We start from the raw sequence: 288358 nt of genomic DNA on the forward strand, positions 1-288358 counted from the left end.
AGACTCTTGTACCTCAGTACAAATTATTTATGGAAATTGATCAAGTTATCAATCCTCTATTACAAGATTCGTCTCTAAATATCTTGTAATTATCCCTATTGAACAATAGACGATATGTATATAAGTTATGCCAACTTTCCTATAATCTATATAAGGGAGATAACTCCTGTAGGCCTATCTACTAATGTGTCATGATGAGAACCAAAATGGCGCAAGAATACTTATCCGATGCCGGGAGGAGACGTTAAAAATCACAATAATCGCTCCGCCTTATATACCCCTCGGGCGTCCACATTTCCTTATGTGGAAAAAGTGGAGGCAATGTGGAGGCAAAGTGGAGGCCCTCCAGACTGTTTACAACAATAACAGTCGTACATTGCCGACGTCACAATATAGTGCCAAAAATGAAAGCACAAAGAAAATGTTATACATAGCGTAAACCAACTGTTTATCGACTGAAAAATGTTCTGTAAATACAAAAAATATAGTTACAAGTATCTGATTCCGTTTCCGAGCCGTATTTAAAAATGTACACAAAAACCAGCCGGAACGTCAGCGTCAACAGTTTCACCGTGAAAGCAGTAGGCCTACAACTGCTTGGACACATTTTGATGAATAGTATTGTTATTGTCTTAACGATCACTGAATTAAATCATAAGATTGATCATGGAGCTTACATAGACAAAATACCTAATTCAAATTCTGACCGCCTGCTTAGTCACGATCCAATATGGCGGCTATCGTAGCCAGTGACACACTACTTGCCAACAGACTATTTCACATACAATCTATTATCACATACATTTACCATCTGGTAGCATGGTCAGTTAGATAAAAACATTGCCATTTGCCATGTACTGCTAATAATATACAATTCAACCGTTATTACACGTTTACTCCATGTAAACACACCAGGGGCACAGTTCAGTTGCATAAACACACAACAGCTGATCGTCAGTCAGCTGATCTCAAATGAACATTCGTTACATTATTAAACAATGATACACTGCTTATTGGAAACGTGTACAGAATTAATTATTTTTAATATTTTTATCTTAAAGTACGATTAAAAGCTCAAACTTTTCAATGGTGGTAATAATGTAAGTGGGTAACTTTTATAATTGAAGAAAAATACTAATTCGTCTGCTCCTGTTTTTATTGATACAAATGCTATTTGTGAGCATCTTTAAATTTAATTTAATGTATTTATTTAAAAGGAAAAGCACAATTTATACTTGTCACACTAAAATGTATATATGAAATATGACTACAGTCATTATTATCAGTATAGGCATCATCATTAGTTAAGAGATCTTGTGTCCAACATACAGTGATTATATCAAGCAATAATTAATGAAATTTTTCATCCTCTTCGGTGTTACACAGAAAAATCTCTTCCCAGGTGGTAAAATTTGTGAGGCTGTACACCGAGTGTTTGGCAGGACTGAGATTTCTTGTCGTACAGCACAGGGCGTGAAAGATTTTTTTCTCTTGCCCTGTGCGCCACGTCGTTATCACTGATAATATCGTGTCAACAACCATGCAACATCTCGCCATTATCACAATAGCGTTTCCATGCATCAAAAGTTATGACGTCTTCTACAACGCACGTCACGGTTACGTCGCAAGTATTGTTGACGTCACGTAATTGTCTAGTGCGAGTTATTATACACACCCCTATGTAAGATAGAGTTATCTTTCCTTTAGCAACCATGGCATATCATTGAATTATTTTATTTCATATGTTACACTCATTTCTATTGCTTAGCTCTTTGAGGTTATTTTTCCATAGACTGTCAAGTATTATGACGTCATGTATACAAAACGGTTTCGCGGGGAATTTTACAGTTACTAAATTATTGGATGAGATATCACCGCGCCACAGCTCTATTAAGTTACTGTAACAGTACGTCAAATTATGCATAGTTGAGATATCCTTCATTGTTGAGATATGCACAGATATTGCTGTCCGGCGACAACTTACAAAAAGTTGCAGTATGACTGATTTTGCGTTTGTTGATTTAGTGTCGTGCCCGTGTAAATGTGCGTGTATGTTTTTATAGCACACATATACAATGAATGTATCAAACTTTATATCATGCGATTAACTTTTGAGACGACCCCTGTCAGAGTTCACATTCACAGCTCATTTTCACATTCGCTCAGTTGGTGGAAATGTCTAATTGCGATTCCAACAATAATAATAAATTATTAGTGCTATTATCAGAAACAGAACAAACAAAGATTCAGTCATATACTCCTCACTGGTGATTTTAACTTTAAAGAAACAGACTAGAGCAATTTATCAACTACACCATCCGACTTCATATTTTGTAGAGAAAACGTACTTTCCCCAACAAGATACAGAGTAAAAGACAGACAAACTGCTAATTGCTTGGATTTAGTTTTTACCAATGAGGAAGGTATGGTAGACAATATTACACATATGCCCGGCCTACGCCGAAGTGACCACTTGTTATTGGTTTTTAATCTGAACTTGTACAGTGATTGTAATCCGCATATTATTGGGAAAAAAAGACTTCTTCAAAGGAAACTACAATAACATACACAATACTAGCGTTACTATACGGAAAAGGTACCGAGGAATCATGGGAGATTTTCGCTGAAATAATATATTATAATATTAACATTAGTAGAAAATAACATACCAGTGAGCAAAATCACCATGGATCGTCCAAAGAACCGCATTCCTCTAAACGAACAAGCACGCAAAAACATCAAGAAAAAACAAAGGAAATTGTATAAATATCAACATTGCCATACAACAGAAAATTGGGGACATTATAAAAGAACAAGAAATCATGCAACAACCTCGATTAGGGCATCTAAATACAAAATCGAACAAAAATATCGCCAGTCAAATAAAGGAGAACCCGAAGCAGGTCTGGAAATATGTAAGGTCTAATACCAAAACAAAACAGACTGTAGGGGATTTGGAGATCTTAAATGGCTTAATATATAGTGACAGCAGAGAAAAGGCTGAACTGTTCAACGAATACTTCTGTAGTGTATTTACTGTTGAATCTGATACAGATCTACCCCATTTTAATGATAGAAACGTAGACACTCCACTGCTAAACATTAACATCACAAAAGGAAAAAATGAAATCGGCGATTTCTAAGTTAAAACCAAATTCTTCTACAGGCCCTGAAGTATTCCATCTAAAACTGATAATTGAAACATCCTATAAAATGCTCGAACCTCTTGAAAACATTTTTAACAAATCCATCATTGAAGAGAAATTACCATACGGCTGGAAAAATGCCTTGGTAACACCAATTCATAAAAACGGTTCAAAAACAAGAAAAGAAAACTATCGTCCGATAAGTCTGAATTATGTTCCTTGCAAGATATTACAACGAATTATTAAAGACGAAGTAAGAAACGCATATGGAACAGAATGGCCTTTTTTCAACCTGCCAACATGGATTCACAAAAGGGAAGTCATGTGTAACTCAACTTATTGAAGTTGTTGACTATGTCACGTCAGAAATGGAAAAAAGGAACAACGTTGACGTCATTTACCTCGACTTAAGCAAAGCCTTTGACCGAGTACCACATGGTCGATTACTACTTAAGATGGAAAAATATGGTATAAAACGAAAATTTCTAGGATTGACAAAAGATTTTTTGAAGGGTATGAAGCAACGGGTTTGTATGAACGGCGCACTGTCTGTTCTACGTGACGTCACAAGCGGCGTCCCACAGGGAGCGTCCTTGGGCCAATTTAATCAAATGTAGTTCGGAAAAAGATCTTGGCGTTAGAACCTCATCTCTTTAGTCATGTGAATAATTCAGTCTCTAAAGCCAACCGAATTACAGGATTGATATTCAAAACGTTAGCTACACTGTAAACTTTTGAGTGTTAAGTTACACCAAAAAAGGTGGCACCATAGCTGCCTCCTTTTAATTTAGGTGTAACGTTACACCAAATTTTTAGGTTACACAACTGGTGTAAAACCACTTCAAGTTAGGAGTTGGTGTAAAGTAACATCACTATGGTGTAAGGTTACACTTTCAAGCTATGATTTGGTGTAAAGTAACAGACTCCATCTACTTTAGACCTCATTTTTACCAACGAAGAAGAAATGATACGAGACATATCCTATGAATCAGGACTGGGGAAAAGTGACCATCTAAGTCTCCAGTTTAGACTTTATTGTTACAAGGAAACACCTCTAGAGTACCAAACTTCAACTCATCGAAATTTCTTCAAGGGTCAGTACACAGAGATAAAAAGTAACCTAGCCAAGATAGACTGTCATCGCTTAGACTCAATCCAAGATGTTGATGTAGCTTGGAATTTTCTTACTGTTCATTTTAACAACATTATAGAGAAATTTATACCAGTGAGTAAGGGGAGAAACACCAACAAACCTCAAAACCGTGAATTGAGTCACGAGGCCAAGTCAGCCATCCGAGCTAAAAACCGTCGCTGGATTAAATACTTACATTGTAAGACAGAAGATAACTTCATACTTTACAAATCTGCCAGAAACATTGCTACAAAACAAATTCGATCCTCTAAATACAACTACGAAAAGGACCTTGCCGGGAAGATCAAAACAAACCCAAAACTATTCTGGTCTCATGTCAAATCCAAATCCAGAGTTAAATCAACCATAGGAGAAATAAAAAAACCAAATGGCGAACTATCAACCAACAACAAGGAAACAGCTGATACATTAAACAACTACTTTGCAAGTGTATTTGTCAAAGACCAAGATGTCGAATTACCTCCCTTTCCCCGAAGACATCAACAAGACGACATAGTCAACATAGATATTACAGAAGAAAAGGTACTAAAAGCCATTAAGAATATTAACCCTAACAAGTCTCCTGGCCCTGACAACATTCACCCAAAGTTTATAACCGAAGCAGCAGAAGAACTAAAAGGACCTTTGAAAATTATTTTTAAGAAGTCCCTACAAAACTGTAAATTACCATCAGCATGGAAAGAAGCCATAGTCACTCCATTATTCAAAAAGGGAGCAAAAAACGATCCTAGCAATTACAGACCAATTAGCCTAACATCAGTCCCATCAAAAATCATGCAACGGATAGTGAGGGATGAAATTGTAGCTTATATGGATATCAACAACCTATTTACTCCTCATCAACATGGCTTCAGATCTGGAAAATCGTGTGTCACTCAGTTACTAGAATCCATGGAAAACTGGACCAGAAGCATAGATTCAGGAAAAAGTGTTGATGTCATTTATCTGGACTTTAGCAAGGCTTTCGACAAAGTCTCGCACAAATTCCTCCTCCATAAATTAAAACAGTACGGAATCAACGGTAAACTGTTGGGATGGATCAAAGCCTTTCTCGACAACATGACACAACGAGTAACGGTAAATGGAGCAACATCAGAACCCCATCCAGTTACAAGTGGAGTACCGCAGGGGAGTGTACTAGGACCAATCCTCTTCTTGATCTATGTCAATGACATGCCAGACATGCTAAACTGTACAATTAAACTTTTTGCTGACGACACAAAGTTATACTCCAAGATCAACAATATGGATGATAGACAAAACCTGCAGCACAACATAGACCAAATGTGTAGATGGACACAGATCTGGCTAATGAAACTTAATACATCCAAATGTAAATACCTGGAGATAGGCAGATCTCAAGGAAACCATGTTTATACTATTAGTCAAGATGGCATCGCAACACCAGTACAAAAAGTAGAGTCGGAAAAGGACTTAGGAGTGAACATTCACCAAAACCTGCAGTTCTCAATTCATGCCAACTCGTCAAGCTCAAAGGCCAACAAAATCATCGGTTTAATGTTTAGATCATTCTCATATATGAGCCCTCAAATGTTCCTGGCACTGTATAAATCACTTATTCGTCCAATTGTGGAATACGCAACACCAGTATCCTCACCACACCTGTTCAGAGACATGACCGTCATTGAAAATGTACAAAGACGAGCAACAAAAAGGATACCGTGTTTAAAACATCTATCCTACCAAGATCGCTTAAAGAGTCTAAGTCTACCAACACTTCAATATCGTAGAGAGCGTGCAGATATCATCCAAACCTACAAAATTCTAAATCATTTGGACATACTGAACGTTGAGTCACAATTCGATGAAATTGGACGAACTTCAACAAAGGGGCACTCCAGAAAACTATATAAAAGGCAATTCAGACTGGGAAAATCAGGCCACTTCTTCAGCAACAGAGTTATCAACATCTGGAATTCTCTACCAGAGGAAGTGGTGTGTTCACCATCTCTAAACACCTTCAAGTCAAGACTCAATAAGTACTGGAAAAACCACCCAGCAAAATTTCAACCATCTTTCTGACAAAATTGTATAAATCGGGGTGAAAAAATTACTCACAGGAATGGACAGCAAACCCTGTGATATTCTAAACCCATGGAAACTTTTTAATCAGTGTCTGGCACTTACATATATGTGTCGGTATCTCATTACTATGATATTAAGTAACATTGTGTATATATATATCTCCTGTTCCCCTAACAACGGAAAAGGATTTCAACATTAATGAAATGACTGTATATACATTATTTTAAGCAACCGGAAGTGCATAGTACGCGTTAGGAGTACACAATGTCATTGTTTGAAGAAACTTTAATACAACTCCACAAGCTAGTCTTAGCTTACCAATGATGTCAACTGAGCGAATACTGAGCGAACACTACTGTGGTGTAAGGTTACCCTTTCAAACGAAGACACCATTCCCAGCGTAAAGTTAATCCAAACACTGCTCCTTTGGTGTAACTTCAATCCAAAGTTGGTGTAAGTGTGCAATGTTACACCAAAATGGTGTAACTTTACACAAAATTCTCACTTGAAAGTGTAACGTTACACCCCGGTGGTGTTACTTTACTCCAACTTTTCACTTGAAAGGGTAACCCTACACAACAGCGGCGGTACTTTACACCGGATCTCCGTTTGAAGTGTTACCTTACCAAGAGACGAGCTACAAAAAGAGTGAAAGGTATAAATAACCTGACGTATGGACAACATCTCAGATCACTAGGAATACACAGTCTTCAGTACAGACGGAAACGAGCAGATATTGTCTACAAAATAATCAATGATATCGATATTATGGATAAGGGCAAGCTCTTTACAATGTCTCCCGTTACTGTCACCAGATGGCACTCAAAAAACATTCTGAAGCGCAGTGCTAGATTGAATGTCACTAAAAACAAATTCAACAGTAGAATTGTGGATACATGGAACAGTCTACCTGAAAATGTGGTATCAGTCACGCCTAAACAAGCACTGGCACAATGAGCCATCTATATTTACTCCCACATGTTTTTAATGTTACTTGATTGGTCATCGACTGTATACAAGGATACGCCTCCAGACACCATAAGAGCTTAAAACGGTGTTAATTTACATAATTACATAATTACATTGTGGTATTCTGCTGACCATTTGTAATGCCGATCAAAGTTCTTAAACAGTTCAGATCGTAGTCCGGATTGTACGACTTACGAACATGCCCTTAAAATCGATATATTGCTGTCGTACCCAGTACCGTAGTTAATTGTTGTTTAGATCTATTTATAAGCACATGTGTATAGTACAAACGGAGCTACTCGACTGTAACGGCTGTGGTTATGTAAATCTGTTAGTAATGGTGATTGTACTGGACAGTGTTGTAAACATGGACGTCACCACTGGACTTGTCTTTACCTTGGTGTTCCTGGTGGTCTATAAACTCTCCAGACGAGGACCCAAACGTAACCTGCCCCCATGTCCTCCATTCTGTCTGCCAGTAGTCGGTCATTTACCATTACTGGCCCAGCGAGACTTGCTGGAAACGTTTACCTTACAAAGACGGAAGCTGGGAGATATATACCGCCTAGAGATCGGAAGTACAACTGTTGTGGTTATCAGTAGCTACCGTCTCCTTCACACAGCCTTCGTCAAAAATGCAGACATCTTCTCTGATCGTCCTCATTCGATCTTCATGGAGTTATGTAAAGACAACGGTAGGTGACATGGAATTATGTAAAGACAACGGTAGATGACATGGAGTTATGTAAAGACAACGGTAGGTGACATGGAGCTATGTAAAGACAACGGTAGGTGACATGGAGTTATGTAAACACAACGGTAGGTGACATGGAGTTATGTAAAGACAACGGTAGGTGGTATGGAGTTATGGAAAGACAACGGTAGGTGACATGGAGTTATGTAAAGACAACGGTAGGTGGTATGGAATTATGTAAAGACAACGGTAGGTGACATGGATCTATGTAAAGACAACGGTAGGTGACATGGAGTTATGTAAACACAACGGTAGGTGACATGGAGCTATGTAAAGACAACGGTAGGTGACATGGAGTTATGTAAACACAACGGTAGGTGACATGGAGTTATGTAAACACAACGGTAGGTGGTATGGAGCTATGTAAAGACAACGGTAGGTGACATGGAGTTATGTAAAGACAACGGTAGGTGACATGGAGCTATGTAAAGACAACGGTAGGTGGTATGGAGTTATGTAAACACAACGGTAGGTGACATGGAGTTATGTAAAAACAACGGTAGATGACATGGAGCTATGTAAAGACAACGGTAGGTGACATGGAGCTATGTAAAGACAACGGTAGGTGGTATGGAGTTATGTAAACACAACGGTAGGTGACATGGAGTTATGTAAAAACAACGGTAGATGACATGGAGCTATGTAAAGACAACGGTAGGTGACGTGGAGTTATGTCAAGACAACGGTAGGTGGTATGGAGCTATGTAAAGACAACGGTAGGTGACATGGAGTTATGTAAAGACAACGGTAGGTGACATGGAGCTATGTAAAGACAACGGTAGGTGGTATGGAGTTATGTAAACACAACGGTAGGTGACATGGAGTTATGTAAAAACAACGGTAGATGACATGGAGCTATGTAAAGACAACGGTAGGTGACATGGAGCTATGTAAAGACAACGGTAGGTGACATGGAGTTATGTAAAGACAACGGTAGGTGACATGGAGCTATGTAAAGACAACGGTAGGTGGTATGGAATTATGTAAAGACAACGGTAGGTGACATGGAGTTATGTAAAGACAACGGTAGGTGACATGGAGTTATGTAAAGACAACGGTAGGTGGTATGGAGTTATGTAAACACAACGGTAGGTGACATGGAGCTATGTATATGTAAAGACAACGTAAGGTGACATGGAGTTATGTAAAGACAACGGTAGGTGGTATGGAGTTATGTAAAGACAACGGTAGGTGACATGGAGTTATGTAAAGACAACGGTAGGTGACATGAAGTTTATTTTATTTTTAGATACGTACAAATGACATTTTCATTTCGAAGTTTACCTAGTGGTTAACTTTTACACTACCCAAACGTACCATTCATACATAACATGCCTTGTTCCGTTGCGATTGTGGTCAGTACCATACATATATGATGTAAGTATTGATCTATGCTGTTGACAAGAGAACGGACCATGTACAGGGTGTTTACGACCAAATATCGATTCTAGTGAACATGGTTATTCAACTACTGACCTCCGGTCTCATCGTTTGTCGCTTGATTAAGACATCTCTAAATTGTTTAGGCCAGTCTAGTTGACACTTAGACGGATGTGGTAATGAGTCCATGTCCTCTGCATGACACTGTCACTAATCTAAACCATTGAGATCAACAGTTACAGTAACGGGAGTTTTACATCTAAATTTCATATTCGACAACCTTAAGGAGCGTATACTGTTTGAATTAAGAAAATACCTCATTTTTCTTCCTTGATATTACTTACGATGATAGTAGGGGCCCTGACTTAGAACCTCTAACATTGTTGAAGTGTTAGTACCTTGATATATGTATATTTCCGAAGGTTATTTTTTCTTTAGGAAATCATGGAATTGGAAAAATACAGCAAATGCCCTCTTGGGGAAGGGGACCAAACAGTCCCAGATGTACATTACAAAGTCACTGCCTTCAGTGATCCTCGTACAGTTCAATTGTATTGTCCCAAACGAGAACTTATATACACTAATTTATTGCTGTTTTTGTAAATGAAACCAATAAACAATGTACGACGACAGCATTAATGTAAAACGGTTTGTTCATGTTGATTTAGTTCTGTGTGTACGCTACAATTATATGGCAAAACAAAGCGCAGAACTCTAGGAGAAAAGGTAGAAACTGTCGATGTCAAAACAATGGTATCATCATAATCGCCACTGGGGCTAATTTCTTTATTTTTAATTTATTGCTTTCAGTCATAGCTTCTTGGTCATTATTTTCAGGTATAATTCTACTAAATGGTCCCAAATGGAAAGCACAACGACAGACAATTTTGAAAAACTTCAGATACTTTTGTTCAAGAACAACAATATTGGAGGCGATTATTCATAAACAGATACATCGTTTACGTGACGGCATTGATGCAGTAGATGGCCAGGCGATAGACCCTACACAACTTCTGAACGAAGCTATTTCCAGCGTGGTGGGAGAGGTCACCATTGGCCAGGTAGCAGATACGAATTCAGACGAATTCAAAACTTTTGTCAATGACAACAATAATATAGTTCATGCTACAGCAAAAGCAGTCATTATGGACTTTCTACCATTCCTTCGACACTTGCCCATAGATCTGTTCCGTCATGCCAAATGTGAACAGTTATACTTCAAAACTACGTCATTTGTAAGGAGAATGATTGGCATGAGGCGGCAATTGGGTTTAGAGAAAGGAGAACCACGTGACCTAATGCAGGCGTATCTTAAAGGCCACGACGAGCCGGACGGTAGGTATTTAGGCATAAGGTAAAATAAAAATGTTATTCATAGACGTATGTGTAGTGATGCAATTTCAGAAAATAGAAACATTACTTGGACAACAGACCGGCAGAGTAATTGTTCGACAGGGAATTCTAAATTTCGATTTTAATCTAGACGTACCAACTAAAACGCCCAAGAGTGGTTCAACTGTAACTTATATTTGCTACTTGTTTATCTATATAATTGATAGACTGGTTCGTTCTTGAAGGACATTTGAATGACATCATTAAAAAGCCCTACAATTAATAATGAACCAGATCTGTATAGTAAAGTTAAATTCAATATGTCTCGCTTTACTTCGGCATTAGAATTTTCGTATTTACAGAAGAACAAGTGATCCAGACCGTTGCCGACATGTTTGCTGCGGGTCTGGAGACCACAGTTAGTACACTACGATGGGGTCTGGCATACCTTACACAGTACCCGGAAGTCCAAACCCGCCTCCAACAGGAAGTGGACCACGCCCTCCCACCAGGCACGCTGCCCTCCATGGCTGACAAACAGGCGATGCCGTACGTGGAGGCGTTCGTGATGGAGCTCCTCCGGCATGCTGATGTAGCACCGGTTGGTCTGCTCCACACAGCAACCTGTGATACAACTCTCGACGGGTACTTTATACCTAAGGGATCGACTATCATACCAAATATTGACTCTGTACTCAAAGACCCAAACAATTACAAAAATCCGTACGAATTTAATCCTGATCGCTTCATTGACGGAGAAGGAAAGGTTTTCAAACCAGAAACCTTTATTCCATTTTTCTTTGGTAAGTGTGCATCCACAGAAACGTCATTCCTATAAATCGTTAGCATATTATTTTGGTATATAATTTTTCGAGTTTATGTTAATTACATACCTAAACTAAATGATATAGTTTAATCTCTTTCAAGTTTTGGTATTTGCCTTCTTAATTTTACAATAGAAGAACTGCATGGCGCCGCTGAATCCAAAAATACCTACAGGGACAAATTCAGTCTAAGAGTACATTAAAATTTGCACATATTTCGGAAACAACCCATTTCTAGTAGAAATTAGATTAGTTGGTTTTACTGTGATATGCCAAAAAAGCCCACCATAGTGAAATGTATGTGAAATGTTTAAACTCGCTTATTGTCCATTATACATACAGTAGTCGTCAGATGTTTTGTATGCCGAACCCTGGCCCTTGTCAGTGTAGTAAAGAATTTTTTGCTTTGAACTTCTCAAATCGCTGTTACAGCAGTGTTTTTTCGTCATTAGATGCATGTTCTTGTCTTAAAATAATTTCATCAACTCCTCAGTGGTTATGTATACTGTATTGCATTTGTTTAACGTGCGTGACTTTGACTCGGGGTATGGGTAGAGCGTACATGTTGTACCTGCTTAATCATATTGAATTTCAATGCTATCAATCAAAACACATATGTACTAATGTCGTGAAATTTGTCAGTATTATTTGTTATATGTTTCATAAGGAATGTAGAACAATACATTTTCCTTCGTGGTGATATGTAACAGAATTAGCTTAACTGAATTGTCCCTTTAATATCCTGAGTTCATTGTAAAAATCTTACCATCACAAAAATAACTGTTACCTTATTGAATTCTACAGGAAAACGTTTATGTATTGGTGAACAGATAGCTCGGACGAACCTGACGCTGTTCTTGACGTCACTGGTTCAACGTTACACGATAACACGAGACAGCTCAGACCCGATCCAAGGAACATTAAACATCACCTATTGTCCTGCTGACTTCAAAGTCCACTTCCACAAGCGCGAGACAACTCGCTAGGGGAGGAAATGTCACGTGATTAAGACTTCTTGGTACGACACATATTTCAATGTCACCTCTAAGTGGCCTTACAAAAGACAGAATTCTGTTAATCCAGTAATGCTAGACGTCGGTATTGAGAAACTTTTGATGGGCATTACCGACACGACGATCACGACTAATGATCAAATGTGTCGTGCTATACCTCTAATATTGTTGGAGTAGGACAATGTGTTATTTATTTATATTTCAATCTATCTAGTGACATTAATCATTCAACGTTTGCCAAAATACTTCGTGCATATACATGTATTTTGTATCTCTACAAATCGTCTTGTATCACTGTCAGGATGCAGTATTGGAGCAAATAAGAGGAAGTCGATCCTTATCTCTATCTTATCATTTTATTGCCTGTATATTTTGTAATCCATTTTGTTTTGTTAAACTATTAAAGTGTAATAGTCTTTTGTATACAGTATCTCAGAAAACAGAAAGTTATATCAAAGCACAATCGACAAAGTGCTGAAATCAAGTAGATAACTATTAACGGACTCCTTCAGGCGGGGGTAGGGCAAACCCCCTCGCCACCTTCTCCAAGCAAATGCTTGGGTCACAATGATCGGCCGATATCCGGCATAGGAGGTAATCTGGAGTACACACAGGGACCTGACAAGATTTTTTTAACTAACAGTAAACACACATATATTTTAGTATAATAATGCTATAATATATATGTATACTGCTAGTTAAATAAAAATTCGTGCTAGGTCTCTGTGGGAGTACTAGTACACCGCTGGTTTTGGCCATTTTCCCGACATCGGACAATATCGGTGAACAAATTAAATGTTTCGCACATCATTTACATAAGAAAGTGGCAGTGCGGTAATCGGCGTCTGTTTCAAACGAGAATTATTTGGGGGACAACGAAGCAGAGTATGTACACCAAGCATCCAATACTAATCGGCCGATTATCATAAGATGTCTTGGCGATAACCGGCCCATTCTCCGGACACCGTACGAATGTCTTACGGATAATGAACGATAGATGTACCAGGCCCGCCGAATGTCGGGCGGCGTGATTGCCACTCGATTCCCGACTGTATCTTGAACGATACTTATTAAATAAACGACGCGTGAAGGACACGTGGCCGGTTATGAAATCTACGGGACACAGGAATGATTTTAACTTTGAGTTAAAGGGACAATTCACTCAAACAAATAAGCTACATAACCACTGAGAAGGTGATAAAATGATTTTTAGGCAAGACAATTCACCTAATAAGGTAAACACACTACTATCAGAGCGATTTGAGCAGTTCTAGACAAAAGTTGCATTACTCTAAGAGCAAGGGATAGGGTTCGGCATACAAGAAGTTCGACCACAATGTGTAATGGCGGAATCGAGCTAGTTTGAACATCTACACACATGTCACAACCATGGGCTTTTCAGGCATATCACAGTAAAACCGACTGATCTAATTTCCATTAGAACTTGTTTTTTCCGATATATGTACAAATTTTAATGTTCTCTTAGACTGAATTGCCCCTTTAAATCTCTTATGGTAAATCCCCGTTGCTGCTTGAGAGCCCCGGCCACCTGCCGGCCATGTCTGATGTCCTGCCGGGAACCGCGCTAAAATAAGGCTAATCGGAAGGGGTTGCGTCATCGGTTATGACCGAAGTATAACTGACATCCTAATCCTCGATATATTTCTGAACCGCTCCCCTGTGTATGACTACTAAAACTTATTCGTATATAATTGGAAAAGTGATATTTTAACTCATCAAAAGGGACAGATACAGAATTTATGAACACAACCTAATATTAGAAAAACATCTACTGTGTACATCTCCCTGCACGACTAGCTAACCTGTTCTGTAATGAACATGTACTAGCAAATTAGCAGTGGAATAAATTGAACATGTAACTTCTGTAATCAAAACGACATTGGAGACGAATTTCATTATTTATTTAATTGTAATGACCGTCAAATGCTAAGTAGCAGAAAGAAATTGCTATCTTTAAATTCAATACTCTTTTTAATTTTGTTGTAGATGACGAATTAGTTTCACTTGTAAGATTAATAAAAAAGAGAGATAATGAAGTATTTCCATTGTTTATCAAATGTCTATGTATATATATGTGTGTCCTGTCTGCATGTAATTTTCTACACTTATGAGAATGTAATTTAATTTCATGTGTAACACTCATTTCTATTGGTTAGATCTTTGAGGTTATTTTTCCATAGACCGAAAGAATTGTTCGTCACGTATTATGACGTCATAAATACAAAACATTTTCGCGGGGAATTTTAAAAGCGGCAGAGACCTTGGCCAACCTGAATTATTGAATAAGATATCAAAGAGCCATAACTCAATTTAATTGTAAGTAAGTAAAATTACGGAAATTTATGCCTAATTAGTACCTGATTGAGTTATCTGATTATATTATAAACATTATTCTCAATATCTTTTGGGGTAATGAAGTTATAGACAAAAGACGGATGGACAGGTGAAGAATGGCCTTCCGTTTTTTGTCTATGACTTCATAACCCCAAAAGGTATTGAGAATATTGCTTAAAATTTAGTTGTCATAGTTACTGTCATGGGTCCTTGCCAACGCACATTCCATTGTCTCTCACTACTGTCCTTGCCAACGCACATTCAATTGTATCACTACTTTTCTTGCCAACACACATTCAATTTTCTCACTGCTGTCCTTGCCAACGCACCTTTATTGTCTCACAGCTGTCCTTGACAACGCACATTCCATTGTCTTTCACTACTGTCCTTGTCAACACACATTCCGTTGTCTCCTACTACTATCCTTGCCAACGCACATTCCATTGTCTCTCACTACTGTCCTTGTCAACACACATTCCGTTGTCTCCTACTACTATCCTTGCCAACGCACATTCCATTGTCTCTCACTACTGTCCTTGCCAGCGCACATTCAATTGTATCACTACTTTCCTTGCCAACACACATTCAATTTTCTCACTGCTGTCCTTGCCAACGCACCTTTATTGTCTCACAGCTGTCCTTGACAACGCACATTCCATTGTCTTTCACTACTGTCCTTGTCAACACACATTCCATTGTCTCACTGCTGTCCTTGCAAACGCATATTCCATTGTCTCACTGCTGACCTTGACAACGCACATTGCATTGTCTCTCACTACTGTCCTTGCCAACACACATTGCATTGTCTCTCACTACTGTCCTTGCCAACACACATTCCATTGTCTCACTGCTGTCCTTGCCAACGCACATTCCATTTTCTCACTGCTGTCCTTACCAACGCACATTCCAGTCTCACTGCTGTTCTTGCCAACGCACATTCCCTTGTCTCTTACTACTGCCCTTACCAACGCACATTCCATTGTCTCTCACTATTGTCCTTGCCAACGCACATTCCATTGTCTCTCACTACTGTCCTTGCCAACGCACATTCCACTGTCTCTCACTGCTAACCTTGCCGACTCACATTCCATTGTCTCTCACTGCTGTCCTTGCCAACGCACATTCCATTGTCTCTCACTGCTGCCCTTGCCAACGCACATTCCATTATCTCACTTCTGTCCTTGCAAACGCACATTCCATTGTCTCACTGATGTCCTTGCCAACGCACATTCCATCGTCTCTCACTGCTGTCCTTGCCAACGCACATACCATTGTCTCACTGCTGACCTTGACAACGCACATTGCATTGCATTCACTGCTGTCCTTGTCAACGCACATTCCATTCTCTCACAGCTGTCATTGCCAACGCACATTGCATTGTCTCTCACTACTGTCCTTGCCAACGCACATTCCATTTTCTCACTGCTATCCTTGCCAACGCACATTCCATTGTCTCATTGCTGTCCTTGCCAACGCACATTCCATTGTCTCACTGCTGTTCTTGCCAACGCACATTCCACTGTCTCTCACTGCTGTCCTTGCCGACGCACATTCCATTTTCTCTCACTACTGTCCTTGCCAACGCACATTCAATTGTCTCACTACTTTCCTTGCCAACACACATTCAATTTTCTCAATGCTGTCCTTGCCAACGCACCTTTATTGTCTCACTGCTGTCCTTGCCAACGCACATTCCATTTTCTCACTGCTATCCTTGCCAACGCACATTCCATTGTCTCACTGCTGTCCTTGCCAACGCACATTCCATTGTCTCACTGCTGTTCTTGCCAACGCACATTCCCTTGTCTCTTACTACTGCCATTGCCAACGCACATTCCATTGTCTCTCACTACTGTCCTTGCCAGCGCACATTCAATTGTATCACTACTTTCCTTGCCAACACACATTCAATTTTCTCACTGCTGTCCTTGCCAACGCACCTTTATTGTCTCACAGCTGTCCTTGACAACGCACATTCCATTGTCTTTCACTACTGTCCTTGTCAACACACATTCCATTGTCTCACTGCTGTCCTTGCAAACGCATATTCCATTGTCTCACTGCTGACCTTGACAACGCACATTGCATTGTCTCTCACTACTGTCCTTGCCAACACACATTGCATTGTCTCTCACTACTGTCCTTGCCAACACACATTCCATTGTCTCACTGCTGTCCTTGCCAACGCACATTCCATTTTCTCACTGCTGTCCTTACCAACGCACATTCCAGTCTCACTGCTGTTCTTGCCAACGCACATTCCCTTGTCTCTTACTACTGCCCTTACCAACGCACATTCCATTGTCTCTCACTACTGTCCTTGCCAACACACATTCCACTGTCTCTCACTGCTAACATTGCCGACTCACATTCCATTGTCTCTCACTGCTGTCCTTGCCAACGCACATTCCATTGTCTCACACTGCTGCCCTTGCCAACGCACATTCCATTATCTCACTTCTGTCCTTGCCAACGCACATTCCATTGTCTCACTGATGTCCTTGCCAACGCACATTCCATCGTCTCTTACTGCTGTCCTTGCCAACGCACATACCATTGTCTCACTGCTGACCTTGACAACGCACATTGCATTGCATTCACTGCTGTCCTTGTCAACGCACATTCCATTCTCTCACAGCTGTCATTGCCAACGCATGTTGCATTGTCTCTCACTACTGTCCTTGCCAACGCACATTCCATTTTCTCACTGCTATCCTTGCCAACGCACATTCCATTGTCTCATTGCTGTCCTTGCCAACGCACATTCCATTGTCTCACTGCTGTTCTGCCAACGCACATTCCATTGTCTCTCACTACTGTCCTTGCCAACGCACATTCCATTATCTCTCACTACTGTCCTTGCCAACGCACATTCCATTGTCTCACTACTTTCCTTGCCAACACACATTCAATTTTCTCAATGCTGTCCTTGCCAACGCACCTTTATTGTCTCACTGCTGTCCTTGCCAACGCACATTCCATTTTCTCACTGCTATCCTTGCCAACGCACATTCCATTGTCTCACTGCTGTCCTTGCCAACGCACATTCCATTGTCTCACTGCTGTTCTTGCCAACGCACATTCCCTTGTCTCTTACTACTGCCATTGCCAACGCACATTCCATTGTCTCTCACTACTGTCCTTGCCAACGCACATTCCATTGTCTCACACTACTGTCCTTGCCAACGCACATTCCACTGTCTCTCACTGCTGTCCTTGCCGACGCACATTCCATTTTCTCACTGCTGTCCTTGCCAACGCACATTCCATTGTCTCACTGCTGTTCTTGCCAACGCACATTCCATTGTCTCTCACTACTGCCCTTGCCAACGCACATTCTATTGTCTCACTACTGTCCTTGCAAACGCACATTCCATTGTCTCTCACTACTGTCCTTGCTAACGCACATTCCACTGTCTCTCACTGCAGTCCTTGCCAACGCACATTCCACTGTCTCTCACTGCTGTCCTTGCCAACGCACATTCCTTTGTCTCTCACTACTGTCCTTCCCAACGCACATTCACTTGTCTCTCACTACTGCCCTTGCCAACGCACATTCCATTGTCTCTCACTACTGTCCTTGCCAACGCACATTCCATTGTCTCTCACTGCTGTCCTTGCCAACGCACATTCCATTGTCTCTCACTGCTGTCCTTGCCAACGCACATTCCATTGTCTCTCACTGCTGTCCTTGCCAACGCATATACCATTTTCTCACTGCTGACCTTGACAACGCACATTGCATTGCATTCACTGCTGTCCTTGTCAACGCACATTACATTGTCTCACAGCTGTCATTGCCAACGCACGTTGCATTGTCTCTCACTACTGTCCTTGCCAACGCACATTGCATTGTCTCTCACTACTGTCCTTGCCAACACACATTCCATTGTTTCACTGCTGTCCTTGCCAACGCACATTCCATTGTCTCACTGCTGTCCTTACCAATGCATATTGCCCTATCTCTGACTGCTGCTTTTATCAATGTATATTCTCCCGTGTCTGACTGCTATCCTTGCCAATACAACTACTCCCCGTCACAGCAATGAACGTCTCCACTCGACTGTCACCATCCATGTTTTTTTCGACCGATCCAATTTCCTCCAGTGTTTTTTCTTAGCGGTGTACATATCCTACTGATACCAATTAATATTGTATAACCAATCCACTTGATATGTGATTTTGCTGACCTGTGATGCCCCAGTTCTCATATGAACCTCTTGTTATATCCTCTGTTGATATAATAATATTTCCTGAAAAGCGTTTCGATCTTACCTGTGTCCATTAATTCCGGGGTTTACCTTGTCTTCTAGTCTGGGGTATTATTATAGTATTCACTTTGGATCTCCTATTGTTCTGTACATAATTGGATCTTTACTGTAAGAACGGGAAATCCAATCACCGTGGAATCTAGCCCGAGAGACCCTGGTCCTGACACCAGACTTAGACATTATAACAGATAGGCCAGACATCTATCTGTCATAATGTCCAAGTCTGGTGTCAGGGCCAGAATCTCTCGGGCTACGTGGGATCCTGTTTCACTACTGTGTTTCCCAATGCTAGTCAGATTATTTACTATTTTTAAGCAGTGTTCGTTCAAGACGTTATGTACACCATTTTCAATCTGATTAAAATAATGATCTTCACTAAATGTATTTCAATCAGAATGCGACATTCTGTTAATATATTAGGGTTGTTTTGGCACTGTTGGATAAAAGACTTGAAATTGAAGGCCTTCTCAAAGTCGGCAAAGACCTCAAATTTAGCGTTCGGCTCGGTGCACTTTTCACTCTGATGTTTCGTAGTGTAGCTGTTGTTTTACTGTACTTCTACAGGGGCGTAGGGCAACAGCCCCCCCTCCCCGTTCCCCAGGACGGGGGGGGGGGGGGCAAACATGTCTTTTTGCCCTCCTCCCCCCCATTTTCGCTAACTGAAATTTTCTAAAAATGCTTATTTGAAAGAAAAAAGGGTCCTCCTGCACATTTTCACGGTACTTCATTATAGAAATTTTTCCGCTGCGCGGCGCATTTCCTAAAACGTTCAAGCACATAATGTCAATCCTTAAATAGTAAAAATTCAATACACACGAACTAGACTTAAAATGTCCATCAAGGGATTCTATGTACTATTTAAAAAATTTCTCTTAAAAGATCAATTTGTTTATATGTCTTAGCGAGACAATTAATTCAGTTTTTTTTATGTTACACAACAATGTGCCGATGGTGTGAAGCCGGCATATTCAGATCGAGTAGGGTTGCATAATGTTCTTATACTTATCATTTCTAAATGCAGGTAGCTTTAAATCGAAAAATTACCATGTTAAGAACGCTTTATAATCATTAAAATACATCGTAAAACTCATCTCAGCAATTCTAAATCGTATTTTTTTCCCGGGGGGAGACCCTGTAGGTGCGGGGCGGGGGGTTGTTACAAATTACGTTTCATCTTCCTATGCCACTGTCCTACCTTCTGAAACTAAAATGTTCCTTGGGTAGTGGTTTTCCATGGTTTTCTTGATGTTGGATTTTCTGTACCACCCTCTGGAAAATTTTTCAATGATGTCAGTGTTCTTCGGCTCTCCCACTGTTTCCAGTTTCCTTAGAGCCATGATGAATTCTTTCATCTGTATTTGTCCAGCATCTATCGCATCCTTTAGTCTCGTTGGTGTACATTTTTCATTTCTCATTATTGACCAGTAAACCATTTTTTTACGACCTCTAACTTTTGCTGCCGTAATAAGCTATTGTTCGCTTTCTCCTGTTTTGTTCTTTGATATTTCTTGCTCCTAGGGAGGCTTCAGCAGTATATTTTCTCTTTGTTTCCAGTTTTCCCATATAATATCGATGTCTTCATTTACAAATGGTTCTTCAGTTCCTTTGTGAATCCTCTTTTTGAAGTTTTCTTACTTTGTATTCTTGCTTCTCTGATCTATCAGGGCGGGAGTACCTGATTACCATATACTAGATTCGACACCTCGTATCACTCTTGTGTCAAAGACAACAATCGAGAAAATGATAACAATACGCAGTCCAATGTCTAATAAGGAAGAAGAAAATTAATGGTGATGCCAAATATCTACAAGACAGGAAAATTAATAAAACAAGAGGCCCAGACGGCCTGTATCGCTCACCTGGTTTTTTGTTAGTAATTATCACAATACTCTGACAAAATAAGCAAAATTGACTCCCAAAGTTTAATTTTGAATCACAACCATACAATGATGCTATTGATACCATACAAATATGCTATCCAATACATAGGTTCAGAGACAAAGTAATTTATATGAAAATAGTAGCCTAATTGACCTTTTTGACCTCGCATCTATTGCCGTTTAAGGCCCCGGGGGTCAGCCCTATCATTTGTACAATTTCAAATCCCAACCCTATTAGGATGCTACCATTGCATTATAAGTGCTCTTCCATTCTTAGTTGCAGAGAAGAAGTCGTTTATATAAAAATAGCCAAATTGACCCCTTTTGACCCCACCCTTCAGGCCCCCGGGGGGTCAGCCCCATCATTTGCAAAATTTTGAATCCAAACCCTATAAGGATGTAACCATTGCATTATGAGCGCAATCCCATGTTATGTTGCAGAGAAAAAGTCATTTATATGGAAATTGACCACTTTTGACCCCGCCCCTCAGGGCCCCCGGGGGGTCAGCCCCATCATTTGTACAATTTGGAATCCCCACCCTATAAGGATGCTACCATTGCATAATGGGTGCTATACCATGCTTAGTTGCAGAGAAGAAGTCATTTATATGAAAATAGCCAAATTAACCCCTTTTGACCCCGCCCCTCAGGCCCCCGGGGGGTCAGCCCTATCATTTGCACAATTTTGAATCCCCAGCCTACAAGGATGCTACCATTGCATTATGGGTGCTATACCATGCTTAGTTTCAGAGAAGAAGTTGTTTATATGGAAATAGCCAAATTGACCCCTTTTGACCCCGCCCCTCAGGCCCCCCGGGGGGTCAGCCCCATCATTTGCACAATTTGGAATCCCCACCCTATAAGGATGCTACCATTGCATAATGGGTGCTATACCATGCTTAGTTGCAGAGAAGAAGTCATTTATATGAAAATAGCCAAATTAACCCCTTTTGACCCCGCCCCTCAGGCCCCTGGGGGGTCAGCCCTATCATTTGCATAATTTTGAATCCCCATCCTATAAGCATGCTACCATTGCATTATGGGTGCTATACCATGCTTAGTTTCAGAGAAGTCGTTTATACGGAAATAGCCAAATTGGCCCCTTTTGACCCCGCCCCCCAGGCCCCCGGGGGGTCAGCCCCATTATTTGTACAATTTTGAATCCCCACCCTATATGGATGCTACCATTGCATTATGGGTGCTATCCCATGCTTGGTTTCAGAGAAGAAGTCATTTATACGGAAATAGCCAAATTGACCCCGCCCCTCAGGCCCCCCGGGGGTCAGCCCCATCATTTGTACAATTTTGAATCCCCACCCTATAACGATACTACAATTGCATTATGAATGCTATCTCATGCTTAGTTTCAGAGAAGAAGTCGTTTATATGGAAATAGCCAAATTGACCCCATTTAACCCCGCCCCTCAGGCCCCCGGGGGGTCAGCCCCATCATTTGTACAATTTTGAATCCCCACCCTATAAGGATGCTACCATTGCATTATGGGTGCTATCCCATGCTTGGTTTCAGAGAAGAAGTCGTTTATATGGAAATAGCCAAATTGACCTCTTTTGGACCCGCCCCTCAGGCCCCCTGGGGGTCAGCCCCATCATTTGTACAATTTTCAGTTAGTAGCCCATAAGGATGCTACCAGTCAAATTTTGTTGAAATCCGACCAGCGGTTATGGAGAAGAAGTCGATTGTTGACGGACGCCGGACGCCGGACGACAGACGACGGACGCCAGATGCTGCGGTATCCCATAAGCTCACCTCGGTCCTTTGGACCAGGTGAGCTAAAAAACCCATGGTACTTTCAATATTGAACGTATTTGTTGTAATTACTCCAGGGGAACCACATGTACTGTGTATACATATGAAGGACCATGTCTTGTTTTGTGCTTCATAAAACGGGTCCCAGGTCAGTTTAGCCTATGTTAGGCTAACATTGATCTGATGAAATGTAGACTTGACCTACTTCAAATTAAGAATAATTTTATTCTTTTATTTTAAGATCATCTTAGTTTTTTCCCAAATTCAGTAACTTTGAGCAAAATGATTATGAATTCAAGGGTCAAGGTCATTTATCTGGACAAACTTTATATTGAAGCCAGCCTTTAACACACAGCATCTCTGAACTTCTCTGTCCATTGCAAGATTTTATCCTATTTAATTAATTGAATGGAGGTCTCTGGGTCAGAATTAGTAGCTCTTCATTCCAGCATGTTTTTTGCCAAGTCACGAGTATTGGGCCTTTTTGTTACCACCAAAAAGCCGCAAATATGCTCCATCTGCACCACAGATGCTCAAGGATTAGCTTATAACTAACTAAACTATAACAACAACTTTGCTTTCATTGATTAATTAAGTTTATTGCACATATTTAAAACTCATAAAAGGAGCATTGGTGAGGCTACGTGTGGACTACAAGAGTTCTGAGATTTAACATATTTGGTTTATTCAAAATAATCTTGACAAATTCACTAAACCTGATTAATCCTATCACAGATCGCTTTCCACACAATCATTATAGTCAGTATCACATTCTCATAGATAAATCTCATGTGAACATTTATTAACAGACAGCTTCCATATACAAGTATGTAGCAAATTTGTGAAAAATTCAAGACATTATATAGGATACATCCAACATGTTATACGATACATAAAATGGTATTCCGTCCGCATTTTGTTGTAGAGTTACCTCCCTTGCAGTTAGGTATGCATTGTGTCTTTAGCGAGTGAAAATTGCATCATTTTCTCTGAAATGTTTGACATTACACTCGCAAACACATGACATCACAATCAATACCTATCCATAAAGGCAGATAACTCTTTAATGTGAAAATACAGAACTGAAGGTACTTGCAATACTATAATCAGTTATTTTTGTGAAGATGATATTTTTGCAATTTCATGGAACATTGGTATGATAACAAAAAATTGATTCCTGAAATATTGAGATGTCACAAATTATTGGTTTAGATGAATGTACATTTCTAGATTCAGATAGCAGCAGAAAAAATGTATTATCAGATTAACATACATGATGAAAATATGAAAGCAAAAACAAAAATTGTATACCATTTTATATACCAATGTATGCTGGAATTATGAACACAACTAGATATTATATCTATAAAAAGCAATGTTCACAAGCTCAAGATTACATATTAAGAAATTAATCAAGTATACCAGTAAACAAAAATACTGGTTCAGAGACCTCCTAAAAAGAGAACACTGAATGGCAAGAAATGAGGACACTAAATGGCAAATAAATAAAAAACATGTATTGGTAAAGAAAAGAGAACAATGAATTGCAAAGACAGTGAATGTAAAATACATAATAATGATGCTTTACTGATTTATCCACATTCTTTATGCATCAAGTTATGGGTAGGTAAATTTTGATTGCATGAAAAACACCAGAAGTACAAGTCTTGCAATTCTTTCTAACACTGATAAGATATCATTACAAATGTAACATATTAATTTACATTAGTAATATAAAAGGTGACTTTTACATATAGAGTATGCAAACAAAACCCACACAGAGAGTCAAAATCTAATAGGAGGTTATAAATATCTAGAAAGAATATACAGTTTTCTATTGTCATACTTTTGTATATGATGAATCACAGCAGTATATATATACATAACTCAAAATATGTTTAAAGAAATAGCCCTACCAATATACAGTTAGTTAGTGTTAATTTCAAATGAGATATGAAACAAGTCTTAGATGTTCCTATCATAATACAGGGAGTGTGTTATTGGACAGTTAAATAGTACTTCTTGACTAGTGAAGTAAGGACGTAAAATCTAACTTCAGAGTTTAAAAACTACAAAAAACACAAATAAAAGTACCTTTTTCAACAACCATCAAATAAAAGTGTTTTGTTGTGCCGTCATAGATTCCTACAGTCATGCTATTGTTCATTCTGTACATGAGTAATATACATACCGTCGTCCAATGTATTAGACTGTTAGGAGACTAGTTTTTTTGCTTATAATAATAATAGGGTTAGGGTATTTATTCATATTTCAATGTAAAGCTGAAATTTTTCTACAAAGATGTCACAATCAGTTTCTTCAGCTCCAGCCCATGAAAACTGTTTGAAGTTGGCTGTGAGGCATATACAAGCTTAACACATCCGAGCAAATTCACTGAATAAAAGTCAAAGATCTGTGACAACAAAAGGAATGCAAAAATATGTAAAATATTTCTCATCTCCTCCACTGATATGCTTTTTAATGGAGCTATATCAAGTTAGTGTCAGTACATCTGACTTTACCATCAACTAATAAAATTACAGATTTCTAGTTCACTGTAACATCAAACATTCAATCTCTTGACCAGCAATGAAAGAAAGAGCGTTGCAGTAAAATATCTGGTTGCCATCTGTTCACCCAAGCTTGTTACAAAGAATTGTCATTCTCACTCACAGATCCATAAGTTCTTGCTGTAGTCCTTGGTTTATGTAAGGCACTATACGAATGTTTGGGCTCAAATAGTTGACTCATTGAGCGCTTGATCCCAGATACTATTGGATGTGGCTGATCCCTGTTCAAAGCTGGGTGGAAATCAAAGTCTGCTGTCTCCACATGAGGTTTTCTCTTGATTCGCACGACATATACCCCGGCCACAATCACAATCAATATACCAAGACATGTGAAGAATATTGGGATACCGTATCCATGGGAACTGTAGGAATCTGAAAAATTCAAATAACATTTTTTACAGTTCTTCAATAATTCTGATATATCTACCTTACCTAATTAATTTTGATGCGTAAATTATACCAGTAAAGTATTTTTTTCAGCATTTTCAGCCCCAAAGTACCTACCAAAATTACACTAGTGCAAACTTTATATGAGTTTTTACGGTAATCATCTGTAATTTTTGTTGAAAGAAAACCTATATGACTTAACTTAACAGTACATTTACCTCATAAATCATTATTTGCTTGACATATAATTCATATATCCATTGACTTAATTCGAGATATCCCCTGCTGTAATTGGTGTGTCCTATACCTGGTTATAACTAGAATAATGATCCAAAAACCATTCCGTTATAATTGGATTCATACGATTATAAACCCAATTTGTTCTTTAGTTCTGACCAAATAATTGCTGGAGGCAGGATTGAACCTGTACAGCTGTATTGATTATGAGGTCACATATTACCATTGATGTAACAAAAGTTTTATAACAAAGTGGCAGGCGACTAGTTCTCCCCAAGTACCAATTCTTGACAAACCATTTGTAGCTGTACGATTACTGTTCAAATTACGTCAATAAAGTCATCTACTGATAGAAGACACTAACATGTTGATTTCCAAAATAAATGACTGAAAATTTGTGTGTGATCATACAAGCACACATGCGATGGCCAGAATTGGTACTCAGCGAGAACTGATCGCCTGCCACTATCCCATTCCCATGTATCTATGAAATAGCCAGATACATGTATATGACATGACAGTTAACAGGCTACTTAAAGATGCTCCACCGCTGACAAACGGTATTTTTTCACTATCAAAAACATTAGCAGACGATTTAGTATTTTTCTTCAGTTAAAAAAATTACTAACTTTACACCATTACCACCATTGGAAAGTTTGAGCTTCTAATTTTACTTTAAGTTAAAAATATGAAAAATAATTAATTGCATCCCGAAAAAATTCCATGACACTATATCCTATATAGAATGAAATACTGATTGCGCATGCACCAAAGGCAAAATAAATTATTTTACTAAAAATTTTTGTGCTAATTAGACATATGTATACACGATTTAACACCAATTACTGTTAAAATGATGAATATCATTTATGCTCTGTAATGTACCTGAATCATACACGTGTACAATTTCTGTCCTGTAGTATTCTAGGCTAACATCATTCTCCATCTGGAAGCAAATGCGGTAGAGACCGACACTGGGGAAGCTCACCCGAACATCAAACTGCTTCCTGTTTCCTGTCATTGGATGCTCACATGTTTTGTTGCCGCAGTTACTTAAATTGGAGTGAGCCTTACATACTTCCCAGCAAATCACTGTAGGGTTACTGTGAATACAAAACAAAGTCAGCAAATCACTGGAGGGTTACTATGGATAAAAAATTAAGTCAGGAAATCACTGGAGAGTTACTGTAGATACAAAATAAAGTCAGCAAATCACTGGAGGGTTACTGTGGATACAAAATTAAGTCAGCAAATCACTGGAGGGTTACTTTATATACAAAATAAAGTTAGCAGAACACTGTAGGGTTACTATGGATAAAAAATAAAGTCAGCAAATTACTGGAGGGTTACTGTGGATACAAAATAAAGTCAGGAAAACACTGGAGGGTTACTTTATATACAAAATAAAGTTAGCAAATCACTGTAGGGTTACTATGGATACAAAAAAATAAAGTCAGCATATCACTAGAGGGTTACTTTGTATACAAAATAAAGTCAGGAAATCACTGGAGGATTACTGTGGATAAAAAATAAAATAAGCATATCACTGGAGGGTTACTATGGATACAAAATAAAGTCAGGAAATCACTGGAGGGCTAATATGGATACAAAAATAAAATCAGCAAATTACTGGAGGGTTACTATGGATACAAAATAAAATCAGCAATTCACTGTTGGGTTACCATGTGTGCAAAATAAAATCAGCAAATTACTGAAGGGTTACTACGGATACAAAATAAAGTCAGCAAATCACTGTATGGTTACTGTGGATACAAAATAAAGTCACCAAATCACTGGAGGGTTACTATGGATACAAAGTAAAGTCATGAAATCACTGGAGGGTTACTTTGGATACAAAATAAAGACAGCAAATTACTGGAGGGTTACTGTGGATACAAAATAAAATCAGCAAATCACTGGAGGGTTACTATATGAATACAAAATAAAATCACCAAATCACTGGAGGGTTACTATGGATAAACAAGAGATCCCAGAGGGATCTTGGCGCCCACCAAAGAATGATCAATGTCTGACAATGGAAAGAGGGATCTTTTCTCTGCTTTTCAAACTTTTGCAAACATACTACATATAAAATTTGAGACAGATCGCTTCAGTACTCTCTGAGAAACAGCAGTAACAAACTTTAACTATCAAAATCCAAGATGGCTCCTTGGCAGCCATCTTGTCAATCGATCGGTCCCAAATCGAATTATGCACAACTAGGGCCCTAGGGGAACCTACATATGAAATTTGAGACAGATTCATTCAATACTTTCTGAGAAATAGCGATAACAATCTTTAACTATTAAAATCCAAGATGGCAGCCTGGCGGCATTTTGTTGACCGATCGATCCAAAAACGCATTATGCACAACTAGAGCCCTAGGGGAACCTACATATGAAATTTGAGAAAGATCCCTTTAGTACTTTGTGAGATATAGCGATAACAATCTTTAACTATCAAAATCCAAGATGGCTGCCTGGCGGCCATCTTGTTGACCGATCGGTCCCAAAACGCAATATGCACAACTAGGGCCCTAGGGGAACCTACATATGAAATTTGAGACAGATCCCTTAAGTACTTTCTGAGAAATAGCGATAACAAACTTTAAGTATCAAAACCCAAGATGGCTACCTGGCAACCATCTTGTTGACCGATTGGTCCCAAAATGCAATATGCACAACTAGGGCCCTAGGGGAACCTACATATGAAATGTGAGACAGATCCCTTCAGTACTTTCTGAGAAATAGCGATAACAAGAATTGTAAACAGACGGACGGAGGGACGGACGAAAGGACGGACGACGGACCACAGACAAAAAGCGATTTGAATAGCCCACCATCTGATGATGGTGGCATGGGCTAAAAATAAAGTCAGGAAATCACTGTAGGGTTACTGTGGATACAAAATAAAATCAGTAAATCACTGTAGGGTTACTATGAATACAAATAAAGTCAGCAAATCACTTGATGCAATTTTGTAATATGTATTCAAAGATGGAATAAGACGTACAATAAAAACATTCCACTGACCTTGCCTGGTAATGAACAGTGAAGTTCAAGAGTTTGTTGACATCCACAGAAGCATTTCCAGACATGTTCCATTTCACCCATCGTATTGCATCTGCAATGTATCACATTCAGAAACCTATGTATTTAATATTCATGTACTTTTTTAAGCTTTTTATAAACTCAAAATGCATGCAGGGCATATATGACAAATGAAGAAGCTGTTTTGAACAAGGGAACACATATTTAAAATAGTATTGTACCATTTGAGTATGCCACAAAATCAAACAATTTTGTATAGAAATGAAATAAAACAAAAGTATATGCTATGCAAACTACAAATGTATTCATATTTTCAGTCTCGGTATTTAATAAAAATTGTATTCAAGGTAAATGAACTTTGAGACTTCAAAATGGGGAGGGGGACTTATTGGGTTGAATATATAAAATTAGGTTCCATCAACCTTTGAAGGATAACGCATGCTTTTATTTGTATTTAAAATGTATATTTTTGAGTGTAACTGGATGGACAAGTATTACTACCTGTAATTGAATTATCAATACTGAACACAAGTTTTTGAAAATGACATTACATTTGCATAACAATAGTTTTACAAAAATATATTTGAAAATAAACTTAACCTTGATGTTGGTACACAACATGAACCATGAACTTACTACTAAGGTAACTTGGGGAAAATGGGTCAGTGGTAATACATATATAGAAAATGTACACTGATCCACTATACAGACAATAGCATAAAGTAAATATTACTGCAGGTTTATATACATGTGTATTCTCTCAATATAGAGTCATATCAAGGATATGATAACTATGTACAGGATGGGCACAATACGGTTGTCCAGCACACATGTATATGATTGAATGTCTGACCCAGTGAATGATATAAAATCTCGGTCAGGGATACATGTAAAGGTATTGACAGAGTTTTATCTGTGTGTTATCATTTATAACATTGTATTGACAGAGTTTTATCTGTGTGTTATCATTTATAACATTGTATTGACAGAGTTTTATCTGTGTGTTATCATTTATAACATTGTATTGACAGAGTTTTATCTGTGTGTTATCATTTATAACATTGTATTGACAGAGTTTTATCTGTGTGTGTTATCATTTATAACATTGTATTGACAGAGTTTTATCTGTGTGTTATCATTTATAACATTGTATTGACAGAGTTTTATCTGTGTGTTATCATTTATAACATTGTATTGACAGAGTTTTATCTGTGTGTTATCATTTATAACATTGTATTGACAGAGTTTTATCTGTGTGTTATCATTTATAACATTGTATTGACAGAGTTTTATCTGTGTGTTATCATTTATAACATTGTTGGGAGATATTAGAGTGTTCAGTAATTTATCACGTTCACAAACAGCTGTGATATGGAGATATTAGAGTGTTCAGTAATATATCATGTACATGCTGCTCTCCAACCTTTTGTCATGTTGTGAAAATACACACTGTTGTCCTTTAAGTCAAGTCATGATTGGACATAAATGTATTGATGATTCAACCAAAAAAGATTGCTTATACACAAAAGTGTGAAATACGTCTGTATGATGTTATGTAATTTAAAATAAACAATGATTGTGCAGAAAATGTGATCTTTACTCAGTCATGAGAGGGGTTATAAAACTCCAAAACAATACATCACCCATTGAGTGAATTACTGACAGTAAGAGGTACACAAAGTCCATCTCACATAATAAAAACTTGGAAATTACAAAAACACGTTTTACATGAATAAGATTTAAAATCGCTTTCCAAATTTAAATTCTGGTCTCTTAAAATAACATACAATTATCCATTGAGCTCTCATTAATTTTGAAGACTGCATAAACTTTCAAGCTAATAATACAAAACAGGCTGGAGATTCTGCATGAATTGTGAGCATTTGTCTGTATGTTCTCAGTGGTTAAGATGTACCGACATAATACCACATGCCCTCCACCTCTGGGTCGCGAGTTCGAATCCCATGTGGGGCAGTTACCAGGTACTGACCGCTGATCGGTGGTTTTTCTCCGGGTACTCCGGCTTTCCTCCACCAACAAACCTGGCACGTCCTTAAATGACCCTGGCTGATAATAGGACGTTAAACTAATCAAACCAAAACTGTATGTTCTATTAATGGACCTTGTTACCAAAAATTTTACAGAGTTCTGTGAATCACCTTTGAACTGCACCATTACCATCCTAGTAGTGTATCCTTCAATATTAACTTACCTTTCACTTGTAAATCTTCCGACCAATCTCCTTTCTTCACCAGGAAATCATCATCCAAGGATGTGATGACTGAGACAGACAATTTTTCCACTGTTTCTGGTTTCTTTAAAGTGAACATAAATTTCGGTTTTTTAGTTTCTCCCAACAACTTTTCCCCACTAAACCACTGGAAAGAGGATGTTGGTCTACTCTCAGACTGGAACTTGTCCATTAGATTCACAGAGAAAATTATTGGAGTGTTAGTTGCCAAAATTTTTGGATTCTTCTGATGAGTTAAGTTCTGCTTCACAGCTATGTTTCCGTTTAATGTGGCTGCAAAAACAAGATAAACATACATCTATATACAGTCAAACTTACTATAAAAGACACCTCTATAGAAAGGACACCTGTCTGTAAAGGAAGACTCATTGATACCATCTTGTGTAATTTACTAAATTATCCTCTGTATAAAGGACACCTGTCTATAAAGGACATTGCTTCTATGTGTCTTTGGTGTCCTTTATAGATAGGTTTGACATAAATGATATAAATGTAGTATCAGATGATTGTAACAATCTGCTTTCAATAATTTGTTTTGATACAGCTTGTTTGATTTGCAGTCAATGTCATTCTAGGAAATACCCAACATCTTATGGTATGGATGAAAAATCTCCAGATTAAAATCCATGACCCATATAAACTTCATAAACTAGAACTGTCATCCAGGAGACCAACTAACATTGATACTCTTCACTCAGTTTGGGAGCAAAGAAGATCATAACTTTGAAAATGTCAGAGGTATCTTGTTCCGATACAGATTAAGTACATTTATACTGTATTACTGTATAAGGATTTTATTGCCACCGAATTTTGGGGTATAATTATGAACTTTATTTATTTTCCGTCTATCATCAAATAAGTTTTGAAACTTATATAAATCACTTTTGTTTGCCAGGATGCAGGAACCAGAGGTCAAATACTAACCACTACATCACCTGGTCATCTTATGACCATGATCAGTATACCTGGCAAACTGCCTCTCATGGGCTTCAAACTTGCAACCTGATTACTATGAATGATAAGATACTGAGTTAATCATTGAACATGTTGAAAACTATGGTATGATAAACGCTTACTCATAATCTATACTTACATGTTATTGTGAAGTATGTTTCTCCCTTGGCAACCAGCTGATACTTGGTATGTGATAATTTCTCTTCCTTTGAATACACACACACCTGCATTGTGTATTGGCTAGGCAAAACGTAAATGTAAGTTTCAGTCATGTTGGCTTCAAAATTGTCCTCTTTTCTCAACTCACGGAAATCAGCATTATTGTTCCAAATGTACAGAAAGGAAGTGGAATCTGCAAGATGACCGGTCTTGTTGAACAACTTTGCCATGAAATTTATTTTTGAATCCAGTACAGCTGGACCTGTATTGTTGACTTCTAACCGATATCCATCTGTAAATCAAAATAATGCCATAATGTATTAAAGATTATATCTAAAGATACTTCAGTCAATAATACATCAATTGCAATACCATTTCTATATTGTTAAATTTCCAATACTAAAACAATACATGTGCTTGAAACAGATATTGATTCAGTTAACGTTGCAAACATGGAATTGGAGCTCTAGTCTATGGCAAGCCAAGTTTCTTTTTATTCAGAATTTCCAATATCATATGGGAAAATTCTAATTTCCGAAATTAAAAATCTATTTCTATTCTTACTTAATTTCCAATATCTTCAATAGTTGTTAATTTCTGATATCAGAAATTGTAATTCATTATATTGAAAATTTTAATTCAGGTAGCAGAATTAGAATTTCTCTACATTAATGGAAATTGAAAACCAAATTCTGATATATCTGAAATTCTATTTGCGATATCAGGAATTCTATATAAATACATGTTATTAATTATTTACATGAACATGGACAGAAACATATAGATCTACATATATAATGAAACTGTACTAATGCATATGCAGTAATTTGATAAACTAAATATTCCACGAGATACATGTACATGTAAGTTTAAAAAGTTTGATGGAAATGAAACAATCACAAAATGAAATTGTATTAATGTCAATTTGCTTCTGATCATTTATATAACCAGTACATCATGATCAGGTTGATTGTTAAATTTTTATTTATTAGTAAGCTTACTTGGTGGAATTTCGTCTGTCTCTGGACCCTTCTGTAACACAATGTTGTTTTTTATCCTCCTTTCCCGTGTATATGTCTGGACATAGTTCTTACTACATCTGGGAACTCTAGATCTGGCGTCGTCGCCCCCGGATAAAGAGATTCCAACCAGGAAATACACGACGAGGGCGCCCAATTTCCGAACCCTGATCATTTCACCACCTTGTTACGTCGTGTTTACATGTTTTCAGAAGTATCACAAATCTCTACTTCAACGCTCAACTGTCTGTGGTGACGCGGAATATGTCTACTTCACATTTTCAGGTCTATTCCCCACTTATACCAAAACATATACCACTTTCATTCCAAGCTGAGATCTCCCGCTATATCGCACATCAACAATGGATGACAGCCCGAGTCACATGCTGACACATGTGTGTAAGCTTGTGTGCGCAAAGGTCAAAGGTTAGTAAACAAAGCCACGTGACGATGACATTACAAACATGCGGACGTGTTCTTAACGTATGCGGAATTTGGCTTTAGGTTTTATAATAAAATTGTATGCCTAATTTAAATCAAATTGTCACAAATACACATTGTGTACCAGCAAAGGGGGTCTGATACAAGGTAGAGTGCGAAGGTCAAAGGTCAATCACAACACAACGTGAAAGCTACTTTTATATAATCGTGTAATTCAGTTTGACTTCCCTCTGGTAAGAACAATAGAATTAGACCACCCTCTGGCATAGAAGCATTCGTTCAAATTACTTGCTTCGTACAATAATTTATGTACAAGAATGTAGCTAATTATAAACGGAAAATCTTCAAACAAAATATCTTCTAATTAAAATTAAGTCATGAGAGGTTATAACAAAATTAAATATGATGTCAGGTAACAGAAATAATCAGACCTAAATTTAAAGAGTCCTCTTAAATAAAGATTGTCATACATAAATATGTAATATTGAAAAAACATTTGTACAACTTTTTTTTCTTGTAAAATAAAATAAAGAAATGAAATTCTAACATGCAAAGAAGTGCATGAATGTTTTTTAACAAAAAGTTTTATTGTAGGAAACTTGAACCATGATTTCACTAGAATAATATTCAAACTGCAATATAGTGCACTGCAATGTTTAATTATGATAAATGTCTCTATCATAGCCTACAGAATATAGGATTTTCCAATAAGAGTTTTTGTCTTTAAATTCAATGGCCAAGGGTTTTGTTTGTATTTGGATAGTCATAAATAATAGCTGTATTGGAAACATATATAAGTTTCATTAAAACCAGTAAATATTTACTGAAGTAAAATACAAGTATTGAGTTACCCATGGTCCAATGATCCGATCATTCAAAAGGGCAATTACTCCATAATATTGTGTTCACCAACAAGGATATTTTTGAAATGGACAATTACTCCATATGTCAAAAAGTCATCCAAGAACTTACTGATGTTAGACTGCAAACAAAGTTTTATTGAGCTCAGTCAGTATTTACTCAAGTTATTGTATTCACGAGACTAAATAGCAATATCATTGTTAAGGACAATAACTCTGTAAGTTAATATAAAAAAGTCTGATTTTGGGTTTGGTTTTTTTTAGTTTAATGTCCTAGTTTAATGTCCTATTAACAGTCAGGGTCATGTAAGGCGTGCTAGGTTTGTTGGAGAAAAGCTGCAGTACTGAGTGAAAAACCACCGACCAGCGGTCAGTACCTGGCAACTGCCCCACATGGGATATGACCTCGCGACCCAGAGGCTTGTGGTAGTATGTGGAGACATACCATTTGGCAACTGTGGCCATTTTGGCACTTGTCTGAGATTTTAGTGTTGTTTAACTGCATACAAAATTCACAAGGTCAAATAGCAGAGTGGATATTTCATCAAGCTATTGCGCTCACATGGAAATGTTAACACACACCAAATAACAAGACAAAAGACTTTCCCCATATAAAGGTCACCATGACCTAAAAAATCTGAATTATGGACTGAACTTATTCTAAATTACAACAAAAGTGACAGATATTATGCATCAATTTATTTTTAACTCACAACCAGTGTTAAAAAGCATTCTTACACTTTAAGAGAAAAAATCTGCTCCCAATTCGCTTATCAGAAGCATGTACATGTACTGTTAGTCATAAGCCAAGGGCTGCGGGCTGCAGCGGTTAAAAGTCAGAGTATTGTATAATCTGGTTTAGTAAAGATGATACGTTTTGCACATGTGATAATGAATGATACATTATCTTCTGTCCAAAATAAGCAAAAGCTTCAAACAACACTACAAAAATATGAATGTTTTATTGACCAAGTTTGTAGCTGATGTATGTAGCATTACTGGGAAACAGATTGTCAGAGTCTGTATGTCAGAAACACTGGTTGATTACAATGTGTAAAACAAATCATCAGAACTATGTAGCATACTTAACAAAATTATAATAATAATATATCAAATACATAACAAAAACTTAAGGTAACACAATAGATTAACAATATCAATAATCATGAAACAGTCGAGAACACAATATAAGCACAATAATCATTTACTTTAATTGCTACAAACAAATGAACATTGATGTTTAAAGGAAGACGATTACAAGAGATCCTAAAGGGATCTTGACACTCCGTGTCATTTGATCCACAACATTTAAATTAAAGTCATTTTTTCTCTGCTTTTCCCTTCTATCAATCTTCCTTCAAAGTATTTTATAACATGATGGAAACCTACATGTGAATGTAATTATATATATTGCTGTACCGGATAATTTCAATCAATATCAAAATTCAAACAGGAGCGATATGGGAAGCTCACTTTCTATGAAAGTCGACCTCCCCCTGCCCTCCCCATCCCTCCTGTTACACTGTCGAAAGAAGCACAACTATACCTTCATATGAAATTAGATTTTTTTTCTTAAATAAATAAAGAATGGTAATACAATGTACTAGTTCATTTTCTGAATTGGTTCAATGGAATTGCACAACAGAGGAGGAAAGAAGGAGAACTACTAGTATTTTCAAAAAATAATTTGAATAAAGCAGTACATTCAGTTAGAAATCTGTCATTGCATGTTACAGAGTTATCTACCCTTGTGAGTAGATTATTTGTTCCATCAAGCTTTTTGGAGCTTAACATCACATTTTTCAGGAAAATTTTAACTCATAAAATAATCTAGTCGCAAGGGGAGATAACTATCATGTCATGCCACAAGGACAGATAACTATAATGTAAAGCCACAAGGACAGATAATTATCATGTAATGTCACAAGGACAGATAACTATAATGTAAAGCCACGAGGGCAGATAATTATCATGTAAAGCCACAAGGGCTGATAACTATCATATAAAGCCACAAGGGCAGATAATTATCATGTAAAGCCACAATGGCAGATAACTATCATGTTAAGCCACAAGGGCAGATAATTATCATGTAAAGCCACAAGGGCTGATAACTATCATATAAAGCCACAAGGGCAGATAATTATCATGTAAAGCCACAATGGCAGATAACTATCATGTTAAGCCACAAGGGCAGATAATTATCATGTAAAGCCATAAGGGCAGATAACTATCATGTTAAGCCACAAGGGCAGATAATTATCATGTAAAGCCACAAGGGCTGATAACTATCATATAAAGCCACAAGGGCAGATAATTATCATGTAAAGCCACAATGGCAGATAACTATCATGTAAAGCCACAAGGGCAGATAATTATCATATAATGCCGCAAGCACAGATAACTATAATGTAAAGCCACAAAGGCAGATAATTATCATGTAAAGCCACAAGGACAGATAACTATCATGTAAAGCCACAAGGGCAGATAATTATCATGTAAAGCCATAAGGGCAGATAACTATCATGTTAAGCCACAAGGGCAGATGATTATCACGTAAAGCCACAAGGGAAGATAACTATCATGTAAAGCCACAAGGGCAGATAATTATCATATAATGCCGCAAGGACAGATAACTATAATGTAAAGCCACATGGGCAGATAATTATCATGTAAAGCCACAAGGGCAGATAACTATAATGTAAAGCCACAAGGGCAGATAATTATTATGTAAAGCCACAAGGGCAGATAACTATCATGTAAAGCCACAAGGGCAGATAATCATCATGTAAAGCCACAAGGGCAGATATTGATCATGTGAAGCCACAAGGGCAGATAATTATCATGTAAAGCCACAAGGGCAGATAATTATCATGTAAAGCCACAAGGGCAGATAACTATCATGTAAAAAGCCACAAAGGCAGATAACTATCATGTAATATATAAAGATGGAACTGGTGTCTAATACAGCAGAAGAAAGGTGATTTGAATAGCCAAACACAAGCTGATGAGGGTGGGCTTATTAATCAACAAAAATAGCTAAAAAATAAATAAAACTCCCATCAACAAGGAGCGAACCCCAATATTCTGTATATAAGCTAATTTTGGCCAAAAAAAGTGTAAGTAAAGTAAAAAATATGAAAGCCAATTTGCACTTAATCTATACATTAGGTTTGAAACTGTATACAGAAACTGTCAATGACACTATTAAATCTTAGCCAAACTCTGTGGGTACAAAAGCCACTAAATAGAGAATTCTAAAAATATGTACATTGAACACTTAATATATTAACATACTCTCATTGAGTTTGCAATTATTATGTGAACATTTATGCTATCAATGACTGAAAAGTTGTTAAGAAATTGCTTAAAGGTATGCTTTTGTAAAGTTGAACCCGGTTGAACAAGCGCTCCTTGTACCTGCTATAGCTATATAAACACTAGTAAACATAATGGCATGGTTATTTGGTGACAGAAACATGTACCGAACCCTGTGGACTTGTTTTATTGAAATATACAATTTTCCTGCATATTTTGCCAAAATAGACAAGAAACGCAACAATCTGCGAGTTAACAGTAACACCTTAGGTTAGGCCTAATGCATACACACTTTTTATTAAATTAGTTTATATATGTTCAAGTACACCTCAGACATACAACATATTACTAGTTTATACTGGGGCTAATACTTTAATTTTTAAGCTATAATATTGCTAAACATTATTTTTATGACGTGACTTTATCATTTTGTTATTATGTTTATTGTCAATTGACATAATTGTAAATAAAAAAACATGCTCCAAATGCATATAACCTTGTCAGATCCATGTATACACCAATGTTGTTTTAATACACCAATAGCAGGATATCTTGTCAAACTAGAATACTGGCGAGTCAGGAAGGCCCCGCAAAGTGACTGACCCACCTGGGTGTCAGACTCTACTGCAAGAAAATCCCATCATCTATGGGATCCGAATATAGGTACAGAATTTTGATTTTTTTTTTGTCTTTGCTTAAATCAAAGAGGGCTGCTCATCCTGACAACGGACTATGTATGGTTTGGGCCCTTTTTGACTTCCAAATCCATAAATTTTTCAAACCTTAATAAGTGATTATATTGTTGAATTTCAAATATTGAGTGCATCCCTGATGTACATGTATAGCCATTCTCAGGTTCATGTTTTGAGAGTACTTCAGAAATAATTGTTATTTTTTGTTGTTTACTGGTGTATGAACATCATTTTTTGCCAGATAATTCAAATAAGAACACATATATGAATTGTAAATAAATGCACATGTGTAGTAATTCTAAGGTAAATGTCTGAATGGCATACCTGACTTTGAGTTATTTGGGTTATGTTTGAAGGGATATTCCCTACCTATCTTCATTTTGAGTGACTCATACAATGTTGTGTGTTTTATCAGATTTACATGTAAACATATATTTGGTTACAGTTGATTTCTTATTGTGTCTTAAGCAGCTTTAAATGCCACAGGATTGTTAATTAGCTGGAACATACCATCTAAGGCTGAATTCCATGGAGAAATTCACACTGTTTCTTGACTAAAAGATTATTTTCATTGCACTTATGCTCAATTCACTTATGCTCTTTAAACATGATATAAATGGTGATATCAGATACATAGAAAGCACTTATACTTAAGAATTTTCAAAACACTATTCAAAGTTCCATTTTCAAACAAATGTGTATACTGTATAGCACAAAGATCATCACATGTCATCCCACAGTCTGCTCAGGATTTTAGCTAATACATCACATCAGATTTTTAGCCAGCATTAACACAGCTACACATGAGCTACACAAGACCAAAGCCCTCTGTTTGTTCTATTGCTAGCTGAAGTTTTTGTAACATCACAGTTTTTGTACGATAGGTTGGAAGGTCAAGCACATTGAAGCACGTGTGTGCCACAGGAAGGTGATCCTCCACACCTAACATGGGCTGGATCACCATTTTGATGGACTTCATTCCCAGAATAGGAATCCTGTCACTGCCGGTCAGATACACTGTAAAGTAAACATCGTAATACTGTAACAAAGGTAGCAGAGGTCTGGAAATTATTTATTTAGATCTATTCTCTTTTTACCTTCAATTAACACACAAAACAAAAGTAGTAAAGGTGTTGAAATTCATAATTTAGGTCAATCATCTTAGATCTAGTCTACCCCCAATAGTAGGCCTAACAAACCAACAAAACAACAGAATCAGAGTCCATTCATTTCACCATTTTGGTCAGTTATCTTAACAGTCTCTACTGACTCTTTAATAGTGTATGATGTGTATACACCGGACATATACTAGTGGGGAAAAATGTTAAAATACCTACACAAAAACTTCTTCTTCAGTTCCAATGAAAGGTCGTGAAATACCTCCCAGAACAGTTTGATTGTTGGGTGATACCGATGGTAGTCACCTTTGTAGTCTGTATTCTGTTACAGAAAGAAAAAAAATCAAAATAATTTTAAAAGATTCATGTGCATTTCTTGTCATATAGCAATTTCCCTATAAAAAAGATGGGACTTCACAGGAGGCAATTTTTTATGGACAAATCTGTATAACATTTGACAATATTAATGGATCATGGTTGGATACATTGTAGAGGGTTTTTTTCAAATAATATACATTAAATTTAGCATTTATTAATAGATATTTAAGTCAGACGATACTGATTAAAATTTCCATTATATTTATTTTTCAACGACTCCATATTGCTTGAATAACACTACCACCTTTAACCTTCCGCGTATACAACAATGAAACATAGCATGTCCTAACCTTCTCTAGTTCGTGGAAGTCATAGTCTTCATTGCCTACTACCATAGCCTGCAGTTCTTGGGGATGAAACAATTCCTGTTGGTAAAGACAAATGATTAGACATTAGTAAACAGAGAAATTATAGCGTGTTGAAGAAACGATTACTATAAAGTTTAAGAATGTGGAAGATACATTATACTTACCAGAACTTTACCCCCGCACACCTTATGGAAGCCAGTAGAAAAAGCCTGAAACTGCTGCTCTACAGATTTGTTGAAAATAAAATCTATATAGGCGTCCACATACTCCTTCCTGCAAATTAAAGTAAATTCTGGACATCACAAAATTAAATGAATTGATTTTGATAAACATTAACTAGAAGAATCTACAATCATCCAAACATTGGTACCTACAACCAGTTGAAATAGATATGATATAATAGATACAATTATCATAGATAACCTTTGTATCAATTGGTATGGGGCTGCGGTGGCCAAGTGGTTTAAATGTCTCAACATATGACCACAAGCCCTCCACCTGTTGGTCGCGAGTTTGAATCCCAGGTGGGGGCAGTTGCCAGGTACTGACCGCGGGTCGGTGGTTTCTCTTGGTACTCCGGCTTTCCTCCACAACAAACCTGGCACGTCCATACATGATCCTGGCTATTAATAGGATGTTAAACTAAGTAACTCCTAGTGGTTCATCCTGCTACCTCAGGATACTTTTACTTCAGGATACTTTATGGTATTTACATATAATGGTACTTAAAATACCATTTTGTTACCCATGGGTACCCCATAATTTTTTATATGTCAGGGTAATATCTATATCCTGTTGTCCCTAGCTACCATTCTTTTCTTTCCAATCTCAGCATAGTATTTACCAGGGACTGAAGCCTTACCTGTTCTCCTTATTGACAACTTTGTGTGAACCTCCAGGTACCAGATTCATGCTCTGTATTTCTCCAAAGTTTTCCATTGATACCTGATATATAGAGGAGGGGGGGTAAATTGTAGACTGTGATTGAAATAAATAATTAACAATGTAGAGTCACAAGCATTTGCACTGTATATAATGTTTGCCATCAGAATTTAGAGAAAATAATTGTGCTTTATTCCTTAGTTAGTGGTAGTTTATGTTATTATAAGGCAGGTGAAAAGAAAACAGCTTTAAATCTTCATCATCCACTGTATCATTTATTCAGAAAAACATCATACTTACCTCAAATGTCAAACAGAATGTGTTCTCTATATCATCATCTTCTGAATCCAGCAAGTCCTCCATGCCCCTGTGTTACCAAAAACATGTGTCTAAATTAGGACTGAGGATAGACACTTTTATATACAATCACGTACCTGTAGATGTTTTGTATAAATCTTCTTCACTACTATCTATAAGTACACTACTTTGTTATTTTGTTTGATGTATCACTGGTTATTCCAACAGTACTGATGATGACTTTCACACAGTAATATGGCCCATCCAGCCATTTATATGGCTATGTCATCAATTGTAAGACACATGTATAATAACACTGTTAAGACGTCACATGCAGTTTTAACATCATAATCTATATTTGATATTGCATTATTGTCATAATAATCTGAGCCTGATTTCTACTATTTTACATAGAGATGACATTTAAAGTTTTATTTCTATTTCTATTAATAATAAGTTATATGATAAATGGAATCTTACACTTGTAACTGTGTAATATGAAATTTATCAAATTTTAATATTAAAAGGCTTGTGGCATATAAAATTCATGAACACATCACATAGTCACGAGTGTAAGATCCTCTATACAATATATAATAAAAGAGTCAAGCATCTTTTGACTCATAAACTCAAATACAGTGTACTCGGTTTACTTTACCGTATATGTTTGTAGTTTTTAGTCAAACATCAAATCAAACAATCCTAAGTGGCCATTTGTTTTACTTAATACAGAAGATTTTTACAATTTAGTTGATTTTAGTTAACAAGGTTTGCCGGTATGCAATACTTGTATAATGTAACAAACTAATACAATACCTGCTAACGGTGGGCATCAGGTCTCGTAGGTCTTCAATGTTCACAGGCCTGTAAAGTAAAGTTAAGAAGTATTATGATTCAAACTACAGTAAAGCATGGCTATAACAAACCTCTGGGGACCAACAAAACCAGTTTGTTATAAGCATAGTTTGTTATACATACAAATATTGCAAACATCATATAGTAATCTTGACGGGGAATGAAAAGTACTGCAGTATAACCATGATTTTGTTGTAAGCATGGTAATTACATTTCACTGTAACTGTATGTAACTTTGTTAAGAATTTATAGTAACTAGAACCTATATAATATGGAACCTGATTATACGGGTCACATATGTTAGTTCCAGTGATATCTGGTATAGTTCTGGGGATTCTAACTCGCAACCCCTCCACCTCTGGGTCACTAGTTTAAATCCTAAGTGAGGCAGTTGCCAGGTACTGATCACTGGTCAGTGGTTTTTCTCCAGGTACTCCTGCTTTTCTGGTATGCCTATAAATGACCACGGCTGTTAATAGGACGTTAAATTAATAAAACCCCAACACCTGTACCTTTTGAGGAGTTTTTTGTAGAGAGCTAGTGGGAAGTCCAACTGTATGATGGTAGAGTTGTAGATGGCGAGGCCGCACAGACATCCAATCATGTGGAACATATCAATGCCTTCAAAAGTCTTTCAACAACAAGAAAAAGCATTAATAGTCACGTAAGTTATGAAATACATAAAGATAATTGATTGATTCACGTCAGTCGAAATTTGAGTTTACTTGAAATTGATTTGTATATGAAAACATATACAATCAGTTCATGTTAGCATGTGCTAACCCAAACCTTCTTTCAATTTTTTATTTATCTACCAGGTATATTATTTTTAATTATTTGACTCTTGTAAATTTTAGATTAATTCATATAGTCATTCAGCAAAGATTGATGCAGAAGTTTTCAAAAGTTTTTGACACGTTTTCATATACAATGTAATACATTTGACCTCTGTGATCCTAGTATGGTATTCATTTTAACAATTTTTGTAACCTTACATCCTACTTTATATTAGCTGACCCTATAATAAATGAGAAAATGTTGAAAATACAAATTGTTTTACGCAGCAAAAAGACACAGAGACATATGCAATTCCTTTTAACTTTGTACATACAACTCACCATAGGATTGAACCAGTACACACGAGATTCCTCGTAATATTTAAACATGCCATACTTTGGGTCTAGTACTTCTCGGAGCAATAACATAAAGAATTCCTGCAACAAAGATATTTGTTATACATACAGAATAAAATCAAATGCATTTTCTCAATGAAATTTGTAATCTGACATATCCCTAAAATGAATGCTTTAAATAAACTGCACGTTTGGAAATAAATTGAAATTTCGATAAATTCAAAATCATAAATGGTGTGTACTTTTATAAGTGTATATTATCTGTTTCTGTCATTCCTTATGAAAGATTGTGCGAAACAATGTGCAATATTTGGAAAGCTTTTGGTACATGGTATGAAGCAGTTTAAACGTGCCCCTTACATTTATGTCAGTAATTTCCATGCACACCATTTTGAAAATGAAGAACCAAAATATTCTAATTACAGTTGTGACATATCTGACAAAGATTCATTAAAAAGGCAGTGTAAATATGTTATGTAATTTTATTTGGTGGTGAATGCAGAAATCTCAAAATGAGGATAAGCCAGCCTAATAGAAAAGCACATTTTGAATTACATGATAAAACTCATCAAATATATATCATGTCAACAACTTAATTCATAATGTATTGATTCTTTGATTTTTGAAAAAAAAATATTGATGAACTCCAAAACTGATTTTCATAGATAACAATTAACAACCCTTGAAATGAATACATGATAGCAATATGTTGTGCACTTAGTCTTCTTTTTAGGTAATACTTGTTTAAACTGAATTCATTACAAGCAGAAGTTATTGTAGATGCATTTCTACATAGAGAGTGCAGGTAAAACCAAACATCAATAACTCCATAAAATGTATATGGTCCTTACTTGATAAAGTTATGGTCTTGAGGAGGAATGACAGTAAGACAATAGAAAACAGACTGGCCAAACTTAATTACCATAAAATAAAAACTTTCAGTAAAGCTAGTCTATAAGCAATCAAACTGTAGTGTGATAGACATGATGGTGAACTATACAAAATTAGTTCCATAGAAAATGGGCAACAAGGATGGTGGTTATAGGATCAACTGTGTAATGGCTAAATAGAAAATAATGGAATAGTCATATTCAAATATATGTAACTTGTCAAGAAATTAATCCCAATTGTTACTTAATACAATTAATTATTATTATTTTTTTCAATATTTGTGCAGTTTCATTCATCTTCATTTGTTTAAGCATTGCTGTCACTATTTTTTAATTTCACAGTGGTATGAAAAAATGTGTTTGCTGCTTGTGTGAATGTGCATAGCTGATTCTCACAGAGATCAATGTATTGTGGCATCACAATATTAAATGTCAGGTTTCATCACCATTCTCGGATTTGGGGTACGAGGGAAAATTCAGCCAATCAAACAGTCAGATTTAGCATGAAAATAAATTATTATAAAATAAAGTTAGTAAAAGGATTTGTTGATAAGTTTGGAAGATCAGTTGTGTTAATTCATATGATATGTAAAACTTCTTGTAAATCAGAATGTAATAGTGTAAAAGTTAAACTAACAAGATCAGGATTAGATTATAAGAGAATTATAAAATATGTAAAACAACCAACTTGACAGGATATAAACTTGTAAAAGTTTAATTAATAATTGAACTATTTTACTAAATTGGAGAAGTACAGATAAAATACATGAACTAACAGATCTGAGATGGCTACAGAACAATAGAGGCCCTAACACAGTTGTAGATATCATTGCTTTTCAACAAAGAATCTATAGAGTGATCCTGATATCTACAGCTGTTGTTAGGACATCTGTAACACAGTAAACGCCCACCTTCTTGACACCACCCTCATCTATCGCCTCCTCCCCTACAAATATCACCTGTAAACAGAGCAAGCAAACGGTGTGTTAATCACACAGTACAGGGTTACCTTTCTGAGACCACCAGCATCAATGGCTTCTTCGCCCGCAAACATCACCTGTCGGCATACAACATCTGATACACTGATATACATATACTAAGTAATTGACAGTCAATTTTTTTTATAAATTTGTATGGCAAAGAATAAACATTTTCTTATTACATTAGAAATACATGTACAATGAACAGTCCCACTTGGCAATGTGTAACATGTGAAGGATCGCCATCTATCACAGTTTTTTAAAGAACCTGGGCTCCCGCTACCCATTTGCATTTTCGTTAATAACGAATCAATCTGGCTAATTGATAAATTAATTAATCTCATTTTTCTTCAAACACCTGATATATAATCACGTGGACACAAGTTTCAAACATAGTTTTTTCATAGCAAGTCTAAAACAGTTGATAAATTAATCAGTAACTATACCATATATATGTTTAATGTTAAAGGGATGTAAAGTAACAATACGCATGACAGAGTATGGTTTAATGAATGATCAGGATCTTTTGTATGTGTGTACTTTTCACTTGATGCATAAAAACATTATTTGATGCTCCTTAGTAATTTAATGTTTTCAATTATGGATAATATTTGCTAAACAAGAGGCCCAGAGGGCCTGTATCGCTCACCTGGTTTTTTGTTAGTAATTATCACAAGAATCTGACAATTAGAAAAATAAGCAAAATTGACTCCCAAAGTTTAATTTTGAATCACAACCATACAATGATGCTATTGATACCATACAAATATGCTATCCAATACATAGGTTCAGAGACAAATAATTTATATGAAAATAGTAGCCTAATTGACCTTTTTGACCTCGCATCTATTGCCGTTTAAGGCCCCGGGGGTCAGCCCTATCATTTGTACAATTTCAAATCCCAACCCTATAAGGATGCTACCATTGCATTATAAGTGCTCTTCCATTCTTAGTTGCAGAGAAGAAGTCGTTTATATGGAAATAGCTAAATTGACCCCTTTTGACCCCACCCTTCAGGCTCCCAGGGGGGTCAGCCCAATCATTTGCAAAATTTTGAATCCAAACCCTATAAGGATATAACCATTGCATTATGAGCGCAATCCCATGTTAAGTTGCAGAGAAAAAGTCATTTATATGGAAATTGACCACTTTTGACCCCGCCCCTCAGGCCCCCGGGGGTCAGCCCTATCATTTGCTCAATTTGGAATCCCCACCCTACAAGGATGCTACCATTGCAAAATGGGTGCTATACCATGCTTAGTTGCAGAGAAGAAGTCATTTTTATGGAAATAGCCAAATTGACCCCTTTTGACCCCGCCCCTCAGGCCCCCGGGGGGTCAGCCCTATCATTTGCACAATTTTGAATCCCCACCCTATAAGGATGCTACCATTGCATTATGGGTGCTATACCATACTTAGTTTCAGAGAAAAAGTCGTTTATATGGAAATAGCCAAATTGGCCCCTTTTGACCCCGCCCCTCAGGCCCCCGGGGGGTCAGCCCCATTATTTGTACAATTTTGAATCCCCACCCTATAAGGATGATATCATTGCATTATTGGTGCTATCCCATGCTTGGTTTCAGAGAAGAAGTTGTTTATATGGAAATAGCCAAATTGACCCCTTTTGACCCTGCCCCTCAGCCCCCCCCCCGGGAGTCAGCCCCATCATTTGTACAATTTTGAATCCCCACCCTATAACGATACTACAATTGCATTATGAGTGCTATCTCATGCTTAATTTCAAAGAAGAAGTTGTTTATATGGAAATAGCCAAATTGACCCCATTTGACCCCGCCCTCAGGCCCCCGGGGGGTCAGCCCCTTCATTTGTATAATTTTGAATCCCCACCCTATAAGGATGCTACCATTGCATTATGGGTGCTATCCCATGCTTGGTTTCAGAGAAGTCGTTTATATGGAAATAGCCAAATTGACCCCTTTTGACCCCGCCCCTCAGGTCCCCGGGGAGGTCAGCCCTATCATTTGCACAATTTAGAATCCCCACCCTATAAGGATGCTACCATTGCATTATGGGTGCTATACCATACTCAGTTTCAGAGAAGAAGTCGTTTATATGGAAATAGCCAAATTGGCCCCTTTTGATCCTGCCCCTCAGGCCCCCGGGGGGTCAGCCCCATTATTTGTACAATTTTGAATCCCCACCCTATAAGGATGATATCATTGCATTATGGGTGCTATCTCATGCTTGGTTTCAGAGAAGAAGTCGTTTATATGGAAATAGCCAAATTGACCCCTTTTGACCCCGCCCCTCAGGCCCCCCCCCCCCCCCCCCCCCCCCCCGGGAGTCAGCCCCATCATTTGTACAATTTTGAATCCTCACCCTATAACGATACTATACTTGCATTATGAAAGCTATCTCATGCTTAGTTTCAGAGAAGAAGTCGTTTATATGGAAATAGCCAAATTGACCCCGCCCCTCAGGCCCCCGGGGGGTCAGCCCCATCATTTGTACAATTTTGAATCCCCACCCTAAAAGGATGCTACCATTGCATTATGGGTGCTATCCCATGCTTGGTTTCAGAGAAGAAGTCGTTTATATGGAAATAGCCAAATTGACCCCTTTTGGCCCCGCCCCTCAGGCCCCCGGGGGGTCAGCCCCATCATTTGTACAATTTTCAGTTAGTAGCCCATCAGGATGCTACCAGTCAAATTTTATTGAAAATACGACCAGCGGTTATGGAGAAGAAGTCGATTGTTGACGGACGCCGGACGTCGGACGTTGGACCAGGTGAGCTAATAAAATTCTTATTTGCTAAAGAGAAAAAAATTACTTTCGCCACTTTTGCCAAGCAATCTGGAAAATTAGTGTGAGCCCAGAGAACTTTCACATAGTAATGCAAAACGAGTTTTCCAAAAAGAATGATATACATGTGAACTACTAAAAGATAATGCAAAGGTCCTGAAACTTGAAAATCATATGGAATATAAATCTGTATCATTTTGATGTGAATCCTTGTAAAGACTTCATGACACATATAATTTACTGTTAATCGTTTTCATGATAAAGTCAAACAAATACCAGTAATTGTTGCCTTTTTAGATTCCTATTTTCCTAGATATTGTAACTTCTTACCTTCAGAGGTTTCTTGAAGTCAGCAGCACCTTGCATCATGATTTGTGCGATGGTATCACCAACAATGTTTGTACGTGAGACATGGAGCACTAAGCAGGGACTAACAGGATCTATCGCCATGGGCAACAGGAAACTCTGGATGTTACGGCGGTGGACTTCTTCAAAGGCATTCTGAAATAGACATATTATCTCATTTCAGTCTGCCTATATTTATACACCAAAGTCATTTATTTTCTGAAATTAATTTTATTTCAGCAATGTAAATCTTTTAGTTGGCATTAATTCATATTGGCTATGAATGCCAACTGAAAGACGTTCAATGCTTATTTTTACATTTTGTTACAATTTTATGAAGAAATCCCAAGGAATTTTGCATCTATAATGATTTAACCATTCGTTATTGTCAAGGATGAAACAGCTACTTGAACAGCAGTTTCCCGTGATCATGGTGGAAAGTTTCAAGCACAAAGGGATAATGTACCTAAAATTATCCAATCAGGTTTGATGGAATATAACAAGAGGCCCAGAGGGCCTGTATCGCTCACCTGGTTTGTAATGCCAAGTAATGTTCTGAATACAGGTTCACTGTTTCTTTTCTGAAGGAATTTGAATATTCACCTCTAATTCCCCTATTGGGCCCCGCCCCTCCTGCCCCAGCGGGTCAGAGGCAAAATTTATACAAGTTCTGTTCCCCTTCTCCCCAGGATATATGTGACCAAATTTGGTTACAATCCATGCAAAACTCAAGGACAAGTAGCGATTTATAGGATTTACCTCTATTTTCCCTATTGGGCCCCGCCCCTCTTGTCCCCGGGGGGTCAGAGCCAAAATTTATACCGATTCTGTTCCCCTTCCCCCAATATGTTTTTGACCAAATTTGGTTACAATCCATGCAGAACTCTAGGACAAGTAGCGATTTATAGAATTACCTCTATTTCCCCAATTGGGCCCGCCCCTCCTGCCCCCGGGGGGTCAGAGCCAAAATTTATACAAGTTCTGTTCCCCTTCTCCCCAGGATATTTGTGACCAAATTTGGTTACAATCCATGCAAAACTCAAGGACAAGTAGCGATTTATAGGATTTACCTCTATTTTCCCTATTGGGCCCCGCCCCTCTTGTCCCCAGGGGGGTCAGAGCCAAAATTTATACCGATTCTGTTCCCCTTCCCCCAATGTGTTTTTGACCAAATTTGGTTACAATCCATGCAGAACTCTAGGACAAGTAGCGATTTATAGAATTACCTCTATTTCCCCAATTGGGCCCGCCCCTCCTGCCCCCGGGGGGTCAGAGCTAAAATTTATACAAGTTCTGTTCCCCTTCCCCCAAGGATGTTATTGGCCAAATTTGGTTACAATCCATGCAGAACTCTACGACAAGTAGCAATTTATAGGATTTACCTCTATTTCCCCTATTGGGCCCCACCCCTCCTGCCCCCCGGGTGTCAGAGCCAAAATTTATACAAGTTCTGTTCCCCCTTCCCCAAAGATGTTTGTGGCCGAATTTGGTAACAATCCATTCAGAACTCTATGACTAGTAGCGATTTAAAGGAAATCTTGACGGACGAACGGACGATGGACGCCGCGCCATGACATAAGCTCACCGTCCCTTCGGGCCAGGTGGGCTAAAAAGCAAGTTAATCACTTACATGACAGTCTGACAGATAGAAGTTGATGTTGTCAATACGAGGGTTTCGAGATCCCAAAACAACGTGAGTCAAGTAAGATTTACCGTTGATTAGTCCCACCTACAGTGATTATGATGTCATCATTTGATTTTCTTGATGTTATAATCACCGGATAGTGGAAATAATCGACAGTAAATTGTACTAGGCTCACTTCATTATGGGATCTCCAAGGTTAACTTATGTCCAATAAATAATAAACTAGAAATATCATGCCAAATGCAAAAACCTCTATATGAAATATGGATGGTAGGGAATGAGACAACAATCAATACTGGTACAACATACAGTGTTTATCACTGAATCAGACATTATCAAACCAGGCCAAACTCTCTATTTACATTTAAATGCTTGTTACTTACCCTCATTTGCATATTGGCATCGGTTTGCAGCAATAAACTTTTAGCAGCACCATCAAACACAAAGGGATAATTACAGAAGGACAGCATTGGCTGTAACAAAGGTAAGAAAGACTTAAAAAGACATTTAACTATTTTTTCGTATTTAGAACAGAAGTGAGTATTCACAATCACTGGATGCTTGCATCCAATGTGGTGACCTTACATTTCTTTAATCATTCAAATCCATTGACCTAAAAAGATGAGAATGAGGAGGACTAATGATGTGGGTGGTTTTTTTTATAGTTTTGTATTTAATCAGCCATTTTGGTGGATGGACTAAGTAATGGATAAATTGTAATTGAACAATACTGTTTGGGAAAGCGCTCACAATTGTTAAATGTGTTTTAACTTCAAAAGTTCAGCTAATTCAATCAATGATGTTAGCCATTAGCATATGTTCTTATAGTCTACTAACCCTACCAACTGTACAGAAGTCTACCACTTTTATACAGAATGCAGCGAAAATATTTTATGCAATACCACTGCTTTTGTGGTATGACTACTGGGTTTTGATCGTTTTTTTTTTATCATTGGAGATTATCTATATATGTTAACCTCAACGAGTCTGTCATAATTCTATTGTAAAATAAGATGAGCTGTACCAACCGTGGGGAAGAGTCTTGGTTGATATAACCAGCTCAGGTAGTCCCTCTCAATGTTCACTCGGTCGCGTAGCTCAGACACATAAAACTGATGGTAGGGAATGATCTGGCCGTGCTGTTCATTTACAGCATTCAGCTTCTTTAGGACATCCAGGGACACCTTCAAGGCCTCAAGGCTCATCTGCTAGGTAGACAAACAGGTATCATATCAATATAGATTCCATGTTTCTACAGAGTAAATGTATTGAAATACATGTATATATACAATCAAATTATTGCTCTCATCACCTGACTTGATAACTTCAAAACTATCAAAACTTCTCAATAATAGCGTGATTGCATTTTCAGATATTATTTTGTATAAAAACCACATGTTTTGCAATTGGGGTACCATTTTTTCCGGACAATAAGCCGCACCTGTGTATAAGCCGCAGAGGCCTTTTTTACGATTTTTTCAAGTTTTGTACACGTATAAGACGCACCGTTATATAAGCCACACCCAAAAGTTAGGCCCATGCACCTATGCAACCATCTGTGTATACGATCAATCTCTTATGAAGTACGGTAATGCTTATCGATCGATTAGAATCACGAAAATTGTCTGTAAACTTGTACTGTAAATATATAACAAATAAAACTCACTATGATGTAAACATCTTTAGAACAATGAATTTGGTCATGTCTCTGTTCATTGTTTACTCACGTTAGCCTACTTATGTGTAAACAAACATGGTGACCCTACGAATTCATGCTTACTCTCTCTCATAATTCAGCATGCCTGTTAAAATACTTTCTTCAGTATGGATATGGGTTTATTTTATCTCTATTTTGATAGGATTCCGAGAAATACACATGTTGACCATGTGTAACATGTGTGCAAGTTAGCAGTAATTTAGAATATCCTTTACTTGCTGCCTGCGGACATTTCTAGCACACACATAACATTTGACTTTCTAGTTATTATTTTCTTGTAACATCCTGCAGCAAATCGATTTTTTGATGTGACTGTAAACAACCACGCTTCAGTCGGCCAATTTACCATGAATTAAACAATTTTACGATTGAACATGTATCTGGTACGTTATTATTTTCACCTTTATTATATTTTCATCACATATTATATCGTTTCAACACTTCTACAGTGATTTATACGGAAAATACGGTAAGTTGTTTTTTACTATCAGGTAGGTTCTTTTTGGCTACTAACAGAACTCTTCTAAATGGTAACAATTGAAGTTTATTTTGCAAAGATACTCTTCCAAATAAAGATATCATTTTGATAGAGAACACAGAAGTTAAATTGCTCAACATAAAATTAAAATATGTTCAGCCAAGTCGAGTAGTCATATACCATATGCTTACCTCATTTTCTGAAGTGGTGGTTTGTAGTTGTAGAATGTAAATAACAACTTGCTTGTAAATCTACAATGTAATGGAGGAACAAAGACAAGCATTAGTCTTACAACCATTGACAAGTGCAATTGAGTTAAATATGAGAGATGAATAAAATTATCAACAACATGGATTTTGATATGCCATTACATCACCATTGGCCATTGTTATTAGGCATTTTAAAAGCAAATAATCTGTCTTAAGTCCAAGTACAGAATACATACATGTGTACTCGGCATACTTACGTTCACACATGTACTATGTACTTTTTAGAAAAAGTGCCACTGAGGCAGAGTGGTTAGAAAATGTTCAGACATATTACCACAAACTTTCCACCTCAGGTTCGAATCCTGTATGGGGCACTTGTCAGGTACTGGCCATAAGATGGTGTTTTTTCTGCAAGTACTCTGTTTTTCCTCCACACCCTAAAGCTGACACACTCTTAAATGACCCTTGTTTCTAATTGAATGTTTACCAAACCAAACACAAATATTTATGATAAGAGGCCAAAGAGTGCTATGATTATAGCCTTGGTCCTGTAGTATATTAGGAACTAAATTGGGAAAAGAAGATGATACTCACATACACAACTTTACTGAAAAAGGAATTCTTTAATCTTGACCACCATATATCTGTAAAATGAACATGTCTGGTGTAAAATAGCTTTATACCATGATGTCATTTAGCATCATGTACAATATCAACTCATCATGTACTTACAAAAAATACTTTATACATGTACTTAAATTGAATTTATAACCCTTGAATAATTAATCTTCATCCCATTATAAATGATGCATTTATTCTTTTAAAACAGTAACACAACCCAGATTGATATATACCTGCATAATTTAAAATAACTTACCTCAATCTGAACTTGAAAACACAATAAATTAATTTGTTCTCCTACTATGAAAAATGATATCAACAAGATGAAGAAGATATGGAAATCAACTTAATCATCTCAAGCCTCAAATGGCCTTTCTATGAAAAACAATATTCCATCTATCTTTGCCTTAATAACATTTACATTTCACTTACCTAAAACCTTTGATGCTGCCTTATCTAGACTAATTATACACTTTCCAAAAGGTACAATAAGTGTCAAATAGTGTTTTGGCTGATCAAACAGGTGGAATTCTGCCAGAATTAGGTAGAGCCGTAGAGCTTCCACATCTGGTGGGGACGGAGGTAATGATGTCAGCAATCTGGTTATAGCTAGGGTTATCTAAAATGTAAGGGGAGATAATCTGGTTAAAGCTAGGATTATCTACAACATAAGGGGACATAACCTGGTTATAGCTAAGGTTATCTACAACAAAACGGTGACAATCTAGTTACAGCTAGGGTTATCCAAAGGGTGACAATCTGGTTAAAGCTAGGATTATCTACAATGTAAAGGGAGATAATTTGGTTAAAGCTCGGGTTATCTATAAAGTAAGAGGAGATAATCTGGTTAAAGCTAGGGTGTCCTAGAATGTAAGGGGAGATAATCTGGTTATAGCTAGGGTGACCTACAATGTAAGGGGAGAATATTTGGTTATAGCTAGGGTTATCTACAACGTAAAGGGAGACAATCTAGTTATAGCTAGGGTTATCGACAATGTAAAGGGAGACAATCTAGTTATAGCTAGGGTTATCTACAACATCATGAGAAGTAGATAGACATGAGATCACAGAGGGATCTTTGCGCCCACCAAAGCATGATCTATGTTTGACAATAAAGAGGGATCTTTTCTCTGCTTTTCAAACTTTTACTACATAGGAAATTTGAGAAAGATCCTTTCAGTACTTTCTGAGGTATATAACAGTAACAAACTTCAATTATCAAAATCCAAGATGGCTATCCAAAATGGCTATCTGTCAGCCATCTTGTTCACCAATTGGTCCAAAAATAAAATATTCACATCTACGGCCCTAAAGGAACCCACATTTGAAATTTGAGGAGGATCCCTTTATTACTTTCTGAGAAATAGCGGTAACAAACTTCAATTGTGATAATCCAAGATGGCCTCCTGTCTGCCATCTTATTCAACGACTGGTACCAAAATGCAATATGAACAACTAGGGACCGAGAGGGACCTGCACATGAAATTTGAGACAGATCCCTTCATTTCTTTCTGAGAAATAGCTGTAACAAACTTCAATTGACAAAATCCAAGATGGCGGCCTCTCAGCCATCTTGCTGACTGATCTGTCCCAAAATGCGATATGCACAACTAGGGACCGAGGGGGGACCTGCACATGAAATTTGAGACAGATCCATTCATTTCTTTCTCAAAAATAGCGGTAACAAACTTCAATTGACAAAATCCAAGATGGCAGTCTCTCAGCCATCTTGTTGACTGATCGGTCTCAAAATGTGATATGCACGACTAGGGACCTAGGGGTACATACATGTTAAATTTGAGAAGGATCCCTTCTGCACTTTCTGAGAAAAAGTGGTAACAAACTTCTCAATTGTCAAAATCCAAGATGGCTACCTGTCGGCCATCTTGTTGACCGATCTGTCCAAAAATGCAATATGCACAACTAGGGCCCCAGGAAAACCTACATATGAAATTTAAGAAAGATCCGTTCTGCCCTTTCTGGGAAATAGAGATAACAAGAAATGTTAATGGACGGACGGATGACGAACGAAAGGCAATTTGAATATCTGCTGATGGTGGGCTAAAAATACTGTAATATGTACATGGAGAAAAGAAATATGTACCAATTCCTGTAGCGACACTGTACCGTACATTTATACAGAGCACATCAATATGAAGTTAAGAAAACTCTCTGATCTTATAAATTTGTAACAGATAACCATAACAATTTTGTTATGTATTTTGTTACCTCTATTGTAACAGATAACCATAGTAATTTTGTTATGTATTTTGTCACCTCTATTGTAACAGATAACCATAGTAATTTTGTTATGTATTTTTGTTACCTCTATTGTAACAGATAACCATAGTAATTTTGTTATGTATTTTGTCACCTCTATTGTAACAGATAACCATAGTAATTTTGTTTTGTATTTTGTTACCTCTATTGTAACAGATAACCATAGTAATTTTGTTTTGTATTTTTGTTACCTCTATTGTAACAGATAACCATAGTAATTTTGTTATGTATTTTGTTACCTCTATTGTAACAGATAACCATAGTAATTTTGTTATGTATTTTGTCACCTCTATTGTAACAGATAACCATAGTAATTTTGTTATGTATTTTTGTTACCTCTATTGTAACAGATAACCATAGCAATTTTGTTATGTATTTTGTCACCTCTATTGTAACAGATAACCATAGTAATTTTGTTATGTATTTTGTTACCTCTATTGTAACAGATAACCATAGTAATTTTGTTATGTATTTTTGTTACTCTATTGTAACAGATAACCATAGTAATTTTGTTTTGTATTTTGTCACCTCTATTGTAACAGATAACCATAGTAATTTTGTTATGTATTTTGTTACCTCTATTGTAACAGATAACCATAGTAATTTTGTTATGTATTTTTGTTACCTCTATTGTAACAGATAACCATAGTAATTTTGTTATGTATTTTGTCACCTCTATTGTAACAGATAACCATAGTAATTTTGTTATGTATTTTGTCACCTCTATTGTAACAGATAACCATAGTAATTTTGTTATGTTTTTTGTCACCTCTATTGTAACAGATAACCATAGTAATTTTGTTATGTATTTTTGTTACCTCTATTGTAACAGATAACCATAGTAATTTTGTTATGTATTTTGTCACCTCTATTGTAACAGATAACCATAGTAATTTTGTTATGTATTTTGTACCTCTATTGTAACAGATTATTGTTATGTATTATTGTATTTTGTCACCTCTATTGTAACAGATAACCATAGTAATTTTGTTTGTATTTTGCACTCTATTGTAACAGATAACCATACAATTTTGTTATGTATTTTTGTTACCTCTATTGTTAACAGATAACCATAGTAATTTTGTTTTGTATTTTTGTTTCCTCTATTGTAACAGATAACCATAGTAATTTTGTTATGTATTTTTGTTACCTCTATTGTAACAGATAACCATAGTAATTTTGTTTTGTATTTTTGTTTCCTCTATTGTAACAGATAACCATAGCAATTTTGTTATGTATTTTTGTTACCTCTATTGTAACAGATAACCATAGTAATTTTGTTTTGTATTTTTGTTACCTCTATTGTAACAGATAACCATAGTAATTTTGTTTTGTATTTTTGTTTCCTCTATTGTAACAGATAACCATAGTAATTTTGTTATGTATTTTGTCACCTCTATTGTAACAGATAACCATAGTAATTTTGTTATGTATTTTGTTACCTCTATTGTAACAGATAACCATAGTAATTTTGTTATGTATTTTGTCACCTCTATTGTAACAGATAACCATAGTAATTTTGTTATGTATTTTGTCACCTCTATTGTAACAGATAACCATAGTAATTTTGTTATGTATTTTGTCACCTCTATTGTAACAGATAACCATAGTAATTTTGTTTTGTATTTTTGTTTCCTCTATTGTAACAGATAACCATAGCAATTTTGTTATGTATTTTTGTTACCTCTATTGTAACAGATAACCATAGTAATTTTGTTTTGTATTTTTGTTTCCTCTATTGTAACAGATAACCATAGTAATTTTGTTTTGTATTTTTGTTTCCTCTATTGTAACAGATAACCATAGCAATTTTGTTATGTATTTTTGTTACCTCTATTGTAACAGATAACCATAGCAATTTTGTTATGTATTTTTGTTACCTCTATTGTAACAGATAACCATAGTAATTTTGTTATGTATTTTGTCACCTCTATTGTAACAGATAACCATAGTAATTTTGTTATGTATTTTGTCACCTCTATTGTAACAGATAACCATAGCAATTTTGTTATGTATTTTTGTTACCTCTATTGTAACAGATAACCATAGCAATTTTGTTATGTATTTTTGTTACCTCTATTGTAACAGATAACCATAGTAATTTTGTTATGTATTTTGTCACCTCTATTGTAACAGATAACCATAGTAATTTTGTTATGTATTTTGTTACCTCTATTGTAACAGATAACCATAGTAATTTTGTTATGTATTTTGTCACCTCTATTGTAACAGATAACCATAGTAATTTTGTTATGTATTTTGTCACCTCTATTGTAACAGATAACCATAGTAATTTTGTTATGTATTTTGTCACCTCTATTGTAACAGATAACCATAGTAATTTTGTTTTGTATTTTTGTTTCCTCTATTGTAACAGATAACCATAGCAATTTTGTTATGTATTTTTGTTACCTCTATTGTAACAGATAACCATAGTAATTTTGTTTTGTATTTTTGTTTCCTCTATTGTAACAGATAACCATAGTAATTTTGTTTTGTATTTTTGTTTCCTCTATTGTAACAGATAACCATAGCAATTTTGTTATGTATTTTTGTTACCTCTATTGTAACAGATAACCATAGCAATTTTGTTATGTATTTTTGTTACCTCTATTGTAACAGATAACCATAGTAATTTTGTTATGTATTTTGTCACCTCTATTGTAACAGATAACCATAGTAATTTTGTTATGTATTTTGTCACCTCTATTGTAACAGATAACCATAGCAATTTTGTTATGTATTTTTGTTACCTCTATTGTAACAGATAACCATAGCAATTTTGTTATGAATTTTTGTTACCTCTATTGTAACAGATAACCATAGCAATTTTGTTATATATGGTTTGTTATCTATGGGAAAAGTTAAAAGAGGATTCTTTACCTTGTAAAAGGTATCCATCTTGTTCTAATAGTAAATTGTAACCACAGGGGGTTATCTTTACAACAGGAAACCACAAACAAATCACATCTTTGTATAAGGTTACCACATGATCATATGATTTATATTCATGTTAACAGGCAACCATAGCCAGAACAATACTATAGTTACAGTAGAATGAATATACGTACCCGGCCTACTTATACTTATCAGCCGGGTACGAATTGGTCCCTAGTGTCGTAGTGGAGCACTGCCTCCGAAATCACTCGAGCACAGTTTTCTATACTTTTTTGTAGGTTTCCAATTATTTTATGCGTATACATGCATTTACATATTATTTTCGTCCAAAACAAACATAACTACCATTCTTAATACCTACAGTACCGCTCACACGGCTTTGTGGACTTGCCGTATAAATTCCTTTCTTAAAGACCTTCATATGTATTATGTAAAAAAAATAATGCCTCGATGAGAATCTGATATTTCATGTGGTTCAGTTTTATTGTCTAGTAGGTAAGCAATATCAAACAAGTACGATGAAATGCAAAGAAACGTTTAATAATGGTTTGCATAGTCATTACTTTGCTCCATTAGCAGTAATAGGCACCAATTGTAGCTCTAAAGACAACACCATTTTCTGTTTAAAAGTCTTTTGAGCTACAATATTGCAGCTATAGTTACAGATGTTACCTTCTGTATCACAGTTGTATTTTTGGACATTCCAAGTTTATGCATACACTCCCTGACCAGTGTCATGTCCAGTCCAGGATTCTTACTGCTACAGCCGTAGTGGTGAGGTCTGAAAAACATCACAATGTAAAACAGACACATACTGATACAGCAGTGACAAACACTGAACACACAGCCATAATATTGGGCTCTAAAGAATATAGACCAATGCAAAGATACCGGGTAGGTCTACAGACATTTCTCAAGTATAAACAGTTATTAGTATGTCTCAAGATGTTCTGATTCATAGCCAAACGTCATATTGAGGTGGCTGAACAAAGAGTTGTTACATCTTGTATCTGAGTGTATCGTAAAGCATGTGGAGTGGAATTACAAGTGTAATTTTAATTGAATTGAGACATTTCAGTACAAGATACTCATATAAAGTTAATAGGCATGTAAAAGAGTATAGCTACATCTACATTTCCTTTCTGTTGAAGTAATTTTCAACATATACCCAAACTTAACTGAACTGGTATTTGCACCCACACTTAACTGAACTAGTATTTGCACCCAAACTTAACTGAACTAGTATTTGCACCCAAACTTAACTGAACTAGTATTTGCACCCAAACTTAACCAAACTAGTATTTGCGATGATGAAAATAAAGAAAGTCATACTCACTCTAATAGGAATGATGCATTTAAACAAGATGCTGTAGAAAACACTTTCTCCACTTCACTGAATTTAAGATAATGGGAAATAGAATTACAAATCATTCTACTTTAATGATCTTCACAATTATGGTCTGAGAGCGATTATTATATAATAATGAAGATTATGCAGTATAATGTGTCTAACCGGCTCTTGTCTAATCTGGATACCTGCGTATTGCATCATAATTATTTGGCATTTTCCTTCTCAATCTATAGTAGTCTTAATTAAAATTTGTATAATCCTGCAACATATGCTGGTCCCTGTAATATTTGGTCAAGACAAGTTACATTGTATAACAAAATTAATTCAAGATGGGTTAAATGTTTAAGATTTTGCCTGATATTCAACCAATCTTCAAAACTACATCTATACATTCTGGAGCATAACACACATTACCTACATGTATTTTCACTGAAGGTTTATATCATTGTTAAAACTCCAATCTTCCAGAAAGGAACATAAATCTGAAGTGTAATGTATAGTGTTGGGAATCGGTTGAAATTTCATGGTCAATCATCAGTTTTATTTAATCAATAAATGATTAATTAAAATTGATTATTTTTCCTTGATGTATACCGGTAAACAAGTCTCATATAAAAATTTCCTTCAAAGGCTTACGATCGCGAGGCCTCTCTGTACTGTCATGTTTTCATGTCGCTTATTTTCTTCACAAATCATGCTCATCTGAACGTTTACATTACTACGCAGTGCTTAAGCGTCAATTCGTCTAGACGCTAAAAATTTGACGTGATGTGAGTGACAACCACACACAAGGAAACATTTTTAACAAGTTGGCTATGATTTTTTTGCATGTTTTAGTGATCAGCTAACTTTATACTTTCTTTTATCATGGTGTTGGAAAATTCTGACAAACTCGATTACAGATTTCTTAGTCGATTAATTGATCAAACACCTCAAACTAACGATACTCAACACACTTGATTAATCAGAACACCACAAGTAATGTATAGTGACAGTTCAAGACAAACTTGGCACATGTTTTTGCAAGTTTAGGGTAAAAATAGTTTCTAATAGTTTCCTTTAATATTTTTGAATTTTTTGTCAAATTTAATTAACTAAGGAATGCATACCTACTCTTAATTAATGTTTAAACTATTAACATAATGTATGAATCATAAATGAGTGTGTCCAACACGACCGTTTTTATCAAAAAGCTGATAATTTGATAGGATAGTTGGATTCTCATGGATTCTTAGTGAGGCCTCTGTATTCGCCCTGAACCACAACTGTTCTATCGAGAATGTCTACAATTTCCACGTCCTAGTGCCTCCACTCCCACGAGTTATTTTAACATAATGCTAATGAAGCTTACTCAAAGAACTCCAAGGAATTGTCATCCTCTGGTAGCTCAGCTATCTTCTTAATGATCTCTGGTGTAAGACAAGCTATCTGTGTGTGTGGGTCATGTTGTCTGTAGTCAGAGGGTTCAACACCGGTCTGAAATTTATACCATCATAGTATAGGAAGTACAAAAAGATTAAAGGTAAAATATTGACACCAAGCAAACAGAAGGAAATCATAGAAAATTGATTGACCCTTTATGCCTCTATTAGTTTTCAGATTTAGTCTAGTGAATAAGACATTGTATTATACAAGTCAGGTATGTAGCATGCAGTGGCATAGGAAGGGGGGTGGGGGGGTGGGGCAAAGGTCCTCATTATTTTGTAACATCCCCCTTCCCCGCTTCCTGTGCCCCTGGCATGGTGAAAAAGAAGACTTGGACAAATTGATACAGATATGTACTTACTAATGGAAAGACAGCGATGATAAAACAGTGGTCACCACCAGCATATATTTCTTTGACTAGTAACGGCTGGTCATGATCCATCACATCTGATGTGCATTTTCCCTCTCCAGAAACAAAGTCACCTTGTATTGGAAAGGGAATGGTTTTATTGCCAGGAATTCCAATCCCCAGTTGTCCGCTGCCTCCTAGACCAAATGCATATACTCTACCACTGTTAGGTACATAGGACAGCGTGTGTCGTCTGAAACAGATATTGTAAGCTTCTCCATCTCAAAACTTTCTTCAATATACGGATGTAGTTTGCCAACACATTAATTACTATCATAATAAATTAGTTTCGTTCATAGAGTTCTTATTTACTACTAACATGACTGTACCTGTAGTTGAATTTCAAGCTGAATTGCATCTGACTAACCCATTCCAAATTTCCTTAAAGTCTGAGGGATTTGTTTTACCTATTTATTTTTAATAGTTTAAGAGGGGAGCACAAATGTAGCAAATTATTTTTCTTAACATTGACCATTTGTATTCTCTTTAAGTTTCAAAACTAAATATGAAGGTCTCATAGCCAGATTATATTGCCAGTATATATCTCCAAATGGAGGAAAATACTTCTAATAACGGAACATACATATTTTCTACTGGTGAAACGTTGATGAGACGATAGGAATGACAAAGATTTGTTTACCTGCCACAGGCTATCTGTGTTACTTTGCTCCCCATCAGTTCCACTACTTTCTTAGGAAGGATTTCATTGTCTGTGGAGTTGTGACCCAGCTGTCCATACCCGCCAGCACCAAAGGTAAAAACGCCACCCTCCTACAAACACAAGTTTTACTTTTTCATAGTATGACAAATCTGTTTTGCTTGCAAGAATTATCCCCAAACCCAACACAAGTATTCCCATAATCAAATTCAATTTACGTAATACAAGTAGGTTTAAAAAAATCTGCTTTTTAGCTAAAAATATCTGTACCGATATAGACAACCAAAGCTACCTTGAAAACTTTGCTTTTCTTTGGGTAAAGACTGATTATTAAGTATCAAATTATATAGTGTATCATTTAATTTTCTTTTTGATTTAAGTGTAAAGATAAAAAAATATACATTTAAAATGTTGCTAGCTCTGAATTTATCATTAATGCATCAATGAAAAAATTACTAACAGCACAAGAAAAATAATTCCAACAGATGATTATTTGACTGATGTCCTACTAAGATATAAATAAGATACCCCCGGTAAGTACCTGTGTTAGAACAGCAGTGTGATCGTCTCCACAAGATATGTACTTCACTTTCTGTCCTCGCAATGATTTACAAAGCATTGGATGGGAGTGGTCTACAAGTTAACAATACCAATCAGTTTAGTAACAAATCATATTTACTATGTTTTATCTCCTCTAAGAACAAAAACAAATTCTCATTTTCTCTTTAGCTCTATTAAACCTAATGTAAACCAGGTACATGTATTATAAGTTTGCTAATGATATAGAATTGTAATGATTACACTTCAAAATATGAACGTAATCTACACAGAAAAACAAAGACCTTATTTACAAACATTTGTAATAAGATTAACGTACCTGCTTCATCATTCAGCCCTAACTGTCCAAAACTGAAAGAAAATTAATTTTCTGTCCATCATTTCACTTATTAACAAATAGATATAAATCTCGCCTCATAACTCATGAAAATTGCTTCTGTAGCATCAAGTCACAAACCAGAGAAAAGATAATGATTCCTGACACTGGTGAGTTTTACAGCTCACATAGTTGTTACTGTGCAAGGTCTCTGAGAAACTAAAACTTGATGTAACAATTTTGTGCATACATGTATTTCATTGAAAAGGATAATTTAGGAAAATACACAGAGCAGCAAGAATGTTTGGTTTTTTTAATTTCTCATGGAGATTTTTGAGAAAATTGTATAAATACATATAGTTTTGATTATCAATAATACTTGGCCTTGAATACTACACAATGTATATAAATATTGTATACACAAATATAAGTGGTTTACAGCACCTCATTAGGTTTTTATTCCTACCAGTTTTTGCCCCATCCAAACACGGCTGTGGACATCGTCAGTACAAAGCTGTGGAAGCCTCCCGTCACAACCTGGGCTATAGGGATGCCCCTCAGACAGATGATAGGCTTTGGTGTGTCTATATGGCTGTGCTTTGTACCCTGCCCTAACTGTCCATGGCTGTTCCCGCCCCAGGAGAAAACCTGCCCATCTGAAAAACATCAGGATATCATAATGGTTATATAAAGTTACTTGGTAATCTTTTATCTAAAATGATCAACATCATACAATAAATCAAATCAATTTTCAATAAATTGTACCTTGCTACATGTACTTCATCATATCATCTGTTTAATATTTCACCAAATTTCAAATTGTATGGTAATAGCAGTAAAATGCTTGGAAAATATTTCTTGTATTATGATTAATATTAAAATATAGGTCACAGGAACATACTTTTGGTGCATATACTTTGTTTACTCTTCCCTAGGAAACCCTTGTCACAAATATGAAGTTCTCATTTAAAGTATATTAGATGAAAATTAGTGTAGGAGACTCGAGCCTAGACAAGAAAATATTCAAAATGACAAATGGAAGGAGAGTAGAACAAAAATAAAACTCATTTTTAATGTTGAATTAATAAATGAATAACACACTTCAATCCATTTAAAGTAAACTCAAATATATTACCATCTGTTAACACTAAACAGTGACAACTTCCACAAGCAATCTGTATAACTGTGTGCAGTACAAGAGCTTTGATCAACCTGAAACAAGATTAGCAGAAGTATAATTTATGTCTTTAATTTACACAATAAAAGTTCAGAACAACAATCATTTACGTAAGTTCACTGTATCAAACACATGATCATTTTTTTCAGCATATTCGGTCACTTTTCAATATTGTGCTGTTGAAACATTATTATTCAATATCTATGAAAATTTGCTACCTTCATTTTTAATGGTGGAGATTTTTGTTTAAATTTTCAAGGGTGGTGAGCTTCGTTAAAATTTTTCTAAAGACTACTATGAGCTCCTGCAAATGAGAACACCACACACAGCAGTGTTTTTCCTGCCTATATATTTGGGGCTGAAATAGGGCCCCATTCCCAATTGTATTTCTTGTTATTTTTTCCCAAATCTATGTCTAAATTTCCCAAATCAGTAAGTTGACGCATGTTTTGTGCGACGAAACTAAAAAATTCAGGAAATCCCAAGTCTGAACGTAGCATTTTAGTAACCATTCTTACACTTGATTCTTAGAGAAGCATAATTATCTATTCTACCTTTTCAAAAATGTCTATAAACACCTTTCAAATTTTTCATTTCCTACTTATATCGCACAAAATTTCCCAATTTTCATCAGGTGGCAATTTCCCAAAATACCCAGGAAAAACACTGCACAGCAGCCATTCTTAATTTTAATGAACCATGTTTTACCCTGTCAATACCTGTCATGTACTGTATAGCAGGTAAATTTTACTTCTCTGCAGTTTCATTTTTGTTATATTCAGTTCATCTGCGAATTCAAAACACTAGCGATATATTGATAATTTCATTACTGTTATGTTGCCAGCAAAAGGTACACCAATTGATTATTGGGGACCCTATCCAAAATGATGGATCCACTCTCGTGCAATTATAAATTAATTGCAAAGAAACAATTACTGATACTGACACGTTTAAACTTATTGATTTGTGATTATTGCATCTAGATGAATCAGTGCACTGCGAAATAAAGTTCTGTTTAGAAGGAAACCACAAAATATGGACCCAGAGAATTTAAAGCACTATACAATTCTTGTATCCATATATCTTTATATTTTATACGGGTTAGACTACATTGTCTGCCACAATTAAACGTACTTTGGTTTTCTCTGTATGGCTTCATCGATCTGGCCACGTCCAAGCTGCCCAAAGCTGTTATCTCCCCAGCTGAATACCTCACCAGCAGCAGTTAGAGCCAGACTATGACGACTGCCTGCAGCAACTTGGGTCACTATCATTTTGCTTAGTTGTTCAATTTTTTCTGTGAATACCAGGTTATTAAAACTGTAATTTTAAGCTTATTATTCGCAAAATAGTTTTTATTTCAAATATCAATTTTCATATAAAGAAATAAAATATTACTTCAAATTACACTTGTTTCTTATAAGAACCATAACTTCCAATCAATGAGTAATAAGACCGAAGAAAATTGAATAACTACTTGGGGAATTTGATGATTCTAAAGCAAATTTTCTAACCTGGTTTGGACCTGCCGTTTTCTCTTCCTAGCTGACCATGATCATTATTTCCACAGGAAAAGATGTCACCATCAGATGTCACAAAGAGTGAATGCATTTCCCCACAGCTGACCTTTGTCAGGCAGTATTGTCCACTACTGAGTAAGGGGATATATTTTGGGGTAGATATCACATACTCATCTGTAGCCCCAACAGCAAGCTGTCCATGTTGGGAACTTCCCCAACCAAGAATCTTCTGCTGCATCATGACCTACCGCAACATCCACTAAACATCCGCTATTTCAATCCTGACAATCACAATCATACACATCTATTCCAATTGTTATAAGGAAAATACTGTTCTCTGTATTCTTTTTGTTTTGTATAAAGGTGCACATCTTCACCTCTATAAACGTTTAAGTTTTAATTAATCGCTGACAAAATAAGTTATCATAACTGCAGTTTTTTAAACAACATGTCATTGATATGATAATAAAGTTATAAGCAATATCATCTATAATAAGATCCTGATGAAAAACTCGACTGTTTCGTTAATACTAATGTGCTTCAGTACAGAAAAGTAGTTATTTGACGTCCTCAGCGAGATGCATACATGAGGACCATATCCACTGCAGTTTTTATATGTTATGAAAAATCAATGTGGTGCTGTGATTGTAATGATATCAAGTCTGGTCCGGAACTATATTAGCTTGTGATAGACTGATTGATAGAACGTTCTTGAAAATCACGCATCACAACATGACGAAACTGAAAGTTGGAGAGATATGAGCGTTACACTTACCATCAAAGGTTATCGAAGCATAACAATGACAGCTTTAACATAATCATGATATTCATTCATAACTGACTTCTTCCTACAAGCCTGTCCATGTATGTAATTGCGACATTCTCAGTCCGTCTGTTTTGACTGTGGTTTCTTGTATTATTTTGATTGATCACTGTTAACGAAACGCTTTAAATGTTAGAGGTTTGTAACTCTGCGATTAAGGTTCCGAATGATGTCGATTCGCAAAGCTCATGGCCTGAAATTCCCGCCCAAAATTTCCAATAGGCCTACTGTGATACAAATGATTTGATTTTACTAAGTTACGATGGATTAGTTTATTTTCTGCTTACTTTTTGATATTGTTACCTGTAATCACACGTGTTTATAAACTCGACAGTTGTACTATCTTTATGTTCTATATGTTACATGTCATCTCTCACTATAGGCCTGAGCTTACATATGTGTAGTAGACTAATACTGTATCATAAATTACAGTAGAACTAAACCTACACATAAAAAAACATAAAAGAGGAATCCATCATACTCGATACTCCTAGGGGGGGGGGGGGACCCGGCGTAAAAAAATAAGGAATTGGATAAAGAGTGAGAATTAGACAGATAGCTCCATTTTCTACCTTTACCGTTTGATGTTTTTATTTTAAAATCTAAAAGTATTCGACTTCGTGGTACATACATGCATGAACATACCGTACTTAAAAATGCTTCACCGCTGACAAATGGTATTTTTTCACTATCAAAAACAGGATAAGACGATTTGGTATTTTGGTACTTACTTTATAACATTACCACCATTGGAAAGTTTTAGCTTCTGATTTTACTTCAATATTAAAACATTAGAAATAATTAATTGCATCCCGAAAAAAATCCGTGGCACTATGTTCTATATAGAATAAAGTTCTGACTGTTCATGCACCAAAAGCAAAATATATTATTTTATGTTATTTTTTGTGTTAATTAGACATATATATACACGATAAGGCACCAATCGTTGTTCAAATGATAATGATGAGTATCATTTATGATCTGTCGGCGGCGGAGCTTCTTTAAAGGGTGCAATGTATATCCCTTTTGTATTTACTTATTCCTAAAAATAAAAAAACACAAAAAAAATGTAAACTCCCAATTATATATATATATATATATTAGATAATATATTGCCATTAATATCCAATATTGGCAGGTTATATCTCGATATCCTTAGCAATAAAAGAACGAAGTTATTAAATTATTAAAAAAATTAAAATATAGTAAATATCCCGATTTTTAAATAATTTTTCAAATCTCATATTTTTTGAAAAAAAAATCACATGACTGTCATATATACTCATCAGTCCATCCACCAAATACAAAAAAAATGTATGACAACATCCATTTTCATTGAGTTGGCCCCCTGTGTACGTGATCTGAGAATTAGTTTCAGATTATATAATCACTCTACATGGTACTATATACGTATAATAGCACCACGTAGAGAATGATCTTTATCGTTTTTTAATCTAGACCTCTTAGACGTCTAAAAATGGTCTTAGAGCACTCAATCTGATTAAAATCATATCTTCGATTACGCTCTGATACTCTACGCTCCAGTACTGGAGCGTAGAGTATCAGAGCGTAATCGAAGATATGATTTTAATCAGATTGTAGAGCACTCTGGTGGGTCCATGATTATATCATTGAATCTGTTTAACTAATTCTCAGATCCCTGTGGTTAATGACAGTGAATCCATGGAGTAATGAGGATGAGTTCATGTGATGTAGTTTATAAATTTTTAATGATTTTATTTATCTAGACCCATAAAACGTCTAATATGATCTATGGGCGCCATTAATGGTGGATCCGAATTTATATAAACTGCAACTAATTCCGGACCCCTGTGGGTCCGGGTACATGTATTTTGCATGTTTTGTAAAAGATCTGGATAACTTCGATTCTTTTCTTTCTAACAGCTATTTATATGTTTTATAAGTGATCTATAACAAGGATTTATAAGTGAGAAAAGTCCTTGCATGCCTACAAGAATTACCGTTCACAAAAACGAATTTTAAAAGCTAACAAGGCATAGATACCCTCCCTCATGTCTTAATCACTAAAATGCTTGACTCGATCGCGTTGATTTCAAGCATGTGTTGGACTATGCTATCTAGGGAAGTCCCCATTTACGTGTTATTACATAAATAAAAAGGAAAGTAACTTATATTATACTATAAATGGAAATTTATGATTTCTAGGAATATCAAAGTTTTAATGAGGAATCACAATTCCAAATATTTTAACTCTGTAGTTTGATGTAAAACATTTCGCTTTGGTAAAGACGACTTTGTTTACCATCTTGTGCACTGAGATAATCAGGATACATTCTATAAATAGAACAGAGAAGTAGACTAACAGGAAAACAGACATAGGAGCAACAAGAGGTAGGATTGGAATGTATGGCAAAATTGTCTTGGTTAAATGATCTCCGTCTTAAAGAATGTTCATATTGTCTTATTTTGCTTAACAGCAATGTAAATAACTACTGATTTATATTGTTAATTCTCAAATATTACTGAACTAATGCGAACTTGTCAGAAGTTTCATTTTTGTTTTAACATGCTTTATATACACCGTGCATGCTTTCTGTCAGCAATTTGTTTGGTTTAACATGTACCATATTCACGGATGTTGATTTCTTAAAGCACTGCTCATGTGATGATATTTTGAAACCTTTTTTTATCAATAATATCATGTATCATGGTAATCATATTAAGGGATATCAATTTATCTGCATGTATTTCAATATTTGTGAAACTATTCTAGACCAATCATTAGTGATCAGGTAGCTCATTATCAACCGCTAAGAGCATCCAGCTTATCATGTTTTTTTGGAGGCACTGTGGACTAGGTTTGATTATGGAACCCAAGAGACCATCCTCAATACTCAATGGATTACTATCACTTACGTTGTATCCACCCCTTGACTATCTCATAGTAAAACTGGAGGCAGGTCAGAAAAAAACCAACTGACTAATATCACAGGCCTGCAGAGTCTTCCTAGTTTGAAGATGACAGAGCACAACACAGTGACATCAAAGCAACACAATCAACCAAAGTGTACCATTATAAAATTCCTTTGATGTACATCAAAGGATCAAATTGCCTTTGTTTCCTGGTGCCTTCCATTTAACTATGAGATAGTCCATGGGTGGTTATAATGTCCAGAATAGTAACCCCTTGAGTATTGAGTATGCCAAGAGACAGGCTGTGCATTTTACACTCGATTTTTAGTAGTTATGCAGAGTAACCAAATTAATATCATTGTGATTGACAAAGACTGAATAAGGGAGGGAATTAATACTCAGTCAGTAAAAGATCTGGATGAATGACCAGGTAGCTTAATAAATCTGTTAAAGCATCAGGCCTAAAGTGCTCAGAGGTCTTGGTTCAAACCCAGTGGTCTTGGCAGTACATTCATTTTCTCATTTCTCATGTCAGTGTTACAAAATTGGCATTTAACCACTGTTTCAAGCAATTGGAAGTGTATGCTAAATGTTTTTGGGGAGGTCCTGATCAATTCTCTATTAAGTTATGGATTTTTTTCCGTCAGAATTCACCACGCCATTCATTATTGACTGGAATATTAAATGTTATAAAAAGAGCTTTTTAAGACACGACAACATAAGAAAATCACATTAAAACCATTAATTTTCAAAATATTCCGCTGAATTAATAACGAATATTTCTGTTTTCATATTTTTAAACAGATTTCTAACATCAGAATGACTTCGAAATGGAGAAAGGTTTCCAATCATCATTAGACAAGTTTGTGCTTCTATCCCAGGCTGAGGCTGAATCTCTGCAAAGCAGAGCCAAGGGAGCACACAATCTAAATCTCCACCTTCAAGAAAATGACATTGAACTGCGAAAGGAGAGAAAGCGATCAAAAGAGTTAGAGAGGCTCCTTCTAGATGCTCATAAACGCATAGGAGAATTGACTTTAAAACAGAAAGATGGAACGAGTGAAGGGAGGACAGCCAAAGCGGAGATCAGTGGACCAGTATCATCTCTTTCACAGTTCATGTCCCAGACTTCAGAGTCAAGCCTCCAGACTGATGGAGCACCTTTATCTTTAAACAGAAGTTTGTCCAAGGGTAAATCTGTCGCACGACATCAAGTGATCCCCCAGGGAAAGTCACACCAAGTCACCTACCCAGAACCTCGTGTATTCAAGTTCGGAAACGAAATTAACGCACCATCAAGTTTAAAAGAAAATTCAGAATCCATGATGAAAGGGAATGTGATGGATGATACAAAACGTGACCTTGATACTAAAGATTCTGTTAAAGAACCTGTGGCAGGAGTCTCTGTTCAGTACTTCAACAATCTGAAAATGGAACTCATAAAAACAAAGAAACAGCTACAGCGAGTACTCCAGCAGACCCACACAGATCTAAACCAAGTGGAGGTTTGTAGCACACATTTTACAGTATCTTATATAAAAATTTTCTCATTGTGCTTGTCATAGACTTTATTAGATATTGCTGTCTCTTGTAATGGATCTAAATTTACTGATAATAAACTTATCTCCCCTTGCTAAAGAGACAGGACACATGCCATAGATTAAAACCTGTAAATACTGTCCCGATGATTTGTCAATGGAGCAAGAAGTTGATTACATGTATCAGAATTCCAAATAAAGACGAAATATTTTTCACTCTCTAGTTGTGTTCCCTGTCTAACATAACACTTTTCGAAAATGACCTTTTCTGAAATAGCTCTGATAGACACCATTTTATTCCTTATTCATTGTCTTCTGCTCATTAGAGATTAATAAATCTTTCATAATATTTGTGGTGAGACAGGCGAATATCAACCTGAGGGGTACGATTCTTAAAAGTTGTCAAACATCAGGGTTTGCCAGGCATTTTGACAGCTAAGAATCTTAAACTGAGGTTTGAGATCTCCTGCCTCACCCAAAAGAGGGTGTCCAGAATGATTCTTTTTCTCTTACCCTATGTGAGTATGTGCACAGATCTTGTGTAGCTTGTCTTTACCCAAGGGTGAGATAGAAAAATCTCACACCTTGAAAGTCATGGATATCCCCGCCCAGGGTAAGAGAAAAGTAGCTCTATTTATAGTAACTTTAGTTCATGTTGTCTGTTAAAGCTCAGGTAATATATGTATTTGTCACCTTTCTTATATCATTTGTAGATACAAAGACAAACCAGTCAAAAAGTGGGAGTTTTGGAAGAACAATTAAAAGATGTGAAAAAAGAAAAAGAAAAGTTGATGGATGAAAATCAAAGTCTAAGAAAGAATTTAATGCTTTACAAGACCAAACTTCAGCAAAACATAGAAGGAACTACTGTGAACAGTGAAGCTAGTGACTCTCTATCTTCTGGCTGTCTGTATGACTCAAATTCTACAAAGGATATGGTGTCTAATGTGTCAGACAGTTCTTGTCAGACGAGTCCCTTCCTACGACCCCTAGTGTCCCCTACCAGGAATAGTGATAATAACTTTAACACTGAAGACAACGCAACTGAAAAACATGTTAGTTTCACTTGATATTCTTTATCTTCTGTTCAGAGTTACTTTTAAAAACTTTAAATTTTCCTGTATGATTTTGTAATGAATTGAAATTTTAAAAGTAACACTTGGAAATACATATTCAGACTTTAACAGAATAAGATATAATTTGCAATTACAAAAAAGTATGCATGGTCAACATTCCTGAACTTTAGGTATTCCTTAACTTGGTAAAATTCTCCGTAGGAAAGCATTTCAGAAATTAAGGAAAAGATTTTGATTAAAAAAATTTCTTACCTTTTAATATTAGAAAACAATTTATTTTGCTTTTGGTGCATACACAATCAGTATTTCATTCCATATAGGACATAGTGCCACAGAATTTTTTTGGGACGTAATTAATTATTTTTTGATATTTTCATATTGAAGTTAAATTAGAAGCTGAAACTTTTTAATGTTAGTTAAAGTCAGTAACTTTTGTAACTGAAGAAAAATACTAAATCGTCTGCTCCTGTTTTTTGATACAGAAAAATAACATTTGTCAGCAGTGGAGCATCTTTAAGGTAAAGAAGGTTGATGAAACTGGGCTCTATGCCCTTTTCCTTAATTTATTAATTGGTTAGTCACAATCTTACATTTTTTGTTTACCTATTTTCCATATTTAGATGACCGACAAGAGAATGTCTCCAGATCCACAACAGGTGATGAAGGATATGCACAATCAGATACAGAGACTGACCAGACAGCTAGAGGACCAACACCGTCTCCATGAACTGACCATCAAGGAAAATAAGGTAAACACTCAAAGATCAACATAAAAGGTGCTCATACAGCAGATCTAATTAAAAGTCATGTAGGTCAGTGTCATTCATGTCAGGATCCATCCTCGATACTCCAGGGGTTTCGATCACTTTCAATCTCAACACCTGGACTATCTCTTAATAAAACTGAAGGCAACAGAACAGAACAAGTAGTTCAGTCGTTGACCTACATCAAAAGAGCAGTATAACAGTACACTGTGGTTGGCTGTGTGGATTTGAAGTTGGGCGTCTGGTGTCTTCAAAGGAAACCTTTGCAGACCTGTGATGTTTTCTGCTGAGCTGTCTTCAGTTTTACTATGAGATAGTCCAGGAGTGTATAGATCGTAAGTGATCGGAACCCCTGGAGTATTGAGGATGATCAAGATCAGAAATAGAGATTATCTTTTATTACATAAATAAATTATCAACAGCCATAATCATTTTCACTCATTTACCGTTAAAAAAGGATATTGTCAAAAGACTGGATAAAAAATAACGATCAATTTCACAATACCAATGCTAAAAATAACGATCATTTTCACAATACCAATGCTAAAAATAACGATCATTTTCACAATACCAATGCTAAAAATAACGATCAATTTCACAATACCAATGCTAAAGGTCATCATTATAAGACCATTATTATAGGACCTTTTCTCCATGTCAACAATATAAATAAGTTTTACACTGTCATCGCTAAAGGTCATTACAACAAATTCAACAAATAAGTTTTCACAAGGTCAAAGATAATCACAAGAGTACCGGTAAGATAAATCTTAAAGACCATTAGAATAAGGTCAAGTATAGAGCTCAACAAGGTCACCGAATTCGGTCATAAGTAATTAGGGAAATTTCTTATTTTACATCTGTCTTTTGAATTCAGGATATAAAGAAGTCCTATCAACAACTCCTCAAGAGTGTACATGATATGGATCGGCACCAGGAACAGACCAATCTAAAAGCAAAGAAAATGCAATTGGAAGAAGAAAACTTCAAACTGAAGAAAGTGGTCACTGATTATGAGGAAGATAACAACCATTTATTATCTACGGTATGCTTCTTATCAATATTTGTATTCCTTTTGACTATTAACATTTCTATTAATGCAGGCATTTTAAGATCCCAAAATGATGTGGATAAAGTATGATTTACCGTCTATTAGTCCCATTATATATTTTATGATATCACAAAAAATCATATCAAAAGATGATGTCACAATCACAGGACGTTGGGACTAATCAATGATAAATTGTACTTTACCCACATCGTTTTGGGATCTTGAAACCCTTCTTTTGTAGATTTCTTTCACATCTTTAATTTTATATATTTTGATGCTGTATTTGTTGACACTCCTTCAAATGATTGTGTTGATATATTAGTCATTGTTTTGTTTCCTGCAGATTGAAGTTATCCAAAATAAGTTGTGTAAAGAGAGTGACAGGGCGATGCAGCTGGAGGCCACACTGAGAGAGGAACAGAGATGTCATGGTCTCAGCAAACATAATCTTTATGGGATGTATGGGAACCTCAAAACCAAGGTAGGACATCAAAAATATCAACCTTAGCAATTAAGCAGAATATGAAATGAAATTTCTTTTGAAATGGAATGTAAGAACAACTGTTAGGGTATGGTATGAAATAAGCCTTTCATATACAGTAATACCTCTATCATCTTGGAATCTTGACCAACAAAATATAATGAATTAAACAGTTGTGTAAGTGGAGAGGAAAAAATATAGAGGCTAGACAGGGTTTCCGACCCAGAACCTCCGAACACTAATCTGATGCTCTACAGATTGTACTACCTGACTGTTGATGATCAGCTCAGTCCAATCCCACTACACTTTTTAATATCAATTTTAATAAACTACATATATGATCAAGTTTATATACTGTTCACTATGCAAACCTCAGGAGTAGCCTTAACATATTTTAATTTACGTTTCTGTCAGAAAATACTATATTTGCTCATTTAATGTCTTTGTTTATAGTACGATCGACTTGCCCACCAGAAAAACTTACTTGAGCAACGACTGGTGGCTGGAGGTTCAAGGCCCTTGGGGATGGAAGCGGCAGGAACACCGGATCGACATATCACACCACAGTCCTCCACAGAGTTGGAACCTACCCCTCCTGCTGAGGAAATTCACATTTATGAAAACGTTGCTAGGAATATTGAACCTTTACGAAACCAATCAGTTGACTCTAAGTTACCACATTTTCATGTTCCATCTGGTGATCCTGATCGAGTGATGTCGGTCCGGGAACCCGTGGAATCCACACATCCATACGATGACGATCTGCCACAGAATAGATCCTCTACTGCTCAAAGTAATGTGCCCGTCGATACTCCACCGCAGTATCTTTGTAAACGGTGTCTTAATGAATTCGATGTAGAAATGGATTTTCTCTGTCATATTGAAAAATGTCTGATTGATTGACACTTGCAATGGTGTATATGATCGCGAGAATTTATGCATGCTTTTGATATGTGAAGACTTGAGTTCAGCGGATTAATATTATTCTAACTTTCGCTTTTATATTCTGTGCCTGTATGTGGATTGATTTTTTTAAAGGATTGTTTTGTGTTCAGTTCTAAACTGTGCAAAATAGGTCAGTGTATAAAGACTACGGAATGTTCTGGAAGGGTATAAATGTTTTGTGAGGAGTGTTTGTTTTGGAATATTTTGGGTGGCGTTTTGATCAATATTAATAATTTATTTGAAAGACTTCATATTAATGAATAACTCTAGGTTAATAAATGTTGTCTCCATTAACTCTTGCAAAATGTCATTAAGTTACTGTGAAGCAGTAATTCTGGTTCAACCTTGTAATGTAGATCATACCAATACATACTCCTTCAAATATCACGACAATTGGTCACTTGACTGTTAGTATATTTACCTATGACCTTGAAGGCAGTAAAAAGGTATATGAAATTTCAGACAATATGCTAGGAAAGTGATATCTTGAGATAAATTTGGACACTAGTTAATTGAAAGGCTAGTTCATTGAAGTGCTAAGTAAAGCCTGCTTCTGTGAGTGTATTTTCTGTCCTGTTTTACACTGTGTAGTTTCAAGATGTTTGTTATGAGATAAGCTTTTACCTTTTGATCAATTAACTCATTAATGACCTACAACTAATTGTTAAACATATAATTTTAGAATCACAAGGTTTTTGTGGAATGATTAAACCCTAGCAAATCACTGTCTTCACTTGCTATGATCAAGCTAATGATGATTAAACTAGTATATATTTTAATCAATAAACGTTTTAACTTTCAAATTTTTCATGTAGTGTTGCTGTTATCACTTCTATGTACACGATACAGTAAAGCCTTAGCAACCACTATGTATCAAGACCACCTGCTTAATAAGACCACTTTTCCAAGGTCTCAAATGACAAATTTCAACAAAATTCAGCATGTGTATAACGACCATTTGTCTATAAAGGTAATATTCCTTGTCCCTTTATAGACAGATTTGACTGTATTCCAAAGCAAATATGACTTAGCCTTTTGTTTTATGGCATTATCCTCATTCGGCAAAGATTCTTTAAGTATGAGGTCATTATAAGAAAAAGGCTAGGTAAAAGAAAATAATTTTAATGAGTAAAAATATGTACATAAAAATTAACACAGATAACAAGTAAAGATGCTGAACAATTGCATTTCAATAAGTTAATCATACAGAGTGTACATTAGGAGACAGAGTAAACACCGGTATCTTGGTGGTATTATTAGTTCAGTAAAACACATCTATAATGAACATGTTTACAACAAAAAGTACTATCATTAGCCCCCTGAGGTTCGTTATAACCATGTTTTACTGTAATATTTTATCCGATTTCTGTAAGATGATAATTGTCCTTTAAGTATCTTTCTTTGTATAAATCATACAACTAAAAGGGAAATAAGTATCCATGAAGACTTATACATTGTATGTATATATAAGAAATAATACCAATTTACTATCTGTAACTCATTAATCTAATATAACTAGACTTTCTGTCTTCCATTTCCTGTTAAATAAGTTTCAAATTTGATAATAAACTTTTGTGTTCTGTTTTTGCATATAACAGAGTTATGTGCCAGCTTGTGGGTATTGATTAAAACTGAACAACATGGGGCAATACACATAATACAATCTGAACGACATCGGGCATGACACATAATACATTGTGATTTATCTCCCCTCAGTCGCTCCGGTTGGGTATTGATTGTGACATTGTGGCCGTTTTCGATTATACGGTTTGACTGGTTGGACCTAGTTGTTTGTTTATTAATTAAAGACGGACCTGGTGATTTTATATTGTTTTCAGACGAGCCTTGACAAGGCTATCACAGGCATGTATAATAAACTGCAGGTCCGTCAGGATTTATACTTGAAATAATGACTTTAACCAACAGTCGAACCGGTTGTTCCGAATAAACAAAAAACGGCCTGTGTTTGTGAGCATAATGATATCTACTCTTCAAGGGAGATAACTCAGTAATATATAAAGACGGCCTAATGAGTAAAGGGATTTGTATTCCTATTGAGTTTGATAATCCTCTGCCCTCATTAAGTGAATACCACTAGAAACCAATACAGGAAGAAATGAAATTAAGATTGAAAAAAAAAATCAGATAGCATTGATTGGTAGTACAGAACGACAAGCTACAGATTATATAGACAGAGAACACAGTCATTAGAGTATGAAAGATGGTTAATCAGAATCTGTTGAAAGTTGGATGAATATGTTAAACCATCGTTGGAGACCCACGGCTGATTGTACTACACTACACTACGCTAAGTAGTGTTAAGTGCGATCACCTGTGAGTCTCTGACGATGATGAGTAAGCCAGCTAGTACCATGTTGACACAGTAACCCGTCGCTACAGGACTCTGTATTACATACATGTATCAACTGGCCCTCCAGTACAAATGCCCCAGAACACCTTGTTAAGAGCTGTGTTTATCAAAACAGTATTACACAGTTTTTTGGGTTTTTTTTTTATTGAAAACTGAACACATTTACACTTGTTAAATTGTTATTAGTAAAAATGTATACATATATATGCGAACATTTGAGTATGTTTGAAAATTCTGTTAACACTATCTAATGGTAAACAATTAACAAATCATTGCTTTAATATCTCAACTGATATGGCAGGTTTCATATCATTGTTTCAAGATTTAAGCTCAGGGGTGTTGCCATTATGAAATGGTGCTATTGATCAAATAGATCTTCTCTTCCATTCTGATGTTGGAGGAGTGTGTGGGGATTTCAGGGGGTGGGGCGGGGCAAAACCATGAAAACATGAAGCTGAGATCATTGTTAATCTGGGCCCAGATCAATATTCTTTAATCAAAATTCTTCATAGTAAAGTATTACCATTGGGAATAATTCACATACCACATGATAGCCGATGATGTTTGTGCAGTACTTGTATCTCCAGTGGTGATGGAACGTAACTATTTGAAATTTTCCCGCTGAAATGAGGTTAGCGTGGAATATCATCATTTGATGTCATTCTATCACCAATAGACACAATAGTCCCGCACAAACGTTACGGGTATCACATGGTACTTGAATTATTCCCATTAGGTAAATGGAGAAATTTAGCTTAAGGAACTTTGATGAAAGTAGAGCCAGATACAGTACAAAGGTATCTTTATCCCATACATTAATAAAGATACCAGGTATATATCTTTAATCTCATATATTAAAGTTACCAGGTATATACACTGTATCTTTAATCTCATAAATTAAAGATGCTCCACCGCTGACAAATGGTATTTTTTCACTTTTAAAAACAGGAGCAGACGATTTAGTTTTCTTCAGTTACAAAAGTTACTTACTTGAGACCATTACCACCATTGAAAAGTTTGAGCTTCTAATTTTACTTCACGTTAAAAACATAAAAAATAATTAATTGCATCCCGAAAAAATTCCGTGCCACTATATCCTATATGGAATGAAGTACTGATTGCGCATGCACCAAAGACGAAGTAAATTATTTTATATTATTTTTTGTGTTAATTATATATATATACGCGATTAAACACCAATTATTGTTCAAATGATGAATATCATTTATGCTCTGTAGGCGGTGGAGCATCTTTAATAAAGATACCAGGTATATATCTTTAATCTCATATATTAAAGTTACCAGGTATATACACTGTATCTTTAATCTCATAAATTAATAAAGTTACAAGGTATGAATCTTTAATCTCATATATTAAAGTTACCAGGTATATACACTGTATCTTTAATCTCATTAATTAATAAAGATACCAGGTATATATCTTTAATCCTGTGCATCATTAACCTTATCAGGTATATACCAGGTATATACCAGGTATATATTTTTATCTTAAATCTCATGCATCGTTAAAGTTACCAGATAATTATATATATGTTTAATCTCATGGTACATCATTATAGATAAGTGTCTTCAGTCTCCTGAGCTACTTGAATGTGTTGGTTGGTATTTCTTGTGGTGAGAATCTTCAGTAAATCCCGTCTCCCTAGTATTTCTAGCATATTTATGAGTTCGTCATGACAACATACAGGCACTGCTCTGCGTGATTGTTTTGACAGCAGCATCCAATAAGAAAGCAGTATGAACATTGGCCACTCCCGGTAGGTGTAACAAAAGTGCTGGAGTATTTCTATATCTCGAAAGTTGAGTTCTAAACAAAAGATATATTACACGATTTTAAAAAGAAAAATATACCAGTTACATGTATTTTTTTCAATTTCATAGGAGAATGAATTTGCGTACAAATGGATATAATAAAAAAGAAACCAATCATAAAGTCAGATTTAGTGTGAAAATAAGTTTAAATTAATTATCAAAGCAATAAAGTATTGAATGGAAATTTATTAGCCACCAACGACCAGAAAGATTAGAATCTAATTACTGAGTAATGCAGCGAAGTCCTTCCAGTCCTTGGCTCGGATATGGAGAGTGTTCACATCCAGGTGAATGAACAGAGCAAGAAGTTGTTCCCAAGTCACATCTAATGTTGCCATCAAGTCGGACTTCCTCAACTTGGACTCAAAGGCTGCATGGATGCACACACACATCTGAAAACATTGAGGTATCAATAGTGTTATAGTACTGTAAGGAAAGGAAGTAAAGAGAACTAAAAGTCAAACTAGAAATCCATAGGACCATGATACTATATAGTGGGGTAAATATTTTCTGCAGTTTTCTATTCAGGGCGTATTTGCGGAGGTAAATATTTTCTGTTGTTTCCTATACAGGGCGTATTCGCAGAGATACATATTTTCTGCAGTTAATTCCTATATAGGGTGTAATCGCAGAGGTAAATATTTTCTGCAGTTTCCTATACAGGGTGTATTCGTGGAGGTAAACTTTTTTTTGCAGTTTCCTATATAGGGCGTATTCACGTAGGTAAATATTTTCTGCAGTTTCCTATACAGGGTGTATTGGCATAGGTAAGGGCGTATTAACGGAAGTAAATATTTTCTGCAGTTTCCTATACAGAGCGTATTCGCGGAGGTTAATATTTTCTGTAGTTTCCTATACAGGGCGTATTCGTGGAGGTAAATGTTTTCTGCTCTTTCCTATACAGGGCGTATTAGTGGAGGTAAATATTTTCTGCAGTTTCCTATACAGGGCGTTTTGGTGGAGGTAAATGTTTTCTGCTCTTTCCTATACAGGGCGTATTAGTGGAGGTAAATATTTTCTGCAGTTTTCTATTCAGGGCGTATTTGCGGAGGTAAATATTTTCTGTTGTTTCCTATACAGGGCGTATTCGCAGAGATACATATTTTCTGCAGTTAATTCCTATATAGGGTGTAATCGCAGAGGTAAATATTTTCTGCAGTTTCCTATACAGGGTGTATTCGTGGAGGTAAACTTTTTTTTGCAGTTTCCTATATAGGGCGTATTCACGTAGGTAAATATTTTCTGCAGTTTCCTATACAGGGTGTATTGGCATAGGTAAGGGCGTATTAACGGAAGTAAATATTTTCTGCAGTTTCCTATACAGAGCGTATTCGCGGAGGTTAATATTTTCTGTAGTTTCCTATACAGGGCGTATTCGTGGAGGTAAATGTTTTCTGCTCTTTCCTATACAGGGCGTATTAGTGGAGGTAAATATTTTCTGCAGTTTCCTATACAGGGCGTTTTGGTGGAGGTAAATATTTTCTGCAGTTTCCTATACAGAGTGTATTTGCATGGGTAAATATTTTCTGCAGTTTCCTATATAGGGCGTATTCGTGGAGGTAAATATTTTCTGCAGTTTCCTATACAGGGTGTATTCGCGGAGGTTAATATTTTCTGCAGTTTCATATACAGGGCTTATTCGTGGAGGTAAATATTTTCAGCAGTTTCCTATACAGGGTGTATTCGTGGAGGTAAACATTTTTTTTTGCAGTTTCCTATATAAGGCGTATTCACGTAGGTAAATATTTTCTGCAGTTGCCTATATAGGGCGTATTCGCGTAGGTTAATATTTTCTGCAGTTTCCTATATAGGGCAAATTAGCGTAGGTAAATATTTTCTGCAGTTTCCTATACAGAGTGTATTCACGTAGGTAAATATTTTCTGCAGTTTCCTATACAGAGCATATTCGCATAGGTAAATATTTTCTGCAGTTTCCTATACAGAGCGTATTCGTGGAGGTAAATATTTTCTGAAGTTTCCTATACAGGGTGTATTTGTGGAGGTAAATATTTCCTGCAGTTTCCTATACAGAGCATATCCGCGTAGGTAAATATTTTCTGCAGTTTCCTATATAGGGCGTATTCGTGGAGGTAAATATTTTCTGCAGTCTCCTATACAGAGTATATTCTCGTAGGTAAATATTTTCTGCAGTTTCCTATTTAGGGCGTATTCGCGTAGGTAAATATTTTCTGCAGTTTCCTATATAGGGCGTATTCGTGGAGGTAAATGTTTTCTGCAGTTTCCTATACAGAGCGTATTCGTGGAGGTAAATATTTTCTGAAGTTTCCTATACAGGGCGTATTCCTGGAGGTTAAATTTCACAACACACCGATTCCTATTATTCTTTAAAGTATTGATCTTAGGTCCATCAATGAGTATGGAAATATGGGGGTTAAATGTATTTCAAATTTTTAAATTACACCCATACTATTTCAAAGGAGAGCAAATCCAAATTTCATCAGATTGACTATATAGCTTGTCTATAAATAGTAAATACTGATAAAGGACTCCACTATAGCTTACCTTTGTGTTCCAGTAAATATCATCTCCGGATTCGCACGACGACTCATCATCAACTGGGATATTTAACTGTCCACATTGATCATCAGGACTCCAAACTTCCTTTGGTTGTGTGGAATTTTCACCTAGTCTTTATAAATAAGAATGATTTTATATAATATATATATACAGTATATACAATGATCAAAATAACCAGCTTATGACATTCACACCATAATTATAACCAGCTATTTATTATACATGTCATTTTTTTGTTTTGTTGTACCTTTATATAAGCAGGTTATTTTTGCAGGTCAAAATTTGTGATTTTGACAAATAATTTGGCTATAAGGGTACAAGTAAGTATATTTCATGAATTTCTAAATACTTCACAGATGTCCTGCAAAATTAAAGATCTTTCCTGCAAAGGAATATACAATTATAGCATTATGATGAGGTTGATGCATGTTTTTATTGACCAAAGAAAATTATCGACCGAGGATGTAGTCTGAGGTTGAAAATAATTTGTCTTTGTTCAATAAAAACATGCATCGACCGAATTCCAAATGCTACAATTTTTTTATTATTTTACTTGGTTTTTCTTAACAAGCAATAAATAAAAAGACATAAAACAATCTAGTGTATACATTATACATCTGCATTTGTATTTCAGGATATATTACCAGAAATTTAATGAGGAAATATCAAAATGATCATATCAATAATAAGAGGATTTAGATAAGTTTTCCTATTAATCCCGATTTCCAGATACATGTACAGTAGCATATGGCGAATGCATCATCATACTTCAGTTTTCATATAGTTTTCAACATCCATTAAACGACGTCTATAGTTTATATTACTGTCTTAATAAAAGTACTGCTCTTACGTGTGTCATAATTACATCTTTGTATTTGTAGCTCCGACGTTGCTTAGAATGTTTCATTTCTCATTAAGACTACTGACAGAGAGGTAAACCCGTCTGTCTATCATTCGCTGTGTTTGATGGTTATGTTTTACCAACAAAACTGGCAACAATACAGCTAGATTAATAACAAATTTAAGGACAAACCTGGTATAAATCTTGTCCATACTCCGTCTTTTGAAACCTTTATCGAACCACTGCTCATGGTTTTTCATTGCTGTGACATCTACGTCCCCGAACTCTGAGCTAAGACGACTCCGTCGGCTGTTCCTGAAAAGACTAGAAGGGTAGTGACCCGGTACCCAGCCAATGTTACAGTAGTATATACTGTTGTAACTTCCATCCTCGTGGGCACTTTTGGAGTGCGCCTTACGATACTCCTCGTTCACATACACATAATTTTTGTAACTAGTTGTGGGAGTTAGGTACATGTCATTCATGCTCTCAGATCGTACTAAACGTTTGACTCGGGGAGGAACAGGTGCAGGGTATTCATTACGGTCATCATTCTCCTCCGCTTCCCTGAACATAAGTAGGTGAGGGAGATGGGGTGAGGGTGGTTCCTCTGAATCCTCTTCATCTTCTTCACTCGGTACATCTATATTGTCTATAATCCAGCTGAGGACACGACTAGGGGCTGGCAGCCTCCCCATCAGGACCCCCTCCACCTTCATCTTGATCTCCTCTCCCAGTCCTGTCTTCACCCTCATACAATTCACTGTGTGGAAGTCTACAAAGGTGAGCAAAGGGGAATACCGATAATATATTTACTGAAATGGACATTGAGGTAGTATCTGTATCAGTTATATTATATATGAATAAGTACTCAGTCTTTGCATATTACAGAGCTATGACCTTTCCAGGAATGTGTCGATTATGTTGTCAATATTTTGTGATCAAAACTTAAGTTGCTCTATCTGCAAAATATGACGTTACACTTTGAAAAATTCAATACCTTCCTGTAATGGAATATGCTGTATCTGTAATATGCAAAAATGGAATAGTCTGAATTAAGTGATCTATGATCTATAACCTTAGCCCGAGATGCTAGGTTGGGGAGTCATACACTGATACAGGAAGCTTGATTATGTAATTATGTAAATTAACACCGTCATAAGCTCTAATGGCTTCTGGAGTCTTAAACATGAACAAGTTTTATGTCCAATTAAGTAACATTAATAACATGTAGGAGTGAATTTCAGAGGGCTCATTGTGCCAGTGTTAGTTTAAGCGTGACTTGAACGAGTTCAGTGTCATTGTGAATACCACATTTTCAGGCAGACTGGTTCATGTATTCACTATACTGTTGAATTTTTTTTTGTGACATTTAATCTAGCCATGTTCTTCAGAATCTTTTTGGAGTGCCCTCTGGTGGCAGTAACAGCTAGGAGACATTGTTAAGAGTTTGTCCTTATTCACAATATTGATCGTTGAATGAGTTAAAATTCAGTCCAGATATTTTGAAGAAGTCAATCATTGATGGTCAAATGACACACATGATAACACAAAATTAGAGCATAAAGAAAATTAAGAAATCCCCCTATACATGTAGTTCTTTGGACTATAGGCATGTTTGTCTGATGTCAAGTCAACTAATAATAATGGGGAGCTGACAGTACTTACCAATAGACCACACACACGGCTGCCTTGAAGCAATTTCCAGCACGCTGTTGTCATCATTGTATGCAACAGTGATGTCAGGGTTGTTTCTACTGAGTTGAAGGAAGTACAGAATCTCAAGTTTATGATTTACTAAACACAGATTTTGTGACGTGAGCAAAAGTCTTAACTTGTCTGAAGGTGAGAATCTTTCGTCTACAACTTTGTCCACAAACCAAGAAAAGCATGGCCCTAAAACAAAGATAAATATGGTTATAGAATTAAGAAATTAGGATATGCCATTTTATTACAAGTACACACAGGCAATATTTTTACACATGAAATTCATGTGAAAATTTCTTGTGAACAAAGGAAAAAACATGAATTTCACATGAAAAAATTTCACATTTCTCTGGTAATTTGAAGTTAAATTCACATAGATTTTATGTGAAGTTTTTCACATGAATTTCATTAATTTCACGTAATATTGTAATATTTCTTCACCTAAAATTCACACATGAATTTCATGTGAATCAGGGCAAAAAAGTAAATTTCACATGAACATTTTCACATTGATTTCATGTTAAATTCACATGAAATTTTTAATGTGAAAATTTTCATGTGAAGGAAATATTCACATAAAATTCATGTGAATTTAACTTGAAAATTTGAAATATGTCTGTTAGACATTAAGTGCTCGCTTACTTCTTCCTAACATTAATTTCCAGTGTGAAATCATCCTCGGCAACAGGTGTCCTCGTGTACGTAGCACTTGCGCTCATTATCCTTGGGACTATTGCAAGGAGATGGTTTATGCCCTTGGTGTATTGTAATAAATACTTTCCTTTACTTCATCAGAACTATAAATGTGAAATAAATTTGAACTTTGTTGAGTGTGTTCTTTGTTACATAGAAGTGTGTTTATTATATTGATACAATAGACATGTTTTGCTGTTCAAAATATTCGCTAGAACACTGTTCAGTCTCTGTGCATGTGGTGACTTACCTGTGCCTCGCTTGAACGCCGTTCTGGGGTACATTAGATCTAGAGCTCAGACAGCCAGACTGATATTTTATATTGTCTTTTTTTGTTTCTCTTCCGCAAGGATGTGTGATTTTAGAAATATTTCTAAGAACTGAAGCAAATGCGGACTGCGGTAACAAGATTTAGTAAGCGATAGTGGAACGTACACCTAGGACCTAGGAAATAAATTAATATGTGGCCTGTACTAAAAGTTATCCGTTTCGTTACATTCTTTTATTGACTATTTAAACCTGATTTACATTGTATTGTTCCGGAAGTTTCCGAAGTTGATCAGATGCTTAGAATATCGTGAGCGATGCAAGAGTTTGTTTGACACAATTTAGCACTTATAATGTCATTGTTCTTTATTTATAGTAGATTATCGCTGACAAGTATGTCTTAGTATATGTTTTTGAAAGGTTGACTTCACTAAAATCACGGCAAAATCTATTAAATGGTATGAGACACAGACTTCTGGTATCGCGTGTGCAGTTGGAATCTGCACATATAGGCTAGCGGATGTACACAGACTCTACACCCGACAAGGATAATAATAGAGCGAGTGCACTCGCACTAAAAAATTCACATGAAGAAAAATATTGCCTGTGTGTTAATACAATGCTACCCTTTAATTCAGACCAATTGGCTTCCAAATGTTCCTCCATAAATCTTAATTTCCATGATAACTGTTATCAATTGAAGCGTTTCATGTGTTAAATTATAACAGTTTGAACAAAATTGATCAAATAGCTAATATTAAATTATTGGCCATTTTACAAAACCTGTGTATAGAGACCAGAATATGATGGCAACCAAAAGTTTTGGCAAAGAAGAAAACCTGCAAAAATGCACATCTTCTGCACATTTGCCCTAACATTGCTGCCAAGTTTCATCGACCCAGTAGTTTAGAAGGAGTTGTTCTGACAGACAAGCTGATTCTAGCATAACCCTCTAACTTCAATATGTTTGGAGGAGAAACAAACTTGTAGTTTAAACACCAAGTTATATAATCATACCTAGTAGAGATTCAAGCTTTCTCTTCAGTACGGCTATTTTCGTAACATAAGCGTCACTTTTGTAAGATTCTTCATAAAACTTTTGAACAGTGGATGTGTTGTGCTGAGTATCACAGGTTAAAACACACAGAGAATGGAACAGCTTTCGTTGCCATTGTTTGTGTGGGTTTCCACAAAAATGCTGGACAGGACTCGGAACTTTGATTTCCAATTCGTCACTTTCCAAAAAACAAAGTTCCTCTTGTTGAAATTGAACATCAGCAAGCTTGACTGAAGAATAATAAGAAAGAAGCAAATCAAATATGTACAATATTTAAACAGCTATGCAATATATGATATCATTTACAATGTACATGTGTGTGCCATCTTCCTTGTCCATGACACACTGTATAACATAAGATATTGTGTGCACTTTCTCTTATGGCTTGGGGTCTCCTAAACATTACATGGGTAGAACAATTTCTATAGTTAGCCATTGATACAATGATTACAATAACATATCCTGTCTTAGCGACCACCTCTGTATTAGGACCAACTGCTTAATAAGATCACTTTTCTAAGATCCAAAATGACCATTTTCAACACAATTCAACCTGTGTATAAAGACCACTTAGCTATACAGACCATTTTCTCCTTTGGGTGATTTATAGATAGGTTTGACTGTAAAAAAACCCAATATTTGTAGTTTTTCATATTCCTGGTGTCATATATATAGCAATCATAAAGACAACAAATATGTCCATACAATGAAAAAATGGCGATATACAATATCACACATCATACAAAATCAAAATTGAATATTCTGATTATAAAGGAGGTAATTAAGGGGTTAAGGTGTCCTACCACTAACCCCCTCATTCTGGGTAGCAAATTAAAAACCAATCTGGGCCAGTTCTCAGGTACTGACTACATCTGAAGCATAATGGTGCCATTGTTATTCTTATACTTACAAAAGGAAAATGAATCTGCGACTCTCTTCTCCTTCAGTGTAACTCTTCTCTGAAAAGATAACAACACTATATCAATGTAATATCAATATTGTCAAGAAGTCATTATAAACATTTCCTATAATAATTTTGAATAGAGATAAAATATGAAAGACTAAGTTTTTCAAGCAAAAAAAAAATGCTATTGAACAGGAACTCATCCTCGATACTTCAGGGGTTACCATCACTGTCATTTTATCCACCCCTTGACTATGTCATAGCAAATCTGAAGGCATATAATTCAGGAGATCATGAAAACAATCAAACTCTCAAACTCTATGGAAAAATCTTATAATCAAATTAAATAAGAACTATGTATGGTTTGGGCCCTTATTGGCCCCCAACTTCGCAAGCCAAGCTAGGGTATTCAGTTTCAGGGAAAGTTCCGTACTGAATACCTTTGGCTAGCGAAGTTGATTGGCCCCAAAATTCATCAACTCAGTGTTACATAATCAAGCTGTTGTATCTGAAATATTTCCTGATTTATCTAAGATGGTACTTTTCTATTATAAGCGCTCTAGTTGCCATGGTAACCATTCAAAATTTGCTTAAATTAAGCAAATATGGAAAATTGGTCATTTTCACCTTTTTTTTGGTAGTTTTTCTCTAGGAAACAATAGAGTGCAATCTTAAATAAACTTTATATCGCCTATGTTTGAGAGGGTTACCATGGCAACAACAACTGCAATTTCATAATTATTTATATACTAGATATTTGAAATTCAACAGTTTAATCACAAAATAACAGGTTTGAAAATTTAACAGATTTGTAAGCCAAAAAGGGTCCAAGTCCTTTTAATCATTTGCTACTTATGTACCCTTTTAGGAACAGGGACTTGGCCCTTTGTATAGTATAATTGTTCTTGAAACAATAGTCGATTTCCAACTTCAGTCATCCTGGTGGCGGAATGGGTCAAGTTTCTCAATCTCAAGGATCATCTTTCTGAAACTTATTGACAGAAAAAGATATAATTGCATAATCTTGTTACATCTCTCTTATTGTTTTTCTGGATACGAAAAGATAAAAGATTTTTTCAATAATTAGACCATTTCAATAAATAAATATATCACTCTTGAATTTTTGTAATTAAACACTGAAATTCATAAATAATGAAGAATTGCATTTAAACTTGACATTGAGCAAGCATCATCTGTACACTAATTAGCCTGATTAGTTGCTATATATAGTATATAATAAGTTGTTAGGTTAGGAAGTCCTAGATTGAAGCAGGGAGCTTAATTTGGACATTGTCATATAAACATATACATGATCAACCCCCTCCTCCCCAAAAAAAGATAGAATATTGAAAAAACTTACACCCCCCCCCAAAAAAAAAAGGCATGTTAGAATTAAAGAATAAAAGCATCAATCAAACATACTGTATCACTTCCTTCCTGATCCAGGAGACTGAATGTATTGGTTATAATAGATAGCACGTAATAACACATGTGCACGTAATAACACAGGGGCACATATTAACACAGAAGCATGTAATAACACAGGGGCATGTAATAACACATGTGCACGTAATAACACATGTGCATGTAATAACACAGGGGCACATATTAACACAGAAGCATGTAATAACACAGGGGCATGTAATAACACAGGGGCACATATTAACACAGAAGCATGTAATAACACAGGGGCACGTAATAACACAGGGGCACGTAACAACACCAGGGGGCATGTAATAACACAGGGGCATGTAATAACACAGGGGCACATATTAACACAGAAGCATGTAATAACACAGGGGCATGTAATAACACAGGGGCACATATTAACACAGAAGCATGTAATAACACAGGGGCATGTAATAACACAGGGGCACATAATAACACAGGAGCATGTAATAACACAGGGGCACGTAATAACACAGGAGCACGTAACAACACCAGGGGGCATGTAATAACACAGAACCATGTAATAACACAGGAGCATGTAATAACACAGGAGCATGTAATAACACAGGAGCACGTAATAACACAGGGGCACGTAATAACACAGGGGCACGTAACAACACCAGGGGATTAGTGCAATGACAATTCTACAAAAAATTACATGGACCTATCATAGTGTCTATACTTAAATACATAATCAGCTATAGATTATTCAGGACTGTATTGGACTTACATATTATATAATGGAACATGTGGGTACTGTATAATTGTGTCGACCCTTAACCAGTTAACTAACTGACTAATATACATGATGTCTATGGTCCAAAAGAAGACTGGTACTCATACTCAGGTCCCTGTGCTATGTGTATGGGCCTGTGTGTATTCTCTCCCTTTAACTTTTTTTTACGTTACCATGCACCATTGAAATATATAATATATATACTACGATATTGAGATTAATTGAGAGAATACCAGGCTAGTCATAACCAGCAGTCGTGTGGATGTACGCACGTTACCTAGGCCGTTTTCGATTATACGGTTTGACTGGTTACCTAGTAGTTCGTTTATTAATTAAAGACGGACCTGGCGATTTTATATTATTTCCAAACGAGCTTTGGCAAAGCCCTCACAGGCCTGTACATATCAAAAACTGCAGGTCCGTCGGGATTTATACTTGAAATAATGACTTTAATCAACGGTCGAACCGGTTGTTCCGAATAAACGAAAACGGCCCTACTGTAGCTACTTAGCTGACTGAAATGAATGTGACAGTTGATTCTGGCTTGGCGATTGACTTCATTAATTTGTAGTATTTACCGATTACTATTCCAATGTGTGCTTACTTATTAATTTCTGTGACGGAGGATAAACAAATCCAGCATAAACAAGGAACAGAGGAACACATCCATTGTTGAAGAGTTGTTACACCTGTTTTTACAGGTACCCATGTGTAAATGGATTTGATTGGTTAAAAAGTTTTTCTTAATCACGGAAGTCTCCATTTTGTAAACACATGTGTATCGACAAATATGTCTTCTTGTGTACTATTTGAGACGTTGTCTATATGGCTGATATGTACCTGCATCGCCCTACCTGGTAATGTTAAAAAAAACTGATAATTAACGGCTGTAGAAACGCATGATTATATATAAACTAGTGAAAGTGAAAGTAGAAATCACATAGGTCATGTAAGGACATTATATCAGAGTCGTATCCTATATTACCACCGGTAAACGTTTTAGTGGTAGATTATTAGTTATTGTCCTCTGATGGTTCTCTGATGGTCTCAGTACTTGTTGACCTTTGTTCACTGGTGGTCTCAGTACTGATTGACATTTGTCCTCTGATGGTCACAGCACTGGTTGACCTTTGTCCTCTGAGAATCAAAGTACATGTACTGTTGATCTTTGTCATCGGATGGTCACACTACAGTTATGGTTGACCCATTTTCAAGAATTTTGAAACTCATAGATTCTTATGGACTCCCTTCTGTGTGAGGACAATTTATTGTATATCTTCTTTTTTTGGAATAATAAAATTATTTTAAACCTGAAAAAACCAACAACATTATCTGTCCTGAGTGTTACAGGAATCTTGTCTTCTTAGATCAGTTAGATACTGACTGGGTCAAACATTCTGACCTCTAAAGGTCACAATCAGGCAGGCTTGACATTCTGACCTCTAAAGGTCACGATCAGGCAGGCTTGACATCCTGACCATTTATTATGAAACATGAAGGCCAGATATCCAGGTTCCTGAAGGTCATAGGATTGATTGTCATCTCCTCTGAAGATTATAATAAAGGTTGGCATTATGTCATCTGAATGTTTGATGGTCAAAATCAGAATATAAATCTAGCCCTCTGAAGGTCACATGAAGGTTAAGACATCCTTGCATTTGAAAGTTTACAGACTGGCATTCTTACCTCAAATGACCACATTCAGGATAGACACCCAGGCCACTGAAGGTCACAGGAAGGATAAACATCCTTACATCTCTTTGAAGGTCACAGGAAAGGGAGATTCCCTGTGATCGGGATGTTACACTGACAGGAAGGGTAGACTTTGTGGTCTCTAAATATCTTTGAAAATATAAGTATATTTTACTTAAATAGATATGTAGATACATCATGTCCTCTGATGTTAGCAGGTAAAAAAGTATTCATGCCTCCTAAAGTCACACAAAAAGATGACTCCCCTGCCTCTAAATTTTGAAGAACAGATTAACATCCTTAACTTTTGATGGTCACAATTATGATACACACCTTATCATAGGAAGGGGTGACACTCTAGACTCTGGAGCTTAAAGAAGGTAATGGGGGAACAGATAAAAATCAATTCCTTTGATGGTAACAATCATGGTCAATATTTTTGCCTCTGAGGCCACAACAAGGGTATGATATACAAGCCTCTTACTTCCAATGGACGAATTATGTTATACACCCAGGTCTTTGAAGGTCACAAGATAGATTGGCATCGTTACTGCAGAAGGACACAGTAACCTTGATGTCAAATGAAGAGTAGACTTTCTGGGTCCAGGAGGTCAAAGTAACAATAGATCCTGACCACAATGGTCATACCTGGCTATTGAGGGTTAAAAGTAACATTGGGCTCCGTAGACTAAATGACAGAATAATATCCTAACCTTTTCTTTCTACCACCAAGATGAGATGAAAAATAAACAGCATACCTTCTGTGTAGGTATGATAGATGCCTTTGTTACAGAAAGGAGAGAAACGCTGTCTTCTAAAGACCTGTCAGGATATCATTAACAAACTAACACCCACATTTTTACATGAAGGATAAATATCATGGCCTCTGAAGGTCACAGAAAGTCTTGGCATCCTTGTATCATAAGATCTTAGGATAGAAAATTAGTTTAAGTATCATTGATAGAGAATGGTGTATGTGTTTACTTCTAATTGTCAGACTCCAAGGATTTTAGTCATGCATCTTGGTGGTCTCTAGAAGGTCACATTTACCATGGTTGACAAATATTCAGGCCACAGGAAGAGTAGACATCCTCGCTGATAAAACTCAGTCAGGATAGACATTTTGGTATTTAAATGTCATTGTATGGAATAACATATGCTTACCTTTAATTAATGGTAACACTTCCAGGGTTTTTGCCAGGCCTATGTAGGCTCCGGTAAAAGGATCCATTCCCAATTGAAAAATAGCATTGTATATTCCCAAATTCAGTCAACATTTTCCCAATCATGGTAAAATTAAATTAAAACCCCCAAATGATGTGAAAAGCTATGACAATAGTATTGATATCTTGTAATAGTTGAAGGGATTTTGCAAAGATCATATTTTTTTCTCCAGAACTTTTCAAAATTGAATTATTTTTTATCAAAGATGCTCCACCGCCGACAGAGCATAAATGATATTCATCATTTGAACAATAATTGGTGTTTAATCGTGTATATATATGTCTAATTAACACAAAAAATAACATAAAATAATTTGTTTTGCCATTGATGCATGTGCAATCAGTACTTCATTTCCTATAGGATATAGTTTTCAAACCTGGCACGTCCTTACATAACCCTGGCAGTTACTAATAGGACGTTAAACTAATAAAACTGAAACTGTATTGGATCAGAACTAGGGTTGACATCCAGGCCTATGGATATTGTACACATCCTGCTCCTGAGGCTAGTCAGGAGAGACATGAACCTTTCAAGGTCAAAGTCTATGTAGCTATAATGCCCCTAAACTTGAAAATATGAAGGTCACAGGAATGATATCCTTATATCTGAAGGTGATGATAATTAAAGGTTGATATTCTTACATTTGACGTATTTGGAAAGGATTTACATATCATATAACTTCAAAATGTTTCCAAATAAGACATAAGTTATAAAAATGCACTAACTATATAAAATATATTGTTTCATCTACTTCATTGTGAAAAAATGTACATTGCATCCTCCTTAACCTGAGCTACTCTATTAAGAGACCGCTTTTCAATTTCCCTTGAGTGGTCACTTAAGACAGATTCCACTGTATTTGTTGTTTAATTTCTGGTTTCTTTTATGGGAATTACATCTAATCATTTGAATTAGATGTTGTATTTGCTGTGTTACATTTATTTCTGTTTCAGCAACTCATGGCCAAGAGACGGAGCCAACACAGCACTGGGCGTATGTTGATGTACGTGACAAGGCACACATGTTTTATTGGCTGTATGAATCCTCTAAAACAGGCGAGGATGTCCCACTTATCATGTGGCTACAGGTAAACACTAATGTAGTACTTATATTGAATCCTCTATAAGGGTGAGGATGTCCCACTTATCATGTGGCTACAGGTAAACACTAATGTATTTATATTGAATCCTTGTCCCACTTATCATGTGGCTACAGGTAAACACTAATGTAGTACTTATATTGAATCCTGTATAACAGGTGAGGATGTCCCACTTATCATGTGGCTACAGGTAAACACTTATGTATTTATATTGAATCCTTGTCCCACTTATCATGTGGCTACAGGTAAACACTAATGTAGTACTTATATTGAATCCTCTATAACAGGTGAGGATGTCCCACTTATCATGTGGCTACAGGTAAACACTAATGTATTTATATTGAATCCTCTATAACAGGCGAGGATGTCCCACTTATCATGTGGCTACAGGTAAACACTAATGTATTTATATTGAATCCTCTATAACAAGTGAGGATGTCCCACTTATCATGTGGCTACAGGTAAACACTAATGTATTTATATTGAATCCTGTATAAGGGTGAGGATGTCCCACTTATCATGTGGCTACAGGTAAACACTAATGTAGTACTTATATTGAATCCTCTATAACAGGCGAGGATGTCCCACTTATCATGTGGCTACAGGTAAACACTAATGTATTTATATTGAATCCTGTATAACAGGCGAGGATGTCCCACTTATCATGTGGCTACAGGTAAACACTAATGTATTTATATTGAATACTCTATAACAAGTGAGGATGTCCCACTTATCATGTGGCTACAGGTAAACACTAATGTATTTATATTGAATCCTCTATAACAGGCGAGGATGTCCCACTTATCATGTGGCTACAGGTAAACACTAATGTATTTATATTGAATCCTCTATAACAAGTGAGGATGTCCCACTTATCATGTGGCTACAGGTAAACACTAATGTATTTATATTGAATCCTCTATAACAGGTGAGGATGTCCCACTTATCATGTGGCTACAGGTAAACACTAATGTAGTACTTATATTGAATCCTCTATAACAGGTGAGGATGTCCCACTTATCATGTGGCTACAGGTAAACACTAATGTATTTATATTGAATCCTCTATAACAGGCGAGGATGTCCCACTTATCATGTGGCTACAGGTAAACACTAATGTATTTATATTGAATCCTCTATAACAGGTGAGGATGTCCCACTTATCATGTGGCTACAGGTAAACACTAATGTATTTATATTGAATCCTCTATAACAAGTGAGGATGTCCCACTTATCATGTGGCTACAGGTAAACACTAATGTATTTATATTGAATCCTCTATAACAGGCGAGGATGTCCCACTTATCATGTGGCTACAGGTAAACACTAATGTATTTATATTGAATCCTCTATAACAGGCGAGGATGTCCCACTTATCATGTGGCTACAGGTAAACACTAATGTATTTATATTGAATCCTCTATAACAGGTGAGGATGTCCCACTTATCATGTGGCTACAGGTAAACACTAATGTATTTATATTGAATCCTGTATAACAGGTGAGGATGTCCCACTTATCATGTGGCTACAGGTAAACACTAATGTATTTATATTGAATCCTGTATAACAGGTGAGGATGTCCCACTTATCATGTGGCTACAGGTAAACACTAATGTATTTATATTGAATCCTCTATAACAGGTGAGGATGTCCCACTTATCATGTGGCTACAGGTAAACACTAATGTATTTATATTGAATCCTCTATAACAGGTGAGGATGTCCCACTTATCATGTGGCTACAGGTAAACACTAATGTAGTACTTATATTGAATCCTGTATAACAGGTGAGGATGTCCCACTTATCATGTGGCTACAGGTAAACACTAATGTATTTATATTGAATCCTCTATAACAGGTGAGGATGTCCCACTTATCATGTGGCTACAGGTAAACACTAATGTATTTATATTGAATCCTGTATAACAGGTGAGGATGTCCCACTTATCATGTGGCTACAGGTAAACACTAATGTAGTACTTATATTGAATCCTGTATAACAGGTGAGGATGTCCCACTTATCATGTGGCTACAGGTAAACACATGTATTTATATTGAATCCTGTATAACAGGTGAGGATGTCCCACTTATCATGTGGCTACAGGTAAACACTAATGTATTTATATTGAATCCTGTATAACAGGTGAGGATGTCCCACTTATCATGTGGCTACAGGTAAACACTAATGTATTTATATTGAATCCTCTATAACAAGTGAGGATGTCCCACTTATCATGTGGCTACAGGTAAACACTAATGTATTTATATTGAATCCTGTATAACAGGTGAGGATGTCCCACTTATCATGTGGCTACAGGTAAACACTAATGTATTTATATTGAATCCTCTATAACAGGTGAGGATGTCCCACTTATCATGTGGCTACAGGTAAACACTAATGTATTTTATATTGAATCCTCTCTATAACAGGTGAGGATGTCCCACTTATCATGTGGCTACAGGTAAACACTAATGTATTTATATTGAATCCTCTATAACAGGTGAGGATGTCCCACTTATCATGTGGCTACAGGTAAACACTAATGTATTTATATTGAATCCTTGTCCCACTTATCATGTGGCTACAGGTAAACACTAATGTAGTACTTATATTGAATCCTGTATAACAGGTGAGGATGTCCCACTTATCATGTGGCTACAGGTAAACACTAATGTATTTATATTGAATCCTCTATAAGGGTGAGGATGTCCCACTTATCATGTGGCTACAGGTAAACACTAATGTAGTACTTATATTGAATCCTGTATAACAGGTGAGGATGTCCCACTTATCATGTGGCTACAGGTAGACACTAATGTATTTATATTGAATCCTCTATAACAGGCGAGGATGTCCCACTTATCATGTGGCTACAGGTAAACACTAATGTATTAATATTGAATCCTCTATAAGGGTGAGGATGTCCCACTTATCATGTGGCTACAGGTAAACACTAATGTATTTATATTGAATCCTCTATAACAGGCGAGGATGTCCCACTTATCATGTGGCTACAGGTAAACACTAATGTATTTATATTGAATCCTCTATAACAGGTGAGGATGTCCCACTTATCATGTGGCTACAGGTAAACACTAATGTAGTACTTATATTGAATCCTCTATAACAGGCGAGGATGTCCCACTTATCATGTGGCTACAGGTAAACACTAATGTATTTATATTGAATCCTGTATAACAGGTGAGGATGTCCCACTTATCATGTGGCTACAGGTAAACACTAATGTATTTATATTGAATCCTCTATAACAGGTGAGGATGTCCCACTTATCATGTGGCTACAGGTAAACACTAATGTAGTACTTATATTGAATCCTCTATAACAGGTGAGGATGTCCCACTTATCATGTGACTACAGGTAAACACTAATGTATTTATATTGAATCCTCTATAACAGGTGAGGATGTCCCACTTATCATGTGGCTACAGGTAAACACTAATGTATTTATATTGAATCCTGTATAACAGGTGAGGATGTCCCACTTATCATGTGGCTACAGGTAAACACTAATGTAGTACTTATATTGAATCCTGTATAACAGGTGAGGATGTCCCACTTATCATGTGGCTACAGGTAAACACTAATGTATTTATATTGAATCCTCTATAACAGGCGAGGATGTCCCACTTATCATGTGGCTACAGGTAAACACTAATGTATTTATATTGAATCCTCTATAACAGGTGAGGATGTCCCACTTATCATGTGGCTACAGGTAAACACTAATGTATTTATATTGAATCCTCTATAACAGGCGAGGATGTCCCACTTATCATGTGGCTACAGGTAAACACTAATGTATTTATATTGAATCCTCTATAACAGGCGAGGATGTCCCACTTATCATGTGGCTACAGGTAAACACTAATGTATTTATATTGAATCCTCTATAAGGGTGAGGATGTCCCACTTATCATGTGGCTACAGGTAAACACTAATGTATTTATATTGAATCCTCTATAACAGGCGAGGATGTCCCACTTATCATGTGGCTACAGGTAAACACTAATGTATTTATATTGAATCTTGTATAACAGGTGAGGATGTCCCACTTATCATGTGGCTCCAGGTAAACACTAATGTATTTATATTGAATCCTCTATAACAGGTGAGGATGTCCCACTTATCATGTGGCTACAGGTAAACACTAATGTAGTACTTATATTGAATCCTCTATAACAGGTGAGGATGTCCCACTTATCATGTGGCTACAGGTAAACACTAATGTATTTATATTGAATCCTCTATAACAGGTGAGGATGTCCCACTTATCATGTGGCTACAGGTAAACACTAATGTATTTATATTGAATCCTCTATAACAGGCGAGGATGTCCCACTTATCATGTGGCTACAGGTAAACACTAATGTATTTATATTGAATCCTCTATAACAGGTGAGGATGTCCCACTTATCATGTGGCTACAGGTAAACACTAATGTAGTACTTATATTGAATCCTCTATAACAGGCGAGGATGTCCCACTTATCATGTGGCTACAGGTAAACACTAATGTATTTATATTGAATCCTCTATAACAGGCGAGGATGTCCCACTTATCATGTGGCTACAGGTAAACACTAATGTCTCTAAGTACTTATATTGCTGTATGACAAATTATACTACATCAGAATCCAACAGATTATTCTGAACTATAACTACAACTTTGATCGGGCGTTAGACATGTGGTAGTTATGTTCAGTGTCAATATATAGTCAAAATGCATGGAGAGTCAAAATACCTGTCATTATAGACAGGTGGTCATTATATACAGACAGTCGTTAGAGCAGGTTTGACTGTATTTTGAATGAAATTTGATTTTCAACCTTGTTTATCATAAATCAGTACTGAGTTATCAGTCTTCAATGTCTTCTCCTGAGCCCTAGACTGGCCACTAGACCCTAGGTAAACTTCATAACTGGATTATCTACCCTGAGTTTGAAACTAGAATCTGTTATATCAAGAGACAAAAATAATCAAGCAATATTTTTGTGATAATTCTAATATTTTAGAGACTCCTGAGACCTAAACTGGCCCCTAGACACAAAGTTGCTGATAAGAATATTTCAGCTGGATTTTATTATTGGATTATCTCCCCTAGTTTGAAACTAGAATCGGACATATCAAGAGACAAAAATAATCAAGCAACATTTTGGTGATAATTCTAATATTTTAGATACTCCTGAGATCTAGACTGGTCACTAGACCCAAAGATGTTGACTAGAATATTTCAGCTAAATTTTGTTACTGGATCATCTCCCCTAGTTTGAAATTAGAATTGAACAGATCAAGAGACAAAAATAATCAAGCAACATTTTGATGATAATTCCAAACATTATCCTAGAGACTGATGTCCAGTCTGCCTGAGCCCTAACATGAGACAGATAGTGTTTTAAGAACAAGTAAATAATTGACTATTAATTTTTTTAAGGGTGGCCCTGGAGGATCCTCCACTGGCTTTGGTAACTTTGAAGAGATCGGACCATTGGATGTTGATTTGAACTCACGTGGCACAACATGGGTATGTCCGATCATCTATGTGATAGATAAAGGAACTACAGAGTTTTGATAATGATTTATATGAAGCTTTGTGAATGTTCCCCCTCAAGTCATACATGCACTGATACATGCCAGTAGTCTGCATTAAATATTGTGAATTAGTCCATTCATTGATGTGTCTTTAGATGGCTGCCTTTTTGCCCCCCCCCCCTCCTCTCATTGAGTCCTCATAATTTGTAATCATTATCCATTGGTATCCACTAATTGATGATTATCGTCTTTTTGTCACCAGCTATCCGTAGCCAGCCTCCTCTTCGTAGATAACCCTGTAGGCACTGGTTACAGCTATGTTGATAGTCTTGATGCTCTTACAACTGATGTCAACATGATAGCAAAGGACATGCTTGTATTGTTGGAATCTTTCTTCATGGAGTCAGAATGGGGTAAAAAGCACCAGGTAAACTACTACAGAAAATCCTAATTTAATTTTAGAGTGACAGCGACATTTAAATTCAGATTTATGTCAACCTTTCTTACCTTTTCTATACATGTTTTTGTCAATACAGATTTGGGACTACAAATGCCATACAAATAGTTTTTCATTCGGATTTATTTATCGTTTGTAATAATAGTACTTTTTATATCTGTTAAAGGGACAATTCAGTCTAAGAGAACATTAAATTTTGTACATATATCGAAAAAAAAACATTTCTAATGGAAATTACATCGGTTTTACTGTGATATCCCAAAAAAGCCCATGGTGGTGAAATGCATGTGAAATGTTCAAACTCGCTCGCTGACGCCATTACACATTGTGGTCAAACATCTTGTATGCTGAACCCTGTCCCTTGCTGGAAGAGTAATGCAGCTTTTGTCTACAACGGTTCAAATCACTCTGAAAGTAGTGTGGTTACCTTATAAGGTGAATTGTCTTGCCTAAAAAATCATTTTATCACCTCCTCAATGGTTATGTAGTTCATTTGTTTTGATCAACGATTTGTAATTACAACAGTATCAATTAAAATACTAAACAATGACGTGGCATTTGTCAACACTTTGTGTTATATGTTTCTTAAGAAATGTAGAACAATACATTTACCAGGTATGCCATATTTTGCTTCTTGGTTATGTTAAAAAATTAGTCTGAGTGAATTGTCCCTTCAATGTGAGTAAACCTAGCTGTAAGTGATTTAGAGATTAATACTTATCTTATTTTCTACATAAAGAAATTTTTTAGAAATTACAGTCAGACATGGGGCCGCTGTGGCTGAGTGGTTAAGATGTCACGACATATAACCTCAAGCCCTCCACCTCTGGGATTCGGGTTCAAATCCTATGGGGGGCAGTTGCCAGGTACTGACCGCTGGTCGGTGGTTTTTCTCTGGTGGTACTCTGGCTTTCCTCCACCAACAAACCTGGCACGTCCTTATATGACCCTGGCTGTTAATAGGACGTTAAACTAATAAAACCAAAACAGTCAGACCTGTATTAAGAATAATATCATCAAAAGGGCAAAGAAATGTGATTTTTATTTAACCGACATTAAGAAGCTGGTCTTTATACAGTAAAACATGTTTATATATAATGAACCTGTTTACAATAGATTCACGGTTATAACATAGTAATTTTCATTCCTCGTCAAGGTTCCTATATGACATTTGTAATGTAATAAGTGTAATTCAAACTATGCTTATAACAAAGTGATTTTGTTGGTCCCCAGAGGTTCTTTATAATCATGCTTTACTGTACCGAGTTTTGCTTATTGATTAAACTACCAGCAGAAGACATTTACTATGTAATCTTGTATGTCCATTAGAACTCTCCGTTCTACATATTCTGCGAGTCCTATGGAGGAAAGATGACCACCGCTATCAGTGATGTTCTCTACCAGGTCAGTTATCATATAGAGAGAAATCCTAAAGTTGATTAATAAGTTTTATCTGTGACTAAATTTAGAATTTATTATTTTGAAGGTAAGTGCAGTTTGTACCGCTTTGTGTTTATGTCCCAATGCTTTGTAGTAGCTGTACTTTTGTTCCTTTCTTTAAATGGATACATGTATATTCTTTTCAAGCTTCACTGGCAAACAATGCTTATTATTAAATTGGAAATATACTTACTTCAATTAAGTATATAGATTTTGAAGTCTGAATGAAGATATGATAATCAATGATTATTAAACCAATCTTATCATTCCAAGAAGATTGATTTACACAAAACTTCATTGTTTCAGGCTATACAGAGAGGAGACTTACAATGTAACTTTAAAGGGTTGGCCCTTGGAGATTCATGGATATCTCCAATAGATTCTATGCTAAGCTGGGGTCCATATTTACATACAAATGTAAGTAATTATTGGTATATATCGTCATTTGAGTATATGACTGAATTTAACACACTAACATAATTTTTGGCCATTGTATCAATTCAATCCATTTATCATAATTGATAAATCTTTGACGTAATATTACATCTCAATTGCTGACAGAATACTGCAATGGCTAAGTATATAGGTTGATGATCGAGATTAAACCTACCTTTCATCTGGGGCCATTGAAAGTTATAACTCGCAATATAAAATAAGTTTAACCAGTATAGTTTATATATGTATACAGCAGTCTTTTGATTTTAAATGTGCTACTACTTAAATGTATATAAATATTGTTATAATTTGTAATTTATTCATGCCAATAATAAATATCAGCATTATAAAAGACTTTCAAATGCTATTAATCGAATGTAGAATATACCACTTACTGTTAATCTGATGTAGTATATTGCTATACCAGATATTTTTTAACAGCTAGTCTATTGTTCCATGTAGTATATCACTCAACTTTGCTAAGCCAAGGCTATGCAGCATGCTACTCTCTCTCTCAAAGGTGATTCCTGCACTGGATACCCTTTGCTCACAAAGTTGTTTATCACCATATATTATACAGACATTTGGTGGACAGTCTATTGTAGATAAACATGGTTTATCCAAGATAAACGCCTCTGCCTACAAAGCATTAGAACTTATCAAGTCTGGACAATGGACGGAAGCGACTGACCAATTCAACAAATGTGAGGGGGTGGTGGAGGAGGCCTCTAATGGAGTGAACTTCTACAATATACTGAAGTGGGGCTCTGACGAAAGAAGTAGCCTTGTACAGAGGAGTGGTAGGTTGTCTTGACCAATTTTCTGTGTTCCTACTGTATAGTTGCTAATTATGGCAAGCCAATTTAACATTTATTGAAGGAGCAAGGTCTATCCCGTATTTAATCGAATTATATAAGATATCTTATATAATAATATAAGATATCTTATATCTATATAAGATATCTTATAAAGTATATAACATATAAGATATCTCATATAGGATATAAGATATCCCATATAGGATATAAGATATTTCATATATTATATAAGATATCTTATATCATTATGTATAAAAAATAAATAAGATATTCATATAGTATTTATGATATCTTATTTAATTTTCTATATAAGATATCTTATATCATATATAAGATATCTTAATTAATATATAAGATATCTTATATTATTGAAATCTCGTTGCTATATAAGATATATTATATAGAATGAGATTTCGTAGCATTTAAAACCAGAAACTAATTTCTCCCTCGAGCATCATTCGGAGCACATTTTAGAATCGTTTGCAATGACAGAGATGGTACTGAAAGGGAGAATCAACCGCTGTTTGGTTGCATTCAACGATGTATTGAAAACACTGAAGCAGTTAATTCCCATCACTCTAGTTGTCAATTCGAACATGGCGACAATAAATATATTGGCTATAATGGTGACCTATCTATACATGCATACTTTTGTCTAGTTCAACCAAACACTTGATACTGGCGTGGCATGCGAAGCCAACAAGAGTCTGGCTGAACGAGTAACTGTACAGCTCTCTATGACTTCCGGGTAGGGAGACTTCATTTCTGGGCTTTTGTTGAAATCTCGTTCCTTTATAAGATATCTAATAAAGCAAGGAGATTTCAATTATATAAGATATCTTATATATTATATAAGATATCTTATATAGATAACTTAAATGAGATATCTTATATACGATATAAGATATCTTATATAGGATTAATTAAAAAACATATGAGATATCTCATATATTATATAAGATATTTTATATTTCAATCAAGATATCTTATATATTTGCTGTGAAATAAGGATCTACTTTGGGATCTACTTTGCTCTTTGAATAAATGTCATGTTGGCTTGCCATAGCTAATACTCACAGATTCATCCCAATTTGTGAAAATCAATATCTTCAGAAATACATCGAAATCATGATTTTACATATCAGAGTTTGTAAAATGAATGATTATTTAAAAGACTATATTATAATTCGCAAAATTAAACCCCTGCAAAAAAAGTTCCAAACAGTAAATCGAGAAATCTTACACCCGCAAAACTTTTATTATTTAAACAATTATACAGTATATCAAGAATTTGACAGTTCTCTTAAATTTTCCGTAGTCTTAAAGGGACATGAACCTAAATAAACTATGTAAATTTGAGTAAAACTTATATTTAAGACATGTCAGTTACTTTACTAAGTAATATATATCAGTTATTGTGCAAATATGTCAAATAAAATAATTATTGTAATGGAAATTCCATCTTTCTGTATTTTAAATCGGCCCGGTTGAATTTTGTAGACTAAGTGAGATAAAAATAGTAGTGTTGAACTTTAGTGACCTCCATCAATGCACTGCACAAATTAAATGAATGTAAACAAAATGGTGGGTCAAAAACGTGGGTGAAAGGAACACAAACGAATTCCGATTGAAAACAGATTATGACAAGAGTCAGTAACATGCACGATTGAGAAAGTAGGTAAATATAAATGGATTGCTGAAATGCAAGAGATGGGAGCAACTTCCCACATGTACATATTTGCAATAAGTCAAGAACCCCGCTTGGCGGTGCCCCGTCATAGGATAAGTCTCATTTGAATTTTGACTTATCATTCTTACGCAAATTACAAATTGTTTTATAACAAATATTAACAAATATGGCTTATTCTTCATATATCAACCATCGTAAATTAGAGAATAATCTTAAAACGTGTAAAAGTAATTTTCCTTGTCTTGTCAGCAAGTTTGTTGTTCATTATAACCTCGCTTTCGACCAGCTTTCGTTTTGTGTTCCAAAAATAGAATATGATGGTGTATTTTTATCATTTTTGGGGTAGGTATTCCCCACATTTTCCTGTTGTTTTAGATTACCAATCATTGTACTAAAATATTCAATAAACATATGAAAATCATATCTAAGCATACAGAACAACTTATTTAAGGTTCATGTCCCTTTAAGGGACCTTTATAAATTTTGTTTGATATAAATCTTAACTACTCTGACCAGTGGTAGCCATTCTTCCTCATTAACACATGTCTTTGTAGTTTTGTAATCTAAATCAATCCGATTTCTTACAGATAAGCCAGAAATTCGAATATTGAGAGTTTTCCATGCAGACAAATTGACCACCTTGATGAATGGCCAAATCAGAGAAAAGTTGAAGATAATTCCACCTCATGTCAACTGGGGAGGTAATTAAATCATCCACAATGTTTTCAATCAATCATCTTGTTGATTACCAGAGATTATTAACTAAAAGAAATTAATATCTCCTGCGAGTCAAGACACTGAAGTCAGGCAATATAAAATTTTGTGTTAATTATTTCTATCTATTCAGTGAAATCTGCCTTATCCACCTTTGTACCATGTCTGATATAAAGCCCACCTGCTTATTAAAATTTTCTTAGGTTCACAAATGGTCATTTATAACACAATTTGACCTGTATATAAAGACCACTTGGCTATAGAGACCCATTCTCCCTCATGTGGTCTTTATAGACAGGTTTGACTGCATGTCATTAATGGTAATTCATTGAGAATATGTTTTCTATTTTAGAACCAGTTTTGGAAAAAAAAAAAAAACCAAGAAATTTCTAGTCTAGGATGTGGCATGGCTTATTTATTAGTTGTACTGTATTGATGTACTGGTGATCAGTAATAAGTAAAAACATTTGTTATAAATTATAATTATAGGTCAGAGTGGAGAGGTGTTTCAGCACATGAAGGGAGATTTTATGAAACCTATTGTTAAGACAGGTATGTTAAACGGATAGATTAGTGTGTCTTATAGTGTAGTTCTACACTCTGAATGTCACACACCTACACACATTGACTATATTGTATATTTTTATGGATCATTAAAAGGAATATTTCTTAAACGGGATAAACAAACTGAAATAGTTGTTGATTGATGGTGTATAAATTGATCTAGTAGCAGCTGCTAATATTCAAATATACCATTTTATAAAAATGATTTGTCATAGAATTCCTGCTTTTACTGTAATCACTGTGAAACAACAATATTGCACTATAATTTTCCGTTGGCTTTCCAGTTAATAGATTGATTAACGAGACCAATCTACAGGTGGTTGTTTATACAGGCCAACTGGACCTCATCTGCTGTACCCCAGGTAAGGCTTACAAAAGATCTTAGAAGTTCATCATAACATTAGAAATAACAGATCACCAGCTGTCAATTAAACCTCTGGGATACTGCACATAACTTTACAGTTTGTATTGTGTATTCTATGACGTTTGCTGCAACATTTAATGGAAACATGTGCGTATCCCAGCGCAATGTGTGGCTTCAAACTGCCTGGCGATCAGTCATGCAGTTGTCTCTTGAAAAATGACCTCTGATATTCAGATATATTGAATCCTAGTATTCAGTTGAACCTACTTACTAATATAATTTGAACTCTGCTTGATTTGAAATGAAATTGAATCTCTTCCATGAAAATTTGGAAATATTAAATTATATTTATGGGGACTTTCAATATTATTACCAGATACAAATTAATTGCTATATGTTGTTATATTATGTCTGGTGTACAAAATGTGAATGTAACTGTTCAGGTACAGAGAAATGGGTGGAGACTCTGGACATTTATCCCCAGTTCTACAATACATCCAGAGAAAGTATACCAGACCCTGTGACTGGCCTCACGTCAGGGTTTGTGAAAACTTACAAAAACTTTGCAATGTACTGGATTCTAGATGCTGGACACATGGTAAGTATTATGTTATAATGTCTATTATGTGTAAATATACAGGCATGCCGCTGATAATGTAACATTGTATAGAGGAAATGAAAACTGATAAATCTTTCATTACCATCTGATATTTCTGTTTTTGCTATCTGTTATCTGCCCTTGTGGGTAGGTATTGAGTGTGACGTCATCTGTTTGTGAGCGTAATGTCATACTTTTAGGAGAAAATGATGTGAATTTTGCTCTCAAAATAATGCCATCACTTTGGATACCTATGTGGGAGGTAACTTTTTAAGATGGAATATTCATGACAAATTGCATGTAATTCTTAAAAAAGTTAGACAGATTGTGAAAATTTCTTAATATTGTTTCAATACCTTCATGAATGAGTTTAGAAAAGAAGATCAATGTCCCACACTTTATTGCTATACACTCAGATTGATAAAAGTGATTTATAACTCTAACTTTTTACTCTTGCTACAGGCACCAAAGGACAATGGAAATACTGTGCTTGACATGGTCAAGAGAGTGACAACGAGTCATGAGCGCAGATCCTACAGGAGGCTCTATAACTTTGCAGCTTGGATACTTAAGTGGTCAAGAAACTTACATCATAAAAAGTTAATTATCTTCAATAACTATTAGTTTGGCTACAAAAATATTGTTTTATCAGCATGCTGATCTAATGTACTTCCTTAGGTGATTTGCACATTTCAATGTTCCAATTTCCATTCACTGAATGTCTATGTTACTATTTTCCCAAGCATGTCAAATGATTGCCTAAAGTTATATGTATTTCCTCAATACTCCCAGAATGGTCACATGATCACCCAATGTCACTATTCTCCAAGGTGTGCCATATGGTCACCTAATGATGTCATTTCCTCAATACTCGCAGAATGGTCACATGATCTCCCAATGTCACTCTAACCCGAGGTGTGCCATATGGTCACCTAATGATGTCATTCCCTCAATACTCCCAGAATGGTCACATGATCGCCCAATGTCACTCTTACCCGAGGTGTGCCATATGATCAACTAATGATGTCATTCCCTCAATACTCCCAGAATATTCACATGATCGCCCAATGTCACTATTCTCCAAGGTGTGCCATATGATCAACTAATGATGTCATTCCCTCAATACTCCCAGAATAGTCACATGATCGCCCAATGTCATTATTCTACAAGGTGTGCCATATGATCAACTAATGATGTCATTCCCTCAATACTCCCAGAATAGTCACATGATCGCCCAATGTCACTATTCTCCAAGGTGTGCCATATGATCAACTAATGATGTCATTCCCACAATACTCACAGATTGGCCACATGATTGCCCAATGTCACTATTCTCCAAGTTGTGTCATATGATCAACTAATGATGTCATTCCCTCAATACTCCCAGAATAGTCACATGATCGCCCAATGTCATTATTCTACAAGGTGTGCCATATGATCAACTAATGATGTCATTCCCTCAATACTCCCAGAACGATCACATGATCTCCCAATGTCACCATTCTCCAAGGTGTGCCATATGATTAACTAATGATGTCATTCCCTCAATACTCCCAGAATGGTCACATGATCGCCCAATGTCACTATTCTCCAAGGTGTGCCATATGATCAACTAGTTATGTCATTCCCTCAGTACTCCAAGAATGGTCACATGATCGCCCAATGTCACTATTCTCCAAGGTGTGCCATATGATCAACTAATGATGTCATTCCCTCAATACTCCCAGAATGGTCACATGATCGCCCAATGTCACTATTCTCCAAGGTGTGCCATATGATTAACTAATGATGTCATTCCCTCAATACTCCCAGAATGGTCACATGATCGCCCAATGTCACTATTCTCCAAGGTGTGCCATATGATCAACTAATGATGTCATTCCCTCAATACTCCCAGAATGGTCACATGATCGCCCAATGTCACTATTCTCCAAGGTGTGCCATATGATCAACTAATGATGTCATTCCCTCAATACTCCCAGAATGGTCACATGATCGCCCAATGTCACTATTCTCCAAGGTGTGCCATATGATCAACTAATGATGTCATTCCCACAATACTCACAGATTGGCCACATGATCGCCCAATGTCACTATTCTCCAAGGTGTGCCATATGATCAACTAATGATGTCATTCCCTCAACACTCCCAGAATGGTCACATGATCGCCCAATGTCACTATTCTCCAAGGTGTGCCATATGATCAACTAATGATGTCATTCCCTCAATACTCCCAGAATATTCACATGATCGCCCAATGTCACTATTCTCCAAGGTGTGCCATATGATCAACTAATGATGTCATTCCCACAATACTCGCAGAATGGTCACATGATCGCCCAATGTCACTATTCTCCAAGGTGTGCCATATGGTCACCTAATGATGTCATTCCCTCAATACTCCCAGAATGGTCACATGATCGCCCAATGTCACTCTTACCCGAGGTGTGCCATATGATCAACTAATGATGTCATTCCCTCAATACTCCCAGAATATTCACATGATCGCCCAATGTCACTATTCTCCAAGGTGTGCCATATGATCAACTAATGATGTCATTCCCACAATACTCACAGATTGGCCACATGATTGCCCAATGTCACTATTCTCCAAGGTGTGCCATATGATCAACTAATGATGTCATTCCCTCAATACTCCCAGAATAGTCACATGATCGCCCAATGTCACTATTCTACAAGGTGTGCCATATGATTAACTAATGATGTCATTCCCTCAATACTCCCAGAATGGTCACATGATCGCCCAATGTCACTATTCTCCAAGGTGTGCCATATGATTAACTAATGATGTCATTCCCTCAATACTCCCAGAATGGTCACATGATCGCCCAATGTCACTATTTTCCAAGGTGTGCCATATGATCAACTAATGATGTCATTCCCTCAATACTCCCAGAATGGTCACATGATCGCCCAATGTCACTATTCTCCAAGGTGTGCCATATGATCAACTAATGATGTCATTCCCTCAGTACTCCAAGAATGGTCACATGATCGCCCAATGTCACTATTCTCCAAGGTGTGCCATATGATCAACTAGTTATGTCATTCCCTCAGTACTCCAAGAATGGTCACATGATCGCCCAATGTCACTATTCTCCAAGGTGTGCCATATGATCAACTAATGATGTCATTCCCTCAATACTCCCAGAATGGTCACATGATCGCCCAATGTCACTATTCTCTAAGGTGTGCCATATGATCAACTAATCATATCATTCCCTCAATACTCCCAGAATGGTCACATGATCGCCCAATGTCACTATTCTCCAAGGTGTGCCATATGATCAACTAATGATGTCATTCCCTCAATACTCCCAGAATGGCCACATGATTGCCAAATGTTACTATTCCCCCTGGTGTGCCATATGATCAACTAATGATGTCATTCCCTCAATACTCCCAGAATGGTCACATGATCGCCCAATGTCACTATTCTCCAAGGTGTGCCATATGATCAACTAATGATGTCATTCCCTAAATACTCCCAGAATGGTCACATGATCGCCCAATGTCACCATTCTCCAAGGTGTGCCATATGATCAACTAATGATGTCATTCCCTCAACACTCCCAGAATGGTCACATGATCGCCCAATGTCACTATTCTCCAAGGTGTGTCATATGATCAACTAATGATGTCATTCCCTCAACACTCCCAGAATGGTCACATGATCGCCCAATGTCACTATTCTCCAAGGTGTGTCATATGATCAACTAATGATGTCATTCCCTCAACACTCCCAGAATGGTCACATGATCGCCCAATGTCACTATTCTCCAAGGTGTGCCATATGATCAACTAATGATTCCCACAATACTCACAGATTGGCCACATAATCGCCCAATGTCACTATTCTCCAAGGTGTGCCATATGATCACCTAATTAATCTCTCATTGTTAAAAGATATCTCTCATTACCCCAAGATGTGCCATATGATCACAAAATTTTACCAACCCACAAATTATCCCCGTCATCCATTACTTTTTTTTGAAAACACCAGTAGTTAGTTGACTACACTTAATAAGGCACATTTTGTTTTTGTAACTGGTTGTTTTTGGGTTGTGCAACATTAAAACTGCTTTTGTAAACGGTAAACTCGCACGCAGAGTTAGTTTTTCATCAAATACTACACTAGGTCTTTTTCACTAGATTGAAAATACTATTGAGTGTTTTGGTCAAGACTGACTATGAGTCACATTACCACCTTGTATACCATTCCTCTCAACTGGAGGTTTTATATAGTCATATGATCTCCACAATGTAATAATTTCTCTTCAACTGCATAAAAATACAAGTTAAAATATGAATGTCAAACATCTAATATATTCCTGTACCCAAACCCCCTACACAAGTGTCCATGTTACTAATTCTCTATATCCCCCAAATAGAAGTTGCATAATCAACCTAATATTTCAATTCCTGACCATTTTCTGTTGAGTCACAATTCTCCATTCACATCCCCGACTCTCCCACCTACATAACCATTCCCATAGTTTCACATCGAGTCACATGACCTCTCAACAGTAAGTACCACTTCCTTACAACTAAAAGTCTTACAATTGTGATATAAACGTATGATTTACATTTAAGGAATATTACAAGGATGAATTTTGAAAGAAATAGATTTTTTTCTTTTTCTTTTGTTTTTTTAAAATTAGTCTCGTTTGTAAATTACTACAACCTGTGCTCAATTTCTTATAATTCTGTATCCATACATACGTGTTCAAGTTGGTTTCAGATATAATACTAACATGTGCAATTATTTTTTATGTACTTACAAAAGATGGTAGTGTGTATTTTTATGTGTTCTTTGAATGTTTAAATGGTCAACTTAAAATGTTGCAATATTGTTTTTTTGAGAGTCTATATATTATTAAAAGTACATGCCAAAATTATGCACTCTGAATTATAACTAATTTACTGATTTATACTTTTATGTAATGATTTGTTGACATGTATTTTTCCTCTTACAAATTGTTTGTTTGTTTGCTATTTATTTACCACCCACTCAATATTAGATATTAGTGCCACTCACCTCCATATGTATTTCAAAAGTCCTCCAAATCAAACCATGGTGTGACTATTCCTCTTTGCATATATATTAAAAGAGTTAGCTCCCTTGGGGTAGGTATCAATTGTTACCTCATTATTTTGCGAGTCCACTAATGTAGTTTTCTATGAAAACTATGACATTACACTTGCAAACATATACTGTCACAACCAATACCTACCTGCATGGGCAGATAACTCTGTAATATACAAATTCAGAATAGGTTTGCATTATCTGTCTTGTGCATTTTCTTGTCAGTTAACTTATTGAAACTATATAGAATTGGAAATTTGTCAAACTAGAAGAAACAGTGTGTTCTTTACCAATACAAGGTCACTGTGACCTATATGTCGACCTTTGACCTCATTTACGAAAAAGCTTTCCAGACATCAATCTCCAGTTTTATATTATACATACCAAAACTATATGCTTGGTGTATAGGTTAATCAAAGTGAGGGTGTTTGTCTTATACTAGATTCAGGTCATTGTGACCTATATTTCGACCTTTGACCTCATTTTTAGAGAAAAGAAACTTCTCTAGACAAAGGAAATTGTAGGAAAGCCATATGGTGTTTTGGTGAGAACTAAACATTCTCCCATACTTCACAGGGATATCCTTTTCCTGTTGCTAGGGAAAGATAACTATATCTTACATGGGGGGGGGGGGGGGGGGTAAGACAACCCACATAGCCTAGAAAATAACACGACGTCATCAATACATGTGGATATGCCGCATCATGCATTGTTGATAATGTCATTAAATTTGGACGCATAAAGACATTCCTGTAATAATAGTGGGAGGAAAAAGCTGGAAAGCAACTAGAATTTCATATTTTCCCCACTAAGTATGGGAGAAAAAGAATCTTACATGGATCGGTCAAGTGAACAGGGATATCTTGACCCTTGTGAAAGATTTTGGCTGTCAACTATACCTGTCCACTTGACTGACCCATGTAAGATTCTTTTAGTCCAGTAGTATTGGACACTGGTCCAAGAGGCAGTAATTTGATTATGTGAGCAGTAACCATGGTAAATCTGCTATGTTGATGCTTTTAAGGTTCTATTCCGTTGCTTGTATTTAGATATTCTGAATTATATGCCATGTTCATTAATTATAAATAAATGTTTAAAATTATCTGACATTGTATAGTTGTAATTTTTGACAAATTATTTATCTTAACATTGTTTATAAATCTTCAAAATATCACATGAAATCAGGCCAAAAGATAATGAAACAATTTCAAGTTTAGACTACTGTAAACCATCTCATTTTTGTGGCAAATCAAGTTCACATTTTTTATGCCTCACCAAATTTACATGCCGATTTTATTTAATGTTTTGAATCATTTTTTAGCGCAGTAATTGATTTGTGTGATTCTAGTCATCCGTGAAAATTAATCAAGTCATGGCTAATGCCATTAAAAGTGATTGAACTGAGCACAACCTTAAGTCTAAAATTATGTTTCATGATTTTAGAGCCAGTTCATTGTGAGGTGCCTTTTACCAGCAACACATCCTCGATACTCCAGGGCTTCCGATCACTTACGATCTCTACACCCCTGGACTATCTCATAGTAAAACTGGAGGCAACAGAATAGAACAGGTAACTTAGTCATTTGATGTACATCAAAAGAGCCGTATAACGGTACACTGTGGTTGACTCTGTGGCTTTGATGTTAGGCGTCGCTCTCTCTGTAGTCTTCAAATGAAATATTTGCTAGCCCGTGATTGGTCAAATGTTTTCCGCTGAGCTGCCTTCAATTTCACTGTGAGATAGTCCAGGGGTGTAGAGATCGAAAGTGATCGGAACCCCTGGAGTATCGAGGATGCCAGCAACAAAACTTTTTCTTATATAATTTTATTAGTCATTATTCATAACATAGTTTGGATCACAGCACTGCATTACAGTTGGATATATATACTGGTATCCACTTCTCATTGTTGAAATTCATTTGAAAAGTTGTCATACAAGTTGATTTTGTTTCATTAAAGGCCCACTATGATTCTGAAACAATTTTTATTTTAACTGTAAAACGAGTTTGATAATCTTGTACAGTCCAAAAGTTATTAGTTTACTTGACATTGTAATACTACATGTACACTTTATCACTTCCAAAATAATTTAAATGGATAAATGAATTCATTGTTAATTTCTTTAATGTGGGTCATCTTGTTTCGCAATGCCGTCCTAAATACTATGCAGTAGTTGACTATCACTACCCCTCATGACAAAACAGCAAAATGAACATTCTTAGTTAACATATCGTTAACACACAAAACCTTGCATTTGAACTCTTGTCTATCTGTTGGTATTCTCATATTGAATTCAATTCATAAAGCAGACCACAGCTTTTCTTTTTTGAAGTCATTAAAAAATCAAGTTTTTATCAATATGTTATTCCATATGGTAGATCTCAGGTGAAGTCCTCAACTACAAATGGTGTGTAAACATGTATGTCCTCAACTACAAATGGTGTGTAAACATGTATGTCCTCAACTACAAATGGTGTGTAAACATGTATGTCCTCAACTACAAATGGTGTGTAAACATGTATGTCCTCAACTACAAATGGTGTGTAAACATGTATGTCCTTGACTACAAATGGTGTGTAAACATGTATGTCCTCAACTACAAATGGTGTGTAAACATGTATGTCCTCAACTACAAATGGTGTGTAAACATGTATGTCCTCAACTACAAATGGTGTGTAAACATGTATGTCCTCAACTACAAATGGTGTGTAAACATGTATGTCCTCAACTACAAATGGTGTGTAAACATGCTTGTCCTCAACTACAAATGGTGTGTAAACATGTATGTCCTCAACTACAAATGGCGTGTAAACATGTATGTCCTCAACTACAAATGGTGTGTAAACATGTATGTCCTCAACTACAAATGGTGTGTAAACATGTATGTCGTCAACTACAAATGGTCTGTTAACATGTATGTCCTCAACTACAAATGGTGTGTAAACATGTATGTCCTCAACTACAAATGGTGTGTAAACATGTATGACCTCAACTACAAATGGTGTGTAAACATGTATGTCCTCAACTACAAATGGTGTGTAAACATGTATGTCCTCAACTACAAATGGTGTGTAAACATGTATGTCCTCAACTACAAATGGTGTGTAAACATGTATGAATGACTTATGATTTTGGTTTGCAACCTAATGGCACCAATATAAAACAAATTTACTAAAAAGACTTCCTGCCAATGGTGAAAATCATACCAATATTTTGTTTACTGATTTTTTACCAAATAAGAATGAATTTCTAAACATCTCTAAAACCCTTTAAAGGTTTTATTAAATTACAATTAATCTCAGAACAAAAACTTATCATGTTGCAGTAAATTTACTTAACATTAAAAACGCTCCACCGCTGACAAATGGATTTTTTTCACTATCAAAAACATGAGCAAACGATTTAGTTATTTTCCTCAGTTACAAAAGTTACTTACTTTACACCATTACCACCATCGAAAAGTTTGAGCTTCTAATTTTACTTTTAGTTAAAAATATAAAGAAATAATTAATTGCATCCTGAAAAAAATTTGTGTCACTATACCCTATATGGAATGAAATACTGATTGCGCATGCATCAAAGGCAAAATAAATTATTTTATTATAGTTTTTGTGTTCATTGGACATATATATACACGATTGAACACCAATTATTGTTCAAACGATGAATGTCATTTATGCTCTGTCGGCGGTGGAGCATCTTTAAAACATTAATAAATTAAACATACAAGTATATTAAAACAAGAGATCCCAGAGGGATCTTGGCGCCCACCAAAGAATGATCTATATCTGACAAAGGAAAAATGGATCTTTTCTCTACTTTTTAAACTTTTTCAAACATACTACATATAAAATTTGAGACAGATCGCTTCAGTACTATCTGAGAAATAGCCATAACAAACTTTAACTATCAAAATCCAAGATGGCGGCCATCTTGTTCACCGATTGGTTCAAAAATGCAATATGCACAACAAGGGCTCTAGGGGAACCTACATATTAAATTTGAGAAAGATCCCTTCAGCACTTTTTGAGAAATAGGGATATCAAACCTTAACTATCAAAATCCAAGATGGCTGCCTGGTGGCCATCTTGTTTTTCCGATCAGCCTCAAAATCTGTATGGCACAACTAGGGACCAAGGGTACTCTCCATGTGAAGTTTGAACAAAATCCCTTCAGTAGTTTTCAAGAAATATCGATAACAAAACTTCAACTGCCAAAATCAAAGATGGCTGCCTGGCGGCCATCTTGTTTTTCCGATCAGCCTCAAAATCTGTATGGCACCACTAGGGACCAAGGGTTACCTCAATGTGAAGTTTGAACAAAATACCTTCAGTAGTTCTCAAGAAATATCGATAACAAACTTCAACTGCCAAAATCAAAGATGGCTGCCTGGCGGCCATCTTGTTTTTCCGATCAGCCTCAAAATCTGTATGGCACAACTAGGGACCAAGGGTACTCTCCATGTGAAGTTTGAACAAAATACCTTCAGTAGTTCTCAAGAAATATCGATAACAAACTTCAACTGCCAAAATCAAAGATGGCTGCCTGGCGGCCATCTTGTTTTTCTGTTCAGCCTCAAAATCTGTATGGCACAACTAGGGACCAAGGGTACTCTCCGTGTGAAGTTTGAACAAAATCCCTTCAGTAGTTCTCAAGAAATATCGATAACAAACTTCAACTGCCAAAAGGCGGCCATCTTGTTTTTCCGATCAGCCTCAAAATCTGTATGGCACAACTAGGGACCAAGGGTAACCTCCATGTGAAGTTTGAACAAAATACCTTCAGTAGTTCTCAAGAAATATCGATAACAAACTTCAACTGCCAAAATCAAAGATGGCTGCCTGGCGGCCATCTTGTTTTTCCGATCAGCCTCAAAATCTGTATGGCACAAATATGGACCAAGGGGACCCTTCGTGTGAAGTTTGAACAAAATCCCTGCTGCAGTTTTTAAGAAATAGTGATAACAAGCATTGTTTATGGACGGACGACGGACCACGGACGCAGGGCGATTTGAATAGCCCACCATCTGATGATGGTGGGCTAAAAATCAGATGGTGGGCTAAAAATAAAAAGAAATACACCAGTTTTACATAATAAAAATTTATTTTTATACATACTATTTTAAAACATTTCTTGATCTACAATTCATTCAAGATATTGACTTAACTTTTCAATTACAATATTGTTAAAATAATTAGTATGCATAAAGTTTACAAGTTGGACAATGGTGATTATTTCACGGGTCTTAATGAACTGTTCAGTGATTTTGAGATATGCTCTAATTATACAATATCAGCACATTGCTTCACACCTTGGTTTGCTCTCTGACAATTTAATGCTTATATCAATATTGATTTACAAATTTACTTATATAAAAGTCATATAAAAACCTCCAACAGCACCAGAGATTTTTCTTGTCACTTTTCCTCCAAACGCACTCATTACCTTATGGTAACACAATTTCCAAACCAATCACTTCTTGATTGAAATAGTCCAGCATAATCGACACTACTTTTTTCGTGAGTCACTTTCATCTTCTATGACAATAAAGCATCACATTTCTTGTACATGTAACTTTATATGTAAACTCATGTAGGCCTTACCTTCTAAATCTTGACTGGATCAGTGTTCCAATTACTCTACTGGACAAAATTGGCACACCCATCACACTGTGTTGAGATGAAGTTAAGATACTCAGTAGTGTAGTAGACAGGTAAATGAATAACTTTACTCCAGTTAATTTTTCAGGCTAAGTCATATCTCCCTAAATAACCTTCCAAGACCATTACCAAACAGAACAGTGAAAGGGTAGAATACATTTTTCCTTTGTAACACAGAAACCAGTACCATCATATGTAGGAGTATGAAAGTTAAAGTTTATGTTCAGAAGATGGAGATTACTGTATTTTTCGTCTATGTGTTAAAAGTTTAACAATTATATTCAACATTCAACAAATATTGTGAGTTATCACTGCGTCAATCATGTGCTAGTTTCTATGGTGTACCTACCGGTGAAGAGTTCACCAGTCCAGATAAACACCCTAGAGCCTGTCTGCTTCTTGGCTGTACAGAGAAAATAATCACATTGTCATACAGCAATCAACAACGGCAAAGCACTGCAGATCTCTAAAACTTTTCATTCCAATCTTTCTACTATAGCTATGATATTCTTTTAATGCTTGAAAAACTAAACTATCAATGCAGAATTACAGCAATCTTGCTACACTGTCTCAGATATGTAAAACTTATCAATTGTATTCAATACTGACCTTATATGATACGAGAAATTCCAGTTATATCTAGCACACTCATCTTCAGTATCTGATTACAGAAACCATGCAACAGTGAAATAAAAACCAAAATTGTCAAAAATGAAATCTAGTCACCAACATTGTTGGGGGCATAAAACCCAACAGCAAGTCAACTTGCTGTGACCATTGATCAACACACAAAAACGTAGCATATAAAAACACTGCAGTCACCAACATTACGTTGGGGGCCATAGCCCAACAGCTTGACTCGCTGTGACCAGTTTATATATCAATAATCAAATGCTTAGTCACCAACAGACAATGTTGGGGGTACAAAGACCCAACAGCAATCCTATTTGCTGTGACCACTTGCCTTCAGTCAACTATCTGCAATCTGCACCCTGCACCTAATGACCTCCACGTACCAATCTCTTTACTGTATGATTTATATATCTTTGACCATGGTAGAGTCACCAACTGAAAGTTGGGGGCAACTAAGCCCAACAACAAGAATACTTGCTGTGACAACTTGCCTTGTTCACCATTCAGTCCAAACCAGACCTAGCGTATCAGAACTTTTAACAAAAGATATAAAGAAGAAACATCGCCAACTTAAGTTGGGGGCAACACTGCCCAACAGTGAAGGTTTACTCTTTCACTGTGACATTGTTCACTTGCCTGCTGGAGTTGGTGGAATCTATAGACTGTTCCGAAAAAGTGCTTTAAACTATGTATGAATAGAATACCACTTGCCTTGCTTTCTGGTACACTGAATGAAATCAGCTCAACTAGGCCTTTGACCTTTTAGGCAAAAATAATCTGCATTATTTCTTTTCATTACTATTACATGTATTATTGTTATCTATATTATATGGCTGTTCAATACTTTTTGTCTATTTCTTTATTAATTCAGACCAATAAGATTCAGCTGCTTATACAATTCATAACAAGATATTTTACCGTTCTGGGTATATATTTTAGAGAAAGGCATGTTCAACTGACTTCATCAATGCATTCATGTCCACAAGTCTCACAGATCCAGTATTACTTTAACAATAACACTCAGTAATATTACTTAACAATGTCCATCAATTAGAATTGTTCAATCACAAACGTAATTATATATCCCTAGAAGAATCCTGATTTTGTGACAATAAAGGAAAAAACAAAGAAATAAATAAAAAAAATTTAGTCATTGTTATGTTATATACAATGACATTATATTTTTATTGATAAAAATTACACTTTTTCAAATAAATGGACAGTATTTATAAACAATTGTCCACATATTGTAAAGCTTAATTGAGAGTTAAAACAATAATCGTACATCTTCACGCTGATTGTAACACTTACCAGCGCCTTGTTGACCCCAGAGTTCTAGGATCCATCCTTATTTAAAATTTTTAACAGTTTTTTTCATCATCAATATGGCCTAGTCTTACCTTCTACCTAGCACACAAGACCAGCCATACAACCAGAGGGATCTTTATCTACAAAATAGTGTTCAGAGGAGAAAAGCATCTCATAAATCACTAAAATCAGATATGGAGGTGAAGATGATATCATGCACTTCTGTCCCAACAATGACTTCACTTAACTGTACAATATCCAGAAGGATAGCATAGAAAATGAGGCTGAACCGCATCGCCAATATGGAACATGGTGAGTTGTCACGTGACATATTCAGTTTCAGTAGTGGTTTCCTTGCTGCATCTGTGGTCTAAATCCTCCCCATTGGTTATCATTCATACCTCCCATACCACCTGATGATCCTCCTGTCCTCATACCTTCAACATATAAATAACTTTACATAATAGCTATCACATAATTATAACCTATAGTTCTCTTATTCATTTTGCACTTGATATATTTTCATTTACCACAGTACAATTGTAAATACCAGGTACCATTTCATTACAAATTGCATCCGTCAGTGTTACATATTATGTGACATCTTAATATTGTATTTTCAGTTTTAGTTTAAATAGAGCAGACAAGTTGAACTTTTCACTTTAAAAACTTTGTATACTGGCTGCCAAATTCAACTTCAATAATTGGTATAATGTTATTGAAAAGTAATCTAAATGTAATTATAATTACACAGTACCTGGTAATTTTTCATTGTAATCGATTACGATTACGATAACAAGTATTCGAAAGAGCCTTCGATTACTGATTACTGTCGATAACTTGAGAAAATGTAATTAACTACAATTGATTACAATTACACGATTACGATTACCCCATGAATAAATTTATTAAGAATCATTTCAAGCTTACCTGCAACCATTTGTTTGTATTTGGGCAGTGTAGCTCTCCTCTCCTCCTGTGGTACAAAAAGAAACAGATGAATCGTCATGTGAAGATCTCTGTCAAAGTCATTGAAATTATCAATGGATATCAATTTTAATCAGATTTTAAAAAAACAACTGAAACCAAAATTTTTACAGCACCTGTATCAATTATCAGTACAAAAGTGAAAGTATTGTATGATCAACACATCAAATAGCTCCATATCCACTTTCAACTTAATAAACACAAAGTTTTTGACATTTTTTCTATGAAACTAGTAATGTCTCACCCTGACTTAAACAAATATTCAACAACATATATTCAGTAATAAGCTATCCCCCGTGTAATTATGAATGTTCTGTTCGAATGGTAATTCAATGATCACATCGCTTCCTCTATTATAGTTATAAATGATGTGGTGTCAATGTTGTTTTATTGGTTTGTTACAATTCACAGGCAAATTTTAAAGTGTAAAATAACTAACAATAGACTCATACATCACTACTCCTACCTTTCAAAGTTGAATATGCCATCACAGGTATTGGACGATGAGAACTTACCAGGGAGATATCCTCATCTGGGTGCATGAGTTTAGAGGTCAAACCTGAGCTAGACTCTGGTTTCTTTATCTGTGGAGCACCTGTAATGGTTGCCCTCGATGGAGAGGAAGAGGCTGTATTTGAAGCTGCTGCTGCAGGGAATGTTGGCTTGGCTTGACTGCTTATCGTTGATGACTTGTATGACTGGGCAGTTGAGGAGTTCGCCACAGATGACTATGATTTTATAGAAGTTACATTTTTATAGTTCTTTTCATACATGAATCATAGTCAGGTTCATATATACTAACCACTACAAATTCCTTCCAGGTTGGAAAGTATGGGTTATCTATAACCAGTGAATAGAATATTCACTGGTTGTGGAACAATATCATTGTATCAATACTTAATCATTGTTTTTGTTGAATCATTATCATACATAAATATTGTTTTACTAAATAGCTTTAATCAATTACAAGTAAGCAGCTAATGTTATAATGTTTCTGCCCAAAACGCTATGCAAATACAAATTTCAGAATTCAGTTTTCTTTTCATACTTAAATAGTGATTCATATAGAGAGATTTAACTCACCTGAGCTGCAGCGGGAAATAAAGGCTTTGATGGAGCTGATGATGACATGGGGGGCTGCATGGGTGGTGGTGGTCCATTACCGGGCATGAAGTTCCTCGGAGGCATTGGTGGCATCCCCGGGGGCATTCTATAGTAACAATACAATTACATAATAAAAGCCCACTGTAATCACTAAAACCTGTCAGATCTTAATGTGTTTCAAATATTCCAGTGTTCTGGAAGAAGTACAATTTACCTGTAACTTGTAACAAACCATCTTTTGCATTACAACTATGCAATTATATTAACTTTGAAATTAGAATCTTTTAAATTGTCTTCTACATTTGTAGGAGACATTTCAAAGTCATTTTTTTTATTTTGTATTATTTATGAATTGAAACAGGAATAAAATTTAAATCAACTTACCCCATTGGGCCCATAGGTCCTGAAAAATATCAAATTCTTTATGTAAGAATCTTAAAGATGTTCAACCGCTGACAAAAAGTATTTTTCTCTCTATCAAAAACAGGAACCAACAAATTAGTATTTTTCTTCAGTTACAAAAGTTATTTACTTTACACCATTACCACCATTGAAAAGCTTAAGCTTCTCATTTTTCTTCAAGATGAAAATGTTAAAAATAATTGATTGCATACCGAAAAAATTCTTGGCTACTATATCCTATATGGAATGGAGTACTGATTGCAAGCAGCAAAAGCAAAATAAATTATCTTATATTAATTTTTGTGTGAATTAGACATATGTATACATGATTAAACACCAATGATTGTTCAAATGATGAGTATTGTTTTTCTCTCTCAGCAGTGGAGCATCTTTAACTGAATTTAACTTTCTACTTTAATAATGATTTTGTACACCCTTATTCAGTTTCACAGAAAACACAAATAGCAAATTATTGCGGTTCTTGTGGCTTCTTTTCATTTCTTTTTTATCTGTTAACATGTCTCATTACTAGTGCAAATTATACAAGTTTTTACGGTACATACCAATTGATACTATCTCATGCATACCAGGTACATATCTAAACATTCTTTTAACAATAACAGAAATAGTTATCTACTCACCCATTGGTGGCATGGGTCCCATAGGCCCCATAGGACCCATTGGTCCCATAGGGCCCATTGGCCCTGGTGGCATGGGAGGCATACCAGGCGGCATACCAAATGGTGGCATGCCTGGCCCCATTGGGGGAGGCATACCGTAATTGTTATACTGATTATTATTTCCCTGATTACTATCATCTTCGTCACCATCATCATCACCTCCATCGTCCTCTCTCATTCTCTTACTGGGAGGTTCTACAGAAAAAATAAATACACAATGTCTTATCTAAAGCAGCCAAAACAAAGTCAGACCTTACCTGTACAAAACTTATCATCACTCAGTAGAAGGTTAGCACATTTCTTTATCAGCATCCAATAATGAAATTGTAGGCTGGCTGGAATGTATTCATCACAGTGACAATAACAAACCGTCTAGTTTTTGTATGTATTTTTTTCCACATCCCTCTCCTTTTTAACAGTTTGATATCATCATTGGCAGTGAATTACATTCAATATCACAAATGTAAACAAGAACACAGTATGTCATATTGTCCAATGTATCTATTCTTGCCTTGAGTGTATTTGTTATTTCTTTAAGTCTTATTTTGAATTTTTGAATTAGTTATTCCTGTTTGTTGTATCTATCAGTCATTCTTGTCCAGAATCTCTGTGTGTTATTTTCTTTTGTGAATAGCAGAAAATTGTTAGGGAAATTAATATTAGAGAGTTGTTAGTGTAAAAGTTTAGAATTGAAATTTATATTTCATACCTTGTTTCTGTTTCTCGTGGTCCTTTATGTCTCCATCAGGTATGCCTTCCATACCATATATTTCAATTTCAACATTATTTCTTCCTGGTAAAGCATTTGGTATCTTGTCAATTTTGTCTTTATGTACCTAGAAAAAAAGAATATAGACAAAACAATAATCTTGACATTTTATATTTGAAACAGAGTTAAATATTACATAAACTGAAGCAATATAAGAAAGGTACGGTTGAATTATAAAAACTTTATAATTGTCCATAAATGGCATTAAATCAAAACTTATATCTCTGTAACTGACAGTTCCTCTTGAATATAAAATTTAAATAATTCTTAAATTTATGAAATTATCAATGCATTATCAGTATTTAATAAATTTCAATGTGAATAAGCATTTGCACTGTACTGTCCACACACAAATTACTGTAAAAGGAACATTCTAGGTTGGATAAGAACAAATATACTTTGACATACATGTATTGCACACTTACCTGCATACAATGTATAGATAACCCTGGTCCTGTGTATAATTTCTTATGACATATGTGACATTTGAAATGTTTGGCTTTCTGATGTTGGATTAATATCTTTTCATCGTCAAATTCTCTGTTGCAATACCTAAAAGGCTTGTTAAGGAAAGTCAATATTTGAAACCATGATTAATACACCTCTGAAGAAAAATCTTATCCTGTTCCTGTTATCTTTAAGTTCAAATGTGTCTCAAGGGGCAAATGAGTTTAAAAGAATTATAGTACATTCAAAGTCATTGCAAAAAGATACTTGGTAACTTTAATGTGAACTTATAATTATACATATACAACTTTTAGCAAGATTCTTTAGTGTCTCATAATAATGAAGAGACCTAGTCGGTACAAAATCCACACTAGTATTGAAACTGAGGTCAAAAGTCAATATATAGGACACAGTGATCTGATTTTGATATGCAACACATCATCTTACCTAGATGGACTCGCGTACCAAGTATGAAGTTCCATTTCCATACTATGGCATTCCATAAGAACTGGAATTAGAGTCCAACAAGCCCTAACCCCAGCTGGACATTCGTAACTTTTATTGTTACTGTCGGGTATATGGACTGGAGTGGTGTTCTGTTCATTTCAGTGCAGTGTACTGAAGGATTACATGTACATGTAAAGTACCTTTGCCATATAGGTCTATAGAAACGATAGCATTCCAAGTCGGTATATTTTTTGTTTGCATAGAGAAATTTTTTAACAAGAGGCCCATGGGCCTTAACGGTCATCTGACTAATAGTACAATACAACATAGTCGTTTAAAGATTTTAGCCTATTTGACCCCTATGACCTTGAATGAAGATCAAGGTCATTCATTTGAACAAAATTGGTAGCCCTTCATTCCAGCATGCGACAGGCCTAATATCAGGTCTCTAGGCCTCTTAGTTATTCACAAGAACTTGTTTAAAGGATTTTAGCCTATTTGACCCCTGTGACCTTGAATGAAGGTCATAGGGCATTTATTTGAACAGACTTGGTAGCCCTTCATCCATGCATCCTGCAGGCCCAATATCAGTACCCTAGGCCTTCTGGTTCTTGAGAAGAAATCGTTTAAAGATTTTAGCCTATTTGACCCCTATGACCTTGAAAGAAGGTCAAGGTCATTTATTTGAACAAACTTGGTAGCCCTTCATCCCAGCATTCTACAGGCCTAATATCAGGTCTCTAGGCCTCTTAGTTATTCACAAGAAGTTGTTTAAAGGATTTTAGCCTATTTGACCCCTTTGACCTTGAATGAAGGTCAAGGTCATTCATTTGAACAAACTTTGTAGCCCTTCATCCCAGCAAGTCACAGGCCCAATATCAGTACCCTGGGCCTTCTGGTTCTTGAGAAGAAGTCGTTTAAAGATTTTAGCCTTTTTGACCCCTTTGACCCTGAATGAAGGTCAAGGTCATTTATTTGAACAAACTTGGTAGCCCTTCATCCCAGCATGTCACAGGCCCAATATCAGTACCCTGGGCCTTCTGGTTCTCGAGAAGAAGTCTTTTAAATATTTTAGCCTATTTGACCCCTTTGACCTTGAATGAAGGTCAAGGTCATTCATTTGAACAAACTTGGTAGCCCTTCATCCCAGCATGCCACAGGCCTAATATCAGGTCTCTAGGCCTCTTAGTTATTCACAAGAAGTTGTTTAAAGGATTTTAGCCTATTTGACCCCTGTGACCTTGAATGAAGGTCAAGGTCATTTATTTGAACAAACTTGGTAGCCCTTCATCCCAGCATCCTACAGGCCCAAAATCAGTACCCTAGGCCTTCTGGTTCTTGAGAAGAAGTTGTTTAAAGATTTTAGCCTTTTTGACCCCTTTGACCTTGAATGAAGGTCAAGGTCATTCATTTGAACAAACTTGGTAGCCCTTCATCCCAGCATGCCACAGGCCTAATATCAGGTCTCTAGGCCTCTTAGTTATTCACAAGAAGTTGTTTAAAGGATTTTAGCCTATTTGACCCCTGTGACCTTGAATGAAGGTCAAGGTCATTTATTTGAACAAACTTGGTAGCCCTTCATCCCAGCATCCTACAGGCCCAATATCAGTACCCTGGGCCTTGTGGTTCTTGAGAAGAAGTCGTTTACAGATTTTAGCCTTTTTGACCCCTTTGACCTTGAATGAAGGTCAAGGTCATTCATTTGAACAAACTTGGTAGCCCTTCATCCCAGCATGCCACAGGCCTAATATCAGGTCTCTAGACCTCTTAGTTATTCACAAGAAGTTGTTTAAAGGATTTTAGCCTATTTGACCCCTGTGACCTTAAATGAAGGTCAAGGTCATTTATTTGAACAAACTTGGTAGCCCTTCACCCCAGCATCCTACAGGCTGAATATCAGAACCCTGGGCCTTCTGGTTTTTGAGAAGAAGTCGTTTAAAGATTTTAGCCTATTTGACCCCTGTGACCTTGAATGAAGGTCAAGGTCATTCATTTGAACAAACTTGGTAGCCCTTCATCCCAGCAACCTACAGGCCAAATATGAGTACCCTGGGCCTTCCGGTTATTGAGAAGAAGTCGTTTGAATGAAAAGTTTACGGACGGCGGACGGCGGACGACGACGGACGGTGCATGATGACAATAGGTCATCCTGACCCTTTGGGTCAGATGACCTAATAAATCAAATAAAATGTTATGTACTTATGTTTGCTGACAGTTAGACCGAATAATCATACCCTGCCTTCACTCCGTCCCTGGCAGGGTATGAATTCCACCCCCTAGCCGATAGTGTTTCTAGCACCGATGTGATCCACATTAGGCACTTTGAGGCTGATAAAAATAACATTTTTCGGGTAATATCCATATGTAACTGTATTGTTCTGACAACTATGATCAATATTCAATTCACAAACCTTTCAATCATAATTTTTCATCAACTATTAGTGGTAAAATCCAAAGCAAACACAACACACATATAATTCTGTTCAAATATGCCACCATATTTGATTTACCCGAAACAGTGATGAAATGAAACATTCAACAGGTAAAATATGTTTTAAAGTTTTAAAAAAAGCTAACAAATTAAGAATAAACATGGTGAAACTGAACAAATGAAAGTATTATTTAGAATTTAGCGACAAAGAATATAAAAAATTCATGTTAAAAACTCTGTGACATTATATTTCTTTCGTAGTAGAAATTTTTAGGTCATTCCATATATGGTACTAATTGCCATATATTTGGAGCGCGAGACTTTGTAACAAGAAGCATCATGGCGGCCATGTCGGAGATGTGAGCCATTCAAAAGTGCTTAAAAACATAATTTAGACATGTGGTAAACAAATAACAAGAGGCCCATGGGCCTTAACGGTCATCTGACTATTAGTACAATACAACATAGTCATTTAAAGATTTTAGCCTATTTAACCCCTGTGACCTTGAATGAAGGTCAAGGTCCTTCATTTGAACAAACTTGGTAGCCCTTCATCCCAGCATGCTACATGCCCAATATCAGTACCCTGGGTCTTCTGGTTCTTGAGAAGAAGTTGTTTAAAGATTTTAGCCTATTTGACCCCCATGACCTTGAATGAAGATCAAGGTCATTCATTGGAACAAACTTGGTAGCCCTTCATCCCAGCATGCCACAGGCCTAATATCAGGTCTCTAGGCCTCTTAGTTATTCACAAGAAGTTGTTTAAAGGGTTTTAGCCTATTTGACCCCTGTGACCTTGAATGAAGGTCAAGGTCATTTATTTGAACAAACTTGGTAGCCCTTCATCTCAGCATCCTACATGCCAAATATCAGTACCCTGGGCCTTTTGGTTCTTGAGAAGTTGTTTAAAGATTCTAGCCTTTTTGACCAATGTGACCTTGAATGAAGGTCAAGGTCATTCATTTTAACAAACTTGGTAGCCCTCCATCCCAGCAACCTACAGGCCAAATATCAGTACCCTGGGCCTTCTGGTTCTTGAGAAGAAGTCGTTTAAAGATTTTAGCCTTTTTGACCCCTGTGACCTTGAATGAAGGTCAAGGTCATTCATTTTAACAAACTTGGTAGCCCTTCATCCCAACAACCTACAGGCCAAATATGAGTACCCTGGGCCTTCAACGGCCGCTTCAGAAAGTAAGACGGTAACCCTTGCACCCGCAAGTTACATCAAAGGCGCCGCTGGCAGATATCAAAGAAAATCAGTCGTCGCCCAACGTCACGGTCAGTGCACAAACACAAAAGCTCCTGCCTTGTACTTCCCCAAAACCCAGTGTGACTTATCCTTCTCATATACGTCCTTGGTTGTAAGAAGGCATTCTAAAAATTATGACGCCCTTTTTTGATAATAATTTTTAAAACAACATTATGCGTTTTTCATATAATTACTCAATTGGGTAACTTATTGATTACTGCAAACAGGTAACTGTTACTCAAATGGGTAACGGTTCCTAGCCCTTAATATTAAACCATGAAGCCCTACGATAGAGATTTTAAAATTTATTTCTCTGTTTATAACGGATCCGGATACATGTATTTAGTTATTTTAAATGTGTTTACGGCAATACATTTACTGTGACCCTTCTGTATGATAGGACAACTGTGGGTATATAACGTTATGGTTATGATTTGATAACGGCGACTGTAAACCCATGAACCCGGTGGCGTGCCTAGAATTTTTTCTAAAACTGGGTACAAACTACAGTTCGTTTCGAATTGAGATTTTACCCAAATATCTGAAATGTTTATCTCAATGTTTACATCATTATAAAAGGATACCAACACCAGGGCTTCAGTTGCTTCTTCTTTTTCCTTCCCATTATGTTTCTAGAAATACTCACAGGAAATGGCGTCTAAGAAAGTGGAAAATCCCCGGATGTAATTTAGAGGGGAGTATGGCTTTTGTCAAAATAAATATTATCATTATCGCCACATAAATATAAGTACATGTGTAAAATTGTAAACATAATACACATATTTCCAGCATGAAATAGTTATTCGAACTGGGACAATATATTGATGTTAATGGCTTTACTTGTACAGTCAGCCGATGACACCTTTCCATACAATGAAGTCTCCCGATAGGAAAAATAGAGGGGCTCCCAAAGGGTTACCGTTACACTACATATCCTACGATATGTTTTATGTTTATGCTAAAACATAATAACTTATAAACTTAATTGTATTTTTTTCATAATTTAAATAATTCTTTAAAGTTTTGATATCTCAAAAACAATTATGTTACATTATTTATACAGATACAGATATTTGAAGTTTCACATTTATGTAACTAATCAACAAGTAGGTCAAATTATATCACACTGATCTACATTTTTTACCGCATGCCTTTACAATGTAATTTTATCTTACCAGCCTCTCCCAATTGCATCAGAAGCATTCTATTTCCGCATGGTAGAGGTGCAGTCAATGATGTTCCTTGTCCGCTAAACCTGCCTAAATAATACCAGTTTTTTTTTAAATTTTTGCCCAATATGTGCTAAATGAAAAAAAAGTCTAATATCAGGGATTTGTATGAGTCTACATCATCTACGTCCTTGTATAATACATATATGCAGTTTTAGCAGAGTAATAAGTTCCCTGATACTTTTGATTATATTATAGTAAGTTGTTGAAAAAATTACCAATATTTGTATCAAACAGTCTGTTGATATTGGGTCAAACTCATTCATTTGCACTAACTTGATATATCCAATTTAACACAATAATGGCTCTAGTCTGCTAAACTTGCCTATCTTATTAGGGGTTTTTTTGCCTTACATCATTATATATATATTAGGGGAGAAAAAACCTAAGGCAAAAAGAAAAAAAAATGTTTATTAGGGTTACATTGGGGAAAAAAGTAGGGTCGGTAGGTTGGAAGAATTTTTTAAATTTGTTTAAGTGTCTTTCACTCTAAAATAATGGCCGGAACCAGAGTCAAAGATCAAAATCCTGACTTTTCATTTTTTTTCCCATAGAAAAATGGAGAAAAAAATTAGGTTCAGGGATAAAAAATTATGGACTGTCGGGTAACCCTAAACAGACATATTATTTTTTTGGCCTAATGATAAAGGCAGGTATAGCAGATTATCATGGGTCCACATGAGTCCACATGACATTTGTGTGACAGTCATTTTTATAGGACAAGTTCAATATAATACGTACATGAGGTGTTTTCAGCATTTCCCCACTTTAAATTACTGCATGTCCATACTCTTCACAACAATTATAAATAAAATCATTAAAGTGAACAGTCGGGCAAGGATGGCTAAAGTTGGTGAAAATGGTGTGAATGTATCCAGTAATATTTCTTATGAAATAGAAAAATAAAATCTCTCGTCAAAATCTGTCTGCGTACGAAAAAATTAATTTAAAGTATGGGAATTCTAAAACGTCCTCTCGGCTCACTAACGTCTGTGGTTACATTTCCACGCAGCCTCGCTTTCAATGCTTTCAACTTTTCTTTACTTTAATGGTCAGAACTGCGAAACTAAGCAGAACTTGACCGTCCTATTAATATGTGAGAACTTTTGAAAGGCCAATGAACGCATTTAGACTGGTTTTCTTTGCCCGACTATTCACTTTAATTCAAGTCAAAGTCAGTTGTGAAGGATAACAGTATTACAACACTTGCACCAAAACCTTAACCTTGCTATTTTGGCCCATTGGGCTTATTGAAATTCCAAAAATTTTGCTCCTTTAAATGATTGCCCATGCCAATCACAACAATATTGTAGAAATCAACATCAGTTGTGATTTATAACAGTATAACAACACTTGCACCAAAGCTTTACCCTGGGCATTTCAGCCCATTGAGCCTCTTGAAATTCACAAAATTCAGCATTTTTCTCCTTTAAATGATTTTCCACACCCATCACAATAATTTTAATAACAAATTATTGTAAAAATGAATGTCAGTTTTGACGCATAACATGCAGTATTACAACACTTGCACCTTAACCTGGGATTTCCAGTGCCGACATCAAAATGATTCCATACGCCTCACTCTCTTTGAGAGGCTAGCTAATAAAGTGCATAATCGATCCCCATCTCACAAGATTATCTGTATAATCTAAGTTGTGTAATAAAACCAAAACTTTATGAAAATTATTGTAGATTGTATATATGAGATGCATGTACAGTATATATGTTTTGGTTTTTTTCTGTTGAGTTTGAGCAGGTTCAGCAACATCTGTACATGGTATATACATGTAATCATATTGTTGGAATAATGCCTACTAATTATCAGATCAATTCAAATGGCACTATGCAGACAGGTTCTTGACCTTGAATAATAAAAGGTCATTTCGGATCACGGATCAACTCGAAAAAAAAAAACCAACACTTGATAGGTGACCGTGTCTAGTTGATATCAGAAGTTTCAGCTTAATCCCAAACTTGATAAGAAGTTTAAAATGCGAAAAAAATAACAGATGTTGAATGACTGACGGGGATGGACAAATCATGATGATATACTATGTCATCCCTCGAAAAAAAACCAAGCTGTCAATGAACATTGAAAAAAGTTGACTCTAGTCATGATCAGTAATGAGAAGGAGTAGGATGTATATTAATTATTGCACAAGAGCTATGTAGTATCTGACAGACCTCTTTATCAATGAGGCAGCTTCCTAGTGATCTTCATACCTGATCACTTCATGGGCCTGAGGAAAACTACATTTTTTCCTTAAAACATGTATACAGCTGTACAGTTATTTAAAGACCTTTACCTTAGAACGTAAAAATATTTACAAAAAAATGGAAAAATACAACTGTACATAAAAATTTCTCTAGGGGAAGGGGTCTTTATTTGGTCTCAAAATCAGTAACTCCTTTATGTAAATCCCAGCTCAAAATGACCATATCAAAATAATCGTTTATTTGTGTCCGGACAAATGTTCATATACCACAGGGTTTTTATTCTTATTAATATGATAACACCTCTATGCCTATATTTGTAATACTGGATCGACCAATTACACGTGCACACAGAAGTGCCTGTTTATATTAACTTTTCTACACAAACACAATTCAATATAGATGTATTGTATTGTGCATTTAAACAAAAACATATTGAGCAAGCAAATAATAAGTCAATTCTTCTTGGATCATGCTTTTGTATTTAATATTTCATAAAATGACAGGTAAAACAATAATTTCATAACATTAACAACAACATTTCTTCAGATTCACTTTCATTTATGTGGACACGTCTTCCTTGTATGACCTGTTAAATCAGAGAAAAATGTTATCAATTTCTATATATATATCACATTACTGTATATTATACATAAAATCACATTACCATATATTATATGTAAAGCTTTGGCGATAATCCCATTGGTAGTTCTTAAATCAAAGACAGTATAGAAAGACAAATATTACTTGAACTTCTTAAATCCTGTTAAATTTTAGGGATCAAAACTTTAGAAAATTGTGACATGTAACCACAGTACACTGACATGATACTTATCAGCACAGTCACAAAAGCTATCTTATGGACTATGCAGCTGACATATCCACTTTATCCATGTACCATCACATAATTGACAGGTTTTATCTATACTGAAGGTTTAATGCTTTAATAATTACAGTTTGTATGTACAAAGTGAATGTATTCAGAATGCCAGAAAATATTACATTGTATAAGACCTGTATATTGCTTACCCTCCTCTCCACATAAGCCACATTTCCTGGCCTTCTTCGCAGCTGGACCACCAGTATTAGATCCCCCACGTTTCTTATTGTCACCCCCCTGGTTCCACATACCACCACCTCCTGTGTTTTCTTCAATGTGAAAAAATTACACATGTGAACAAATATTGTAATTAATCACTTTGATACCTAATTTTAAAATCTGATTTAGTTATTTAGAGTTACTTGATCTCTGTTGGGTAGATAAATTGAGCATTACACACATACATATTAACTGCCAGTGGGTAAAACAAAATAGTGGCCTAAACATAACTGGGATGTTGTCTTTTCCTTGGCAAATACCCTATGGCATGAAATGGAACAATATTTGGAGTACATAATCATAGTGACATTTTGGAGTACTCATATACAATATGGAAGCTATATTAATATAATCATAACCATGGTAACATTACATTTACTTCAATGATGACATTACATAATTACCATTATTTCCCGCCTCATCAGCCCACTGGAAGAAATTACAACCCTCACCACGGGGTTTATTACACGAAAAGAATTGTCTCCCTTTGTTTGGCCCTTCCTTCTGTACAGTTAATCTGTGAATGAAATACAAACCACACATGAATAGAATTTATCTTAGCCACTACCCACATACTATGTTTCTACACATATAATGACATTTTTTTCTTCTTCAGCACTTATAGCTAGGATAAAATATAAATCTGATACAAAAACATACATGACAACCAAAAGTTTTGGAAGCTTTATTATGTTCATTGTATATTATGAGAAAAATTGCCTTTACAGACCTTTATTATATAAAAGGGGAAAACACAATTTGAAAGCAAATTTTAGTTATCTGTAGAAAAGAGTTTTACTTTTTAGCTTGGTTTCCACAGTTACATTCTTCTCCTCCTCCTGAGGTCCCTGACTGGAAATTTCCTCTACCAGAGGTATTGGTATTTCTAAAACAAATATTGATGCATGGTAATGTCTTCTCTGAAGAATTTGTATAGATACAGAATTATGTTTCTGTATGCCTAGACACCTCATTGACTCGTTCCTTTACCAATATTAACATAAGCATTAAATCTTATAGGCATGCCTATAGTAATATGTTCTACTAAATTGATTCAAACTAATGTAAGTCACTTTCAAACTAAGGATTATTTGGTAGATTTCTAGTTGCTTCACATAAGACTATTACCATATGTTGAGTGAGAGAATCAAAGTCAAGCAGGTGGAAAAAAAGACAGGGCAAATTAAGAAAATTTCTCATTCAGCAGTGAATTGAGAACTGGGAGCAAACTCTCCATTTTATTTGAGCGAAAGACCTAACCTACTAAAGTTTGTACTGATATAGTATTACATCCCACTATACCTGTTGTAGGAGTTGTAACCTCCTCCTCGGCTATCATCTCCTCCTCCTCCTCCTCCTCCTCCTCCCCAGCCTCCTCCTCCAGCTCCTTCATCATTGTTTGGTGACTCATCAGCCCACAGGAAAAAGTTACATTTTGACGATCCACATTTATAGAACTGTCGACCTTAAATAATAAATCAGGATACATGTTTAAGTATCATTGCAAATAAACAATACTTTATATTGAAATGTAGATCAGATATAGGATATAGGACAACTTCTGTTGCCTATTTTGACTATTGCCTTACACCGAAGTAATACAAGATGCTCCTTATTACATTTGTAATCACCAATCCTAAACACCTCACGAACTACATATAACTTACCAGTATTGGGTCCTTCCTTACGAACAGTCAGTAACAGAGCATCCTCTCCACATGAACACACAATAGCATTCCCATCGCCGCCACCACCAGCTGCCGGACCAGGCGTGTTTCTGTTGAAGGGTGACACAGACACTAAGGGAACCCGAGAGTTACCTCCCTGTACACCATATCCTGTATTATTGTTTGTATGTAGGTTCCTGTTTGTGTTATTACTGTTCGTTGTTGTATTTTGTCTAGAGCTAGATGATCTGTTGTTTGACTGTGTCGTTCTGTTGTTTGACTGTGTTGACTGAGTCGGCCGGGTGTTGGTTCTGTCACTGGCCTGGGAGTTGTATGTAGAACCTATACCACTATCTGACAGATTGGTCTGGTTAGAGAGTGAAGCAGGTCTCTGGCTGGAACCTGAAAAGAAAGATGAATTTTATTTACCAGTTAATTATATTCCAAACACAAGTCAAACTCCTCCTTTTGTCTTTTAAAATTTACAATGTATCTACATGCTTATGATGAAAGATGTAAGTGTTAATGTAAAGTCTCCTACATATAATCAATGTACAAGTTATACAGAACTGAATCAATGTCTAGCAAGCACAGCATTTGGTGTAAAAATAGATGTACAATTGTTGGATATGATCAGGATAAATATTCCACATTTGTAAATAACATTCTAAAGTGATTTTCTAGATTTGTCCTGTTGTATGTAGCCCGGTGTAGTAATACACTACATACCCATGTTCCTGTGTAGATTCAGAGTTTCAGCCAGCATTTCATCACATCCCCCTATACAACCACAGTACCTGGTGAGGAAACAGGACATATGTCATAAAACAGATACAGAAAGTTCTAAACTGATAGGACATATCTTTGTTTTATAATACACTAGTCTGTGGACCTTCATAACAAGAACTATCCTCACATGAATCACCCACTGCGACTGGTCAAAATTTTAAGGCTTTTTATGAATGGTATCCACAAGAAACTAAATTGGATGCAATGTCTCAAGTCTATTTCTGATCAAATACTACATGAAATTGGAAAATTAAAAGTTAGGGACACATCACTGTGATCATCCTCATGAGTTAACTGGATGCTGTCTCTTAGGTACAATCTACCAGGTAGATATTTTGCTAAATAATAAAGTTTCAGGTCAAAGTCAATGGCAAAAGTTTTGATATAGATCACCATACCTGACGACCAAAAGATGAAGTGACAGAGATTTGTAGTATTAATCAATACCAGACTCTACAACTATAGATCGTACTTACTCTGTAGGCATCATTGGAGGTACAGATCCTCGTTTGAACTTAAACTTGATCAGGCGTACTCCAGCACACTAAAAGTTTAACAACAAAACTGATGTGTGTATTTGAAAGTAACAAATGTACATATTTTAGCTGTAATCTGATTTTAGAACTTATTAATACTGCACTAAAACAGGCTTGCGTTAATTCTATTTTCTGTGTACTGTATCTTATATAATAGCCACGGTAACTGTGCAAATTCATCATTGGATTAACCATTGTTTTTGAGGTAAAATTTGATTGCACAAAAAAAGTATGAATTGTTTTTATTATACTACTAGGTAACACTCTAGTACAAGAAGGGCTCCTCCAATCTACCAAAGTCTAGAGACTTTAAAAAGTTTTTATTCAGGATAACATTTATTGACTACATTACGTAGCAGCAAGAGAAAATGTTTACCGTCTGGCATGAGGAATCAGCAGCAGTTGCATTTTGTACAAAGTCAGGCAGCCAGATAGCATTCCTACAGTCAGGATATCCCATACAGCTGATGAAGAAACTACAAATAAATACATCATTATATCATCAACAGTGTTTGGTAGTTAAATCTTGCATAGCTATTCTTTAAACTTGACAACACTCTAAAATGCCTGTAAAAACTATTTTATTCTATACTGCTTCATCCTTTGTAAAACAAGAAGCCTAAATAGAAGGTACAGTGAGCCCTGCCTTTGTGACCACATATATATCCTTACCTTTTCCCATCTTTCTTTGTTTTCAACACCATATCCTGGCCACAATTAGGACATTTCTTGATTGGGGATGTAGCTAAGGTTTCTAATGCTAAAAATCAAGATTTCACATAAAATTGTAAGAATACAGTCTGCTAGAATGAAAGTGATTGTATTGTACAGATCCATGGAAACTATTGTTATTTCTTGCATGTGTATTGCCAATGGGCTATTCAATTTAAACCATTGAAATCAGCTATAAACAGCTTAAATGATTACAGCTTATTCCAACCTATCAAAATCATAAAATAGTGGCCCGTAAGTAATACTCATTATTTCTGACTAGGTTGCTTTAACAGGAATTACAGTCAAAGTGCTATAAAACCATAAGTATTTGGACTTCTAAGAAAACCCCTATTGCACACGTACATACCGCTGGCTATTATTATATGTACATGCAATTTTAAAACAATCAGGCCTACAGTTTTTACACAAATATTCTTGAAACTGAAGAAAATCAGCGAGACAGATGAACACAGTGATAAATATGTGTCTCCAGTGTCAGAGACATTAGAACCTCCCATGAGCATATCCAGCTACTTAGTAACATACCATGTTCTGCAGGCATAGGTTGGGCCTCCCCTAGATACTTTGACAATGCTTCATCAATTTTCAAAGCCTGCAAACAAAACCAAATACATGATTCTTTGAAATCTGACAGACATAAAACAATGCCACTTTCTTCATCAACCCACTATCAGTATAACCATGAAACTATCCTTACTTACATTTACCAAATACTGTATAACTTATCTAATCGGACCCTTATCTAATTCAGATCTCTCTGTATTCTGGATAAATAGTATGGTATTTTCCTCCCTAATTTATTATAATCAAAACCTGTATAATCCAGAAGCCTGCCTATACCGGCTAGATATGCTAACCCCAGTGACATCCGGTTTAGACAAGTTACATTGTACATGAGAATGTTTTAAAATATCAATGTTGTGCTAAATATTTATAGAATTGGCAATGGTTTTATGTCATCAGGCTGACTTTTAAGTCAATAATCAGTGACTTTGAGGAGAATTCCTAATCTATGATAATGCTTTAGGGTATCAGTACTTCTAATATCCAAATTACTCGAAAAGGTTTGAAAATACTCCACTTACCTGCCGACAAGCTTCAATAAAAACTTGTTTATATTTCTGCTTCTGTTCTTCTAAAACCACTGCAATATAATAAGATTAAATCAAACCACAATAGGATCAATGACACTAGACTAATAAGCTTGATTTGTGTTACTATACAACCTACAAAAATCATGTATAACACTTTCTCTGTCTGCATCATACAACCATCATCTACCAAAAATACATACTCTGTAAATCATTACACTTTGACACTATCATCCATACACACAAAAATATGGCAATTATAATTATATAAATGCATACTCTGTATTTTACCATACACACAAAAATATGGCAATTATAATTATATAAATGCATACTCTGTATTTTACCTGTATTTAATCATAACACTTAACCTGATCAATTTATACCAACAAATTCAAATTTTCGAAAAGACTCACTGAGCTTTACTGAGAGTTTGTGATTTATTTGACAAAATTTCTGAAAATTAAACCAACATCCTGCTCCTCTTACCATTTTTATCCTTGGTGCCCTCACAAATCCTGTAATAGATTAGACCTAAAATTTAGTATATGCAATCTTATGTAAAGGAATAACACTTTCTTTATACCAAACAAAATCCTAAATATCTGCAACATTTTCAAAAATAACCAGTGCAATATATACCCTCACAAAGTATCATTGTAATACTATATTAGATACATACAGAGATAATTTGCCAACAACTATAATTACATCAATTTCAAACAAATTATACAATGTATATATATAAATACCAGACTTTGTGATGTTGGCTTTTCGAATATGGCCAGTTATTGCTGCAGACAGCAAATTGTTACTCTATAAAATGTGTTTCTTAAATACCGGATGTGTATAATTCAATAGATTGTCACAGGATGAACACATAAGGTAGATTTTAATGATATCACAATATGTATTAGTACATACCGTGTTAAGTCTGCTTCTAATTCTGCCCGGAGGTTTGGTTTAGACATTTCATATCCCATAGCATCATAACCTGAAAACATACACATATCAACTCTTTAATAGTTAATTCTCTATGCCAATATTAAAGTAAGTTTAATCTATTTACAGACTTTATAAATTGTCAACTCAAAAAGAGAAAAAAAAACCACCATAATTTAATGGTGAAATACAGGTAAATTCTACAATTTTGTAGAGATATCGTATTTGACCAAATAAGTTACGTCATCCCTATAAGTGCCCCTCCCTCTATTGGAGGCTTTGATTTCACCTACGTTACTCAAATACAGACTGAAACTATGAAAACAGTGAAGGTTTCTCTAAAAGATTACTTTTGTAAATTGATTAATGTATTACTATGTGAAATGATTTTGCGAAAGATTAGCCCAAATTCAGTCCTGTTAAGTGTCTTTTCATTTTTCAATTTTCATCCGCCCTGGGTACTTATAGTGTCAAATACAGTACCATACTTACCCTCCACTAGCCCCATGCCTAAGTGGCCCGGGATAAACTTATTGTCCCCCTGTAGTCCAACGTACATCCGACTCTTGATGGTCTCTATATGCTCAGCATGAGTAGCGTCTGTTCCTACACAATATTATTACACAATCTTCATATATTAAAACATTTTAAATTTGATCAATGTATCATAATCATGTTTCAGATTTAAAACAATATTAGCTTATTCAAAAGAAGACTTTTAATCATAATGAGACAAACTTTTAACGGAATTAATACATCCAATATTAGGTAACTTAATATAAACAAGAGGCCCAGAGGGCCTGTATCGCTCACCTGGTTTTTTGTTAGTAATTATCACAAGACTCTGACAATTAGAAAAATAAGCAAAATTGACTCCCAAAGTTTAATTTTGAATCACAACCATACAATGATGCTATTGATACCATACAAATATGCTATCCAATACATAGTTCAGAGACAAAGTAATTTATATGAAAGTAGTAGCCTAATTGACCTTTTTGATCTCGCATCTATTGCCGTCTAAGGCCCAGGGGGTCAGCCCTATCATTTGTACAATTTCAAATCCCAACCCTATAAGGATGCTACCATTGCATTATAAGTGCTCTTCCATTCTTAGTTGCAGAGAAGAAGTCGTTTATATGGAAATAGCTAAATTTACCCCTTTTGACCCCACCCTTCAGGCCCCCGGGGGGTCAGCCCCATCATTTGCAAAATTTTGAATCCAAACCCTATAAGGATGCAACCATTGCATTATGAGCGTAATCCTATGTTAAGTTGCAGAGAAAAAGTCATTTATATGGAAATTGACCACTTTTGACCCCGCCCCTCAGGCCCCCAGGGGTCAGCCCTATCATTTGCACAATTTGGAATCCCCACCCTATAAGGATGCTACCATTGCATTATGGGTGCTATACCATGCTTAGTTACAGAGAAGAAGTCATTTATATGGAAATAGCCAAATTGACCCCTTTTGACCCCAACCCTCAGGCCCCCGGGGGGTCAGCCCTATCATTTGCACAATTTTGAATCCCCACCCTATGAGGATGCTACCATTGTATTATGGGTGCTATACCATGCTTGGTTTCAGAGAAGAAGTCGTTTATATGGAAATAGCCAAATTGACCCCTTTTGGCCCCGCCCCTCAGGCCCCCGGGAGGTCAGCCCCATCATTTGTACAATTTTGAATCCCCACCCTATAAGAATGCTACCAATGCATTATGGGTGCTATCCCATGCTTGGTTTCAGAGAAGAAGTCGTTTATATGGAAATAGCCAAATTGACCCCTTTTGACCCCGCCTCTCAGGCCCCCCGGGGGGTCAGCCCCATCATTTGTACAATTTTGAATCCCCACCCTATAACGATACTACCATTGCATTATGAGTGCTATCTCTTGCTTAGTTTCAGAGAAGAAGTCGTTTTATGGAAATAGCCAAATTGACCCCATTTGACCCCGCCCCTCAGGCCCCCGGGGGGTCAGCCCAATAATTAGTACAATTTTGAATCCCCACCCTATAAGGATGCTACCATTGCATTATGGGTGCTATCCCATGCTTGGTTTCAGAGAAGAAGTCGTTTATATGGAAATAGCCAAATTGACCCCTTTTGGCCCCGCCCCTCAGGCCCCCGGGGGATCAGCCCCATCATTTGTACAATTTTCAGTTAGTAGCCCATAAGGATGCTACCAGTCAAATTTTGTTGAAATCCGACCAGTGGTTATGGAGAAGAAGTCGATTGTTGACGGACGCCGGACGCCGGACGACGGACGCCGGACTTGCTGTATCCCATAAGCTCACCTCGGTCCTTTGGACCAGGTGAGCTAATAAACAATTGACCTACCAATTCCATGTTTGTCCATCAATGCAATCAGATCGGCCTCAGACAATAATGATGGCGGACTTGTCTCTGATTCAACCATCTGCAATTTGAATATCAAAGTAGGATTCATAAAGTTAAGAATTTATTTCAAATCCAAAATGTATGCTCTTTATAAAAACACATAAAACATTTTGCTGGCTTAATTGTCTCCATGTGTTACAAAGCAAAACTTGATATTTAGTATTAAGTTAGTTATCTTTTGAAGAAGCATTCTCACTGTAGAAGTTTTCACCTACCTCGATAGAGTTTGGCTGGAAAGTGTCCCCTTGACTGTACACAGGAATCACCTATAATACAAACAGACTTAAATTCTAATGATCTATCAACAAAATCTCAAATTCTTTGTTAAAGTTTGTTCAATGAGGAACCATTGGGCAAACATTAAAAAGAATCAAATAGATAAATTACATACAACAGAAGGATATTATTATTATTTTTTTTTTTTTTTAGAAAATGTAGAACTAATTTCATATACCGTATAGCCAGATATCTTTGTGGACCATTTTTTTTATTTGATCTAAGAACAAGAGATCCCAGAGGGATCTTGGCGCCCATCAAAGAATGATCTATGTCTGACAATGGAAAGAGGGATCTTTTCCCTGCTTTTCATACTTTTTCAAACATACTTCATATGAAATTTGAGACAGATTTGGCTTGAGTACTTTCTGAGAAATAGCGGTAACAAACTTCAACGATGCAATCCAAGATGACAGGCGGTTGGCCATCAAGGGCCCAAGGGGCACAAACGTATGGAATTTGAGAGAGACTCCTTCAGTAATTTCTGAGAAATAGCGTTAACTATCAATTAACAATCAGTTAACTAAGATGACGGCCGCTCAGCCATCTTGTTGACCGATCAGTTACAAAATGCAATATGCACAAGAAGGGCCCTAGGGGAACCTACATATGAAATTTGAGACAGATCCCTCGAGTACTTTTTGAGAATTAGCGGTAACCAACTCTAGCTATCAAAATCCAAGATGGCTTCCAGGCGACCATCTTGTTCATCGATCGGTCCCAAAATGCAATTTGCACAACCAGACCCCTGGGGGAACATGCACATGCAATTTGAGACCGATTCCTTCAGTGCTCTCTGAGAAACAGCGGTAACAAACTTCAATTGTCAAAATCCAAGGTGGCGGCCTGTTGGCCATATTTTTCACTAATCAATACCAAAATGCAATATGGGGATCATAGGGGGACCATGCACATGAAATTTGAGACAACTACCTTCAGTACTATTTGACCATGGACAAAATGTGATTTGAATAACAGGAAAATTTTATTTTAGCGATTTTTAAATTTTCGCAATAAGAATTTAAGGGTTTATAACGTTCAACCATTTCTTAATATTTCACGAATCAAATTTTCGTGATAATAGCAATCTCCTGCGAAATTGTGAAAATATCATACCCTCAAAAATATCCAGCTATACTGTATCTCAAAACACATGAATAGAAAGTCGGATATATAATTCTAATCTATACTCAACTGTAATGTACCAGTATATGTGATAATTTACACATATATGCAAAATAGTAGTGTGTACCTCCATACCATTTGTACAAAAAAAATCAATTTTCTGGGTATTTTCACGAAGTCAAAGCATGCAAAAGATGAAAATGATCTTCCATATTCTTTTTAAGTTCTGTAAGTTTGAATACCTTAGCATTCCATCGGTCATAGGGATACACATCTAAGTAGTTTCTGGCTGTTATCATCAGGCCCTGGGCTGAAAACTAGACAACATAACTCATACATAAAAATACCCTGGCGATGACGCTTGGCCCTGTATATACAATGCAGAGTTTTTAAGTTCTTACATTTAGAGTAAAAACTGTACAGTCAAGAATTTACAAATCTTCATCAAAATTAAAACATTGGTGCAGATAAATATTGCATTTGTAGAATTATAACCTTTATTATAGTGGATGACTAACTTTGAAGTGTGACATTTAAGTATTAGTAGTCATTCAAACCTTTTCCTCTGCAATGTCTATTTCCACGACAGTTTCCTGGCCCTGAGCATCACTAGAGCAGGTCGCTAGGAAATGTCTAACAACAAATTCATAAACCCTCTTCTCATTGCCCTGTTTAATGTAAAAGAGGTTATATAAATCTCCACAATCAATACTGTTTTATTATGCAGATATTAACATTTTGTTAATTTTTAAACTACTCTTGCATGTTCAGCATTTTAAGACTAGGACAAAAGATTTAATTATTGCCAGCAAAATGTGATTAGTGGGGTGTGCTGCTCTGTGTCTTTGGGGAAAAGGGGAGTCTTACCTGTAGTCTGTCTGTATACTTGGTGGGGTGAATCGGGGGATGAGCCTGATCAGTTTTATTTCCATTCCTAGGAAGTGGCCCTTGCTCTAGAACTCCCCTTGCAAAATCTGCCAGTATGCAATAGGAAAAGTTAATAAACTAGGTTCCATTATAAATTCAGCGTGGTTAAAATAATTTGACACAGGATGAATGAAAATTGATGACATCATTGATAATGTACACCATGTAGATACACCCTCAGTATCAGGTGTCTTCTCCCTGACAACCATGGTATAACTCAGGTGTCTTCTCCCTGACAACCATGGTATAACTCAGGTGTCTTCTCCCTGACAACCATGGTATAACTCAGGTGTCTTCTCCCTGACAACCATGGTATAACTCAGGTGTCTTCTCCCTGACAACCATGGTATAAATCTATGAAGTATGAGAGAAATGGAATGGCATTTTAAAGTGAAGATAACTCGAAGCTTACTCAAGAGTTAGTCTAGAGAATCTAGTCATGTGATTTAAATAAATAAATGTTTACCTCCCCATTCACCATCCACAGTCTGTTGCTCCACCAATCTCACAAGGTCAAGGTCAGGAGGAAACTTGTTAGTCTCAGTACGAGGGTAGCTGATGTACCCTTCAGTGTACAACTTTTCTGCTATTTTCATTGTTTCCTTCGCATTGATTCTTAACTTTCTGGAGGCAAGCTTTTCTAATTCCTTCAAATAAATCATTTTCAATCTGTGAGCAATTTGTGTAATATAATGCGGTTTTGTCAAAGGTTGTTATTGACAAGTTTGTTGGTTACTGTTTGACAACTTTATAATTGTGATAAGTTGAAATTGGGAAACGTCTTCCAAGTATCAAGTCATTCATTTCTAACGAATTTACATACAATGTAGTTGATTACAAATAACTCAAATTCTAGGTTGTATAGACAGGTGTCATTGAGGAAACTAGTAGTGTTTGAACTTTGAATGATAAATGAAGAACAATAATAGTAACAAACTGTTCTCCTCTAGTAGACGTCTACATACCACAGTATCCAGTGGCTGGGGTCTCCACTTGCTCTTACTTTTACATCGGACATCTTTAACTGTCGCTGTAGGATTCTGATAAAGAGAGAACCATGAGAAAAACATGTTATAATATGTATTATCCTTGCAAGGTATTGCATATACTGATAACAGAATGTTTTTGACCCTTTGAAAAATGATTTGGGTATATGTTTTACCCTTCATATATTTGAAAAAAATATTAACTTATGGGATGTGAGTATAAAATGAGTCAACACTGTATTCATAGAAGACATTTTTCATGGTGTATTTAGTATAAAGTGAATTCTTTGTAAAGTATTCCTCTTCTGATCTAGTCTTTGGTGATTTCTAAGTTGATGTTGAGACCCAATAGCACAGATTTTTGCCAAATTTTATATGTTTTCATATTCGTGTGTTCAAAAACAACCCTACAATAGGTTATGTGTTAGCTTACCTCAGTACAGTGTTCGTACAAAATAAGACAAGCAGTGTTGTCAAACAGGCGAACCCTAAAATCAAAAGTACACAACAGTGGGTATACGACATATAGACATGTATTCTTACAAAATGTATAAATTACTGTTATGTTGGAATATGATTTTTAGTTTTAAATAGTGTTTGTAAATTTCATCCTAAAATTGAAACATTTATTTGCCACATGAAACCTTAATTGCATATATTATGTAACTGTTTTGTTCAACTGAATCTCACAGTAATTAACTCAACAGAACAGGAAAAACTTTTGATTTTATCCTGCAACTGCCACACATATTGCCGGATAACTACTGCCGCATAAACTTTTGCTTTATCCGTCAATACAATTGCATGAATTTGTACCATATCTGACAGAACTTTTTAAAACTTGACTCAGAACTTTAACCTTCCGGTGAATGAAACGTCATTCAGTCCTGCTAAAATGTGATGTCATATTCACCGAAATAATGTCATTTTTACGATATCAAAAATCTTATATCGCGATGTCATCTTTTTCTTGGCTCATAGCAAAGGTATGTATTGTAAAGTAATACTTTGATGTTGTTTTGAGTATTTCTGTATTGTTTCAGTAATATTACATACTGAATAGAATTTCTGGTACTGTTTACGATTGCACTTATATATTACCCACGGTAGTAAAAAGGAGCACACTCTCATTCGGGTTAGTGAATGAATCTTTTCCTCTGCATTAAAGCAGCGTCTTGCTTTGAGCTAAACCAAGTAAATAACTGGCAATTTGCTTTCATTTTGAATGTCGTAATATTTGCAGGGTGAACAGAATACACAGTTAGCATCTTACAATACAAGTTTTATTTTGGTGCTCGACACAGCTTTTCTAAGTCACACAAACCAAAATAAAAAATTGTATTGTAAGATACTAACTGTGTATTCTCTATATCTGACTCTTAATATCTTTATATTCAAATATTATGTTGGTCAAGACTAAAGAAATATTTCAAGTGTAATGGGGATATCAAGTAAAATGCGGTACTGATAAGTCCAAGCTACTGGAGTTCAATTGAGCTTAACTTGAGTAATGGCTGATCTCTGTATATGAATATCAGGATTGGAAATTCTTTTAAATTGTCTAATAAGAACCTGTGACTTGATCTTTTAACCATGATACAAACCTTTTCCAGTTGAATTCTATGGTGTTATCATCCTGTTTGTGGGTAACTGGTAAAATAGAAACAGAAGTCGGTTTAATAGAAATGAATTATTTCAAAGTTGTTAAAGAAAAAATAATTTACTATCGAAAGGAAAAGAAAGAAATAAAACATTATCTGAACTTTTACAAAAAAAGTTTCTTATAGAAACTTACCTTTAATTTTCCAAAATGGCTCTGGTACAAAAGCTTGGACTTGTTTGTACCTCTCCACCACAAAACCAAGGGTAGGGAACTGACAGCTACCATAGCTGATCAACTGATCAGATAAAACCTCAGGGAATATCTTCTGTAATCTCAACGTTTGGAATCTTGTAAATGCAGCCCCTGAAATAAGAAAATACTTGTATGTTGAAAATCCATTGTTTTTTTTTATTTACAGCATAGTATATTTTCTATGGGGAAAAAGATTTCAAAAGGTTGTTTGATGTTTTTAACTTGAAAACATTGTGAAATATTTGCCATGTGGTAGGTTAAGCTAATACACTAGCTATGATATATGTACATTCTTACACATACACACCTATCCTTAAGTCCAGTTCTTGTCGGACATCCACAGCATCACTGGTATTCTTGTCAGGCTCCACAAGGTTTCTACAGGCCCTTTGTATAGCTCTGTGAAACAGTTTGTACGTGAGTTTTCATAGTAAAAAAAAATACTATCATGTTAGATTTATTTGGATCTCTAAACTTGTGGAGCAAAATGTTAAACAATAATTAAAGTTCAAACATGTGTGCAGATTACAGAACTAATGTAGGGTTTTAGAGTTTGATACTTGGTCATAAGAAGCTTAATAATTAAAGGTCAGATCCCTATGCAGAAACATTGTCTAATGAAAGTAGCTAACTAAAGGTAACAAGAGATCCCAGAGGGATCTTGGCGCCCACCTAAGAACGATCTTTGTCTGACAAAGGAAAGAGGGATCTTTTCTCTGCTTTTCAAGCTTTTACTACATATTACTACACATGAAATTTGAGAAAGATCCTTTGACTACTTTCTGAGATATATAACTGTAACAAACTTCAATTATCAAAATCCAAGATGGCTACCTGTCAGCCATCTTGTTCACCGAACAGTCCTAAAATGCAAAATGCAAACTAGACCCCTAGAAGAACCTGCACATACAATTTGAGACAGATCCCTTCAGTACATTCTCAGACATAGCAGAAAACAAGAGGCCCAGAGGGCCTGTATCGCTCACCTGGTTTGTAATGCCAAGTAATGTTCTGAATACAGGTTCACTGTTTCTTTTCTGAAGGAATCTTAATATTAACCTCTAAATCCCCTATTGGGCCCCACCCCTCCTGCCCCTGGGGGATCAGAGCCAAAATTTATACAAGTTCTGTTCCCCTTCCCCCAAGGATGTTTGTGGCCAAATTTGGTTACAATCCATGCAGAACTCTATGACTAGTAGCAATTTAAAGGAAATGTTGACGGACAGACGGACGACGAACGACGGACGCCGCGCCATGACATAAGCTCACAGGCCCTTTGGGCCAGGTGAGCTAAAAACTTCAATTGTCAAAATCCAAGATGGCGTCCTGTCGGCCATCTTGTACACCAATCGATACCAAAATGCAATATGCATAACCAGGGACCTAGGGGAACCTGCACATGAAATTTGAGACAGATCCCTTCAGTACTTTCTAAGAAATAGTGGTAACAAGCTTCAACTATCAAAATCCAAGATGGCGTCCTATCGGCCATCTTGTTCATCGATCAGTCCGAAAATGCAATATGCACAACTAGACCCCTAGGGGAACCTGCACATGCAATTTGATACAGATCCCTTGAGTACATTCTGAGAAATAGTGGTAACAAGCTTTAACTATCAAAATCCAAGATGGCAGCCCGTCGACCATCTTGTTCATCGATCGGACCCAAAATGCAATATGCATAACTAGGGCCCTAGGTGAACCTGTACATGAAAGGACTAGGTATGGTAAGGGTCTTTTGTGGCCCCCAAATCCGCTATTATTTAAAGTCTGTTATTTTAAGATGTAAATATTGCATTTCAAATCTTAACTACATACACGACATATTTGATAATGTTATTAGGTATTATAGCAGTTCTAGTTGCCATGGCAACCATTTTTATTACACATAAATTATGCAAAATGTGAAAATTTCATCAAAATTGACCTTTTTAATGCAGTTTTTCATCTAGTAAACATAGAGCGCATTCTAGAACAAACTTTATATTTCTCAAAATGATGTATTCTTCGTGTCTGCTAATTCCTGTAAAATATAAAGTTTGTTCTAGGTTGCGCTCTATTGCTTTTAAAAGAAAAACTATCAAAAAATATGCCAAAATTGACCAAATTTTCAAATTTGCATAATTTATGCAAAGTTACCATGGTTATAGAGCAAAAACATACTTCCTGTCAATAAAAATATCATTAAGTTTTTATCAGGGGCGTATTCAATATTTCAAACGCAGCAACTTAATTTCTAAATACTTACGGTAATTTGAATTTTGGTAGATTTAGGGGCCAAAAAGAGCCATTACCGTATCTAGTCCTTTGAGAAGAATTCTTTTGATACTTTCTGAGAAATAGCAGTAACAAAATTTAACTATCAAAATCCAAGATGGCGGCCTGTCGGCCATCTTGTTCATCAATCAGTCCCAAAATGCAATATGCACAACTAAGCCCCTAGGGGAACCTGCACATGCAATTTGAGACAGATCCCTTCAGTGCTTTCTGAGAAATAGCTGTAACAAACTTCAATTGTCAAAATCCAAGATGGCGGCCTGTCGGCCATCTTGTTCACCAATCAGTCCCAAAATGCAATATGCACAACTAGGGCCCTAGGGGAACCTGTACATGAAATTTGAGAAGAATTCTTTCGGTACTTTCTGAGAAATAGCGGTAACAAACTTTAGACTATCAAAATCCAAGATGGCAGCCAGTCGGCCATCTTGTCAACCAACTGGTCTCAAAATGCAATATCCACAACTAGGCCCCTAGGGGAACTTACATGCGAAATTTGAGAAAGATCCCTTCAGTACATTCTGAGAAATAGCGGTAACAAACTTTAACTATCAAAATCCAAGATGACTGCCTGGCGGCCATTTTATTGACCAATTGGTCCCAAAATACAATATGCACAACTAGGGCCCTAGGGGAACCTCCATATAAAATTTGAGAAACATCCCTTCAGCACTTTCTGAGAAATAGCGGTAACAAGAATTGTTAACGGACGGAAGAACGGACGGACCACGGACCACGGACGAAAGGCGATTTGAATAGCCCACCATCTGATGATGGTGGGCTAAAAAAATGATTAGCACAATAAACAAATGGAAAGTAAAAATTTACAAATATGATCATAAGAAGAATATAACATGAATCAATGTAGGGTTTAAGGTAAAATAAATGAAGCAATGCCATAATTTACTTACTGTGGTGTGATCTCTGAAAACCTTGCTCTGTATACACGTATATTTGGTTTCACTGAAATAGACAGATAAAGTTTTCTCTGATACTCATGACGAAATTTTAGGAATACAGACATGTAAACTGTTTTTTATTTCATGATGTTTTTGTAGAAGTAAATTTGATTCACCAAAACATTATTATAACTTTCATCTTTATATTCTTATAATTATAGCAAAACGCATTTGTAAAATAACTTCTATAAGTGGTATATATATGTCATATAATGTATCAAATGGAGTTGCTGCACATTCTCTTTTTTCTAATTATACCTATCAATATACACTCACCACTTTTACAAACTTGAATGATTTCGAATCCAATGTTTTCCCCTTCACGATCACAATCTGTCCAGATAATGAGAGACTGAGCTCCTCTTACTTCTCTCTCCAAGGTTCTCTACAAAACAACAGAGATTATATCATTCAAATTTACATGAATCAATCAATAATGGTTACCTACCTTCATAAGCAAATTGAAACTGATAAGGTGACATGACAGTGCAATATTACCAGACGTTGAGACAGTAGAAAATTCTAAATTCTAAATGCTACATCTCTGTAATTTCCTTCATATAATGTCATGTATTAAGAGGGAAAGACAATAAAATGGAATATAGATATATCACTTAGACCATAATTTGGTTAGTTAGTGACCTTTATTTCATCTTCTCTCAGTGATATTGTAAACTTACTTTGATGTCAGTAAAGTTTTGAGGACAGTACTTTTCCACTTCCACATCAAACAGCGCAACAGGATTACAGCTATACCTGGGTAAAAATTCATCTTTAGAGAATAAATAAAATCTCTGATAACATGTGCAAACTTATCAATTGACTGAACATTAAACTGCTATATGTCTAGGATGCAAGTTAAAACTCCAGTTAAGACATGTACTGTCGCAAGCCACTCACTGACCATATCTTGGTCTGGCACCTAACTTAATATTCCATGGAAGATGGTTTGCATATCTTGATTTGATATGAGGAATAAGTAAAAACTGGGGGATTAATGTAAAAGGAGCAGCTGGCTGGTGTGACTTGTATATGTAGTGTTAAATACCGTCTCTGTCACTCAGGTAATGATCATGCTTCTTTGGCTAAGTTGGTAGGTTGGGGCACTAGACAGAAATATGTATTTTTCACTGTTCTAAATTAAGGATAATGTAATAAGTCAGTCAGAAGGTGATATTTTTTCCGCTATAGCAGTAGCTAAGGATGATGTTAACAATATCAGACCCCATCTCGATCTGTGCTTTTTTAAGAAGTAAAAGTCTTCTCAGAAGATTTTCAAGCTTATAGATAGAAGAGCGCCCAGAAGTATTAAGACGCTACAACACAAATAAAATGATAGGAAATTATATTTTAATCTAGTTAGGCTCAGGAGAATGAGATACAATTGTAACAGGAAAGGAGAAAATGTAGTGGCCAGACTGGGATTCGGACCCAGAACCTCCGAACACTAGCCAAAATGCTCTACCACTGAGCTACACCAGTCCAGTCCCGCTACACAATCATACATACCATTTCTTGTAGTTGCCTTTAAAGTCCAGTCCTAATAGATGTCCAGAGACGGAAGTCATTGTCATAGTACAATTGTTCTGGTTCAGAATGTTATACTCATATTCATAAATCTTGTTGAACTTGGAAAATCCTTCTCTCTGCAGAAAAGATGCAAAAATTTAAGTAATTATAAAAAAAAAATGCATATGGGTTACAGTTACCCATTTGAGTAACAGTTACCTGTTTGAGTAATCAAAAAGTTACCCAAATGAGGAATTCTGTGCAAGAAAAATGTATGAAGTTTTCATAAAAAAAGGCGTAATAATTTTGACATGGCACCATTACTAACATAACATAGTACATTATTAATCATAATCGGACAAACTTCATTGTCTCAATTTGAGTAAAAGTCACAAACTATATCACCTCCATTGCTTACTATGGTGCTAAAAAATAGAACACAGGTAAAACTCATTCAACCATGACATTTGCACTGAATTTCCCTGATGGTTATACACTGTAGGCAACAGAGAACACCTAAATTGTCATCTTTTAACAAAGTTAGACAACAGAATTTGATATTTCACTCACAGAAACATAGTCTTGGATCAGTTGTAAGGCATTCTAAAAATCGTGACACCCTTTTTTGATAATGATTTTTGAAACAACATTATCTGTTTTCTTTTCAAAGAATTCCTCAATTGGAAGCTTCGCTCTTACCATGCCGTGCATGACTCAAATTGTGTTATATAATATCTACTACCTACGTCGCTGATTAGCGAATGATACGCTTGTGGTGGATTGTGCCATTATTCAGTATAATGAAGTATATGTACACAAAATTTTTACAATGGCCCGGGTACATGTAATCCAATGATATTAGATCTCGATATTGAGAAACTTCTGATGTTGGACACGACGTAATGATCAAAAGTGTCTCGTCGTGCTATACCTCTAACATTGTTGGAGTATGGTACATGTAGTACTCATGTAGATCAAGTTGACCTCTGTTATTTGCATTAAGCTTACCTTTCGAGCACTTCCCCTTGACATAACAGCAGCGATTGACTTGGCAGCGTCATTTTTCTCTGCAACATTCAATATCTTTACCATTTTTTCTTTGGAAGAACTACAAAATGCCCTGCAAATTGTTATTAACATCACTCTGTTAAATTGGAAATAAAACAAAATTCGCCGCCATCCTTCAGTAATAACTTCCGGTTAAAACATGTGCTTCCGGATTGTGTGTTGTGTTTCCTGTAGTATGTATCATTGATGTTGATTGGTTGAAAATTAAGCATCGTGCAAAAAGTGTCCAATCAAACAGAGCGTAGCAAAACGATATTGTCATGTTGCCAAAATGGCCGATGATGAGACTTATGAACACGGAAGTTTCAACCCTGTATATGAAATGAGAATATACTACGCGTGACATATCTCAAAAAGACACAACAATGCCGGGTATCATATTATTTGGACGCCGTTGGGGAATAGGTAGTGATGATTTCGTCTTCCCAGTCGTAGCCGAGATATTTTTGAGATCAGCATGGTGAGTCTAACGTTACTTTCATTTTGACTGTTTTTTTTTGAGAAAAAAACCCATTGTAAATTATACTAGAGTATCAAGGAACATATTGGAGTATTTTATCTTAAGTAGTGTTCTTTTTATTCATCGACCTATGTACGTATCTGACACATGCATAGTTTACACACTAGTAATTATTTAGATACAGTACATTTGTACATGTATGAGTCATAATCAGCTAGGTTAGGGAAAATCACTAACTTGTGTATTATATGCAAATTACAGTATTTTTCAAAAATGCTGCAAAAGATGAGTATTCATTCGTTGATTTACATTAAATAGGTTTTGCATTGAATAATTGGTGTAAGAAAAAGAGTAGTGTGCTGCCCTGCTTCACAAATGATTGCTGTCAGATGATTGCAAAACAAGTGTAGCAGGATTGGACTGGGTCGATCATCAGTGACCAGGTAGCTCAGTCGGTAGAGCACTCGGCTAGTGCTCTGAGGGTCCTGGGTTCGAATCCAGGTCTGGCCGCTACATTTTCACCTCTTCTGTTACAAAATTGGCGCCAACTAAATAACCTACGGTGGTGGTGTTTGGAAGGGTCTCTTATGACTTTAAGGGCGAAGACTTCGAGAAAGGAGGGAGGAGTGTAGCAGGATTGGACTAGGTTGATCATCGATGACCAGGTAGCTCAGTTGGTAGAGCACTCGGCTAGTGTTCAGAGGGTCCCGGGTTTGAATCCCGGTCTGGCCGCTACATTTTCTCCTCTCCTGTTACACAAGGAAATGTTTTAATTGAATACTATTTCCTTATATGATATATTTATATCACTTATCTACAGTTCAGTATACTTTATCTGCATGCATGTATGTTTTAATTGTATATAGTGATATGGTCACCTTCTAGTTTGGCGCTTGAGGGAATTTCCTTAGCTCACTAGTACTGAGCTCAGTCAAATGAGCATTGGACCAGTTAATATTGGGTCACAGGTTTAATCCCGAATGCCTTTAAACTGCTCTGGCCTTGTAATATTTGGTGCATGTAACCAAACTTTGTTTCAGTCATTTGAAGTAAACTATGCTTAGCAGAGGGATAACTGAATCTGGGTTGTGTGCTAATTATGTCTATGTTCTGGAGACTAAAAACAAAGGAGAGAAGAATGTAATTGTTCTGGATCAGGTCAACTGCCAGCAACCATCTGGTAACTTCATGAAGTTCAATTAGTAGATCATATCTGGCTAGCTATATATATAGTGTTGATCTGGCAGTGTACTTAAATGCTACCTCTTTTTTACTTGCAACGTTGAAAAATTACATGTTGCATTTTTATCTATTGTAGGTTGATTGCCATTTCCATTGTTTTCCACATTCATCAGAATGAGCCCCAGAACTGTTCTGGCGGAACTCTGTTACAGGCTTATTTCATTGGTGCTCTGTGTCTTTTATGTTTGACAATAATACTGGACATGGCTATTGTATACACCAGTATGCAGGGATCCATCATGTACCCCTACCCTAGGAAGCGGATGCCAAGGCTTTTGTATGTAAAAATAAGCGTGTCTGTACCAGAGCTTGGCTGGATTGTCCTGGGAACCTACTGGTCATTTGGGCTCGCCAGCGGTTGTGAGCCGAGTGTGGTAATGACAGTAAAGGGAGCTGTATTGTGTGGTTGGGCTATTGTTTTTCTCATAATCATAGGAATTTTTATTGTGTTTGACCCCCTTGGTGGTCTTCGTGCCAGAAGATCACAAGCACAGCTTGGAGTGTTGGAAAGTAGCTCACAACAACAGATGTTTACTACAGCCCACCGTACTGCCATGAAGACATGGGAAAGAAGGTGATATTACACTTAGTAGTCTGTATGTGTCTGAGAATGATGACAGGAGACAATTGATGGCCGCTAGTAGTCTGTATGTGTCTGAGAATGAAAAAGGAGATAAGTGAAGGCCACTAGTAGTCTGTATGAGTCTGAGAATGACAAAAGGAGACAAGTGATGGCCACAAGTAGTCTGTATGTGTCTGAGAATGATGAAAGGAGACAAGTGATGGCCACTAGTAGTCTGTATGTGTCTGGGAATGATGAAAGGAGACAAGTGATGGCCACTAGTAGTCTGTATGTGTCTGAGAATGATGAAAGAAGACAAGTGATGGCCACTAGTAGTCTGTATGTGTCTGAGATTGACAAAAGGAGACAAGTGATGGCCACTAGTAGTCTGTATGTGTCTGGGAATGATGAAAGGAGATAAGTGATGGCCACTAGTAGTCTGTATGTGTCTGAGAATGACAAAAGGAGACAAGTGATGGCCACTAGTAGTCTGTATGTGTCTGAGAATGACAAAAGGAGACAAGTGATGGCCACTAGTAGTCTGTATGTGTCCGAGAATGACAAAAGGAGACAAGTGATGGCCACTAGTAGTCTGTATGTGTCTGAGAATGATGAAAGAAGACAAGTGATGGCCACTAGTAGTCTGTATGTGTCTGAGATTGACAAAAGGAGACAAGTGATGGCCACTAGTAGTCTGTATGTGTCTGGGAATGATGAAAGGAGATAAGTGATGGCCACTAGTAGTCTGTATGTGTCTGAGAATGACAAAAGGAGACAAGTGATGGCCACTAGTAGTCTGTATGTGTCCGAGAATGACAAAAGGAGACAAGTGATGGCCACTAGTAGTCTGTATGTGTCTGAGAATGACAAAAGGAGACAAGTGATGGCCACTAGTAGTCTGTATGTGTCTGAGAATGATGAAAGGAGACAAGTGATGGCCACTAGTAGTCTGTATGTGTCTGAGAATGACAAAAGGAGACAAGTGATGGCCACTAGTAGTCTGTATGTGTCTGAGAATGACAAAAGGAGACAAGTGATGGCCACTAGTAGTCTGTATGTGTCTGAGAATGATGAAAGGAGACAAGTGATGGCCACTAGTAGTCTGTATGTGTCTGAGAATGACAAAAGGAGACAAGTGATGGCCACTAGTAGTCTGTTTGTCTGAGAATGACAAAAGGAGACAAGTGATGGCCACTAGTAGTCTGTATGTGTCTGAGAATGACAAAAGGAGACAAGTGATGGCCACTAGTAGTCTGTATGTGTCTGAGAATGACAAAAGGAGACAAGTGATGGCCACTAGTAGTCTGTATGTGTCTGAGAATGACAAAAGGAGACAAGTGATGACCACTAGTAGTCTGTATGTGTCTGAGAATGATGACAGGAAACAATTGATGGCCACTAGTAGTCTGTATGTGTCTGAGAATGACAAAAGGAGACAAGTGATGACCACTAGTAGTCTGTATGTGTCTGAGAATGATGACAGGAGACAATTGATGGCCACTAGTAGTCTGTATGTGTCTGGGAATGACAAAAGGAGACAAGTGATGGCCACTAGTAGTCTGTATGTGTCTGAGAATGATGACAGGAGACAATTGATGGCCACTAGTAGTCTGTATGTGTCTGAGAATGACAAAAGGAGACAAGTGATGACCACTAGTAGTCTGTATGTGTCTGAGAATGACAAAAGGAGACAAGTGATAGCCACTTGTAGTCTGTTTGTGTCTGAGAATGACAAAAGGAGACAAGTGATGACCACTAGTAGTCTGTATGTGTCTGAGAATGACAAAAGGAGACAAGTGATGACCACTAGTAGTAGTCTGTATGTGTCTGAGAATGACAAAAGGAGACAAGTGATGACCACTAGTAGTCTGTATGTGTCTGGGAATGACAAAAGGAGATAAGTGATGGCCACTAGTAGTCTGTATGTCTCAGAATGACAAAAGGAGACAAGTGATGGCCACTAGTAGTCTGTTTGTGTCTGAGAATGACAAAAGGAGACAAGTGATGACCACTAGTAGTCTGTATGTGTCTGAGAATGACAAAAGGAGACAAGTGATGACCACTAGTAGTCTGTATGTGTCTGAGAATGACAAAAGGAGACAAGTGATGACCACTAGTAGTCTGTATGTGTCTGGGAATGACAAAAGGAGATAAGTGATGGCCACTAGTAGTCTGTATGTGTCTGAGAATGACAAAAGGAGACAAGTGATGGCCACTAGTAGTCTGTATGTGTCTGAGAATGACAAAAGGAGACAAGTGATGACCACTAGTAGTCTGTATGTGTCTGAGAATGACAAAAGGAGACAAGTGATGACCACTAGTAGTCTGTATGTGTCTGAGAATGACAAAAGGAGACAAGTGATGACCATTAGTAGTCTGTATGTGTCTGAGAATGACAAAAGGAGACAAGTGATGACCACTAGTAGTCTGTATGTGTCTGAGAATGACAAAAGGAGACAAGTGATATCCACTAGTAGTCTGTATGTGTCTGAGAATGACAAAATGAAACATTAGTGATGACCACAATTCTATTGACAAAGATTAAAATTGATATAAAATGTTTAAGTGAAAAGAAAGATTATAGAGAAACATTTTATATTTGATTTCTAGTCCTGATAGTAACTTTATTACTAACTGCTATTGCTATTGGAAACAGTCAATAATATAAAAATTAGTAAGTTTGTTGGAATGGTGAAACTACAGAACTATTTGTTTGCCTGTTATAATATAGTATCATCTTGCACTTACAGATGTAAGGTCCTGTGCTGCTGTGTATCCTGTGATGATCAAAGTCATGATGCTTTCACTGAAATCGCTAAGCTACTGACAGACTTTTTCCAGGTACATTATGTTGACTTTTTGTTTTCCCTCACTTACTGATACATATATTATAGAATGGTAGATAAGGAAGTTGATTGGTTTGAAATGAACTGCAGTATTACACCAATTTTGAAGAAAACAAGAAAAAATGATTATTTGGCTGACATTTGTTATTAACCTGAAATATGAAGAAGATAATATGGTATTGATGAGATGATATTCCCTACAGAATGTGGAGTTGGACTTGGTGGCCACTGACATTGCAGCTGGACTTATACTGGTGAACAGGGAGCAGGAGGTGTCACAGCTCACAGTTACTACAGAGAGGACTCATGAAAGTTATGGTACAGTGTCACAGGAGAGGATTTCTCAGTATGGCCCAGTGACCACAGGTGGTCAAGTCTCAGACACACTGACTAAAGGCACCAAGATCACACAAGGTTGTCCAAACTCATCATCATCCAGGTATGGAGAAATCATCTTGACATCAAGTACATCTAAAAATAGACTGTAGAATGGTGATAGATGATGATGATTTAGAATGAAGACGACAGTAATGATGATGAAAATACTTACTGCGAAGATTGATAACCCAGATGACGTTGATATGATGATGATGATGATTCTATTGTAAATATAATGAACAAAAATCACAAAAATTAACTTTGGGATAAAGTAAATACACTATAATTTGTAGGATATTAATTTTTGTTCAACTGTTAAACTTTGATTAAAAAGAATGGTATAACTTTGATTTGGATGAGATTGCTTGTGAAAAAAAAGTTTGTTTTTTTTAAAGTTTTCAAAATTGATGATTTAAAGTAAAGGAGATTAAATTGTCTGAATTGATTTACATTATGTATATATTTGTGTGTTTTTATTGACAGTGCCACTAACAATATCCCTATCTCTGAGAGTCAACACCTTCCACAGCCACAGGACTGGATGAATATAAAGAACATGAGTCATTATATGAAATATGCCATGGCCAGTTATGGTTGGCCGCTATTTGTGTTTGCAAATCTGTCATTGGGCCTCTGTAAGCTGTGTGGTGAATGCCGGTGAGTGTTTATCATAATAAAAATCTATTCTGAATTGTGTGTAAGATTATTCTCAGCTTCATTAAGACAGTTTAAGTTCAGTGTTTGTCTTACTCATATTAACAAATACAGCAGCAATAATGTAGAATAAAGAAAATTATAAGTATACATAGAGACATATTTGTCAGTCATCTTTCTATTCAGGGAGAACATTGATGAAGCTTCAGTAATCAATGAAACAATGGCCTTGATCTTAGTTAAAATACCATTGTGTTTAAAAAAAAGAATGGCACAAAACATGTATTCTGAATATTGTCAAAAGGAGGTCAAATTTCTTTCAATATACCAATACATATGGCAAGTAAAATAAAGTTTGAGGTATATTTGGTCTTTCACTTCTAGTCATTGATGTATAACTGAGCTGCATTTTCTGATCTATCAGAGTACAAGCAGAGTGAAACAAGGGGAGTAACTCTAAGTCTAGTGTCAAAAGATGTACAAATTCAATGAACAAGTCGTGATGATGTGGGAGTCACCGTCCTCATCGGCCACTGTGCTAAAATTAGTTTTGATATAAAAGTCATACATGTAATATCTATCACCACTGTTGCTCACCTGCTCATGATTGTCTTTCAGTTGTTCTTTTTTACAACATTTGCCATCATTGGACAATTGTTGTGGGAGTGCGAGCGAGCGATATGAATACACTGACATGAGTGATACAAACTTGTGAGTCTGTAGCTAGCACTGTTGTGGTAGATTCTCTTTAGTGTGTTGTGGCCTTTAACCTTTAACCTCATTCTCATCTCACCACTTTCATTATTTACAGTTTTTGAGCACTATATCAAATTGGGTTATTAGGAATTACAACTACTTCCATATTAACATTTTTCTTCAACTTTAACACTGTTTTACACTCAAATAACATTTAATTGTCTTACTAGTTGCACATTGATATTATTTTCTTTGTTTTAACATTTAATCTGTTTTCATTGATTTACATTTTACTTTTTGATTTTATATCATAGACTGACATGTAACAAATATATGTATTCATTGATACAACTCTCAGACTGTAATATTTGATATTCAGCCTCACTAATCATTTAATAAATTCTTAAGGAAGCCCATATATCATAGATGTATCTGATATTCAGTTTGTAACATATTAAAGTGATGTGAAAACAAATTTTATTTAAATCAATGAACTGACCTTTATGGAAAGTCATATTGGTCAAAATACATGTAGCTACTTTTTCCGTTATCAGGTTGACCAGAGCAATGAATTTATCCCTTATTGTAATACATACATGAAAGCCTGTGTATTGTCCATATGCATTTATGTCTTTTGAATTGAACAACTGCTAAATTTTATGGTACGGCTTACCACTTTGGTAGTTTCAAGACTGCTTTCAAGACTGCTATATTCCTATGTTTTGGTGGTAAGATTATGCCAGAGATAGTGGAGAAGTTCATTGTGATAACTGTTGTAGATGCTGTGCTTGTGCCAGAGATAGCGGAAAGTTAATTATGATAACCTTTGTAGATGCTGTGCTTGTGTCAGAGAAAGTGGGGAAGTTCATTATGATAGCTGTTGTAGATGCTGTGCTTGTGCCAGAGAAAGTGGGGAAGTTCACTATGATAACCTTTGTAGATGCTGTGCTTGTGCCAGAGATAGCGGGAAAGTTAATTATGATAACTGTTGTAGATGCTGTGCTTGTGCCAGAGAAAGTGGGAAAGTTCATTATGATAACTATTGTAGATGCTGTGCTTGTGCCAGAGAAAGTGGGGAAGTTCACTATGATAACTGCTGCCAGTGCCATACTGCTGCCATCAGAAAATGGACGGATGTGGATGATGCTGATCTCCTCTATGTCAGCTTTTATAATAAGGTAATCATGACCATTTTTATACTAGATGCTTTTTAACTCACCTTGCCTGAAGGACCAAGCTGAGCTTTTGCCATACCGTGACATCTGTCGTCCATCCGTCAACAATTCACATAATCAACTTCTTCTTGTTTGTGACAGTTCCTGTTTATTTTCGTTCTGCGTTATCATCTGTAACCTTCTTGCTCTCAAAGTCACCGAACTATCTCTTCCTGATCTTAACATATATTTTAAATCCATTTTATACCGTTTGTATGTATTTCAGATTTATGCCATTCCTTTCTTTGTGGCTGTAGACAGAAAGGAGAAGTCTATTGTTGTGTCTGTTCGAGGAACACTGTCCTTGAGGGTAAGTCTTGTCCTTGACGGTAGGACTCATTGTTTTTTATCTTTTCTGCGTAACAATGGCTAATCTGTTTATTTAATTTTCATTCCACATACTAAGGACCATTTTGAATATCTACACAAATGGTTAGTTATACTACTATCAAGATAAACCTGTTTTATTTCAGTTTATTATCATTCAAATTTCAGGGAATATTTCTACATTATTGTTCACCTCACAATATGTTACTACATCTACAGCTTGCAATGGCATTGACTCAATAATTGTACTATTGAAAATTATGATTATCAATGCATAATGATATCGCTATATGTTGGGCAATTCTGTTGTAATGGAAAAATCATTTTAACAGGTGATAAAATAATGTTGCCCAAATATTAGCAGGCATGAGATGGTGTGATGGCAGTATTGGGGGATAATGAAATGATGTTACGCCAATATTGTAACTTTGCCAGGATTACAGTATTTACACATGCTCAATTATCATTGATCCTGTCAATACTATATAGGATGCCCTGACAGATATGTCTGCTGACTGTGTGTGTATAGAACGGGAAGGCTGTGCTGACTGGAAGTGTCACAAAGGTATCTACCAGGCTGCCTGTTACATCCGGGATGAGTTACAGGACAAACACATACTGGAGAAGGCCTTCCAGCAAAACCAGGTAATAAAGATCAAATGAGGTACGGTAGTGATCAAACTAGGTAAAAATAGAAAAGCAGCTGAACAAAAGCAGGTACAACCTCATCTAAACCTGCCTATATTATATATATATATATCACGCAAAAGAAGGCCTAATGATGTAGGCAGGTTTAGCGGGCATTAACTAATATCATGTAATTATCAATAAATTATCAATTACAAGCTTACTTGTAAAGTCTCATTCAGCTCCCACTAAAACTATTTCAGGGTGCTAGATTAGTTATCACTGGACATAGTTTAGGAGCCGGAGCTGCAGCTTTACTAGCCATCCTCCTCAAACCTGACTACCCTGACCTCATCTGTTTCACCTTCTCCCCACCAGGAGGGCTTCTTAGGTAAGGGTTACATACAAGTCCTTGGTCTTGGTCTAAATAATATATCTAAACTTGACACAGTTATTAGGGCTCTCTATACTCCTTTGTATATAGCTTCAGAAAAACAAAATGAAATGCTTCAAGCTATTAAAGCAATTTAATGTTTAAATATCTATTACTTAAATCATGGACATGTGATTATTTTAAGAACAATCAAAATATTTAAAAAAAACAATGCTCTTTTAGTCAATATTTTGCAATGTATACGCTCAACTGACAAAATGTCTATGTATTTCTACAGTCTTGAAGCTAGCACCTGTTGTTCAGACTACATATGTTCTGTGGTGTTAGGGCGCGACCTTATTCCAAGACTTGGTATTTGCTCCATGGAACATCTGAAAACCAGCATATTGACAGCTATACGTCGCTGTGATAGGCCAAAGGTAAATATCACACTGTTCCCAAATTTTTTCTGTGATATGATTGAAGGATAAATGTGTTTCCATATGTAATGATGCCCATTATGTTGGAATGACTATAATTTTAAGATCAATGGTTATTAAATTTTTTAAAATTTTTTATTAAATCTGTTTTGTAGTATCAGGTGATAGCCAGTGGGATGTGTTACTGTGTGTTACTATGTGTTACTATGTGTTACTATGTATTTATTACTATGTGTTACTATATATAGCTATCTGTTTTGTAGAACCAGGTGATAGCCAGTTGGATGTGTTACTGTGTGCTACTATGTGTTACTGTGTGTTACTATGTGTTACTATGTATTACTATGTATTTATTGCTATGTGTTACTATATATAGCTATCTGTTTTGTAGTACCAGGTGATAGCCAGTGGGATGTGTTACTATGTGTTACTGTGTGTTACCAAGTGTTACCATGTGTTACTATGTATTACTATGTATTTATTGCTATGTGTTACTATATACAGCTATCTGTTTTGTAGTACCAGGTGATAGCCAGTGGGATGTGTTACTGTGTGTTACTATGTGTTACTGTGTGTTACCATGTGTTACTATGTATTACTATGTATTTATTGCTATGTGTTACTATATATAGCTATCTGTTTTGTAGTACCAGGTGATAGCCAGTGGGATGTGTTACTATGTGTTACTGTGTGTTACCAAGTGTTACTATGTGTTACTATGTGTTACTATGTATTTATTGCTATGTGTTACTATATACAGCTATCTGTTTTGTAGTACCAGGTGATAGCCAGTGGGATGTGTTACTATGTGTTACTGTGTGTTACCAAGTGTTACCATGTGTTACTATGTATTACTATGTATTTATTGCTATGTGTTACTATATACAGCTATCTGTTTTGTAGTACCAGGTGATAGCCAGTGGGATGTGTTACTATGTGTTACTATGTGTTACTGTGTGTTACTATTTGTTTCTTTGTATTACTATATATTTATTACTATGTATTACTATATATAGCTATCTGTTATGTAGTATCAGGTGATAGCCAGTGGGATGTGGCAGGCAGTTTGTTCTCTGTGCCCTGGAGACAATGGTAGCTCCTGTGGGTGCCGAATTGATCAACCTCTCCTACAGGAGACAGGATCTGCCTACGTCACAGGACAGAGAAATGTAGAGGTACATAATATCAGACATCAGTTTGTATAATGAAAAGTCTGTTTATGTGTTCTTATAACTTACAAAAAATATAACATGCATACAATAGTTGAAGGGTGCAGTAAGTGATTATTATGAATATTTATCATGACAGTGTGTGATAAATATAACTAGAACTGTCGCCAGAGTGGATGACTAATTTATCCTGCACTGCACAAATTTAGTAACAACTCTATTAAAAGTGGAAATTGCAGAGCCCTATATTATTTAATCAACTTCCCTTTATGTCAAGGTTCTGTTTACCAAATTTTATCAAAATCTGTCAAGTAGTTTGGGAGAAGTTTGCCAGACAAAGTTGTGTCTACAGACAGACAGACAGACAGATAGAACGAATATACGTACCCGGCCTACTATACCTTTCGGCCGGGTACGAATTGGTCCCTATGTGCCGTAGTGGAGCACTGCCTCCGAAAATCACTCGGGCATAGTTTTCTATACTTTTTTGTAGGCTTCCAATTATTATATGGGTATACATGTATTTACATATTATTTTCGTCCAAAACAAACATAACTACCATTCTTAATATCTACCGTACTGCTCACAAGACGTGAAATTCACAATTTGTGGACTTGCCGTATAAATTCCCTTCAGAATGACCTTCATATGTATTATGTAAAAAATAATGCCTCGATGAGAATTTGATATTTTATGTGGTTCAGTTTTATTGCCTAGTAGGTAAGCGATATCAAACAAGTATGATGAAAATGCAAACGTTTTATAATGGTTTGCATTATCATTACTTTGCTCCATTAGCAGTAATAGGCACCAATTGTAGCTCTAAAGACGATATCATTTTCTGTCAAAAAGTCTTTTGAGCTACAATATTGCAGCTAACAGACAGACAGACAGACAATCCGATACCAGTATACCGTCCCTAAACTTTGATGCGATGGGTATAAAAATATTAATAAGATATATTTCTTTGTTTACAGGAAGCTATTGAGAGTGCAATTGAACAGAGTGAGCAGTGTCGGATCACCTTCCCCACCATGTATCCTCCCGGCCATGTCCTTCACATACTGGAAGTTGATTCAGAAAAGTATGAACTTATAATACAGGATTCATGTTTTGTTAAATGTAGTTTAATTTTTCATGGAGTATTTTTAGCTCACCTGCCCGAAGGGCAAGTGAGCTTATGCTATGGTGCAGCATCCGTCGTCCGTCTGTCGTCCACTGGTCCGTCCGTCCGATGTCAACTTTTCCATTTAAACAACTTCTCCAAAACTTGGAGACCTAGAGTCCTGGAATTTGACTTATAGCATGCTGGGATGAAGGGCTACCAAGTTTGTTCAAATGAATGACCTTGACCATCATTCAAGGTCACAGAGGTCAAATAGGCTAAAAAAACTTGTTAAGACTTCTGCTTCATAACCAAGAGGCCTAGAGATCCGATACTTGGCATGTAGCATGCTGTGATGAAGGACTGCCAGCTTGTTCAAATGAATGACCTTGACTTTCATTCAAGGTCACGGGGGTCAACTAGCCTAAAATCTTTAAACAACTTCTTTTAAATAACATAGAGGCCTAGAGACCTGAGATTGGGCCTGTGACATGCTGGGATGAATGGCTACCAAGTTTGTTCAAATGAATGACCTTGACCTTCATTCAAGGTCACAGAGGTCAAATAGGCTAAAAAATCTTGTTAAGACTTCTGCTTCATAACCAAGAGGCCTAGAGATCCGATACTTGGCATGTAGCATGCTGTTATGAAGGACTGCCAGCTTGTTCAAATGAATGACCTTGACTTTCATTCAAGGTCACGGGGGTCAACTAGCCTAAAATCTTTAAACAACTTCTGTTTAATAACCAAGAAACCTAGGAACCTGATATTAGGCCTGTGACATACTGGGATAGAGGGCTACCAAGTTTGTTCAAATGAATGACCTTGACCTTCATTCAAGGTCACAGGGGTCAAAAAGGCTAAAATCTTTAAACGACTTCTTCTTAATAACCAAGAGACCTAGAGACCTGATATTGGGCCTGTGGCATGCTAGGATCAAAGGCTACAAAGTTGTTCAAATGAATGACCTTGACCTTCATTCAAGGTCACATTGGACAAATAGGCTAAAATCTTTAAACGACTTCTCCTTAATAACCAAGAGGCCTAGGGACCTGATATTGGGCCTGTGGCATCTTGGGATGAAGCGCTACAAAGTTTATTCAAATGAATGACCTTGACTTTCATTCTAGGTCACAGGGGTCAAATAGGCTGAAATCTTTAAAAGACTTCTTCTTAATACCCAAACAGTCTAGGGACCTGATATTGGGCCTATGGCATGCTGGGATCAAGGGCTACCAAGTTTGTTCGAATGAATGACCTTAACATCATTCAAGGTCAAAGGGGTCAGATAGGCTTAAATCTTTAAACAACTTCTTACTGCCGTTCCATCATAAGATTGCACGATTGTGTTACAGTACTAGTGTATCGACTCACTGTAGTAGATTATATCGCTACATGGTACAGGTGAAGTGTCTATGTAACACGCATTGTGATTGGCTGAAGTGTGTATATAAATAAACGTTACACAATGCAACCTATTTGTGCAATCGGGACGTTGTAAGTACGTCGAAACAATTACAAATGTTCATAGATAAACATCTGAAAAATTAATATTTGTAAAATAAAAGTATTACGCTGTAAAAATAAATAACGCTGATATATAGAATTCGCGCTGTAATATACATGACTGTTGGGTGGTTTTTTCCGTAGTACACCTAGCACATGTGACGAACTTGACTGACAGAGTTTCCTGAAATAGCTGTTGTAAAAAATCAAACATGGAAAGAGATAACACACAATCAGGTTATTCTAGCTGTAGAAGAATACATAATATTGATTTAAACATGATAATACTGGTACCGTTAATGAATAAATATGAAGGTCAAGAAGAAAGTATCTGCTAAAACAACTGTTCAGTTTCATAATTATGATAAGGTATATTTAAAATGTCAATTTAACTCTGAATTTGAACTTTATACTGAATAAAAAAGTGTGGAAGTACTAAAAATCGTCGATCGCCAAGCTGCCAACGCGTGCATATTATAAGTTACCGATAAGTTACATGTGTGTTTGCACATGTGTAACGTTACGTTACTATTTTAATCTCTCGCTAAAATTGCGCCAAAATTAGAAGTGGTTCAACCGATCACAGCCAAAATTAGAAGCAGTCCTCAACCGATCATATGTCGACATGTCAAAGCCACGAACCGATCTAAAAGTACGCGAAAGGGTAGTGAAAATGTACAATGATGGCATGGGGTGTCCTATGGAAATATATCTAAAGCTGCCGACGTTTGTAAATCCACCTGTCGGAAACATCGCAAAGTTGTGCGGAACAGCATGGTTCTCTGCTTCCACGTGTTCGGTCTATCATGACACCAACAAAGGTCAGTGAAGAAGTTAAATGAGACCAAGCATGGCAGGCTAAAAAAACAGCTTTACTGTGCACACACGTTTTTCTCTTCTATTTTTAGATCAACTCAGCCAATCACAATGCGTGTTACATAGGCACTTCACCTGTAACATGTAGCGATGTAATCTTCTACAGTGAGTCGATACACTAGTACTGTAACACAATCGTGCAATCTTATGATAGAACGGCAGTAATAACCAAGAGTGCTAGAGACCTGATATTGGGCATGTGACATGTTGGGATGAAGCGCTACAAAGTTTGTTCAAATGAATGACCTTGACTTTTATTCAAGGTCACAGGGGTCAAATAGGCTAAAATCTTTAAAAGACTTCTTCTTAAAAACCAAAAGGCCTAGGGACTTGATATTGGGCCTGTGGCATGCTGGGATAGAGGGCTACCAAGTTTGTTCAAAAGAATGACCTTGACCTTCATTCAAGGTCCGGGGTCAAATAGGCTAAAATTTTTAAATGACTTCTTTTTAATAACCAAGAGGCAAAGAGGCCTCTAATGTGCTTAGGGATGATATAAATTCTTATTTACTCTTTTTGTTAAGTATGAACCATGTATGATTACCAGATTGCAGGTGAGCGATTCGCGCCCATTGGGCCCTTGTTATATAGAGAATAATAAATGATTGTGATATCTATTAACCTAGTACATGTAATTAATTTTCATACAAATTTAAAGCATAACATACACATTATGTTCCAATTTCACAAGTCCTTGGAAGTAAATTTTGTCACTAAGTGTAATATATTTGAATGTGCTATTGCAAAGGCGAGTTTTTTTATCAAGGTCTTGTAGCAGATATCTGCCAATTTTGATAAGGATGACCTTGTAATCTGTTATAGGTCATGTTGTTCCTCACCAACATACTTTGCTGAATGGAAAACGCCAGCAGATTTCCAGGAAATCTTGGTGAGTCCTGACATGCTGACGGATCATCTTCCGGACAACGTTTGGAAGGCCCTGGTGCAGTTGTCCGACAAACAGTTTAACCCCAAACCTCGACACCGTACATCTAGTATCCCTACATAGGACCAGGCCTTCTAACCAACAGGAGGGATTTTTGTCCCTAGAAACTTATCATATTAATGCAAATGCATTTATATTTCGTGCCTTCCAACTTTAAAAATGCTCAATTTATTTCTATATTACCTTAGCATTGATCATGCAATATAATATATTCTTTAATTTATAAATGCTTTATTCATGAACATCAGTGTATTTTTTATGGCAGATTGTTTTTACAGTTTGTGATGTGTGATGATAATACATTTAATGATTTTTTATAGGAGTGTGTGTTGAGAGGTATTGTACGAATATCGCTGATTTTGTATGTTTCTGTCTCCATTCAGAACTGTGTCCTTTAGAATGCCTGTAATAGAAGTTTAGGAATTGATTCCTGATCTAATAGTATGTCTCTCTTTATAATGAAAGAAAACATAATGTTCATGTTTCTCATTATTTCCTAATAACCAAATTTTTCCGAATAATTGACAAATATTATGAACATCAAGTAAGCATTGATGCCGCTATTTTTTAACTTCATCAGGGTATGAAAGAAATTTGTTTTCACACTGTGTGAATCCGTGCTAGTAATTTAATTTTTCAGACTTCTTCATAAAATTTTAAAAAATCAATGTATGATACCGTTTATTTTCCAATGGGTATATTTTCGAAAGCGATAGGCAATGTCAATGTCTCTATTGTGACGTCACGATAACGTCAGATTTTTGCACCATTCTTGGATTTTTTCTTCGTAGACTTATGAAGAAAAAGAATTGGCCAAACACAAAGTCAGTTTAGTGTGAAAACAAATAAAAATTAATTATATTTTGGTAAAGCCAATGTACATTGCAGGGATGGTAAAGACTTGACCCAACTTGTGTGTCTTGTTGGAATGAAATTGTTGTGAAGGAAAGGCTAGACTGGGTTGAATGCTTTACACCAGATTGCCTAAATGATAATTTGAAAGTCAAGGATTCAAAAGTTAATCTTGTTGTATACTTTCTATCCTATAATACAAACTATTTATATGACGGTTGACCAAAAACGAATGCAGATTGTTGTAGCATCAGAATTTTAAGTTGATGATATTTTGAGGGAGATTGGTTTTTTTGCCTTTTAATCAGTATTAGTGCTACACTGTAAATTGGGATATTTTTATGTGATGATATTTTGGCTTATTTGGCGTTTGGCATGAAAGCACCAAAAATGAACACCACGAAGTTTTGCTATGTATCTGTTAAGTCAATTTGTATATAATGATCAATACATCTACACACTATTTATTATTTATTTGAAAATTTACTCTCAGTGATATGTGGTTATTAATCACTTCTATTGAAGACCAATATTTCAGAGGGTTGTCATTGCATCGATATAGCTTCAAAACTCATCATGTCATTTTTACATTGTTGTGGGCTTTATAGACACAATATATAGATATATAGGGTTGCTGGCCTGTACTATGCAATACCAATAAACCTGAACAATTTCTATCTTTCATTCAGAGAAGTGATGCGCGAAATTTCTACACAGCATAGGGAAGCACCAAATTTAAACACACTAAAATTTAACCACGCCATTCTAAAACAAAAATGTCAAAATTCCTGACTCCAAAATATCCCAATTTATGGTATTTTATGGGGATTGTCTGTGTTAGTCATGCCTTATAAATATCAATAAGCATAATTTATTTTGTATTTTTATAGATTTCCAAATTATGTGTAATAAATTTTATTGCTTAACTTTATAATAATGAGTAATTGATGATTGCCTGGTTTTTTTTGTATCATGAAAAAGTGTTCTGGTAATTGTATGCGTACCCAATAAATGTGTTGCTTTTTCATGAATCCATCAGGAGGTGTTGGCGATTTCAGCTTTACCAATATTATAATGTATAGCTCTCTTTATGTGTTTTAATTAAGCTTTTTTCATAACAATTCATTCAACAAAGCCTATGTATTAATGCTTACAGTTACATTTCTATCCAAGTGTTCATGCTTATACATTAATATCTAACCTTTTAATATGTCTATTATGAAATTCAAAATAATTTATGTTTCCCCATTAAATGGGCATTTTTATACCAGCACACAAACGTCTTAGAATTAATACATAGATATTTTCTTTGAAATACCAAAACTATGATTACCATGACAGAGCTTCCATTGTCAAAGTGCCAATTATTTTATGAATTAGATATGTGCCATACATTGTATTTATACTTCTTGAGCCCTCCTATGTTGTCCTGTTAAAATGCATCCTTGGTACTCCAGGGTTTACTATCTCTGTCATTATATCCACCCCTGGACTATCATAGTAAAATTGAAGGCAGCTTAATTGAAGAAAACTGACCAATCACAGACCTGTAGAGATTTCCTTTGAAGATTACAGAGAGAGTGACGCCCAACCTCAAAGCCACGTATTCAACCACAGTGTACCAGTTTGAAAAATTCTATTCTTTCAAAGGATCAAAAATTATCTGTGTCTTATGTTGCCTTCAGTTTTACTATGACATAATCCATGGATGAATGTTACGTCTGTGATATTAACCCCTGGAGCATCGATGATGATTGAAATGTAGTCTGGTGCTCTTTAGTCGTAAACTGTATGTGATGTTACCTATTTGTTCTTCCTGTTGTAAGTCGTTGCTGATGTTATTGAAGTTATTACGTTTGTATTATTAGGTTTGATACAATAAATTATGTTAATTCTTCAGGTTGTTTTATGTTTACTTTTTGTGCTAACTTGGGTCTTAACTTGTAAATATTATGACATGTAAGCTATTCACATTTGTAAATCACAACAGCTGAGCTCTGTTTTTAAATGTTAAATGGTGTTGCGGCGTACATTTTAATGTCGCATTTCCAATGTCCACTCGTTGGCCACTGAAAATGTTTTTAATGTTTTAAATAAAAAATATATAATATCTGAAAAATTCAAAAATCTACAGAAGCGTATTAGGCTCACATAGGAATATATTTTCAGGAGAACGAAAATGTTTTGCTTGGTGACTGCCATATATATGGCGGCCGCCAGATAACTTAAGTGGCGGCCGACAAATAAAACATTTTCGTTATCCTGAAAAATACTCTCCGTTATCCTGAAAAATACTTTCCGTTGTGAGCCTATTACGTTTCCGTAGAAATCCGCTCGTTGCCAGTGATGATTTTGATTGTTGAACGTCGTATGTTGGGGCGCACAACATTCAAAACGAAATTGTCTTGTCAAGAAATTCAATTATTTATAATTACTTATTTCTATCTGAAGACTTTAAATTTAAGTTAGCCAAAATATGTCATGCCCTCGAAGCACCCCCTCCCCCCTTGGATAGAAATGCAAAGTTTCAGCTGATGTGTCAATTCTTGAAGGCGTCACAGTACGCTGATTTGGGCATAGTAACAATTACAGATCTAGATGCCAAGGGTATTTCCGCCTAGCATGGATTGCTTTCAATTTCAGAATAAAAAAAGAAATAACATAGGGCAAGGTCTTGAGAATACGGGGACGAGATAAAACTGTTCCTTTTTCTTTCTTTACAAACGCCGTAACTATTTTTGAGGTATGAGCGGTAAAATTGTCATTTAAAAGATACGTACACGGCCTACTATACATTTCGGCCGGGTACGAATTGGTCCCTATGTATCGTAGTGGAGCACTGCCTCCGAAAATCACTCGGGCACAATTTTCTATACTTTGTTGCAGGTTTTTCATTAATTTATGCATATACAAGCATTTACATAATGTTGTTATTCTAAACAAACATAACTACCATTCTTAATATCTACCGTACCGCTCACAAGACGTCAAATTCATAATTTGAAGACTTCCGGTATAAATTCTCTTCAGAAAGGCCTTGATATGTATATGTAAAAAAATAATGTCTAGCTGAGAATTTGGTATTTTATACGGTTCAGTTTTATTGTCTAGTAGGTAAGCGATATAAAACAAATAAGATAAAATGTATGCAAACGTTTTAATAATGGTTTGCATAATCATTACTTTGCTCCATTAGCAGTAATAAGCACCAATTGTAGCTCTAAAGACGCCACTATTTTCTGTCTAAAAGTCTTTTGAGCTACAATATTGCAGTTTAAAAGACAGACATATTTGAAACCAGTGTCAGGGCGTCGTTTCTCATAATACTTTTTCAGTTTCTTCAATACTACGTCTTTGTAGTACTTTTGCCTTTTTCACTGTCGAATTTATTGCAACTGTGTTTGGAAACCCAGATTCTTTTGCTAACATTTCTGACGGGCTCATTATATGGACCTAGGTTTCATCACTTGTGACCAGAGGGACCTGTGCTTGTGACGACATTGGCAAAGTGCTTTTTGTCATAGTTTGGAAACATTTGAAGCAGCTTTGTGGCCACTTTAACCCACTGCCTCTTTTGCTCGTCAGTCAACAGATGTGACATCCATCTACCACAAACCTTATGGACTTTCAAATGCTTCATCAAAATAAGGTAAACTGTGGATAGTGATATGCCTACCTTTCATGCAATATCACGAGTTGTAAATCTTCTTCAATCATATCCTTTATTTTGGAAATGATTTCTTTACGAGATGCAGATTTTGGTCTACCTTATTTCGGTGTATTTATGATGGAGTCCAGACTCAAATTTCTTTTTCCATCGCCGAACTGTGTCATAAAACACACATGAAGGTCCAAATTTTAGTCACCAGCTTCTTCAAACAACGACCAAGTTCTTTAGCGAACTTTGATGTAAGCCCGTATTTCACCATTTTTTTGTCGACGCTGAATACGACCATTTTTACTGCAGTGGTTAATGCCTGTCAATGTCAATAAGCAATTCTTTTAGAACACCCTCGTATGTCACGCAACACGACATTCGACTGTTTGCTTGTCGGCCAGTGAAAATTCACTCGATGGTCAGTGAATGTTGAATGTCATACGTTGCCTATGAAGATTTTGAATGTCGTATGTCGAGTAGTGCGACTAAGATGTATGTATACTTCTTTTAAATGTTGAGGACCGTATTTTGAGACACACAACATTATTGAGCTATGTAATACTCGTTGACCAGCGAACTTTTTTTTTAAAATATAGTACATTGTATATTGAGATGTAAAGCATTCGATAATACGCTCGTCGACCAGTCATGTAAAAGATTTTGAATGTCGATGTATAGCATTCGATAATACGCTCGTCGATCAGTCCCGTAAAAGATAATGAATGTTAAACTACACACAGTTTCACAATTATTAGTACCACTAACATAGCCCACAAAGTCACTAATAATTCCAAGTTGAATTTCTAGACGATTTTCTATCCATATTTAACAACATCGTTTTCGCTTCCGTCACATAAAAACGTTTTCTTTTGAAAATATAATTTGATCGATTTAGAAATTACATGTTTAATATCGAGCTTCAGTGTCCTTTGTTTAAGATTTCTGTTATTCTAGATCTGCCAACACGACAAACACTCATTCGGTGACTATTTATTAAGATATACTTGCCATTTGTTTAAAGCCTTTTATACACAAAAAAACTATAACACTAAGCTGGATTTGATTGTTTTATTGTGACAGATTACAAATGATATATGGTGCGGCCAAAGCTTATACACTGTAGGGGATTGGAGCATGGATAGTTCTCCCTCTGTACCGATAGTAACGTACGGAATCATTATAGTAACTCTTGGAATGCTATAAAGATGGTCTCTAACAATGTTCTCAACTTACGTTTGCCCTCCATATACCGTTACGTACACATTTTCAGGAATATTTTCATATTACCAACAATACATTCCAGTGAGATAGAACTACAAAAGGTGGAAGTTACAATGTTACCGAGTCACAACACGAACATACTGCAGTCTCCCAAAACACGCATGCACTTACACACCGCATACACGAGAGGTCGCCCTTAGATGACCCTGGTTGTTATCCAACATGTTATTATTACCTTCTATACTGTATCATTGAATTTTTACTCATCATATACAGCTATTGTTAATCTTTGTTAAGGCCTGCTACCTTTCCGAAACGGCTTTAATTTATAAAATGGGAATAATAAACAAGATTTAAACAATCAAATGTTAATTTTCTTAACAAGGGTTATCTTATGTTTCCCGTTGCCGTCCCAATAGTCGTGACTATCACTGCACCAAATTGCAAAATGTCAATGAAATGGAACTTCAATGTTAACATAAATTACACAGGGAATATCGCATTTGTTTCATATTGAAACCTCATCTTGAGCTATTGATATCAACTTTCCTTTGTTTTTATTGTTTTTAAGAAACTTTTAATTTTTGTTTCGGAAAGCTAGTGGGCCTTTACTTCAGCATAATGCGTATCTGTACTGTCTTCAGGAGAAACACTCACCCTTCACTCTTGTCGATCATTCGGATTAAAATCTAGATCCTCATTCTCACCCCGCTTCTCTATCAAACGTAGTGACTAACAGAATTTCACATGGGTCTGTCAAATGGACAGGGATATCTCAACCCGACTGAAAGATTTCGGCTAATAATATAATCAATAAACCCGAGGCTTGCCGAGGGTTGATGGCGAAAGTCGTCACGAGGGTTGAGATATCCCTGTCTACCTGACTGAACCATGTAAGATTCTTTTTCTCCCATACTTTAACGAGAAATGGTGAAAATTCAGTCGACATGAACGTTATACTGTCCGTAAAAATGATCGTAGCATGTATTGATGACGTCACTGTCTAGCGCGTGTGAGCTGTCTTTTCCCTACTCCGGTAAAAGACAGTTATCTTTTCCCTAGCAACCGCGGGATTAATAGAATCTTACATGGGTCTTTCAAGTGGACAGGGATGTCTCAACCCGAGTGAAAAATTTTGGCATGTCAACCCGAGGCTTGCCGAGGGTTGATGGCCAAAATCTTTCACGAAGGTTGAGATATCCCTGTCCATTTGACAGGTCCATGTTTGATTCTTTTTCTCCCATACTAGCTTATTAGAAAAAAAAATTCAATTGCCTTCCAGCTTTTTCATCGCCATTATCACTGGAACGTAGTTATGCGTCAAAATTGATGATGTCACCAACAATACACGTCGCGGTTACGCCGCATATATTGATGACTTCACGTAATTGTCTAGCGCGAATGAGCTGTATTATACCCCTAGCAGTGTAAGAAAACCCTGTCAAGTATGGGAGAAAATATGGATCTAAATTTTCTTTTCTAATTACTCAGTAATAATAATATCACTTATATGCTCCGCTATGGTTTGGATACACCTGACTTATCTCACCTTTTCACAATAATTGTAACGGTTTCATATCTCTCATTCAATATGTACACTTTTACACGACAGGGTAGATTCTCTCCATACGGTCGAGGGGAACTGCCTAGAGGATTGCTTGTGCATGCAGTGAGAAACACTAGTTGACGGACGCAGCAAAGACAAATACACTTGCCAAATATAGCTAGGATTGTGGAGGAGAACAGTGCAAATGGTTAAATACTCTCTTTGTCTTTTCGGAACATAGAAAACAATATGTACAAAGAATGAGCAACCGTATTCGTTCGTATGCATACATATTGACAATGACTGCTGATCAAACAGCACCATTGTGGTCTTATTTCCAAACATTAGGATGGTAGATTCTACCCATGTTCGGTAATCACCCTGCTAAACGCACCACCATTGCTGGAAACAGGGTTTGGTCATAGGCAACAAATGTAGTAGGAGCGGGAAAATGCACGGTCAAACCGGGGTTCGATTCCGATCCAGAACCGTCACACATATATTCTGAAGTATGCTGAAAGAGTATACATGACCTTGATGAGAAAACGCCGCTATTCGTTGGTAAAATGCACGTTTTGCACAAAAAGAACCCAATAAACATATCAGAATACATTACAAGGTCATTGCGCTCCTCTTTTTGAAGACGATCCATGTTTTTACACTTACTTCATGTGTTATTTTTATGTATATCAATATTTCCATGTTTGCAAAATTAGTTGCGGTATGACTGCTGTTCCCACGTTGCACATACCAGTGCCAGGGATTAAAATCCCGGTACCGAAATAAGGCTCACAGAAGCATGTTTATATAATGATGATGAAGGCTGCCTTCAACACTAACACAGAATCTCGTGGTCCCAAGTTAATCCCGGATATCCGGTTTCTTTGGCCGGAAGTAGACATATCTAGTCAACATAGATACAATACAAGGCATCTGTTTGATGTTTTCTGTAAACTCCTCATCGGTACATGACTCGAATTCGTAAGTCACTATTCGGTTCACTTGGGTTAGCATGTGAAGGAGCTCCATTTTCGGTCCATAATTTTCCAGTACAATACACAGTGCCTGTATGAACCAGGAACCATCCTGGTTATTCCTCCAGGAGTAGCAACCTGGAAAAGAACAAAACTAACTGTAACAAGAGTTAGTGTAGCGACCAGACCGGGGTTCGAACCAAGGACCTTCGAATGCTCTACCAATTGCGCCATCTGGTCGACCGAAATTTCGCTGCACTCCTTCATTCTTTTCCCAAGTTTTCATCCCAAATACACAATTTTCAAGTTCGCATTATCATATTCCATGCTACGTGTATTCTCAATGTTTGAAGCAGTGGTTGGCAAGCTTGTCAATTTTGCAAGAGAAAAGATAATATTCATGAATAAGTAACCTTAAAATCACAATACATTAATAGTTGTGACTTCGCTATTTTACCAAAGTAGCATGCACAGCAGAACGTTGACGTATAAAAGAAAATACTCTTATTTGAGTTGATATGAAGGTTAGGGATATTCTTCCCATCTCAAAAGAGATAATAAAATGGTCTAAAAACCCCGACAAGCTTCGAGTATTGCTTCATTTCGTGACTCTGGGATAGAATATATCTATCCTTCATAGTCTTAATAGTATTTACCTGGAACAGTGGAGTAAGAAAACAAAAAATCTGCCTCCACAGGAATTTTCCTTAGTGGATGAATACAGGAATCGAAATCTTCAGAGTACCCACTTCTGTCGGACACACTGTCCGTGAGGTCAAGTGAAGCTTCATTGGTTATTCCGCGGCAGGCCTGATAAAACAATCAACAGAATAATTCACTAACAGATAACTAAATTAACTTGGGTTTGGTGGGCCGCATGCCCAGAATAATCAGTGCTCTACTGAATAACAATTAATGATGGAGTGGTTTGTGGTAATGAGAATATCCGGTTACCGACAAAAAGCTCTTTTTCAGATACATTGTTGGTAATTGTTATATCCATTGACCACACGTGAGCATTGTCTAGATAAAGACTGCACAAAAAAGACAGAAACACTAAAACCATTAAACAGATGTTTGCTTGGTGATGCCAGGTAGGGAAGGTGTTTGTGAGGAAATGCGAACAAGGTAAAAACTAGTATAGAAGCTAAAAGGAAAAAGAAATAAATATAAAAACTTGTATAGCAGCTAAAAAAGAAAAGAAACAAATATAAAAACTAGTATAGCAGCTAAAAAGAAAAGAAATAAATATAAAAACTAGTATAGCAGCTAAAAAAAAAAAGAAATAAATATAAAAACTAGTATAGCAGCTAAAAAAGAAAAGAAATAAATATAAAAACTAGTATAGCAGCTAAAAGAAAAAAGAAATAAATATAAAAACTAGTATAGCAGCTAAAAGAAAAAAGAAATAAATATAAAAACTAGTACAGCAGCTAAAAAAAAAAAAAAAGAAATAAATATAAAAACTAGTATAGCAGCTAAAAGAAAAAAGAAATAAATATAAAAACTAGTATAGCAGCTAAAAGAAAAAAGAAATAAATATAAAAACTAGTATAGCAGCTAAAAGAAAAAAGAAATAAATATAAAAACTAGTATAGCAGCTAAAAGAAAAAAAGAAAGAAATATAAAAACAAGTACAGCAGCTAAAAGAAAAAAGATATAAATATAAAAACTAGTATAGCAGCTAAAAAAAAAAAGAAAAAAATGCTAAAGTGCGAAACTTTTTAATTCAATAACGTGATTTTTTAATGTTGATTAAATGAATTTTCAGAATCTTGTAATTGCTCTAAACAAAAGCTGAAATACGATTAACGACACACATGGGGTTAGATTATCCCACTTACAACACCTCCCCAGATAATGGACATGCTTTATGTGTTATCATTCGCTATCTACCGTGGATAAAGTTATATTGATTTTACTAAATTGAAAGAACGTGGTCCTCATTTTGAACATATCTATTAACATATTAAAACACTTTCCCCTTAGACACTTTCATAATGATTAAACATCTTGACAACGAAGCAGAAGGCCAATTCACATCGAGAGCAACCATTAGTACAACGAAGAGACTTGGAGGTAGCACTGTAAGCATTAGATCAAACTGGATTTCAAGCGTTAGATATAAACCGTAATTCAACCTAATATGACATTGTTTAGGGTCATCCATGGTCGGGTCTCACGGTTGATTGCATTTCGTTAGGCTACGGCTACTCTTATCACTAATTTACCAAAGCAAAAAGCATCGTCGGAGACCCACACTTAGCGCGCGCTCATGCTAAGTGCAGCGACGCATAGTGCAATCTTACATTATTTCTGGTGACCATCCCATAACGGATGTAGAACTATAAAGTTTATTTATATTAATCCAACTGGCCTTTTTAAATTTAATATTTAAATCTATTTGATTGACATATCAAGTTTTCTTGTGTCGTAACTAGATTTGTTTCACTTAATAAGGATGTATAATTGCCTGTCTTTGATACAATCAGACGATTGCTACCGACCTGAAGGAAGAATAGTTTTGGCTTGCCGACGAGTGTCGGACAGCGCTCACCCTTGAAGGGTACAATAAGCATCTCTAGTGGCAGTATACCGTCCGTGGCGTAGATACGTCCTTCAATGCCATGACTGAGGATGGCGCACCCGAAACAGTCACAGTCCGAGTGGTCGTACTCTGAGGCTGCAAAACAAATCACTATGCTACATGCAGAATATGGAGGTTAAGTTACACTTGATGATACCCTAGCTACACAATGACATACTTTATGTCGCACTGCCTTGGGAACGACGATTAATAAACACTTTTGTATCGACCAGTCTGCTTTTGATGTATTTTCTGTTGTAAACAAGTTTCTGATCCTATTCCTGTAGCTGATGGCATGATGCATTTGTTCTATCTAATCGCCTTATCGCATCCGATGTACCCAAACAGAACTGTCAGTATATGGATTAGTCCTATTTTATAGCATTTGGTATCATTTATTCAACTTATCACCAAGCCTTTCATGGTACGACTTCACGCATCATCCAGTATTCATCTGGATCTTACATTTGTAGTGCAGTGTAATTTGACCAGGCTGACACCCTTTAAGAGGGGATCGGCAATATATTTTAGTTAAATAGCACTACAAAGTAGACAACATTTCAATATCTCGTTGTAAAGATATACTACAGCCTATACCACCATGGAATCAACGGATTTGCCATAGATAAAGGCGAGCCCAGGACGTCAATGTGAAATTCCGGCTAATTTGTTTCACTTGACAACAAGCAGACCAGTAGTAGTGCAGAAAGTTACAAGATTCTTTAAACAACACCATCCCAATTATTTGCCATCCTCTTCAAACACATATATACAACTAACACTGATCTACCATTATTGACTCAGTTGTGACTGTTCCGCAACCTACTACTATAGAGGTAATTTACTTCTTCCCGAAGGAGAACCTGTTATTATTGTCCATCCCTTTCTGAGATGACTTCTTTCTTTCTTAACGCTTATTTAAAGCCTATGAATGTCAATCTCAACTATTTTCTTCTGTTCTTACCATCGTACATAATCTTGGTGATTTTGGAGCTTGCCACGTCATTGTAACGCCGAACTTCAAACCCCAAGTCCTGGAATCTTTCCTCTAGACGTTCCGCGTCAACATTGGTACCTTCACGGGTCACCTGTCCCGTAGAAGGGTGGAAGTTCTTGTTGTTGATGATCAAGAACAGGCCTCGTTTGTGGTAGTTAAAGTTGTACTCGTTCGGCTCTGAAGGTGCACCAGGTCTGACTGAGCGGCGGTCTCCACTGTCAACAAGATTCACAATATTTTAGACAATATATTACAATAATGATGTTAGCGGCACGAACACTGAATCTCCGCATACCATATATATTTAGCTCATACCACCTGTATTTAAGACATTTGATCAAAATGTATCTATCTGTTTGTTCTCGCAAGCATGCTTCAATATTCCTATCGTGATGTTTCATTTTCATAGTTAAGAAACCATATCGTGATATTTCATTTTTATAGTAAAAGATGCTCCACCGCTGACAAATGGTATTATTTCACTATCAAAAACAGGGGCAAACGATTTAGTATTTTTCTTCAGTTACAAAAGTTACTTACATTACACGATTACCACCTTTGAAAATTTTGAACTTCTAATTTTACATTAAGTTAAAAATATGGAAAATAATTAATTGCATCCCGAAAAAATTCTGTGTCACTTTATCCTATATGGATTGAAATACTGATTGCGTATGCACCAAAGGCAAAATGAATTATTTTATTATACTTTTTGTGTTTATAAGACATATATAAACACGATTAAACACCAATTATTGTTCAAATGATGAATGCCAATTATGAACTGTCGGAGGTGGAGCATCTTTAAGACATACTAGATTGCCAAACTTATGACGTTTGCTTCTTGCAGCGTATAAGCTTTCCAAAGACATGACTTGAATATCAAAATTCTAATGGCTAAATGTAATGAGTAGAAGGCTTTATGTTGAAAACTAATGACAATGAATATAGGTATGTTTAACATTAATTTGTCTCAGTACAATCCTTAAGTAGTATCCGAGAACACCTAAAAGGGCAATGAACGTTAATAGGCTTACGCATTCGGCAAATCTGGTTTAAAACCATTTTATAAGAGATTTATCAAATCATTTGATGTAGCTCACTGAATATCTATATTGTGATAGTACTAAATCATGAGATAATCTGTATGATCGTAAACGCGAATCATTTGATGCCCCAACACTTCCATTTTGGTGTGTTGGATATAAAATGCCAATGACTATGTTGCTAAATGAGGAGCTGAGGCGGGGATCTATCGACAAAGCATGCTTGATTTTGAATTATCTGATAGTATAGTGGAAACTATATATAGATATTTACGACAGTTTGTAATAGAGTCCCTCACCTACTGATGGAAGGGGTTCGAAAATGGCACGACATTTGCCCTGTACAAAAAAGAAACTAAGCCTCGGAGTAAATATAAATTGGCTTCTATTGATTTTAATAATGACGGCAAGAGACTTTATTTGTTTACCAATATAACAAATGTAAATGATTCGCCGGTGGCTGACTGGCCTATAATAACCCGTAATGTATATCGTATGCGGTCACTGGCGATCGATTCGTATAAACGGCCTAGCAGCATTTCAAAACAGATGAAGGATTGATGATGTCATACATAAAATGGAAAGCATGCACGTGGGTCTGAAGGATGACTAAATATGACGGCTGCCGGTAGAACATCAATCAAACGTTTGTATTGAAGCAATATACATGCATGTTTCTATCAACCGACTGCAGTCAGCCTAGAGACTTCAGATTTCCCCTCAGTATACCAAGGTGCCAAATGGCCCGGAAGCGAGCTTTCTGCTCTTACATTACAAACGCATTAAACAAAGCCATGTTGTGTTGTTGTAATCCGTTAAACTTGCGTGTGGAACCGATACACTGCAGAAGCTTAAATTGGTTGTCACCATTTACTATGGCGATATTCTTTTTGTATCTCATATCATTCTCTAAACGTTGGCACGAGACGTAAAACAGCTGACAAAAAGTTCCCGTCTCTTATTTCGGAAATAACCGACACAGCTTTATATAATGCATTAATTAAACCATCATAGGTCACTGTTTGATCAGATAGTCGCACATGCAAGTCTCAATGGTAAATGGTAAGGCCAAATGAAAACAAAGAAATCAGTCTCGAGAGAGGCTAGGTATCTGTGAATGTGCCATCATTTAGTTCTCATGGGAATGTTATTAGCTGTTTCTTTGTATGGTCATAGTAGACGGCGTCAAAAATTTGAAAATAAATATTTGTTTCTATTTCTTTCTTTAAGAAAGTCATCTCCATATCGTCAGCTCGCCATTGAATTCTTTGAGGAATTTTACGTTCTTTCTTAGACAAAGACAAGTCAGTCTATGAAGGACAGCTCCTGCTTCTTCTTATGCAGTGAGTGTTTAGAATCTAGTCCGATCGTTCGAAGTAGCACTGTAACCAGATGTGGGTCAATTTGATGCCTTTTGCAGTGTGTCCAAATGAGAGAGCACGATAAAGAAGGGAGGGTATTGGCAAGCACCACTAATTACTGCAAATGTGAATAAATGTTTAAATGTTTAAAAAAAAATCGCATTTACACATTGAAGCATTTCACGATGTTGTTATTTTTGCGATTAATACGCCAGTTGTCTTTTTGCAGTATTTCATTAATAGAAGATAGAAGAAAAAAATGGAGTTTAAAAAGTCTCCGCGTAATTAGCGTCATTTCCCCCTCACGACATGCTAACAGTATTAGCAGTTATTCAACATATTTTACTTATTGAACTGCTAATACTCACACATGGAATCGTCGTAAGTATTAGTTTTTGAGATATGATATATATATTATATCCAAATTGATGAAATATATGCGTGCAAATGGTGTAATAACACTTTTATAATTCTTTTGCTTGGTTGTATTAACTTTTTATTTTACGTCTTTTTAGTCTCAGTAGTGAGAATTAAGCTTGGGTAAAAGGGGGAAATTTGATGATCAGTACTCGCCCCGTACAAAACACAAATGCTTCATACGACGATATTAGGCCTACTCCATACGTCATATTATACTAAAAGTATATTATGTCTGTGTTTATGCAGTCTTCTTCCACCTGGTTTCATGTGAAACATATACACCACCAGACGTTATCTTTCAAAAGTATCTAATCGCGTTAACCTCAAATTGTCAGGAGTTGTACTTTACAGGACAGTATTACCTCACTCACCATCAATATTCACCAGCATCTCTGCATATTGACATTGACATTACAAGACGGCGGCAACAGGCTAACCCAGTGAATACTACGTACGAATTGTGACCTGAATATGATGTGCGAGAAAATGAGTGAGTTATTCCGTTATGTATGAATGTTGTCGCGACGGCAATCGATTCTGTGGGCCTCTGTGAAATCCTTCACTGCTGATCGTTTGCCTTTTTCCTTCTAAAAAACTTGGAATATTGATTCCAATCGTTTGTCTTTACAATAAAAGACGGCATCAAGTTCTGCCGTGAGTCAGGGAATGCCAAGTACAACAGCTGGCAGCAAGCTGTCGGTAAACTGGGATTCGGAATAATGTTTTCACAACACTTTGTCATGTTTTCTAGTCGCTATCAAAATATTTTCTTCTTATATGAAAAAAATGTGTCGCAAAAATAGTGTTTCAGAATTATTAATTCTTTCTCTTATTAAAAAATGTTTCAAAATCCTCATCTTTCTAAATGCTCCCAAAAAAGTATTGTTTTATAAGGATTATTAAGATTTTCTTCTTATACAAAAAATGTGTTTCAAAATGTTCTTCTGATTGTAATGCAACAATTGATATATCGAACTGTTAACAATGCTGTGGCATGCAAACGATTGTTTTTCTTCATCCACAATATAACTAGTCAAAGATTTACTAAACAAATTGTTCTCTCTTCATCAATAATGTAACTTGTCAAACATTTTGGTTTGTTTTCTCTTCATCCATAATGTAACTTGCCAATAATTTACAAACTAAACTCCTTTCTATTCAACCATGTTGTAACGTATCAACAATTTACAAAATTTTTCTCTTTTTTTCAACCGTTTGGAAACTATTCTCTTTTCAGTCATCATGTTGTGACTAATCAACAGTTTCTACAGCGAATTATTTTCTCTTTAACTATGTTGTGACATGTCAATCACATCCAAAATATTGTCTCTGGACCTATATACGGTGTCAATTTGTCAACAAATTAAGCTATGAATCACATAACCACTTTCCGAACAAAAAGCGCAAATTAAGGATAGCACTACATCCATGTAGTAGTCGCTGAGCTGTATGCAATCTCCTATTAATCCTATCAATCAATAAAAAATAAGTGCAAGTGATATTATTGGACGACGTCGGCATTAATTCCGTCGACGAAAAAAAAGAAGTACATGTTCTTGAAAATACACACTTCTCTAACTAGGTATTCGTAAGACAATTAAGTACACGGGAACACGTATAAAGACATACACACCGTTTCGCTCTCATTACATATAATGAGTATCACAATCATGGGGCATGTCAAGTGCATTTTACACCTTCACTTGAAAATAATCAAATTAATTGCTAATTCGGCGCCTTTACGAATCGATATTCGAATTACTAATTCCTTATATACACGTGTTCCTTTAATTATATACATTGTCATTTATTCAGCAGTTTCCAAGACACAAAGAACAAAATTAAAGAAAAACAATTTTTTAAACCGGACATTATCTTCCTGTGCTATTTCCCGACAAGGATGATGATTCATTCCAGTATTTATAATGTATCTAATATAAAGACTCATCGTTTTTAGAAAATGGCGCTGACGTGTAGTGGACTTTCCAAGTCCTGAGCAAATGATGTGTCATAAAGTCCTGTATACATAATTAGACTTATGTCTGCTAAATGGATAGCGAGGATTACTGGCTCTATCCTGATAACATTATCGCACGTTACCTACAAATCAATAAAGAATCCTACAAACAGGTAGCTTAGTAGATAGGGGAACGTCGCATAGACGTATCGGTACTTCAAAGAGGAATCACTAGGACTATAAATCTCTCTTATCTGGACATAGAAATGGATTAACTAAGATATCGATACCTTATATGGACAGATAGAGATTACTGGGAATATTGATACTTTAAAATGACAGGTAGAGATTAACGGGGATATCGATACCTTAAAATGACAGGAAGAGTTCACTGGGAATATCGGTACCTTGAAATGACAGGAAGAGATTACCAGGGATATCGATACCTTAAAATGTCAGGTAGAGATTACCAGGGATATCGATACCTTAAAATGACAAGAAAAAATTAGCGGGGATATCGATACCTTAAAATGACAAGAAGAGATTACAGGGGATATCGATACCGTTAAATGACAGATAGAGCTTACTGCGGATATCGGTACCTTGAAATGACAAGAAGAGTTTCCTGGGAATATTGATACCTTAAAATGTCAGGAAGAGATTACCGGGGATATCGATACATTAATATGACAAGAAGAAATTACCGGGATTATAGATACCTTAAAATGACAAGAAGAGATTATCGGGTATATCGATACCTTAAAATGACAAGAAGGGATTACAGGGGATATCGATACCTAAAAATGACACGTAGAGTTTACTGGGAATATTAATACATTAAAATGACAGGCAGAGATTACCGGGAATATTGATACCTTGAAATGACAAGAAGAGATTACCAGGGATATCGATACCTTGAAATGACAAGAAGAGATTACCAGGGATATCGATAACTTAAAATGACAAGAAGAGATTACCAGGGATATCGATACCTTAAAATGACAAGAAGGGATTACAGGGGATATCGATACCTAAAAATGACACGTAGAGTTTACTGGGAATATTAATACATTAAAATGACAGGCAGAGATTACCGGGAATATTGATACCTTGAAATGACAAGAAGAGATTACCAGGGATATCGATACCTTGAAATGACAAGAAGAGATTACCAGGGATATCGATACCTTGAAATGACAAGAAGAGATTACCAGGAATATCGATAACTTAAAATGACAAGAAGAGATTACCAGGGATATCGATACCTTAAAATGACAAGAAGAGATTACCGGGGATATCGATACCTTGAAATGACAAGAAGAGATTACCAGGGATATCGATACCTTAAAATGACAAGAAGAGATTACCGGGGATATCGATACCTTGAAATGACAAGAAGAGATTACCAGTGATATCGATACCTTAAAATGACAGGTAGAGTTTACTTGGAATATCGATACCTTGAAATGACAAGAAAAGATTACCGGGGATATCGATACCTAAAAATGACAAGAAGAGATTACCAGGGATATCGATACCTTAAAATGACAGGTAGAGTTTACTGGGAATATTGATACCTTAAAATGTCTGTAAGAGATGACCAGGGATATCGATACCTTAAAATGACAAGAAGAGATTACCAGGGATACCGATACCTTAAATGATAGGTAGAGATTACCTGGGATATCGATACCTTAAAATGACAAGAAGAGATTACCGGGGATATCGATATCTTAAAATGACAAGAAGAGATTACCGGGGATATCGATACCTTGAAATGACAAGAAGAGATTACCAGGGATATCGGTACCTTAAAATGACAGGTAGAGATTACCGGGAATATCGATACCTTAAAATGACAAGTAGAGATTACCGGGGATATCGATACCTGAAAATGACAAGAAGAGATTAGAGGGGATATCGATACCTTGAAATGACAAGAAGAGATTACCAGGGATATCGATACCTTAAAATGATAGGTAGAGATTACCAGGGTTATCGATACCTTAAAATGACAAGAAGAGATTACCAGGGATATCGATACCTAAAAATGACAGGAAGAGTTTACTGGGAATATTGATACCTTAAAACGTCAGGAAGAGATGACCGGGGATATCGATACCTTGAAATGATAAGAAGAGATTACCAGGGATATCGATACCTAAAAATGACAGGATATCGATACCTAAAAATGACAGGAAGAGTTTACTGGAAATATTGATACCTTAAAATGACAGGTATAGTTTACTAGGAATATTGATACCTTAAAATGACAGGTAGAGATTACCAGGGATATCGATACCTTAAAATGACAGGTAGAGTTTCCTGGGAATATTGATAGCTTAAAATGTCAGGAAGAGATTATCGGGGGTATCGATACATTAATATGACAAGAAGAGATTACCGGGGTTATCGATACATTAAAATGACAGATAGAGTTTACTGGGAATATCGGTACCTTAAAATGTCAGGAAGAGATAACCTGGGATATCGATACCTTAAAATGTCAGGAATAGATTACCGGGGATATAAATACATTAAAATGTCAGGAAGAGATTACCGGGGATATCGATACATTAATATGACAAGAAGAGATGACGGGGATATCGATACCTTAAAATGTCAGGAAGAGATTACCGGGGATATCGATACCTTAAAATGTCAGGAAGAGATTATCGGGTGTATCGATACATTAATATGACAAGAAGAGATGACCGGGGAGATGACCAGTGATATCGATACCTTAAAATGACAGGTAGAGTTTACTTGGAATATCGATACCTTGAAACGACAAGAAAAGATTATCGGGGATATCGATACCTAAAAATGACAAGAAGAGATTACCAGGGATATCGATACCTTAAAATGACAGGTAGAGTTTACTGGGAATATTGATACCTTAAAATGTCTGTAAGAGATGACCAGGGATATCGATACCTTAGAATGACAAGAAGAGATTACCGGGGATATCGATATCTTAAAATAACAAGAAGAGATTACCGGGGATATCGATACCTTGAAATGACAAGAAGAGATTACCAGGGATATCGGTACCTTAAAATGACAGGTAGAGATTACAGGGAATATTGATACCTTAAAATGACAAGTAGAGATTACCGGGGATATCGATACCTGAAAATGACAAGAAGAGATTAGATGGGATATCGATACCTTGAAATGACAAGAAGAGATTACCAGGGATATCGATAACTTAAAATGACAGGTAGAGATTACTAGGGTTATCGATACCTTAAAATGACAAGAAGAGATTACCAGGGATATCGATACCTTAAAATGACAGTTATAGTTTACTAGGAATATTGATACCTTAAAATGACAGGTAGAGATTACCAGGGATATCGATACCTTAAAATGACAGGTAGAGTTTCCTGGGAATATTGATAGCTTAAAATGTCAGGAAGAGATTATCGGGGGTATCGATACATTAATATGACAAGAAGAGATGACCGGGGATATCGATACCTTAAAATGACAGGAAGAGATTACCGGGGATATCGATACATTAATATGACAAGAAGAGATGACGGGGATATCGATATCTTAAAATGTCAGGAAGAGATTACCGGGGATATCGATACATTAATATGACAAGAAGAGATGACGGGGATATCGATATCTTAAAATGACAGATAGAGTTTACTGGGAATATCGGTACCTTAAAATGACAGGAAGAGATACTGGGATATCGATACCTTAAAATGTCAGGAAGAGATTACCGGGATACGATACATTAAAATGTCAGGAAGAGATACCGGGATGATATCGATACCTTAAAATGTCAGGAAGAGATTACCGGGGATATCGATACATTAATATGACAAGAAGAGATGACGGGGATATCGATATCTTAAAATGACAGATAGAGTTTACTGGGAATATCGGTACCTTAAAATGTCAGGAAGAGATAACCTGGGATATCGATACCTTAAAATGTCAGGAAGAGATTACCGGGGATATAAATACATTAAAATGTCAGGAAGAGATTACCGGGGTTATCGATACATTAATATGACAAGAAGAGATGACGGGGATATCGATACCTTAAAATGTCAGGAAGAGATTACCGGGGATATCGATACCTTAAAATGTCAGGAAGAGATTATCGGGGGTATCGATACATTAATATGACAAGAAGAGATGACCGGGGATATTGATATCTTAAAATGTCAGGAAGTGATTACCAGGGATATCGATACCTTAAAATGTCAGGTAGAGATTACCAGGGATATCGATACCTTAAAATGACAGGTAGTGATTACCGGGGATATCGATACCTAACCTGGACAGGTAAAGAGATTACTGAGAATATTGATACCTTACACGTATAGGTGGAGAAAATAATAGAGATATAGATACCTTAAAAGGACAGGTGGTGGGATAACTATGGGTATCGATACCTTACCTTGACAAATAAAACGATTGCTGGAGATATCGCTGCATTATCTGCACACGATGAGAAATTATTAAGGGTAGCATGTACATCATCTTGTTAGACAACATCTAGTGCAGCAACGTTTGTTGCCGTACCAAGAGCTCTCAAAATCAGTTTTCAGGATATCCCCATTACCTTGGTCTGCGTAGGATATAAGGCGGTCCGGGACAGTCCATGGAGTTGTGGGGACTCAGGTGGTTCGACGTGGGAGTCAACGAATCTGGCGATTTTTGCATCGTTACAACAACTGATGGTCCATATACTTAATTTTCACAGGCACAGAACAAAAATTCTAGAACTTCACTTGCTTCGCCAAGTATCTATATACTAAAAAGGTTGTTGAAAAGCTGTACCTCATGTCAAACGAATTTTGCACTGGTGTTACTCTTTAAATAGTTAATCACGGTATGTACATGTTGAATCCGTAAATGCCTAAAACAAAGCATAATATTTCCTAGAACGACAACTGGACGAATAGGAAACTTTTCAAAACACGTATAGCACTTCAACGGAAACAGGAATGGTTGTGGAGATTGCTTGAGACAGCGTGAATTTCTCGATTAATGCTTTGTCTTCAATTAATTTAACAATTTACATAAATTTGTAGCCCTGACTATATTTATCATCCAATGGATCCTAATAAGCCATCAACTTCAAAACAAGTTCCATGGAAACGGAACAGCTTGCCCCATTGTTCTTCAGCGACATAAACGCCCTTGTCACTGTCATACCATCCGTAGTACACCCTCTAACAATGCATGGCTAAATCCTATCTCGATCCCTTGAAATGAAGCGAACATACATATATATATATAGGTTAGCCGTGAAACATTAGCTGATTATAATTACCATAGAAGACCAGCCCTCTGGTGTTAACGTAGCGTTGTTACAGTCTGATCGATGGATACTTTAAAGGCCGTGATTGCGGCCTTCTCCTTGATAATGGATGCAGCAATTTTAATTGATTTACCCAATAAGGGAAAGGTGAAGGGGCTCCATACAGTCATATCGTGTGGGTACATGAATGTTTGTAAATACCCTTCTTTTCAGAAATATATCAAAAGTTGCGTGCGATTCGTCTTAATTATAAACATTCCGAAACATCGTGCAAGGTATTCTATTTTACCTCCCTCACTCTCCAAGAGGGCCAACTGTTGGAAAAAGAACAGTAAATATGAAGAGCTTCCCCATTTTCCTGGATCAACGTTTGAACCGTGGCCGTTATACTAAAAGTCACTATCTGACAAGACACATCCAATATTTCCATATAAACTGATGTGGTGGAAAAGATAAAGCTTGGATTGATTTTGGCTTCACTCAGAATTAAGGTAGGCTCTTCCAATCACAGTGTCATTTCCATTTCCGGCGTTGATCCCGAGGGCGCAACTACTCGCTGCCAGATTCAGTCATTATAAAGCGCCAGTTACTATTCGATATATTTGGTATCACGTGACTTATCGTTTTACTTACTCGTTATATATACAACAGGTAGTGTTTTATCGACATTGGCTGCTGAAAAGTGTTAAGTAATTTCAGCGGTATATCCGACACGCAGACACGTTTGCGGTGGTACTCTGACGTTTGACGCGCACTGCAATCTGGATTAAAGTTAACTTGGATCAAATTAGTTGATCAACTATATTTGTAGCTCCCTCAAGGACTTTCTATTCGAGGACTTAATTATATATCTAGATATAAGGTAGACGTAAGACAATTGTCTGATTAAATTGATCTTCCTAGGATTGCATGGCTATCATGTCACTTAAAACACCAATAATCCATGCACAATGTAATGTTCATAAGGGCATAAAGCTATTTTGTGCGGGTGTAGTTTCTTTTTCCACTTTGAAAATCAGCATAATAGTAAATTACTCGCCAATGCAGTCTGTTTTTGTGGTTCGCAGCATCAGTCGATCGATTTTTAAATAAAAACAAAATTCAATCTGGTGATATTTTTTGAAGACAAGCTTAATGCCAATCTCTTTCATAAAGCGGTATAATGGTATCATAAAAGTAAGAAAACATGAAGTTGTAGGTAGAGTCATGTTACTTTCAGCATAGCAGTTCCTGGGAATTAATGTATCTTGTAGAGTTGCACGAAAACTGAGGCAGTTAAATATGTAATCACAATGAAAGGGATATTTGGAGACGGCTTTACATGGCCAACTTTGCATTAGAGTATATGGTTAAAACCGTTCATATGAGAAGAAATGGCTGTTCAGTAAATGTGAAGGCGTTTTGCATTTTGTTGGGCTTCTTAACGGCATGCACTTGATGTTTCTAGTGCATGGAATAAATTTCGTATTATATGCTCGTTAATTGCGCCATCTGAAACCTTCAGTGAGCATGGTGTCTGGGTCTCTGTGTAGGTACTACGTAAAACAATAAAGGACATGTTGCCTTTGTTGTGGCACGTGTTTAAACAACTGATATTTAGCCTTTTGTGATGTACGCAAAATATCCCTTTGGTTATAGCACCTCTGGATTATTCTTCGCTACAAAACTTAGATAAGCAAATCCTTATGTATCATATATATTGTATATCCTTCATCGACTTTGCCCCTGTGATGTGATTGCTTATATCACTAGAGTCGTAAAACTCATAAATTGTGTCGCGTGGAAATTCATTCTAACGTCATAATATGGTTTGGTTGATTGTGTGTTACGTTTTATTCACAGCCGAAATCAAAAATTCAAAATTAAGTATTTTGTAGTTATACGATAAAAACTACTGCATTCAATTCATGGGAGATTTTATATCAAAATTTTTATTTTGTCTCGCAAATATATACAAAAGCAAAGACTCACATGACTGATTTGATAAGGAACAATAATGTAATACCCAAATATCCATGCATGATAACTCTGTATTATTGTCTTACTTGCACGGTAAGACTGTTTGTCTCAACACCAATCACATAAATTTATTGTAAACCCTCATTAGGTGGATTTCATTTTCACCTTGTCTTTCTTTGGTGTTACGAAAAATAACTTAATGTTCCGTTCAAACTCTTCCCTCCGACAATGCAATTCGAAATCGTAGTAAGTGCGCTTACGTATAATAAACTAAAAATGATAATGCACAAGCACTAAACCTGAGTCATTTTTCTGTGATAGGTCAATCGATGCAGCACCAATATTGATATGCACGACTAGTAGCAGGAGATCCTAACTGTCATGCCAATGTCGTCTAGGAGATATAACTAATGCGCCATCCTAAACCAAGTTATTATATCTTGTTTACGGTAATTATCTTTCACTCTGATTCTTATGCAGATAGCCACGTGTGCAATGAACCTGTCCGCATCAGAGACAATGGCCGTCGTATATTCACTATTTAATACGCACATCAATGTCAGGACCTATCAGGCGCCATTATCTACTGGTGTGGAATAGGCAGTCAGAGGGCTTCCAGGCTTCTACAGGTTTCCATTGCTCTTGTAAAAAGAATATTCTGACATTCATTAACATTCAAATAACTATCATTGTTCAGCTTTCGTAATGATTAAAATCAAGAAAAAATAACTGGATGCGTACAACGGTTACTTATCATGAATTAATTTACAGGTTTACAGGCTCATTTCAGCTTTACAAGAAATGGGCATTGCTTTGACAAATTGGTTATTGTCTTTGATGATGTCATGTTTCCCTATCTTTTCCCGTTGATGATGTGCTAATCTCAATATTGTAAGGGTTCTTATCTAATGGATGATGCTCCGATGGATAATGTGCATTATGATGTCTGTCTGCGGTAAATTGTCACGATTTTCCATAGACATATCTGGACGGCCTCTTTGATAGCATGGTCTCAATAGGATACGTCTGGTCTCTGGCAGAATTCTTCGTCTTGTGTTGATGTATTGTACAAGACTTGTGTTGTTGCTGGTAGATGCATCGTCTATATGGCTAGGTATCTGGTTGGTTTCTATTGGTTTCTTCTGGCAAATGTATCGTCTACATGGAGAATTGTCTTGTTGGTTACTATGTAGACTTGTCTGGTTTCGGACAAAATACTTCGTCTATGTTGAGAAATGTCATGTTGGTTTCTGGAGGCATGCTTCTTCTATAAAGTGAAATGTCCCAGGGAGACGTGGCAGTACCTTTTGTTCTCTATGATGAAACATGTTACTTTCATATTAATAACTGCTGTTTCAATAAAAAAAATCTGTTTTGAAGATAAAACTGCACCTTATGCCCCCGGGGGATCAGCCCCACCATTTACTTAATTTTGAATCCCTACTCCATAAGGATACTACAAAGTAACAAATTTAATATGAGTGCTACCCAATGCTTAGTTTCTTTGAAAAAGTATTTCATGCCTAATTGACTCTTTTGGCCTTGCAATATAATTGTTATCCATTGCTTAGCTGATGAGAAAAAGTATTGGAAATACCGGTAGCCAAATTGATTCTTTTGGCCCTGCACCTTAGGCCCCCCGGGAGTCGGTCCCACTATTTGTTAAATTTTAAATGCCCACTCCATAAGGATACTCCAAATGCAATATGAGTGCTATCCATTGCTTAGTATTTTGGCCCTACACATCGCACCCCCCCTCCCCCCACCGGGGGATCGGCCTCACGATTTGTTTAATTTTTATCCAATGCATGGTTAGTTTCAAAGAAATCATAAATATGAAAATTGCCAAATTAACCCTTTTGGCCCCAACCCCGAGACCCCAGGCAGTCCCCACCATTTGTACAATTCTAATACCAACCTATAAGGTTACTACCAATGCAATATTAGTGTTACCGAATGCTCAGATCAGAGAAGTCGTTTATATGAGTATAATCAAATATACCCCTTTCGGCCCAGCTCCTCAGCGCCCACAAGGGTTCAGCCTCACCTTCTGTTTTATTTTGAATCCCTACTCCATAAGGATGCTACAAATGCAATTTGGGTGCTCCACTGCTTAGGTTCAGAGAAAAAGTCGTTTATTTGAAAAAAATCAAATTGACTCTTGTGACCCCGCACGTAAGGCCCCCGGGAGATCAGCCCCACTATTTTCAAAATGCATTATAAGTGTTTTTCAATGCTTAGTTTCAGAGGAGTAGTCATTATTTTATATGGAAATAGCCAAATTGACCCTTTTGGCGCCGCCCCTTAGGCCCCGGGTCGGTCCCACTATCTGTACAATTTTTAATGCCACCCGATAAGGACCAATGTTTTATGAGTGTTATCCAATGCTTAGTTATCTTAGTCGTTTATACGAAAATAGCCAAATATACCACTTTAAGTTCCATCCCTCAGGCCCCAAGAGGGTCAGCCCGACCATTTGTATAATGTTTTTAATTTAATTTTGTCAAATTCCGACCAGCGGTAATAAAGAAGTCAATTATTAACGGATGGACGGACGGACGCCGGGGTATCGCATGAGTTCATCATGGTCCTTCGGACCAGGTGAGCTATAATCTATGGTGATCTGTCCGATCACTAGGGTATAAGATCATGTAACATCGGTGATCTACCTGGCCCTCTTTGTATAAGATTTTAGTGATTTTTCTGGTTCCCATTGTGTAAGGTCTAGTCTCTATATATGATATGTCCGTTGAATGTTGTGATATGCCTGGTTTCCGTCGTATAATGTCTGTTAATATGTTATAGAGTCTTGTCATCAAGGTGATGTCTGATGGCATCGGTGTCTATCAAGACACATTTGATCTCTGTAGCGACATACTCCTAGGAATTATATATCGTATCAGACCACTTACAGACACTTATTTGGTTATGTGCATGGACTATATGATGATATGTCTGGATGATATCCCAAAATGTCTGGCTCTATAGTCTACGTGGTAATATCCCTGGACGCTGGTGATGGGTTTGGGTTCAATGGTGATATATTTTTGCCTCTATGGAGATATGGTGTTATGTCTGGCATATATGGTGTTATGTCTGGCATCTATAGTGGGTGTTATGTCTGGTATCTATGGTGATATTTATGGTGATATTGCCTCTATTGTGATGTTTCTTGTCTCTATGATATATCTGGTTTCTATGGTAATATGTCGAGTCTTTTGGTGATATTTCTGGTCTCTATAGTATAATCTTTTGTCTCTATGGTGATATTTTTGGTCTATATGAATATATCTGGTCTCTTTTGTGATATATCTCGTCTCTGTAATAATATATCTTGACTCTATGACGATATATCTGGTATCTAAGGTGATATATCTGGTCTCTATGGTGATATGCCTGGTCTCTATGATGATCTACCGGCTTGTTTTTGGCGATATATCTGTTCTCTATGGTAATATACATGCCTAGTCTCTATACCCGATATTTGAGACATGTTTAGTCTGTATCATGATATATCTGGTATCTTAAAGGTTTTTTTTTTTCTCTCGTCATATATTAGGGTTGGCTCATATGGTAGTATGGCTTGTTTCTATAGTGATATCAGTACATATGGTAAAGTATCACAATCGATATCAATAAGGATATCGTGTCAAAATATCAGTACAGGTGTATTAATTACATTTGATAAATTGCCACGTGCATCTGTTAATTACAAGCATATACCATTATTTATTGACTATAAAGATATTATTGAAGGTTTCTATTTCTACAAATGATATTTGTGAAATTTTAAGAGTACTTACCTGACTTTCCTGAGCAGGTAAGGGGACCCAGATTCCACGGAACACGGACTCATCCTTGGAGAGGAAGCGGATGTAGTCCCCGATGTGGCTGAATCTTTTCGGTCATATTCTACATGGATGTCAATTGTGGAGCCATGAGCTTTTTTCTTTGGGGACATGTGGTCAAACGGGCTGATGGTATCCATATCGTTCAGTCTCGACATTTTTACAGCGTCACACGTCAGAGTTTGACATTACCCACGTGCTGTACGTCACACAAATACTCGTAGACATCTGCAGTGGAAACACTATCTACCATATAACTAAATGTCAGTTCGCTACCGGCCAGTAATTGTGCCTGATTTAAAACAAATTATGGGGTTGATTCCTCCTGGCTCATTGTCAGATTGTGTAACCACTGAAACACAGCCTTGTCATAGGATAAAATAGCATATGTTTATAGTTGGATAAAGTCGTATGGTTGTCTCTATATCGATCGTAATGCCGTCTTGAGGAGGATCCGGGAACTGTTGATGGTGCGTCGCCCCGGCATGCTGGCGGCCAGATAGATGTGCTGTCGTGGTTAGGCTCAGGAATCAATAGCCGATATAATGAGGGGCATTCGTCAACACTACCCACGGCCCCGGCCCCCGGGGACGGCCACGCCGTTATTTGCCCGACCGCCAGCTCGTGCTAGAGGCGGTGACTAAGATCCATTACCACATCCTTACGTCTAGTGGCGCTCTACATATGGATAGACACGTAACAGGGTCATTGTCTTTGAATTCAAGTAAATTGAATCTCTTCAGACAATGCAGCTCTCCTCCGCAATAGCTGACATTCCACATATCATACTGATCCGCATATTAGCGGATTATACCCCTCAGACACCACACAGGCAGACACATCTCATTTGGATAGGTTTCGTCATCCAGTAAAAATCGCACAAAAGTGTTTGACTCTTGGTATTCTCGAAATATCCATTCCTTTTATTCTCCGAGTATCGATCGCCTAAAGAAATTAGTATTTTTGACTGCAAACGAAATGTCACACCTAGATGACATTTGCAGGAGGCGGCATTTATTCCTGGAGAAAAGAGACACGTGCTTTTAGTTATATATTATATATGAATTCATAGCACACCATTTAAACTTTACAACGTTTCTATTTAGTTCTGCTGTAGACATATGATTTATTTGGCAAATATATGTATACAATTTTATTGAAAGTAAGCGACATGATGATGCTTGTCGTACTGTTGGCAATTATGATATATTATGTTAACAGTGTATTGAATCATATATTTTTTTTCTTCGGCTATATAGTGTTATTTGAAATATTTCGGGACGTTATATATATATACATTTTTGTATACCAATTAAAAGGGTATTACGGTGTCTGGCGATTGCTAGCAGGCAAAAAAAGGTCAAGAGAATGGTTCCCTTATTACCATTATTACTAAACATTACAGAGGAAGGGGACATAAGTCTGTAGATTTTCATGTTTTCCACAATGCGTGATCGTAAATTGCGACTAGGTTTGGATGCTGTCCTGCTTCTTCTAGAATTACATTCTTCCTTATAAGCTGCCCTGCTTTTAGTCGTTAGTTTACCAACAGAGGAGGAGGGTTTGAGGATACTTTGGTTTGATTCAATTCTGAAATTTAATTATAGTTCTAGTCATTGAAGGACGCTCGTGTATTTGAGAAGCATATATGAGAATAGCATGATAGACCCGAGGTCTGCAAGGCTTTTTCATAACGTATCTTAGTTTACTTTCAGTGTCGTAATGTGGGACTATTAATTTGTTCCTGTTTCAGAGTGCTACACCGTCCAGTAATGACACTCAATAATAAAAACAAATGAAAAACGTGATATTGCTTAATGTAGTAGCTATTACACCATACTACGGACGGGAACTTATGATTTGGAACAACTGCTGTGGACATCTAAAACGGCGCTGTACAGTCAAAAATAGTAACCGTTGGAAATTAGGAGCAGTTACCAGTATTCAACTCCAAACTACTGTTTGATGATAAACCGAAAAATAATACTGTTACAGCTGGGATTTATTGATCGTAACGACCAGGTGGCATTGTGATGTCGAGGGCGGCATTATGTCAAATACAAGAGGACGCGTAATTACTTGTGTCTTCTATCAAATGTTGAAGTTCCTTTGACAGAAGAAATTCAGGACAAATAAGATTGATTCCATGTGTGTAATGATAGTAGTAAGAAGTTTCAGTAAGGACAGATTTTGATAAACTTTGTCAAAAGTAAACACCAACACAGATTCTCAAAATTCATAAAAATACCCTTTTTTATCCCCAAGGTACTAGACCAGCAAAATTTTTTTCTTAATCTTGACCAAGTTTCACTATAATTGGAATCTATGAGTACGAATACTCAAAATGCATTAAAACTCAGTTTAGCCCCAAAACAACTAGAATCGGTTTAATTTTTTTTTTTTTTTTTTTTTTTAAATCTGACCATGTGTTAAACTTATTATGAAACGATCCACGTGACCAAAGTCAATTGGATGAGCTTTGTCAAAAGTGGACTTTAACGCAAATACTCAACATCCTGTTTTCAGAAAAAAAAATTGAGATTTTCTCAATCTTTGTCAGTACAAGAGTAATTTGACAGAGTTTCAGTTCAATCAAACGTTATGAACTTTGTAATAAGTGGACTTTAACGCAAATGTTGATGTCGTCACCGCCGGAAAAGCGACATTTTAATAGTCTAGATGAGGGTTTTTATTTTAATTTTGTTTTCTTGTGTGTATGTGTGTGTGTGTGTTTGAGTTATTCTTTGATTTTTTATTACGTCTCGACTTCTTCGACTATCGTCTAAGCCGACATAAATATATAACAAGAGGCCCAAGGGCCTTAACATATAGGAAATTAATTAGATATAGTGTCATGGTAGCCATCTTCGATTTGGGATCAACCAGAGATGTAACAACACATTGTCGGGACCATGTCAGGATCATCTCATGCAAGTTTCAGCCAAATCGCACCGGTAGAACTTGAGAAGAAGTTCAAAATGTGTTTTCAAGATGGCGGCTGTGGCGGCCATCTTGGATTTCGGATCGACCCGAAATATAACAACACTTTGTCAGGACCATGTCAGGATCATTTCATGCAAGTTTCAGCCAAATCGCACCAGTAGAACTTGAGAAGAAGTTCAAAATGTGTTTTCAAGATGGCGGCTGTGGCGGCCATCTTGGATTTCGGATTGACCCGAAATATAACAACACTTTGTTGGGACCGTGTCAGGATCATTTCATGCAAGTTTCAGCCAAATCGCACCAGTAGAACTTGAGAAGAAGTTCAAAATGTGTTTTCAAGATGGCGGCTGTGGCGGCCATCTTGGATTTCGGATTGACCCGAAATATAACAACACTTTGTCGGGACCATGTCAGGATCATTTCATGCAAGTTTCAGCCAAATCGCACCAGTAGAACTTGAGAAGAAGTTCAAAATGTGTTTCAAGATGGCGGCTGTGGCGGCCATCTTGGATTTCGGATCGACCCGAAAAATAACAACACTTTGTCGGGACCATGTCAGGATCATTTCATGCAAGTTTCAGCCAAATCGCACCGGTAGAACTTGAGAAGAAGTTCAAAATGTATTTTCAAGATGGCGGCTGTGGCGGCCATCTTGGATTTCGGATTGACCCGAAAAATAACAACACTTTGTCGGGACCGTGTCAGGATCATTTCATGCAAGTTTCAGCCAAATCGCACCGGTAGAACTTGAGAAGAAGTTCAAAATGTGTTTTCAAGATGGCGGCTGTGGCGGCCATCTTGGATTTCGGATCGACCCGAAATATAACAACACTTTGTCGGGACCATGTCAGGATCATTTCATGCAAGTTTCAGCTAAATCGCACCGGTAGAACTTGAGAAGAAGTTCAAAATGTGAAAAGTTAACGCACGGCGGACGGCGCACGGCGCACGGCGCACGGCGGACGGCGGACGGCGGACGACGACGGACGAAACATGACGACTATAGGTCATCCTGACCCTTCGGGTCAGATGACCTAAAAAATGATACTGATCTTGTTGATAATTATTGCTAGACATAACGTCGTCAAGGGAAGCATTAGAGTTACACGAAATTTAGAAAGAACAGATGATAAATCCTGTTAAATATCACCTTGTCTATAAGGAATTCTGTCATATCTTCAAGTTAGCGTCTCGATGCAACGTCCAAATTAGCGTCAAGTTCTCACAAATCAAATCATACATGGCGCACTGAGGGAGACAAGTATGGCCAAATCCAATTCCGAGTTCATTTAGTAAACAAGTTTTAATGATATGTGGTCTATTGTATTCCAGAAGGACATGTTTACAGCTAGAAGGCGGGACATGTTTTACAAATCCTTGTTTACAGCTAGAAGGCGGGATATGTTTTACAAATCCTTGTTTACAGCTAGAAGGCGGGATATGTTTTACAAATCCTTGTTTACAGCTAGAAGGCGGGATATGTTTTACAAATCCTTGTTTACAGCTAGAAGGCGGGATATGTTTTACAAATCCTTGTTTACAGCTAGAAGGCGGGATATGTTTTACAAATCCTTGTTTACAGCTAGAAGGCGGGATATGTTTTACAAATCCTTGTTTACAGCTAGAAGGCGGGATATGTTTTACAAATCCTTGTTTACAGCTAGAAGGCGGGATATGTTTTACAAATCCTTGTTTACAGCTAGAAGGCGGGATATGTTTTACAAATCCTTGTTTACAGCTAGAAGGCGGGATATGTTTTACAAATCCTTGTTTACAGCTAGAAGGCGGGATATGTTTTACAAATCCTTGTTTACAGCTAGAAGGCGGGATATGTTTTACAAATCCTTGTTTACAGCTAGAAGGCGGGATATGTTTTACAAATCCTTGTTTACAGCTAGAAGGCGGGATATGTTTTACAAATCCTTGTTTACAGCTAGAAGGCGGGATATGTTTTACAAATCCTTGTTTACAGCTAGAAGGCGGGATATGTTTTACAAATCCTTGTTTACAGCTAGAAGGCGGGATATGTTTTACAAATCCTTGTTTACAGCTAGAAGGCGGGATATGTTTTACAAATCCTTGTTTACTGCTAACAGATCTCATTTCCAAATACAACATTGACGGGATTTGTTTTACAAATCCTTGTTTACTGCTAACAGATCTCATTTCCAAACACAACATTGACTTGTTTACTGCTAACAGATCTCATTTCCAAATACAACATTGACTCTCCATAAACCAGACAAGTTCATTATAACGACTAACCTTTCTTTACATAGAACATGATTATTTGTTCTTTATGTGAACGGGAATAAATCATCGCCTTTTAACAAAAACCTAGGTGCTGTCCATGGAACTTTTGCACTTGCGTGACTTGTCTCCACTATTATAGAGCCTCATCACAGCTAATGAAATCATATTGAAGATATATCATCATAAATCACGGTCGACCCGCCTGCTGAAGTCTCTATCGAACTCTGAACAATTCGAGGGCACTAATTCATCGATCAGACCTCCTCGTCGATCTGTGAAAGCGACGACCAAGATGGCGCGCCCATTACGGCTCCTACAGCTTCCTGTAATCAACACAGGAATATGATATCAACGCGGGAGATGTTCGCCATAACACGTGGGGATCGATATTTTCAGAGCATTTTGTCGTGATTCCCCCACCAGTCTCCCCCTTGTCATATACCGGCCATTAAACACATCAAACAACACACAAAACGTCGCCTACTACTCCACAATTCTCGTTCACGGCCATTTAATTAATTACTTTGCAGTAAGTGTCGCCAATCTCGAGGCGTGATTAGGCTGGTACACAGAGAAAACATTTACATATCAATCTGGTTGTACAATTACGGTAACCATGACAATTAAACATTACAAGTTTTAATAATTAATATCATGGGACGTTCTGATGATGTATGTGTCAGGTGTACTTTATTGGAGTAGCACGTGTTCCTGTCTACGTATTGTCTAAGGCAATTTTGGATACATAATCAGTACTTACTATCTACGTCTGCGATTCGTCATGCAAATACTGCCAGAGCCATCCTAATTTTAAAAACACGTAATCAAGTTAGGCTGTGCTTTGTTTGAGATTAGATAATGGGTCTTTGAGCATTCGCATTATATTCTCTAAAATTGGTCATTTCAGTATTCATCTCCACGGGTAACTTCTAAGGACAACCAGCAGTCTCGAGTAGATTTGTTTTTCCTTGTTTTGCTCTCTACAGAATAACATTGAATTTGCTACACCATTTTTGCCTTCTAATCATTGTAACTATCTTACTAGTTTTCGAGCATATCGTGTTCATTAAGTGATTGTTGACTTTCATCTGCTTTTCTCGAAAAGATTGGTGCTGTTGTCATTTGTACAGACATGAATGATCGGTCCATCAGTCGTTTTCGTGATCCACGGGGATGATGACAGTGGTCCTATTTCGCGTTCCTCGAGAAATCTTTGTTCTCTGATTTGTCTCTGTATTTTTCGAATATTGGTGCCATCTCTTAAAGGTTACTGTTTCCCAAGATGCTGTCTACTCTTTCAGTCTCTTTGTTGTCGTATTTATTCATGCTGGCGTTGCCATTTTCTTTGTTTTCAAGGGACTGTTGCCTGCTCAGTGCCTTATTATTTTTCCAGTGACTCCATCAACATTTTGCGCATTTGCGTTAAAATCCACTTTTGACAATACTAAATCAACATCTATTTGAATTAAAACTTGGCCAAGTTGCATTTTGCATCAGTCAGAGCACATAGAGAAAGATTGAATAAAATACATTATCCTGTCGTCCTGTTCAGGGCTAAACTCATAATTTTCGTCGATTTCGATAATTTGCCTAAATCAACTCCAAATTAGGCAATTTGACTTAAAAACTTGATTATGTAAATAAAATATGCGTATCCCGTGGACAAAATCTCAAAACTAATATTTATATCAAAGTTTTGGTATTTTTTTTCGAGTGAAGATCTCAAAGAATCGTTCGTTGGATTCGGAGACTTTTATCTAGAAGTTTGTCTAAATCTGATATCACTGAGGCTTAGTGATACAGTTCTACTATCAACGATATACACTGTACATGTGATCAATCTGTGGAGACATTGTTTTGTTCTGTTTGTCTATAAACCCGATATATGCCAGATTTTGGTCTAAGTTAGCAAAGCTTATTGACCTCCTTAATCTATTATCTGTGACATATTATTGCGAAAAACGCATTCAAAAAACAAAAACTTGAAATAATAAAACCGTAATCACATTCACTTCGTACACCGCAATATTATAAACTAAATTTTCTTTGTTATTTATGCTTCTTTAGTGGTAATGTGACTGTCCTCAATGGCAACTCGGTTAAAACTTAATATCACAGCTCTTCTAAATGGTACTGAGAAGGAAGGAAAATGAATTTGTTCACTGACTCTGCATTCACACTTTCTACAGAATTCCAGTCATGATAACTCTTACGACAAATGAACGTTTCCGATTAATTCTCGTTGGTGTTTTAGCAGTCTTAATTAAATTGTGTTTCCTTTTCTGTAATGATCCTGTATATAGATGGCATACTCTATCACTGATTGTGTTGATCCCAGTACTAATTCTCAATACTTGTAAAACATCACCTCATTTGCGTCTGTACTCTAAAATATGGCAATCCGAGTTGATGTAATCGGTTGGAATAGAGGTACAATGTAGGTCGAAAAGTCCTTCTACTACCTTGGTGGTTCTACGTTGTATATTTTCTAATTGCTGAATGTTCTTAAGTAGCTGTGAACTCCAAACTAGTGTAGCTCAATCACGCTTTCCATTTGTTTTTTGGCATTTCTTTTTATTCTCTTCTTTTCAACTATCAACTGTTTTTAATGACAGCGAGGAACCGGTGTCACTTAATTCATCACAATCACATACTTGGTTTTCAACCTACTTTTCCCTATCACTGTGATGTTTTCTCATCTTCTATTTGTCGTTTCCTTCCTAACAATGCTGACTTAATGACATATTAAGGGGATAACGCTGGTCTTGCTCCAATAATTCCACCCAGTTCCTCAAAATTCATGCACGTCTTTTGACCTAGTCCGCTAAACCTGCCTATATTATTAGGCTTTTTTAATTTTAATTTTTTTTTTGCCTAATATATATATATATATTAGGCAAAAAAAAAAAAGAAAAAAAAATTAAAAATTAAAAAAGCCTAATAATATAGGCAGGTTTAGCGGACGTCTTTTGACCTTGTCCGGGGTTTTCATGTTTAGATGTGTATATTCTAAACTTGCACTGTTTAGGGAATCCTCTTTCAGTCAGCTCTGCTTCCAAACTTTTGTATACTGATGTTCTTAGTGTTAATTGATGGGCCTTCTAACTTTTTCTCTAATACCTTCTTCCTATGCACTTCCGAGAATTCTTTTGGTGATCTTTCCCCCTGTAGGACATCTTGAATACAATGTAAAAGTTTGTGCCAATAACTGTTACCAAAAGTTTTACCACTTTTCCTATATCATAAACGATGAATGCACATGTACTATTTTACTTTACGGGTACTATGTGTGTATACATTTAAATGACGAAATCTACATACATGAGTACATAAGCATATACAAGCAAAGACAAACGCATTACCTCTCGGTGCTGTGGTAGGCCTACCGCGACGAATACTTCCCGACCTCGTGTGTTTTACTCACATCGCTTGAAAGATAGAAAACTTAAATTATGCGTCTACAGTAACTGGCCACCACGTGCGCTACTTTTGGGAACTGAATTTTCCCGCGTAAAATATCCCTTCGGAACATCTCGAGATATATGTTCCGAATAACAACAGAATGTCAACAAACAGCCAGCTGCAGTAACTCTTGTACAACTCTGTTTGGATAGACTGAAGGTTTGATGATTATATTGCACATCACATCGCGTGCGTTTCGTGTACTGGCGCGGACGAACACGCGCTGCTTTGGAGCGACTGTGCACGCACATGAGTTGTCGCAGACTTGCTGTTATCCAACATCGTCACGAATAAGGTCGCCGGTACACCAACTCGACTCCAGGTAATCCCGATGGATATTTTGGTCTGGTGTAAAGTCTTATGTACTGTTAAATGTGTCGGTTAGAATTTAAACACACTATTTGTCCATGATTGGCACTTTATTGGTGTCTACTGTAATAGTGTAAGAGGGGAGGTAACTCTAACACGAAAAGTGTCTAAAATCAGATAAAAAGTTATCATTCTATTTTTTTTTTACTTTTTAGCTCACCATTTGAATTTAAACCATAGAATCAATCATGTTGATTTTATACATATTGAATAAGAAATTATATATCTTACAATGCACATGTAGCTGTTTATTTATTTCGCCTTAGATTAAAATATTTAAATGTAATATTGACAAACTAATTAAGGTAGCAGGCCTATATGCAGTCAGCTGCAGGGATAAACCCATAACCAGGGTTGACTAACTGGTTCCCCTAGCGCAAAATGACCATTATCACTATATGTATGTACAATTAAAACCACTGCTATATTTGATAACTTCAAAGATGAAGGGTCTGAATTAATTTTCTGGTATTTTCTATTGACACATACATGTAATTAATAAAGAGTTTGATTTTTTTTATAGAACCATGGCTACACAAAATCAGGCTGCAGCTCAAAATAGGTTGTCCAAAGAAAAATCTCCCTACTTGTTGCAGCATGCTTCCAACCCGGTTGATTGGTGAATATAATTAATAAACATTTTCAGCCGAGACATTAATCCACATATACAAAATGATCATAATTTCATTATCTTTGAAAGTCAATTAAAAACACTAAATGTTTCTTGTATGTTACAAAATGACAGCAATTTAGATTTTGAAAAGTGTTTTTTTGAGTATCGGCCATACAACAAATTGTTGACATCTATACATCATAATACAATATACATTTGTACATGTATTGTGTAAAGTCAAAAATTAAATAGCTTAATTCAATAATTTAAATCATACCTTGGAGTTTGTTTTGTCATTTATGAATATTTACATGTTTTGTTTACTGTGAATCATTAAAGGTACCCTTGGGGCCAGGAAGCTTTTGACAAGGCTGCAGCTGAGGATAAGATGATATTTTTGTCTGTTGGCTACTCAACATGTCATTGGTGCCATGTGATGGAGCGGGAGTCATTTGAAAATAAAGAAATCGGAAAAATACTCAATGAAAATTATGTGGCTATCAAAGTAGACAGAGAGGAAAGGCCTGATGTTGACAGAGTGTATATGACATTTGTGCAGGTAAAAACATTGTATTATCTTTGAGGAGATGAGAATAGAGTATAATCTTTGTATTTATGAATGTATCACCCCTGAGTGGGTGAAGACATTGCATGACATTTATAGAGGTGAGAACATTGTATGACCTATGTGCAGGTAAGTACAATTTATGACATTTGATGAGAACATAGTATGACCTTTATAAAGGTTGGAACAATGTATGACATTTAGGAACAATGTATGACATTTATAGAGGTGAGAACAATGTATGACCTATGTGCAGGTTAGAACAATGTATGACCTTTATAGAGGTTGGAGCGATGTATGACATTTCTACTGATGAGAACATTGTATGACCTTTATAGAGCAGAGAACCTTGTATGACATTTATAGAGGTGCATGGGAACTATGTATGACCTTTATAGAGGTTGGAACCATGTATGACATTTGTACTGATGAGAACATCGTATGACCTTTATAGAGGAGATAACCTTGTATGACAATTATAGAGGTTGGAACAATGTATGACATTTGTACTGATGAGAACAACATATGACCTTTATAAAGGAGATAACCTTGTATGATATTTATAGAAGTCAAGTGGGAACAATGTATGACATTTGTGCAGATGACATCATATGACCTTAATAGAGGAGGAAACCTTGCATGACATTTTTAGAGATGGGAACAATGTATGACAATTGTTCTGAGGAGAACATTGTATGACCTTTATAGAAGTGAGAACAATGTATAATTTTTGTAGAGATGGAACAGTGCATGAGATTTGTAGAGGTGAAAACATAAATGACCTTCCTAGAAGTGAAAACAGTATGACCTTTGTGAAAAAAGTCTATGTTATTAGTACAATGTCGTGGATATGACCTTTGTAGAGGTGAGAAACAGGTGAGCACATTGCATGACGTTTGTACAGGTGGGTACATTTTATGACCTTTATGGAACTATGTATGATTACAGGCGACTAGTGGAGGTGGTGGGGGCTGGCCTATTTATAACACTATAACACCATGATGTTTGGTTACAGGTGACTAGTGGAGGTGATAGGGGCTGGCCTATTTATAACACTATAACACCATGATGTTTGATTACAGGCGACTAGTGGAGGTGGTGGGGGCTGGCCTATTTATAACACTATAACACCATGATGTTTGGTTACAGGTGACTAGTGGAGGTGATGGGGGCAGGCCTTTTTATAACACTATAGTACCATGATGTTTTGGTTACAGGCGACTAGTGGAGGTGGTGGGGGCTGGCCTTTTTATAACACTATAACACCATGATGTTTGGTTACAGGTGACTAGTGGAGGTGGTGGGGGCTGGCCTTTTTATAACACTATAACACCATGATATTTGGTTACAGGCGACTAGTGGAGGTGGTGGGGGCTGGCCTATTTATAACACTATAACACCATGATGTTTGGTTACAGGTGACTAGTGGAGGTGATAGGGGCTGGCCTTTTTATAACACTATAACACCATGATGTTTGGTTACAGGCGACTAGTGGAGGTGGTGGGGGCTGGCCTATTTATAACACTATAACACCATGATGTTTGGTTACAGGCAACTAGTGGAGGTGATGGCGGCTGGCCTATTTATAACACTATAACACCATGTTATTTGGTTACAGGAGACTAGTGGAGGTGGTAGGGGCTGGCCTATTTATAACACTATAACACCATGATGTTTGGTTACAGGTGACTAGTGGAGGTGGTGGGGGCTGGCCTATTTATAACACTATAACACCATGATGTTTGGTTACAGGTGACTAGTGGAGGTGATGGGGGCTGGCCTATTTATAACACTATAACACCATGTTATTTGGTTACAGGAGACTAGTGGAGGTGATAGGGGCTGGCCTATTTATAACACTATAACACCATGATGTTTGGTTACAGGTGACTAGTGGAGGTGATAGGGGCTGGCCTATTTATAACACTATAAGACCATGATGTTTGATTACAGGCGACTAGTGGAGGTGATAGGGGCTGGCCTATTTATAACACTATAACACCATGATGTTTGGTTACAGGCGACTAGTGGAGGTGATAGGGGCTGGCCTATTTATAACACCATAGCACCATGTTATTTGGTTACAGGCGACTAGTGGAGGTGGTGGGGGCTGGCCTTTTTATAACACTATAACACCATGATGTTTGGTTACAGGAGACTAGTGGAGGTGGTGGGGGCTGGCCTATTTATAACACTATAACACCATGATGTTTGGTTACAGGCGACTAGTGGAGGTGATAGGGGCTGGCCTATTTATAACACTATAACACCAAGTTATTTGATTACAGGCGACTAGTGGAGGTGGTGGGGGCTGGCCTATGAGTGTATGGATGACACCAGATAGAAGTCCTGTTGTAGGTGGCACATACTTCCCTCCTGATGATCGATATTATGGCCGTCCTGGATTCAAAACTATCCTGCTTCATATTGCACAGCTAGTGAGTCATAAAAAATTTAAAGTGTTCTGCTTGATAATCCAAAGTCATGATTCATGAGCATGCTACTTCTGATTTTGTAATGCAAAACTAGTTTAGTACCACAATAGTTCAAATTTTAAAATGAGCTTCTTCATTTTGAATGATTTGGTCTGAAACCTGTTGAATCATACAATGTCATGCACTTGATTTCTATAACTTTCATTCTTTTTAAGTATTTCACAGATGTTTTGCTGATTGAGTCATGAAATATTTTAATGTATTGCCAAATATTTGATAGCAGATTATTTTCTGCAAATTTATGGAAATAAAATTGTTCTAGTGGAAGGACAAGCGACAGGATGTATTAGACCAAGGGAATGCCATACTAGAGGCTCTGTCTAAGGCAAAAACTGGTGAGAAGGCTGGCACCGTTGTCCCTGGAGTTGAGGCCATACAAACCTGCTTCAGTATGCTCGATAAGTCTTATGATGGTGAACGTGGAGGATTTGGAAAAGAAGCTCCAAAATTTCCACAGCCAGGTACTAATACAAAAACTATTGTCTTGAGTTACAGTCACTTGGACTTGTATTCCATCTTTGTATATTACAGGATTACCTCCCTTGAGAAGATATCAGTTGTCATTATTTTGTGAGTGAAATTCATTTGTATTATTTTCTGTGAAAAAAAATATGACATTTCACTTCCAAACAAGTGATAAACAATCATTATATTTAAAGGGCTGATACCTCTGTGGTATGCAAAATGGAATATTGGGATCAGTATTAAGCAAATAATTATAAAGTTGCTGCATACACATATCTATCAAATATATGTTTCATGAAGATAACTGTTATGTACTGTGATTTTTCTCATTTACAGTGAACTTGAATTTTATGCTGCGTTACTATGCCAACAATGCAGCGACAGAGGAGGGAAAGAGAGCCCTGGAGCAGTCCCTCTTTACTTTGACTTGTATGGCAAAGGGAGGCATTTATGATCATATATCACAGGTCAGTCTATAGGGTTAAATCCATTCTCACTAAATATGCTGACTTCCAATTGCAAGTTCTGCATTGACTTTGATATAACACACATTACTGTTTTGTCTTCAGAGTCCTTATTTATAAAAAGAATTTAAATTGTAGATGTACAATAAAATAACATTGATTATGATTATGGTACTTACTTAATCTTTACAGGAAATGTTATTTTCACATGGACTTTGATACAAATTGTATACAGCCTTTCTTCATTGCATAGGGTTTCCACAGATATTCCACAGACAAATTCTGGCATGTGCCTCACTTTGAAAAGATGTTGTACGACCAAGGTCAACTGCTAGTCTGTTACAGTGAGGCTTATCAGGTACAGTTTCCATTTATATGCAGCTCAGTAGTGCATGCAAGTTCTGTTGAGTTTATATATAACAGCAGTGAGTTCAGTTAGTATCTTTTATATACATATGGTAATACAATGTATATTAATTATCTACATCAATTTAGGTCACCTGGCCCTAATTTCTAGAAACAAATGTACAGACTCCAGTCAAAACTTGAGTTTTTCTCCATTTGTATCTTGTGTGATTAAAATTGACTTAAGTCAGTTTTTGACTAAAGTTTGTTTCGAGAAATCGGGGGAAATAGAGTCAACAACATCAAATCTTTGATAAGGATAGTTGTTTGACACAACTGGCCCTGCTGACTTCAGGGGCTTGAACTTACAACCCTCTGATGACAAGGTGGACATGGTCACTCCACCAAACAATCTTTCCACAGGTATCCATAGGAACCACCATGTAGTCATGTTAGGTACATAACTTTAAAATTCTGTACCGTAATTTCTTTCAGATAACCAAAGAGGAAAAATATGCTGAGGTAGCTAGGAACATCATAAAGTATGTAACGAGAGACCTACAGAGCCCGGTAGGTGTGTCAAGTGAAGGAAGAGAGTATATAGCCATTAAATGGGGTCATATAGTGTTATCCGTGTTCTGCCTTGCCCCTTCCCATCATGTCCTGCTTTTTCCTGTCCTATCCTGTCATGTCCTTCCTGTCTTTTTGTGCTATATATATGGAGGTGGGGCACATAAATAATTAGTCTAGCAGAACAATTGTTTATTTGTTTGCGTCACATTTGTAACTGATGTGTTTTCTAAGCAAATCCCTTTATTTATCAAGATGCTTGAAATATCCTGTAAGAATTTTTTTGACAAAAAAGTCAGGACTTAGGAATGTACTGGTATTAAAAGTGTAATCATGCCATCTACATGTATATATACTACTCCCCTGTTTTGTTGTTGGAGAATGAATATGAGATGTACTGAGGTAGATATACAAGACATTTAAAAATGTTTTGTTTATCAGGCGGGAGGGTTCTATAGTGCTGAGGATGCGGACTCCCTACCAACACATGAAGCCACAGCTAAAAAGGAAGGGGCATTCTGTGTGTGGACCCAATCAGAGGTTGACAGTCTACTGGGGGAGGAGGTTGAAGGTCACCCAGGGGTGACCGTAGCCATGGTGTTCTCTCACCATTTTGGGGTGAAACCTGAAGGAAATGTTGATCCATTTCAGGTAGGAAGGTCACAACCTTATCTGCTGTGTATGTACATTAAGATTATCACCAGGGGCCATAGTGACCTACTGATTTAGGTGTACATCATTTTACTCTATGTATTATAGGCAGTCACCATTGTGTTGTGTACGTCTGTGATTTTCTCTTGGAAACTCCAAGAGAGATCTAACAGATAAAATACCAGTTTTTACCTTACTCAGACTCCATGTTCTTTGTCTGCTCTATAATTGGTTTTCACTCAACAAAAGCTCACTAGTACAATGGGTGGAAATATTTGGTAATCTAACATAATCAGAGCTTGATGGATAATTTAGGATATGCACAATAATTATAAAGTGACCAATCAGAATGTGTTTTATTTTAAGATTCCTCATTATAAGCTCACCTATCAGAATAATAGAACATGTACAATTGTGTATCTTAGTATCCTTAAAACGAACTGATCAATCATAATATTGTTTGCATTTTATTATCTGTAATCTGCCCAATCAGAATGTGTTTATAATGATCTGTTATCTGACCAATCAGAATGTGTTTTATATTTTAGGATCCTCATGATGAGCTGACCAATCAGAATGTCCTGATTGTCAGAGAATCAGTAGCCGATACTGCTGAGAAGTTTGGATTGACAGAAGATCTGACCCTAGCTACCCTCAACAAGGGGAGGAACCTTCTCTATGCAGCCAGACAAAGTCGACCTCGACCTCATCTTGATAACAAAATGGTGGCTGCATGGAATGGTAGGAAATGAAATGAAAAGTGTATCTCACAAATCCATTACAATGTTTCACAAAAGATAACATACACACATATCATACAAAGGGTTTTCTATAAATTGCCATGGTTAAAAGAACAAACTAGGGAATATCAGGATTCAAATAAACAAATTAAGTTGGCAATTGATCCTTCTGATACCTTTTGTATAAAAGTTTTTTTTTTTTCCAACCTTGTGGAAACAAGATTGAACTTAAACAGTTTTACAGAAAAAACATGTATATATATAGTGTCATAACTTGTAATACCAAAATTCAAAATTTTGTAATGTAATTTGTACTCATATCTAGGTATGATGATATCTGGACTTGCCAAGGCCAGTCAAGCTCTGGGGGAAGAAAGATACGCCCAGCAGGCTGAACGCGCAGCAGATTTCTTACGACAGAACATGTACAGGTCAGATGTGTTGTTACGGACCAGTTACTGTGGCCAGGAGGGAGAGGTACAGCCTGGGTAGGTTAAAGTGTATTATGTAACTGGGGAGGAGAATGTATTGCTCATCTGCTCTGACACTTTGTAGCTAAAAATAAATTGTCTCAAGGTTTAAAGCTATGACCTTTAGCAAAGTTCAAGGTCTTTCATTTGCATGAACTTTGTTGACTTAACCCCAGTATGCAACACAATATCAGTTCCCTGGTTATCGTAGTTATTGAGAAAACAGACATCTTCCCTAGTCCATCACACCAGCTTGCTAAAAGTTAATTATAATGTCACTTAGACTATATCTATTGATAAGAATCTGTATAAAGCTTTAATATTTCAGCTGGCTTGATCACTGTGGTCTAGATTGGAAAAAATTACTCCATTGAACAAATTTATAAAAGCACCCCTCTACCAAAGTCTGTTATCGACCAAGTATCATGGGTTTTTTTAAGGTATTTGAACGACACTGCACCATAAAAATGAAATAAATTTTTTTCCCCAAAACTGATTAACGATAAACCTGTTTATCTTTCAGGCCTATTGACATTGAAGGATTTGCTTTTTCTCTTTCAGACCTATTGACATTGAAGGATTTGCTTTATCGTTAGCCTATTGACATTAAAGGATTTGCTTTATTGTTCTTTCATTGAAGGATTTGCTTTATCTGACCTATTGACATTGAAGGATTTGCTTTATCGTTCAGACCTATTGACATTGAAGGATTTGCATCGTTCAGGCCTTTTGACATTAAAGGATTTGCTTTATTGTTCAGGCCTATTGACATTGAAGGATTTGCTTTTATCTTTCAGGCCTATTGACATTGAAGGATTTGCTTTATCGTTCAGGCCTATATTGACATTGAAAGATTTGCTTTCTCTTTCAGGCCTATTGACATTGAAGGATTTGCAGACGACTATGCCCTAGTCATAAAGGCCTTACTGGATCTGTACGAGACAAACTTTAATACCAGGTGGCTAGAATGGGCAGAAGAACTTCAGGAGAAGCAGAACTCTTTATTCTGGGACAAAGAAGATGGAGCTTACTACAACAGTTGTCAGACAGACAAGTCTATTGTTCTACGGCTGAAGGATGGTGAGTCTACATCATTATCATTGTCAGTTCATCAAGGCTGGATTCCTTGTTCTGGTCCAGATTGACAGATGCTGCAATGGCAAAGTGGTTAGAGTGTCACAACATTCTTCCATTAGCTATTTACCTTCAAGATGCAAATTTGAAAGCCTTGATGATTTTTTCAAGGAACTCAGGCTTTCCTCTTCTTCCAAAACGTGGTCCATAACTTGAATGTGATTACATATTTTTTACATTTTCTATACCATTACGGTATCTAAACTTTTGAAAATTGCTAAGCAGTACAAATGAAAATATTTTCATTCCATTTGGAAAATGAATGTGTCTTCTGGTCCCCCAAAAATTGTTTAGCAAGTTGGATATCAGTTACTGTACATTGACTGAAAATTTGATGTAGGATGTCTACTAACCATTGATGTTTTACATGTCAATGTTAATGTAACAGATCAAGATGGAGCAGAACCTTGCTCTAACTCTGTCGCTGTTAGCAACTTACTGCGTCTGTCCAACATACTTCAACGGACAGACTACAACAATATGGCCTCAAAGATCTTCAAATTGTTCCACCAGAGACTCACAAAGATACCTGTAGCTATCCCTGAAATGACGTCTGGATTATTCTGGACCTCTGGTGCTACTAAACAGGTAGAATGTCATGAAATCTCAATACTAAACACAAAATTTAAATCATAGTAAACTTTTAACTCAAGATGATAGAGAGAAGTTAAACTTCAAATAACTGGTAAACCAATCCAGGTAATCTTGTTAGGTGTACTTAAAATTAAATGCTTGGTTATGAAAAATGCTTTTGATTAAACAGGTTTTTAGCAAGGTCCAATTGTGCATTTTTCATTGAAAATAAATTTAAATGATTACAAAATACTCTTAAAACACAAAAGTAACTTTTTTTCTGGTGTTTCCACAAATATTTACAGACTACATTATGAGGATGTGCTATTATTAAACAGATTGTGTTGGTCGGTGAACCATCCTCTCCGGACATGGCCGCCCTCATCCGTTGTGTGAACTCTCACTTCCTCCCTAATAAGGTTGTGCTGATGGTCCCTACCCAGGGCGACAGCTTCCTGTCCAGTCGCTGTCAGTTTGTCCACAGTTTACCACAGATAGAAGGAAAGGCTACAGCCTATGTGTGTGAAAATTACACCTGCTCTTTACCTGTTACAAATGTGGACTCGCTACACACGATTCTCAACACCAAGTCAAAGTTATGACATTGTTTCAATGAAGATGAAAAGTGATTATCTTACATATATCTCTGGATATTTTACTTAGCTAGTGGGTATATGGTCAGGTCATAGAGAAGGATATCTTGAACCATGTTGATATTTTAGTAACTGATGGCTACTTCATAAATTTTAGGCCTTGTTACAGGACATATTGTAGTTAAAGTTGTGTAAATTCTAGACTACTATATATCTGAGCAACCACCTTCTTCATAGTTCATGTAGATACATGGACCAAGTTAACATTATAATGATATTACAAATTACATTCTTGTAGTACCAGTAAAAGCAATGAAGCACTTTTAATACAAGATATTTTTACAGAATTGAATCATTTTTATTTTGTATGTTTGTTTATGAACTATTTCAGAGAGTATGAGACATGCATTTACTAGAATAAATGCCGAGGTTTTATTTATATATACGTGTATACATATAGTAGTTATATCACTATTGCATTGGTCAAATACTCTAAAGACTAATGCTATCAAGGGTTCGTTGTTAAGACAAACTCATTGTTTTATACATTGATGCTATAGTTATAAACCAACATTTATATTCATGTTGTTAGCCACTAGCCACAAAGGGCCTGATAATTAACTTAATAAGTCTTCCATTTTATATATTTGGTGTGGTATACGTCTCTTTAGATTCAGAAAAAGATAAAGACAAGAGGCCCTTTACTTTAGTAACAGGCGTCCGACAACCATTGTTTTCCCTTAACGATTATTTTCCAGCTGATCCTAAGGACCAGTTGACCCTAAAATTTACTGGTCCTTACAAAGTTACAATTCATCCTTGTAGTTTATATACTAGCAAAGTAATAGTTTTATTTACAAAAATATCCACATATCTTCTAGTATCGTGCGCTCTCAACAAAGTTGGCTGAAAAATAGAATATTATTAATGATAATTACTAAAATTTGTTTTGTTCAGTTTGATCTGCAGTCTTTCTACAATGCTATTGCTATATTTATTATGTATATATTTAGTACTTTATATGTACCAAAAAGTTGCCGGTCAGGTCAAGAATTGTCTGCCTTACTATAATGTTGCCAGTCACAGGGAGATGGACAGAGTTAATTTCGAACGCTGCCGACAAACTTGGCACCTGATGAAATGTACATGAAATATCTTATTGTACAATTTTAACATTGTATGCTTGAAACGAAATAAAAACAATTTTGTTTGAATTGTGTGTGCTTCCTTCTGATTTGTGGTGGATACTAAATAAACACCCCTTATACAGACGAGATCATTTCCTCTATTTGCTATACAGCTGGGGCAGTTGAATTCTTGATGTTTAAGAACTTGTTTTTTATGACTGACCACCATGAAATTAATAAGTTTGTGTTTGGTTTTCAGTTTTAGCATTGATCCTATTAACTGCCAGGGTCATTTAAGAATGAAATCCCAGTGAAAAACCACTGACTAGTGGTCATTACCTGACAACTGTCCCACATGGGATTTGAACTTGCAACCCAGAGGTGAAGGCTTGTGGTAATGCATGTTGGGACAATTAGAGGCATATGTGTTACCCATGAAGATCTTGCCTCATTGAGCCTGTCCTGCGTTGTTCCTGGGTCACTTATTTCTAGTTTCCACTATTATAATCCATGTGGTAAACGGGCTCACAGAAAAGACATACCACTAAGTGTACCACTAAGTGTTTGTATAATATTAGACTCAGGCATTTGTGATTAAGTACATATAATAAGGATTTTACTATAAAACAAGAGATCCCTCTGGGATCTTGGTGCCCACCAAAGAATGTTTTATGTCTGACAATGCAAAGAGGGATCTTTTCCCTGCTTTTCAAACTTTTTTAAACATACTACATGTAAAATTTGTGACAGATCGCTTCAGTACTTTCTATGAAATAACGGTAACAAACTTTAACTATCAAAATCCAAGATGGCTTCCTGCTGGCCATCTTGATGACCGATCGGTCCCAAAATGCAATACTAGGGCCCTAGGAGAATCTTCATATGAAATTTGAGACAGATCCCATCAGTGTTTTCTGAGAAATAGCGATAACAAGAATTGTTAACGGACGGACGGAAGGAAGGACTGACGACGGATGAAAAGCGATTTGAATAGCTGATGATGGTGGGCTAAAAATGAACTGGTGATTGTCTTGAAACAAAGTAATAACACAGAAATAGCAAACAAAATTTACCAGCTTTTATTCAATCCAAAATATTTTTATGAAAAGGATCAAAATTTTTGTTCCTGTTTTAAAATCATTCAACAATGTTTAAATCATAATATTTTTTTTACTAAGACCTATGAAAACGGACTAAGACTAATTAAACAAAAGACAAACTTAATAGTGTAACAGTATATGGTTGATGACATGCATAGACAAATGTTAATATCATAATAACGGTACAATGTTGATTTGTCCTGATAACATGTCTAGATATTGGAGTACCCGGGTATATATACACTGCGGTGTAGAGCACTACATGTTGGTAAAAAAACACACATCACAACCTCCATTGAACAGCAACTCTGAAAGACCTTACCAAACTGTCAGATACGAGGGATGCTACATGTGCTGTTTTCCATCAACCTCCTGCCATCAGCAAATTGTTTGTTTCTTAAAGACTGATACCTCCTCGTATGCAGGGTTCAGTTTTACCAATATTCCTTTACTTTAAAATTCTCCACAGGATTCTCCTTAACGTTAGATCATTTCCTTAATAACCATACTTCTGTAATGCTTCTCTATGGAGAATTTTAAGTTAAGAATACCTTAAAGATAAAGATTCTCCACAACCGACAGAGCATTAACAATATACTCTAATTTGAACAATAATTGTTGTTTAAACATGCATATATGTGTCTATTTAAGACAAAAATAATACAATATATTTAATTTCGCTTTTGGTGCATGCACAATCAGTACTACATTCCATATAGGACAGTGCCACAGAATTTTTTCGCAACACCATTAATTATTATTAATATTTCTATCTTGAAGTGAAATTAGAAGCTCAAATTTTCCAATGGTGGTAATGGTGTAAAGTAACTTTTATAACTGAAAATAAATACTAATTCGTCCGCTCCTGTTTTTGATGGTGAAAAAATACCATTTGTCAGCAATGGAGCATCTTTAAGGAATGTTGATGATACTGGCTCCAGTACTGGGTCAGTATAATACATATAGAGGTATCTGTGTATGTAAGAAACTCATATCTGTTGCCCTGAAAACCTAAGAGCTCCCTCAATTTTTTCTTGAGTACATGTATATAATAATTATTGCATTAAAAGTGAATACACTTGTGTACATTCAAAAGTAAAAGTAAGAAACAATTTGACATTTATAACAAGGACTGTAAAACAAGGTATAAAGCATATCGAAAATTTCCTTAATGGAATGAACACATTTCAGTTCAACAAGAGATTCAACAGGGATCTTGGCACCCATTCCTGAATCACCTTAATCAGTCGAAGATTTTTATCTGCTTTTTTAACTTTTTGTCTTTCCTTTTTTCTATGGAAACATTTGATATCTGAGGCTAATTAAACATGAATACCACCTTTGTTCCATTCTGCTCACAATAGAAGCACCACCTACCCTTAGCTGTGGTAAATAAATTCATGTTACATACTAGCCAATGCAGCCATTTTTTTTTCTCCATCCATTTGAACACTAGTGGTTCAGAACACCCCTTTTCATTGAAATCAGAATATTTTTTTAAAATTTAATCATTTAAGGACTATCACTATGATATTCTTTTCAGTGCCCCCCAAACTCTACATATAACAATTGCTAGTGATTGAAAATGGGTAATTTTAAGGTATTAGGGGTCATGGTAGCCATCTTGGATTTCATAGGAAAAATTCAAACTCCTATTAATATTGTACATCAATTATTGTAATGTGTCATTTTTAAACAATAGGCCTACTGGTGTTCAAGGAAATTTCTGGTAACCAATTGTAGACGGAAAATGTACAGATGAACCGTCTGATTATTAAATAGGGCTCCCATAACTGTGGATTCCTAACACGAACTGTTTACCGACAAATGGAGGAACAAATTTCAGACCATGGACAAAAGGCGATTTGATTAGCCAACTATTTCATGGTAGTCGGCTAAAATTAAGTATGAATTCATGGCTAAATGTGGTGGTATATACCGTCAACAGATTACAATATCCTATAGGGTACAGAATCAATTTGTTGGTGCACGTGTAACACCCAAGAAATTAGAATCTGCTATGGGGTACATGTTCATTGTGACACTCAACTACAGCATATAGGTACCTTACATATCTATATGTGTATAGTCACCAAACAATTCATGGGTTTCCACCATTTGGCACAAATATTTATCAAACATCATTTAAACTCTATAGAAATCAATAAAAAAGATACATTCAAATATCCCATTCAGTATTACGGAGACATTTTCAACAGCTAAAATAAATTTGTTTCATTATAAAGATGCATAGCGACTAGATCGATATCATACATTGAGTACATCATTCTCTCCTTTTCATTTTTACCAAGCATATCTCTCAATTGCAAAATAAAGCAAACATTGGCTCTTTCTTCAGTGTAACTAAGCCTACATTGAAGCTCCGAATCTATCCCTTTTTTTCCAGTATAACTAAAGATAAGCCTACATCTCATTTAAAGAGAAAAGTAACCAATTTATCCCTTTCTTTCAAGTGAGCCAAATGCTGACTCCATTCAGTTTAACTTTAGCTCAAACACTCTGAAACATTCAATGCAAATTTATTTCCCTAACACTCCTGGTGTTCGCAATCTTCAGTATCTATGTATTGGTACGATACTCGTTAACACTGTCTTTGTCTTTACTCACACTTTCTCTCCTCAGATTCCTTCCTCCAATATCTTTTTTACAGTTACATAAACTGTTTGTTCACTTCACTTTTATATTTCTCCATCAAACTTGGACCTTTCGTTATGAACATTCTGTTTGTCATTCATCGCATTATCCATCCTCAGATTCCTTCCTCCAATATTTTTTTTACAGTCCTGCAACTGTTTGTTAGGTCAGTTCACTTTCATTTTTCTCCAACAAACTTGGACTTTTACTTATGAACATTCTGTTTGTCGTTCATCGCACTACCTCTCCTCAGATTCCTTTCTCCAACATTTTTTTTACTGTCCTTCAACTGTTTTTTTAGGTCACTTTACTTGATTTTTCTCATCAAACTTTGAGCTTCTTTTTGGGTGGTTCATCTGGGGCTCCTATTAACTTTCTGTCCCCAAAACCTGTGGGCAAAAAAGACAAATATTGTTTTCATAAGATTTATGCATTTTTCTTGATAACAAAATATCAAAATTAAATTAAATCATATATTTCGCAAAATGTTGGTAACTTTTGGCGGTGAATAACATATCAAAAGCTCTTTTGGATTCGTGAGTATGAAACTTACGGCACATAACTTTTAAGGAAGTGCCTGATTTAAGTGGTGGTGGAGGAAAGCTTAAGTGCCCGAAGAAAAACCTGGCAACTGCATAAAACGTGTAAGTGGTAACATATAATATCTAACCTTGTGCTTTCCTAGCTTCCTCTGCTTCTTTCTTTATTTCTTCTATTGCCCTCTTGTCATCCTCCTTAAGTTATAAAAGAAATGCAAGGCATAAATTATATATTTTCATGTGACTGAACATCATAATGATAAAGTTATTCCAAACTAGAACCCAGATCAATTTTTTGGAAAATAAAAGCTTCATGCACATGGTCCTAATTATAATTTCTTAAAGTGAATAGTCGGGCAAAGAAAACCAGTCTAAATGCGTTCATTGGCCTTCCAAAAGTTCTCACATATTAATACGACGGTCAAGTTCTGCTTAGTTTCCCAGTTCTGACCATTAAAGTAAAGAAAAGTTGAAAGCATTGAAAGCGAGACTGCGTGGAAATGTAACCACAGACATTATGAGCCGGGAGTACGTTTTAGAATTTTCATACTTTAAATTAATTTCTTCGTACGCAGACAGATTTTTTACGAGAGATTTTATTTTTCCATTTCATAAGAAATTATACTGGATACATTCACACCATTTTTACCAACTTTAGCCATCCTTGCCCGACTGTTCACTTTAAATTTCAAAATAGGTCTCTGCCAAATCTAAAAAGTATCTACCAAATACCAAGAAACAGAGTTTACTTGTGAGTCAGACTCTGCAGACACTTATTTGAATGTATAATCTTGAGACTTACCTCTCCTGTACTCCAAAGAAAACAAGCGGTACACTTATCACAACCTTTGCCTGGATCTCGGACATGCTGACAGAAATGATTATAGTCAATCTGAAACAAAGCAACATCATCCAAAAACTTAACAGAAATCAAGCATACGAGGTTTTTGACATCTGAGTACCAGATTATGTTTCATTAGTATTTACTTTCACACAGAGCTATCCAGGATTAAGTTTAGATCCTTTGTAAAACTGAAGTTTTTGTTAGTATTTGTGCATGTGTTTTCAGGTGTCAAGTTTAATTGTGTTGAAATTGGCTATTTGGGACCAATAGAGAGTGGTCTATTAAATAGGTGGGCTTTATACAGGGGTAGTCACTACGACAGGTTTTACTGTAAAGCAAAACACAGGTTATAAAAAAACTCTGGGGACCAATAAGGATATCACATTCTACACATCTAACAAAAACCTTAACCCTTAACAGGGAACGAAAATTGTGTTATAAACATGAATTCATCATAAGTTATAAACATGAATTCAATATAAGTTGTAAACTTGAATTCATCATAAGTTATAAACATGTATTCAATATAAGTTATAATTAAACATGAATTCATTATGAGTTGTCATTTTTCAATCTTGATCATTCAACACTGAATTTAGTTTGACAAGTTTTAATGAGCGCAATTTCAAGTAAAAAAGGACAGAAAAGGGGAGTCAATTTACATTAGGCTTTCGACAAATGTAACACATCTTGGAGCCACAGCGACATGTCATCTTGTTACATCCTTCCGATTTGGTGAATTTAGCTTTACATTTATGACAGGTTCGTATCTTTGCCATGGTCATCTTTTCCTCACTGTTAAATTAAAACCAACAAATCTATTACCCACACAACCTCATATCATCATTAGTACCATTGTTTCCTGTTATCAAAATTATTTAGGATATATATAATTAGTCCATATTTATTGCATTTTTTACCTTGGTTCTACAGGACTCGTGGATATGCCTTTAAAATTACTGTAAACCAAGTTTTTTTGATCAGCTACTGAATTTTGCATTCTCATATTCGGCCAAATATGCACCTCTGTCCCTTTAAGTGCTCCTCCCCTTGTGTAGACTGAAACTTTGAAAACTGTGTAGATTTCTCTGTTTAAAGTCTGCAAATTGATTTATGAATTTTGCTATGCAATAATTTTATAAAATGTTTCTTATTGAAGACCCTTAATTTATTTTCATTGTTTTAAGCACTAGGTGCACACATTGGGTCAAATACGGTACCAGGTAATTACTTTCTTGTTGGTACTTACAACTGAACACGTAGTTTCACCTCGTCTTTCTTTTCCACCTGGTCACATGTCTTCCCTATGTGGTCAGACCAGGGCTCTTGACAATGACGGCATGTCTCCTGCAAAATCAACATAGATCATCATCCTGCACTAGTCCTGTTTTACAAGTATCTAAAACTTGACAAACTGTTGTTCACTTGTAAACATTAGAAATCTGATATTAGGTCAGGAAATCTGATATTAGGTCAGGAAATCTGATATTAGGTCAGTGAAAATACTGACTTCTTGTCAACAGAAAATTGAAACCAAGTACAACAAAAGCTTAGTACAGTACCAATTGTTTCCATGGTAATCATTATCAAACATGTGTGCCAATAGGAGGTTTGAGTATAATAATTGTGGTTCATCTTAGTTTTATGATTAGTGTTGTCTGAACTTGTCATGCAGGTGAATATTGTGACACTGCAAACAGAATAGTCTTTCTTTTCGTCACTATAGAGCTACCAAAATCTACAGCACTCCTATTTTGTAGACAACTTACCTTCTCACACGCAGGATTAGCACATCTGAATACAGGGTAACCAGGATCTAACACGGCAGCAAAGTCACAGTGAGGACATCTGAAATCACACAGTTATAACCAATATTTCATAACCATTTATATATAAATATTTGGTTATTATACTATACCCTGGATTATTAAAACAAGGATTCTGAGTATTATTTAAGCAATACATATCCCCTACTGATCCTGCAAGCTATTACAATGACCTTGACCTTAGTGTTTAGTAACATTGACCTTTGTAATTGACATTTGACCAGGAATGTATTCCAAATCTGTGTTACTTACCACATAAGCTGTCATTGTAAAATTATACAATCCATCAACCTGTTCTCAAGTTATCGTCTGAAAACCAACATCTGGACAATCAGAGAGATGGAGACAGTCACTATATATAATTCCCCTTGGTTTTATCGACAGGGGACTAATAAGGATGAATGACTTCCTGGTAGATAACAACATGACATACCTGACAAGGCCGGGAAGGTCAGCCAGATTGAGGCTCTCTTCCTGGACACGGTCTTCATATTTACTTAGAATACTGCTAGGAAGAGCTTTACTAAGCTGAGCTGTAAAAATAATCAGTCATTTAAACAATATCCAATTAACATCTTACACAGTCCATATAACATGTACATGAAATAAAAATGCTGAATTTGGTATCAAATACAATATCAATTCATTTTTTTCTGGTTCTAATGTTATTGGCAATAGGTTGTTAAGTTTAAAGCCATGTTGACTCTATAACCTTGATTAAAGTTGAACAACATACATGCCATATTTTTCTAGGGGTGGAGAGGGAGATTATTGACCATTTTAAGGGATTTTGGTCTCAAAAGAGGGAGGTATATGTGCGACATATATGAATAAATTCAATATCTACTTTTTTATGATGAAATTCTGCATTCATATTGAATTTTACTGAAAAAAAACCCAGAATCGTTACAGTAGTATTCAAAATGTAATTTAATCTGAGAGAGAAAAAAAAGTAAATTTCTTTTTAATTTTATTCATTTAAATTCAGTTACTACTGATTATTTTTTATTATTAATATATTTTTTTCTAAAAATAAATTCACACAGAAATTCTAAAAAAATAATACTTTTTCCATTTTTAAAAACGTGGTTATTAGGAAATCCGGAAATTCTATAAAATCCGGATCATCTATTACAATTACCCAAAATGGCGGCCATTACGATTGCAAAGTTTGTGACATCCATCAAATACAGATAGGCCTATTTAACATTAAAAACGTGAGTAAATCATTCACAGTTGTAAGCAGTATTTGTTTTGTTGTAATGCTCACTAGCTGTAGTCATAAAAATTATTGAAAGGCCAGCTGATTGTTTTCTAGGCGGCCAATCGGCTGCTTGACTTCAGTTTACGTAATACACAGACGTGAGTGAAAGTGACACCACAAGCCAAGGTGGAAATAGCCCAAGGCTGCTAATTAGGGCCACTTGGGTGTTGGTCAGGGGGTCAGGGAGTGGTTACTCTCGTGCTAAAGTTAACCTAGCATGTACACAAATGTGGCAACGAAAATAAAACGGAGGGGTATATAGAAATCGGGAATTTAGACTCTCCTGCCGGGAGACAATAAAAGGCTTTAAAATACGGGAGGTTTTGTCTCACGCCGGGAGGTATGGCATGTATGGAACAATGTAAGTCTGGTGATTGGACAAATGCTTCAACATGGCATGATTTTGTTTGTTTGTTTGATTAATTAACGTCCCATCAACAGCCAGGGTCATGCAAGGACGGCCTCCCATGCATGTGGCGTGCAGTGCGAGGTGTGTGTTTTGGGAGACTGTGGTATGTTCGTGTTGTGTCTTCTTGTATAGTGGAACTGTTGCCCTTTTTATAGTGCTATATCACTGAAGCATGCTGCCGAAGACACCAAGCAACACAACCCACCTGGTCACATTATACTGACAACGGGCGAACCAGTCGTCCTACTCCCTGTATTCTGAGTGCTAAGCAGGAGCAGAAACTACCACTTTTATAGACTTTGGTGTGTCTCGGCAAGGGGACAGAACCCAAAGCCTACCTCACAGGGGTGAGCACTCAACAGAAGGCCAAAAGTGAGGCGGTGTCAAGGGAGACGTTAGGAAGAATAAAGTCAGTTAGGAAGAAGAGAAAAGATAAGATCCTAAATTTAGTCGCCTTTTACAATCATGCAATAGGGGCAGCAGGTACAATTCTAACGCCCTATCTACAGGGCAGTCAACATGGCATGAAGAAGTTTGTCCTTCCACTACATATAATAACATCAGGTATCATAATACTAAATGTGAATTATCTTACCAACAGGATATGAAGCATCACAGTCTGATGTCATACACTTCAGGTCCGCCTACAACAGATAGATTGTGTACAACATTATTACACAGCAAGGACACGTAAGTTTAGATCTCTGGTTATAGTATGTAACAAGAATAAATCCTGAGATGTAACTCTGTAGAAGTTGTAGCACATTATATATGCATCTATCTAAGTAAGAACATACATTTAAAAGTAAACTGATTACTGATTCTGTCATATCATATACCAGGTTATGCAAAACAGGAAATAGCAATTTTAACGAGGCTAAATAAGTAACACATAGTCTGACTTCCCAACAACAGTTATGATTGAAGACTTGTTAAAAAGGAGATGTTTTTACCTTTCCAGCACCAAACACAGCCTCCTTTGCGTATCGCTGTAGACAATCCTCACAGAAAAGATGCCCTTCATAACACTGTATCATACTTTCAAATGGTACCTCACCATAACAACAACCACACTCGATCAACTGGCCACTCTCCTCGTATTCCTCTTCATTGAGCATCAGTGCCATCTGGTGGTCTGCTTCCTGTCACATAGAAAATACAGATTTATAGGCTGTACCCAAAGTACCTCAAGATCATTTTGAGATTACACACCAAGTACAGAGGACTTTGATAATCTACACACATGCTTCCCCAGTCCAAACCTTCCTGATTGCAAATTTTCCAGGCTGCTGGATCCCGCTTACATAGTCAGTAATAAAATCTGTCCCTAAAATTTCCGTCCAGATTGTGAGTTTTCCAGGATATCAACGTCCAGATTATCGTGGGTCCAACATGCTTAGATATAAAGTCTTATCATACAGAGATATGATACATAAATGTTAAGTTAGTTGATTGTAAATGGTAACGAGATATATAGATCTCACCTCAAATTCATCCAACTGTTTCCGTCTGATGAAATTGATTTCACGTTGCAGATATGGGTCCATGTCGACTTGAGATGGGGGTGAAGTTCTGCGGAAGTTCTTCAGCAGTGTTACTGATAGTGGCTGGTCCTTTCCATCTAAATACAAATATCATAGACTATATAAAGTTTAATCCTTTAAAGTCAAAATCATCTGCGATCTTTGAACAATCAGAGTCAATGTAAAAATTCTAGTGTACTTAAATATATTACCAACTCAGGTCATGATCAGGCTAACAAAACTTTGAATTAAACAGAGCTTTTAAGTTTAACAAAAGATTTCTAGTCTGGTATGACTGGTTTATCCTATCAACAGCCAAGGTCATTTAAGGATGTTCCAGGTTTATAGGTGGTGAAAATCCAGAGTAACCGAAGAAAAACCACCAACCAGCAGTCAGTACCTGACAAGCTCCCACACAAGAAATTCAAACTTGTGGCCCAGAGGTGTAGGGCTAGTGGTGAAATATTGGGACATATTAACCAGTGCCCTTTAATACAGTCGTAATACTTACTATAATGCACTATGATGTTGATGGTAGCTCCAGAATGTAAGGACGGCATTTTCAGAGAGTAGCTAATGTCTCCTGTTCCATGAAATAAGCCAAATGTCAGTGTAAAATATGATTCATGTCTTTCAGCAATTTATCATATATTGAAGCACAGTTAGGATCGAAGTGTGCTTTAAACTGAATTGTATTCAACTTTTTATCAAAAACATGTTTTTGGAGTTTGGGCTGTTGTTTTATTTTAGTCTGTTAAAGGACTAGATAATGGCTCTTTTTGGCCCCTAAATCTACCAAAATTCAAATTAAGTATTTAGAAATTAAGTTGCTGCGTTTGAAATATTGAATACGCCCCTGATAAAAACTTAATGATATTTTTATTGACAGGAAGTATGTTTTTGCTCTATAACCATGGTAACTTTGCACAAATTATGCAAATTTGAAAATTTGGTCAATTTTGGCATATTTTTTGATAGTTTTTCTTTTAAAAGCAATAGAGCGCAACCTAGAACAAACTTTATATTTTACAGGAATTAGCAGACACGAAGAATACATCATTTTGAGAAATATAAAGTTTGTTCTAGAATGCGCTCTATGTTTACTAGATGAAAAACTGCATTAAAAAGGTCAATTTTGATGAAATTTTCACATTTTGCATAATTTATGTGTAATAAAAATGGTTGCCATGGCAACTAGAACTGCTATAATACCTAATAACACTATTAAATATGTCGTGTATGTAGTTAAGATTTGAAATGCAATATTTACATCTTAAAATAACAGACTTTAAAAAATAGCGGATTTGGGGGCCACAAAAGACCCTTACCATACCTAGTCCTTTCCATGTAATTGTTATGACCTATTATGGCAAATAGTAAACACAAAGTATACACTTACTAGAACCTACATCCTATCAAATCTATTAACATTAATTACAAATATTAAATTCAATAACACATAAAGTCATTTATATTACCTTCTAGAACAGATTATCAAATTTCATAGTACATTTTATTGATGAAATGTTTCTGAGATTTTGTTTTTTCCTGACCTTTGTCCTTTTTGACATCCTCCCTTCTCTGTTTCATCACCTGACTCAGAACCTTGTGAGTAGGAGCATACTGTCCATTGTACCACTGCAACACCCGTCTTACACACTGGGCCGATACCTGAAATGGATATGGGAGAAACCAAGTCAGCTATGTCAGTTATAATATCAAAACAGCTAAATATGTTGTCCAGCCAAAGTTATATTTTGCACTGTAATGCTCTATATAACCAGATTATTTCTAAGTCTTGAATTTTACTGCACATATATGTGTTATTAAGTGATATGTGAGCTTAATAATCCAAAGTTATAGTCTATCAATATGCTATAGAACACAACCAAGCTCTTTATAAGTCTTGAATTTGAAGCATTCTCATGAATGAATACATTTGATCTGAACTCAATGCTGTTCATGTTTTCAATGCTAAATCCATATAGCCAGTTATGCGGGACAAAATTATTGTATTTTCAGTAAAAAAAGTAGAAAATTAAAATCTTAATCGGTTTTAAATTTTCGCAATCTGACTTTCAAGGTATAAGTCAACCATTTCTCATTATTAGCAGATCAAATTTCTGCAATCACAATTATAGCCTGTAAAATTATCGTCCCTGCGAAAATATCCAGCAGTATTTTACACAGCCACAACATCCTCCTTACCCACATAAAATGGTGCATGAGCAGCTTCTCGGTCTGGTTATAGTATAGGTTAGTCCTTACTTCATTCTTCTTGTAATCCTCATAATAGTCAACATTATCCACTTCCTATCAAAAATAAAACAAAATGTTATTTGGGAATGAAAAGAAAAGAGACACAGAAAGGTTTTAATGACACAGATAGGTTTTAACAGACATCAGACTATAAGGCTCATCTTGGTACATGTATACACCTCATAAAAAGGATAAGGTTTACATGTAGAAATGTGGACCAGTTCAAATTGTATCAACATCCATTCAAAATCATTTCATTGAACTTGGAGTCTGAACACCATAGATTTAACATTGCCATTATTTCATAATTGGTGTTCTGACAGCTGTGTTCCATAAATTTAAAGTTACAAAATAATCTTTTGTGATATTACTGCGTAAGTACATTTTTCAAATTAACATCATTTGTTTTAATGACCTCCGTACATACCACAGTGTATGGGGATCTATTAATTACACTGTATAAGTAGCAATTATCTGTGCCAAATCCTTTTTTGTCCATGTTTGGTTTATATACAATATGTTTTTCAACTGATAACTTCATATATACACTGTATATCATTATCAGAAAGATACATATATATAACTACGTCAACTGAAGAACAGCGATAGCTCTGAAACGTGCGGGAAAACAGTTGCTGTTTCGCATAATTATTTATTTATATAATGATTTTGTACCGGAGTAGCAACTTCTGTGCTAGTTGCTGTAGCAGAGGACTTAGCTCGGGGGAAAGTATGGTTTTCCAGCAGCAGGTTACAAAGATTGTTGACAATCTCATGGTCGGGCCGCATGGTAAGTATCTCCGTCTCAACCATTCTCCTCACATAGGCTGGGTCAGCATCTCCAAATAGGGCCAGCTTTAACATAGCATATAGGACGACACATCATAAACAGCTTGAATTCAAAATACAGTCGAAACTTGTTGTCTCGAAATTCAATGGACCAACAAAAATAATTCAACTCATCTGGAATTCGATTCAAACGTAACGTCTTTAGGTTTGATTAGAACATGGTTTTTAACGGCCCTTATCTTGTGACTATTACAGCCGGGTACATGCGTTTTACCGTGATCAGCATATTATCTGATTTTCCAACTTATTAGGTTTGCATTAAATCATTTTGGTTATATGTTGTCATATGTTTTTTGGATTTTTTAAATACATAAAAAACCATGATAATATGATTGTCATGATAATAGGCATGCACCCTGATTTCCCGTAGGTGGTGTTCTGACTACAGTGGTTCATACAACAAACTCATACAGAATGTAGTAGTTGAACAAATAAAAACAAGCATCTTTCTTTACGTAATTGATTTTTTTTTTAATTTGAAATTTTGACCGAAATTAAATTCGAGATAGCGACTACTTTTTTCGCTAAATATCTGTTCTAGGGACCAGGAATTGACTTTGACTCAACCAGAGTTTTGAATCATTGATATACGATCTTAAAATACATATACAAAGAAGAAAAAAAAAAGGAACTTCAAAGTTAATTCAACTCAACCGGTATTTCGAGTAAATCGATTTTGAGATTACAAGTTTACACTGTATATGATTAACACATATAGTAGTACACCTACTTTGGGTTCACCTCCATGCATACAAGTGCACTTATACATTCAAAACATCAACCCTGTTTTCTTACAAATACCTGGTACTGAAAATGAAGTTTCTGAAAGTCTTCATTTTTGCCTATGAAGTACATAAATAATCAAGTTTAGACAGTTGTCTTTCCTACATACCAGTAGTGACATCACATCAAATACAAGGAGTATAATTTCCCCATCACCTGCTGGATGCAGTTTAAATATTTATCAACTGAAGCCATTCATACATCTTATTACGATTAAATCCCAGATTTGACTTACCACATTCTCCATCAAACTGTCTGTCCTAGACTTCGGTGCTGCAGGTGTCGCAGTACAAGGTTGGGGTACTTTCTGCCCATTACCTGGGCTTGTCACAGTATGTGTTGGTTTGATGGTACTACAATGAAACAATAGATTTAAAACAAGAGGCCCATGGGCCTTAACGGTCACCTGAGTTAGAATATATAATGAAACAAATAATGAAACAATTTAAAGACATATAAACTCTATATGCTGGGTCTTGAAGTTGGTCAGTGATTTATAAATTTGACCTTTTTAGACTATGAAGAGTATTTGCTTCCATCAAACCTGTGAACTTAGAGGTATTTTTTTTTTAAATTTTAATCAATTTGACCCTGTTAAATTTGGTCCTGCCCCTCTGGTCCCCCAGGGGATCATCGAGGACAGATATGGATGTTAAAATGCTATATCTTAGGCTAATAATTCTAATCAAGTTTGACTAATTTCCTACGAAAATTGGGCAAATAATGTTCACAAATATGTTTTTCCTATATAAACTTAAGTAAACTTGACCCCTCCCCAGGGGGTAACGTGAGACCCCAAGGTCATATAATTCACAGTTTTTATAAAACACCTGAAGACCTTTCCATCTATAATTATTTGATTCTACTATATCCAGAATTTTAGAAGATTTTTGAAGTTTTAGCCTATTTGACCCTTTTTTAGCCCCGCCCCTCTGCCCCCAGGGGGTCGGCCAGGACCAATGTGGATATGATATTAAAATGTTATCTCAGGCTAATAATTCTAACCAAGTTTGACTCATTTCCAATGAAAATTGAGCAAAAAATGCTCATAAATGTGTTTTCCCTATATAAACTATAGTTAACTTGACCCCCTCCCCAGGGGGAAATGTGAGACCCCAGGGTCATATAATTCACAATTTTTGTAAAGGACCTTAAGACCTTTCTATTTATGAAAAGTATTTGTTTCTACCATTTCCAGAATTTCAGAAGAAGATTTTTGAAGTTTTAGCCTATTTGACCCTTTTTTAGCCCCGCCCCTATGCCCCTAGGGGATCGGCCAGAATCAATGTGGATATGATATTAAAACGCTATCTCAGGCTAATAATTCTAACCAAGTTTGACTCGTTTCCAATGAAAATTGAGCAAAAAATGCTCATAAATGTGTTTTCCCTATATAAACTATAGTAAACTTGACTCCCTCCCCAGGGGAAAACGTGAGACCCCAGGGTCATATAATTCACAATTTTTGTAAAGGACCTTAAGACCTTTCTATTTATGAAAAGTATTTGATTCTACCATTTCCAGAATTTCAGAAGAAGATTTTTGAAGTTTTAGCCTATTTGATCCCTTTTGACCCCGCTCCTAAGGTCCCTGGAGGTCAGTCACAGAAAATTTGTTAGTAGGATTAAATGGCCATCTCATACTGATAATTCTGACAACATTTGACTCATTTCCTATTACAAACGACCAAATAATGCGCAAAAATGTGTTTTCTCAATATAAAGTATAGTAAACTTAACCCCCTCCCCAGGGGGAAACTAGAGACCCCAGGGTCATATAATTCACCATTTTTGTAAAGGACCTTAAGACCTTTCTATCTATGAAGAGTATTTGATTCTACCACATCTGTGAGTAGAGAAGAAGATTTTTGAAATTTTACTCAATTTTACCCCTTTTGGCCCCTCCCACAGCCCCCTGGGGGGTGGGGACCATATAATTCACAATTTTGATTGGCCTTATGCCTTAGAAGCTTTGTGCAAAATTTCATTGAAATTGCTTCAGCAGTTTTGGAGAAGAAGTCGAAAATGTAAATTGTTTACGGACATACAACGGACGACGCACGACGACGGACAAAAGGCGATTAGAATAGGTCACTTGAGACTTCGTCTCAGGTGACCTAATTAACATTATTCAATATCAAATCATGGACTTGTATATATCAAAAACATTTACATTTGTAGCATCTATAACCCATGCTTTAAGGATAGCAAAGGATTTTAATAAATTTGCAATCACTCTAATCACTACATATAATGTACATGTTATTGTAAAAGTATCTATTTTAGCAGTAGATTTAGAAACAGCACACAATAGGCTACAATACATGTATGTATATATATGATTATATACCTTGTCCTTTGCTTGCTTAACATCAGCATGAGGTATACATAAAGGTCAATACAGGTACACAAAAGAAACTCCATCTTGTCCTGACACTTCACCTTACATGGTTTACTAAATAATCAAGTTGTTTGAGACAACAGAGTATCATCTCAAATCTACCTGTACAGTTTACAAACTTTACAACAGAGCTAGGGTCGTTAATGGGTACAAATGGTAGCTATGGCCATTTTGTCACGAAACTTCAAACAAAAATAAAGTTCTCCACTATACTAAATCTCTCATCCTACAGAATTTGAACAAGCAAGTCTCTCGGATTACATGTATATGATGGCTGTTATTTATCACTACAGGTATTGGTCCTCTTACAATGAAGAATCAGATTTTACACTGGTGGATTTATGGACATTTTAAGGCTATTGTTTATGTATTAACAACAGGTTATACAAAGACATCACTGATTCACAAGTATTGTACATGGTTATGACTTCAATAAAATGGTCGTTACATAATGTAAGTGGGAAGTTAGCAATAAACACTTGTTCTACCCTGAATACATATATGCATCCTGTATCATATACATATAATCCAACTTGTAGTTGTAAGTTATTCCCTTAACAGAGTCCTTCACAAATAAATTTGGGTCCCTTTTTAATTAATTATATAAGATGCTCCATCGCCAAGAGAGCATAAAATGATACTCATCATTTGAACAATAATTGGTGTTTACTCGTGATCATGCCATAACTCGTATGGGATCAGACTGTGCATATACTAAGCCGTTGACCACTGTTAACATTTATAAGAAGGTAATACTACCAGCCGTGTTATATGGGTCTGAAATGTGGAGCAACTTAACGGCAAAAGACAGACAAACGCTAGAAATCTTCGAGCACTATGCTACAAAAATTATTCTCAATCTTAGGAAATCTTCAAGGTCGGATATGTGTGAAACGATGCTCGGCATCTATAGAATCAATAGTGAAATTGAAAAGAGGAAATTGAACTTTCTACACTGCCTGATAAGTAGTCCTCCAAATAGCACAACAAAAGATATTTTCATTCGTAGACTTTAAAAATTCCTGAATTATGACAGAACATCAAAGATACAAGGCGGATTCGTGCCTGATATAGTCAACATTCTTCGCAAGTATAATTCAATAACATATATATCTCAATACGTAATAGATGGGAACTTTCCAAATCGACGCGAGTGGAAATATATAGTAAGAGCTGCAATACACATCCGTGAAAACGCACAACTTAAAGAACGAATGAACAATGACTCTGATTTTAATCGTATTAAAAATGTACACATGACATATAGTGAACCATATAAGCTACTAAAATTAGAAAACACCAATAAGAAAGAAGTATTATAGTCTGTAAAATGTTAACTTGCCCTCCTATAGAACACATGTACAGTAGCAAAATATGTGTGAAGTGCGGAAAACCTTCCTATGACGTCATTCGGCATTTCGTCACTGAATGTACTACCACATTCATTCTCAGGGACACGTTTATGGACAAAATAATAAATTACTATGGTGTACAGCCATATCTGACGTTGTCGCAGATGAGTGACGAGAAACTTTTAGTGTCTCTTTTTAAAGCAATACTTGGCGAACATGACTTTGACAACGATGCGGTGGGCTGCGAATTCGCAAATGACTATATATTTCTTGTATAAAGCAGCACAAACGTATTTTAACACCGTGAACATGGAATGATACCATAAGATGTCAGGGGGATACACCCCTAGCAAAGAACATTGATAGGTTGTTTCAGATACGAGACTTTCAAAATTTGATCTATATTGTATAGATCAATTATTAATTTTGTTTTCTTTTTCTGTATTATTTACTCTCATTTTTGAGGAATAAAGATTGATGATGATGATGATGATGAGGTAAATGTAACGGTATGTATAATTAACACAAAAAACAATAATTATCAGGTAAATGTACGTCTAATTATATAATTACACAACAAGGAGCCGCAAAGCTTGGCATTATCCCCCGCGCCCAGTTGTATTTTTTAATAAATTTCCATGGTAACAGAAAAAGTATTGAAAATGGAAGGTTCCCATTAGAAAAAGGCACAACTAGAGCACTAGCCTAACATGTACAGAAAGTTTCGTGTAGCCAAATTGAACGGTTTTTGAGTTATAGCCCGGAATAGAAAGGAAACTTTAATAATATGGTATTTTTGAATAAGTTTCCATGGTAACAGAAAAAGTATCGAAAATGAAAGGTTCCCATTAGCAAAAGGCACAACTAGAGCACTAGCCTAACATGTACAGAATGTTTCGTGTAGCCAAGTTGAACGGTTTTCGAGTTATAGCCCGGAATAGAAAGGAAACTTTAATAATATGGTATTTTTTAATAAGTTTCCATGGTAACAGAAAAAGTATTGAAAATGGAAGGTTCCCATTAGAAAAAGGCACAACTAGAGCACTAGCCTAACATGTACAGAAAGTTTCGTGTAGCCAAGTTGAACGGTTTTCGAGTTATAGCCCGGAATAGAAAGGAAACTTTAATAATATGGTATTTTTGAATAAGTTTCCATGGTAACAGAAAAAGTATCGAAAATGAAAGGTTCCCATTAGCAAAAGGCACAACTAGAGCACTAGCCTAACATGTACAGAAAGTTTCGTGTAGCCAAGTTGAACGGTTTAGGAGTTATAGCCCGGAAACGATACTCGGACGGACGGACGCACGGACGCACGGACAGAGCCCAAATCAATATCCCCCGCAAACGCGTTTCGCGGGGGATAAAAAACAATATTTGTCAGGTAAATGTATGTCTAATTATATAATTAACACAAAAAACAATATTTATCAGGTAAATGTATGTCTAATTATATAATTAACACAAAAAACAATATTTATCAGGTAAATGTACGTCTAATTATATAATTACACAAAAAACAATATTTATCAGGTAAATGTATGTCTAATTATATAATTAACACAAAAAACAATATTTATCAGGTAAATGTATGTCTAATTATATAATTAACACTAATTATATAATAAACACAAAAAACAATATTTATCAGGTAAATGTATGTCTAATTATATAATTAACACAAAAAACAATATTTATCAGGTAAATGTATGTCTAATTATATAATTAACACTAATTATATAATAAACACAAAAAACAATATTTATCAGGTAAATGTATGTCTAATTATATAATTAACACTAATTATATAATTAACACAAAAAACATGTTTTACTTTTGGTGCATGCACAATATCAGTACTTCATTAACTTCCATATAGGGCATATAGCGCCACAGAATTTTTTTGGGATGCAATTAATTAATTTTTATATTTTTTAAGTACCGGTAAGTAAAATAAGAAGCTCAAACTTTTCAATGGTGGTAATGGTAGAAAGGAAGTAACTTTTGTAGCTGGAGAAAGACGATTATTCATCTGCTCCTGTTTTTGATAGCAAAAAATACCATTCGCTAATCCATTGTAACTAAATATTGACAAACTGTAAAACTGGCACAGGCATTCAGAAAAAAGGGAACCTTTATTCATTTTCAGTTAGTACTTAAAATGGCTATATGCATATGCTTGAAAGAGCTTAAACACACAGTGTACGTATACACTGCTACTTATAATTAAAAGTTGTTTTAAATACTTGCAACAGGCTTTTAGAATTCTGTCCTTTTATCTTATAATATAAGTATGGTAAAAACATACCAGATCCAATAGATCAGATATAATTCTTTATTACATTTAATCAAAGTGCCAAGGCTACTCATAGATGCTGTGATTGAAGGATCCAAACCAAATAATAAAGAAATTGGTTTTTCATTTAAATATTGAATTTAGTATACTTTAAGTGTGCAGTGTTGAATTTCAGAGTTGAACAAAATATATTTACAGTATACCGTATCTATTTTATGATATCTAAAGTTTTTCAAGATTAATAAGTTGAATAACTCATTTTCCTGAAATAACTGTAATAGATTTATATCTAAATTATTTCTGAAATAACAATTTCGACACCAATGAAACCGTTCAGAATCTGAGTATCATTTTTTATAATTCTTTTTTAATTACTAAATTATCAATTTCATCAATGTCTCTTCAAAGACAAAAAATAATAAGTAAACATATCCGTATCTTAATATCCACTTAACATTGAAGAATATTTTCAGAAAAATATAACATTAGAAATATTACCATTTCCGGACATGTTTTGGTTTCCTTTTTTAGAAAACTTACGTGTGTTGCTTTGACGACTTTTGACTAATTATAATAGATCATGGCCAGATACATATATCACTCGGATTTCTTTTAAATTCACAAGATCGCTAGCCATTAACATCAAGAAAACTTCATGTAATGTACCGGAATTTAGCAAGTCTTCGTAAGCCTAACAGTAACTGGTTGGCGAGATATTATCGTGCAGAATATTATACTGTGAGTTGTGCTTTGCTGACTTTTGACTCATAATGAAACATGGCCATATACTTTTGCCAAGTAAAAGGTACATTATTTGGTTACTTATGACACTCAAATTTCTTTTGAATTCATAAGAACGCTAACATCAAAAAAACTTCATACAATACATCAGACTTTAGCAAGTCTTCATAAGGCTACTGTACATTACACGGCAATATAAGTTTTTTTGTCACTTAAAAATGCTCATACATATATAGATCTATTTATCATCATTATATTTTTTAAGTTTATGTTGATAAATTTTGTACCTTCTCCCTTTCAATATAACGCAGTTGTCGATAAACAAAAGTCACAACTCCCAGTGACAGACACATACCCAAAACTATTAACTTTTACTGCGCAATAGTACAGTGTATCATCGGATATAGTTCGTCAATGAAACCAACACAAAAAAACTTTATAAGCGTTATAAGAACTTTCTTTTGTAGTAACCTTCTAAACATTTGATTACAGTAATCGATCAGTAGCATGAATTACGGAAAATTTAAATAAACATACACAATCCATAATCCACCGAAAGTCTGCCGCGGAGGAAGACAGCGAAGAAGGCGTTGTTCGTGATTTTCGAGAGACTACTATCTCGGAGTAATACCAATATCATAAGAGTCCCAACAGAACACTTAAAACACTCCATCCATGGTGTATACTGGTATGTATGTACAAATTCAATGACTGTGGTTTTGAATATTGGGGTTTTATTTTTCGTACCATCAAGTATTAAGTGAAATGAACAAAACAACTTTCAATTTTTATCGCGGAGTGATTTCATTGTTCTGATGTGCACAGGCTCGCCGAGCGTACCTAAGAATGCTGTTTCACAGCATTAAAAAGTACAACAACAGACGAAAGATGATGGCTATAGGTCATTGTATATCCTTATCCTTTGGGTCAGATCGAGACTACCAAAAAATTACAGCCAGGCCTTCAGATTTACTGAATAAAATCTAGCTAATTAATATAGAGCAAAACAGAATAATAACATATCTTACCTTGCTGGTATTGGTCGTGCATCTGTTTTTTGGATGGTAATATTTGGAGTCACAGCAGATATCTGATGGCTTGGTTGAGTGGTTGGTATTGTTACAACAGGGACATTGGCTCTTAGTTGATTTGGTGGAGCAGTCTGAATAGTTACAGCAGGAACAGTGACCTTCGCTGTAGGTGGCATGTTTGCTGTAGATGGTATTCTCGCTGTTGCTGGAATGCTAAGGGTTGATGATGCCTGTGGTCTTGATAAAGAATTAACTGTCTGAGATGTCAATGGTCTTGTCACAGTTGGAATGCTCTGAGGCACCCTGGTCACAGCTGATTCTAGTGATTTTGTACCTATATATGATGGCACAGCAGGGATTTTGGACTCTGTTGATGATAACCCCGATGGATTTGGAACCAATGGTCTATGGGCCACGGAAACAGAATTGTGAGGTCTTTGAGACGATGCTTGGTAATTGTTTGTGCTGGAGGATTGTGTCAAACTTTGAGCTGGTGCAAGTAACGGATGGTTGTTTGATGTTCTAGCCTGCGATCTGCTAGGACTTTGTAGTGTATTTGTTGACTTGGTTTGAGGATAGCTTGGCATTGTCGGTGTTGACTGGGTTTGAGGATAGCTTGGCTTTGTCGTAGATATGGATTTCTGAGGGTTACTGGAAGTCACTAATCCATTAGTTGTTGTCCGAGATTGTTGCCTGTTTGACCCTGAAGTTAATGACCTGTTATTGTGCGATTCTTTGTTATTAGTACACATTACAGTTTCTGTTTTACTTTGCTGTACATTTGACGTTGAAAAAGTATGTGGTATTTGGCTTGTTCCATTTTGGGAAGAGGGTACAGGCACAGATGCACAGACACTTCCCATAGTTTCTTTTTTATCCGATCCTTTTTGATTTTTTAGTTGAACTCCAATGAATGGTGGAGAATAATGTTGTTTTCCTGTGTAAGATCCAGAAGATGATTGAAGTCTATCTGCTGCTCCAGCAGTTGGGGAAGCTGGAACCTGTTCTCCAGGTAAGATAAGGGATTTCTTAAATTTTAATTTTCTGGGCGTTGCTTGTTGAGATGTATTGGTTATAGCAACAGGTTTACTGTCAGCAGGGACCACGCTATTTGGTCTGTTTGATGATACAATCCTAACTGGATTGAATGTGGATGGACGAATAAGAGGGGGTGAGCTTTTCTGAAATGAATCTGGGTTGAATTGGTACTTGAGTGAGTTCAATGGAGATGAAGGTAGTTTAAGTTTAGCTGGTGAGAGGATCCCCCCAGTAGCAGATTTTGGTTTCTGGTTAGTCATAGTCGCAGTACCAACACGGCTAGACTTACCATCCAACACTGATGACCCCACATCCTGTTTACTTGGCTGTGAAGTGGAGAGGGTGTGTACAGGAGCCTTGCTCAACTGCTGGGCGACAGCAGTGTGGCCGGTGTCCAAGATCGAAGGCTTACCTTTTGAGGAAGATACGCTTTTGATAGGTGATATATTTTTGAAAGCTGGCTGCTTTGATTTCATTTTATCTGCAGGAGAAAATCGTGGAAGTTCATTGTCAAAGTCAACATTATCTAATAGATTGGTTTTCGCAACAGAAGTAATACTGGGTTTTTCACCAGAAGTGGAACCTGTAAATTTTGCCTCACAAATTTTAACAGGAGAGCCCTTCTTTTTAGTTGATGTATCAACATCTGTCACGAGACAGTCTGTGTCAAGTCTGCGAGTAGCGGGAAACTGCTGGGTGATCTGAACCTCGTCTTCTTCAGCCGTACATAGAGCATTCACTAGGTCTTCATCATCTGTAAAATCATATTACAGGTAGGTATTGATTGTAATGTGGACTTAACAATATATTTTTCAGAGAAAATGAGTAGTCTTTTTGCTCAAAATAATGACGTATTAAACAATCAATATGGTTACCTACAATCAAAAGCAGACAACTCTGTCATATGAAAAGATAGAATCACTCCTTCATAAGAGGAATTACTGCGTTTTAGTTCAACATGAAAGTAGGAGAATTGGTCAGGTCTCACATGCAATATTTTTTAATCATAAATTTATAAAAGCTCAAGTCAAATCATTGATAACGAATTAAATAAATTGTGAACCTGGCATGGAGCAACACCTTTATACTATCGATACTGATCAGAACAATAATGATTGAATATAAAAGAAGCACATGTACATCTGACTTATTATTATATTATTATTTTCTCCCAAACTTCACAGGGTTATATATCCCATGGTTGCTAGGGAAAGGATAACTCTATCTTACATAGGTCACATGCACAAACTGGAAACGCAACTAAAATTTAATCATTCTTTTTACTTAAGCTGATACTGTATAGGAGAAAAAGATTCATACCTGGGTCTAGATCTGTCAAATGGACAGGGATATCTTAACCTTTGTGAAAGATTTTGGCCATTAATTCTTGGCAAGCCTTGAATTAATATATTGACAAGCCAAATTCAATCATCAATCCTTGGATTTAATGTTGACAAGCAAAGATTCTTTCACTCGGGTTGAGATATATCCCTGTCCATCTGACAGACCTATGTAAGATTCTATTAATGCATGTTGTCCATTAAAAAGAAGGGGATTATGAAATTTATAATTATATACTAAAATACATAATAGACTTGTAAACCATGAGAATAAAGAACCTATATAAACATGTATTAGCAACCAACGAAATTACTTTAAGTTTCTTTTAAACATAATTCATTATTAACACACACATAAATATCAAACATAAAGGAACCAAGACAGAGAATCAAAATTACTACATTATACAGTGGAACCTCCCGAAACCGATCATGGTCGGTGCATATAATTTAGGCCGGTTTAGAGAGGGTTCGGTTTGGAGAAGTGAACCGAATACCGATCATCACGATCCGGATTTAATCGATCGGAAGTCGTTTTTTACATTAGTGCACCGCACGTATGCCTAGTGTTCGTTAAAACCGACCGATATTGATTGTTAATGTGAATGTTATCACAAAAGAGAGAATCATACGTTTAAAAGGAATGGATTACAGCAAACTTGACTTTGTTACCGCTTATAAACGTAGTTTAGTTAGTTAGTTGCGTGAATGTTCTTGGGGATGTTCTCGTCTGCAACCTACATACGACCGATCGCTTCCGGTTACGTCAAGAATCAAATTTAATGGTCTAATTACACGATGATCAGTCGATGCCGGTCATTATATGACATAGTCATTTTCTAAAACAATACATGGCTTCGGCTTCTTCATACAGATAATTTACGTTATCCGACAACTACATATGTAAAATAAAAAAAAATGTGTGATTTGAATACGAAACTTTCTCTTTATTACTAGCTCTGCTTGTTTTCCTACAGTAAACAAACCGCGTGCACATGGTAGACCTTCGTTAGATATCTAAACAATAGGCATGATTAAATAATTACACCACCATCTCGGGTATAATTACCGTGTACCTATAGCCTTGACATCTGTTTACATGCCCAAGGACATGGCATGCAACAACTATGGTACAGGTACGTGTGTATTTCACGGTCGGTTGATCAGACCTCAATGCAATCTATCGGTGTCGCTCAGGTAAGGCCGGTTTTCAGAAGTGTATTTTAGTTACATTTGACTATTCCGATCTCAAAATCGGTCCGGTATTCGGAATTGGGAGGGATCGGTTTTGGGAAGTTTTATATACTATTAATAAAGAGGAATTCATCCCGTACATGACATCCATGTTCGGTTTCTAGAGGTGATCGGTTTTGAGAAGGTTCGGTTTTGGGAGGTTCCACTGTATCATGAATTCTTTGTAAACATGTTCATTATAAACATCTTTTACTGTAAATATTATTTTATCCTGACCATCAGATTCTACGACAACTGATTCTGTCCTCCAGGTATCTATGGAGTCTGTAGTGACTTTGGCCACGTGTCTTGTATAGGTACGCAGTTCAAGCAGATCATCAATACACAACTGGAGGTTAGACAGGTTGCTTGGGTCACGGACACAGATGTTGAGTATTTCCTCGCTCAAGTTAGCAAAGATAGGAGCGAGTTGCTGCTTCAAGGAATTCTCCAGTAAAGACAATGGTGGATCCGCCATTGTTTATAGAATTAGCTATAATCAAAGCAATCAAAAAGTAAAGTTAAAAACAAATAGTGTGATAATATTTTGCACAAAATATTTCTTTTTTTCTAAATAACAGATCAAGATTATTGGAGCTGACCAAAAGGCATTGTCGGAGACCCACGAGTGATCGCACTACACTACGCTACACTTATAGTTATCACCCGTTGGACAGCCCGATCTCAGATCTCATGAAAATTATAGGCTTCATGACATTATCAGGTAGGGAAAAGCCACCAACTTGCGTATTATACACAAACTAGAGTATTATAATCTCAAATTTTGTTATACTTTTCAAAATATCGCGTTCAATATATATGCAAAGATAAAGTCCATTTTACTGAAATTTGTGCAGTAGAAGCTTTGATACTTAGGAACTAATACTTAATGCAACTTCTCACAAAGTATTGCATCAATTTTCAATATATGTAATTTCCAATATGGAAATAAATCTGTAGCAGGTTTTAAGTGATACGGTCGCCTTATAGCTGTGCGCTAGGGGGAATTTCCCTTTACCTCAGTCGGTAGAGCATGAGCAGCGGACCAGTAAGTCCGGGGTCGAGCCTTGCTGGTGGCACACACTTCTCTCACCCTAGCCAGTGTTACAAATCTAATTTTTGCATTTGTGTTATATTTCAATATTTCATAAATGTGATTTAAGAAAATATTTGGGAAAAGTTCATTTTGCAGCAGTTTCATCTATTTCTAGTAACAAATCCATACTCCAATTGGGGTGTTATACTCTAGTTTGTGTGTAATACACAAGTTTCCCCAACCTGATTATATTAACTGTACAAATAACACTTAAATTCTTCTTTCTGATCAGGAGTGCATGGGGAAACTATTTTTTTTTTCATTTCACATTGTGACAAAAAAAATGAGTCTATAGTGGCACAGTTAACAAACTGGATAGGTTAAATGAGAGAGTTATATTGCATGGACTATCCACTGAAGAGTGTCGGTTTCCCTAAAATTTTGATGATGTAACTTAAATATAAACAGTAAACACAGGAGCTTGACATTCTGTCAATATTATAAAGAAATGTACAAAAATACCCTCACCCCTACATACTATATGTTTTTAACAGTATATAACTTAATCTAGGGGAAATTTATATAATGATAATACTATACATTATTGACAGAACGTCAAGCTAAAGTCGCGGTTTTACTTTCAGTTCAGACTTGATTTGAAGTTTGTGTGGTCACGGTTGTTTACGTTAAAGACTAATTAAGTTTTGATAAGACTGAAATATTTGAACATAGACCAAACTTACCAAAGTCAAATCAATCAACATTAACAACATGAATATAGACGTTAATTACCTGTTTACGAAGATTTGTTTATAACATGGCTGGTGACTGCAAAATTAAACTGGTACTGATGGCGCGATGCCTCGTTTTCGAATTACCTGATGAAACCGCAAGAGTTGTCTCCCATTGAATACAAAACGTGATACAGTTGAAGCTAGCCATAGGTTCGAAACATGAAATTTATCTTATTAATTTTTATAAAATGTTCTTCTGCTTAAAAATTATTCATTAGTGTGCCTTTTGGCTCATATATGTCATGTAGCTAAAAATTCCCATTTATTTATTTCTATTTTCATGTGCCAAAACTGCATAACGTTAAACATTTGCTGTCAAGTTTCAAATGGGTCAGAGATGCCTACGGCATATTTAAAGACCTCGACGACAGGTAACAGGTAACAAGTAACACAAGTAAAAAGTTGTTTTGATCTGTCAGTCAAAAACTATCTAGTAAACCATTCCTTTTTCTCTCAACAGTATATAACCTCCTTCCTGTAATAGGTTTTAACCCCCCCCCCCCCCCCCCCTCCTTCCTCCTCTTACGTTTCCTATTTATAAAATGAACTATTAAAAAAACTGTTTCTTAATATCCTTTCGATGCTGGCGACCGAAGAGAAACGTAATTAAGAGAGTAACAGACTGACAGGAGAAAGATACCAAGGCACGGGATGTGAACTTTAAGTAAAGCAGCGAGACAAGATCAGCGATCAGTACAACTTTGGTCGTCAGCATTTGGGAGTGATCACAAATACATACATTTCAATAAATTAAGTAATTATATTTAATATATACATATGTTAAAATAAACTCTCTCTCTCTAAAATCTTGTAAATATGCATTTTTTTGCCATTTTTGTGGGTTTTTCATTTTTGTGGTTTTTTTTTTATAATTAATTACAATTCTGTAGGGAGAGGGCTTCATATAAGTTTGAAAACTTGTGCCCAATCCCATTGTATATAAAATTACACAATAAAATATGTTTAAAATCAATCCTTTTTCTCTTTATAAGAAATCATTTTCTTTCATTGTGTTTTTATACCTTGGATATACTTTGGCGAGTATATTTACGTCAGATGAAAATAAGAAATTATATTTGTATGCTCGAGGATTTAAAAGTCTCATATACGTCCTTGGAATATAGAATCTATATAAATCTAGATGTGTTATAAAAATATTTTTTTGTTCTTGTTCTTTTTGGCTCCAAAGTTTCTGTTGTTTAATTTACCAAGGATGCTCATTAACACATTCGGATGGCATTTTAGATTGGGACGTGTTGTAAAAACTACAGTGGATGGGAATGGAAATCAAAAGTAAAACAAATATTGAGAGTGAACGCAATAATTTTGTATGCGAATGCAATATTTATTACTTGTAAAAGCAATACTTTTGCGTGCATATACAATAATTGATTCTCGTGAAAGCAATGCCTATATGCATGTATACCAAGAAAAGCTAATTCAACATCAGAACTAGACCTCTGGATTACCTGTCAGATTGTGATCTATGTGTCTCTTGATTATGATCAGTCATGGACGTATTTATAGCTTGTGTACGCAAATTTCAAAACACACACATGTCAAAATAATAATAAACAATTATCTTGCAAGAGCTTCATATAGTGTGCGCTAATCGTGACATTGACTCCTTTAGCGTTTGATGTGGTTTTGGGTGTTTTCTCTCTCTTTTTCCTTTTTCTTTTTCCCTTTCCTTCTTCACTTTCTTTTATCTTTTGCTTTCATTAAGCCTATGTATCTATTCTTGGTCCATCAGATAAATCACTACATAGCATAATTGTTACTCATTTTAATATTTCTTGATAAGTAGTTTTCACGAAGTGTGTTACATTTTGAATTCATTATTCAACTCGGGTGTTCTGTTAGTCCGCTAAACCTGCCTATATCAATAGTGTTTTTTTTCAATTTTCCCAATATCGTATTAGGCAAAATAATAATAATAATAGAGATTAAAATAATGCAGGTTTGACGGACTGGTGTTCTGTATGCCCGACGAAAGATTAATTTACGCAGGTTGTTACGTTTTTCTTATCTTTTGTTTTGTGAATATTTTCATTTAGCAGTTGAAACATATAACTGACTGTAAGACGCAATTTGTAGTCACTCTGATCACGTGTTTTGACGTATAACCATTTATGACGTCACAAGTACGTTTTCGGTGCACCTAGTAACCCGGTTACCTCGGGCCGAGGCGTGGAATGGGGTGCAGTTCATCGACACAAACTGCCCCTGACGACAAAAGCGTCGACGAAAGGTCAGAGGATGCCTTCAATAAAGATCTAACTCCTGGAGCTATACCCTACACAGGTGAGGAACAGCGGCTAATGAATGAAGTTCTGAAGGACGCCGAACAAGCAGCCGACTGAACGGAGTCTCTGAAAACCGTAACCCACAACAACCGGAAAGAAACAGACCAACCATTACCAGGAATGTGTGTCTGTATTGTCATGGTAACGTTTATGATGTTTAGAGACAAACTGTGTTAAAGAGTAGCACGCCATTGACACACCAACAATGTAGTACATTGCTTCAAATCAAATAAGTCAAGGCATATCTGATCTTTAATTAAAAATAGAAAAGAATGCATTACATCCTTTATTTTCTGTACATAGCTCAGCGATTTGTAGACAATGTCCAAAAACGCAATACGGTATTGTTTTTATGTCATACAAAATGGTGTATCGATTTTCGAATCTCCAATTAAAATCTAATCTTGGCAAAAGTTGAATGAGGGCATCTTTAACTTCAGAGCAATTTTACACGATTAATGTTTATTTTTTATTTATATGTATGTACATGTACAGTAACGTGCCAAAAGTCATCGTATTTTTTTTATTTTTTTTTTAATTTTTCCCTCTATATTCTATGTAATTTTACATTTTTTCTTTGATTTTTCCTGATCTCATCTATTGGCAAATTTTAATCAATTTTGGCATACTTGTAGAAAAATATCTACACTTTCAGCTCATAATATTTGTATAATTTTCCGATATTTTGTTTTCAAAATATATTTTTTTGTGCACCATTTAAACTTTTGACGTCATTTTCTTCTTTATTCTTACCAAAATGGCAACGATAAAGTTTTGCGTGGTTATGAAATACGGTTTTCTCAAAAAGTGCATAAATGAAAATTATGTAAATATTATGAGCTGAAAGTGTAGATAATTTTCTACAAGTATTCCAAATTTGATTAAAATCCGCGCTAAGATGAGATCAGGAAAAATCTAAGAAAAAATGTAAAAATACATAGAATATATAAGGAAAAATAAAAATTACGAAGACTTTTGGCACACGGCTGTATATATATAATTGACTTTCATCTCAGGCAGTGTAGTTCGACAGGGACACGGAATTTGGTTACTGTCTGCGATAGTACATGACATTTTTAGCACATATATGGATATTGTCTTCAACCATCGCTCTTGTTGACCCCGGCTTCACCGGCTTTACCCATGTTGGAGTTGTGCTTGTTGGCTCAAGTTTGTACTCTTTGCGTTTGTTGACCCCGGCTTTACCCATGAAGGTTTTGTACACGTTGTCTTTGTTGACCCTGCCTTTACCCATATAACCCTTTTGCGGCCTTTCCCCTTTGTGACCCCGGCTTTACCCATGATGGTTTTACCCTTTGCCCTTGTGACCTTGGCCTAATCCATGATTATTTTACCCTTGTTGACCTTTGGCTTTACCCATGATGGTTTTACCCTTTGCCTTTGTGACCTCGGCCTTACCCATGATTATTTTACCCTTGTTGACCCCGGCTTTACCCATGATGGTTTTACCCTTGTTGACCCTGGCTTTACCCATGATGGTTTTACCCTTTGCCCTTGTTAACCTTGGCCTTACCCATTATTATTTTACCCCAGTTGACCCTGACTTTACTCACGACGAATACCATGTACCTTTGGTGACCTTTGGCTTTACCCATGTTGGTTTTACCCTTGTTGACTTGGGGTTGTCCAAGTTCGTTTTACCCATTGACCTTGCTGACTTTGACTTTACTCATATTAGTGTTAGTGTCTAGTTCATTCCGGCTTAACCGAGGTTGGTTTTACCCATTGTTTTTGTTTGTTCCCTGCTTTACCCATGGTGGTTTTACCATTTGTTTTTGTGTGTTCCCTGCTTTACCCATGGCGGTTTTACCATTTGTTTTTGTTTGTTCCCTGCTTTACCAATGGCGGTTTTACCATTTGTTTTTGTTTGTTCCCTGCTTTACCAATAGCGGTTTTACCATTTGTTTTTGTTTGTTCCCTGCTTTACCCATAGCGGTTTTACCCTTTGTTTTTGTTTGTTCCCTGCTTTACCCATGGCGGTTTTACCCTTTATTTTTGTTTGTTCCCTGCTTTACCCATGGCGGTTTTACCATTTGCACTTGTTAACCTCGACTTCACTCATATCATGTTTACTCTCTGTCCTTGTTGACTCTGGCTTTACTTTTGGCCTTTGCTTTTGTCGACCTCGTCTGTACATTTTTTGGTGTAACCCTTTGGCGGCCTTTGCCGTTGTCAACCTCGTCTGTACATTTTGTTGGTGTAACCCTTTGGCGGCCTTTGCCGTTGTCGACCTCGTCTGTACATTTTGTTGGTTTCTCCCTTTGGCGGCCTTTGCCGTTGTCGATCTCGTCTGTACATTTTGTTTGTTTCTCCCTTTGGCGGCCTTTGCCGTTATTGATCTCGTCTCTACATTTTGTTGGTGTAACCCTTCGGTGGCCTTTGCCGTTGTCAACCTCGTCTGTACATTTTGTTGGTGTAACCCTTTGGCGGCCTTTGCCGTTGTCGACCTCGTCTGTACATTTTGTTGGTGTAACCCTTTGGCGGCCTTTGCCGTTGTCGACCTCGTCTGTACATTTTATTGGTGTAACCCTTTGGCGGCCTTTGCCGTTGTCGACCTCGTCTGTACATTTTATTGGTGTAACCCTTTGGCGGCCTTTGCCTTTGTCGACCTCGTCTGTATATTTTATTGGTGTAACCCTTTGGCGGCCTTTGCCGTTGTCAATCTCGTCTGTACATTTTGTTGGTGTAACCCTTTGGCGGCCTTTGCCGTTGTCGACCTCGTCTGTACATTTTATTGGTGTAACCCTTTGGCGGCCTTTGCCGTTGTCGACCTCGTCTGTACATTTTGTTGGTGTAACCCTTTGGCGGCCTTTGCCGTTGTCGACCTCGTCTGTACATTTTATTGGTGTAACCCTTTGGCGGCCTTTGCCTTTGTCGACCTCGTCTGTATATTTTATTGGTGTAACCCTTTGGCGGCCTTTGCCGTTGTCAACCTCGTCTGTACATTTTGTTGGTGTAACCCTTTGGCGGCCTTTGCCGTTGTCGACCTCGTCTGTACATTTTGTTGGTGTAACCCTTTGGCGGCCTTTGCCGTTGTCGACCTCGTCTGTACATTTTATTGGTGTAACTTTTGGCGGCCTTTGCCGTTGTCGACCTCGTCTGTACATTTTGTTGGTGTTACCCTTTGGCGGCCTTTGCCGTTGTCAACCTCGTCTGCACATTTTGTTGGTGTTACCCTTTGGCGGCCTTTGCCGTTGTCGACCTCGTCTGTACATTTTGTTGGTGTAACCCTTTGATGGTCTTTGCCGTTGTCGACCTCGTCTGTACATTTTATTGGTGTAACCCTTTGGCGGCCTTTGCCGTTGTCAATCTCGTCTATACATTTTGTTGGTGTAACCCTTGGTGGCCTTTGCTTTTGTCGACCTCGTCTGTACATTTTGTTGGTGTAACCCTTTGATGGTCTTTGCCGTTGTCGACCTCGTCTGTAAATTTTGTTGGTTTATCCCTTTGGCGGCCTTAGCCGTTGTCAATCTCGTCTATACATTTTTTGGGTGTAACCCTCCGGTGGCCTTTGCCGTTGTCAACCTCGTCTGTACATTTTGTTGGTGTAACCCTTTGGTGGCCTTTGCCGTTATTGATCTCGTCTCTACATTTTGTTGGTGTAACTGTGGCCTATGCCGTGTACATTTTGTTGGTTTCTCCCTTTGGCGACCTTTGCCGTTGTCGACCTCGTCTGTACATTTTGTTGGTGTAACTCTTTGATGGTCTTTGCTGTTGTCGACCTCGTCTGTACATTTTGTTGGTGTAACTCTTTGAATGTCTTTGCCGTTGTCGACCTCGTCTGTAAATTTTGTTGGTGTAACCCTTTGGCGGCCTTAGCCGTTGTCAATCTCGTCTATACATTTTGTTGGTGTAACCCTTTGGTGGCCAGATTTCATTAATGCTGGCTTCCTTTTACCTTTGACTCTTTATAGACTTTTACCATTATACCCCGTCTATATTTTTTTTTAATTTTTTTGTTATTTTTTTTTTTTATTTAAAAAAAAAACCATTATTCAATAGACATATAAATAACATTGTGTTCCTTTCACAGAGGGACTTGCACACAAATTTCCATATTTACATAGATTATTCTAATCTTGAACACAAACTTTCACCGCTTTCACATTATTTACAGATCTATTCATCATTTATTCATCATCACCCCGTCTATATTAGTCAACACCTTTTACCCAACCCTTCGGTCTTGCAGATCCCGTCAAAGTACTCGTCAATAACTCGTACGGTGTCATGGCACTTTAAAGCTGACAACGCAAGTTATTTTGCTCGCATTCAAAATTGACCAAAAAATAATTAAGTATCACGAAAAAATTGTTATTCATAGTTTCTGAGACATGCCTTGGTTATGGCAGCGCCGTATCCGAAAATGTGGGCAGGCATTTTTCTTCTGTCCCGCTTGCATATTATTTTTCAATCTCATTTTCTAACTGGCATTATCAGCTTTAATTATTCGGCCATCACGGTTCCCTAGTAAAGAAATGAATAAAACAAAGATCGATATACGTATATGATGCATTGTTTTATATATAAATGGTTATAAATTAATGTTACAAAACACAAAAACTTAAAAAAAAAATCAACAATCGATTGGTATGTTTTACAAAACACCGGTAATAAAGTGAGCACATGTAAAACAGAATGTAGATACAAAAATAGACATTAACAGGTTCCACCGGTTAAACATATTATACATATGTATAATATCATGGTGACAGGTCGTCAAGTGGTCGGAGGAGGTGTGGGGCACGTGCCGTTGTACCCCTCATCAGAACCGTCATCACAGTCGGGAAATCCTTCGTTCACCTCCTCACAAGGAATGCACTTGTGACCGTCACATTTGAAGTATGTGTATGGACACACTCGGTTATCTGTTAATAGAAAACAATCATGTCAATTTGATCAGATTCGGATCCATATATACTGATCTATCAGAGTACCTGCCCTTCGTCTCACTCCGTCAGTACTGACTAAGTAAAACGAAAGGAAGTAACTCGTTATAGAATATAATGGATCTATAAAAGAACAACAATATCGACAATTGATAGACGTTTTATCGATTATTAGTTTAAATTTCGCAAAATAAAACAATCAGGATGTTTCCATATCAACGTATTCAGAAATTCAAAAATTAAGGTTCCTTATAAATATTTTTCTGAATGTATCATAATGCAGTACCTCTATTTAATACAGGTTTCAAAATTAGTATCAATAAAGCATTGAACTGTAAGATTTAATCACCTTTGAAAATTTCCTTGCTATAAACTGCCATTCCCATATAGATCTAGTACGTACCACAAAGAGATGGAATTTCATCCTCTCCACCAGCACAATCGCTGTCTCCATCACATGCCCAGACAATTGGGATACAGTCAGAGGCACAGGCGAATTCAGATCGATCACAGGTAACAGAACGTCGTACTGGTGTAAAACAAAGAAAACAAAACACAGGTAACAGAAAGACGGCCTGGCGTAAAACAAAGAAAAAACACAGGTGACAGAACGTCACCCTGGCGTAAAACAGAGTTAAATACAGGTGACAACGCCGAACTGGCGTAAAACAAAGAAAAATACACGTGACATAACGTCGGACTGGCGTAAAACAAAGAAAAAACACAGGTAACAGAAAGTCGAACTGGCGTAAAACAAAGAAAAAACACAAGTGACAGAACGTCGAACTGGCGTAAAACAAAGAAATTACACAGGTGACAGAACGTCACCCTGGCGTAAAAAAAACAAGGTGACAGAACCTTGACTGGCGTAAAACAAAGAAAAAACACAGGTGACAGAACGTCGAACTGGAGAAAAACAAAGAAAAAACATGGGTGACATATCGTCGGACTGGCGTAAAACAGAGAAAAATACAGATGAGAATGTCGAACTGGCGTAAAACAAAGGTAAAGTACAGGTGCAGGACGTCGGATAGGCGTAAAACAAAGAAAAATACAAGTGACAGAACGTCACCCTGGCGTAAAAAACAACAACAACAAAAAACAAAAAAAACACAGGTGACTTATTCTTGACTGGCGTAAAACAAAGAAAAATACATGTGAAAGATCGTCGGACTGGCGTAAAAAAAAAATGCAAGTGACAGAACGTCGGCGGCTGGCGTAAAACGAAGGAAAAACTCAGGTGACAGAACGTCGGCGGCTGGCGTAAAACGAAGGAAAAACTCAGGTGACAGAAAGACGGCCTGGTGTAAAACAAAGAAAAAACATGGGTGACATATCGTCGAACTGGCGTAAAACAGAGAGAAAAACACAGATGGCAGAACGTCGGACTGGCGTAAAACAAAGAAAAAACCACAGGTAACAGAAAGACGGCCTGGCGTAAAACAAAGGAAAAAGGAAAAACACAGGTGACAGAGCGTCGAATTGGCGTAAAACAAAGAAAAAACATGGGTGACATATCGTCGAACTGGCGTAAAACAGAGAGAAAAACACAGATGGCAGAACGTCGGACTGGCGTAAAACAAAGAAAAATATAAGTGACAGAACGTCGAACTGGCGTAAAATAAAGAAAACCACAGGTGACAGAATGTCGGACTGGCGTAAAACAAAGAAAAACACAGATGACAGAATGTCGCACTGGCGTAAAATAAAGAAAAATACAAGTGACAGAACGTCGAACTGGCGTTAAACAAAGAGAAAACAAAAGACGGAACGTCGGACTGGCGTAAAACAAAGAAAAACACAGGTTACAGAATGTCGAACTGGCTTAAATAAAGAAAAACACAGGTGACAGAATGTCGGTCTGGCGTAAAACAAAGAAAAACACAGATGACAGAATGGCGGACTGGCATAAAACAAACAAAAATACAAGTGACAGAACGTCGAAGTGGTGTAAAAAAAGAAAAACACAGGTGACAGAATGTCGGACTGGCATAAAATAAAGAAAAACACAGGTGACAGAAGGTCGGACTGGCGAAAAACAAAGAAAAATACAGGTGACAGAACGTCGAACTGGCGTAAAAGAAAGAAAAAAATACATGTGACAGAACGTGGGCAGGCGTAAAACAAAGAAAGAAAAAAACAGGTAACAAAACGTCGGACTGCCGTAAAACAAAGAAAAACACAGATGAAAGAATATCGGACTGGCGTAAAATAAAGAAAAATACAAGTGACAGAACGTGGGCAGGCGTAAAACAAAGAAAGAAAAAAACAGGTAACAAAACGTCGGCTGCCATAAAACAAAGAAAAACACAGATGACAGAATGTCGGACTGGTGTAAAACAAAGAAAAATTCAAGTGACAATACGTCGGACAGTCGTAAAACGAACGGAAAACACTGGTGACAGAAATTAGGTTGGCGTAAAATAAAGAAAAATACATATGACAGAACGTCGGTTGGCGTAAAACGAATAAAAACACAGTAAACAAAACGTCGGCCATGCGTAAAACAAAGAAAATTCACAGGTAACAGAACTTCGGACTGGCGAAAAATAAAGAAAAATGCAAGTGCCAGAACGTCGGACAGGCGTAAAACAACAAAAAAATACAGATGGTAGAACGTCGGTCAGGCGTAAAACAAAGAAAAACGTCGGCCAGGCGTAAAACAAAGAAGAACGTCGGCCAGGCGTAAAACAAAGAAGAACGTCAAACAGGCGTAAAACAAAGAAAAATACAGGTTACAGAACGTCGGCTGGCGTAAAACAAAGAAAAAACACAGATGGCAGAACTTCGGCCAGGCGTAGAACAAAGAAAAACACAGGTGACCGAACCTTGGCCTGGCATAAAATAAAGAAAAATACAAGTGACAGAATGTCGAACTGACTTAAAACAAAGACAAACACAGATTACAGGGTTACAGAATACTGTAACACAGAGGAGACATAACTCAGGTGACAGGATGACGGACAAATCTGTAACATAAAGGGGACATAACCCAGGTGACAGGATGACGGACTATACTGTAACATAGAGGGGACATAACTCAGATGACGGAATATTTGGCTTACACAGAAGGTACAATAACTAATTTCAGCATAGAATTAAATGGAATTCAATTCATTAATTTCCACGTTATAATTGATGTAATCTGTATGTATCCCAATATAAGAAGACATCTTTATTTTTATGATATACTAGCACATGTTTATCCAGCCTTCAATCAAAATAAATCTAGAATTAATTAATGATGTCATTTTCTTGTAACCTTTACAGTATAGCGAATGCCGATACAAATCCTATTTTAAATGAAATAGCCAAAAAGGAAATAATTGGAATGAATGAAAGAATGTAATTTTATAAACTGAAAAAAAACTTTCAAAAGCTGATCAGGTCGACCTACCTTTCTTTACGTGGGCTGTCTTACAAAAAGAGAGAAATGTTAGGCCCGCCATCAACACAAAACATACAGTGACGTTGTATATCTCCTTCATCTTGTCTGTCTGTCTGTAGTCTGTTAGCTAAGGCACGGCCCCGGGGCAGTTTATACTCCTCCGCCGTGGGGGAGGGGGATTTAATCACACCACCTCCAGATGTATGGTATGATCAAATTCCTTCATTTGTATACGTCCGAGTCATAAATACAAACAGCTCGTACGATATGAGGGGTACTAACCATTCCCGGGCTCTGATTGGTCGAGATAGCATTCCGCTGGGTGTGATTGGCCAGCTTCATGAGCAGATCCCCGTCGTGTTAACCTGCCCGACATGGTTGATTTGACTAGCGTCATTGTGTATCTCTGGGGTCACCGACACATCGGTCGTTTTAACATTTGTTGTCCCACATACATCAGATAAAACAAAACAAATACAAACGTCTGTTTTGTACTTCTGGAACACTCTACTCTATAGTCAATATAGATCGCTCTATTATATCATGTTTTACATAAATATATATAATATGATCACAGACGAAGTGCCTTTTGAAATATACAATTTTGTTTCTTATTAGCATTTCTAATGAGTCTTGGAATCATTAGAAGGAATACAAGAAAAAAGTTTTAATTTTCACAATTAGAATTGTTAGTAGAATACGATAGTGGGTATTTACGTAAAGTGTATGTTAAAGCAATAAGAAATAGAAATCTCACTATAATGGAAATGGTCAATGGAACGATAACAGGTGACAGTAAAACATATCAGTAGTCCTTAAAACAATGTGACGTTGGTAAAATAAAGAGAGGTTTAAAAGATAATCAGAAAAATAGTAATTTATCAGTAAAACGAAGTGATATATATACATGTAAGTAGGTGATCGGGCGGATGGTGCCGGATCACGTCGGTTTTCTCTCGAGCGGATGGTGCCGGATCACGTCGGTTTTCTCTAAGACCCCTCAGACACTTACATCCATCGAATATACAGTAAAGCAATGAGATAGCAGTAGAACACATCAGTTAGTCAAATACGTCAGTAAAGCAAAAGGAGATGTAAGTAAAAGAGATGTAGGGAAATAATGAGAGATATCAGAAAGATTATAACATACGTTACCAGACGGAAAATGCAATGAGAGATGTCAATAAGATAATAACAGAAGTAAAAAAAAAAAAAAAAAAAAACCCTAAAGAGAGATCTCAGCAAGATAATAAGAGACGTCAGACAAAACAATGAAACATGTCAATACGATAAAAACAGACGTAAAAAACAATGAGAGATGTCAATAAGATAATAACTGACGTAACAAAACAATGAGATGTCAGTAAGATAATAACTGACGTCACACAAAACAATGAGATGTCAGTAAGATAATAACTGACGTCACACAAAACAATGAGAGATGTTAGTAAGATAATAACAGACGTCAGACAAAACAACGAGAGATGTCAGTAAGATAATAACTGACGTCAGACGAAACAACGAGAGATGTCAGTAAGATAATAACAGACGTCACACAAAACAACGAGAAATGTCAGTAAGATAATAACTGACGTCACACAAAACAATGAGATGTCAGTAAACAGAAAACGTTCTTTACCATCGATGTAAATTTGACTAAGGATATCATGACCCTTTAAGCGATTGTACTTAAAGAGAACCCCATTTTAGAAATCAATGTTTCAGTTAGAAAAAAATGGTCATACACACCTACATGCAAACACTTGTGCTCTCAACTGTCTTCAAAGTCTGAATATATCAGACCGCAAAAATAACAGCAATTGAGTCAGTTTTTGTAGTTTATTAATTAAATACCACCATAAAATTCACAGTGATGATGCCCGTAAATATACAGAAGGCCACAGTCGGACAAAGTACAACCAACGTGCTGTAATGTAGAGTTTATATATACATCACACATAGCTACATGTATTTATAGTTAAAACACGTGCACATACACCACACACATACGTACCACGCATACTTTCAATCACTCCAACAAGCGCAGACACAGGACTTTACACAAAACAGTTTGTAAGCTGAAAAGGCCCATGGGGTCAATATCAACACATATGATTCTTCAATGACAACCAACCCTTTTATAACAGTGTATTATTACCGTACTAAAACCCTACCAAAGGTATACATAATTGGTGAATAAGTGACGCACAGTTTATATATGAATACCTTTTCTATGGAAGTTATATATAACCAAAAATGTATAATTTTTACCGTTTCAATCTAGACATATACTCATCTATTAGAAACCATTATAGGAATTAGGCTGGGTCCAAATAAATGTAGACTACACTATATGCACAAATATAAACACCCACCCAGTTGTAAGATACACGTATCATATCTAATTCTCTTCAATGGAATATTAAGGTTCATGTACACACATATATATGGGTTCTTTTTTACGTTAAACACTATATAGTATTGCTCTAGTTACCGTGTTTCTGTACAAGAAGTTCTAGTGCAAATTGCAATCCAAATGTATTTTTATTCTCAATATGTAGGGCAATGCACTTCTTACAAGTAATTTGACAATGAATACTTATATATAACGTATAACTTTACATACAATTTTAAGAGAGGTTTCTATAATCAGCTTAAAGTGACCATAATCACCTGCTCACCATTTTGAACATTCGAGTATGGTTAGTTTTAATAGCGGACTAGTGTTTCTAGGAGTATGACTATGACGGAAACAATTGAAATCAGTCTCATCAACATATACAGTTTCTAGGAGTATGACTATGACGGAAACAATTGAAATCAGTCTTATCAACATATACAGTTCGGAAACAATTGAAATCAGTCTCATCAACATATACAGTTTCTAGGAGTATGACTATGACGGAAACAATTGAAATCAGTCTCATCAACATATACAGTTTCTAGGAGTATGACTATGACGGAAACAATTGAAATCAGTCTCATCAACATATACAGTTTCTAGGAGTATGACTATGACGGAAACAATTGAAATCAGTCTCATCAACATATACAGTTTCTAGGAGTATGACTATGACGGAAACAATTGAAAACAGTAGGTACACATTTGGCTGAATGCCGACCAAACCACATCTGTCAAATGTTGGTTTGTAAGTGAGGTTGTTTGAGGGGTTCATTACAATAGGTTAATGCTGACTATACACCCGACAGGCAAATGCTTCTGAGAGAGGCGAGTTGATGATGGGAGGCAACTCAACCTGGTAATACTAAAACAAATGTCTATAACTCTGTTGGCATTGCGAACTACCAAAGTTTGGAAAATATGCTATACTGAAGAAAAACTGTAGAACTGCAGTACACGTTGACGGGAGTACTGCCCATTAACAAACATACCGGTAGATTTCCTTTAACACACATACCGGTAGATTTCCTTTAACAAACATACCGGTAGATTTCCCATTATCAAACATACCGGTAGATTTCCCATTAACAAACATACCGGTAGATTTCCCATTAACAAACATACCGGTAGATTTCCCATTAACAAACATACCGGTAGATTTCCCATTATCAAAGATACCGGTAGATTTCCCATTAACAAACATACCTGTAGATTTCCCATTAACAAACATACCGGTAGATTTCCTTTAACAAACATACCGGTAGATTTCCTTTATCAAACATACCGGTAGATTTCCCATTAACAAACATACCGGTAGCTTTCCTTTAACAACCATACCGGTAGATTTCCCATTAACACACATACCGGTAGATTTCATTTTACAAACATACCGGTAGATTTCCCATTAACAAACATACCGGTAGATTTCCAATTAACAAACATACCGGTAGATTTCCCATTAACAAACATACCTGTAGATTTCCCATTAACAAACATACCGGTAGATTTCCCATTAACAAACATACCGGTAGATTTCCCATTAACAAACATACCTGTAGATTTCCCATTAACAAACATACCTGTAGATTTCCCATTAACAAACATACCGGTAGATTTCCCATTAACAAACATACCGGTAGATTTCCTTTAACAAACATACCGGTATATTTCCCATTAACAAACATACCGGTAGATTTCCAATTAACAAACATACCGGTAGATTTCCCATTAACAAACATACCTGTAGATTTCCCATTAACAAACATACCGGTAGGTTTCCCATTAACAAACATACCGGTAGATTTCCCATTAACAAACATACCGGTAGATTTCCCATTAACAAACATACCGGTAGATTTCCCATTAACAAACATACCGTTAGATTTCCCATTAACAAACATACCGGTAGATTTCCCATTAACAAACATACCGGTAGATTTCCTTTAACAAACATACCGGTAGATTTCCTTTTACAAACATACCGGTAGATTTCCCATTATCAAACATACCGGTAGATTTCTCATTAACAAACTTACCGGTAGATTTCCCCATTAATTAGACTGGATAGGATTCACATATGATAAACCATTTCGTGGACATCTTTAACCATGTTCAGATTCATACACAATTGTGCCACAAGGCCAACAGAGTTATAGACTTTGATCCATTACAGAAATGCAATTTTGTGGCTAAGGAGGATGTTTATAAGACTGGAAAAGCATACTTGGTTAACTTTGCAACATAACGATTCACGAAACAGGTGATAATAAAGCTAGTCGGCGATTAATTTTGACATGCGGGTAAATATAGAGTTGTGCGGTATTTTACAGCTAAAAGGCAATAGTCTAGATCTCATTCTTAACTCATCGTGTATTATCGTGGAAATATGCAGTAATATCTATTTCCGAGGAGTTCCGGATACTCCAGATCTTGGTATAAATGTACAAATATCATAAATTTGTTTCAGAAGCTTATCAGATACGTTGTGTATTTACAAACCACATTAGCCGAAAATGTGGCATAACAAACAGTTGTTTACACTTAAAAGCTGTCGGTATAAAACATGTCCGTATTTATAAAACAAACACAGTTACACTGAAGCTTCACAAGGGAGACAACTCGTAAAAAACACCGACAGGCCACATGTGATTGGTCGGATAGTCAGCAGTAGATACTGGAACGCAGCCTCGTGACTTGACGTCACAGTTCGTGAAAGCTGTCGGAGAAAGGAAGACGTAGATTGTTGTTATATCGTGATACTGGTGTTACAGCTATAACTAGCATCCGACGGAAAGCAGATCTAGTTTTCAAAGAACAATTAAAGGCCCGTTCTTGTACAATGACAGGTCAAAGGTCAATCATTGTTAATATCTGACGTCTAACACACTAAGGCAATTTTCTTAGAGGTTTGTGAAGGACAATGGCAATTAGAAAGCCATGAACCTCGTCAGAAACAACATCAGTAACTGGTACGACGTTTATTCTGGTGACCTTCGAATGACATTGACACTACGGGGAGTGCACGTTGTGTGGTTCAGTTATTCCTAAAAGAAACGAAAACAAAACACCTTTTATTATATATTTTAATTTTTTGGATGACTAAGTGATATGACTTAGTAGTTGTGTCGCTAAAACGACATTGGTTCAAGGGTGATATTTGAAATACATCGATATCGTAGAATTCTGTGTGGACTGTCTGTCCCGTAACTTCAAATAATGGCCAACAATCAGCCGAGAAAGTATACATTCACGATAAAGATAAGGCAAGGTCAATGTATTTCTCCCTTGATTTGATACTTTTTTGGAATTATCCATCCAAGATATTTTAGGGTTTACTATCACTGACGTTATATACACACCTCGATTTTCTCAAAGTAAAAACAAGATGCAAACAGAAGATACCAAAAAATTGGTCCTTTAATGTACATCAAAGGAATTTTATAACGGTACATGTGGTTGACTGTGTTGCTTTGAAGTTGGGCGTCGCTTCGAAGGAAGCCTCTGCAGACATGTGATTGGTCACTTTTTTTCTCCTGCATTGCCTTAGTTCAGCTATGAGATAGTCCAGGTGTGGATATAAAGTCAGTGACAGTAAACCTTGGAGCATCGAGTATTTTTTTTATACATTTTTATATATACAAATAAATTTAAATTTAAATTTGTAGTTTGTATACATAACCTACCCGTATCCATCCCTAAAATATAGGGGTGGAGTAGTTTGTGACGCCAGTGGGTTCCGGATCGTCTTTGATCTTGTCCTCAAGACCAGGGATGATCTTCACCATGTCCTCCTTCTTAGCGTTACGCTTGAGATAGAGCGTTACGCAGACGATGGCTGTGGATTGCGAGGCCAGGAAGGCCAGGCCCACGAGGATAATGGACCAACTATACTGGTACTGGAAGTCTCCTGTATCCGGTTTGGCGTGGGAGGCCTCGTCATTGATAAAGGTAATATATAAGATGATGCCCACAGCCATACAGAGTCCTGAAATAAGGAGCAAAGGGAGGTAATGTACCATAAAGCAGATACACCGGAACGTTTTAACTATATATTACCAGGTAGCATGACATTTTCGTGTTGTCTTTTTGTATAGAGAAACTCTTGCCCTTTTTATAGTGCCATATTACTGATGAATGTCACCGAAGACACTAAGAAACACACCCCACCCGGTCACAGTATACTGATAACGGGCAAACCAGTGGTCCCACTCCTTTAATGCTGACCGCAAATGGTGTGTCTCGGCCAGGGGACAGAACCCAGAACCTTCCTTACAGGTGCAAGCGTTCACCCAAAGGTCAAAAGTGAGGTGGTGCCAAGGTAGGCATTATGAAACAAAGTCAGTCAGGAAGAAAAGATCCTAAATTTAGTCGCCTTTTACGATCATGCAATAGGGGCAGCAGGTGCAATTCTAACGCCCTATCTGCAGGCCAATGTCAGATACTGTTAGAAAATAACAAATCAAGTGCAATGTCACTTACTAATATGAATATACTTCGAAATAGCATACCGAGGTTAATGTCAGTATTTGGTACGATAATTGTATACAGTGGATCCTCGATAAACCGGGCATTTGCATCCTCTGCTCAATCCGTCCGGATTGTGAATTTTCACCGGATTACATTTACTTGGTCAACAATAAAAACCATTCCCAGATATTTCCGTCCGGACTGTGAGTTTTCCAGATTATCGACGTCCGAACTATCGCGGGTCTACTGAAGGTCAAGGCCATTATTCAGCGGCAGTATATGGAGGTGTCGGTTCGCTTGAAGTATGGCACACAAAAATAGCGGATAAAACAAGTCGAAGAATTAGAAGATGTACTCTCTTTAACACGGTTACGTATTAGACATGCTAGAGTACCGCTTCTCTCTGCCAGGCGTCGTCCTTCTTCGTTACGGAGCCTAGCTGAGAGTAAAAGGTAATTACACTGCGTTCGGCTGGTTGAGAAATGTGACACTGGAATATTAGCACCAGATGCTGTTAATCTGTGCCATGGCGGGAACACTGGAGCAATGATATCATGTTTGAGGAAACGAAAATTTTAAATATAGCAATGCATAGAAGGAAAATTAAAATCATGCATTATTTAGGTAGGGGGTCGGTTATACTGGGCGTGAGTGAGAGACTGAGAAAAAGATTCATGAAGCAATGCTATAGTGGTGGAATGTTAGACAAATTTCTGTGGGTTTAGTTATTAGAAAGAAATGTGAAATCAATATATTGTCGAGTTTTTATCATTTTTCTCTGAATTATCTTACTTTGATATTGTAATTTATAATTTCCGTTATTATGTGCGGGACTGCCTATTTCTAAACCAGGACTTTATTTTAGTTTCAAAATTAATGAAACATCTTTTTTTTAAAGAGAATTACCCACGGAAAAATTAAGATAATTTTTACGCTAAGCGCTATGTAGGAGCAGAAACAGCCACTTTTATAGACAATAGCATAATGGAACCAAGAGAGCAATCCTCATATGAGTCATGACCAAAAGTGTGACGGTACGTATATATATATATATAAAGGGAAAGATAGGATCTTAAATTTTGTCGCCTTTTACGATATCGTGAAATGGGGACAGCAGGAACAATTGTTAAGCCGTAACTGCAGAACAGCGGCAGTAAGAACAGGAAGCATATGTGTCAGTGTGACTGTAGTCGGCATTACTGACGATATCTGTTGAGAAAGTAGTACTTTTATACAGAAAGTGTAGCTGACGTTACGGGAGAACTCGGACCATCCTGAAGTTGGAGCATTGCAAACTCGGACATTCATCATATTTTATTATATATTATCTTTTCTCTTCTTCCTAACTGACTTTGTTTCCTAACGCCTCCCTTGGCACCGCCCGAACTTTTGTCCTTTTGTTGAGCGTTCGCCCTTATGAGGAAGACTGTTGGTTCTGTCCCCTGGCCGAGACACACCAAAGTCTATAAAAGTGGTAGTTTCTGCTCCTGCTTAGCGCTCAGCAAACAGGGAGTGGGACGACTGGTTCGCCCGTTGTCAGTACAATGTGACCGGGTGGGGTGTGTTGCTTAGTTTCTTCGGCGGCATGCTTCAGTGATATAGCACTATTGAAAGGACAACAGTTTCACTAAACAAGAAGACACTACACGAACATACCGCAGTCGCCCAAAACACGCACCTCGCACTTCATACACGCTACACACTGCATGGGAGGCCGTCCTTACATGACCCTGGCTGTTAATAGGACGTTAAAATAACCAAACAAACAAACAAACAAACTAATAGTTATCCAGGTCAGGTTGATGGTCATTTTGCCTCTATCTTGAAAGTTATGTAAAGCCTAATCTCATTGGTTGGTTGGTTTTAACTCTGCCAATGAGATTAGGCTTTACAAAACTTTCAAAATAGTGGCAAAATGGCCGTCAACCTGACCCGGATAACTATAAGCACTGAAAAACGACATAAGGACCACGAGAGGGGGATTTGAACGAAGCGTAAAACAAGTAAATACGTTTGTTTTCACCTGATGTTTGTTTATATCAAAGCCTGTTATTGTAGGCTGCCGTGTTTTCAGTGTAGCGAATAGACATTTTCGTTTGCAAAAATGTTCTCGATCGTGTCCGACTAAGTAAAGTTCGTCAATTTTTCAAGTTTCGAGGCTGTTTGTAAAAAAAAGTGGACTAGTTCAGTAGGATTTCTTGTTATCATCTTGAAGTTTAACATCTTAACTTTCAATTAAGACCGAAGCTGTCGAAATATCTGGTCTGAACACTTTGAACTAAATTCCCAATTTTGCATAACGGAGGAGTTCCTTACCTTTCTCTATATATTAGTCTATAATGGGTCTTTGACTTACCAGCGTGCTAAATACCTATGCTGTAACGATAGCTGACATCATACAACGTTGTGGTTGTGCTGACCGTAAGGTATAGACAGTATAGACCTAGCTGAACTCGATATTACTTTAGTACTGGCATTGAGGATCTTGACATTGTGTTACTGACGTTGGAGTAAATATAACACTGCTGTCATTTAGGCATTGACATTACTTGACTGACCTTGAAGTATAGATAACACTGCAGACATTATGGCCTTGACATTGCGTTGTAGGGTGCCCATCACACTAAACACACCGGAACACAAAGCCAGCACGAGACTTGTCACGAAAAAGGGTGTGGCGCCGAGCTGGGCCTCTGAAATAAGACCACATCATAAATAAGATTACAACATTTAATATTACTTTGATGTTGGAACAGTCTGCATGTGTCACCAAAACTTCAAACAATACTCAAGAAATAAAATATTGTGTAGTTATTGTCTAATGCCGCGCCTCATAATGCTAGACTATGATTTGAAGTGGGGGAAAAACACGCACACACTGTAGAACATAAAAGCTAACGTAAAAGAACAAGGAAAATACACATTCCTGTCGAATGCCCCGACTCGGCGTGAAAAACTGCAACTCTACCGACTGAGCTAAAGAGGCATACTCCGTCATCTGAGTGACAAGCTACACTGACCTGCTGCTTTTACACTGTAAGTATCCATACACAATAAAACAGAGGCATGAACGAAAGAGATATACACAGAAATGTAGAAAATAAACCTAGATATACACAAACATTGAAGAGAGAGAAAAGAAAACAGATTTAGAAGCAAAAAATAACAGATTGATGAAGAGAAATTGATGTAGCCGATATAGCGCAGAGGCTCATGACGGAGCATGTTACCATTAATATCTGGATAGAGTTCTCATGGATCAAAACAGAATTAGGGCAAATAATGATTAGATAAAGCTTATGGCAGATTTTTAGCCCACCATCATCAGATGGTGGGCTATTCAAATCGCCCTGCGTCCGTGGTCCGTGGTCCGTCCGTAAACAATGCTTGTTATCACTATTTCTTAACTACTGCAGGGATTTTGTTCAAACTTCACATGGAGGGTCCCCTTGGTCCATATTTGTGCCATACAGATTTTGTGGCTGATCGGAAAAACAAGATGGCCGCCAGGCAGCCATCTTTGATTTTGGCAGTTGAAGATTGTTATCGATATCTCTTGAGAACTACTGAAGGGATTTTGTTCAAACTTCACATGGAGGTTACCCTTGGTCCCTAGTTGTGCCATACAGATTTTGAGGCTGATCGGAAAAACAAGATGGCCGCCAGGCAGCCATCTTTGATTTTGGCAGTTGAAGTTTGTTATCAATATTTCTTGAGAACTACTAAAGGGATTTTGTTCAAACTTCACATGGAGGTTACCCTTGGTCCCTAGTTGTGCCATACAGATTTTGAGGCTGATCGGAAAAACAAGATGGCCGCCAGACAGCAATCTTTGATTTTGGCAGTTGAAGTGTTTATCGATATTTCTTGAGAACTACTGAAGGGATTTTGTTCAAACTTCACATGGAGGTTACCCTTGGTCCCTAGTTGTGCCATACGGATTTTGAGGCTGATCGGAAAAACAAGATGGCCGCCAGACAGCCATCTTTGATTTTGGCAGTTGAAGTTTGTTATCGATATTTCTTGAGAACTACTGAAGGGATTTTGTTCAAACTTCACATGGAGGTTACCCTTGGTCCCTAGTTGTACCATAAAGATTTTGAGGCTGATAGGAAAAACAAGATGGTCGCCAGGCCGCCATCTTAGATTTTGATAGTTAAAGTTTGTTATCGCTATTTCTCAGATAGTACTGAAGGGATCTGTCTCAAATTTTATATGTAGGTTCCCCTAGGGACCTGGTTGTGCATATTTTATTTTGGGACCGATCGGTCAACAAGATGGCCGCCAGGCAGCCATCTTGGATTTTGTTAAAACTTATTCAGTTTGTTATCGCTATTTCTCAGAAAGTACTGAAGGGATCTATCTCAAAATTCATACGTAGGTTCCCCGAGGGCCCTAGTTGTGCATATTGTGATTTGGGACCGATCGGTCAACAAGATTGCTGTCAGGCAGCCATCTTGGATTTTGATAGTCAAGGTTTGATATCCCTATTTCTCAAAAAATGCTGAAGGGATCTTTCTCAAATTTAATATGTAGGTTCCCTTAGGGCCCTAGTTGTGCATATTGCATTTTTGGACCAATCGGTGAACAAGATGGCCGCCAGGCCGCCATCCAAAAGATGGTCGCCAGGCCGCCATCTTAGATTTTGATAGTTAAAGTTTGTTATCGCTATTTCTCAGATAGTACTGAAGGGATCTGTCTCAAATTTTATATGTAGGTTCCCCTAGGGACCTGGTTGTGCATATTTTATTTTGGGACCGATCGGTCAACAAGATGGCCGCCAGGCAGCCATCTTGGATTTTGTTAAAACTTATTCAGTTTGTTATCGCTATTTCTCAGAAAGTACTGAAGGGATCTATCTCAAAATTCATACGTAGGTTCCCCGAGGGCCCTAGTTGTGCATATTGTGATTTGGGACCGATCGGTCAACAAGATTGCTGTCAGGCAGCCATCTTGGATTTTGATAGTCAAGGTTTGATATCCCTATTTCTCAAAAAATGCTGAAGGGATCTTTCTCAAATTTAATATGTAGGTTCCCTTAGGGCCCTAGTTGTGCATATTGCATTTTTGGACCAATCGGTGAACAAGATGGCCGCCAGGCCGCCATCCAAAAGATGGTCGCCAGGCCGCCATCTTAGATTTTGATAGTTAAAGTTTGTTATCGCTATTTCTCAGATAGTACTGAAGGGATCTGTCTCAAATTTTATATGTAGGTTCCCCTAGGGACCTGGTTGTGCATATTTTATTTTGGGACCGATCGGTCAACAAGATGGCCGCCAGGCAGCCATCTTGGATTTTGTTAAAACTTATTCAGTTTGTTATCGCTATTTCTCAGAAAGTACTGAAGGGATCTATCTCAAAATTCATACGTAGGTTCCCCGAGGGCCCTAGTTGTGCATATTGTGATTTGGGACCGATCGGTCAACAAGATTGCTGTCAGGCAGCCATCTTAGATTTTGATATTCAAAGTTTGTTATCGCTATTTCTCAGAAAGTATTGAATGGATCTTTCTCAAATTTCACATGTAGGTTCCCCTAGGGCCCTAGTTGTGCATATTGCGATTTGGGACCGATTGATCGACAAGATGGCCGCAAAGGAGTCATCTTGGATTTTGATAGTTGAAGTTTGTTACCGCTATTTCTCAAAAGGTACTGAAGCGATCTGTCTCAAATTTTATATGTAGTATGTTTGGAAAAGTTTAAAAAGTAGAGAAAAGATCCATCTTTCCTTTGTCAGATATATATCATTCTTTGGTGGGTGATCTCTTGTAGCATGTGTTATGACATTGAGTAAGGCTTATAACAGATTGAATAGGAATTATGGCATTAGGGTTGATTGATTATTTTAACGTCCTATTAATAGCTAGGGTCATGTAAGGACGGCCTCCCATGTAAGCAGTGTGTAGCGTGTGTGAAGTGCGAGGCGGATGTTTTGATAGACTGCGGTATGTTCGTGTTGTGTCTTCTTGTATAGTGGAAATATTGCCCTTTCTATAGTGCTATATTACGGAAGCATGCCGCCGAAGACACCAAGCAACACTCTCCACCCAGTCACATTATACTGACAACGGGCGAACCAGTCGTCCCACTCCCTGTTTGCTGAGCGCTAAGCAGGAGCAGAAACTACCACTATTAAACACTTTGGTGTGTCTGAGGACAGAACACAGAGCCTTACTCACAGGGGCGAACGCTCAACTCAAGGCCAAAGTGAGGCGGTGCCTAGGGAGGCATTGGGGAACATAAAGTCAGGTAGGAAGAAGAGAAAAGATAACATCCTAAATTTAGTAGCGTTTTAAGATCATGCAATAGGGGCAGCAGGTACAATTCTAACGCCCTACCTGAACATTAGGTAAAGCTTATAATGTTCAATAAGGATTATGACATAAAATAAGGAATATATGACATTTTAAATTAGGCATACGACATATAAGGACTATAATCTATTGAAAAAGGGTTATGACAGATTAAATCAGGATTATGTCATATTGAATAATGTGTTACAGTTTATGATTTATTGAATAAGGCTGATTAAGGTTTGAATAAGGCTAATGATTTTATATTGAACATGTTATATTGAACATAGTTATGACGTTTTGAATAACGAACAAGGACATAGTCATTCAGATCCCACGCCAATGGAGATATCAAAGCTGAAGTAAGTTTGATTGTGGAGACTTATGTGTATGAAAAAAACCAGGAAAAAGGAAGTTGAGCTAAAGAATGATGGTGTATAATTCAAGTAGAGCGGGGCTGCAATTGTTGAATCAGGTATACAGTCTTGACATTTATATTAGACTATATACACCATGATGGGTGGAGTTTTGCAAAGTAACATTTACCATTTACCATGATATTTTCAGCAATGTCTCCATGGTAACGGAAAAAGTGAAAAAAATGAAAACCTAAAAATAGCAAAAGGTACGACTAGACCATAAAAAGAATGTGTCTATGAAGTTTCGTGGAAATATCTCTGCTGGTTTTAGAGTTATGCTCCGGAAATGAACCTGCTACAAAAATATGATATTTTCAGCAATGTTTCTATGGTTACAGAAAAAAGCACGAAAAGTGAAAACCTAAAAATAGCAAAAGGCACTACTAGACCATAAGAACAATGTATCTATGAAGTTTCATGGAAATATCTCTGCTGGTTTTAGAGTTGTGCTCCGGAAACGATTCTTACGCAAAAATCTGCCATTTTCAGCAATGTTTCCATGGTTACAGAAAAAAGTACAAAAAGTGAAAACCTTAAAATAGCAAAAGGCACTACTAGACCATAAGACTAATGTGCCTATGGAGTTCCGTGCATATATCTCAACCGGTTTTCCAGTTATGCTGCGGAAACGAACCTGGTACAAAAATATGATATTTTCAGCAATGTTTCCATGGTTACGGAAAAAGTGCAAAAAATGAAAACCTAAAAATAGCAAAAGGCACTACTAGACCATAAGAACAATGTGTCTATGAAGTTTCATGGAAATATCTCTGCTGGTTTTAGAGTTGTGCTCCGGAAACGATTCTTGCACAAAAATCTGCCATTTTCAGCAATGTTTCCATGGTTACAGAAAAAAGTACAAAAAGTGAAAACCTTAAAATAGCAAAAGGCACTACTAGACCATAAGACCAATGTGTCTATGAAGTTTCGTGGAAATATCTCTTCTGGTTTTAGAGTTATGCTCCGGAAACGAACCTGGTAAAAAATATGATATTTTCAGCAATGTTTCCATGGTTACGGAAAAAATGCAGACAATGAAAATCTAAAAATAGCAAAAGGCACTACTAGACCATAAGACCAATGTGTGTATGAAGTTTCTACTGGTTTTAGAGTTATGCTCCGGAAACCGTTCGTACGGACGGACGGACGGACGGAACCCATTTGTATATCCCCGCCAACTTCGTTGGGCGGGGGATAAAAACACTTTGTATTACATTGCTACTGGCTAATGCCAGGTCGAATAAGGTTAAAACCGTGTACCTGCAATGGAGCTAGATATAGCCTGATTTTCCTGTCTCGTCCGATGGTAGTCAATGGTGTACTCCAAGGCCAGACAGAAATAGTCATTACTTGTATTATCTGTAAATACAGTAGTAATTACTGAGGTTATATGTAACTAAAGTAGTAATTACTGTGGTTATCTGTACATAAAGTAATAGTTACTGACTAAAGTAATAATTACTGATGTTATCTATAACTAAAGTACTTATTACTGAGGTTATCGGTAATTAAGTAATGGTTACTGACTAAAGTCGTAATTACTGAGGTTATCTGTAACTAAAGTACTAATTACTCAGGTTATCTGTAAATAAATTACTAATAACTGAGGTTATCTGTATATAAAGTAGTAACTACTGTGGTTATCTGTAAATAAAGTAATAGTTACTGACTAAAGTACTAATTACTGTGGTTATCGATATAAAGTTGTGATTACTGAAGTTATCTGTAAATAAAGTAACTCAGGTTATCGATAAAGAAAGTAGTAATTACTGAGGTAATCTATAAAAAAAGATATAATTACTAAGGTTATATGTAACTGAAGAATTATTTGTAACAAGAATGGTAATTACTGAAGTGATCTGTAAATATAGTAAGAATTACTGAGGTTATCTGTCAATAAAGTAAGAATTACTGAGGTTACCTGTCAACAAAGTAGTAATTACTGAGGTTATCTGTAAATAAAGTAATAGGTACTGAGGTTATCTGTAAATAAAGTAATAGTTACTGAGGTTATCTGCAGGTAAAGTAGTGATTACTGGGGTTATCTGTAACTAAAGTAGTGATTACTGGGGTTATCTGTAACTAAAGTAGTAATTACTGGGGTTATATGTAACTAAAGTAGTAATTACTGGGGTTATCTGTAAATAAAGTAGTAATTACTGGGGTTATCTGTAAATAAAGAAGTAATTACTGGGGTTATCTGTATATAAAGTAGTAATTACTGAGGTTATCTGTAACTAAAGTAGCTATAACGGAGGTTATCTGTAACTTTAGTAGCTATAACGGAGGTTATCTGTAACTAAAGTAGTGATTACTGGGGTTATCTTTAACTAAAGAAGTAATTACTGAGGTTATATGTAACTAAAGTAGTGATTACTGGGGTTATCTGTATATAAAGTAGTAATTACTGAGGTTATCTGTAACTAAAGTAGTAATTACTGAGGTTATCTGTAACTTAAATAGTAATTACTGAGGTTATCTGTAACTAAAGAAGTGATTACTGGGGTTATCTGTATATAAAGTAGTAATTACTGAGGTTATCTGTAACTAAAGTAGTAATTACTTAGGTTATCTGTAACTAAAGTAGTAATTACTGAGGTTATCTGTAACTAAAGTAGTAATTACTGAGGTTATCTGTAACTAAAGTAGTGATTACTGAGGTTATCTGTAACTAAAGAAGTGATTACTGGGGTTATCTGTATATAAAGTAGTAATTACTGAGGTTATCTGTAACTAAAGTTGTAATTACTGAGGTTATCTGTAACTAAAGAAGTGATTACTGGGGTTATCTGTATATAAAGTAGTAATTACTGAGGTTATCTGTATATAAAGTAGTTATTACTTAGGTTATCCGTATATAAAGTAGTAATTACTAGCTAAAGTAGTAATTACTAGGGTTATCTGTATATAAAGTAGTAATTACTGAGGTTATCTGTAACTAAAGTAGTAATTACTAGGGTTATCTGTATATAAAGTAGTAATTACTGAGGTTATCTGTATATAAAGTAGTTATTACTTAGGTTATCCGTATATAAAGTAGTAATTACTAACTAAAGTAGTAATTACTAGGGTTATCTGTATATAAAGTAATAGTTACTGAGGTTATCTGTAACTAAAGTAGTAATTACTGAGGTTATCTGTAACTAAAGTATTAATTACTAGGGTTATCTGTATATAAAGTAGTTATTACTTAGGTTATCCGTATATAACGTAATAGTTACTAACAAAAGTAGTAATTACTGAGGTCTTCTGCAAATAAAGTAGTAATTACTGAGGTTATCTGTAATTTGAGTAGCTATAACGGAGGTTATCTGTAACTTGAATAGTAATTACTGGGATTATATTTAAATAAAGTAGAAATTACTGAGGTAGGTGAATAAGTAATCATAACTCACATTATCTGTATATAGCAATGATTACTCGATATCTGTAAAACAGAACGTATTACGTTTGATCTATAGTGAAATACTAACTGTTGGTAGGATGTATATGTGTGAAAGTAACGTGTACGTGCATGGTTACAATGTTGGTGTGATGTATGTGTATGACAGTAACGTGTACGTACATGGTTACAATGTTGGTGTGATGTATGTGTATGACAGTAACGTGTACGTACATGGTTACAATGTTGATGTGATGTATGTGTGTGACAATAACGTGTACGTGCATGGTTACAATGTTGGTGTGATGTATGTGTATGACAGTAACGTGTACGTACATGGTTACAATGTTGGTGTGATGTATGTGTATGACAGTAACGTGTACGTACATGGTTACAATGTTGATGTGATGTATGTGTGTGACAGTAACGTGTACGTACCTGGTTACAATGTTCGTGTGATGTATGTGTGTGACAGTAACGTGTATGTACATGGTTGGAATGTTGGTGTGATGTATGTGTGTAACAGTAACGTGTACGTACATGGTTACAATTTTGATGTTATGTATGTGTATGACAGTAACGTGTACGTACATGGTTACAATGTTGGTAGGATGTATGTGTTACAGTAACGTGTACGTACATGGTTAGAATGTCTGTTTGATGTATGTGTATGACAGTAACGTGTACGTACATGGTTAAAGTATTGGTGTGATGTATGTGTGTGACAGTAACATGTACGTACCTGGTTACAATGTTGGTGTGATGTATATATTTGACAGTAACGTGTACATACATGACTACAATGTTGGTGTGATGTATGTGTGTGACAGTAACCTGTACGTTCCTGGTTACCATGTCGGCGTGATGTATGTGTATGACAGTAACGTGTGCGTACATGGTTAAAATATTGGTGTGATGTATTTGTAAGACAGTAACGTGTACGTACTTGGTTACAATGTTGGCGTGATGTATATGTATGACAGTTATGTGTACGTACCTGGTTACAATGTTGGTGTGATGTATGTGTGTGACAGGAACGTGTACGTGCATCGTTAGAATGTCGGTGTGATGTATGTGTGACAGGAACGTGTACGTGCATGGTTACAATGTTGGTGTGATGTATGTGTGACAGTACACATGTGCGTACATGGTTGGAATGTTGGTGTGATGTATATGTGTGACAGTTACACGTACGTACCTGGTTACAATGTTGGTGTGATGTATGTGTATGACGGTAACGTGTACGTACATGGTTAAAATATTGGTGTGATGTATGTGTGTGACAGTAACATGTACATACATGGTTAGAATATTGGTGTGATGTATGTGTGTGACAGTAACGTGTACGGACATGGTTAGAATGTTGGTGTGATATATATGTGTGACAGTAACGTGTACGTTAGTGGTTACAATGTTGGTGTGATGTAAATGTGTGACAGTAACGTGTACGTACCTGGTTACAATGTTGGTGTGATGTATATGTGTGACAGTAACGTGTATGTACATGGTTAAAATATTGGTGTGATGTATGTGTGTGACAGAAACGTGTACGTACCTGGTTAGAATGTTGGTGTGATGTATGTGTATGACGGTAACGTGTACAAACATGGTTAAAATATTTGTGTGATGTATGTGTGTGACAGTAACGTGTACGTACCTGGTTACAATGTTGGTGTGATGTATATGTGTGACAGTTACGTTTACGTACTTGGTTACAATGTTGGTAGGATGTATGTGTGTGACAGTAATGTGTACGTACCTGGTTACAATGTTGGTGTGATGTATATGTGTGACAGTTACGTGTACGTACTTGGTTACAATGTTGGTGTGATGTATGTGTATGACGGTAATGTGTACGTGCATGGTTACAATGTTGGTGTGATGTATGTGTGTGACAGTAACGTGTACGTACATGGTTACAATGTTGATGTGATGTATGTGTGTGACAGTAACGTGTACGTACCTGGTTAGAATGTCTGTTTGATGTATGTGTATGACAGTAACGTGTACGTACCTGGTTAGACTGTTGGTGTGATGTATATGTGTGACAGTTACATGTACGTACCTGGTTACAATGTTGGTGTGATGTATATGTGTGATAGTAAGGTGTACATACATGACTACGATGTTGGTGTGATGTATGTGTGTGATAGTAACGTGTACATACATGACTACGTTGTTGGTGTAATGTATGTGTGTGACAGTAACATGTACGTACCTGGTTACAATGTTGGTGTGATGTATATATTTGACAGTAACGTTGGTGTGATGTATGTGTGTGATAGTAACGTGTACATACATGACTACGATGTTGGTGTAATGTATGTGTGTGACAGTAACAAGTACGTACCTGGTTACAATGTTGGTGTGATGTATATATTTGACAGTAACGTGTACATACATGACTACAATGCTGGTGTGATGTATGTGTGTGACAGTAACCTGTACGTTCCTGGTTACCATGTCGGCGTGATGTATGTGTATGACAGTAACGTGTTAGTACATGGTTAAAATATTGGTGTGATGTATGTGTGTGACAGTAACGTGTACGTACCTGGTTACAATGTTGGTGTGATGTATATGTATGACAGTTATGTGTACGTACCTGGTTACAATGTTGGTGTGATGTATGTGTATGACAGTAACGTGTTAGTACATGGTTAAAATATTGATGTGATGTATATGTATGACAGTAACGTGCACGTACATGATTAAAATGTTGGTGTGATGTATGTGTGTGACAGGAACGTGTACGTGCATTGTTAAAATGTCGGTGTGATGTATGTGTGTGACAGGAACGTGTTCGTGCATGGTTAAAATGTCGGTGTGATGTATGTGTGACTGTAACGTGTACGTACTTGTTACAATGTTTGTGTGATATATGTATGTGAAAATAACGTGTACATACCTGGTTACAATTTTGATGTGATATATGTGTATGACAGTAACGTGTACGTACATGGTTAGAATGTTGATGTGATGTATATGTGTGACAGTTACATGTACGTACCTGGTTACAATTTTGATGTGATATATGTGTATGACAGTAACGTGTACGTGCATGGTTACAATGTTGGTGTGATGTCTATGTGTGACAGTAACGTGTACTTACAAATGTACATGGCTACAATGTTTGTACGTGTGTGTACTGTTGTTGATGACGTACGCATCTTATGTTAATTTTGTGTGTTAAATTGTGTTATTTGTATTTTCTTCATTTTGAGCTTGAAGAAAGTTATTTACTTAATCAGCAATTATTTTACAATTTTGTTTTGTAGGTGATAAGAAACGTAGGTAAGGAAGATGCAAGAAATTATCTTAATCATATTAATGATTCAACGATTTCGTTTTAAAGGGACAATTCAGTCTAAGAAGACATTAAAACTTGCACATATTTCGGAAACAAACCAGTTCTAATGGAAATTAGATTAGTTAGTTTTATTGTGATATGTCAGAACAGCCCACTGTAGTCAAATGTGTGTGAAATGTTCAATCGCAATTACACATAGCCTTGTATGCCGAACCCTGACCCTTGCCGGTGCAAAGATTTTTTTTGTCTAGAACTACTCAAATCGCTCTTACAGTTTTGTTAACATTATCAGATGCATGTTCGAGTCTAAAAAATAATTTCATCAACTCCTCAGTGATCATGTATTGCATTTGTTTAATGTGTGTGACTTTGACTTGGGTAAGGGTACAGTGTACGTGTTGTACCTGCTTAATCGTATTGATCAACGATTTGGATTTTCAATAGTATTGATCAAAATACTTAACAATGTTGTGGAATTTGTCACTACTTTTTGTCATAAATTTCATGAGGAATGTAGAACAACACATTAAACTCGGTCCATATATTTATATATATAGTTTATTCAATCAAACAGCTTAAATCTTACAACTAAATCTTAGGATTCATAGACATACGAATAAGAATTATGTGCAATTTTCACTTGTAACTTTTACCTGAATAGTGATGCCATGTTCATAACATTTTTAATGTCAACGTTGTGTAGATATGTTAGAAGAATGTAAGTTGAAAAGTTGCTCACCTTTCGTACACGTCCGCCATAGTCCAATTTTAGTTGTTAAGTAAAGAGGTTGCAGAATTTTGGTACCATTAAAAAACCCTTCCGCGTATAGAAACTCGTGTGTGATAAGCCAGTTGTCCGTTCCCACCGCAAGCGCCAATGCGCCTATGGACACGGCGCAAAACGCTAAAGATGCGAACGTTAACGTCCATGGAGTGCAGTGCATGTTGTGGCAGTTGTCGTTCTTTGCTCACCCATCTGACCACGTGACACCGGAAGTGAGCCTCGGTTGCACCTGTTGATTCGGACGATGGTGCGAAACATGGGACGAGTGAGTGTTGATTATGACACTTGGTCACGTGACGATTCAATGTGTCGCTCTAGCAACACGTCTCACCAGCCATTAGCCACTGACATTACATTCCTCCAATCCTAGTTTAATGGGGCCCCGTGTTTAAGTTGCCGATGTCCCTTGGAGTTTCACATTGTCACCAGTGTTCTAAATCCGTACCTAGCTAGTGTTTTTTTGTTGGTAAACTGGATTCTAGCCAACACAAGTCTTCTACGTTAAGACTACAGCGCCTAATGCGTCTGACCGTCTACAAACTTGAGTTGAGTACTGCGGCTTCACTATACAGTAGTGACAATGATGGACAAATGTTTGAATGACAAATTATCTACTTACTTTCTGACGTAGAATTACAATCCTGTAGTCTCCAATGACTTTATATGCATTTTGCACGTAGAACCGACATGTACCACTACATAAGTGGATAGACAACAGGAAAATAATCCGTGGCAGTGGCGACACTATCCATTATTTTGAAGACGCTGAAGAATCCATATTCGTAGTTTCTGGCATTTGTGACAACACAACACGACACACATGTTGACACCCACTTTTGACACCTCATACGCTTTACCTGTTGTCTCACCTGTCCGTACACCAGACGTTAGACCTATCCGACCTCCGGACTGAGAAGTGTGAGGGGGAAGCTGTAAAGTGGAGCGTGTGTATGAGCAATGAATCCCACGATCGATACATACTAGTTACTATATCACCATACTCTGTAGAACTCCTGTACGCTAACAAATATCGCAGACTTTTATCACTTGTCATGTGGCTGAAATTTAGATTAAATCCCCTTTTTAAACAATTAACATTATACACTGTTGTGATATAGTGCAGGACGTCACATAATGCTGTTCTTTCATTGTTCGATTTGTCAGTTCTAGTCTCAGTTTCCGTGTGCATTCAAAGCCTGTTCATTTAAACCATTCAATGAATATTGCAATTGATTAAACTTTCAAAAGAATAGACATACCACACGATAGAAGATAAAGTTATGATACTCTACAGTCTATGATATCAACATTATTTGAAGAAACGTATTTTTTTAAATTGATGATAACTATAATTTCATTTTGGTGCCAATAATTATTCAGGCAAACGGTTTCAAGCATCACGATGTTTTATGGGAGTTATTAGCATTACGATGTATTATGGGAGGTATTAGCATAACCATGTATTATGGGAGGTATTAGCATCACCGTGTATTATGGGAGGTATTAGCATTACGATGTATTATAAGAGGTATTAGCATCACCATGTATTATGGGAGGTATTAGCATCACCATGTATCATGGGAGGTATTAGCATCACGATGTATTATTGGAGGTATTAGCATCACCATGTATTATGGGAGGTATTAGCATCACTATGTATTTTGGGAGGTATTAGCATTACGATGTATTATAAGAGGTATTAGCATCACCATGTATTATGGGAGGTATTAGCATCACAATGTATTATGGGAGGTATTAGCATCACAATGTATTATGGGAGGTATTAGCATCACCATGTATTATGGGAGGTATTAGCATCACGATGTATTATAAGAGGTATTAGCATCACAATGTATTATGGGAGGTATTAGCATCACAATGTATTATGGGAGGTATTAGCATTACGATGTATTATAAGAGGTATTAGCATCACCATGTATTATTGGAGGTATTAGCATCACAATGTATTATAAGAGGTATTAGCATCACGATGTATTATGGGAGGTATTAGCATCACCATGTATTATGGGAGGTATTAGCATCACCATGTATTATGGGAGGTATTAGCATTACGATGCAACAAAATTCAGAAAGTTATAACTACCCTAATTATACTTGTAATGCAGACATTAATGTCACATCTGTGATTATAACATACGCTATGATTAAAGTATATCATAAATACCAATTTCAATTACCAAACCTTATTCACTAAGAATTGTGCAGCTAAACTTATGAAACAGCATATGTCACTAAAATTTCCCGAAGACATCTGTTCGCGAAGGATGCTACTTTTATTTTACTAGTATTGGGTTGGATGGATTCCTCAATCTTATTTACCATAGTCTGTTTTATAGTGCATTGGATTGAAGTAATATAACAGTGTCTATTTGAGCTGATTTTAATTAAAAGTTATTGCCCTCCGCCGATTTTATATTGTCGTTAGTAAATTAAATGCCTATTTAATTTTGTTTTTCATATTGATATTGTTGAAAACTATTTTCTTTCAATTTTGTTTCATTGTTGTTTGTCGTATTTGATTATAATATATTATTTACTATTGGTTGTTTGTCGTATTTGATTATAATATATTTTTTACTATTGGTTGTTTGTCGTATTTGATTATAATATATTATTTACTATTGGTTGTTTGCCGTATTTGATTATAATATATTATTTACTATTGGTTGTTTGTCGTATTTGATTATAATATATTATTTACTATTGGTTGTTTGTCGTATTTGATGATAATATATTATTTACTATTGGTTGGTTGTCGTATTTGATTATAATATATTATTTACTATTGGTTGTTTGCCGTATTTGATTATAATATATTTTTTACTATTGGTTGTTAGTCGTATTTGATTATAATATATTATTTACTATTGGTTGTTTGCCGTATTTGATTATAATATATTTTTTACTATTGGTTGTTTGTCGTATTTGATTATATATTTTTTTACTATTGGTTGTTTGTCGTATTTGATTATATATTTTTTACTATTGGTTGTTAGTCGTATTTGATTATAATATATTATTTACTATTGGTTGTTTGTCGTATTTGATTATAATATATTTTTTTCTATTGGTTGTTTGTCGTATTTGATTATATATTTTTTTTACTATTGGTTGTTTTACATTACGTGTCCTACCACCTGTTTGGTGTTTATGAAAGTCAACTGAATCCCTTAAAAGTCCTTCTGTGAACTGTTTTGTAGAGATAAATATACATTCCTATTGAGTGTCCCGGCAAGGAATCGAACATGATCCACGGTTCTACCAACTGAGCCAAAGATGCATGTTACATCAGCTGAGCGTCAGCGGTCGTATTTAACACTATACGTACAAGCCACACCGACCCGCTCCTTTTACAGTTCTTGGTCGTGGATTAATTTGACTGATCCCGAGGAAGGAATGAGAAAAACTTAATTCATTTATATTCATTCGTTTCTTTTGGTAGTCAACAATTCCTTACACGTCTAAATATGTCAAGCCTATCTTGTTAACTCCTATCTGTAGCCAAATGTTCCATTATTGTATGTGAGGAGACCGGGAGGGGGTGATCATGTGATCGGCTGCCACGAGGTATTTCTACACAATAGTGGTAACACTAATCAACCGGACGCTCACGTGACCTACGTATTGTCACTCAAAAGATATCAATTCATTTCTAGTGTCCGAGAATATCGGGAAAATTAGCATCCATCAGATTGGTACTGATGAGACGAGAGTGGTAATGGACTGTACCTTTATAGTGAGTGTCAATATCATTCTGGGCGAACGTCGGGAGGGACAAGTATCCGTATACGTACAGATTAGTCAGGACATGATATCTTCCTTGGCTTCAGGCAAATGAACACATAATTGTTGACGAAGTATACAGCCAAGACAATTTGCCCCCAATGTTTGTTCTTGTGGTGATATATTTACGGAATACTGTTTGGAATTGAAACAGAAACTTTTCATTAGTGATCACGTGACGTGATGAAATATCAATACAAAAAATGTGTTTGTCCTACAAATACACCGCATTTGTATTTGTTTCGTTCATGAGTACGAAAATCCATATAAACCATATTAATTCCAAACATGAGTATCAATCCATTCTGATTGTGGTTTGCTTGCCCAATTCCAACACCATGAAGCCATTGACAGTTAACAAATGACTATTTATAGCACATCGGAATGACAGATCATTGGACTTTGCTGCAGGACGAGTTAACTCGTCAACAGAAATGACAAGACAGATTAATGGGCATTACAGATAAACTCTCTTTACAAATATCTTCACTCGCAAGATCGATAAGATTGGGCACATCATTCAGGTGGCCGACTGATTAGTATGTCCAGATATATTACCACATCCCTCCACCTCTGTGTCGCATATTCGAATTCCATGTCGAGCAGTTGCCAGGTACTGACGACGAAAGGTCAGTGGTTTTTCTCCGAGTAGTCCGGCTTTCCGATAGGTAGGATATAAGAATTGTACCTGCTGTCCCTATTGCATGATTGTAAAAGACGACTAAATTTAGGATAGTCTCTTTTCTTTCTTCCTACCTTACTTTCTTCTTCCTAACGGCCCCATTGGTCCCGACAAAGTGTTGTTATTTTTCGGGTCGATCCGAAATCCAAGATGACCGCCACAGCCGCTATCTTGAAAACACATTTTGAATTTCTTCTCAAGTTCTATTGGTGCGATTGGTGCGATTTGGCTGAAACTTGCATGAAATGATCCTGACATGGTTCCGACAAAGTGTTGTAATTTTTCGGGTCGATTCGAAATTCAAGATGGCCGCGATCTTGAAAACACATTTTGAACTTCTTCTCAAGTTCTGCTGGTGCAATTTGGCTGAAACTTGCATGGAATGATCCTGACATAGTTCCGACAAAGTGTTGTTACTTTTCGGGTCGATCCGAAATCCAAGATGGCCGCCACATCCGCCATCTTGAAAACACATTTTGAACTTCTTCTCAAGTTCTACCGGTGCGATTTGGCTGAAACTTGCATGAAATGATCCTGACATGGTCCCGACAAAGTGTTGTTATTTTTCGGGTCGATCCGAAATCGAAGATGGCTACCATGACACTATATCTAATTAATTTCCTACATGTTAAGGCCCTTGGGCCTCTTGTTTGAAATAAAATTTGTTGAAAGAAATTGAAAATGATCCTGACATGGTCCTGACAAAGTGACACCATATAAAATTAATTTTACTATTGCCAGGGTAGTCAGATGACCGTAAAGGCCCTTTGGGCCTCTTGTTATAGTGCTATATCACTGAAGCATTTCGGTGAAGACACCAAGCAACACACCACAACCGGTCACATTATACTGACAACGGGCGAGCAAGTCTTCCCACTCCCTAAGAAGGAGCAGAAACCACCACTTTTGTATACTTTGGTGTGTCTCGCCCAGTAGACAGAATCCAGAGCCTTCCTCACAGGGGCGAACGCTCAGCAGAAGGTCAAAAGTGAGGTCGTGTCAAGGGGGCATTAGGAAGAAGAAATTAAGGTAAGAAAATACAAAAGATACGATCCTAAATGTAGTCGTCTTTTACGATCATGCAAGAATCCAGAAAGAAAATAAATACGGTATAACAAACGCATAACAGTTAAACAATAAGACTGCGTAATTGTCACGTTCAATTTTTAAGAATTGTACCTGCTTCCCCTATTGCATGATCGTAAAAGGCGACTAAAGTTAGGATCTTATCTTTTCTTTCTCCCTAAATTACTTTGTTCTTCCTAGAGTCTCTCTTGACACCACCTTACTTTTGGCTGAGCGCTCGCCCCATTGAGGAAGGCTCTGGGTTCTGTCCCCTGGCCGAGACACACCAAAGTCTATAAAAGTGGTAGTTTCTGCTCCTGCTTAGCGCTCAGCATAACGGGAATGGGACGACTGGTTTGCCCGTTGTCAGTATAATGTGACCGGGTGGGGTATGTTGCTCGGTGTGTTCGGCGGCATGCTTCAGTGATATAGCACTATAAAAAGGGCAACAGTTCCACTATACAAGAAGACACAACACGAATATACCGCAGTCTCCCAAAACACGCACCTCGCACAACATACGCGCAACACACTGCATACATGGGAGGCCGTCCTTACACGACCATAGCTGTTAATAGGACGTTAATTAATCAAACAAACAATCATCATATCATATGCATGACAGAAAAAAAGAACAACATCATAGGAATACTTATGGGGGAAATGACTTTCTTAAATGACAATACAAATGAAAATCTCATTAACGTGATTTCACTGGTCCCTTCAATCTGACCCAGTGCTTATTATGTACATTTACTTGCTTTACAAATCACAATTGTAAATCATTATATGTTGCAAGCTTACAGCCTTTTCACCCAAGTTACTTTTTTCAGGGTTACAGCTTAGAACCTGTTTGGAGCATCAATTTTCTGTTGTTTTTAGTATGAATTGGGTAGAAAACATTTCTTCTGACATTGTCGATGAAAACTCTACACAATGAACACTGAACTTTCACGGAAATTTACAACGAATTTGAATTAAACCTCAAAACATTTGCAAAACATCTAAAAATGCAAAACCTGACAGCAGAGTCCCTGTGATGTAACCGGCTTTTAAACCAAGATATGCCATAGTAACGTTTATTATTCATGCGACCGTCAACATAACGTGCTGTCCTGCGAGACCAATTAAAACAGGATAATGGTGTTATATTGATGTAACATACAGCCTGTGTTTACCGGACGATTCGCTTATATCGATTACGACTATTGGGAATATATCTATATTTAATAGTGGTGCAACATACCGCTCGAACGGACAAATCAAATAATAAGGCTGACAGATTAATGGCGTGTATCAAGTGCTCATGGTCATAATTTGAAACAATATAAAATTGTTTGTTGCTTTCCAATGTCTAAAATAAGAGGTCAAATTTAAATGGCTGAACTTATAAGCGTTATATCCTTCTACAAATGGCAGAAATTTTGTGAAATTCCACATTCACTTTGGTGTGTTAATTCTACAGAACTTTTAATTCGTAATCCATTGGTGATTTTCATGAAATGTACAGCTCAAAACTGATGGGAATACGATATATAGACCTACGATTAGAGACATGTGCATGTACGCAGTTAGTGATGTTGACTCTACATATTCACATGGACAGTCGGTTGTGATTATCGGCATTTGACTATTGATCCACTAGAACCCATCGGAGTACGTAAGGTCTTGTATATAAAGATAACAAAATTTGACCATATGGCCCCATTGATCTGCATTACAAGGTTTACATATATACAACGTAACTTGGTTAACTGTTTGCAGGCCCATCTCAAGGGTACACCCACTTAGTTCGTGACCTCGCACGGGTAACTCACCAATTGGAAATAAAGTAGATTTCCCATCAAACGACATACTATGTCTCTCGTTATACACGATAAAGACTATTATTAGTGTACCGACGGTATTAAACGAAACCTGGCATTCCTACTTATCTGATAAACCTTCTTTACCTCTGAGACCGACCGTACATCGTAAAGTGCAAGGCAAGTAATATATTCCATTTAGATGCTTGCATAAATCAGAAACTACGCACGATTCTATAATAATCTGAATACATGAACGTACAAATTTTAATGATTTCCAGCGAAATTCCCCGAACAGCAGATTTAATAGAGTTTCTGGTGTCAAAACTAATACCGACGACAAAAACTGAATACAAAATGGATGTCAACCTTAGATAACGAAAAGTCAGTCTTCCTAATACTTGTTACCACACAATGAATAAAACACAGTGCAGTAGTGAATTTCCTGGCTGGAGACAGTCAGCGGTAATTAAAAAATTTCTATGAAACCGGAAGTGACCAGAACTTAGTTTGCCTAATATTGTAAAATGTAGTCTTAAGGATGTACTCCTCTGAGAAGTCAAAATTTTCTTGTATTAAACTTTTTTTCTCATATAGATTTTTGGAAATAGGAGTTCATACCATAAAAGAAAATGAAAGAAAAAACATATGTCCGTGTGCTCGTTTTTGAGCTTTTGTCCCTTAAAGACACCTAGTTGACAAAATATTGGATTTTATGGGAATTTTGCCGTTTTGACCATATAAGATAGAGATTAAAGCCATAATTTCCTAATGAGGTGTTTGATATGTATGAATGTTTGTAGAATTCATTTTCTAGTAGTCTTCTTTAAAAATATACCAGTTTTGATCAAATAGACTAATATTTTTTCTCAGAATAACAACATATGCTACCCCTACCCCTTAATTTTGAGCTACAAAATGCACCATTTGCAGCCATTTTTGCCAAATTTAACCCTTTACAGAAAAAGTTCTGGTATTAAACTTTTGTTATTATTTTGCATATCAATAGGGAAACGGTTGTTCTTTCTAAATCAGGAAGAAAAATTGGGGGTCCGTGTGCTTACTTTTTTGCCCCATTTGAATTTTTGTTATTTTTCAGTATTTTAGAGAAAAAAATAAAAGTGCCAAAATTATCATTAAATGTAAAAATAAAGTCACAAAAGTGTATCGTTTCACATATTAATGCTAAATATTTTAATTACTACGAACCTAGTAACGATTTGCAGCAAAAATTAGCTAAATACAGCTTAAAATGATGGCGCAGTAATGATTTAAATAAAAACAATTTCAGGAAAAAATGGTAAAACTGTGGCTCTACTTGAAGCGAAAAAAGACACAATTTCAAAATGGCCGCCAAATGGGCCATTTCTTAAAATCCCCGTATAAAAAAAATCTACTAAAAATAGAAATGTAATTTTTTGACAAAATTTGCATCTGACAACTTGCTACATATACTGATAAATTATATTTGAAAATCTCATAACTTCTTTGATCTATGTTGAAACAAATACAATTTATTTTACTAACGACATATGCAAATGTAATTGAGACACATGATATCAATATGGACGTCCCTGTTATACGGTCATGTCTAGCGGCTTTACAGCTAGTCTAGGACACTGGCGCGACAGGAAAAGGTCATGGGGTTGTCTCAAGTGTCCCCACACAATATTCCGGGTTATTTATGTAACTACTCCATACAAAAACACCCAAAGCATTACATCATCCCAGCATCAGCGGATTCTAATTCGGGATATGGAAGAGACATTTCAACAAGTAACATATCAGACTGTCCAGAAACATCGCCTATACGTTGTATTAGGACACTGTCCAGCTCTGTCGTACGGACAAGTACCATACTCATATAACAATAGAAATACATACAATGTAAAAGAATTCCATCACTCGTTTTTATCCCATGCTATCTTATATAGATTTGACAAAATCCGTCACATGCTTGTGAAAGGCGTACTATATGAATCATACTGCATTTGGAATAGTAAATTACTAGATGCATAAGGCACAGTTAACCATGACTCCGCCATCTTGGTGTATTACCTAGAATAGGCATTGTTTTGATATCCTGACCCGTGGTCATATCGTTACATGGAAACTTTTGAAATGTGACGATAGAGCTAAGATAGCAAAAAGACACTGGCTAATTTTGACAACGCAAGATTCTGAGAGTAGCAATAATCTGGTATCAACTTGTCTTATGATCGCAGGTTATTGAACACGTGTAAATTCAGATATAGGATATGCGAATTGAACTTACTCTCCAAAATACGTGATCTTTACATGTGACATATTTTTTCTCAATATTTTCCCCTTCTGTATACATTAATATATTATTTTGTCCCTTGCCGTATCCTCAATGCTCGTCTTGAGATGACCACATAGACAGTGGCGAGTAAGGCTTTGGATATTGTCCTCAGTCGAGGTATTGAAAACTAGTTTCCCCAGCTACTTTGCGATAAATATCCTTTGGACAGCCGTAACGTATTTATGCGTAGTTGCATTTGCCCCCATTTCATGCAGCCCTCCAGAACCGTTCTTAATCCTTAATACAGAGATAAGTTTGCCCAGTAACATAGTATCCCGTTCTGTCAAGATAGTATGATTCAGTGAGGTAGTGCTATAAAGTGTTTCTTTGCCACTAACATCGTCCTTTTCGTCACAAACATCGTCTACGGGAGAATTCTTCCTCATCAGACATGTTATCCTCCATCACACATTGTTCCATCGCACCATTAGTTTCGATCGAATATTATAATGCACTGTCTGGGAATTAACAACCTTGTCAGTTAGATTCCCTTTCAGCAATATTTTCTCGCTTAATTATTGACCATACAAGCGATATTGACCAACTAAGAGTTACGAAATGCTGGCACGCGAGTAGTTTGGTGAGCGGGTTTACACCTATATTTCTATAAATAGTACAGGAATACTGCGGGGAGACGATCTGTGATGGTGGAAGTCTCTGTGACGGGGAGAGATGAGTTCTTTGTAATTGCTGTTTTACCAAATCTCGCGAGACTTGGCTTCATTTACAGTCCTTGGTAGCCGATTAATCCCCCATTAGTCGGTCACTGTCCCCGTTGAGGTGCGACCTCAGGTGTCTGTCTTAAAGCATGATAAGAATTTCCATTTCACTATCATAAAATGGGCATCTGAAATAAAATAGAAATAACAATTTATTCATAAGGTCATCTTAAGAAAAGAGATTTATTTAAAACTGAGCGAGATGTTAGAGAAGATTGTTTTTTGGTATCTTTATGACACTTTTGTAATTTTGTAGAATGATTAAGGCCCAAATCCAGGAGGACTATAGTGACCGCTATTTCGAAAGACAAAAGACTATTCCAGGGCTAAAAGATTACTAATCGAGCCATGGCCAGGTTCTCGATATCTCCCACGTGAAAGCATTGCACTGCGACTCTTCACATCTAACGAAACCATTTGTTGAGGAATAAATCTGATAATCAATTTAATTCCTCTCAAAATATTAATGCCGATTAACGGCGAGCACTCCGCATGAAATTTCAATATTGTAATAACGATTTTGTTGAAAGCATAATTTATTAAATCACAATTAACTCTCTATTTCCATTTAATTCCATTTCCTTTTCTAAAGTCCATTAATTCCCTTTTTAATTAGTCGTTAAATCGATTCGTAATGTGAGATTTGTATGATATTTCCATTCATGATACTGTTAGCGACCATGCAGCGCGAACACATGTAAACACATTTTTAACGCTAAGAATTTTTTTTCCTATTTTTCGTGTGACCAACAAGGAGAATACGAGATCGATTGAAAAATTATCTTTATTTTCTCATTTCATGAACCCGCAAGCAAATAGTAGGGGGTGTTATCTTTCAAAAGGAAAACAAAAAATAAAATTTAACTAATAATTGATAAAGCTAGTTCATATCTTTAGATTACTTATAATTAATTGATCTTAGATTTTGAGTATCAATTTCTATATTCTATCAATTATCATCTCCTTTTGAACACAAGATAATGTCACGGCATTTGATTATTCGGTATAAAGTGATTTGTTGGTATGATGGAATCTCTTTCGGTGAATGTAATTAAATTTAAAATTAAAAAGCCAATTTTTCTCTAAAAACATATTAAATAATAATGAAACCAACATGAATATTTGTTATTTGTTATGTTGCATACTATTAATGTAAATGTTTATATGTGTGAAAAGGTACGTGTTTTAGTGAAATGTGTCACAGTATTGTTAAATTTAAACGTTATGTGTCTTAGTAATTCATATCTTAGCCTATTCAATAAGGCGAGCCCTGCAGGTAGGGCGTTAGAATTGTACCTGCTGCCCCTATTGCATGATCGTAAAAGGCGACTAAATTTAGGATCTTATCTTTTCTTCCTAACTGACTTTATCTTTCCTAATGCCTTCCTTGGCACCGCCTCACTTTTGGCCTTGCGTTGAGCGTTCGCCCCTGTGAGGAAGGCTCTGGGTTCTGTCCCCTGGCCGAGACACACCAAAGTCTATAAAAGTGGTAGTTTCTGCTCCTGCTTAGCGCTCAGCAAACGGGGAGTGGGACGACTGGTTCGCCCGTTGTCAGTATAATGTGACCGGGTGGGGTGTGTTGCTTGGTGTCTTCGGCGGCATGCTTTAGTGATATAGCACTATAAAAAGGGCAAATTTCCACTATACAAGAAGACATAACATGAATTTACCGCAGTCTCCCAAAACACGCACCTCGCACAACATACACGCAACACACCGCATACATGGGAGGCCGTCCTTACATGACCATAGCTGTTAATAGGACGTTAATTAATCAAACAAACAAATACATATTCAATAAGGCATTGGTTAATGTGGCGAGTATCAGGGTATTGGCTAAACATTATATATGTGTGTATGTGTCACACTGTTGACATTACTTCTCGGTCCCTTATATACATGATATTAATATAAAAACCCATGTGTATGTAATATCAACGAGACTCGTGTAACGTTCATACCCATGATTCATGTTCTGGGGAGTATTAAGTGTTTTTACCTTTGAGATTTTCGGTTGGCGAGCCTTTCGTGCGTGTTCTAGCAACTTATTTAGCCAAAATATCAAAGCGTAATAATTCAATTTGGTCGGCGGAAATCTCCACTATATATGATAAATTGTTGAATTTGCTTTCTGATAAATATTCGAAAAGAAATATCGTGCAAATTACCGAGACATGGCCTTTTCTTGGAGGTCAACTCAGTTATCTGAGTGAAACCTATTAGGAAACCGTATGCCCAACTGACCAATCAGCGTCCGGCTTTCTTAACACCTTTGTGCGGCGTCACTGTCCCAGTATGTAATATGGTTAGTGCCTTTTCATTAAGTATCGTGCTAGTTTACCAAGAATAGCAGGTCACAGAGCCTAGCCGCCATTCTAGATCTGCTGAGATGGTATAAAGGCCTCAATGATTTGTTCCTAATGAACTCGGCCTAACTAGACAAAGTAGAAAACGAGGTTAAGTTGAGACATTAGTGTTCTCTGGAAAAGGCACCAGACAACACAGCAGCAAAATAAACTTCTAAACAAAACTGGTTCACGGTAATAACACTAATATGAGATCGTTATTGCTGTTTGGCCTTCAAAGAGATTATTACCGTAGGTCGGAGGAAAACCTTAACTAATATGACGTATATGAATCACCCACCCTCTTTTTAACCAATTTTAGACGTCAAACCAAATAATCGAACCTACGGTAGAGGTCACAACAGATAATTATATGGTGGTGTTAAGGATTTAACATTAAATAATTTGATAGAAAATATGTGGCCAGGTCAAAACACATGGCAGAGTGGTGTTTTTTTATTTGAGAATATTTTCTTTTATTTTATTGCAATGGAAATAGGGTACCGAAACTCCAATCAGGAATAGAAAACCAATAAAATGTATTGGTTCGTGCTTAAAAACGGGCAAATCAAAAAATATTTAATATAATTAATATCTTTTTGATTTGCCCGTTTTAAACACAAGAAGAACAGCGATGATGGGTAAAAAATGTGATCAAGTGTCTATGGATATAGAATACATTGATGGTCTGATGACATAATATGATCTTGTGATGTGTGGAATGAATATAATTCAGGGATAGAAACTAACACTAGTCCCTTAGTCCGAGACTAGTTAAAAATCTGAAGCACTAGTAAATTTTTTTGTCTGTTAGTCCCCTGGACTACTTGTCTTTTCTATTTAATGTTTTGTATTGCTGAAAAAATATGCTAAAACTCATCTCAGGGCATCTAGGTTTTGAATTATTTTCAGGGGGAGACCCAAGCAGAAAGGGGGGAGGGGGCGCCGACCCCCTTTTCACACCAACCCCCCTGGCAAATCGCCTTGCGATTCGCTGTTCGTCACTACAAGACTCACCTGAGGCCTTCCGCCTCAGGACTAGTAGCAATGCCACAGGACTAGTAGATTAAATTTTTACTAGTCCTTTGGACTAATACACTAAAAAAGTTAGTTTCTATCCCTGAATAATACTTGTCTAGACGTGAAGATAGGGGCGGGTGGAGGTTATAATACTAGTATATGGTTTTGTAAAAACGACCACAGGATACATGTTTAGGTGAAGGCGAGTCATTAAATCGCGTTTAATTTTTTCTGTTTTTAAACACAGAAATAACATAGGCTGCTCCGGTGTTGATTTATACCTGTGTGTGTAACTGTTACTCCCTCATCGATGATATGATGGTATTAAGGCTTGTCCCCCGGTAATCACAAGCCACCACTAGCGGGATAGACTTACTGCTTTTTATTTCAGTAACCACACACTTTTAAGGAACCTCGTGCTATCAAACATCCAATTTATCAGAGTAAGTTCATTTATAGGACTGGATGATGATTTACCAGTCTCAAATGACATTGGTTCATAAAGAAAAAGCAATCAGTACTTCTATATAGAATGGAGTAACATCATTGATGAAATTTTAACAATCAAGGAGAAAATGAATAAATCCAAGGACACTGGGAAACATTTCAGACCACGTTGTCTCTAGCTACGTGTACTTCCATAAGTGCAGCATACACAGCAGCATTTCTGTCCAATGTCGACACGACGTTTAGGTACATATAGACCAGATCTCATTATGGGATCAAGGTCTGGAAATGAAGGCTAATTCAGTATATTTGCTGTAAGTAAATGAAATGCTTGCAAAACAAACAACTCGTCATATAAGTTTCTGCAAGGAAATTACAGGGAGGCGGCAATCGTTCTCATTGGAAGAATTTTAAACATTGGGTTAGTAGACATAGGCCCAAATAACATGTTTGAATTATTTGTTTTCTGGAGACGCAAAGTGAAGTCGGAATTGTGATGATAATGACTAAAGCAATGTATTATATTTATATTGTAATATCTAATATAAGACTATCCTCTCTTCGGTAAGAAAGCAACAAAAAGTAAAACATAAATTAATTCAATAAACAAATAAAGGAAATAAAAGCAAAACAAGAAACCGCAAAGCGTGGCAT

The 288358-nt window shown here is 36.4% G+C and overlaps 15 protein-coding genes and 1 long non-coding RNA gene across 27 annotated transcripts; 7 read left to right on the forward strand and 9 right to left on the reverse strand.

Moving 5' to 3' along the window:
* The first annotated feature begins 6727 nt into the window (after positions 1-6727).
* LOC138323058 (cytochrome P450 2C8-like) lies at positions 6728-13040 on the forward strand. Its single transcript, XM_069267386.1, has 4 exons — positions 6728-8009; positions 10286-10783; positions 11143-11583; positions 12409-13040. Exons 1-4 carry the CDS (start codon positions 7589-7591, stop codon positions 12588-12590), a joined length of 1542 nt encoding a protein of 513 aa, XP_069123487.1. The 5' UTR covers positions 6728-7588; the 3' UTR covers positions 12591-13040.
* Positions 13041-24326: 11286 nt separating this feature from the next.
* LOC138323061 (uncharacterized) lies at positions 24327-33926 on the reverse strand. Its single transcript, XM_069267392.1, has 6 exons — positions 33501-33926; positions 32480-32791; positions 31348-31659; positions 29118-29208; positions 26971-27188; positions 24327-25833 (listed from the first exon to the last, which is right to left on the reverse strand). The coding sequence occupies exons 1-6, from the start codon at positions 33691-33693 to the stop codon at positions 25538-25540; spliced, it is 1422 nt and encodes a 473-aa protein (XP_069123493.1). The 5' UTR covers positions 33694-33926; the 3' UTR covers positions 24327-25537.
* A 1577-nt stretch (positions 33927-35503) lies between these two features.
* On the reverse strand, positions 35504-66970 carry LOC138323060 (probable E3 ubiquitin-protein ligase HERC4). Of its 4 annotated transcripts, none has more exons than XM_069267390.1 (28): positions 66813-66970; positions 66032-66318; positions 65652-65814; positions 64476-64552; positions 63807-63996; positions 63344-63375; positions 63008-63099; positions 62449-62579; positions 61761-62001; positions 61326-61450; positions 59960-60016; positions 59296-59404; positions 53878-54064; positions 53419-53468; positions 52807-52866; positions 51449-51625; positions 50804-50893; positions 48761-48931; positions 45599-45646; positions 43783-43878; positions 43177-43295; positions 42626-42673; positions 41813-41879; positions 41493-41575; positions 40795-40903; positions 40613-40687; positions 40164-40266; positions 35504-39843 (listed from the first exon to the last, which is right to left on the reverse strand). In XM_069267390.1, the coding sequence occupies exons 2-28, from the start codon at positions 66276-66278 to the stop codon at positions 39635-39637; spliced, it is 3156 nt and encodes a 1051-aa protein (XP_069123491.1). In that variant the 5' UTR covers positions 66279-66318; positions 66813-66970; the 3' UTR covers positions 35504-39634. The 4 variants fall into 4 exon arrangements, with proteins under 4 accessions (XP_069123491.1, XP_069123492.1, XP_069123489.1 ...); XM_069267391.1 differs by lacking the exon at positions 45599-45646 and adding an exon at positions 45697-45744; XM_069267388.1 differs by having other exon boundaries at positions 51449-51628.
* A 2002-nt stretch (positions 66971-68972) lies between these two features.
* On the forward strand, positions 68973-76418 carry LOC138323062 (interaptin-like). 2 transcript variants are annotated; one of them, XM_069267395.1, is made up of 7 exons: positions 68973-69246; positions 70560-71260; positions 72007-72348; positions 72990-73118; positions 74011-74178; positions 74528-74665; positions 75119-76418. In XM_069267395.1, exons 2-7 carry the CDS (start codon positions 70586-70588, stop codon positions 75566-75568), a joined length of 1902 nt encoding a protein of 633 aa, XP_069123496.1. In that variant the 5' UTR covers positions 68973-69246; positions 70560-70585; the 3' UTR covers positions 75569-76418. The 2 variants fall into 2 exon arrangements, with proteins under 2 accessions (XP_069123496.1, XP_069123495.1); XM_069267394.1 differs by having other exon boundaries at positions 68974-69233.
* Positions 76419-76716: 298 nt separating this feature from the next.
* On the reverse strand, positions 76717-90726 carry LOC138323063 (uncharacterized). 2 transcript variants are annotated; one of them, XM_069267396.1, is made up of 9 exons: positions 90610-90726; positions 88681-88811; positions 87827-87875; positions 86877-87146; positions 84861-85088; positions 83385-83967; positions 82337-82463; positions 80040-80205; positions 76717-79808 (listed from the first exon to the last, which is right to left on the reverse strand). In XM_069267396.1, the coding sequence occupies exons 2-9, from the start codon at positions 88756-88758 to the stop codon at positions 79555-79557; spliced, it is 1755 nt and encodes a 584-aa protein (XP_069123497.1). In that variant the 5' UTR covers positions 88759-88811; positions 90610-90726; the 3' UTR covers positions 76717-79554. The 2 variants fall into 2 exon arrangements, with proteins under 2 accessions (XP_069123497.1, XP_069123498.1); XM_069267397.1 differs by having other exon boundaries at positions 90584-90700.
* Positions 90727-90747: 21 nt separating this feature from the next.
* On the forward strand, positions 90748-112860 carry LOC138323064 (retinoid-inducible serine carboxypeptidase-like). Of its 4 annotated transcripts, none has more exons than XR_011208518.1 (13): positions 90748-90862; positions 93875-94008; positions 99472-99561; positions 99832-99996; positions 101356-101430; positions 101773-101883; positions 102497-102701; positions 104997-105110; positions 105613-105675; positions 105972-106049; positions 106495-106649; positions 107112-109179; positions 109265-112860. XR_011208518.1 is itself a non-coding variant. In XM_069267398.1 (12 exons), exons 1-12 carry the CDS (start codon positions 90796-90798, stop codon positions 107271-107273), a joined length of 1419 nt encoding a protein of 472 aa, XP_069123499.1. In that variant the 5' UTR covers positions 90748-90795; the 3' UTR covers positions 107274-112860. The 4 variants fall into 4 exon arrangements, 1 of the variants encoding a protein (XP_069123499.1); XR_011208519.1 differs by having other exon boundaries at positions 110535-112860; XR_011208520.1 differs by having other exon boundaries at positions 107112-108754; positions 110535-112860.
* Positions 110352-114959, forward strand: LOC138324296 (uncharacterized). Its single transcript, XM_069269377.1, has 2 exons — positions 110352-110369; positions 114135-114959. Exons 1-2 carry the CDS (start codon positions 110352-110354, stop codon positions 114876-114878), a joined length of 762 nt encoding a protein of 253 aa, XP_069125478.1. The 3' UTR covers positions 114879-114959.
* A 1881-nt stretch (positions 114960-116840) lies between these two features.
* LOC138323065 (BUB3-interacting and GLEBS motif-containing protein ZNF207-like) lies at positions 116841-128583 on the reverse strand. Of its 2 annotated transcripts, XR_011208521.1 has the most exons (10): positions 128458-128583; positions 123725-123851; positions 123240-123366; positions 122492-122725; positions 121833-121851; positions 121428-121554; positions 120860-121072; positions 120288-120333; positions 117766-119794; positions 116841-117425 (listed from the first exon to the last, which is right to left on the reverse strand). XR_011208521.1 is itself a non-coding variant. In XM_069267399.1 (9 exons), exons 1-9 carry the CDS (start codon positions 128496-128498, stop codon positions 119697-119699), a joined length of 1032 nt encoding a protein of 343 aa, XP_069123500.1. In that variant the 5' UTR covers positions 128499-128583; the 3' UTR covers positions 116841-119696. The 2 variants fall into 2 exon arrangements, 1 of the variants encoding a protein (XP_069123500.1); XM_069267399.1 differs by having other exon boundaries at positions 116841-119794.
* A 3203-nt stretch (positions 128584-131786) lies between these two features.
* LOC138323066 (DNA topoisomerase 3-alpha-like) lies at positions 131787-151699 on the reverse strand. The gene is made up of 31 exons (XM_069267401.1): positions 151495-151699; positions 150487-150623; positions 149658-149733; positions 149254-149362; positions 148930-148981; positions 146049-146140; positions 145682-145852; positions 145491-145536; positions 144320-144374; positions 143866-143940; positions 143367-143547; positions 142841-142947; positions 142531-142641; positions 142216-142290; positions 140788-140838; positions 140513-140591; positions 138668-138781; positions 138158-138227; positions 137723-137751; positions 137228-137286; positions 136668-136734; positions 136080-136167; positions 135784-135883; positions 135348-135415; positions 134812-134879; positions 134083-134484; positions 133718-133880; positions 133215-133301; positions 132820-132932; positions 132346-132465; positions 131787-131905 (listed from the first exon to the last, which is right to left on the reverse strand). The coding sequence occupies exons 1-31, from the start codon at positions 151624-151626 to the stop codon at positions 131874-131876; spliced, it is 3129 nt and encodes a 1042-aa protein (XP_069123502.1). The 5' UTR covers positions 151627-151699; the 3' UTR covers positions 131787-131873.
* A 104-nt stretch (positions 151700-151803) lies between these two features.
* LOC138323067 (diacylglycerol lipase-beta-like) lies at positions 151804-169727 on the forward strand. Of its 2 annotated transcripts, XM_069267402.1 has the most exons (14): positions 151804-152014; positions 153333-153830; positions 156569-156659; positions 156868-157103; positions 157526-157699; positions 158315-158407; positions 159441-159570; positions 159833-159916; positions 160423-160578; positions 160824-160951; positions 161232-161373; positions 162405-162548; positions 163521-163627; positions 166853-169727. In XM_069267402.1, the coding sequence occupies exons 1-14, from the start codon at positions 151920-151922 to the stop codon at positions 167037-167039; spliced, it is 2265 nt and encodes a 754-aa protein (XP_069123503.1). In that variant the 5' UTR covers positions 151804-151919; the 3' UTR covers positions 167040-169727. The 2 variants fall into 2 exon arrangements, with proteins under 2 accessions (XP_069123503.1, XP_069123504.1); XM_069267403.1 differs by lacking the exon at positions 158315-158407.
* Positions 169728-172540: 2813 nt separating this feature from the next.
* On the reverse strand, positions 172541-195699 carry LOC138323068 (caspase-3-like). 2 transcript variants are annotated; one of them, XM_069267404.1, is made up of 5 exons: positions 194648-195699; positions 178779-179026; positions 177735-177910; positions 175884-176037; positions 172541-175365 (listed from the first exon to the last, which is right to left on the reverse strand). In XM_069267404.1, the coding sequence occupies exons 1-5, from the start codon at positions 194848-194850 to the stop codon at positions 175115-175117; spliced, it is 1032 nt and encodes a 343-aa protein (XP_069123505.1). In that variant the 5' UTR covers positions 194851-195699; the 3' UTR covers positions 172541-175114. The 2 variants fall into 2 exon arrangements, with proteins under 2 accessions (XP_069123505.1, XP_069123506.1); XM_069267405.1 differs by lacking the exon at positions 194648-195699 and adding an exon at positions 188184-188815.
* Positions 195700-202784: 7085 nt separating this feature from the next.
* LOC138323069 (spermatogenesis-associated protein 20-like) lies at positions 202785-214612 on the forward strand. The gene is made up of 14 exons (XM_069267406.1): positions 202785-203672; positions 204243-204338; positions 204672-204891; positions 207187-207336; positions 207656-207854; positions 208195-208325; positions 208576-208680; positions 209163-209237; positions 209679-209888; positions 210437-210629; positions 210954-211116; positions 211970-212178; positions 212621-212820; positions 213144-214612. Exons 1-14 carry the CDS (start codon positions 203515-203517, stop codon positions 213405-213407), a joined length of 2373 nt encoding a protein of 790 aa, XP_069123507.1. The 5' UTR covers positions 202785-203514; the 3' UTR covers positions 213408-214612.
* Positions 214613-215590: 978 nt separating this feature from the next.
* LOC138323070 (uncharacterized) lies at positions 215591-241943 on the reverse strand. Its single transcript, XM_069267407.1, has 18 exons — positions 241834-241943; positions 240243-240498; positions 236392-238186; positions 228812-228929; positions 227620-227799; positions 226894-226998; positions 226239-226356; positions 225197-225268; positions 224647-224783; positions 224116-224304; positions 223758-223806; positions 221923-222022; positions 221433-221511; positions 220913-221010; positions 220326-220458; positions 219622-219711; positions 218951-219014; positions 215591-218669 (listed from the first exon to the last, which is right to left on the reverse strand). Exons 2-18 carry the CDS (start codon positions 240481-240483, stop codon positions 218605-218607), a joined length of 3633 nt encoding a protein of 1210 aa, XP_069123508.1. The 5' UTR covers positions 240484-240498; positions 241834-241943; the 3' UTR covers positions 215591-218604.
* A 6719-nt stretch (positions 241944-248662) lies between these two features.
* Positions 248663-252653, reverse strand: LOC138323071 (very low-density lipoprotein receptor-like). Its single transcript, XM_069267409.1, has 3 exons — positions 252449-252653; positions 249455-249580; positions 248663-249030 (listed from the first exon to the last, which is right to left on the reverse strand). The coding sequence occupies exons 1-3, from the start codon at positions 252537-252539 to the stop codon at positions 248882-248884; spliced, it is 366 nt and encodes a 121-aa protein (XP_069123510.1). The 5' UTR covers positions 252540-252653; the 3' UTR covers positions 248663-248881.
* On the forward strand, positions 250751-251014 carry LOC138323072 (uncharacterized). Its single transcript, XR_011208522.1, has 2 exons — positions 250751-250855; positions 250897-251014. It is a non-coding gene; the product is annotated as an uncharacterized lncRNA (long non-coding RNA).
* A 1611-nt stretch (positions 252654-254264) lies between the features above and the next one.
* Positions 254265-274641, reverse strand: LOC138323073 (voltage-dependent calcium channel gamma-5 subunit-like). Its single transcript, XM_069267410.1, has 5 exons — positions 273450-274641; positions 267279-267377; positions 261866-262000; positions 258524-258825; positions 254265-257884 (listed from the first exon to the last, which is right to left on the reverse strand). Exons 1-4 carry the CDS (start codon positions 273652-273654, stop codon positions 258536-258538), a joined length of 729 nt encoding a protein of 242 aa, XP_069123511.1. The 5' UTR covers positions 273655-274641; the 3' UTR covers positions 254265-257884; positions 258524-258535.
* Positions 274642-288358: the final 13717 nt, after the last annotated feature.

Source organism: Argopecten irradians, chromosome 5 (assembly GCF_041381155.1).
Source record: "Argopecten irradians isolate NY chromosome 5, Ai_NY, whole genome shotgun sequence".
NCBI lineage: Eukaryota > Metazoa > Mollusca > Bivalvia > Pectinida > Pectinidae > Argopecten > Argopecten irradians.

Coding starts and splice junctions, on each gene's coding strand:
- LOC138323058 (XM_069267386.1), top strand. CDS start 7,589: ATGTGTATAGTACAAACGGAGCTACTCGACTGTAACGGCTGTGGTTAT. Junction 8,010..10,285: donor GGAGTTATGTAAAGACAACG/GTAGGTGACATG, acceptor CATTATTTTCAG/GTATAATTCTACTAAATGGT. Junction 10,784..11,142: donor AGGCCACGACGAGCCGGACG/GTAGGTATTTAG, acceptor TCGTATTTACAG/AAGAACAAGTGATCCAGACC.
- LOC138323061 (XM_069267392.1), bottom strand. CDS start 33,693: ATGATCAGGGTTCGGAAATTGGGCGCCCTCGTCGTGTATTTCCTGGTT. Junction 32,792..33,500: donor GACAGACGAAATTCCACCAA/GTAAGCTTACTA, acceptor TTTGATTTACAG/ATGGATATCGGTTAGAAGTC. Junction 29,209..31,347: donor GGAAGATTTACAAGTGAAAG/GTAAGTTAATAT, acceptor GATACATTGCAG/ATGCAATACGATGGGTGAAA.
- LOC138323060 (XM_069267388.1), bottom strand. CDS start 66,278: ATGATGCAGCAGAAGATTCTTGGTTGGGGAAGTTCCCAACATGGACAG. Junction 63,100..63,343: donor AGGGCTGAATGATGAAGCAG/GTACGTTAATCT, acceptor GTTAACTTGTAG/ACCACTCCCATCCAATGCTT. Junction 42,674..43,176: donor TACAAAAAACTCCTCAAAAG/GTACAGGTGTTG, acceptor TTTACTTTACAG/GCCTGTGAACATTGAAGACC.
- LOC138323062 (XM_069267395.1), top strand. CDS start 70,586: ATGGAGAAAGGTTTCCAATCATCATTAGACAAGTTTGTGCTTCTATCC. Junction 71,261..72,006: donor CAGATCTAAACCAAGTGGAG/GTTTGTAGCACA, acceptor TATCATTTGTAG/ATACAAAGACAAACCAGTCA. Junction 72,349..72,989: donor ACAACGCAACTGAAAAACAT/GTTAGTTTCACT, acceptor TTCCATATTTAG/ATGACCGACAAGAGAATGTC.
- LOC138323063 (XM_069267396.1), bottom strand. CDS start 88,758: ATGACTGAAGTTGGAAATCGACTATTGTTTCAAGAACAATTATACTAT. Junction 82,464..83,384: donor ATGGACAAGATTTATACCAG/GTTTGTCCTTAA, acceptor TTATTTATAAAG/ACTAGGTGAAAATTCCACAC. Junction 80,206..82,336: donor ATATTTACTGGAACACAAAG/GTAAGCTATAGT, acceptor CAATGTTTTCAG/ATGTGTGTGTGCATCCATGC.
- LOC138323064 (XM_069267398.1), top strand. CDS start 90,796: ATGTCTTCTTGTGTACTATTTGAGACGTTGTCTATATGGCTGATATGT. Junction 101,884..102,496: donor GTCCATATTTACATACAAAT/GTAAGTAATTAT, acceptor TTTGGTGGACAG/TCTATTGTAGATAAACATGG. Junction 105,111..105,612: donor ACCTCATGTCAACTGGGGAG/GTAATTAAATCA, acceptor TTATAATTATAG/GTCAGAGTGGAGAGGTGTTT.
- LOC138323065 (XM_069267399.1), bottom strand. CDS start 128,498: ATGGGAAGGAAAAAGAAGAAGCAACTGAAGCCCTGGTGTTG. Junction 123,367..123,724: donor TATCTATACATTGTATGCAG/GTAAGTGTGCAA, acceptor CTTTTTTTCTAG/GTACATAAAGACAAAATTGA. Junction 120,334..120,859: donor CAGATGAGGATATCTCCCTG/GTAAGTTCTCAT, acceptor TTTGTACCACAG/GAGGAGAGGAGAGCTACACT.
- LOC138323066 (XM_069267401.1), bottom strand. CDS start 151,626: ATGTTAATAACAATTTGCAGGGCATTTTGTAGTTCTTCCAAAGAAAAA. Junction 148,982..149,253: donor CATTCAAGTTTGTAAAAGTG/GTGAGTGTATAT, acceptor TGTCTATTTCAG/TGAAACCAAATATACGTGTA. Junction 135,884..136,079: donor ACAAAGAAAGATGGGAAAAG/GTAAGGATATAT, acceptor ATTTATTTGTAG/TTTCTTCATCAGCTGTATGG.
- LOC138323067 (XM_069267402.1), top strand. CDS start 151,920: ATGCCGGGTATCATATTATTTGGACGCCGTTGGGGAATAGGTAGTGAT. Junction 162,549..163,520: donor CAGGACAGAGAAATGTAGAG/GTACATAATATC, acceptor CTTTGTTTACAG/GAAGCTATTGAGAGTGCAAT. Junction 163,628..166,852: donor CTGGAAGTTGATTCAGAAAA/GTATGAACTTAT, acceptor AATCTGTTATAG/GTCATGTTGTTCCTCACCAA.
- LOC138323068 (XM_069267404.1), bottom strand. CDS start 194,850: ATGTCGAGACTGAACGATATGGATACCATCAGCCCGTTTGACCACATG. Junction 177,911..178,778: donor CACCAAGATTATGTACGATG/GTAAGAACAGAA, acceptor TTTGTTTTGCAG/CCTCAGAGTACGACCACTCG. Junction 176,038..177,734: donor CAAAACTATTCTTCCTTCAG/GTCGGTAGCAAT, acceptor TTGTTTTATCAG/GCCTGCCGCGGAATAACCAA.
- LOC138323069 (XM_069267406.1), top strand. CDS start 203,515: ATGATTATATTGCACATCACATCGCGTGCGTTTCGTGTACTGGCGCGG. Junction 204,339..204,671: donor GCTTCCAACCCGGTTGATTG/GTGAATATAATT, acceptor GAATCATTAAAG/GTACCCTTGGGGCCAGGAAG. Junction 209,238..209,678: donor CGAGAGACCTACAGAGCCCG/GTAGGTGTGTCA, acceptor TTTGTTTATCAG/GCGGGAGGGTTCTATAGTGC.
- LOC138323070 (XM_069267407.1), bottom strand. CDS start 240,483: ATGGCGGATCCACCATTGTCTTTACTGGAGAATTCCTTGAAGCAGCAA. Junction 223,807..224,115: donor CTGTGTTTGGTGCTGGAAAG/GTAAAAACATCT, acceptor TATCTGTTGTAG/GCGGACCTGAAGTGTATGAC. Junction 219,712..220,325: donor ACATTTGTCGAAAGCCTAAT/GTAAATTGACTC, acceptor GCTTTGTTTCAG/ATTGACTATAATCATTTCTG.
- LOC138323071 (XM_069267409.1), bottom strand. CDS start 252,539: ATGAAGGAGATATACAACGTCACTGTATGTTTTGTGTTGATGGCGGGC. Junction 249,581..252,448: donor GACAGCCCACGTAAAGAAAG/GTAGGTCGACCT, acceptor GTTTTACACCAG/TACGACGTTCTGTTACCTGT. Junction 249,031..249,454: donor TGAAATTCCATCTCTTTGTG/GTACGTACTAGA, acceptor TTCTATTAACAG/ATAACCGAGTGTGTCCATAC.
- LOC138323073 (XM_069267410.1), bottom strand. CDS start 273,654: ATGCACTGCACTCCATGGACGTTAACGTTCGCATCTTTAGCGTTTTGC. Junction 262,001..267,278: donor TATATCTAGCTCCATTGCAG/GTACACGGTTTT, acceptor GTCTTATTTCAG/AGGCCCAGCTCGGCGCCACA. Junction 258,826..261,865: donor AGTGTTATCTATACTTCAAG/GTCAGTCAAGTA, acceptor TCCTTATTTCAG/GACTCTGTATGGCTGTGGGC.